We start from the raw sequence: 288,358 nt of genomic DNA on the forward strand, positions 1-288,358 counted from the left end.
CTTTAACCTTTGTTCTGCTGGAGTGGGGAAGCTGCCCCATTACATAGGGATTAGCACCATCCTGGAGTCTGCCTGCACCCTGCCAGTTAAGAGAAAAAAAACTATTAAGGAATGCTTTAGAGAGGGATTTTTAAAAAAAGTGTTATTGGGACTATTTTTGTATAATTACATGATTTACAGCAGTTAGGAAAATCTTCAGTCCCTATTTAAAAAAAAAAAAAAAAAGTCAGCAGGAGCTACAGGGAGGAGGCTCAGCTCCCAGAATATTGGACTACACAAATGCCCTGGTACTGGGCTGAGAGGGATCCAAAAAAGCCTGCTAATGAAAGCCAGTAACAAAAGCTTGAAGGCCCTTCCGGGGCTAGAAATGTGCTGGGTCCCCAGTGGGACACTGAGGACCTCCCCTTTTTGGTGCTAAGACCACCTCAGTTCCTAGCTCTGTGACGTCACCAGATAACAGAGTCCAAAAGCCATGACAGTCGTTTCTATACAATCCATTACTGGTCTGGGGTTGTTTTGCCTGACCTGGGTTTTGAGCAGAGGGGATTTTTTGGGGGGAGTGGTGGGGAGAAGAGGGAATTCCACAGTGGGGAGGAGGGAAAGTGGAACCTTTTCTCAGGCAGGTCTTCAAGCAGCAGCAGCAGTTTTGCAGCTGCTCAGAGGTTTGGAATCTTCCAAGCGGTCAAAAAGTGCAAAAACTGCATGACAAATAAATGTGTTACTTGGTGATCAACTCCCAGTATGGGGTATACAACTTCACCTGTCTTTTCTTCTCTCTTGTCCCTTTGCTTCCTGTCCTTTCCATGGCTGTCCTTACAATATAAACCCATCTGCATGTTAGGCAGGGATCCCACTGATGTCCCATACAACACACACCATACTGTCAGTGCTTAGAACTACTCACCTTGACCGGCCATGTGAGAAGCCCCTGGGGCCTGCAGGACTCAGAGCAGCTATAAGAGAGACAGACAACACCTCAAACCCAATAACAAGTATTTTATTTCAATTACAATAAGCGCCACAATGAAGGTTGAAAAAACAGTTACAAAAATCCCTCCTTTAGCATATAAATACTAAAAATCCCTAAAAATCCTTCCCTTTGTCTAAAATATGATGGTGCCCCTTGCTGGAGGAAATGCGACTGGTACCCATTACTGTCAGCAGTTTCCTGTTAAAATCTAGGACAGAATATTGAAAAGCCCACAGTCTCTATAGGCTCTTTCCAGGCCAGCTCCCTTGATGTCTTGGTAGCACAGACTGAAGGGACTGGCTTCCTTCACTCCAATGGAGGCTGTGATCTGAAAGCTCACAGTCCTGACCTCCCTGTTCCCTTTCAGCTCTTTGAGTTGACAGCACATCTTGAAGCGATCACCAGGTTTCTATACTCCAGTAACCAATCCCAGATTGGTTTAACTGTGAGACTAGGCTACCTCTGGGAGGAGCACGTAGGGTTAACATGATAGACAAAAGAAGAAAGCATCCCAAGGCTGGCACTGGGTGAGATGCTAGGACTCTGCCTAACAAACCTGCTGTGTGAAAGGCCTCAAGCCACCTAGTGAGCCACAGAGCTCTCCCAGCACTGATCCCCGCTCTGTGGGCTCACCTGGGGTAGTTTGCTTAGGAAAATCGTCCCTGCTCTGCACTGGAGGCCGTGAGGAAAGAGGGGGCAGACATGGAAAGAAATTCCCCTAGCAATGCAGAACAGCCACATGCAATGTTGGACAACTGACCTGGCCGCGGTGCCCAAGCCCACAGGCTCACATGCAGAGAGCAGGTAGTGTTGTGGCAATCCTGTGGCTAGGAGACTGCCAGACAGGAATTTAACAGAAGCCCATGGGGTGGGCCTGAAATGGGGCCCTGGCTTTTAGGGAAGAGGCAGGGACACAGCAGGAGTTACTCTGCATTCATTATCTGAACAAATGCACTGCCTAGGAGCAGACGAGGCTCTTCATAGCTAAGCCTACTCTTGGTCACTCATGGCCTGCCCCTCACACTGAACAAAATGGGTACGGTGGGTTCTTATTGCCTCTATCAGGCCACAGGCTTCTAGGCTTATTTCCATACTTGAAAGAACCTGCCCCACTTGCCCCAGCAGATGTGCCTCTGCCCATCCAGAACGACTCTTCCAGCCCCTGCCAGGTCTCCATTTAGAAGGGGGGTGGAGACTAGCTCTTCCCTCTCCCAGACAACTGAGACACATCCAGCCTCTACAGCCCTACAACGTGCTTAGCCTTTCCCAGCTCGCAGGGCACTGGGGTTCTCTTGCATGTAGCTATGACCATGGCGAGCCTGGCTAATACCTGCAACACAGTAAGTAAGCCAACCTGTGACCCAGCCTTCTCGGCATCAGAATCAATAGAGGACTCTAGATCCACAGTGCTCACACCAATGGCTACTGTCCAATGTCTTGCTTACAGGAAAGGAGGCATTTCAACTTGGAAGAGTCCAAGGAAGTGGCAATGCATGGGACTGGGTGGAAATAAGAAGAAAGGGAGCGAGATGAAGTCAGAGAGACTTGAACAAACTGCTTTCCCTGGGGGCCATGGCACCAAGAGTTCCCCCATCGCCTTCCTGCCTTCCCTAGCTCTTGGTGGTTTAATGCTTTTTGGGTTCCCTTTTCCCCATCCAAGCCTGGGATTTGTGCAGACTCTGAGCCCAGAAATGTGGGCTGAACTCCATGCTGGAGCAAATGTGCATGTACCCAGGCTGTTGTGCCAGTCCAGAGGGAGGAGGCTGCTTTCACAGGTGGAACTGAACATCTGTAAGGCCCTGGAAGGGCTCTAGACTGGGTTTGTCATTGGGCACTACCCCGGGTGGTGCATAGCCAACATCCACCCTCTTTCTGAGGTTACTGATTCCCACCCTTTTTAACTATGGATTGCCACCGTACACAGAAGAGGTAGGACTGGCAGTCTACCAGGCAGTCAGGGGGTGGTGGTGGTGAGATATTTGTGGCTGGAATGGTAGAGGAATGCCCATTGAACCACCATATTCCACATGATCTCCTCCAGCCCAGGGACCATGAGGTCCTGTGGTTACACCTATCCCCTTATGGAGCCGCGCAGAGGGGATGCTAGCAGTATTGCTAAATAACTGGCCAGCTGCTTACACAGGAGAGAGGCCTCAGCCTTCACAGGTTTGTGAGCTGTCTGAACAGAGCCATTCCCCCAGCCTGCCAGTTGAACAACAAAACCCAAGGCGACTTACACCTGTGCCTGACCCAAGCTATATTATGCAAGGTTGATTTCAGCAATAACAACAGTGACAAAGAGGGTTGGTCTATGCTTGGGCTGTTCTAAAGCAGTAAGACAAAGAGAGAGCTCATAATTTAAGTTTCACAAACTCTCTTGGGAAGGTCTGTGTACCAGCTGGACTTAATAATTTAGTGCAGCCGGCTGCCTTCCTCTCCCTTTGTATACAGAAGTTAAAGATGGCTCAAGTAGGTTAAAAGTTACAATGCAGCTTTCACTATACCCAAGTACAGCTGCCTGGAGACAGGTTAGATGGTGGTTGGGATCCCAGTGTAGCCCAGTCACAGTGTGCTGCTCTTAGCTTGCTGTAGGGTGCAGGAGAAGAGAGACAGATGGAAGGTTTATAGAATGAACGAATCTCTCTTTGGTTTCCTGTTCTACCACTCTGAAACCTGTTCTGAGAGACTTTCTGTAATGGACCTTGTACATCAGCAGAGCTTAATATGGCTTCCAAGACCTGCAAGCGTTTGCCTGCAAATAAAGCTCTAGTGATATGTTCAGGGTCTGTCACTCAACTATAAGTGCACCCACTTCTCTCATGGCACTTACCCTCACAGTCTTCTACTGCCACTCAATTCCAGCTAGCTACAGTTGGCTACTGCCGTCCTGGCTCTGAACAGACTCTTCCAACTGTGCACTGGACCAGTGTCCACGACAGACTAGAAGGGCAGTTCTTCAATCTTGTTAGCGATCCCAGGGATTCAATAAGAATCTTGGTCTCCAGGGCTGCAAAGCTAATTTGTTGCCTCAGTGACACCCTTAAGTCTCCTGTGTTTCGGTGGAATGGTCTCTACTGAGATTCTCATATCTAGTTGCACTACTTTAAAAAAAAAAAAAAAAAGTAATAAATATACTAATCCTTTTGCTTAAAAAAAAAAAAGGGCTTTTAAATGCATTTTCCCTGAACTTTTCCAGTGTATTTCACAATGTTCAAAAAATATTTTCCCAAAAATATATTAAAAAAAAAAAATTAAAAAAAAAATATATATATATATATATATATATATATATGTGTGTGTGTGTGTGTATATATGTGTGTGTGTGTGTATATATGTGTGTGTGTGTGTGTGTGTGTGTGTGTACGCACACACACACACACATCTGGAGAGATTAGCGTATGTCGGGCATATTTAGCTAAACTGGTTTGACTGTGATCACTTTAATCTGTGGGTCTCCCTTTATCAATTAGAAAAAGTCTTCAAGCCTGTGACAGGGCAGGGGCTTAACGGTGTATGTGTAAATATGGGTCAGTGCATACAGACACATGCATATGTACACACACCCTATGCAAGGTTTAAAAAAAAAAAAAAAAAAAAAAGACATTTCACAAGTGAGTGAGATTAAGAAAGGTTTTCACAGTGGATCGAATCTCAGATCATAGAATCTCAGGGTTGGAAGGGACCTCAGGAGGTCATCTAGTCCAACCCCTGCTCAAAGCAGGACCAATGCCCAAATGGTCCCCTTAAGGATTGAACTCACAACCCTGGGTTTAGCAAGCCAATACAGGCCAATGCTCAAACCACTGAGCTATCCCTCCCCCCCCATGATGATACCTAGGGCTCAGGGATCCGTTCCTGCTGAGAGTTTTACAGTTCGTTGAAAGAAGAAACTGCCCTTTGAGCAGAGAGCCTGGGAAATTCAATTCTTGATGAAGGAACAATAAGCCAAAAGTTGGTTTCCACTATTTCCTGGTCCTTTTCCTTTCACCAAACTTCACACTTCTTCTGGGGGTTCATAGGGGAGCCGGAAGGACAGTGGAAGTGCTCAGAGAACTCTTTGGAATTGGAGATGGTACCAATGACTCGGAAACGCGATGGACTGTGGGGGTCAGTGATGAGTCCTTCGTGGGAGCTCTCCGGGGTGCGAACTGAACACCAGACCTGCAAATGCAAGGCAACAGGAGTTAGCACAAGGGCTTCATTATAGCTGAAAAGTGTCTCTGTCCCAGCTATCATGACATATGGAAATCACAGATCTTCTTAAATAGGAGGAGTTTATTATAGGAAACAACAACTACGGATACAAACAAGTTTCCATGCAGCTTGAGTCACAACTTGGTCTCCCTTGTTTACCAGCAACCACACACTGGATCCATACATTACACACACATCTGGAGGATGAATAGTGTATTGCAAGTAACCTTATCATTACACCAGCAAAGGGGCCTCACCCAGAGACTTCTGTAACCTGAAGTTGTTCTATCTGGAGGAGTGTATATCTTACTTTGCTGCAAAATGAGCATTAGACTTGTCAAAATGCATCAGACAGTTGGCTTGTCAAGTCTGTTATCTTGCCTCTTACCTGATGCTTTAGAGGAAGGCAAGCTTTCCTCACTGACTGTAATGTATCTCTCTCTTCACAATACATCAACACTCATATTTGCTGCACTCCTCTGCCACTTGAGGGGTCAGGAATCAGGGCCTGCAGCAGAGCCAGTCTTTAGGCAACCTAATGAGTGCAGCTAACCTGTATTTCATCTGATTGGTTGGAAAAGTCAGCAGACTGGCTCTTAAGCCTAACAGCAGCAGCAGTTCAGTGGTTGCTCAAAGCACTGGCCCATGACTAAGATAGCTCCTGCCTTGCTCCAGTCCTGCTCTTTCCTTCCCTTACCCCCGGTAATCCAGTTTTGACCCTCAGCTTTGGTTCCTGACTCCTGCTCTGACACTAGGCTCTGGCCTCTGGTTCATGATTCCTACTGCGACCACGAGGTCTGACTGCTCACATCCCAGTCACTGATGTGGGGACTCAGTTCAGGAAAAGGAATGCCCTAGAACTTCGAAGGGAGTTTGGGAGGAGGTGAAGATGGGAGGGGCACTGCCATCCCTACAAAGTGGAATCTACTGTAAATTGCATTCCCGCTAACCCAGTAGCTGGAGCCACTGCTATTCCCCAGCTCACACAGTGCACCTGGAGACAGAACAAAGGGTTGGGGGATGGCAGAGACTCACCTGGGCGAATCCCACAAAGAAGAGTTGGTTGTTGGAGAGGCCAAGCGTCGGCAAAGACTCCTCATTCCCATTCTTCTTCACCCAATTTTGATAAGCCTGCAGGCAGGAGAGAACAGAGGCTATCCTGCATCAGCAGAGGGACATAGTGGATGGAGTTAGAGGATCAGAGACACTCCCACTGCCTTGTGGGGGTACGAAATGCTGGTGCAGCTAGCCAGGGGGGCATTAACCCTTAAGGGACTACACCAGTCCAGTCTCCATGGCACATGCTGGCAGGGAGGGAAATGTCAGCATTGCAAGAGTCTTCCCCTGTGCCCATTTTCCATTTGGTCACAGAAAGCTAGAAAAAAAATCTAAGACAGCCCTAGGGGCTGCGAAGGGAAGAGAAAGCACAAAATAAACCTCCCACTAGAGCTGAGCAAATAATTGCCTTTGGTTCAGGGACTGAAATGAAAAATCTAAAACAAAAATCTTTTCAGGTTGAATGAAATGTTTCATTAAACTCAAAACAACTTTTCCCCTGAATTTTTTGTTGTGGCTAGTTTTGGGGGGTTATTTACCTTTAAAAAAAACAAAAACAAAAATCTAGCTCAATTTCAACATGAAGCATCATTTTGAAACCAGAAGTCAACCTGCTTTGTTTAGAAAACATTGAAATGAACCGATCTGACTCTTTCATTTGTTTTCATCTGAAACTATTTGCCAAATTCGAACTGAATTTGTGAATAATTTTGGTTGACCCCAAACTGTATTTTTTGGCAAATAAATGATTAATCCAAAAAGTTTTCCCTAGCTCTATCCGTGACACCCAGGATTACATATGGCTTATAGGAAACAAATCAGAATGGGGATCCATTGAGGGAGCATGACCTGTCAGAGCTGCGCAGGGAGAAACTTGTATCCACTCAAGGCAGACTCATCACCTCCTACCACATTTGCTACATATGCCATTGAAAATGGGAGGATCTGGAGAGGAGTTAAAGCCTCTTCCAGTTAAAATAGTCAGGTTCTTCTAGGGTGACCAGACGTCCCGATTTTAATCGGGTCTGTCCCGATATTTGCTTGTTTGTCCCGCGTCCCGACCAATGTTCGGTCGGGACACTGGACAAACAAGCAATTTTGCCCTCCGCTCCCGTGCACAGGCCGCTCCGCCCCCTCCTTCCCCCATTGGATCCCTCCCCAAATCCCCGCCCTGGACCCGCCCCCTCACTGCCCCATTGGATCCCTCCCCAAATCCCCATCTCTTCCCCAAGCACGCCATTCCTCCTCCCTCCCAGACTTGCGCCGATCAGCTGTATGGCGGCGCAAGCGCTGGAGGGAGGCCCGGGGGACGCAGGAGAGCGCGGGGTGAGTGAGTCCGGCCTGGCCCCAAGCGCAGGCAGGAGGGCGGGGCGGTACCTGCAGAGGCAGCCCCAGGTCCGGCCTGGGGAACCGGCTCCCTGTACATGCCCATGGGTGGGGGTGGAGAGGCAGCAGCTGTCCGCGTGGGGACTCCGACGGGGCTTCAACTCCCGCCACGTGGACCTGTGGATCCGGGGAGCTGGGGCCTGCTGCCCCCACTCCAGGGGCGAGCTGGTGTGGGGGGGCGTTCCGGCGGCTTGTTTTATTTTTTTCTTCTGCCGCCCCCCTCCTCCCCCGCGTCCCGATATTTCAGTTTTGTCATCTGGTCACCCTAGGTTCTTCCCTTCCTTGAATCTCCTTCAAAAGCCCTCTCCTGCACATCCACCCTCTACGGGCTGCAGATTATCAGGTCTACAATTTCCTGGTCCAAGGACAGCAGATCCCAAATCCAAGAATCACCTGAAGACTTATATATGGTCATGGCCCACCCCCTTCCTCAGAGAGGACACTGCATAGAAGAGGGGCTCAGAATTTTACATTTCCTTAGAGCAATTCACCTTGCCATCACTGTATAACCAGGAATGTCTCTCCAGCTGTAGCATCAGGGGAAAGTCTAGGACTACAAAAGGATCCCCACAGCCATGGCTGCAATGAGAGATACCAGACGAAGCCTGTGCCTGTACTAGATTCCTACCCGATATGCAGCTTTGAGGCCCCCGTTGTCAGCAATATTCTCTCCCAGAGTGTGTTTGCCATTCACTGCCTCGCCGTTCACGGTGTAGTTGCTGTATTGTTCCACCATGCACTCAGTCTGCTGCTTGAAGGACTCCACAGAGGAGTTCTTCCACCAAGGGCGCAGATTCCCATCTTTATCATACTCCCGCCCTGCAGAGGAGCAGACCAAGTGAAACACTGGAACTAGAAGATACTTAATCTGAGATGGCCTTTGGCAGAACCAAGCCTGTGTGTGTGTGGAGCGGGGGTTGTTTGATATTTAGAGCACACAATTTGTGGGCTTGGAGATGCAGTGAGCATACTGGCAACGGCATGGCCTCTTCAGAGAGAGGAGGAGCGAGTTCTGAGACCTCCTGAACTTATTGATCTTTATTTTATTGCACCACCATAAATCCCACAGGAAGAGACTGCAAACAGCAACAGATCATCACAAAATGCTTTTGGCGTTAGTAAGATACCCCCTTGTGTCAGAGTGCAGGGTGCAAACAAGTGACCCTGCACTCTGATCACTTGAATAGTAATTAGTTGCTCAGTAGGAAGCTGGGGGGAATTAGTCAATCAGGCTGCTTGGCTGAGACAATTCCCCATCAGCCCTGGGCTGATAAGAGGCGGTACAGCAAGGAAGTGCAGGAGGGAGGAAGGAAGGGGAGAGGGAGGAACAAGTCTAGTTGAGCCTTGCCAGACAGAGGTTCGGAACAAGGAGTCCTTGGTGACCCTCAGGGTCCTGGTGAGAGGGCCAAAAGTCAGTTGAATATTGCAAACAGGCTGTTGCACAAGGACTGTTGTGAAATTGGTACAGGGAACATAAAATAAAAAGGCACAGTGAAGGCACAATCAAAGGAGTCTGTGTAGTTTCTGGGGGAGAAGGTAGGAGAGGGGTCACACCCCGTGACACCCTGACTGTCCCATTTTAAGGCCCTCACCATTAATGAGCCACATGTAGGTTTCCTCATTCTGGCAGAAAAGCAGCAAAAAAAAATTCCTCTTGCCTTCTTTCACCCAGTTAGATTTTTCCACCTCAGAGACTAGGCAGAGTCTCAGATGTCAAACCTATTTAGACATTCTGGGACAGATTTGTACCTGGTGTAGCTCCATGCAGGTCACTGGAGTTACATGAGGGATGGCTCTGGCCCATTCTCACAAGATCCACTTTGAGAAGGGCTCTTTGATACAGAGGGCCACCACAGTTTAATTTTGACTCCTGGCACTGGGAGCCTTTCAACAAAGAGGAAAACAGAGTTCCACCAGGAAGAGGAAGATGGAGAGAAAGCAACAGGACGTAAGGTGTCTTCAGGCTGCCCACCTTGGTCATCAAAGGCATGAGTCAGCTCGTGGCCCACGACGACACCAATGCCGCCAAAGTTCAGTGCCCTGCATGAGAGGGACAAAGAGTATTAGGATTCGTGCTTCACTAAGGCCATTGCCTACTAATGTCTGCACAAAGGCCCTGTGACCCTACCCACCAGAGCACTAAGGTAGGGGAAATGGACTAGGAGGCAGCTTTCACTTGGACTATGTAGAGCTGCTCCTCCTTACCCCACTTTTTTGCTATTCTTGCCTTGGCTTCCCCCTGCGGACAGAAAGAGTCCTAAGGGGAGACAGCTCCATGCATGTTGAAATTGTCACATCTTCCTATTAATGCCAATTGCACAATGAATCTGCTGCACTGCCAACCTCCATTAAACAGCTCTATGGTGTTTTCTGCAAAGGACTGAAATGCAGAGGGAAATCTGAACCTATTTTTAAAAAGCCCCCTTCATGTTCCACTGGGGGCTGCAGACAGTTCCAGCAATGGGACTTAGGAGAAGCTATGAAATGTAGAGTTGATTACAGAGCCCCTCAGGCTGTTGGACACCAGGACACAAGGATAAACCTACTGTGGATTCTCTAGGCCCCAAATGAGCCACTTTGTAGCTAGCCAGGCATGTTATTTCCATGTTACCCTTAGATACAAGACTGTATGAACCCATAATGTTGCATGTCTACCAGGTGCCAGCATAGAAGAACTAAGAAAGTGAAGGTGTGGCCTCCTCCAGACTGGGAATCTCTGGGGATGGTGCCTCTCCTCAGTTTTTCTAGGTTTCCCTCCATGTTGCACAGACCTGCCACTAGGCCATCTTCTACTGGTCTGTCCTACAGCCCCGTCTGTCCAGGCAGCCCCATGGACCTGGCCAGAGAGATGCCTTCTCTGATAATGGGGAGGGCGGCACAAGATGGGGAGGGGTCAAAAAATGGTTGCAAGTCCTTCATTGTCTCCTTAGGCAAGCAGCCTGACAAGAGGGGGAACATTAGACTAACTCGGGGGGAAAAGGTCCAGATCCTGTGCTGAAAGAGCACACATCCACCACTGTCCCCGGCAAAGCTGGCAGCTCTATGCGCACTGGCATCAAGATCCATGGAGTCTCCTAGCGTGAGTCTGGCAGAGCTGGTGCAATCTCTCTGAGCCCCAGCATTCCTCCCCTGGCTGTTTTCTAGCCCCCAGCTCAGGACAGGACCCTCCTTAGCTACTGACGGTTGTAGACTAGGATACAGAGGTGTGTGAGGCACCCACCATCTTCCAACCAGGCTGCTGCCATCATAGAGTCCCCATCCCCCTCCAGCTTAGGGGAGCAGGGTGGAGTGGGGGAAGAACACCGGGAGAGGGGGGCAGCAGATGAGCAAGAGGATGTTCATACTTGGGGGAGGTGCGGGTGTAAAAAGGAGCCTGCAGGATCCCGGCTGGGAACACAATCTCGTTCTTGGTGGGGGAATAGTAGGCGTTCACTGTTGGAGGGGTCATACTCCACCTGCAGGAGACAAAGGGGATTGTCATTACAGCCAGGCTGGAAGGTGCATACCCCCCCCACACACTGGCAGACTGACACAAGGCACAAGTATTTCCTGGCCTCCCCCATGGTCCCCTGAAGCTTCCTAGGACACCTAGCAACTACAGGAACATATATGGCAATCAGGGCCATGGGCAAGGACCTCAGGATTCACTGCCACAGACCAGGGAACAGGTCAGAGACAAAGAACCACCGAGTCTTCAGCCACAGATGAAAACTGCAGCAATACGGATGACTGAAGAAAGTGTAATACTCCTACTGTCCATGAGAGGGAACCAGAGCACTAAAGTATTTTGACCAGATGGGGATACAGATGTCAGTCAGCCACATAACACACACCTCCCTCCTTGTATAACACTTGGGTGGGGAGGTCTGAGCAGGGAGTTCCTTGCTGGGAAGGTCCTTGCCCACTCACTTCTTTTGAGAAAGCAGGACAGATATTTACAAAAGATTGTAAAGCTTCTGGGGCAGGGACAGTCGTCTTTGTTCTACATTTGTTCAGCACCTAGCACAATGGCTGGGGTTCCTAGGTGCTCCCAAAATACAAATAATTAATAATAATTATTCCAGCACTCTCCCTGCTCTCAATGCCATCTCCAACAAGCATGGAGGGGAGATATGCATGTGCCTGTAGGTTAGGGTTGGTTGAGTGTGCTGGTTTTGCTGAGGAAATAGGGTTTTAACTGTATTATGCAGCCCAGAGATTTTGCAAAGACTATGTAGGCACAAGGTGAAGAGAAGGTTACTCACCTTGTGCAGTAATTGAGGTTCTTCGAGATGTGTCCCCCTGTGGGTGCTCCACTTCAGGTGGCGGTGCGTCCCAGTGTCATCCATCGGAGATTTTGCTAGCAGTGTCTGGTTGGGGCGTGCGTGCGCAGAAGCTGTCTTGTGGCGGCATTGACGCCTCTTCTGGCACGCACATGCCCCGACACCCTCAGTTCCTTCTCTTCTGTGGAGCAGTTGATTCTTACTCCAAAGTAGAGGGGAGGAGGGTGGGTAGTGGAGCACCCACAGGGATACACATCTCGAAGAACCTCGGTTATTGCACAAGGTGAGAAACCTCTTCTTCAAGTGGTGTCCCTGTGGGTGCTGCACTTCAAGTGAATGTAGAGCAGTGCCCTCATGCGGATCGAAGGGGCTTCGGAGTTGATTGTGTAGCTGCTGGTAGGACCGTGCAGCCTAATTTAGCATCTGCTCTCGAGCTAAGCGTGATTGCGTAATGACCGGTGAAAGTGTGTTTGGATGCCCATGTAGCTGCTCTGCATATGTCAAGGATGGGCACGTTGTGCAGGAATGCTGTAGAAGTTGCTACAGACCTCATCAAGTGTGTTCTGATGCCTGTTGGGGCTTCAGTGTTGCATAAGGAGTAGCACAAGTGGATGCAGTTTGATATCCACTTCAATAGTCTTTGTGTTGATATAGCTGTGCCTTTCAACCTTTCCGTTGTTGATACAAACAGTCTGGGGGATTTACAAAAGGTCTTTGTCCTGTCTAGCTAAAAGCCCAGGGCACGGCAGACATCTAATGTGTGTAATGCTGCCTCTTGTGGGTTGTTGTGTGGTTTAGGGTGGAAAGTGGGTAGGTGAACTGGTTGGTTAAGGTGGAATGAGGATGATATTTTGGGTATGAATTTTGGGTGAGTCCTCAGAGCCACTTTGTCCTTATGGAATATTGTGTATGGGAGGTGAGCCATGAGTGCCCCAATCTCGCTCACTCTTCATGACGATGTGATGGCGATTAAGAATGCTACTTTCATAGATAAATGGAGCAGAGAGCAAGATGCTAAGGGTTCGAATGATTTTCTGGTTAAGCATTTGTGCACTAGGTTTAAGTCCCATGCCGGAGTGGGTTCACGGATGTATGGATACATGTTTTGTGGGCCTGTTATAAATCTCTTTGTAATTGGGTGGGCGAATACTGAGGTCCCTTCTATCTGTTGGTGGAAGGTGGTTATTGCCGCGAGGTGGACCTTGATCGAGTTTGTAGCCAGTCCTGATTTCTTTAATGATAGTAGAAAGCAACAGAGGGTCCTGTGGCACCTTTAAGACTAACAGATGTATTGGAGCATAAGCTTTCGTGGGTGAATGTGTCTGACGAAGTGGGCATTCACCCACGAAAGCTTATGCTCCAATACATCTGTTAGTCTTAAAGGTGCCACAGGACCCTCTGTTGCTTTTTACAGATCCAGACTAACACGGCTACCCCTCTGATACTTAATGATAGTAGGTACTCCAGGATCAATGGGAGTGGGGCCTGGTTTGCTGATATTTGTTTGTTTTGGCATCAAATGGAAAAATCTCTTCCATTTTTGGAGGTAAGTATGTCGTGTGTTTTGTTTCCTGCTGTTAATCGGTACTTCTTGTACTTGATCCAAACAGGTTAATTCGGCTCCTCGGAGCCATGCTCTCAGGTGAAGTTTCCCTAGATTGGAATGGAGGACTTGTCTGTTGTCCTGTGAAAGGAGATCATATCGTCGAGGGATATTGAATGCAGTGCATATCACCATGCAATTCAGGTAAGGGAACCAAGACTGTCTGGGCCATGTTGGCACTATCTTGGCTCTGTCAGTTCGTATTTTGTGTATGACTCTGGAGATTAGAGGAATTGGAGGGAAAACATATAGTACAGGGGCGTTCCATTTTATCAGGAACGTGTCTCCCAGTGATTGCGCTCCCTGTCCTGCTTGTGAGCAGAATCCTGGGCATTTCTTGTTTGCTCGTGTGGCAAATAGGTCTATGAATGGATTTCCCCACCTCCGAAAGATGCATTGTGTTATTTCGTCATTCAGTTCCCATTCGTGTTCTTGTGAGAACTGTCTGCTTGGTGTGTTCGCCATGATATTCAGGTGGCCTGGTAGATTATGAAGCTGTTATAGTGATGATGTGCTTTATGCACCAGTTCCATAACTTTAGAGCTTCCGCACATAACGAGTGGGATCGTGCTCCACCCTGGTGGTTGATATAGAACATGCATGCAATGTTGTCTGTTAATATCCTTATCATTCTGTTTCTTATGAGTGGAAGGAAGTGGTAGCATGCATTGCAGACCATGCATAGTTCTAGTAGGTTTATGTGAAGGTGCGTCTCTGTCGGTGACCATTTGTTTCAGGTGGGCCCCCCATCCGATCAGGGAGGCGTCTGTTGTGATTTGAACCGATGGTGTTTTCTGTTGGAAAGGTATGCCTGAGCACAAGTTTGATGTGTTTGTCCACTAGTGCAGTGATTGAATCACCTCTGTGGTGGGTGTGATTCTCTTGTTTAGGCTGTGCCTTCGTGGTATGTAGACTGCATTCAGCCATCTTTGTAGGCACCACATGTGTAGCCTGGTGTGCTTGACCACGAACATGATGGCCGCCATGTGTCCCAGTAGTTGTAAGCAGGTGTGTGCATGCACTCATGGGCCGAGCGAGACCAGCGATATAAGGGAGGTCATTGTTGTAAAGCGGGGCTCTGGAAGGGATGCTCTGGCTGTGAGTGAGTCCAGGGGAGCACCTATGAATTCCAGTTGTTGTACTGGAGTAAGGGTGGATTTCTTTTTGTTGATTTGTAGCCCCAGGGAGTGGAAGAGGGAGATGGTTAACTGAACATCTCTTTCTGTTGCTGTCTTTGTGGAGCCCTTGATTAGGCAGTTGTCTAAGTAAGGGAATAGGAGTATCCCTTGTCTGCATAGGTGCGCTGCTACTACCACCAGTGTTTTGGTGGGGACTCTCAGTGCTGTCGATAGGCCGAATGGTAGCACTCTGTATTGGAAGCGTTCTTGTCCTACTGTGAACCTTATGAAACGTCTATGAGCCGGGTGGATTGTAATGTGAAAGTATGCATCTTGTAGGTCGAGGGCTGCGAACCAGTCCCCTTTTTCCAGCGGAGGGATGATCGAGTTCAGGGTGACCATTCTGAATCTGTGGGCATGGACAAATTAGTTGGGTTTTCTTAGCGCTAGGATGGGTCTCCACCCCTCATTTTTCTTTTGAGTCAGAAAGTAATGGGAATAAAATCCCTTTCCTCTGTGTTGTATTGGGACTAGTTCCACCGCACCTATTTGCAGAAGGTGATGCACCTCTTGTCTCAATAGATGCTTGTGAGAAGGGTCCCTGAAGAGGGACGGGGAAGGGAGGGGGGGGTAGCTGGGATAGATATAAAAGGGATGGTATAGCCCATTAAAATTAGTTCTAAAACCCACTGATCGGATGTGATCGAGGCCCAGTTGGTGTAAAATGGCCTGAGTCAGTGCCCAAAGATTTGAGTGTTGTCCGCTGACACTGGTGTTATGGGGAGGTCGTCCAGACCCTTGACCAATACTTCAAAATTGCAGTTTGTTTGGTGGTGGTTGAGATGCTAAATTCTGGGGTTGGTTCTGTCGGCGACTTTGTGGTCTATTTCTTTGTCCCCTGGATTTGTATACTCTCTGCTGTTGCTGAGACGTGTTGTCTCAATTTCTGTTGTATGGCTGATAACGTTGTCTCCTGTTTGGATTGTGTATAGCCCTAATGTTCTGAGGGTCGCCCTGGAGTCTTTCATGGAGTGGGGAACTTTGTCAGTTTTGGCTGAAAATAGTTTGTCTCTGTTGAAGGGAAAGTCTTCCACTTTGTGTTGCAGTTCTCTGGGGATTCCTGATGAATGCAGCCATGATGCACTGCGCAGAAAAACCTGAGAGTCTCTGGATTAAGTTTAGAAGTGTGAGCAACAAGGGTGATGTCGTGGTGGGAGTCTGCTATAGACCACCAGACCAGGGGGATGAGGTGGACGAGGCTTTCTTCTGGCAACTAACAGAAGTTACTAGATCACAGGCCCTGGTTCTCATGGGAGGCTTTAATCACCCTGATATTTGCTGGGAGAGCAATACAGCAGTGCACAGACAATCCAGGAAGTTTTTGGAAAGTGCAGGGGACAATTTCCTGGTGCACGTGCTGGAGGAACCAACTAGGGGCAGAGCTCTTCTAGACCTGCTGCTTACAAACTGGGAAGAATTAGTAGGAGAAGCAAAAGTGGATGGGAACCTGGGAGGCAGTGACCATGATATGGTCGAGTTCAGGATCCTGACACAAGGAAGAAAGGAGAGCAGCAGAATATGGATCCTGGACTTCAGAAAAGCAGACTTTGACACCCTCAGGGAACTGATGGGCAGGATCCTCTGGGAGAATAACATGAGGGGCAAAGGAGTCCAGGAGAGCTGGCTGTATTTTAAAGCATCCTTATTGAGGTTTCAGGAACAAACCATCCTGATGTGAGGAAAGGATAGTAAATATGGCAGGCGACCAGCTTGGCTTAACAGTGAAACCCTTGCTGATCTTAAATGCAAAAAAGAAGCTTACAAGAAGTTGAAGATTGGACAAATGACCAGGGAGGAGTATAAAAATATTTCTCAGGCATGCAGGAGTGAAATCAGGAAGGCCAAATCACACTTGGAGTTGCAGCTAGCAAGAGATGTTAAGAGTAACAAGAAGGGTTTCTTCAGGTATGTTAGCAACAAGAAGAAAGTCAAGGAAAGTGTGGGCCCCTTACTGAATGAGGGAGGCAACCTAGTGACAGAGGATGTGGAAAAAGCTAATGTACTCAATGCTTTTTTGGCCTCTGTCTTCACAAGCAAGGTCAGCTCCCAGAGTGCTGCACTGGGCAGCACAGTATGGGGAGGAGATGACCAGCCCTCTGTGGAGAAAGAAGTGGTTTGGGACTATTTAGAAAAGCTGGATGAGCACAAATCCATGGGGCCGGATGCGCTGCATCCGAGGGTGCTAAAGGAGTTGGCGGATGTGATTGCAGAGCCATTGGCCATTATCGTTGAAAACTCATGGCGATCTGGGGAGGTCCCGGATGACTGGAAAAAGGCTAATGTAGTGCCCATCTTTAAAAAAGGGAAGGAGGAGGATCCGGGGAACTACAGGCCAGTCAGCCTCACCTCAATTCCTGGAAAAATCATGGAGCAGGTCCTCAAGGAATCAATTCTGAAGCACTTAGAGGAGAGGAAAGTGATCAGGAACAGTCAGCATGGATTCACCAAGGGCAAGTCATGCCTGACTAACCTAATTGCCTTCTATGAGGAGATAACTGGGTCTTTGGATGAGGGGAAAGCAGCGGATGTGTTATTCCTTGACTTTAGCAAAGCTTTTGATGCGGTCTCCCACAGTATTCTTGCCGGCAAGTTAAAGAAGTATGGGCTGGATGAATGGACTATAAGGTGGATAGAAAGCTGGCTAGATCGTCGGGCTCAACGGGTAGTGATCAATGGCTCCATGTCTAGCTGGCAGCCGGTATCAAGCGGAGTGCCCAAGGGTCGGTCCTGGGGCCGGTTTTGTTCAATATCTTCATTAATGATCTGGAGGATGGCGTGGACTGCACTCTCAGCAAGTTTGCAGATGACACTAAACGGGGAGGAGTAGTAGATACACTGGAGGGTAGGGATAGGATACAGAGGGACCTAGACAAATTAGAGGATTGGGCCAAAAGAAACCTGATGAGGTTCAACAAGGACACGTGCAGAGTCCTGCACTTAGGACTGAAGAATCCCATGCACTGCTACAGACTAGGGACCAAATGGCTAGGCAGCAGTTCTGCAGAAAAGGACCTAGGGGTTACAGTGGACGAGAAGCTGGATACGAGTCGACAGTGTGCCCTTGTTGCCAAGAAGGCTAACGGCATTTTGGGCTGTATAAGTAGCGGCATTGCCAGCAGATCGAGGGACGTGATCATTCCTCTCTATTCGGCATTGGTGAGGCCTCATCTGGAGTACTGTGTCCAGTTTTGGGCCCCATACTACAAGAAGGAGGTGGAAAAATTGGAAAGAGTCCAGCGGAGGGCAACAAAAATGTTTAGGGGGCTGGAGCACATGACTTATGAGGAGAGGCTGAGGGAACTGGGATTGTTTAGTCTGCAGAAGAGAAGAGTGAGGGGGGATTTGATAGCTGCTTTCAACTACCTGAAAGGGGGTTCCAAAGAAGATGGATCTAGACTGTTCTCAGTGGTAGCAGATGACAGAACAAGGAGTAATGGTCTCAAGTTGCAGTGGGGGAGGTTTAGGTTGGATATTAGGAAAAACTTTTTCACTAGGAGGGTGGTGAAGCACTGGAATGGGTTACCTAGGGAGGTGGTGGAATCTCCTTCCTTGGAGGTTTTTAAGGTCAGGCTTGACAAAGCCCTGGGTGGGATGATTTAGTTGCGAATTGGTCCTGCTTTGAGCAGGGGGTTGGACTAGATGATCTCCTGAGGTCCCTTCCAACCCTGAGATTCTGTGATTCTATGATTACAATGGCTGTTGCCGTCGTGCTAGCTGTTGTGTCTGCCGTGTCGAGGGTGGCCTGTAGTGCTGTGCTGAAGATAAGCTGGCCCTCATTCACGATGGCCCGGAATTGTTCTCTTTTCCCCTCAGGTATATCCTGGGTGAATTCTGTGAATTTGTTATAATTGTCATGATCATAGTTTGCCAGTAGTGCGGTGTAATTTGCAGTGCGGCTGATGTATATACTTTTCGGCCTAGAAGATCCAGTCTCTTCCATTCTTTGTCTTGAGGAGTGGATTTATATTGTTTGTTTCTTTGATTTACTGCGTCCACCACTAAGGAGTTTGGTGGTGGGTGCAGAAATAGGAATTCCATCCCTTTATTTGGCACGTGGTATTTCCTATCCATGCGCTTGTTGGTTGGTGGGATGGAGGCCGGTGTTTGCCACACTAAGTCTGCCGGGTCCAGGAGGGCATCATTGATGGGGATGGTGATCTTGGAGGAAGTTGATGTATGGAGTATTTTCAGGAGTTGGTGTTGCGTCTCCTGTACTTCTTTTAGAGAGATGTGCCACTCGCCTGAAGAGCTCCTGGAAATGTTTGAAGTCGTCAGGGGCCGTTGTAGTTGTGGGTATAACTGCTTCATCTGGAGAGGATGAGGAATTGTGTTCTGGAGACTCACCATGTTCTGATGTGTCATCTCTTTCTTCTTCCCCTTACTCTGTGGCTTCAGAGGGTTCGGGTACTGAAGTCGGTGCTGATTTTATGGTTTTTCTGTGTGTGGATGTAGTCTGTTGGAATTGCGCCCTAAAAGCTGCCCATGGGTCCCATTGTAGTTGGAATGGCATGGGTGGACATATCCATGGGTGAGCCAGCCATGGTGGTAGACCCTTATTTGGGTCTGATTTTCTTTTGTATTTGGTCGCTGTTGGAGAAGAATGGCCAGAAAAGAAGACAGCTTCCTCTTCTTCATCTTCATCACTTGAAAATGGTGGTGTGATGGGTGAGTGGGTTGGTCTGGTGCTGTAGATACTGACGAATCCGTGGTGCTGAGTAGAGGAGAGCTCGGTGCAGCTGCAATCTGAGCTGTTGTGGTTTGTTCAGCAGACATCGGTGCCGCCGCATGTGGTGCCGCCGCTTTCAGTGCCGATCGCTTCTGTGTGGCCTTTCTCGGCACTGTGGTGTCTTGATTAGATTGTTCTATGCTCTGTGCCTCTATCATCGGTGGCGGAGGGGGTGCCATGTTTTGAGGCATGAGTTGCGGTGCCGTTCCCTTCACTGGGGTAGACGGTGCTGCTACGCTACTAAAAGCTACATCTACTTAAATCCAAGCTTAAACTATTAACACTATAAGTACTATCCTAAATATCTAAAATCTAATTTTTTTGTTATAGGTAGGGACACTGCTAACGGACTCCATCTCAAGCCGAAGATGGTTGAGAAGGAACTCGGGGGGTCGGGGGATGCGCGTGCCAGAAGAGGCATCAGTGCTGCCACGAGACAGCTACTGTGCACGCACGCCGCCCGACCAGACACTGCTAGCAAAATGTCCGATTGACGGCGCCGGGACACATTGCCACCTGAAGTGCAACACCCACATGGACACCACTCGATGAAGAAGAGAGACCTCAGCTGAGTTCCCAAGGCTCTGAGGGGTGTAAATCAGACCTTAGCATTATGCTCGATTTTTGTGGTCTGGAGAAGAGAGGTATTCTAGAGGCTGCTCAGAGCTCTGTGCACCATTGGGGTGAGGAGCTGTTTGTTAGTAGTATCAATAGCAGCCCATAGGAGAGCAGAAGTACTCCTAGGTGTTCCAGTTAGCAAACGGACCAGCTATACATGTGTTCTGAGCACAACCACTGAAACTACGGAAAGGGATGGATTTTTGTTTTGGTATCAGCGGTTCTGGAACTGGACACCGTAGAGATTTTAGTCTCTAGATCAATGTGCTGTAGCGTCATTATGGAAGAAGCCAAACCTAGATACTGGTCAAACTGTGGCCGAGTTATACAGCACTGGGTCCCCATGTTATGTAAATGTGTTGAAGCTAATTGTATAATCTTGGGCAGAGGAGACTCCCCCCACCCCTAGCAGGGAAAGGCAGGGCAGGGAGGACTTACTGGTCCCGATTTGGAGGTTTCCGGAGTTGGTCAGCGGCCACTCGGGCAGAGAAGTTATAAAATTGCATGACGTTCTCGAAGTAGAGACTGGAGACAGCTTCATACTGCAAAACCCAAACCCATCAGTCCTGGAGAAAGAGCCAGTAGTGTGACCCGAGACCAGTATCCCCCGCTGCTACTGTCTGCAGCCCTGCAGCTGTCTGGCAAGGGGCTCACACAGTGCCCATCACTACAGTATCTGAGTGCATCGCAGAGTGGCATCTGTACCTTGCATACAGGTCTCAAAGGTTTGCAATGGGCAGCTGTTCTCTCTCTAGGCACCTAACATACAGTGTCCCTCAGGGCTCAATCTCACCCCGTTCCTATTAATGCCAATGTTTGGCCATGCATGAGGAAACACTGCAGACTCCAGCTGTCCATAGGCAGATAACACCCAGCCCCACTCTCTTCCCAGCAAGCCCTGACCAAATAGTTCACTCATTGACTGTGGGGACGACCTAGACCAGTGGTTCTCAACCTATTTATATGCAGCCCACAAAGTGTTAGCTGGGCCGCAGGTTGAGAACCACTGTGCCCCCCACCCTTAAACCCCCTATGCTCAGTGCCCCCCAGAGACCCCTCCACAGAGTGGGCCAGGAGCGGAGAGCTGGGCAGGCGACAGGGACCCAGACCCTGGAACCTGCCAACTGGAAGGGGAGCCGGCAGCCTGCCAGGCGGGAGGGGAACCAGGAGTCTGGACACTGAGCCCCACTGTGTGGCAGGGGAGCCGGGAGACTGAGCCCCACTGCAGGGGCCAGGTGGCAGCCAGCTGCCTAGACCCTGAGCCCCACCGAGGGGGGGGACACACACCCAGGACCCCACCGGGACTCCAAGCCCCGCTGTGCGGGGCCAGCGGTAGCTGGGACCCCGAGCCTGCTGCGCAGCAAGGCAGCCCAGCTGGGACCCCGGAGAGCGTCAGGGTAGCCTGGAGCCCACCGCCCGGCAGGGCAGCTAGGACCTGGCAGCCAGGAGCCCGCCACTAGCCTGGAGCCCCCAGCCTTTAGCACACAGCTGAGCTGGGCCGCAGCTGTGTGCTAACTGGGTCGCGGTTTGAGAACTGCTGACCAAGACAGATGTGTCACGGCTGGCTCAACCCCAACCCAAATAAGACTGAGATGGTGCTGATCACGTCCAGAACTGGCTAGACCCACAGTGATTTCCAGGCAGGGAGAGGGGCAATCGCCTTGCGGTGTATGTGTGGTGCCTTTCTAAGAATATTATGCACTTGACAAAAGGTGGATGACACGAATTTTCACACAGGGCTGGGGAGCGAACCCATCCTGCACTCATCTGGCTGGGGCAGCTCCTGTCCCCTTGGGCTGGGCCCAGCTCCCCACTCCAGGTGCTGTGACATGGCTCATCGAGCTGCTTGGCACTGCGACCCTGGCACCAGGTTGCAATGCCACTCACTCAGATTTGGCCCAGCTTCCCTCCCATCATGAGGTGTGGCTGGGCCAAACCTGAATGGTGCTGCACCCCCTCGCACCAGATCGCAGGGTCAGGAGTGGGGAGCTGGGCCCAGCCCCATGGGAGAGAAACTGCAGGTAGGGTTGCCAACTTTCTATTGGCTCAGAATCCTCTACAGGATGCTCAGCTTATAGTAGTGGCCAAAATTACCCAGCGTGCTACATGTTTCCCTATCAGCCATGGAGCCAACCAGCAATCCTTGTGCTGCTCACCTCGGGCTGGGCTGCTGCAATGCACTTTTACTGGGGTGGACACTGAACCCAGCATAAAGAACAGGAGTCCTTGTGGCACCTTAGAGACTAACACATTTATTTGAGCATAAGCTTTCGTGGGCTAAAACCTACTTCATCGGATGCATGCAGTGGAAGATACAGTAGGAAAATATATATACACAGAGAACATGAAAAAATGGATGTTGCCATACCAACTGTAACGAGGGTAATTAATTAAGGTGAGCTATTAGATGAGCTATTATCAGCAGAAGAAAAAAAACTTTTGCAGTGATAATCAGGATAGCCCATTTCCAACCGTTGACAAGAAAGTGAGAGTAGCAGAGGAGGGGAAACTTAGCATGGGAAAACAATTTTACTTTGTGTAATGACCCATCCACTCCCAGTCTTTATTCAAGCCTAATTTAATGGTGTGTAATTTTCATGTTCTCTGTGTATATACATTTTCCTACTGTATTTTTCACTTCATGCTGTGACAGACCCAGACCAGTGGGGTACAGGAGTCTGGTAGAGGGCAAATATACTGGTCACTGGGTGAGTAGTTTTCTGTTCCCTGAGTGACCAGAGCAGGGGCTGCACTAGAGTAATCAGGAACCTGCTAGAAGAAGTTAAGGCAGGCAGGCTAATCAGGGCACCTGGGTTTTAAAAAGGAGCTCACTTCAGTTTGTGGTGGGAATGTGAGGAGCTGGGAGCAAGAGGCGCAAGGAGCTGAGAGTGAGAGGGTGTGCTGCTGGGGGACTGAGGAGCACAAGCGTTATCAGACACCAGGAGGAAGGTCCTGTGGTGAGAATAAGGAAGGTGTTTGGAGGAGGCCATGGGGAAGTAGTCCAGGGAGTTGTAGCTGTCATGCAGCTGTTACAGGAGGCACTAGAGACAGCTGCAGCCCACAGGGCCCTGGGCTGGAACCTGGAGTAGAGGGCGGGCCCGGGTTCCCCCCAAACCTCCCAATTGACCTGGACTGTGGGTTCTTCCAGAGGGGAAGGTCTCTGGGCTGTTCCCCAACCCACATGGTGAATCTCTGAGGCAAGAAAATCCGCCAATAAGCGCAGGACCCACCAAGATAGAGGAGGAACTTTGTCACAATGCATATGAAGAAGTGGGTTTTAGCTCACGAAAGCTTATGCTCAAATAAATGTGTTAGTCTCTAAGGTGCCACAAGTACTCCTCGTTCTTTTTGCTGATACAGACTAACACAGCTACCACTCTGAAACCTGAACCCAGCATTGTTACCACGCACTGCCCTAGAGAAACCCCTCCGTGCTGGCTGCCAGTACTACCCTGGGTCGATTGCAAGCTCCTAGTCTTTGTATAGCCCATAACAAACAAGGACACAGCTGCACTCAGGAGAGTTGTTCCCACAGACCCCTGGAATGTGCTGCTGACAGAGAGGAGACTGAGTCTCATGGCCTTCAGAATGGAGGTTAAGCTGCACCAATTCACAAAGGAGTTTCCCGGTTAACCAGGTGAGAAATCCTCTCAACAGGGCACAGGAAGTGGAAAAGAGTTTGTCCTTTTAGAAGGAACCCAGTCTTAAATTCATTAAGTGTCCAGATACTGCAATGATGGGGGCCCTAAACACATGCAACAATAAGAACAGACTTTGGCAATATTAAATTTCTTGGCTGCAGATCAATTGGTTTAGGACACATTGTGAATCATGGGGGTTTAATTTTGCGGCTGGTCTATTTGTGAGGGCTACTGTATCAGAATTTCACATGGGGCGGCAGTTTCCCCAGTGGATTCCTACAGTGGGGGGCAAGAGTGGAGCAGTAGAGGGAACTCAGACATGAGGGTGTGTAGCCAGTCAACTCACATCATGAAACACCTTGTCCAGCTCCTTGGGATCCAGGATAAACTTGGGGTAACCGATCATGTCATAGATTGCATCTGCCTGGGTTGAAGTTGGAAAGAGAGAAGAGGAGGGTCACACAAGGCTGTTCCTCTGATCTGTGCACATCCTGTGGGTTTGTGGAGGGTAGGTGGGGAAAGAGTCCAGCTTGGCCACAAGGCTCTAATTCCAAGGGCTGTCACACATGGTAATCTCAAGTTTCTTACTTTCCATCCAGATCTGGTGTCACTCCCCCCAACGCACTTTTATCGCTGAAAATTATTTGCATCAGAAATGAAGGCTCCTGGAACCATGGCCACGGAGAGGGGGGTTGCAGGGATGGAAGGGATCCCACAGCATTTTTAACTTTCTTGCACGAATAATCGGTATCTCCCTCATTTTGAGTTTTTTCCATGTGTCACCTACTGGAGGCCAGCCTTGTTAGGCAGAGAGGTCTACACACATTTATGGGATCACAAATCTTGGGTTACTGGGATTTACAATGAGAAAGAGCAAGAAATAAACCTCAAAGACTGTGCTCTCACATGACAGAGCTGTCCCCTAGGGAAGCTATCCCAGCAGTGCACTCCCACGGAATACACATAATAATGGCCTAGTTTGTTAGTCTGTGATGAGTCTTAAGATGCCACGGTGCTTAGACGATCATGGCCCGGGACCCCCACAAGCTAGCAAAGAAACAGTCAAGGATGGGTAATAAATTAATGTGGGAGCTCCCCAGCTCTGAGGAGGCAAAAGGAAAATGCCAGGATCTGCTTGAAACAATCTCATGATGGAAATGCTAGGGGCTGTACAGAGCTCCCCCAAGGCATGGAGTGAGGGGCAGACTGTGCCTTGCTTAGACACCACTAGCCTTCTCCTTGGCAGATTTCCTCGTCTCTTCATCCATCCACTGCAGAGTGGCCAGGCTTTCCTCAAAGGCAGTTTTAATCTCTGCAATCATTTCCTCGGCCTAGACAAAATAAGAGGTCTTGTGTCAGCTGGAAGCCAAAACATTTACCCTGCTCAACAGGATCAAAGACTAAGCAAAAGTCTCTTGAAATAGCTGTGGGGAGATAGAAACAACTCCCACCACACCCGGCTGTAGACAGGATGTGAAGGGCCCAGATGGTTGGGGTGCTGTCCCCAATTCACTCCTAAAAAATATGATCTACTTTGAAGCTGGTAGATTGCAACGATGAATTAGTGGCTTGGTTTTTATGTGGGACCCACACGTAGCGGCGGAGAAGCAAACGCTCCCCCCAGAGCAGAGCTGCTGCTGATGGGAGGATGCCACTGTGCACTGCAGGAGACAAGAAGGTTATGTTGGCTGAAGCGCCATTAGCAATGAGGGCTGGTGTACGTGTGTATGCTGGGCTCTGCCAAAAGGAGGACAAACGTAGGTCAGAAAAAGGAAGTGGGTTTTGATCATCTAGCCAGGAGGCTGTAAGGATGAGGAAAGTTAAGTAGGTCACTGAGAGCATAAGGGACATTATGGAGGGAGCCTTAAGTCTGCAGCCTCTTCAGCTTTGGTGAAATCTGCTCCTAGAGCATGGCCTGTAATCCTGCAGCATGTAATGACAATCAGACATGTCCATTTGGGACAAGGTCCTCAGTCTGGTGAACTGGATAGTCTGGGGATGAGATAGATGGTCCCTTTCCAAACAGAAGAGCTGCCAGTTTTCCCAAGAAGTGGCATGGAGCAGTGTTTAAAGCTTTAAAATGCACAGGATTAGGAGCCAGAGGATCTAGGTTCTGCTCCAGCTCTGCTACTAACTCACTGTGTAACCTTGGGCCAGTCATGTCCCTCTGTACCTCAGTTTCCTCATCTAGAAAATGGCCAGAGCTCCCTGTGAAGTGCTATAGAAATACAGGGATTTTTCTTCTCCCCCATTATACAGTAGGTTTGGTGGTGGCGGGGGCTAGGCAGCAGTTAGTTATTGGAGCTGTGAATGATTCGGGGCACAACACCAACCCCTTCCCCTCCACCCCTAGACACAGGTTTTCCAGAGGCATTTATGGGGTCCATACTGTGCTATTGTTTGAAGCTTTAAACACCATGTTGGGGGAGCTTCACTTTCACATGCAAGGTGACTCGAGAGACAGTAAATCAATCTGGCTCTAGATTCACTCCCCATTGGCCTGCGAGCCAGCCCAGTAATCCAGTGGGAGGTGAGGACATACTATTTTCTTGCTGTCCTCTGCAAAAGTGGCTTTAACAAACATGGCTCCCAGCGCAAAGCCCAGGCTGTTGTCGGTGTCGCTGACGCAGAACTTCCAGCGCGGCAGACAGGTCTGTGGGGGGAGAAGAGAAGATTAAACCAGTCACTCCTGCACCCTGCCAGACACAGCTCTGTGCAGAGAGGCCTCTGACACAGGGCTGGGAGCAGTGGGTTAAACAAGAGAGGGTGCTTTCAGTGCACTAGCTACGGAGGAGGAGGAGGAACTGGGGGCGCTGCTTAGCCAAGCCAGGGAAGGAGGGGCACAGAAGCGGGGGGTTCTGTGTGGGGGGGGGAGTGTGGGGGGACAGAATGGCACTTGTGCGTGTGCGTGGGGAAGAAATACTGCTTAGCCAAGCCAGGCCCGCTGACAGCAATTCTGGGCCCCAAGGCAGAATAGCAAATGGACCCCCACACACGCACAAGCCACGCGGATGCGGTCCACCTGACTTTTGGGCGGTGCAGCGTGTGCGATGGCTGGTGCCCAGCGAGCTGCCGGCTGCACTGCTGGGCATGCTCTTCCGGCACGGCCAGGGCTTCCACATGCCTGCCCGGTAGGGCTGCCAACTGTCTAATCGCACAAACCCAAAGACCATTGCCCCACCACCTGCCCCTTCCCTTCCCTGAGACCACGCCCCTGCCCCACCCCTTCTCCGAGGCCCTGCCCCCTGCTCATTCCACCCCCCACCCTTCATCTCTCGCTCTCCCCCACCCTCACTCACTTTCACCAGGCTGGGGCAGGGGGTTGGGGTGCAGGCTCTGGGAGGGAGTTTGGGTGTGGGAGGGGGTGCGGGATGTGGGCTCTGGGAGGGAGTTTGGGTGTGGGCTCTAGACTGGGGCAGGGGGTTGGGGTTCAGGAGGGGGTCAGGAGGTCGGCGCTTACCTTGGGTGGCTCCCGAAAACGACCGGTACACCCTTCTGGCAGCAGCTCCTAGGTGGGGGGCCCAGGGGGTCTTCACGCACTGCTGCCTGCAGGCACTGCCCCTGCAGCTCCCATTGGCTGTGGTTCCCGACCAATGGGAGCTGCGGAGTTGGTGCTCGGGGCGGGGGCAGCATGCAGAGATCCCCCTCCCCAGGGGCCGCAGGGAAGCCAGCTGCTTCTGGGAGTGGCGCGGAGTGAGGGTGGGCAGAAAGCCTGCTTTAGCCTTGCTGTGCTGCCGGCAGCAGCGTCCAGGGACTCCTGGCCCCTTTTAAATCGCCCGGGCCCCTGGGCAATTGTCCCCTTTGGCCCCCACTGTCGGCGGGCTTGCAGGAAGTAGAGGGGATCTCGCCTCCCACTCTCCCTTACTTTAGTCACGAGGGTTTCAGAGAGACACTCCCATCACTCAAGCCTGCTAAGGCCTCTCTTTCGCTCCACTGAGATGGTCATTTCTATGCCCTGCTGTCCCATTCCTCCCCCCACCCATGGGACTGGGTGAGTGCCTGCCCCCCAGGGCCACATGAGGCCCAGAGGCTCCCCCTCTTGCCATCTCCTCCCCCTCAGAGGTGCAGACAAAACCAATCCCAGCACCTTGTCCGAGTGCAGTGAGAGCCCATTTCCTGTGATTCAGAGGCTGCTCTTATCTCAGCATGGAACTGCAGCTCAGCCAAGCTGGGCCAGACTCCCTTTTCCAGGCATCTGGTCCTAACGGCTTGCCTGGGAAGAGGTCAGGGCTCCAGGGACCATTTCACAGGCTGGTTGGAGGAGGGAGCAATCCTGCTGCACTCTTACAGTGGCGTTTGGCAGCTCTGTGCACAGCCTCCCCCACTTCACAAAGAGCTCAGTGCTGTGGGCGGGGACACCGCTGGCCTTTGGACAGATGGCTCCATTGTGAAATGATTGAGGTGGCCGCCGCTGGTCCTTAGTGAGACAAGGGTGGCCTTAAGCAGAAGCAATGCAAGTGACTGCACGGGGTTAGGCACCCCACCCAAACTCTGCAACTCTTGGGCCAGCAGCAGGGAACTGCAGCGCCAGGCCTTCCTGCTGTGGGGAGGAAAGGGAGGAATTTCTGCCCTTCCCTCCAGGCAAATAGCTTGTGGCCCTGCCAAATCAGAAGGGCAGCCTCACATAAACAGAAAGCCCATGTCTCCTCCTATGTATGGATGAAGCTGTGTGGGGCACCTCCATCACATGGGAAATGGGAGCCCTTTGGAGCGACCCGCTAGGCTGAAAGAGAGCGGCCTGGAAGATTTTAAGCTAGGAGGCACAGTGATTTGGGGGTGGGGACTGACGCATGTTTTGTCATGTAGTTTCTCTCCCATCTCCCTCCTGTTCCCCCACAGACTCACCTTCTTGGTTCCATACATGACTTCCATTAATTTCTCCTCTGCATCCTGGAAGCGCTGGTCCAGGAAGGAGCTGGTTTTCCTCACCAGATTCCAGATCATATAGTTGTTCAGGAGGCTGCAATGGAAGAGAGAATAAAAAGATTTTCTGCAAAACATGGAAGTTCCCAACTGTTTTCTGGAGTCGAGTCCCCCCGACCTTTGTCGTTCTGGTCCACAAGGGGGTCAGCCATTTGGTACCTGTGACCGGGTGCTGGGAATCAGCCACTGACCCACCAGCTTTCTGGTCACTGTTTAATCAGTCAGGCCCACTGGCAGGGCCTGATTAAGGAGAGGAGTTCCCCATTACCAGATCAGACTAGGGCAGGGAAGCTAATGAGCTAATTAGCCCATTAACAAGGAGACTGGATAAAAGAGCACAGGAAGGAAGTGCAAGGGGAGGAGAAGCAGAAGAAATAGTGGCTAGCAGGGCCTGACCAAGGGGAGTTCTCTGGAAGGAGACACCAGTTCCCTGCCCCCACTTTTGGAAAAGGGGTTAGAAAGTTGAGATATGGTGTGTAAAGGTGTGGAGACACTGCTGTGTATGGATGGAGGGATTAAAACACTGCAAATAAACTACACAGGGTGTTTCCGAGGAAGAAGGTCTTCACATCTGTACTCAGATGTTTGGCTGCGTGTGTGTTTTCTCTATGTGCCATTCCACCTCTGCGCAGACAGCTGGCACAGCAGACCTCGATTGAACCGCCCAATGACCACAAGAGCCGTTAAGGTACGAAGGTACTTGGTCAGGTTTATTGCTGACGAAGCACGGTCCTAGCTCCCTGGATTAATGTCTACAGTTACACTAGCACATGTATGCCCGTGACAATGGATGCAACTCAGTCAGTGGCAGGACTTCCCACTGTCTCCTAGGCTGGCCAAAGACACTCCCTCTTATACACCAATACAAACAAGTTACGCATTGCCCCTCGGGCGTGGTTAGTTTGATCAAAACATCTCTATCCATCACACTGTCATCCTGACCCTTATCTTTAGGAGGGGTCAGGGTGTTCTCAGGGCTGGCGCAACCCATTAGGCAACCTAGGCGGTCGCCTAGGGCACTACAATTTGGGGGGCGGCGACCGCAGTGGTATTTCAGCGGCGGGACCTTCCGCCGCCTCTGTGGGGGGCGGCATTTCGGGGTGGGACCTTCCGCTGCCTAGGGCGGCAGAAAAGCTGGTGGCGCTCCTGGGTGTTCTCGTTATCTTTGGGGGGTGGGGGTGTTAGTACCATACGTGGTATGGGGTGTTCTAGTATCACCCTTCTGGAATGTGTTTGTGTGAGTGTCCTGTGCCTAGCACTTCTCAGGAATGTGTGTGTTTTTGCAATATCAGCCCTGTTCTTGCCAGATTCTGTGAACTTGCACGCAGACAGAGCCTGACATCTGCTTACAGTCTGACTTTTGCTAACTTTGCTTTATATCGGCAAAGCTTGCCCACTACTTTAGTTCAGGCCTCATACCAGACCTCTCATTCAAGGGCATATGTCTTAGGCTCTCTTTCTACTACAGCAAAAGAAAAGAGGGTGGGAGCACTGGGTGCCCTGGCACAGTATCTGGTGCCCTAAGGGAGGGATTCTGCAATGACTTACAGTGTCCCAAAGCCGGTGGGTGTATGCTGGTGTAGAAGAGAGGAACCCTACATTGCCATTCTCAGCACAGGCCATCAGGCAGAGCTGGGGACCTGAGCTCGGCAGTCTATACAGTAGAAACCTCTTGGTATGCAAGTCTCTATTCCAGAAGCTGGCTTTTCCTGTCCCCCTCCCCCAAACATGGCCTCCTGATGTAAACAGCACTCAGATGCACTGGCAGCACTGTGAACAGCTGCACTTGGACTCCTGGGTTCCAAGGCTAGCTCTGGCCGTCCAACGCCTGGTCTACACTACAAAGTTAGATCAACTCAGCTGTGTGAAAAATCCACATCCAGGAGCGACATAGTTAAGCCGACCCAAACCCTAGTGTAGACAGTGCTAGGTCAACGGAAGAGGTGAATTACTCACGCCAATGGGAGAACCCCTGCTGTCGCTGTAGATAGCATCTACACTGAAGTACTACAGTGGCGTAGCCATGTCACTGTAGCATTTCAAGTGTGGATAAACCCAGCATCCCTGAGGGAGTGGCTAGGGTACGGCAGGAGACTTAATGTCAGCAGGAAATCTTCTCCCGCCAACATAGCTACTGCCGCGCATTGGGGGTGGATTAATTATGTCGATGGGAGAGCTCTTTCCCATAGGCACAGAGCAGCTACAGGGCTGCTTAGAGCGGTGTAGCTGTGCCACTATAAACTCTCTAGTGTAGACATAACCTAAGGCTATAGGAGAGCTTCTCCTGATGACATAGCTTCCGCAGCTTGTGGAGGTGTTTTTTTTATGCCAACAGGAGAAAGCTCCCCCGTCGGTACACAGCCTCTTCACCAGACGCACTGCAGCTGTATTGGTACAGCTGTGCTGCTACGGCGCTGTACATATAGACATACCCCGAGTGGCACCTTGCTCCATAAGCCCCCTCTGATGTGGGAGAGATGTGATTGGTGGAGAGGTTATTCCCATCATTTGCAGAGCATAACAGTGTCACACCCTAAGTGTTTCTTGGTATGTGGACTGGATTCTACAGGAGGTTTCCTATACCTGCATTGCCATTCATAGGTAAGAGCTCTCACCATCTGTCCGTGGCTTGGATGAGGCTGGAGACTTGCTCCAAGTACTCTTTGGCATAGACAACCACTGGCTCGGATTCATTGAGTTCCACCGGGTAGAACAGAGTGGTGAGGAAGGGCATCCAATTGATAGCTGGTGCCAGGTTCTGGAAGAGAGGCAGAGATAAAAAACTACATGTTGCCCACCCAATGAGACACAGCGCACAGGAGGCAGGGCTATGTTACCTGGACAGACCGTTAGCCCAAAGGCCAGTCTGCAGGGCAGCTGCGATCTCTGGCTATATGTGCCCTTTAAATACACCTTCACTCCGAAGGCGTGGATTAAAGCATGTGTTTTACCTTCAGCTTCACTGATGTCTGTCTGAAGCCAGGTGAGTGAGGGAGGAAAGAGCTGGTGTCAGGTCAACAGTGGATGGATCTTATTTTGAGAACATGTCTTGCAGTTAGGGTCAGATGGATTAGGCTGCTCAAGGGTCTTTAGCTATGGTCATAGGACTTCTCCAAGAGGAACCTGAACTGGTAGGCAGTTTCAGTGAGGAGTGGACCATAGCACGTTGCCACTGCATGCAAGATAGATGTTTTATAACTGATTGCTGTTGCTCTAAGTTACTGATGACTTAAATTGGTCCTGTATGTCCAGGCTCAGCCAGCTGCCTGCCCTTTCTATGCAGAGATGCAAGCTATTATCCCTCAAGAGTGAGGAAAACAGTTCACCCTCAATCTAATGGGTTAGTCAGAATTTGCAGTCAGGTTCCCTTGACAACTCCTGCTTCTAGAGGTTGAAGGGGACAGAATTATTTCCTGTCTTGACTGCTCATAAAAAAAAGATGTAATAAATCCAGAATGGTGTAAACGGAGTGCTCAAGGTGACAAGTGGAGTAAACTTATTCCCACTCCTCTAGGAATAACAACAATTGTAATGATGCCCCCAGCTGCACCGTTAGTAGGGATTGAACGTGGGATCTCTTCATTTAAGCAATCTAGCCTCTACAACCTGAGTTAAAGGAGCATCTCTTTTAGCGCAGCAGCAGACTCAAACTTTTAGAGTGGCCCAGCCCCTGGCGGGGACAGAGTCACACTGCGTTAGTGAGGGTTCCAGAGCTCCTACACTCCTCTATAGCACTTTTTGTCTGTTGATCTCAAAACATTTTATAAAGGAAGGTCAGTATTATTATCTCCCTTGTACAGATGATGACGCTGAGGCACAAAGGTCATGCAACAGGTCATTGACCACACTGGGAATAGAACTCAGGTCTCCTGTGTCCTAGTTCTCTGGGCCTCACTGTTTCTCAGAGTAGCTTGTGGCTGCTGGAGGAATCCCAACACCCTCACTTTTATGTACCCAGCTGTTAGTAACAAAAGCTTGAAACCAAATCTCCTATGCCTGCATATTTCTACTCCCCAGCAGATGCTGGCAGAGACAAATAACATCTGCAAGTGGGGATATTGACACTGACCTCTGAGGATGCAAAGCGCTAGATAGCAATCCTACCTAGCTCCCTTGGCGTGGGAGAGGTATGAAACCTGTAGTTTCACTGCTGAAGAGTGCCACACCCAGCTTGGTACACTCACTGTGTTGATACACAGTGACTCATCAGGCTTTCAGGCGAAGGATTTAAGGACCCAGCAGATACCAGCCACCAAGAAGTTAGTCTTGGGATGCCATGGAGATATTGATCCTCCAGCAGCACCCAGTTATCACAGGTGATCCTTGTCACATGTATGTGCAAACAGCTGCCTCTAAATTAAACCAGTGACAGATGGCTGGGTTAACAGCAGAAACAGCACAACTCAAGAGGCTATGTGTAAACAGTGTGCGATACTGGCAACATGTCACCAAGTCACCTGTTGTAGATCAGAGGAAGAATATGCACACAGAGCAAGAGAGTCAAAGATGGAGTCATTTAGCAGCCCAGAATAGCCAGACTGCAGCACATTCCAGCCATGGCTCCTACCCCACCCCCAGCACACTCCAGTACTGGGGGCTGCATAGGGCCAGTCTCCTAGCCCTAGCACCACCAGGGAACCTGCCACTTTGAAGACTTCAAACACAGGGGTGATTTGAGTGGAGTGCTGGTAAGAGGCTACAGGCATAGTCCTCTAGGCAGCAAGCTCAGATGCATTCCCCAAAGAGAGAATTCTACCAGGTGAAGTTTAGGCCTAGAGAAGCAGGAGCCAGGTAACAGCAGGCTCTCCAGAGTCATGGGGGGTTTGATATATTTAGCCAGGCCCTCAGCATGGAGAAGCTTTGAGAGAAAACTCTTGCTGTTGACCCAGTAAAGCAGAGATCAGGGAGTTAGATCTTGATGGGGCAGCAGGGGTTAGGAGCAGCAGGGTGCCGGGCAACAGATCACAGCGCCCTGGCCCAGGATTTCAAACACAGGTGCCTCTGGTTCGGTTCCCAAGTTAAAACTGAGCTTCCAGAACAAGTTGCTTGGTTCCCAGAAGGGTTGTGAATTGAGGCGGCTTTCTTCTTTTTTTTTTTTTTTTTTTTTAAACTTTCCCAGCCTTGGGCATGAGCCGGGCCAGTGAGAATGTTTGCTGAGAGCAGGGTCCCTGAAAAGTCTCAGATCCAGGGTTATGGGCGACACCAGAGCACTGCTAGGCATGGGAAGGCAAGGGGGTGGTGGGCCGAGCAGTCACATTTGCTTCTGGATATAGACAGGTTCACATGAACATGATCTACACGTTGGTTTCTGAACCATTACAGAACAGAAGCTGCTAGTGTGGTTCCCAGCTTGCACGGTGCATGTTCTACAGTGTTTCTTGCCCCAGCACAGCAGAAACACTTTGGTATTGTCAAAGCTTATCCCATTGCCAGTGGCAGGCTACCAGCATCAAGGTCTTAATGTAGCCCCTCCCCCATTCCCCAGCTGAGCCTTTCCACCTCTACTACTGCCAAGGACCAGCCTCTGCCTCTCACCCAGGGCATGTGTGCCGCTACTGCCTTTACCTTGAGCTCTCCGGCTGTCACTTTGTGGTAAATCACTTCCTCATCCCTGCGCTTCTCCTGAGGGATGGTGATGTTGGCTAGCGCCGTCTCAAAGTCCAAGATCTGCTGCATCTGCTGCCGGGTGGCCTCCTCATCTGCCCCTCCCAGGAGCATGCCCAGCTGCACCATGTAATTCAGGTACCCAGTAAGTACCTAGATGCCAGGGAGAAGAAGATAAGGTGATTGGCCCTGCTGTTAGTTGCTGCTCCTGGCTGGGAATGAGAAATGAGGGAAAGGCCTGAATTCACTCCCCAGGGCTCAGCCTGAAACCAGTCACCTGTAGCAGCCCTGCTAGGACAGGGACAACAGGCCAGCTCGGTAATGAGCAATGGAGAGACTCTCTGCCTTGCCTATGTTTAATCTATTATTCACACCAGGCTGGAAATAAACCCTCCCTGCATAACTCCTCTCCCATCCCCCAGCTCCAGCTCCCGCTGAGAGGGCAAGTTTCTGCCTCCTCCATAATGCATAGCTGATAGAACCCTGTCTGTTTTCCCTCATCCACATCTACGCACTCTCTTGTCCTGTCTGCAGGAGACAGCTTAGCATGGCAGAAGAATAGCTCTCTCCAGGCCCATAGTCAGAGGAGACCATCCTCCCTCGCCATCTCCAGGAGCCTGAGCACATCATAAATTAGAGACGCTCAGAGAGGCAGAATCTACTCTTCCTGCAGCTCTACAGGAAGCTGGTCTGTGTGCACAAAGCTAATGCCTCCCAGATGTCTGCTTTATAGGCAATGGCAGGTTTAATCACAGGAATGCACCACTCACCCAAGGGGACTTGTCCTTGGCCAAAATCACTACCAGGCACATTCGGAGGCATACTGCTAGCTTGTTTTCCTCTCCCTTTTCATTTAAGATCCACTAGTTCATGAGGATGGAGCATGGAGGTAGAGCAGCAGCCACAGTTAGGGAAGTTATGTGGCTGAGCAGTGAGGTTGCCAGCCTGGGGTGTAGTGAGCTGTTAGAATCCCATCTCCTCTAAAATGCCAGCATTGTGTCTCATCTTGCACCTGGAGCTGGGCACCCTCCACCCATGGGGAAGGACGGGTCACTGAGGTGGTTCCTGGGCTGAGAGTGAAGGTGAATAATACGCACAAGGTCTTTCTGGTGCCCAAACAGATGGATCTTGCAGGGAATAGGCATTAAGTAGCCCTTAATTGCTAAACTGAGCCCATGCTGCAAGGAAGAACATGAGAGGAGATGGACGCATACCTTCTCATTCTCCGTTTTGTTCAGGTAGTAATCTCTGGAAGGTAACCCGAGTCCTGACTGGTCTACCTGAAGAATAAATGGAGCAGGAGTGAACACGGTGCACAGCACGGAGAAAGATAAGAGCGTGGCTATGGTACAAGCAAAGCCCCTGTAGCCAAGTGACTTGGCTCTCACTACAGGGGGGCACTGCTGAGTTGTTACCCCAGTGAAACAAGACCATGCAAAGTGAGGAAAGGACCCAACTCGTCTTTCAGTTGAACATTGCCAGGACTATCTGTCAGGAATGAGGCTGTTGCACTCACCTGGATGACGTTGCTGTTGGAGTTCTTGGAGTCAGCGTTCACGTAGACAGAAAAGAAGGGTGAGGTGTGGTAGTATGCCATGACCTCCTGCAGGGTCTTGTTAAAGTTATCTTTGTCCCAGGGGCCCGTGATATTCCAGCCACCGAGCTGGGAAAAGAGAACCGCACACAGATGGATGAGATAGGGCCCTAGACGTGCAAAGGAGGGGTCTTGTTTCCTGTTAAGGAGATAGCGCAAGGGACTGGTTGCACCACCTAGAGCTGAGCAAAGGAGGCAAACTCATGGGAGCATGGATCAAACACGGACTATCAACTGGATTTTTAGTGGCCAGGTTGCTGCTTTCTGCCTTGAGGAGTCTGTATCCTGACTCCTCTCCTGCTCCTGACTTCCTATGCAAAGCAGCAGGTCTTGACAAATGAATGAAGGTCCAGTCTACATTTCTCCAAAGAAGGGACATGCTGGGGCAGTGTTTAAAGTGCTGTGGTCACAGACATGCGAAAACAATTCTGAATAGCCAGCCGGTTGCTGAGGGGTGCACGATGTCAGTAATGCCTGGGGACCCCTCCCTCTGATTAGCTGCTTCCCCCCTTGCCCGCCTCCCGAGGAAGAGCAGCCAATCACAGCGGATGCAGGAACCAGGTCAAGCTCTTCCCTGCTCCCACAACAGCTGACATTGTTCTCATGGACAAGGATGCGGGAGGAAAAAGAGCCCACTGCACCCAGCCTGGGAAGGGGCAGAGGGGGTGAAGAGCTCCTGGAGCTGCTGGGGGAGCTCAGGTGAGGCTGTGGGGGACAACTGATGTAGAGGCAGAACTGATGGTGAGTCTGGAGGAGGCAGAATGGCTGTGGGGGCTGCAGAGCACAGGGTTGATTTTGGGCAAGGAGACAGGCGGATATTGATGATTGACCCCGTGGGTTTTTCAGACCACTTTAAGCACGGCAATCAGGTAGCCAGGGTCCAAAATTTTTCTTGACTCTCAGTAGTTATACAGGGTGTATAAGCACTCTGTGTTGGTCGTATTCTGGTCCCACTGGAATCAATGGTAGACCTCCCTTTCACTTTAATAACAGAGATAGAACAGTGCTGCTGCGTTTGAAAATCCACACTTGGGCATAGATGGTCTCAGAATCATATTATCTATTGAATTTAGAAGCCAACATTGTCACGTGGAAGGCTAATAAAGAAGCTGGATGTTGCTTTAATGTAGGTCCTACAGAAAAGTAACATTCTGGGCATTTTTTACTGCCTCCTGCTTGCTCCACCACATGAGTTTGTCTCAGAGCAATGCTGACCTCACTGAGGTTTCAGATACTAACATTTAACTAGAAGAGAGTTTGCTAGATCAAACCAGTGGGAGAACCTTTTTCAAGCTTCCAAAGAGGGTTTTACAAAGCATATAAAGTACTGGCAAGTACCCTTTGAGCTAGTGGAAGGGAAGTTTGGGAGGTTAAGGTGCACTGATTGGAAACTGGCAGTAATCTTTTGGTATTTGGTTAAATACAGAGTAACTTGGCATTTGTTTGATGGGCTGCCTTAGAGCCTTAGGCCATTTACTGGGCTACAGCAACATGGAATTTGGTCTTCACTGCATGTTCCCCATCCAGCAACGGAAGCTTCATGGAAAGACCAGATCTCACCCAATTTCAGCTGCACAGCTGGCTTCTGGAGGCACTGAAAGCAAGAGTGGAAGAACTACCACACAGTGAGTATTGGACCCCATACACGTGCACAAGGTTTAGAGCTTTATTTGTACCCATTGCCTGTAGGATGTGCTGGTAGCAGGAAGAACTAGGTAACTAGGCAGGCAAGACCAGCCCTTTCTTTCTAATTAGTATGTTTCTCAAATGAAAGACACCCTCTCCCCTGCCCTGTCAGCTCTATGGATCGATGCCACCCATAGACCACTCAGTACAGCATCCACTTTGGTTTTGCCAGGAAGAGTCCATGTCCTAGATGGATACATGTCCTGTTGGACAGTGTCCTGAGGAGGAAGGTGGGGATGAGTCTCCTCCTTCAGACCCATTGCAGACTTGAACACTGAAGATACTGGGTGAGATTTTCAAAGGCACAAATGGCAGCTAGGTGTCTAACTCCCATGGCCAGTCAATGGGGGCTAGGCACCTAAGTGCCTTTGACAATCTCCCTCACCATTTGCACCCTTGCATGGCTCAGCCTACCTGCTGTAACATCCGCCAAAGCCATGGAAGATGCCAACACCCTGAACTGAGGTTACTCTAGGGTAGCCCTTTAGGAGGTGACCTCCCTGGGGGTGGAATGGCCCACACAGGGCATCTGGACACTAGGAGTAGTCCATGCCCATGATACAGAGAGGTAAGACAGACATTCCCATTCCAGGCCATTTACCCTGCACTGCACAATTATTAGAGATGCAAACCGGCTATCTTGGGGTTTACATCCAGAATGGGACTAAACGTGGAGATTCTGGCAGAGGGAGTGTCCAGGAGCCGCTGTGGGAACCTGCAGCCATGCCAGTCCCAGCCATCAGTGCTGTGGGAACTGGTGTATGAATGGTGGAACCCCCAGCCTCTTCAGGCACTTTGAGTGGAAAGGGATTACCTTCTCAATCAGCTCCATCAGTGGTTTGGCCTTCAGTTCCTCGATCTTGGTCTCATTCATGCAGGACTGGTAATAGCGCTGGGCCTTGCGCTCGGCCTCGCTGGACATGTTTGATGTGGTATTTTCTGTAAGACAAGCCGGGCATGGTGCTAGGAAGACTCCATCTGAGCCAGAGGGATGCTGACGATTCCATGTCATAGAATCATAGAATATCAGGGTTGGAAGAAACCTCAGGAGGTCATCTAGTCCAACCCCCTGCTCAAAGCAGGACCAATCCCCAGACAGATTTTTGCCCCAGACCCCTAAATGGCCCCTTCAAGGATTGAACCCACAACCCTGGGTTTAGCAGGCCAATGCTCAAACCACTGAGCTATCCCTCCCCCCAAGCATTGCTGTTTAGGAGGGACAGACTGTACTTTGTAAGAAAAGCAGTGCTTAACTAGTAATGAAAGAGGAGCCGGGGCTCAAGCAATTTTTTTAAATTCATAAGTGATGCAGCAAGCCCAGAGGCGCCGGGGCTCTGAACTGCCAGGCCCAGAGGCGCCGGGGCTCTGAACTGCCAGGCCCAGAGGTTAGGGTTGCCAACTTTCTAATCACACAAAGCCAAACACCCCTGCCTCACCCCTTCTCTGAGGCCCTGCCTCCGCTCGCTCCATCCCCCCGCCGTCACTCGCTCTCCCCCACCCTCACTCACTTTCACTGGGATGGGGGAGGGGGTTGCGGTGCAGGGTGGGGGTGAGGACTCCAGCTGGGGGTGTGGAATCTGGGGTGGGGTAGGGGATGAAGGGTTTGGGGTGCAGGAGGGGGCTCCGGGCTGGGGCAGGGAGTTGGGGTGTGGGAGGGGGGTGAGGACTCTGGCTGGGGGTGGGGGGGCTCTGGGATAGGGCTGGTGATGAGGGGCTTGGGGTGCAGAAGGGGGCTGGGGCAGGGATGCGGGAGAGGGTGCAGGTGGCACTTACCGTAGCTCCCAGGAAGCGGCCACCAGGTCCCTGCAGCCTCTACGTGCATGTGCAGCCAGGGAGGCTCTGTATGCTGCCCTCGGGCCCGCATGCGCCGCCCCTGCAGTTACCATTGGTCACAGTTCCCAGCCAATGGGAGCTGCGGACCTGGCACTGGGGCGGGGGCAGCACGTGGAGCCTCCCTGGGCGCTCATGTGTCTAGGGGCCGTAAGGACCTGGCAGCCACTTCTGGAAGCCGCACAGAGCTAGGGCAGGCAGGCTCTCGGTTTCCCAAAGGTCATCTTTGATTTGGAGTCCCCAGTCTTCCACCTCGTCCAACTTCAGAGACTGATCCTTGGGAAAACAATCCCCCATTGCTCCCACAAGCCTTGCCTACACTGAGTGTTTCTTTGAAGTCCTCCCGCTCCCTTGCTCTAGCCCCAGTGGGAAACCCCCACTGCCTTATAGTGATCATTCTGGGGGGAAACACTACAGGGGGTAGATACTAAGGACTGCCAGCCAAAGTAACAGAGCTCCTCTGCAGCCAGCAGTCCTATATACTGTCCCCAGCAGTCCCTCCTGCTGAGAGTGACAGGGACTGGAGCAGCCAGATTAAACAGCAGAGGTTATTCTAATAACCCAGGATGAGAGGAAAACTGCTTCCATAAGCCTGTTCTCATCTCGGTTTCTAGGCAGCTAGTTACACGCACAGCTGAAGCCCATACGCTGCTGGGTGCCATTGTTTCCCTAATGGAACTCTGCGTCCAGAGAAGAGGAAGAGGTGGGGCAGCGAAGACAGTGCTGGCCAGACAATAGGGCAGATGTAACCAAGTCAGGGAGTCCCCATCATTCAGTGGCTGGGCTTGGCACACATGCATCCCACATGCAACCCCAGCAGTACTTCAAGTGACTCCCTGGTTTGTAGACAGCAGTCTGCTAGGTGAGCCTTCCCTGCAAACACCAGTAGTATCTGGGCTAAGGCCTGTATCAGCTGGAAAGTGCTTTTTGCATAACAGAGAGTGAGCAAGATGCTGCTTGTTTAGAAATGTTTGCAACACACACATCCTTGGTAAAGGGAGAAGGAAGAAATCGTTTAGAAGACCCTTCTGGATGGTAATCTGCTGGCTCCTACACAAGGGAGGGCAGAAGGACACCTGACTCTGAAGTCACCACTTGTGTACTGGAGATGCCCAGTGTTCAAATCTCTTAAAAGGCCCTCCCACTGGACACCCATAGAAAAGGCAATGTAGAAGGCAGTATCTTACACAGAAAGACCACCGATTACCTCTACGCTGGGCCCTAGCTCCAAATCTATCTAAACACGGCACTGCAGACTGTTCTGGCATGATCCACCATGAGCTACGCAGCTGTACTGAAGATGAGCTCAAGTGTGACGTCCCCCTGAGAACTCCCATCGGCATCAGAGGGAAGAGCAGGTGAACTGTGATGGAAACCCGCTTGACTGGAGACAGTGGGAGGAGTGCACTCTGAGCAATGGGGAGTCACCTTGGAAGGGTTCTCAGGCTCCAGGGGTGATGAAGTGCCAGCAGAAGCTAGAGGGGCAGGGCAGGGAGAGGCCTGGCAGCAGCTGGACTGATGGAGTGGGCTCCACCTGGAGCAAAGCCAGGTTGTGGAACATGAGATGTGGCTGACCTGGCTTCAGTGCTTTGAACTGCTGCATGTGCATGTGGGGGTGAAGGGGTTGGGCTCCATTCCTGGAGCCTGGCTGGGGCTGCCTCATTTTTAGACTCTGTTCATGAACAAAGGCCTTGACATGTTGCGATTCAAAGGCGTCACCATGGGAAGTTGCGGAGCCCAGGAGATTTCTATTGGAGCTCAATTTCCTGCTGCAGCGGAGTCCTGTCTTCAGAGATAATCCTGTACTTGGCCACCAAGGCTTCAGAGGCCATAGAGGCAGCTCCTCATGTCACCCCACCTCAACCCCACTGGCTGATGACAGCTGGATGCAGGCAGGGCCTGCCTACCCTCCGTACTGTGACTGAGTGGAACATGATGACTCCATCTGTGGTTTGGGAGTGGGGTATTCAGACTCTGTTCCTGAGCCAGGGCTCTGAACTCAGTCTGCCCTCCTTCCTCCCCATCTGTGCACAAGAGCATGCTAGAATGCACTGCATGACATGAAAGCCGCTCCCACTAGTGCTCTCCCCGGCGGAAGAGCGCATGGGAAAGTGGATTTCCCTGGCCGACGTTCACCCTGCTACTCAGCACAGCAGGCAATGGGGTGAATCGTGGATGTGCTGATGTGCGTTAAGCAATAGCTGCATCAGGGCCTTCTTACACTTAACACAAGCCTGGCCCTCGCTGACGAAGGCTTTTGTCAGCTGCAGCTGGAAAGACGGGAGGCATGTAGCAGGTCTACAGAGGTGTGGGATAGAGGTAGTTATCAAACCTGTGATAGTGACAGAGCTCTCCCTGAGGGCTAGGAAGGAAGTCAGGAAGCTAGTAGCCAAACATTTGCACATCTGTGTGCTAGAAAAACCAAACACAACCCACTTGTATGAGCTGGAAAAAGTCAGATCTGGGAAAGGCTCTCAGAGCCCAGGGAACAAAGCGCTCCCATTGCCATGGGAACCGCTCCCCAGAACCAGGCCCACGCCAGCTCCTTTGCCTGGGAAATGGCAATTGAGGGAGCAAAAGCTCCACGAGGGAGCTCTTAGTTGTGTAGTTTCATCTGCTGCTGGAGATGCCACCAGGGCATTCAAAGTTCAGCAATTCCAACCTGCCAAAATGGGGTGCTAATTTGTGTCTTTGGCTGCCTGGTCCCGTCTCCCCACACTGCAGAGCCAGGGCTCTCCCTTTGGAGAAGACGGACAAGGAAAGCAAAACAAAAGGCCTTTCCCAGAAGCCCTTGATAGTTCTGCAGATGGGTTGGCTCCCGTTGTTGAACTGACTGTAAGTGCGCTGTGTTCCTGGGGCTAGGTTTCTTGTTAGCTCTCATTTATTTGCATAATAAGATCCACAAGTCTGCAAGCAGTTCCTTGAAAGACAGATAATAAACTCTCCCTCAGGCCAGAGCAAGATAATTAGGACAGGCCTTAAAAAGGAAGCCATAAAAGTGTAGCTCTGTTCTGAGCAGCCATCCACTAGTCAAAGGGACATGCACACACACACACACTTTCTTTGAGATTTAGGCCCTACAGTCTGGGCAGCTTTATAACCAATTGGAATCCACCAGGGAACATCCTTTGAATAACCCAACCTCTCAACTATGAAAGATTTTTAAATTAAATGGACAAAGAACTAGAACACTATAGGGAACAATTTTGCATTGGTCTTTCTGGACTGGATGAATAGCATGGCCCAATAGATGTTTTCTGTTTCTAGGTTCTACAATCTGTTAAGGTTCCCTCCCCTAGAACTCCATCACTCTGTCAACCTAAATCCTACATCTGGGGGGAGGAGGGGGGACCCACAGGCAAGACCTACTGAATGCAGGATTGCAGCCTGCAAAGCAGTGATGCTGTCCACTATGATGTTTACATCCTTTTCAAACAACAGAACATGAGCTCCTACTCACTGCAATGCTGTGGCAAAAAGCACTAATGGAATCCTTGGATGTATCGACAATGCAGTGCATCAGAGCTGGGAGGTAATTTTACCTCTCTATACAGCATTGGTGAGACCAATAATTGAATGCTGCATCCAGTTCTAGTGTCTACGTTTTAAAAAGAATATTGAAAAATTGGGAGAGGATATAGAGCAGAACTACAAAAATGATTAGAAAGTTGGATACAATGCCTTACAGGGAGAGATGGAAAGAGCTCCATCTGTTTAGCTTATCAAAAAGAAGTGACTTGGTGTTTTCTTCTTGTGAAGCTGTTCATACCAGCAACTAAAGGGCTTTTTAATCTAGCGGAGAAAGGCAGAACAAGAACAAATGACTGTAAATTAAATCCAGATGTATTCAAATAAGAAATAAGGCACACACATTTAACAAGAAGGGTGATTAACCACTAGATCCAACTCCCAAGGGGAGTGGTGGATTCTCCAATTTAAATCTGCAAATCAAGACTGGATCCATTCTGGGAGATGCTTTAGTCAAACACAAATTATTGGGATCATTACAGGGGCAACTGAGTGGAATTCTCTGGCCTGAAATCTATGAAAATAACTCCACTGGCCATAGTGCAGGCAGCCCACAAGAAAGGCTGATGTAACACAGAGTCCGTTTAGCTTCAATTCCCTTTAGAAATTGCCTCACACCCACCCTTCCTATAGTAGGACAGACAATCAGCAATGAGAACAGTTAGGGGTGGGGGAGAAAAATGTATCAAAAAGGATATGAACAACGGAGAATGTAAATGATTTAAATGCCCCCCATCCCTCCTTTCAGGCGAAGGGAAGATTTTATGTGTTGTAAGTAAGTGAAGCATTCAGTTTAAGAACTAATCTAGAAAATAAAGATAGTGAGAACAAGGAGGCTGTAGAGCAATACAAATAATAAATAAAAATAATTAACAACTATAATAACAGTCTCCTCACCCCTGTAAGACTATGTTTGCTTGCAATATATGATTCAGTCACTAGATGGCTCTGTGTGATGCAAAATGTTCCAAACAGGGAGCCAAAGGCCCTGGTAAATAACAGAGATCAATCTGGAACCCAGGCTGGGTAGAAGCTTGATTATGTAAATGTATTTAATAAATGCATCCCATCTAAGATAAATTGTGGCTACATTCTATATATTCTTAGGGCTCTATCCAGCAGAGAAGAACTCACATACAGCCTGTAACAGTCATGGAATGAGTGGGCTTGTATGTATGGATACAACAAAAATAAAATCAAATAGAATAAAATTCTGTGGACTACTGGAACTTTGTGGGAGTGGGGTAACCATATGCTCGTACCTTCCCTCTTTAGGAAGGAGTTGCCTTCTGCAACCTAGCTAAACTTTGAGGTGCTCTTTTGAGCTCTGGAGCACATGCCCCCTGTAGGCAACAAACATGGCCAGTGGCCTCAGCTGGGATACATTTCTTAGTGGCTAATCCCAGTTACGGAAGACTGACAAATAGGTTCCCAAGCTAGCTCTGACTTCCTGCTGCCTGTTCTGAATTGGTTTCATTGCTACCTAAAATTTACTCTCAAGCCACCCCGATGGTCCCAGACATAACAGTTTGTGATTTGGGGGCATTTCTTGCCAAGACCGCAGAAGCTATGGACACCGTGTAGGTCTAGGGCAGCAATGGGAGTCTTGTCTCCAGCACATGTGTTTGTTATTAGCACTGCCGGTTTCACTTAACATTAGCAGGTCAGATTTCTCTGATGGCCGCAACTGCCCTGAAATGTTATAACGAATGTTTTGCTCTGTGGTGTAACTGAAGATTAGAGATCTGCAGTGATTACACAAACCCCAGATGGGGGCAACTGGAACCTGCCTGCAGGTTTTTACTATCCCAGGTCCCTTTAAATTAAAAAACCAATCCCATAAAGAACTGCTCTGCTTGATGCTATATCCCTTTTCAGTCCACTTGGTATGTGGCATATCCACTGTGACCCTGACACTAAGTGCAAAATGTACCCTGCAGTCTACAATGGATCAGAGACTAGAGCAGGGGTAGGCAACCTATGGCACGGGTGCCGAAGGCGGCACACGAGCTGATTTTCAGTGGCACTCACACTGCCTGGATCCTGGCCACCGGTCCGGGGGGCTCTGCATTTTAATTTAATTTTAAATGAAGCTTCTTAAACATTTTTAAAACCTTATTTACTTTACATACAACAATAGTTTAGTTATATATTATAGACTTATAGAAAGAGACCTTTTAAAAACCTTAAAATGTATTACTGGCACGCGAAACCTTAAATTAGAGTGAATAAATGAAGACTCGGCACACCACTTCTGAAAGGTTGCCGACCCCTGGACTAGAGGAACACAGCTCTGCGGCACACCCCTCCGAAGCAAGAACTTCCTCACTATCCTCCTACAGATAATTATCCTCAGAACCAGCCCGGTTCTTTGAGTCAATAGCACTGATAAGGTCCTATTTGTTTGCTCAAAGTCTGCACAAACACTGTCCTGAGGGCTGTAGGTGTACAGATGCAATTTCCCCACTTCTCCTTTCACATGCTGAGAGCACGCAGCAATCAGCATGGATCGATGAAGCCCATGGGAGCCATCAGCACCCAGCTGCAGGTAGCTCTCTCTTGTCTGGTTGAAAGTCACTTCCCTGTTTTTCCTTGGAGCCCTACTCTTAGCACAACCCCTTGGCTCAGAAAGATGCACCTGGCAGGGAGGAGTTGCTCAGATTAGAAATCAACAACAAAGTTGTGAGCAGTCACAAAGGCTTGGCTTTCTCTGCTGGTGGGACCTTTGATCCAGCCCAGGTTCATGCCAGGTAGAGCCACACTATGTGGATACATGCCACCAACAGCCAGCACTCCATATCCCCTACCCCCCCAGCCCCAATAGGGCCTTGCTGCAAATGTAACCTCATGATTGGTTAGACATTAGGAAAAACTTCTTAACTGTCAGGGTGGTTAAGCACTGGAATAAATTGCCTAGGGAGGTTGTGGAATCTCCATCATTGGAGATTTTTAAGAGCAGGTTAGACAAACACCTGTCAGGGATGCTCTAGATAATACTTAGTCCTGCCATGAAGCAGGGGACTGGACTAGATGACCTCTCAAGGTCCCTTTCAGTCCTACGATTCTGTGATGGGAGCCTAGAATGGGAGCCACTCTTTGGAACAGATGCCAGCTTGCTGCCACCAGGGGGCAACAGAGAGCTGAATCTCTTCTCTCCTCAAGCCAATTGTACTGCCTCAGCAGGGACATGTGTTTCTTGCATACAATCACTGCGGTTTGCAGTCATTAACCCAGTGGTTCTCAACCAGGGGTATGCGTATCCCTGGGGTACATGAACTCATCTAGATATTTGCCTAGTTTTACAACAGGATACATAAAAAGCACTAGGGAAGTCAGGAAAAACTAAAATGTCATACAGATAATGACTTGTTTATATCACTCTATGTACTATACACTGAAATATAGGTACAATATTTATATTCCAAGTGATTTATTTGATAATTATATGGTAAAAATGAGAAAGTCAGCAATTTTTCAGTAATAGTGGCTGTGACACTTTTGTATTTTATGTCTGATTTTGTAAGCAAGTATTTTTTAAGTGAGGTGAAACTTAGGGTATGCAAGAGAAATCAGACTCCTGAAGGGGGTACAATAGTCTGGAAAGGTTAAGAGCCACTGCATTAACCCACCCATTAATTCACGGGGCTGGCTAGCCTAAGCTTGTGCAACTCACCGCTGAGATTTTGTGCTAGTTTAGTCGCTCATTATAACATTCCCTGTCCCTATCTAACCTTCCTCTCTGCATTTCCCTTAGGAATTCCCCATCTCCCTCTCACTGCAAGTTATCCCCATCTTTGGGCAAGAAGATTTCATCATAGAAAGAGGGGGATGCTGCAAAGCCCATTCTGCTCCAGAATCAGAGGAATGAGGGCTCCAGGGAAGCATGAGTTACCCTTTCCTCTCTGGGGAAGCTTGCAAGGAGTTTTAGAGCAGGAGGAGAGAGCATTTGAGCAAGACCACTTCTGGGTTTGCTGCTGCAAGTGATAAAAGTTTCTCTACTATAACGTGGACCTTGTGACCAGGTCTGCAGGATCCATGCTAGGCTGGATGTCCCAGGAGGAAGGCAGAGTTATCATTCTCAGTCTGCTGAGACATCTAAAAGGGGCCCTTTCCCTAGCCATAAACCTGGCAGCAATTCTCCAGGCCACCTCCATGGACTGGCGGAGCCAGTGAGGCTGTTGCAAAAGGGGCTGTAGGACAGGCGTAAGTCCCAACTAAGCACAGGAGAACCCCTACTCCTGACACAGACAGCTCCATCTCTGCAGGAGATGTGCTGGGGCAAGCCAAAGGGAAGTGCAGGTGGCCAGAGAAAAGAGACGGCCAGGGTGGATTTGTGCCCTGTAGTTCTATGATCCTACAAAGAAAGCTGCATGGGGTATTGAAATAGTGGCACAAGTTGGGGCAGCCCCAGGGCCACATGACCTGCCCCCAAATCCTGTATAGGGGAGACACAAGCAGCCTCCCCTTTGAACCTGCACCAGCACAAGCAACAGCCATCGTGAGCACTAGGCGTTAGCCTGAAGAGACTCTAGTTTTATATGCAGGGAGTTCAATCCAAGGTACTTGACTAGCCTGTGCTGGGAGCAGGTTCTGTCTCAGGCCTGGTCTACACTAGGCGTTTATGTCGAATTTAGCGCCGTTACATCGAATTAACCCTGCACCCGTCCACACCACGAGGCTATTTAGTTCGACATAGAGGCCTCTTAAATTCGACTTCTGTACTCCTCCCCAACGAGGGGAGTAGCGCTAAATTCGACATGGCCATATCGAATTAGGCTTGGTGTGGATGGAAATCGACGCTAATAGCTCCGGGAGCTATCCCACAGTGCACCACTCTGTTGACGCTCTGGACAGCAGTCCGAGCTCGGATGCTCTGACCAGCCACACAGGAAAAGCCCCGGGAAAATTTGAATTCCTTTTCCTGTCTGGGCAGTTTGAATCTCATTTCCTGTTTGGACATCGTGGCGGGCTCAGCAGCACTGGCAACGATGCAGAGCTCTCCAGCAGAGATGGCCGTGCAATCCCAGAATAGAAAGAGGGCCCCAACATGGACTGATCGGGAAGTCTTGGATCTCATCGCTGTGTGGGGCGATGAGTCCGTGCTTTCCGAGCTGCGCTCCAAAAGACGGAACGCAAAGATCTATGAGAAGATCTCTAAAGCCATGGCAGAGAGAGGATACAGCCGGGATGCAACGCAGTGCCGCGTGAAAATCAAGGAGCTGAGACAAGGCTACCAGAAGACCAAAGAGGCAAACGGACGATCCGGATCCCAGCCCCACACATCCCGTTTCTACGAGGCACTGCATTCCATTCTAGGTGCGGCCGCCACCACTACCCCACCACTGACCGTGGACTCTGAGGATGGGATATTGTCCACGGCCGCTTCCTCGGACATGTTAGCGGACGGGGAAGATGAGGAAGGAGATGAGGAGGACGAGGCAGTCGACAACGCTTACCAAGCTGATTTCCCCGACAGCCAGGAGCTCTTCATCACCCTTACAGAGATCCCCTACCAACCCTCCCCAGCATGTAACCCGGACACAGATTCAGGGGAAGGATCAAGCAGTAAGTGCTTTAAACATCTAAACATTTATTTTTAACAAAACTGGAATATTAAGAATAAGTACAATGTGTGCTTCATGATTTCTTTACCCTGGGTGCTTAAGTATTCAGTTCCAACTATTTAAAAAAAATCTAACAGTGTCCGGTTGTGCATGATTCTGCTGCCCAAGCTACTCCACTCTTTAGTCCCTGCCACTGCAGCTATATGAAAATCCGGTCTATATGTCCGGGGATAGAGCAATAATCCTCCACGGACATCTCGACGAAGCTCTCCTGCAGGTAATGGGAAAGCCTGTTCATCAGGTTCCTGGGGAGAGCGGCCTTACTGGGTCCTCCGAAGTAGGAGACGTTCCCGCGCCAGGAGACAAGCAAGTACTCCGGGATCATTGCCTTGCACAGCATGGCGGCATAGGGCCCTGGTCTTTGCAGGCTTTCCCGAAGCATCCTTTCCTTCTCGCTGTCCGAGATCCTCATGATAGTTATGTCGCTCATGATGACCTGCTTTGAATTAGGTAGGGGACTGTTAGTATTGGGACTGCTTGCAAGTTCCTTTACAGAACTGTAACCGCTGGTTTACAGCCACGCGGTGGAGGCGGGAGAGGGGCAGCATACAGGGATCTTTCCCTGGGACATCCGCGAGGGGGTGGGACAGGGCCAGAGTTCATGCTTGGCCGATTGCTGGCAGCAGAGACTGGCATTGCTTTCAATGTGAAAGGAGGCCAGTGGTACTACTAAAGTTTTAAGCAGCCACAAGTCTACGGCTTACCATGTTTGCCTGCTACAGAGATTACGGTGTCCTGCCACGCTTCCCAGATCGGCAGTGCAAAACCCCAGGCACTGAAGGCGAGGTCCGAAAATTCAACCTTGTCCTGAGTGCGCATGTGATAGGTGCGGTGCATGGTCTTGTTCACAGAGAAAGACTATGTTCTTTGCTCACAACTACATTTATGTTTCGGAGGAATTCACTACCTTTTTCTCATTCCCACAGCCACATCTGCGACTGTCTCCCAACCCAGCCTGGCATCACACTCCCAGAGGCTAGCGCACATTAGGCGGAGGAAGAAGAAGACGCGAGAGGACATGTTCTCAGAACTAATGGGCTGCTCCCGAGCCCAGGCAGCACAGCAGAACCATTGGAGGGAGAATTTGTCCCAAATGCACCGGACACACATGGAACGTGAGGAGAGGTGGCGGCAGGAAGACCAGCAGGCGACTCAAACGCTGCTTGGACTTCTGAGGGAGCAAACGGACACGCTCCGGCGCCTTGTTGATGTTCTGCAGGAACGGAGGCAGGAGGACAGAGCCCCGCTGCAGTCTATCAGTAACCGCACTCCCCCGCCACCAAGTCCCATACCCCCCTCGCCCAAAGTCCAAAGAGTCCGTGAAAACTCTCACTCCACCCCTGCAGACTGCTCAAGCACCAGAAGGCTGTCATTCCCCAAAATTTGAAAAGTCCTTTCCTGCCCGCCTCACCCAAGCCCCCGTCCAAGTTTCACCCCCCAGTTTCATGTGTGGTTGTTAATAAAAAATACGTTTCTGTTCATTACTGTTTCAGTCATGTTCTTTTGAGGGAGAGTCTGTTTGAAGGGGGGGAAGGGGCTTGGTAATTGGACAGGACAGTCACCTTTAGTAGGGTACAGTGGCGGGGGCAGGTCCAGCAGCAGGGCACATACACAGTGCAGTGACTAGTTACCCTGGTCAGTCTGGGAGGTGGTTTTCATGTTCTGTGCGTGGGGGGGGGGGGGGGGTTGCACTGTGACTTTGTTGCGGGGGAGGGCAGTTACAAATCTTATGCAGCGGTCCTTGTCCTGGATCACAGAGCCACGCAGCAGGGGATCTGTAACCCTCCTCCCCCTGCCATAAAGTCACATAGCCCCCACATACACGCAGTCCCGCTCAGGAGGGCTGGCAGGCTCCGTTGAAACAACCAGTCCGCCACTGCGAATCCTGTCATTCCTGGAGTTTAGAAGGATCATTTGCATCAGTACACTACACCCGCTCCCCACCAGAGTCTGCGTCCCAGGTTTCAAACATTCCCGCGAAAACAGTAATAAAGACAACAGTGTTCATTAACAAAATAAAACTGATTTTATTATTTTGGAAGGGGGTGGAGGGGGTCTGCAACTGGAGAGGATAGTCAACATTAACTGGGTAAAGAAACGGTCGCAGGTTCAGCTTCTCTGTACAGAAACTTAAAAGTCACTGGTTACCCTGCTCACTGTGGAACCTAGCTTTCAAAGCCTCCCGGATGCACAGCGCGTCCCGCTGGGCTCTTCTAATCGCCCGGCTGTCTGGCTGTGCGTAATCAGATGCCAGGCTATTTGCCTCAACCTCCCACCCCGCCATAAAGGTCTCCCCCTTGCTCTCACAGAGATTGTGGAGCACACAGCAAGCTGCTATAACAATGGGGATATTGGTTTCGCTGAGATCACAGCGAGTCAGTAAGCGTCTCCATCTCCCCTTGAGATGGCCAAAAGCACACTCCTCCACCATTCTGCACTTGCTCAGCCGGTAGTTGAACAGTTCTTTTTCAGTGTCCAGGGCGCCAGTGTAGGGCTTCATGAGCCAGGGCATTAGCGGGTACGCTGGGTCCCCAAGGATCACTGTAGGCATCTCCACATCCCCAAGAGTTATTTTGTGGTCCGGGAAGTAAACACCTTCCTGCAGCCGTCTAAACAGACCAGAGTTCCTGAAGACGCGAGCGTCATGAACCTTGCCCGGCCATCCGACGTTGATGTTTGTAAAACGTCCCCGATGGTCCACCAGTGCTTGCAGCACCATTGAAAAGTAGCCCTTTCGGTTAATGTACTGGCTGGCCTGGTGCTCCGGTCCCAGGATAGGGATGTGAGTTCCATCTATAGCCCCACCGCAGTTTGGGAATCCCATCGCGGCGAAGCCATCTATGATGACCTCCACGTTTCCCAGGGTCACTACCTTTGAGAGCAGTACCTTAACGATTGCGTTGGCTACTTGCATCACAACAACCCCCATGGTAGATTTGCCCACGCCAAACTGGTTCGCGACAGACCGGTAGCTGTCCGGCGTTGCAAGCTTCCAGAGGGCTATGGCCACTCGCTTCTGGACAGTCAGGGCTGCTCGCATCCGGGTGTCATTGCGCTTCAGGGCAGGGGACAGCAACTCACAAAGTTCAAGGAAAGTCCCCTTCCGCATGCGAAAGTTTCGCAGCCACTGGAATTCATCCCAGACCTGCAGCACTATGCGGTCCCACCAGTCCGTGCTTGTTTCCCGTGCCCAGAATCGCCGTTCCACAACATCCACATGACCCATTGTCGCCGTGATGTCCTCGGCGCTGGGTCCCGTGCTTTCTGACAGGCCTGTGCTACTCTCAGACTTCAGGCCCTCACCGCGGTGCCATAGCCTCCTCGCCTGGTTTATCTGCATCTGCCTCTGGGAAAGGTGGATGATAACCTGCGAGGCGTTGACAAGGGCCACAACTGCAGCGATGGTCGCAGCGGAATCCATGCTCGCAGTGCTGTGGCATCCGCGCTGTCACTGACCGGAAAAGTGCGCGAACTGATTTCCCGCCGGCGCTTTCAGGGAGGGAGGGAGGGCGGTAGTGACGGACGGATGACGACAAGTACCCAAAAGCACCCTCGACCCTTTTTTTTTTTACCCAGAAGGCATTGGCGGCTCGACCCAGAATTCCAATGGGCAGCGGGGACTGCGGGAACTGTGGGATAGCTGCCCACAGTGCACCGCTTCCAATGTCGACGCTTTCCCCGTTAGTGTGGACTCACAAAGTCGAATTACTGTCCTTAGTGTGGACACACACGTTCGACTTTGCAATATCGATTCTACATTTTCGATTTAAGAGAAATCGAACTGCCCTCGTAGTGTAGACATACCCTCAGACTAGCTCAATAAGCAAAGTAGGCCCTTCCAATGGGGTTTGGTATTAGGGTTTGCAAATAATGATTGAGGGAGGGAAAGTCCAGAGGTAGTGATTTTCTTAGATGTCCCAGGAGCAAGTGTCTCAGTCATGAGGGCCCTGCAGCCATCGCTATCTTCTCAGCTACCCCAGCAACACTGAGGCTGTGTCTGCCCAGAGCTGAATGTGGCACTTGAAGTGGGTCAGAACCACAGCTGTGTCTCAGAACTGTCTCACACCCCACCTACGTGCCCACATGAAAATGGGTTTGTGGCCAGTCAGCTGGAGCAAACCCATCAAACGCTGGACTGTTGTGTCTGTGTGAGAGCACAAGCTAGGCCTGGAATCCAGAGAGGAGTCCTAGAATGCCCAACGAAAGGAGCTCAGACTAACGGAGAGTGGGCTTCCTACCGGTCCACTGAATTTCAACACTGCTTCGAGTAAGAGACAAGGAGCTCCATCCTGGCCAGATACCAAGGGGCTTCCTTAGCCAGGAGTGTCTGGAAGGAAGGACAGAAGATCCTGGCCTGGATTGTTATGCCCCTCAAAACAACTTGGCAGTTCCGCATTTGGCTCCCGCCTTGGTTAATGAAACAAAGAGGCTGTCTCCACAGTGAGGGGGTGGGGCCTCAAACTCACTCGGCAAACTCTCCTCGGTCCCAGACAAAGCGATGAACACGAAAGTCAAAAATCCTGGGGGCGTAAAGAAAAATAAATACGGGAAAGATCTGGTTTCCTGGCTGAGCCCACAGACGCCACATCTGAGCTGTTGGATCATATCCTGCCTTGGCTGGAGCTGGCAGCGGAGAGAGGCTAACTCCTCTGGAGGCTGCTGGCACACAGCATGTGGCGAGCGCTCCCTTAGTGTGCAGGCAGGGAGGTGCCCATGTTCCAAGGCTTAAATCAGAGGACAAAGCCCTGGGAGAACTATAGAGAGCTGCTCAGGAGGAGCGTCATGTTTTATGGGATCCTCCATAGCCCCTTGCTCTTCGACACTCCCATTAGGGGGGTGGACGATGCTCCCCTGCAGCTCGGCACCCCCACTGCTTCAGAGTTTCTTCCACCAGCACAGGACTCTCAGTCCCCCAGAGACACTCAGATCTCTCTTTTTGGGCAACTTGTCTCGCTCACCCAGGTCCACAACAGACAGGACCTTTCTACTCAGTAGAGGCATCTCTCTCGTCACACCATATCTTCAGAGCTGCAGCGTGCAAAGCCACTCATGCCGGATCCACCTAATTTAAAGGAGTGAGGGCTGGGAGTTGAGCTTTCTTAGTGAGGGGTCCTCAGCTCTGAAATAGCTTGGATATTTGGATCTTCAGGGCATGCTGTGGAGTTCATCTATACTATATCTATGCCTCTAGCAACCCTGGGACATGTTGCAAGCTTCTGTGCTGGGTGGGGTTAGATCTGTGGGAGAGGGGATGGGGGGGGAAGCTGTGTATTTTCTAAAAGATTCAGCTCTCGGGTCTCGGTGTCAGGGGGAAGACAGTATACTGCTGGTTAATTTTAATTTTGTTACGTGTCAGGGCACCTAGATCTTGGATAGGGGCTACTTTTATTAATGTTATGGATAAGATTTTGTCATGGTAAAATTAGGCAAAATTCACTGATCAGCCATGGTAAAAATGTACAAAATCAGGGTATGATCACAGCAACCAAAAATCTCTGCTGGGCTCGGAGACGTTGATACTGACTGACCTACAGGATGGATGGCCCGCTGAGGTGAGTCAGGAGGTGGAGATGGTGCTCCCTCCCTGAGCCCCACTGCCTGGGGCTGAGACTGAAGTACTCACGGACATCTGTTAAAGTCATGGAATCCGTGACCTCCATGACCAAATCATGTCCATAATTATTGTGGAAACCCAGCAGGAGCAAAAACCCAAGCCATTGCCCTCTTGTCAACTGATAGATAGCATTGCAATCATCCTCCCCTAGCCCCCAATGTCACCCTGGACCCTTCATTTTTTGGAAGTGAAAGATCCAGGAGCCATTTGAACACAAGGCAGAGTTTGCTTCTGGCAAAGTTAGCACTGGGAAATGATGCTGCAGGGCTGGTCCCACCCAGCTGCAGAACATGCACTTGTAAGAGGTCCCCACAGAGAGGTGGAAAGAGATTGTTTGGTAGCGCTTGCTTGGTTCCTGGCCCATCTTGCAGCATAGGAGAGCATTGCCCAGATACTATAGTTCTCTGAGGCAATGTTGTAACCTTCACCTCTCTCAGATGGAGTAGGATCTTTACTGGGACTAGCCTATCCAGGTTCATGGAGATGGCAAGTCAGCACCCCAGAGTCACAAGGAAGGATCAGCTGAGGGGCATCTCCCCAGTCCCTGAATTCCTGCTGCTTTTCCTCTCCTGCTAGTGAATGGCCACCTTGCCTCATGGGTGGTACATAAGAAGACACTTACCTAGAAGGTGCTTCATGATGGCCTGGTTGTGCTCCCAGAGGTTGTTGAAGGTGCCCCAGCGTGAGTGGCCATCGGGCATGGGGTTTCCCTTCATCCACCCACCACAGGCATATTTGAAGAAATCCTCGCAGGGGCTCACTGACTGGTCCAGAGAGCTCAGGATGGAGCTGGTCACGGAGATGCAGGCTTCCGTCAGACATGACTTGGATGGCCCTGGAAGGGAAGGGGCAGAACATCAGACCACAAGCCACTCCGGAGGCATCCGAACAGTTTGGCCTGGTGCCTTGGGTTGAAAACAGAGTTCGCTGGGAAGGCTTCAGCATCAAGGTGGGTCAGAGTCTGAGACAAACCCAATGGACAAGACACTTCCGGTATCTGGGCACATGTACAATTGGACCTTTTGGCTACTTCTCTTGGCAAGTGAGTCTCATTCCTCATTTCCTCCCTCCCTTAGTTAGGGTCTCAGATCCCCTAAAAAAAGGGTGTTGGGGCTCCCAAACTATTCTACAGCAGCTCACTGCAGGGGCAAGCAATGCAGGATGACAGGGCTTAAAGTCACTCCTATTTTACCATGGTGCCACTTCCTACCAATGCCAGGGACAATCTGGCTGACTAGAGCCAAGGGAATGTTGCCCTTTAAATTCAGATGGGGTGGGAGGGGAAAGGGGGAGGAGTTCACAAGTTCTTTACACATCTTGAACTAGGTATGCAAAGCAACCTTTATTTCCCTCTGCCCCACCCAGAGGAGTGCAATGCTGGTCAAAGAGTTGCCTGATGCCCCAGAGAATGGAATCCTCCTTCCAGCCACATTTGTCAGCATCTCTCAGCCCTGCCCCAGAAAGGCCCTTGCTGCAGGGGAAGGTGGTTTTGCCTTCATCCCCATTTCAAACCCGAGGTCTCTGAGTCTTATAGCAAGGATGCTGATTGTTGCAATGGATTTTGTGATCTGACCTGCCCACGAGGAGCTCAGCTGTTACCCCGGCTCACTTCCATAGCAGCTGCCATCAGTGCTCTCCACACAGTCACCCTACAGCTACCATACATAGATCCCATGCAAATGAAGGACTTACTATCTCTGTACTGGAATCCCAGGGCTAAGACACAGGCCAAGAGGCTGAGTGCCAGAACCACGATCAGGACCAAGAGACGCTTCTCAATGTGAGTGCGTTCTGTCCAGCAACTCCTGCTGTTCCCAGAGCCACGGAAATTTACCTAGGGAGGGAAAAGGAAGAATCAGTCCAATTACTCTCCCACACCGATGACAGGAATGTCTGCACCTTCCCACTAGGTCAATATCCCTTGAACTGGGGCTACGAAGAAAAACATCCCCCCATCACATTTTTCTGTTTCTATAGACTTGTATTTTAAGTGACACTGTTCAGATCCTGTCCCTCCCCTCCTCCCGTCCCCCCAGCAGACGTGCCAGTGATGGAAGGTAACTGGGGTAGTTTATTTAAAATGGTCTGAAAACTTGTCACTTATTTCTCATGCAACAGGAGCTGTGCTACATGAAGACAGTGCTGCAGAGAGATTGCTATGAACAAGTCACTCGCAGGTTGGCAAAGCTCCAAATTCTTTGGGGAGGGTTGACAGAAGGAGGGGGAAGAGCCCATGTAAAGCTTGTGAACTGGAAAGAACTCTGCACTAACCAGAAATCCTAACAGGAAGGGAGGCACAATCAGAGGAAATGCACCCAGAACACTGGAAATTGGAATATTTCAGACCTTGGCAAGTCTAGAGCCATCATCACCTGTTCCCAGTCAGACGTGTTTGGGTAGTTTTCATCAGCCGGGTGAAGAGGAGTTTCCAGGAGCTTTGCTGGCACTTGGAAACTCCAGCCCAGCTCTCTTGCCCAACAGGTGCTCCAAGCCAGAGATGGATGCACTTGTGTGTTTTGTTACCTCCATGCTGTTACCTAAACATTTTCATTTGACTGGAAGTCAGATAAAGGAAAGACTGGAGAATAGGATGCACAGGATGGCTTTGCAAAGCTCCCTGCTGGTTCATGAGTAACTGATTAGGCAAATCCCTTTACTTCAATGCAATGGAAGGCTTTATCCTAATGTGGGCCACATAAGAATATAGGGACAGGGTATTATGGTGCTGCAGCACTGAATAAAAAATCCTGGAGCCCAGAGATGGAAGAGACGTATTAGGGCATCAGTGTTCCCAGGCAGTATTGTTTCCTATAGTACTTCTGTTGTCACCCTGAGTCCAGGGGGAAGGTTGATCTAGTGGCCTGGCGCTCAAGACATGGGTTCAATTCCTGATGCTTAACATGTTTGCAAAAAATATCCAGAGTGAGTAAATCCAGGGTCTTGATTTCACAGCAATGCAAACTATTTCCATGTAGCTGCCCGGGACTGAGCTCTGCTGGTGGGTATGGGGATAGTGCCATAGGGATCACTACAGCTATGCTAACACACACCAGCTGAGGAGCTGACCCACCGAGCTTAACTGTGGAACAGATGTTTTTTTTTAAATACCGTGTTGGTTTTCTTGACAGTACCACCTATCCCAGAGGGGAAGGATAATCCAGCGATTAGAGTGCTGGCGATGGGGGGCCCAGGTTTAACTCCCTGTTTTGTCACAGGCTTCCTGTGTCACCTTGGCTAAATCATTTAGGGCATGTCTACACTGCATGCAAAAGTGACCTCTTAACTCAGGCCTGGTCTACACTGGGGGGGTGGGGGGGGGTGGAGGAGAGATCGACCTAAGATATACAACTTCAGCTACGAGAATAGCATAGCTGAAGTCGACGTATTTTTTAGGTCGACGTACCTCACGTCCTCACGGCGCGGGGTCGACTACCGCTGCTCCCCCGTCAACTCCGCTTCCGCCTCTGCTGCGGTGGAGTACAGGAGTTGACGGCAGAGCAATCAGGGATCGATTTATCGCGTCTACACTAGATGCGATAAATCGATCCCTGATAGATTGATCACTACCCGCCGATCCGGCAGGTAGTGTAGTCATACCCTCAGATTAGCTAACTGGGGTTAAAATAGCAGTGAAGACACACTAACTTGGCAGCCGGAGTTCGATCTCAGGCTGCCCTGTAGGTTTTAACTTGAGCTGCTAACACAAATTAAAAGCAGAGATGCTGCATCTTCACTGCTATTTTAACCTGAGCTGGCTAACCTGAGTTAATAACATACCTTTTTTTTGGTGTAGACATGCCCGTAGTCTCTCTGTGCCTCAGTTTCCCATCTGTACAATGGGGATAATAGTCCTACCCACACAGGTGTGGGAGGATAAATAAAAGGTGGCGAGATGCACAGATGCTGTGGTAACAAGAGGCCATAGAGGTATCTAAAAGGTACTGAGAGTAATTGTCTAGTGCTGTCATTTCCTATGCATGACTGTGTTGGGGGAAATATAGGCTTATTCTTTGGGGCTCCCCTTGAATTGGCCACCCCTCAACCAGCCACACCAGTGAGGCTCTGGTCCATCTGCTCCTAAAGCCCAGTTTCAGATGGTTTGTCTCTTTAAGGGTAGCTGCTGCCTCTCCTTCAGCAGCTGAGAACTGCCACACCTGCACAACTCTGGCCCAGCTGCCCAACTTGGGTGTGGGAAATATGCTCCTCTAAATCCCTGCCTCCCTATGCCAGCAGCCACTGCACCATCACTATGCTAGCTGGACACCCCTCCAGACAGTTTGGGGTGGGAAGCACCTAGGGCAGCGAAATACTGTCTAGTGGGCTTAACATTTGCCCTGCCCTGCAACATCTGCCCAAGGTGGCAACTCTGGCAGCACCCTCCAGCTGCAGAAACCATCATAGAATCATAGAAGATTAGGGTTGGAAAAGACCTCGGGAGGTCATCTAGTCCAATCCCCTGCTCAAAGCAGGACCAACACCAACTAAATCATCCCAGCCGGGGTTTGTCAAGCTGGGCCTTAAAAACCTCTAAGGAAGGAGATTCCACCACCTCCCTAGGTAACCCATTCCAGTGCTTCACCACCCTCCTAGCGAAATAGTGTTTTCTAATATCCAACCTAGACCTCCCCCACTGCAACTTGAGACCATTACTTCTTGTTCTGTCATCTGCCACCAGAGAACAGCCGAGCTCCATCCTCTTTGGAACCCCCCTTCAGATAGTTGAAGGCTGCTATCAAATCAGCCTCACTCTTCTTTTCTGCAGACTAAATAACCCCAGTTCCCTCAGCCTCTCCTCGTAAGTCATGTGCCCCAGCCCCCTAATCATTTTCGTTGCCCTCCGCTGGACTCTCCAATTTAACCACATCCCTTCTGTAGTGGGGGGACCAAAACTGGATGCAATACTCCAGGTGTGGCCTCACCAGTGTCGAATAGGGGGGGAATAATCACTTCCCTAGATCTGCTGGCAGTGCTCCTACTAATACAGCCCAATAGGCCGTTGGCTTCTTGGCAACAAGGGCACACTGCTGACTCATATCCAGCTTCTCGTCCACTGTAATCCCCAGGCCCTTTTCTGCAGAACTGCCGCTTAGCCAGTTGGTCCCCAGCCTGTAGCATTTCATGGGATTTTTTCTTCCTAAATGCAGGACTCTGCACTTGTCCTTGTTGAACCTCATCAGATTTCTTTTGGCCCAATCCTCCAATTTGTCTAGGTCACTCTGGACCCTATCCCTACCCTCCAGCATATCTACCTCTCCCCCCAGTTTAGTGTCATCTGCGAACTTGCTGAGGGTGCAATTAATCCCATCATCCAGATCATGAATAAAGATGTTGAACAAAACCGGCCCCAGGACCGACCTCTGGGGCACTCCACTTGATAGCAGCTGCCAACTAGACATCGAGCCATTGATCACTACCCATTGAGCCCAACAATCTAGCCAGCTTTCTATCCACCTTATAGTCCATTCATCCAATCCATACTTTTTTAACTTGCTGGCAAGAATACTGTGGGAGACCATATCAAAAGCTTTGCTAAAGTCAAGATATATCACATCCACCGCTTTCCCCATATCCACAGAGCCAGTTATCTCATCATAGAAGGCAATCAGGTTGGTCAGGCATGACTTGCCCTTGGTGAATCCATGTTGACTGTTCCTGATCACCTTCCTCTCCTCCAAGTGCTTCAAAATGGATTCCTTGAGGACCTGCTCCATGATTTTGCCAGGGACTGAAGTGAGGCCTGTAGTTCCCCAGGTTCTCTTTCTTCCTTTTTTAAAATATGAGCACTAAATTTGCCTTTTTCCAATCGTCCGGAGGCAACAGGAAATAGAGGTGAGGCAGCAGCTGCTCTGACACAAAGAGGACCCGTCTCCTCTGGTCTTTGAAGGAGCAGTGTTTGCAAGACCTGAGGACTGCAGCCAAGCTGGAAGCAAAGGAGCTTTCCCTGGGGAAGGGAAGGCTGAGTCTTCAGTGTTTAAGGCCAGAAGGAACTACCAGATCATCTAGTCTGACCTCCTGCATATCACCCCCCAGCCACCTTACACCAAGCCCAACCACCGGAATCAGACCCACGTATTACAGCCCTGCAGACTGCAGGCCGCCCGAACACATGGCTCTCCTTGGGCTTGTCTTTCTGAATCAAGTCTGTTGACCACTCAGTGAGTCTGAGACAGACTCTCCTGGCCCTCCGGAGGAAAGGCAAGGTCTTGATATAAACTGAGGGAGGGGAGCAGGCAGGGGAGAAGAGGAGAATGACATTCCCTTGGAACTGACCCAGTCCATGTTGGACTCAGAGCAACAAGGCTGTTGATGGTTTTTAGTAGGGAGATTTATTGCCAAGTTGTGTTTGCTCCAGCTATGGCCAACTGGCTCCTGACCAATGGGACCCTTACTTTAGCACTAGACTAAGTGACAACACACTGCATTTGTGAGAGCAGCAATGGATTACAGACTACGCTTCCCATCCCCCAAGCTGGGTCTGAAGTCACTGTCCTAAGCAAGGCATGGAAATGACAGAGCTCAGTCCTAGCGGACTACATCCTGTGAGGCAACCTCACAGGTTTGCTAACACATGTGAAAGTGAAATGAATTATATTAAAGAAATAGAATGAATTAAAGAATGCTGTATGTGCCTTTAAGTAGAAATGAGAAATGCTGCTATCCAGGTGTCAGGAAAGCAGACATTAAGATAGAACAGGGGTAGGCAACCTGTGGCACGCGAGCTGATTTTCAGCGGCACTCACACTGCCCGGGTCCTGGCCACCGGTCCAGAGGGATCTGCATTTTTAATTTAATTTTAAATGAAGCTTCTTAAACATTTTAAAAACCTTATTTACTTTACATACAACAATAGTTTAGTTATATATTATAGACTTAGAGAAAGAGACCTTCTAAAAACGTTAAAATGTATTATTGGCACGCAAAACCTTAAATTAGAGTGAACAAATGAAGACTCGGCACACCACTTCTGAAAGGTTGCCGAACCCTGAGATAGAACAATTGCTCCACTTAAGGGCGATTGGTGAAGTATTAGCCTTAGATCGATAAGAGTTAGTAAGGAAGTAGGATATGCATGTTGTGCCCCAGGTAAATTTTAAAATTTTGCTCTCTTTGTCCCTTTGTTTAGTTCGCACCCTTTTATCTGTATAAATAAGACTGTTTGGGTCTTGCATGGGGGCTCACATTATCTGAATGTATTAGCAGAGTGCTGTGCTAATAAAACAGAGTGGTCTGACAAACTGTGAGTCCTGAGTCTAACTTTGACAATTTGGAGGTCCCACCCAGATGGCAACCGTCTTCACTGGGGCCGTGTGATTCCTGACCGTTTTTGTAGGACGACCGTGGCAGCCGGCACCTGGGCATTTGGCCCGAGCGGTCCTCCTCCTGAATGGAAGGGCGCACCACCACAGTGAGGTCTACGCCATCGAACCTGTTGGTTCCCACTTTGTTCTGGTAGGGATCCCGGGATCTGACATCAGGAATCTGGTCAGGTAATTATTTCTGTGTTTTGTCCGGACTGAGGACTGTCCCATCTCTGTGTCTATCCGTCCTCCTGTGGAGTGTTTGAGTCTGGGTGCCGTCTCCGTCCGGGGATCGGCTGACCAAGGGGTTCCTGTCCCCGCGGTCTGAGTGAAATCTGCACAATCGAAGCCGCACCGCACCTTGGGTGAAACCCTTGGTGTGAAAGCAAGGGCGATTGAGGCAGTAGCCTGTGGGCTCCTTTTGTGTGTTGCACCGGGCATCGCTCTGACGAACCCGAATTTCCTTCTTGTGTGATTGGTGTGTGTAAAGTCCTCCTGTTTGGGTAACCAGACGTCTAAGTCGGGGCAGTTCTCTAAAGGGACGCCGGCGCATTTTAGGAAGAGTCCAGACTACTGTAAATTCCTGGAAAAATGTTCTAGGCTAACTCAGGGAGATCCCAAAACTCAGTGGCCACTGTTAGGATCTTGGGACAAGGACCGAGTGGACGTCTTAAAACACAAACTCGGCCAACCTAAAACTAAATTGGCTATGAGTCAACAGTGTGCCCTTGTTGCCAAGAAGGCTAACGGCATTTTGAGCTGTATAAGTAGGGGCATTGCCAGCAGATCAAGGGACGTGATCATTCCCCTCTATTCGACATTGGTGAGGCCTCATCTGGAGTACTGTGTCCAGTTTTGGACCCCACACTACAAGAAGGATGTGGAAAAATTGGAAAGAGTCCAGCAGAGGGCAACAAAAATGATTAGGGGGCTGGAGCACATGACTTATGAGGAGAGGCTGAGGGAACTGGGATTGTTTAGTCTGCAGAAGAGAAGAATGAAGGGGGATTTGATAGCTGCTTTCAACTACCTGAAAGGGGGTTCCAAAGAGGATGGATCTAGACTGTTCTCAGTGGTACCTGATGACAGAACAAGGAGTAATGGTCTCAAATTGCAGTGGGGGAGGTTTAGGTTGGATATTAGGAAAAACTTTTTCACTAGGAGGGTGGTGAAGCACTGGAATGGGTTACCTAGGGAGGTGGTGGAATCTCCTTCCTTAGAGGTTTTTAAGGTCAGGCTTGACAAAGCCCTGGCTGGGATGATTTAGTTGGGAATTGGTCCTGCTTTGAGCAGGGGGTTGGACTAGATGACCTCCTGAGGTCCCTTCCAACCCTGATATTCTATGATTCTAAAGGAGAGGTTAATTGTTTCATGCTGGGAGGGATTGCAACTGCTTTGGAGGACAGGGTCATAATTCAAAATGATCTGGACAAATTGGAGAAATGGTCTGAGTTAAACAGGATGAAGTTTAACAAAGACAAATGCAAAGTGCTCCACTTAGGAAGAAAAAATCAGTTTCACACATACAGAATGGGAAGAGACTGTCTAGGAAGGAGTATGGCAGAAAGGGATCTAGGGGTTATAGTGGACCACAAGCTAAATATGAGTCAACAGTGTGATGCTGTTGCAAAAAAAGCAAACATGATTCTGGGATGTATTAACAGGTGTGTTGTGAGCAAGACACGAGAAGTCATTCTTCCGCTCTACTCTGCTCTGGTTAGGCCTCAGCTGGAGTATTGTGTCCAGTTTTGGGCACCGCATTTCAAGAAAGATGTGGAGAAATTGGAAAGGGTCCAGAGAAGAGCAACAAGAATGATTAAAGGTCTTGAGAACATGACCTATGAAGGAAGGCTGAAAGAATTGGGTTTGTTTAGTTTGGAAAAGAGAAGACTGAGAGGGGACATGATAGCAGTTTTCAGGTACCTAAAAGGGTGTCATAAGGAGGAGGGAGAAAACTTGTTCACCTTAGCCTCTAAGGATAGAACAAGAAGCAATGGGCTTAAACTGCAGCAAGGGAGGTCTAGGTTGGACATTAGGAAAAAGTTCCTAACTGTCAGGGTGGTTAAACACTGGAATAAATTGCCTAGGGAGGTGGAATCTCCATCTCTGGAGATATTTAAGAGTAGGTTAGATAAATGTCTATCAGGGATGGTCTAGACAGTATTTGGTCCTGCCATGCGGGCAGGGGACTGGACTCGATGACCTCTCGAGGTCCCTTCCAGTCCTAGAATCTATGAATCTATGCAGTGGTGGGAAGAGGCAAATCGTAGGTGGACAAAATCGAAACTCACCTCTCTCAAATATTCAAATAATAAGTTAAAAGCTTTATTAAAAGCCTCCTCTCCCACCACCAGACCGAGCGCTCCCCTTTACCCCGTTCTCAAAAAAAAAACCATACACAAACCACCCCGGATCGATCCCAACCCCCTTCATACTCCCATCTCATTGTAAAAAGGACAAAAAGCCCCTTGTTTTGTTCCCCTTCATTGTCTGCCTCAGAAACTGATTCTTTAGTGTTCCACTATCAATTCAGCAAGGAGGGTGGGCTCCTCAACTAGCCCCCACCCTTCCTGGTCCCTTTCCTTAAACATTTCTTTCAAAATTGTGAAATGACCACAATATCACTCACAAAAATGGTTCATTGGAAAAAGCAGGATCGGGGCCCAGACAAGCAGGCAAGCAACAGATAAAGAAACTGAAAAACAGGTTGGAAGCCCTAAGGGCATAGTGTCAGGAGTAAGTGCAAGCATGAACCCCTGGAACAATACTTAAAATGGTGAAATCTGAGTTGATAAAGGTGTCATTTTGGGAGTTAAACAAGTGATTAAAGGGAAGAGAGTGAAAAGTTAACTCTACAGAGGCTGGAGAGAATTAAGCAGTTAAACCTTGTAAAAATGTTAAGGACCTTGTTAAAAGAATTCTTGGTTTCTTTGCAGCCATTCTAAAGGAAAAATGGGCCCTTTTCCAAAAGAATGTCTGTAAATAATCCAGGTAAAGAGACTATCTAATTAAAATCATTTGACTATGAACAATTTAGTCAAATTTGCTAAAAGAACATAAGGGGGGGTTCTATTGGAACTTAACTGCTCCAAATGTATAACGGTAATGTAATCTATGTACAGCTATGTAAAAACAAAGCAGTGTAAAAGGGATGTTAAGGAAAAGAAAATGTATATGTATCTGTCTGTCTGTGGGAATATGTGAGGTTTGTAAAACTCCTGTTTTGTAGGTTTAAGATAAATTGGTTGTGTTTTGTTTATAATGCCACTAAAAATCCATGAGACTCTTTAATTCAAAGTTGCAAAACTGACAGACCTTTTTGCCAGACACAGGTAATCAGTGTTGGTTGGCTTTGGGATTTGGTATTTAACCCTTACTGGGTAACTTAATTCTTTATTTAAAAACATTTTAAATTTTGTAAAGATCAAGTCATGGCTGCAGCAGGGCAGTCAAAATCAGAAGAATAGGAAGAGATTCTGGATTCTTTTTGTTTGTTTTTGTAACGAAATAGCAAATGAGAGCTGTAGTAAAAGAATAAAGACAGTGCCCCTCTGAAGCAACAGCAGGGGTGAGGTGCACAAAACAAAAAGAAGCAATGTTAGAAACACTGAGCCTTAAAATGGCTCTGTGTAATCAGACTGTCACTTTGATAAGGGTACATAAAAACTCTGTAAGAACAAAAGAAACAGTTACACCTTGTGTAAAAATTAATATGGCTAATGTTTTAAAAGTTAAAGTATAGAAGGAATGTGCAGACATGTGCAGTGTATATTATAGAGGGGGTAAAAGAAATGCAAATGAAACATGCTACTTAATTAAAATCCTATTAGGGCTCCAAAGGAGCCACAATAGATTGTGTTTTCTTTTTCAGATCTCTGTGTGTTTTGGAAGCAAGAGTTAAAAGTAATCAAAACTCTGGTAAAAGTTAATTGTGTTCCTTTTAAGACAGAGTCTCTGAGCTCTGCTGATGACTTTGAATCCAAAAGCCAAGCCTGTGTTGATGCAAATAACCTAACTGATAAAGGAAGGAGAGAACTGCCAGCACAAAGAAACTGCAAATAAAGGACATATCTCGTCAGCAAACAAATTGTCTACATAAAAGGCATGGTATAACAAAATACCTTTAACTGAAATAAATTTAATGTTAATAAGTACCCCTGTAACAATGTATAATGTGTATGATTTTTGGAAAAATCCTTTATGGTAATGATGCTTTTCAGCTATTACCTGTGAACAAACAAAGCTTAACACAGCAGGAAAGACATTGTAAACTTGGTCTGCTGTAGAGGAAAAACTGAGATACACCACCTCATGGATTTAATGACTGAACAGTGGGTATGCTTATCCATGCCTATTGCTCCACAGCCCTGTAGTAAAGACATCTCACTAGGATCCTGTATGTGGGATAAAATGAATAATGAGACCAAAGTACTGTATAATGGGCTATGTGTATGTGCAAAAAGAACAGGAGTACTTGTGGCACCTTAGAGACTAACAAATTTATTAGAGCATAAGCTTTCGTGGGCTACAACCCACTTCTTCGGATGCATCCGAAGAAGTGGGTTGTAGCCCACGAAAGCTTATGCTCTAATAAATTTGTTAGTCTCTAAGGTGCCACAAGTACTCCTGTTCTTTTTGCGGATACAGACTAACACGGCTGCTACTCTGAAACCTGTCATATGTGTATGTGTTAATTCTTGGGAAAAAAGTGTTTTAAAAGAATGGAAGTGTTAGCAACCTTCCAATAGACAAATGTAAATGTAATGTAAGTACTGTGTTTAAAAAAGGTAAAAAGGTAATATAGTTCCTAAAACAAACAAAAAGGCAATGTGGGAAACCGAACCATTCATATTATACATGCAAGTGGCATCATGTTAAGAATTGCCACTGCAGAAAGACGTAACAGCTTACCATTGGTATAACATTTTCTGAATGGTCTCCCACAACTAATGGCATACTAATGTTACTAACCCTAATTGTTTTTGGTTTTAAATTGTATGTGTTTAATTGGAATGTTTGAAATGTGCTGTTGGATAAAACAAATGTATGCAAAGCTAGAGCCACAGGCCCAAATCACCTCCCAGTATTTTCTATTACGCGAACTAAATAAGAAGTGACACTGGTAATTAATAATCTTAGTGTCAAAAGAGAAAAGGGAGATATGTAGGAGCTGGATTTTATAATGTACTATGAGAATTAATGTATGATTTGATTTCATCCTGTCAGCCACCCTTTTTGAATAGCAGAAAGGAATGACAGACCAGAACAATCCTTATGACTGATTATAACTTATTCTAAAACAAAAGGGTGACCATAATGTCTACTATGGTTTCCTATATGTATTACAAAGTAGGCACTCTAGTTAAATATACATTTCTTTGTTTTAAGGTTTAGTAAGTAAGAAACAGGATTCTCTATTGTGTCTATGTTAAGTAGATTAGAGGAACATTAAAGGCCTGGGTCTCAATGTAAATTGTCTTGGTTATTGATTGTAAAACTTAGCAAGGTTTAATTTGCAATGCCTTTTTGCTCAATATAAAATACTACTGTTTGTATTCTCAATCTGTTTGTGTGAATGAGGAATGTATGTATCAGGAAAAGATAAGGTGTGAAGGCCATTGTTATAGCCAGAGTCAAGGAAGAAGAAGTAAAGAGACTTAAAGGACATCAAAGAATCATCAGGTACTGCTTACTACCCAGACGGCTGTTAAACTGTCTGGCATCGCAGCGTGGATACATGCTTCGCAGTGTAAGAAGGCACCACCCCCAGCGAACCAATCATCACCTCAGGACCACGCAGAGTCAATTTTGACTCCAGAAGAAGACGTAGAGGAACAGCCTGCTATACCTTACAATCTACGCTCTCGTAAGGGTTGCCAGAAGCAGATGATGACCTAAAGCAAGGCCCAAAAAGAAGCAGTAGCAAGCCTAGCGTCTGCTGCCTGGTGGACGTAAAATCATGACTGCGGTTTTGGTTGTCAGAACCAGAAGGGCCTTGCCTCCAACATGCGCCTCTGGTGGCGCCTGTTCCTCGGCTGCTGGTGTCTTAATGTCTGGGGAGTCGACGATGACAATTCTTTTATCCAGCAGCAAGTGTGGATAGCTCAGACCCTTAATATTTCTAAATGCTGGGTCTGCAGCCACATCCCAGCCCACTCTCAAACTGGTGTTCCTGTCCTGGCAATCCCACTCAATTCCCCAGACCTCACTGGAGGACCTCGTCTGTTTAACAAAACATGGAACAATAATGACACTTGGGAAGCGGTGGAAATAAATGTATCTAAATGGATAAGTGTGGTGGAGGGAAAAGGTCATTCGTGTTGGGTGTGTAATGGGACAGGGCTGGATCTGGGAAAAAGCCGTTGACTTCAGCATATTGTGGCCAATGGTGTATGGGATTATTCGAACAAAACTAAAGAGTGGCGGGCCAGGTATGGGGATATGAATTTTTCTCTCGACCTGGGATCAAACAGAAAAATCAATCTCATGTTCCCCCTACAGTAATCTTATTGAAAACAATACAATCTTTCAATGCCATGCAAATAACACCACTCCTCTGTGACAAATGGGTGCAACCAACCCTTCCCGGCCTTAATAGGCCATCACTGGGTTTGTGGGACCAAAGCTTATACTGCATTACCAGCTAACTGATCAGGTATCTGTTATCCCGCCCGACTCTTCCCACAATTCTGAGTGCTAGGGTCCTTCCCATGAGAACACCTCCGTAATTTCAGGCGAAGAAGAAGGGACTTACCAGATGCCCAATGGTATGTAAATAACATAAGCCCCTTAACCTGGGAAGAGGCCATTGGCGGTTCCCTTATCCCACTTGGGGGAGTAATACACCATGCAAAAAGGCTCCTGAGGTTACAAGCAGTAGTTGAAATAATGGCAAATGAAACCGGAGAGAGTTTAAAAACCCTGGCCAAAGAAACAGGGGCGATCCGACAGATGGCCCTCCAAAACCGTCAGGCATTGGACATAGTGCTGGCGGCCAAAGGAGGGAACTGTGCTCTCATTGGAAAAGAATGTTGTGTGTTTATACCTGACGACACCAATGAGGTAATAGAACGCGCTAGCCACTTAAAACAAATCGCATATCTTCCCCATGAAGAGCTGAGTTCTTTATGGAAGTGGCTAAGTAACCTATTCAATTTCTCTGGCATAGAAAACTGGTTGTTTCAGGAAGCCCTGACTATCCTGTTTAGAATCCTAATGATTTTTGTATGTTTTCAGTTAATCTCCTGTTGTATCCAGAATTGTGTAAGGTATGCCACCCAGGTGACTGCCCCAAAACAGAGTGCTAATATAATGATGTTAAATATCACTGATGAACGAAGAGATAAAGAACGATTAATATGTGGAACCCAGTAATTGTTAGTCTTTGCGTAAGCTTGACCAAAGGAAGGGATTGTGAAAGTGTAATGAATTACATTAAAGAAGTAGAATGAATTAAAGAATGCTGTATGTGCCTTTAAGTAGAAATGACAAATGCTGCGATCCAGGTGTCAGGAAAGCAGACATTAAGATAGAACAATTGCTCCACTTAAGGGCGATTGGTGAAGTATTAGCCTTAGATCGATAAGAGTTAGTAAGGAATTAGGATATGCATGTTGTGCCCCAGGTAAACGTTTACAATTTTGCTCTCTTTGTCCCTTTGTTTAGTTCACGCCCTTTTATCTGTATAAATAAGACTGTTTGGGTCTTGCATGGGAGCTAACATTATCTGAATGTATTAGCAGAGCGCTGTGCTAATAAAACAGAGTGGTCTGACAAACTGTGAGTCCTGAGTCTAACTTTGACACACAGCATGGAGAACTGCAGAGGAACTGGCTCAATCACAATTCTGACTTGCTCCTTAAGTACGACAAAGGTTGTTGCACAAAAGGTTTATATCCCTAACTATGCATGAGGTGCTTGTGGAGAATGGAGGAGGATTGGATAACTGAGTATCTACAGGGTTTAGCTAGTAGCTTATGCTCTCACTTGGACAATATCAAGTAGTTTAGATCCAGAATATTTGCTTGTGAACAAAAAAATAAGTTTCACAAAACCTAATGTGAACAGGAGTTTGTGTTTTTACTTCCATTAAATAAAAATGAGGAGGAACTGGAGGGAGATACTTAGCTCTCCTAGGGCATTTTTCATCCACAGATTTCCAAGAACTTTCCAAAGGAAAGCAAGTGTCATTGTCCTCATTTTGCAGATGGGGAAATTGAGGCCCAGAGAGGGAAGTGGTTTCCAGATCAGAAGCCACCAGCTGTACTGCATTCTGGTGCCCGAGAGCCAGAAAGGGGAGCCAAACAATCGACTTCATGGCTCAAGCTGGGTAAAATGCAACAATAGCAGACAGTGTAAATGGTGAAAAAGCATGTTAATGGTGGGAATCCCAAGAGCGTTCAGTCCTGGCCTGACTCTGCTCCCATCTGGCAAGATTCCCATTGACTTCAGGGGAATGTTGAGCACTCTTGAGGTCCTAACTCAGGTTTTGGAAGCTGAAAATTTCACTCCAAGGTGAGATTAGTAGCAAGGAGAAGGGCATCCTCTAGCAAATATGGCTCCCCCAGGGTCCCTCTAAGAACTTTGCTATCTTGAATATCCCAGGGTGCATACATCATGGAGGCACTGGTTGCAACTCCATTGTTAGGGTTGAGCAGAATTTTGCACTTGAAGCAGGAATTCAATCTCTGTGCGGTGTATTCTCCCCCAGCATACAGCACTTAGGCCTGGTCTACACTACAAAATTAGGTTGACCCAGCTACATTGTTCAGGGGCATGAAAAATCCAAACCCCTGAGCGACATAATTAAGCCAACCTAACCTCCGGTGTAGACAGAGCTAAGTTGAGGGAAGAATTCTTCAGTCCACCTAGCTACTGCCTCTTGGGGAGGTGGATTAACTACAGTGACAGAGACCCCCTCCCGTTAGCATAGGCAGTGTCCTCTACCATAGGCATGCGCAGCACATTTCATTAGGATGTGCACCCAGGGAGCCCCGCCCTAGCCCTGCCCCCATCCACTCCCTCCTACTTCCCACCCCCTGACTGCCCCCCTCAGAATCCCCAACCCCCCCTGCTCCTTGTCCCCTGACTACCCCCTTCTGGGACCCCTGCCCCTAACTGCCCCCCAGGACCCCACCCCCTATCTAAGCCTCCCTGTTCCTTGTCCCCTGCCTCCCCGCCAGGACCCTACCCGTCTCCTGACTGCCCCAACCCTTATCCACACCCCTGCCCCCAGACAGACCCCCGGGACTCCCACGCGTATCCAACCGCTCCCCACCCCCTGACAGGACCCCCAGAACTCCTGACCCATACAACCCCCCCTGCTCCCTGCCGGCCCCAACCCCTCTCCACACCCCTGCCTCCTGACAGGGCCCCACCCCCAGAACTCCCAACTCATCCAACCCCCCCCCCCAGCTCCTTGTCCCCTCATTATCTAATTCTTCTGATTATGTAGTACCCTTCCAGAGACCCCCCCCACCCTAACTGCCCCCCCAGGACCCTCCTTGCGCCCTGTCCCCTGACTGCCCTGACCCCTATCCACCCCCCTGCCTCCTGACAGACCCCGGGACTCCCATGCCCCATCCAACCCCCCCCTGCTCCCTGACTGCCCCCTCCAGAAACCCCCCCGCCCCTAACCACCCCCCCCAGGATCCCACCCCCTCTTCAACCCACCCTGCTCCCTGTCCCCTGACTGCCCCCACCCCTTATCCAACCCCCCCGGCCCCGGACCCCTTACCATGAGGCTCTTAGCAGCATGTTTTGCTCCACGCAGAGCCAGACATGCTGCCCCGCAGGAGCGGGCAGCCCCGCCCCTCAGAATGCTGCACGCGCGGCGCCATGGCTCCGGATGAGCTGGGAGCACGTCTGCCTCCCCGCGGAGCCAAACACTGCCCCACAGGAGCGGGCAGCCCCGGCCCCCAGAGCGCTGCACGCACGGCACCATGGTTCCGGATGAGCGGGGAGCGTGTCTGCCTCCCCACGGAGCCAAACATTGCCCCGCGGGAGTGCGCAGCCCCAGCCCCCAGAGTGCTGCGCATGCGTCAGCATGGCTCCAGGGGAGGGGGGAAGGCGGGGGAGGGGCTGTTGACTTGCTGTGCTCGGCCGGGCGCTCCGGCCCGTGAGCACGGACGCTTGCCGCGCCAGGAGAGTGGGGCCATTTTCCCACCCCTGCATTAGAGTGTGCCTGGGCACACCCTGTGCGCACGCCTATGTCCTCTACACTGAAGCACTGCATCTGTGCTGCTGTGGCATTTCAGGTGTAGACAGGCCCTTACTCTTTGAGTACAGAATGAATTTGGTAATGAGTTAGAGCTAAACAAACAAACTAGGTCCTATAAGAAACTTAGCATCTCACAGCATATTAGGGGACCCAGTTTGCTTATTTAGCTCAAACTCATTACCAAATTCATTCTGTACTCAAAGAGTAAGGGCCTGTCTACACCCGAAATGCCACAGCAGCACAGCTGCAGCACTTCAGTGTAGACACTGCCTCCCACTGGCATAGGTAATCCACCTCTCCAAGAGGCGATAGCTAGGTGGATGGAAGAATTCTTCTGTCAATCTAGCATTGTCTACACATGGCCTTAGGTCGGCTTAATTCTGTTGCTCAGGGGGTGTGGATTTTTCACACCTCTGAGCGACATAGCTGGGTCAACCTAATTTTCTAGCATAGACCAGCCCTGCATCAGTCTTCTTTATCCCAAGTGATCTTAACAATGGAGTAGCACAGACACTTCAAGTTTTCCATATAATTAAACAATTCAAACCTTGTGCATAGGCTATATTGTAAGAAATTAGGTTTTAATTAAGCTATTTAACTATTGTATCTAATTCTTCTGATTATATAGTCTCCAGACAGGCTTAAGTGGTGCCACTCTGATAGAGGTAACTGAGCCAATCACCCCCTTTCCTCTCCAGCTAATTTGCATCCAATAAACCCTATTGGTTGTAATGACTCTGTGGTGTGGAGACAGGACATGTGTCAGAGTTCTTATTGGCAGATATCTTGGCCTTACTGTCACTGCTCTTTTAAGGATTGTGGCAGTACACTATACTGGGCACAAGTGTGTGAAATGCTCCCCTGGCACCAGGAGCGCCGGCAGCCATTTCCTGGACACTACTGTGCTAATAAGCGATGGTCACATAAATACCACCTTATACCGGAAACCTACTGACCGCTATACTTACCTACATGCTCCAGCTTCCATCCAGGACACACCACACAATCCGTTGTCTACAGCCAAGCTGTAAGATACAACCGCATTTGCTCCAATCCCTCAGACAGAGACAAGCACCTACAAGATCTCTATCAAGCATTCTTAAAAACTACAATACCCACCTGCTGAAGTGAAAAAACAGATTGACAGAGCCAGACGAGTACCCAGAAGTCACCTCCTACAAGACAGGCCCAACAAAGAAAATAACAGAACACCACTAGCTGTCACCTTCAGCCCCCAACTAAAACCTCTCCAGCGCATCATCAAAGATCTACAACCTATCCTGAAAGATGATCCCTCACTCTCACAGATCTTGGGAGACAGACCTGTCCTCGCTTACAGACAACCCCCCAACCTAAAGCAAATACTCACCAGCAACCATACATCACTGACCCAGGAACCTATCCTTGCAACAAAGCCCGATGCCAACTCTGTCCACATATCTATTCAAGTGACATCATCATAGGACCTAATCACATCAGCCATACCATCAGGGGCTCGTTCACCTGCACATCTACCAATGTGATATATGCCATCATGTGCCAGCAATGCCCCTCTGCCATGTATATTGGCCAAAGCGGACAGTCTCTACGCAAAAGAATTAATGGACACAAATCTGACATCAGGAATCATAACACTCAAAAACCAGTAGGAGAACACTTTAACCTGTCTGGTCATTCAATGACAGACCTGCGGGTGGCAATTTTGCAACAGAAAAGCTTCAAAAACAGACTCCAACGAGAAACTGCTGAGCTGGAATTGATATGCAAACTAGATACAATCAACTTAGGCTTGAATAGGGACTGGGAATGGCTGAACCATTACAAACACTGAATCTATCTCCCCTTGTAAGTATTCTCACACTTGCTTCTTATCAAACTGTCTGTACTGGGCTATCTTGATTATCACTTCAAAAGTTTTTTTCTCTTACTTAATTGGCCTCTCAGAGTTGGTAAGACAACTCTCACCTTTTCATGCTCTCTGTATGTGTATATATAGATCTCCTCAATATATGTTCCATTCTATGCATCTGAAGAAGTGGGCTGTAGCCCACGAAAGCTTATGCTCAAATAAATTTGTGTCGTCTCTAAGGTGCCACAAGTACTCCTGTTCTTTTGGCAGCCTTTTTGGCGCCCTAGGCGGCGGAAGGTCCCGCCCCCAAAATACCGCCGACAACCACAGTGGCTGGATGTTCGGCCGCCGCAGTCACCACTCCCCAAATGTCAGCACCCTAGGTGACCGCCTAGGTCGCCTAATAGGTTGCGCTGGCCCTGCCTGGCACTGCTGCCTCAGCTCTACTGGGAATTGAGTCAGCACTGCCAGGGAAAGTGAGGTAGGAGTGTAGCAGGAACACTTAAAGCACAAAGCCAATGGGACTCAGAGACTGGGCTTGCCCTGCCCCCTCTTCACATAGCACCAGCCTCACTAACACAGCCCCCTAAGCCCATCAATCACTGGCAAATTAAGGACCAAACTCCCCAGTACATTCTGGCTGCCGGGTGTTGCTCAGGCAATGCAAGGCAGGGGTAAACCCAGGTAAACTGGCTACTCAGTACTGCTTTGGTGCACTGCTGAATCTGGCCTTAGTTCAATCATTTAAGCACTATTAAGGTTGGCAGTATGTAGCGTCAGCCCATCGGAAATGGCACATAGCCAATGGGAAGTCTGCTTTCTGTTCAGTGTTAGTGTGTAGAACATTTTTAATAATTAAAAAAACACCCAGGAAATTCCCAGGCCACAAAGCCCAAGAACCACGTTAAGATGGGATGAAGGCTGAATGTGTGCATCCTATGTAGTGTATTTACAGTCAGCTCTTTTTGTTCTGTATTTGTACAGCTCCGAGCACCATGGAGTCCTGGTCTGTGGCTCGGGCTGCTAAACGCCACCACAATACAATACAGGTCTGTCTCGTCTTACACGGGGGTTCCGTTCCGCGGTTAGCGCGTAAAGCGAAAACCTCGTATAGTCAAAATTCCATTGAGTTCAATGGCGGGCGGAATCGCCCGCACTACAGGTATAGTATTGAAATTGTTATTTTTCTCTTTTTCGGGGTTTTTGTTTTTGCCGACCGTGTAAAGTTGAAATCGCGTATGTTGAATGCGCGTAAGATGCGCCAGACCTGTAACTAATTGAGTGTATGTATCAGTAACTGAAGGGTAAAACACATTACAGGGATGTTATAATTAACCCAACTCAAGCTAAAGAAAATCCTAATTAAAGCTACACTTAAAAGAAATCTAAACTCAGCTTTCACTCAGGATTTCTAATGCTTGTTGTTAGCATAATTACACAATCCCTCTAATATTTTTACCCTAAATTGATGTATTGTCAAATTTAACTCCACCTTGTGTGTGGCTGTGGCTAGCCTCCACAGCCATGCAGTGCCGTGTGTAGCAGTTAGGAATGGAGAATTGCTGCACTGGAACAGAGCAGTGTCCAGTCTCCACTTGTGGAGAAGGTTATATAGCATTTTGCATAGCAAGTGACACCAGGACCTTAATCGCAGCCCTGCAAGAGGCTCTCCCTTCCCCCCGCCCCAACAGATTTTGAACACCAACGAAGAGACATTACAAGCAAAAAAAAGTTTGAAGCATACCAACTCCTGCATCATTTAATCACAGCAGCCATGTGATTTTATTGTGGCAAGCCCTGTCCTCCTTTCCCTCTCTACATCATCGCTTAGCTTGGACTGAGAGCCCATCAGGGCAGGGACCCTTGTAAAATGCCATGCATATTCATGGTACTGGAATATGCTGGCTTTTCGCCAAGTGTCTGAGGCAGGACTCCAGCCAGATTTGATTATTCCGAGAGAAGAATACCTTCCTGTTTTTCAGCTAAGAGTTTGGAGAGGACAGGGCGGGAAGCAGGTTAAAGATATGCAAGTTCTCTAGAAGACTGGCCTTTAGCTGCAGAGCCCCTTACTCAGCGCAGAGTTAGAGGTATGTTGTATCTTTGATGTGCATTAGCGTGTCTCCTCAGTTAGATAGGTCATCCCCTTTCCATTCAGTCAGGAGTTGGCCACTGGTGAAAGATCTTTGCACTGACCTATTGTACAGCTGAGCTCCTGCTAAGCAGTCAGGCCGCCGTCCTTTGCAGTGTGCATGCCTCAGAGATGCAGCAAGGAATAAGCTTCAGAGTGTGGACAACAAAAGTTATGCATCTCTGACTCAGAACCAAGGATTCAGAGCACTGCCTAGCAGTTGATGTGCATAGCACAGATACCGTAGATAGCAGCAGCAAGACACCCAAGGTTACAGCTCCTGGCAGCAGATGAAAGTCAGCTTGCTTTCTGCCCGGGAGCCTGGCAGCTGCAGAAATTCACTGGCACAATGGGAAGTCTAAGTCCCTACACAGTCCCTTGTCAAAGGGATTCTCCATTCTTCATTGTTTTGGAGGAACTAGACTGAGATTAATCTCCTTTCAGGAAGGGATAAAGATTTAGTTGCAGCAATATCTGCATGGTCCACCCCCACCTATCAACAGGAACAAACTCTGCAGGCAAGGGCATGGGAACAGGAGAGCTGCATTCAGAGGGATGGGCAGGAGAAAAGGTCAGACAACACTAGTACCCAAGGAACAGTGCCAGCCACTCATGAGAGTGAGGTGGCAGCCAGAGAAACACTGCTGAAGCAGAACACAACAGAGGCCAATAAAAGGTAACAAGAATAGCCACACATAATGCACCAGTGAAACCTAGCACAACAGTATCAAGAAACACAGTCATGCCATCTTAGGCTGCAATCTCAATAGAGATTACAAAAACTATGCAAGGCCTGGTTAACCCTTGGCCAGAGATTGAGATGCCCAAGTGCTACAGGAGGTGTCATTGGCTGCCAGCTTGGCTGACACACCAGGATTGAACCAGGGACCTCCAGAACTAGAAGCATAAATCTCTACAGTTTGAGCTAAAAGGCCAGGCTCTTAGGGACTGTAACAGACTCGGAACCTCTGTGGATCAGGCATGGGTGGGAGGGGGGACATGGCAGACCCTTCTCCTGGAGCTAGTGCTCACCTTGGGCCCCTCACAGTGCTAGGGGATGCTGTACTGCAGGAGGGCTCTCACAAGAATTGGAACATTCAAAGGCCTCAGTCAGGATCAAGGTCCCACTGTGCTCGGTGCTGTACAGAGACACACATACAATTCCTGTTGTGGAGGGCTTAGAATCCTGAGGATCAGGTATTAACTCCGGTATCATGGCCTAACTTCCCATTTGTAGTTAACAGCGCTGGGCTATTTTCTGGAAAAAAGTTTCCAGTTAATTGAGCCTCTTCCCCATTTGCAGGTAACTTGCAAGCAGACCAATTTTTACAAGTTTTTGTTCAATTGACACTTTACAGGTATCTGTAGAGCATGAAGTCACATGAGGTTATTTCTACTCCCTGTCTGAAATGACAAACTAATGGAAGGGATGTGGGGAGAAATCCAAGATGGTGGCACTTGGAGCTTTTGTTCTGTCTCTGTACAGCCCCTAGCACTACAGAATCCTGGGTCATGACTGGGGCTCCTCGGTGATACGATAATACAAGCAAGAAATAATTATAATCTCTAGTGCAAACACATTTGAGGATATTCATGAGACTTAGACTTTCTTGCAAACAATCAAAGAAAGCTTAACGTGCCAATAAGGATTGTGTATACAATTAACATTACCGATCCAGATTTCTGGCTGGCTTCAATGGAGCTGTGCCAGTTTACACCAGATGGGGATCTGGCCCAGTGTTTTTATTTAAAAAATGTTCACACCTTTTTGTTGTATTTGTCAAGTGCTAGTAACTTTCTGCCAGCTTAAATTCTCCCCCTGGAAGTTTCTGTTGGATACAGAATACTTTGCCTCCTGTTCTAAGTTTGATGACTGCTGCGTTCCACTCCAGAGGTAGGTGCACTTTTGGATGAAGATATTTCCGCATTATGTGGATGTTAAAAAAACATGGAGGGAATTTTGCCATGGACTTGAATGGGAGCAGGATTGGATTTTATAGGCTGGAAAATACTTTGGGATGCAAAGTGCTACCTAAAAGCAGGATCAAGAGAAGAGCTGACAAGGCATCCCAGGGTATGTCTACACTGGAATAAAAGACCCGCAGCACAGCCATGGATGGCCCGGGTCAGCTGACCCTTTCTTCTCATGGGATCCCGGAGTCCAGGCTGTAACCCGAGCCTGAATGTCTTCACAGCAATTTTACAGCCCTGTAGCCTGAGCTCCGCATGCACAAGTCAGCTGACCCAGGCCAGCCACAGGTGTTTAATTGCAGCATAAATGCACCCACAGAGGCTAAGGAATTCCTTTTCCTTGTACTACTAGCACTTTCCTCGTATTAGTATACCAGTTCTCTTCCACTATCTCCTTTGATAAGATGGGTCATTTTTAAAAGTCACAAGTAGTTGTCCCCAGGCATTGTAACCTGGCCTCATCGGTTCTGAATCAGAGAAAGATTTACTATCATATTCCTTGGAATATTAGGATATTGCTTAACGTATTACAGAGGGGTTTGGAGCATCTGGCTATCTGCAGGTCTTGCACAGAGTCCAGCTGTGCAGGTCTCTCACACTGCATGCTCAGTTGCTCCCGATTGTCACTAATTAGTGCTGTATTTTCACAGTGCTAGGAGCTACATCCTTTTTAACTGGAAGTTATTAATACATGAAAATGCTCTGTAGTCTCTGCCACCATTGTGTGCCGACTGAATTGAGTTACTTCACAGGTAAGTGGCCCAGAATAGGCGATCAAACCAGTATGTGCACAACATAATGTTTATGCTGCAGTTACTGTAAATCTTCTGCATAGATTTGAATAAAGCTGTTTCCAGCAGATCTGCCTTCAGATAGCTCCTAAAGACAGACTTTATGGCTGCTTAGATACAGCAACCTTGCCACACCCAGGCTTTGTAAGGCATGATACAGTTTAAGATGATTTACTGTGTGGAGGTGGAGCAATTTTTCCATACCATGTTGAACTCCTGGAACTGACAGAGCATCCTGCCTAGCATCTGCACACATCAGAAGGGAGATAGTTGTGACTCTCTCTCCACTGAGCCTCAACCTTAACTTAGAGATGCTATTTTACACGCTCGGAGGCAGCGATTCTTAACTTCACACAGAACCAGCATGCTCTTTCTGAGGCTTGATTGCCACAGTGCCTCAATTAGTTGGGTTTGAAACATGGCAGAACATATAAGAGGCTGTGGAAACCCCTCCATTTGCCTCTTTTCTGCTCCAGCCTCTGGACTATGGACTTATACTAATGGGAGCATCTAACCAGTGGACTGAGGACCTTCCAATGATTTGGAAGCAGCCAGAGACGTGACTTAAGCCAGCAGTTTATTCCATCACTGCTCCAAGCCCGAACCAAAGAACTTTGCATTTATTGTATGGATTTGATTCCTTTAACTCTCACCTTTCTTTCTTATGAATAAACCTTTAGATGCTAAAGGATTGGCATCAGCATCATTTTTGGGTAAGATCGAAGTTCTATATTAACCTGGGTGTGTGGCTAGTCCTTTGGGATCAGGAGAACCTTTTATTTGATGAGACTGTTTGTAAAGAACCACTCACCTTTAAATCCAGTGATGGTGATATAAGAACTGGAATGCCTAAGGAAACTGCTTTTATGATTTCTTGTTAGCCAGTGTGGTGAAACAGAAGTTTACTTTTGTTGCTGACTTGGTATATCTTATGGAAGAAGAACTACCAATCTTGGGGTGTATCTGCCCTATTTCTCAGCAGTTTGTCCTGAATTTGGCATCCTCAGTTGCAACCCACTGAGGCACGGTTACACCTTGGGCAAGTCTCTGTGCTGCCCTACCTCACAGGGGTGTGTGAGAGGATAAACACATTCAAGACTGGGAAGTGCTTGGATACTACAGTGGTGGGAGTTATAAGTCCCTTTGATAGATAAGGCTGACACCTGCAAGGATGACCATGGTCAGAATTGGTCCTCCAGCATCACAGCGCCCTTGCACCTGCTGCAGCATCAGTTCAGGACTGATGCAGAGCCCTGCACACTGAATCACCAGCAGCACTTCCTGCAGCACCCAGACTCTACTGGACTCAGAAATGCTCTACTAGCTCCTGGCATCAGCCAGGGCTCTGTAAGTGTCACACTCACAGCTCAGCTCAGACCTGTAGTGTCTGTTGACTATTCCTTTGTCTGAAGGAGATTCAGGGCTTGGAGTGAAGAGGGGTGGTGTATAAAGTGGTGGAGTTCGGCAAGATCCCATCGGGCCCAGCCTGGGAAACACAGGGCAGACGTGAGAGGGGTTTGCTTGCCAGTTTAAGACCTTGGTGTGCAGTTGCTGACTCAGTTTATTTCAAGGGATCAGGAAAGTCAGCGAGGACAGCATCATAGTGCAAGCTAAAAGGGAGACCGTACTGAGTTCACTCAGGCAAACACAGGACTTTTTCCTTCTTAGGAAAGATCCTTTAGACCTTTATCAGGTCATTAACATTAATGCCTTATTTTCATAATTTTTCAGGCCAGAAAGGACTGACATGATCATCTAGTCTGACCTCCTGCAGAGCCCAGGCTGTAGAATTTCACCCAGTGATTCCTGTGTTGCACTGTGATCTGTGGTTGGGCTAAAGTATCTCTGTAATAACAGCATCCAATCAGGAGTCAAAGCCTCCAAGTGACGGAGGACTCACCGCATCCCTTGGCAAGTTATGCTGATGGTTAATTACCTTCACTATTAAAAGTTTACATCTGATTTCAGCGTGAACTTGGCTGGCTTCTACTTTCAGTCACTGGATATTATTATGCCTTTCTCTGTGCGGTTAGAGAGCCCTCCGGCATCAGAAAACTCCTTCCTGCCTTGGTGCCTGTAGACAGTGATCAGGCAGGATGAAACAGGGTTTACTTTGGGGCTAATCCAGTCCTTCCATTGGCTGGGGACCCGGCTGATGGTGTGGCGTTAACTGAGGGTAGGTGAGACAGCTCAGGAAAGCAAGCAGGCACAAAGCACACACACTGCTGCTCATCTCACCATGGACTAGGCTCTGCTCTGCACCTCACTGCGCATCAGCTGGGCTGCACCAGGCACATGCCAGGTCAAAGCTTTGGCCCTAGGAGGTGTGCATTGTGCACAGAGGGGGCAGACCGATAAGGGTTTCTAGGAGTTCTCACATCACCACCCCTCTGGCTTGCTCTCCTCACAGCCTCTCCCTAGGGGGCCTGGCAGGGCAGCCCTATTTGTAACACCACAGACATTGGTGGAGTCACACCAAGGCCCCCAAGTGTTTGTGTTGAAGTCACTGTGTCTAAGGGCTTGTCTACACTACTGCGCGGGGTCGATCTAAGATACTCAACTTCAGCTATGTGACTAGCATAGCTGAAGTTAACGTAATTAGATCTACTTACCACGGTGTCTTCACTGCGGTAAGTCGACAGCTAACGCTCTCCCATCAACTCTGCTTGCGCTCCTTGTTCTGGTGGAGTACCGGAGTCGATGGGAGAGTGCTCAGTGGTCGATTTATCGTGTCTATACTAGACGCGATAAATCGACCCCCGCTGGATCGATCACTGCCTGCTGATCCGGTGGGTAGTGTAGACAAGCCCTAAGGCTCCCGACTGCTGTCAGACACAGCCCTGGGACAATGGAGTGTTTAAGAGAATATTTGCCAGGGCAAATCCCAAAAGCAAAAACTGCCTGTTGAAAGTGTTCCTCGGTCAGACTTTGCCTGGGCTCAGATTCAGCGAGTCCCAGCATGTCTCCAGCCTGGGCTGTCTCAGGTGCAGAGCTCTAACCCACCTGGCCAGGTCTCTGCATAGCAGAAGGCCAGGCTCTGGCCTCAGTGAAGTGTAAACAGGCAGGCACTTTTCCCTAGCTGTGCTGCAGCCCTGGGAGAGCAGGCCAAGTGCATGCAGTCAAGGAAGCAGCCTAGAGAGAGAAGCACCTACTCCTGAGGGTGGGGTGAATGGGGCTTCCAGGGTCACAAGGCAGAGGAGGGCACAGTGGGCCCATTCTGACCTCCTGCATCACTGGAGGAGAGAGTTCCTTCCTATCAGCAAGGCGCAAGGGCCGTACACATCCCCTTGCTCATGGTAGGGTGGCAGGACAATCACTGGGGGAGAGAGGGCTGTGTCTGGAATGACCCTACAGTCACATTGCTTTCAAAGTGGAGTGTCATGGACTGGATCGCCTACCTGGATTCCATTAGGGTAAACTTCTCCTTCCCCGATCGAGTCTACCAGATCTTCCTCATCCAGCGTCGCCCGCCTGTAGGTGGACATCTGAAACGTCAAATGGAGAACAGATTCCCTTAGCGTCTCCATGGCAAGGAACATTTAAAGGCACCAGCCAGACAGACACCGCTTTGCAAACAGGGCAACTCAGACATCAGCTCAGCCCTTGCTGGCTGGATCCCCATCTCCTGTGATCTTTGCTCAGACTAAGAAGCTGGTGATTCCGGAGCCATCTGTCCAAGTGTTACCAGGTAAGTCTCTGAACAAGGTTAATCAGGGCAACCTCCCCTTTCTCCCTGGATCAGTTCCGCAGATCCTTCCCAGAGAGTCGAAGTGGAATGGCACCTGAGGCAGCGAGAGAGGCTTTGGCTGGGACATCTGCCCAGCCAGGTTGTAAGTCCTCCTTTGTGCTGAATCCAAGTGATTGAGATATAAAGTTACTGAACAATTATAATCTGAAGAAACTCAAAAAAGGCACAAGAAAGTCAGCCCACCCACAGGCCAAACCAACCGCCCCCATGTCTCCTCTGTAGCCCTCCTCTGAGCCTTAAGTAAACTTTCTCTTTCAATGGGAAGAAAGACTCCTGTGCAGAGAGGGGCTGCCTAGCTCAGCCTGGGAACATCAGACATGCACGTTTCAAAACACAGGATCAGGGAGCAAGTCAGAGAACAGGAAGTAAAATAAAGTCTGCCTGCGTTTGTAAAGCTGCATTCCACAGCAGGAGCCAACGGATTGTTCAAAACTTTCAGAGGCCAGCCTCCTTTTCTCATTGTTAGCTCCACCCTACCCCAACTCCATCTCTAACCTGCTGTGTCCCTCCTGCTTATCTAACACACCAGGGCCGCTCTCCAGAGAGGAGAGTGAGGGACAGACAGAGGGGATGGCCAGAGAAGCAGATGGTTCTCGCAGCCATCATCATCCAAATGATATATCAAGAAATAATCGTTTCTTTCACATGCTGGACCTTTCCATGTAGTCACACATGCTAAGTGTGCCATGCCAGTCTGGAGCTTGCACCTGTGCCTAGGATGACAAGATGTCCAGCTGGCTGGATTGTCTCAGCTTTGAGGGACCACCCCCAAGGGGTCTGAAACTGGGGTAGTGCACTGGATTCCACTGAACCAGCCAGGAGGGGGTCCTTCCACTTCTGCCCAACTTCTCCAACTCCACCACCACCCACCAGGCAAGGTTTGCAACTGTTGTCTACCAAATCTAGCTGCTACCCAAGCAGCACCCAGTCCACCAGCCAAGCCACCCCTGCCTTTGCCTCAAGCCTTCCTAAATGGAGTAAGCTGTGCCCTGGCTCCAGCTTTAGAGGTCAAATCCTGGTACCCTTATGTAGGCTCCCCCATTTAAACTCTTGCCCCATGTAGTCCCCATCCATACCTCTATTTAGAGGCCTCCAGACTGTTGCAGTCTCTGAATGGTTCTAAGTTGGCCCTGCCAAAATTAGCAATGTGTCCAGCCCCAAACCCTGGATCTGAGCATCTTCAGTATCTAGGTTTTACAGTTCAGTCTCTAGCCGGACGCAATGAGAGTGCTGCCTTTTGAGGGGACTGGAAATGCATCATGACTGAGGTCACAGCAGGCGAGTGGCAGGCAAGCCAGTAACTTATTACTGAATGGTTATTGTGGGAAATCAGGATATGAACCACAGGGGACTAGGACAGGATCTCTTGTAAGAATACCACAAACTCAGCTCGGGTTTAGGAGCCTGGACAGGGATTCGTGGAAACTGAGTCCCTGTGCACAAGGTTCAGAGCAGTGGTTTCACTCTGAGAGGAGGCCATGCAAAACTCTGGAGTCCTGAGTGAGGTCTTTGGGTTTGTTCGGGCTCCAGGCACGACTGAGAGGCCTGAGTGCATGAACTGTGGGAGACAAAGATCACCTTATGCCTTCTTTGCATTCCTCCTACTTGGGCCTATCTGCAGGTCAGCATAGCCTCCAGCAAATGTTAGAGCAGCCCTGAGGCTGCTCCAACTTAGCTCTGCTTTCCCAAGAACCAGACAATATTTGGAGCACCGTGTGTTCTGCCCATGCCTCCTTCTCACCCCTGGCCTGCCCCAAAGGTGCCCCTTATGCTAGAGCCTGGGACAAGGCAGATCTATGGCAGTAGGAGAGTCCCCTTGGAGGATGATTCCAGCCCCTTTACTCCACCAGAGCCCTGTAATGAGGCCTTAGCAGGATAGAGAATCTGCCTTGGAGGGTGCAAGGAAAAAACCCAGCTCCCTCCAGAAGGCCCCAAGGCCATGAGCTGAAACCCCCACTGCCCCAAGCTATATTTCCATACAAGTCTAATTGAAAGTCTGATTCCCTCTACAGTATTCTTACCTCTTCCCCCCAAGCAGATACTCAGGGTGAAGTCGCTCAGGCCCCAGAGCAGGGATGGGGAAGGGGAGAGCGTGCTCCACAGCAGCACAGGAAGCCTGAGTCTCCACTGCCCATATGTGGGTATCCCATCTGCCTGGGCCAAAGGAGAGTGAAATGCTACCTTCCAATTTGTTAGGGTTTCACCTGCACTTTGGCCAGCTGTCTCCATGAGCTGTAAGGCAGAGGGCAATCAAATCACTGACTTCACCTCCTCCCTGCCCTCAACCCATGGCCCTGACAACACAGGCTGTGTTGGCACTAGACTGCCAAGTAGTGCTGCCAACAGTCTAATGGCACAAACCAAACCATCCTTGTCCCACCCCCTGCCCTGCCCCTTCCCCAGACACCCCACCCCCCGCTCCCTCCATCTCCCCTCCCTCCATCACTCGCTCCCCCCCACCCTCACTCACTTTCACCAGGCTAGGGCAGGGGGTTGGGGTGCTCTGGGAAGGAGTTTGGGTGTGGGCTCTGGGTTGGGAGCGGGTGAGGGGTGCAGGCTCTGGCCAGGCAGCACTTACCTTGGGTGGATCCCAAAAGCAACTGGCACATCCCTCTGGCAGCAACTCCTGGGGGGTGGGGGGGGCAGGGGATCTCCGCATGCCTCTGCCCTCAAGCAATGCCCCTGCCTCTGCCCTCAAGCAATGCCCCTGCAGCGCCAATTGGCAGCAGTTCCCAGCCAACGGGAGCTGTGGAATCAGCACTTAGGGTGAGGCAGCACACAGAGACCCCCTGCCCCCCAGGGGCCACAGGGACATGCTGGCCGCTTCTGGAAGCGTCACGGAGCCAAGGCAGGTAGGGAGCCTGCCTTAGCCCCGCTGCGCCGCTGGACTGTTAGCGCCTAAAATCTCCCAGTTTGGCTGCAGTAGCCTCCGGGAGATAGAGCACGACACCAGGAGAGTTGGCAACCCTACTGCCAAGCCAGCGCACTGTTCCACTTGCCTTGGGCTGCAGCAATGCCACAAACACCCAAGCTCCATGACTGTCCTCAGTCTGTAAAACCCTATTACCCCGAGTGCTGAGCAGCATTCTTGGCTGTGGAACTGAAATACATTTCCCCAGTGCAGGAAGGAATCACAGCCAATTGGACAAACAGTGGTACTGAGATACAGCTCCAGGACTAGCAGCTAAGGGGTTAACCAGGAAATTCTCATCTGACAACAATCTACTGGTCCTGTTTTGAGATACTTCTTCCTCCCTTTCCACATGTCCCACAAACACTCCTCTTCTATATTAAACAGAACATTCAAACACAACCCCTGCCACAGCTGACCTTGCTCATTCTTTCTAACAAGCAGCTGCTGCCACTTAGCCTCTTGAACTATCCTGCAGGATATTGCACCTGGGTTTTAATTCCTCAGTCAGGGACTGGTGCTCTCCCTACAGCAGTCTGCATTCAAAACACTGATAAACACAGGCCCCAGCAAGGCCGTGTACATTTATGAATTGGCTAATACCAATCTAGAGTAATATACTCCTACATTTCATCTGAGTGTCAGTTACAACTGTGAAGTTAATTGAATCCACCTCTCTGAAACCCTGTGAATGCTAGAATCAGGGTATAGGAGGGAAATGTTTAGAGATCAAAGGAAAACACAGCTGGAAATGAAGCTGGGGATATTCCAGGTTTCTGATTTATGATACAAGAATGTTTCAGGGCAAGCAGGCCAAACCCACCAAACAGCATGATGGAATCATCGGGACTGTGGGTGCTTGTTGCTGTCACAGATCCCAAGTCTGCAAGCTGGCCTGTGGGGGCTGACCCTTACGAAGCTCCAGTGAAGTCAAAAGGGGTCAGCCCTCAACAGAGCTTGCAGGATTGGGGTCACAGAGGGAAAATCCTCAACTAGCTGTTTTGAATTTCAGAGTTGAATCAGAAGGCATCAGTTACATGCTCCTGATTCTTGAATACAGTTTTGCACCCTGTTTCAGTGTTCAAATACTGCCTCCAAAACAGAGTGAGATGATAACTTAGAACAAACAGTGTGTGATGGGGTGTGCCAGCCTTCTCTGCTCCCTGCTGGAGGCATTGCTGCCCTGACACACCCACCCAAAGGAGGAGAGTCACCTGGGAAAGAGGGGCGTTCAGTGATGTTAGACTTCCAAGCACCGCCTAGACAAGCCATGTCTACACTAGAAAGGCTACAGCAGCACAGCTGCAGTGCTGTAGTGTAGACACTTAATTACATTGCACAGGGTGTAACATTTATCACAGCACTGAGCGATGTAGCTAAGCTGACCTAACTGGATTGTGTAGATCAGCCCCCAGGCTCTGGCCGGACAGAACCACAGCTTGATTGTCCAGCTGTTAGAAGGGTCAGGAGGAGGCAGTAGCCAGTCAGGGACCCCAGGCGAGCTAAGAAGGCTTGCCTCCTTCTTCAAAGGGGCAGAGCTGGGTAGGGTTGCCAACATTCTACTCGCACAAAACTGAACACCCTTGCCCTGCTCCTGCCCTTCTCCGAGGGCCCAACCCTACTCCGAGGCCTCGCCACCACCCACTCCATCCCTCCCCCTGTTGCTTGCTCTCCCCACCCTTGCTCGCTCGCTCATTGTACCAGGCTGGCTCAGGGGGCTCAGGTGCGGGAGGGGGTGAGGGCTCTGGCTGGGGCTGCGGGCTCTGGGGTGGGGCCAGGGATACGGGGTTTGGTGTGCAGGAGGGGGCTCTGGGCTGGGGGGTGGAGCTGAGGGGTTCAGAGCGTGGGAGGGGGCTCTGGGCTGGGGCAGTGGGTTGAGGTGTGGGGAGGATGAGAGCTCTGACTGGGTGTGCAGACTCTGGAGTGGGGCTGGAGCTGAGGGGTTTGGAGTGTGGGAGGGGGTTCCGGACTGGGGCATTCGGAGTGTGGGAGGGGGCTCCAGACTGAGGCAGGGGTTGGGGTGTGGGAGGGGGTACGGGCTCTGGGCTGCAGTTGCAGGTTCCGGGCTGGGCCCAGAAATGAGGGGTGCAGGAGGGGGTTCCAGGCTGGGGCTGAGGGGTTCAGAGTGTGGGAGGGGGTTCCGGGCTGGGGCTGAGGGGTTCAGAATGTGGGAGGGGGTTCTGGGCTGGGGCAGGGGGTTGGTGTGCAGGGTAGTGTGAGGGCTCTGACTGAGGGTGCAGGCTCTGGGGTGGGGCTGAGGATGAGGGGTTTAGGTGCTCCAGGCTGGGATCAAGGGGTTCAGAGGGGAGGGGATCAGGGCTAGGGCAGGGGATTGGAGTGCAGGGGGGAGTGGGGGTGGTCCGGCTGGGGGTGCCGGCTCGGGGGGGGTTGGGGGTGCAGGAGGGGCTCCGGGCTGGGACCAAGGGGTTTGGAGGGTGGGGGGGATCAGGGCTGGGGCACAGGGTTGGGGTGTGTGGGGGGGTGAGGGCTCTGGCTGGGGGTGCAGGCTCTGGGGTGGGGCTGGGGATGAGGGGTTTGGGGTGCAGGAGGGTGCTCCAGGCTGAGGAGCCGGCGCTTGGGGCAGGGGCAGCGCACAGAGTCCCTGGCTGCCCCTACGCGTAGGAGCTGGAGGGGGGACATGCCGGTGCTTCTGGGAGTCGTGCGGAGCCACGGCAGGTAGGGAGCCTGCCTTAGCCTTGCTGCGCCACTGACCGGACTTTAAACGCCCAGTCGAAAACCGGACACCTGGCAGCCCTAGAGCTGGGTGAAGCTGGGGCAGGAGAGGAGGGGCCTGCGGCCTTCAATTAAACCAGTGGCAAGCTGTTTATTTGGTCGTGGTGCCATTTTTTAATTGAATTTAAATTAATTGTTACTAGACTATAAGGGGCTCTCTGCTCAGGACACCTCGCTCCTGGTCAGCTTTGATACAGTGCTTCTCTTCCATGCTACCTTTCATCTAGTTTTACAGATAGAGAAACTGAGGCATGGAGGCTAAGTGACTCTCCCAAGGTCACAGATTGAGGGCCCTGGCCCACTCCCACTGAAGTCAGGGTAGGTTTTGTCATCAACTTTTGTAGGAGCAGTTTGGGGTCATAAATCAATGTTAAAGCCAGGGTTAGGACCTAGGTTTCCCAGCCCTGTGCGCTAAGGACCCCAAATGGCTGCCTCTGTCTTTATAGCTTAGAGCTCCATTTCAGTATTGGATCTTTGTGTAGCCACAGAGGAACCACTGGAATTATAATGATATGACTTTAAATTATGGACAGAAGAGGAAGGCTGTTCTTGGGGTTAATGCATGGGGCTCAGGAGCTCCAAGTCTCTACCACACGCTCTCTGTACGATCTTGGGCAAGTCACTTAGTCTCTCCGGAGCCCAGTTCCCCATCGGTGAAATGATAGTAATGAAACTTGCTGTCTCCCACCCTCAGCCTGCATTGTCTGTTCAGACTGTAAGCGCTGCAGGCAGGGACTGTCTCTGTTCTGTGTCTGTACAGTGCCTAGCGTAATGGGGTCCCAGTCCACGGCTGGGGCTCCTAGGTACAGTGCTTAGCACAACAGGCCCTATCTCAGCCGGCACTTCTGCAATATTGCTTCCAAATCATGATCTTGCAGGTAGCTAAAATTCCTGGCATTTAATCAAGAGTGATATTTGCATGTTGGCATGAAATGAGTGATGGTGTGAGGATTGACCTATGTGGATACCACAAGCTAACTAGCCTGTGGTTGAGGAGTTCGAACCCAGGTGCAGTATAAATACATTGCCTGTAGCTATTTTCTGAGGTGGATCTGAATCAATTATAGGGAACTACGAGAGAGATTAGAGGTATGTATGTAAAATTATTACGGGTTTGTCTTTCTGGGGAAACTGACTGGAAGAACTGTAGTGGTATAATTCTAACACTATAGCTATGCCAATACAAACCCCAGATGGACACTCTGTTCTGGAATAAAAGTGATTTTTTATGTAGTTAAGATGAGTAATTATGCCAGAATAAAGTGTCTTTTATTCCAGAATAAAGTGGACACATGGGGGGCTATACCAGTGTAGCTATAGTGCTATAATTATACCACTGTGGTTCCACCAGTACGTTTCCCTGCATATACAAGCCCTACATCTGAATGAAATGAGCACTGCCAGCAGATCAAGGGAAGTGATTATTCACATCTATTTGGCACTGGTGAGGCCACATCTGGAGTATTGCGTCCAGTTTTGGGCCCCCTCGCATAGGCGCCGAGTTTCTAATCTGCTGGGGGATGCTCCCCCCTGGCTCCGCCCCCACTCCACCCCTTCCCCCAATGCCCCACCCCGGCCCTGCTTCTTTCCACCCCCGCCCCACCTCTTCCTGCCCTCGCCCTGCCCAGTTCTGCCCCCTCCCCTGAGTGCGCTGCGCCCTCGCTCCTCCCCTCTCCCCCCAGCACCTCCTGACACCTCCAGCGAAACAGCTGATCCATGGCAGGCGGTAGACGCTGGGAGGGAGGGAGAGGTGCTGATAGGGGGGCTGCCGGTGGGTGCTCAGCACCCACCATTTTTTTCCCCGTGGGTGCTCTAGCTGTGGAGCACCCACGGAGTCGACACCTCTGCCCCCCACTACAGAAGGGATGTGGACAAATTGGAGAGAGTCCAGTGGAGGGCAACAAAAATGATTAGGGGTGGGGCACATGACTTATGAGGAGAGGCTGAAGGAACTGGTCTTATTTAGTTTGCAGAAGAGAAGAGTGATGTGGGATTTGATAACAGCCTTCAACTACGTGAAGGAGTTAGGCTGTTCTCAGTGGTAGCAGATGACAGAACGAGAAGCAATGGTCTCAAGTTGCAGTGGGGGAGGTCTAGGTTGGATATTAGGAAAAACTATTTCCCTAGGAGGGTGGTGAAGCACTGGAATGGGTTCCCTAGGGAGGGGGTGGAATCTCCATCCTTAGAGGTTTTTAAGGCCCGGCTTGACAAAGCCCTGGCTGGGATGATTTAGTTGGGGTTGGTCCTGCTTTGAGCAGGGGGTTGCACTAGTTGACCTCATGAGATCTCTTCCAACCCTAATCTTCTATGATTCTATGAAATCACTGGGGTTTTTAAAGCCTAAAAGGCTGTTTCTTTAATAGTAGGGAATCCTTGTGCTTTTGGGAGGGCTTGGAGTTAAGCATTAACTATGGTCTCTGCATAGGCTGCTGTCTGGAAAGTGGCACCCACTCAACATCTAGGAGGAATTCCTGTCAGCCATGTGCTGGAATGGATCCATTAGCTCTTTCATGATGAAATTAAATATGTGCTGAACAGTCATAGCCCTTTTCATGTGCCCCTGTGGTCACTTCCCTTCTTCTCTTGGGGCTCAGGGACAGGAGGGTACTTTTGGGTTGTTTCACTCCTGGGTAGCGCAAACAGGCGGGGTTGGCTGGATTCATTCCTGTGTGAGTGCTGGGACAGGGAGAAAGGAAGGCAGTTTGTGCCTCTCCTATTCTGGGGCTGCTGGAGCCAGTTTGGCCACCAGCAAAGGCTGTGGCAACCCCCCTCCCCCCAAAAAAAGTTGTGCTCCTTTTTCAAAGGGACTCTGCAGGGGTGGAGAATTGTCAGGGGGGCAATGACCTGGTTACACCCCATCCTGCCCCTTTTCTCTCCAGCCTGCTCCCTACAACCAGGGTTTCTGAGGAGGCAGCATAGGACCATCTCTGCCCTGGGCAAAGAGGCCTCATGGGTCAGGGTTATTCCCGGGGAAGGGGGGCAGGAGCCGTACCCTCCTGAGCCATGAGAATTGTGTTCTAGTGTCCTATCTTCACTGTGAATTCCCACCCAGTTACAACAGGCTAAGCCTCCCACATGGTTATATCACCCTTCTGTGCCATCGACTGACCCATGGGCTAACAGTGTGTTACAGCCCTGCAGCAGGAAGGGGCCTACTCTCTGCTTCCCTGCTCCACGAGGAGTCACTCACACCAGTGCCAAGTGAGAGAGAAGCACTCCCCCTAGTAAGCTCTTTGGGGCAGAGGCTGTCTTTTTGTTCTGGGTTTGTACCAAGCCCAGTGCAATGGGGTCTTGATCCATGATTGGGGCTCCTTGCTGCTACCACAATACAAATAAATGATTAGTACTAATAGGAATGGAAGCATTTCCTCACTTTGCACAGATGTCGATGACAACGCAGGGTGCAGGCAGTGAAGACTCTGGCTAGTTCAGGATCCTTGCTCTGAGGAGCATACGGTCATAGATGGTGCAAGTCAAATGGACATGACCTGTAGCACGCTCCCAGCCTTAGGCCAAAATTTGCAGAAGTGCCCAATGATTTTGGGGGCCTTGATTTTTGAGAGCCCAATTTGAGATGCTACAGGTTTTATGTCCAGAGGTGCTGAGCACCTACGGCTCCTGTTGGCTTTCATCAGAGACGCTGCTGCCCAGCCCCTCTGAAAAGCTGGGTCCAGGAGGGGCTTACATTAAGTCCTCGTAACACGAGGAGTCCCAAACCAGGGGCCACTCTTGGTCCCCAGGAGTGCACTGTTGTGTCTCTTACTCCAGGATCCAGTCACTAACCATGCACATTACATCCCAGCTTGGCACTCTGCAACTGAAGTTAAGTTGGGCCCATTGTAGCTGGGGCCAAATTAGGAGAGACTCTGTTGACTAGGGTTACCATATTTAAAAAATAAAAAAAGAGGGGATATGATTGCTATCTTTAAATATATCAAAGGGATTAATACCAAGGAGGGAGAGGAATTATTTCAGCTCAGTAGTAATGTGGACACGAGAACGAATGGATATAAACTGGCCGTGGGGAAGTTTAGGCTTGAAATTAGAAGAAGGTTTCTAACAGTCAGAGGGGTGAAATTTTGGAACAGCCTTCCGAGGGAAACGGTGGAGGCGAAAGACCTTTCTGACTTCAAGATTAGGCTTGATAAGTTTATGGAGGGAATGGTTTGAAGGGATAACGTGATTTTAGTCAATTAGGCATTAACGTGCCATCGCGGGTAAAATGAGGGTCCGGCTGTAGAATCTTGCCTGTATGCTCGGGGTACTGCTGATCGCCATATTTGGGGTCGGGAAGGAATTTTCCTCCAGGGTAGATTGGCAGAGGCCCTGGAGGTTTTTCGCCTTCCTCCGCAGCATAGGGCAGGGCTCGCAGGCTGGAATATTCTGTTGTGGGTGGGTCAGCTTTTGTGGCCTGCATCATGCGGGAGGTCAGACTAGATGACCATATTGGTCCCTTCTGACCTTAAAGTCTATGAGTCTATGAGTCTATGAGGACACTCCACGGGGCCCTGGCCCCGCCCCTTTCCCACCCCCTTTCCCACCCCCTTCCCCGCCCCAATTCCGCCCCTTCCCCGCCCCTTTCCCAAATTCCCCGCCCTAACTCCCCCTCCTCCCTCCCAGCCACGCGAAAAGGGCTGCCCGAGCGCTACCGGCTTCACGGTTTGCCGGGCAGCCCCCAGACCCTGCGCCCCTGGCCGGCGCTTCCCCAGCGCAGCTGGAGCCCGGGAGGGGAAGCGCCCAGCCGGGGGCGCAGGATCTGGAGGCTGCCCGGCAAACCGTGAAGCCGGTAGTGCTCGGGCTTCAGGCAGCCCCCATGCCTCCGGACCCTGCGCCCCCGGCCGGGCACTTCCCCTCCCGGGCTCCAGCTGCTCTGCTCCTCCCCTGACTCTTCGGCTCTGTTTAAGAGCCGAGCTGCCCGAGCGCTCCGGCTTCGGGCAGCCCCCTTGCCTCCGGACCCTGCGCCGCCGGAGCAGAGCAGCTGGAGCCCGGGAGGGGAAGTGCCCGGCCGGCGGCTCAGGGTCCGGAGGCAAGGGGGCTGCCCGAAGCCGGAGCGCTCAGGCAGCTCGGCTCTTAAACAGAGCCGAAGAGTCAGGGGAGGAGCAGAGCAGCCGCGGGAGGGGAAGTGCCTGGCCGGTATTTTCCTGGACATGTTCGGCTTTTTGGCAATTCCCCCCGGACGGGGGTTTGATTACCAAAAAGCCGGACATGTCCGGGAAAAACCGGACGTATGGTAACCCTACTGTTGACTCCATCAACCAAAATACTTTCAGGCTGATGTGAGACTCCCCTGAGCATCTGCCCAGAAAATTACAATTGGAGAAAGTCAGAAATGGGAAGATCCGCTCATCAATTTGCCCTTCCCCCCACACTTTTCCAGCCACTACATTTATCTAAACATGGTGTCCTCTCCAATTCTTTGACATAACTAATGAAAAAGCAAATATGACCCTACCCCCTCCAGCCCTGTGCCTCCCCCTCCAGCCCTGCTGTAGCTCAATCAGAGGGCCTGTTTCTTCTTTCTTCCAAACCAATTAATCCCTCTTTCCTGCACTCCTGCCTCACAGCCATTTGTGATCCCAGCCCTGGAGAGAGAGCAAGTGGAAATCTCTCCTATCCCTTTAGCGGATACAGACTAACACAGCTGCTACTCTGAAATATCTCCCTTTCTAGTGCATCTCTGTATCTCAGCTGCCGCCAGCTGACATCCAGCTGGGCTTATCTGTTCCTTAGGGTACGTCTTCACTTACATCCGGGTCCGGATGTAAGCAATCGGCTTTCTGAGTTCGATTTATCGCGTCTGGTTAAGACGCGATAAATCGATCCCGGATCGATCCCGGAAGTGCCCCGGATCGATCCCGGAAGTGCTCGCCTTCGACGCTGGTACTCCAGCTCGGCGAGCGGAGTACGCAGCATCGACGGGGGAGCCTTCCTGCCGCGTCTGGACCGCGGTAACTTCGGACTAAGGTACTTCGAATTCAGCTACGTTATTAACGTAGCTGAATTTGCGTACCTTAGTCCGAAGTGGGGGGGTTAGTGTAGACCTGGCCTTAGCATTTCCTTCCCTCTGTTGATCGCCTCTGTGGCTGGCACCAGCAGGGCAGCGAGTGCTGGGGAGCATTGTCTGAGATTCGCATGATGCAAACAAAAAAACAACTTTGTGACTTCACAAAAGCTGTTTTTTCCTTGGAGTGGCAGAAAGGCACTTTCATCTGCATATCGGTCAAGAGAGGCAATTCAGTTCAGCTACGTTATTTTATCAGCAGTGCCTATCGGAATCTCGAGGCACATCTCCAGCAGAACACTAAACAGGACAGTTGTAGCAAAACCAAAAAGTGTGACTGCGTTCTAATACTGTCTGTACAGATTGTACCAAGACACGTTATAAGCATGTCACCAATCCATGGTGAAGTCTTAATATGTGTGACAAAGTCAGGCCGGATAGCTGCGGGAAGGTCTGTGAAAACAGGTATGACAGGTTTCAGAGTAGCAGCCGTGTTAGTCTGTATCCGCAAAAAGAACAGGAGTACTTGTGGCACCTTAGAGACTAACAAATTTATTAGAGCATAAGCTTTCGTGGGCTACAACCCACTTCTTCGGATGCATATTGAGTGAAACATATATTGAGGAGATATATATACACACATACAGAGAGCATGAACAGGTGGGAGTTGTCTTACCAACTCTGAGAGGCCAATTAAGTAAGAGAAAAAAAACTTTTGAAGTGATAATCAAGCTAGCCCAGTACAGACAGTTTGATAAGAAGCAAGTGTGAGAATACTTACAAGGGGAGATAGATTCAATGTTTGTAATGGCTCAGCCATTCCCAGTCTTTATTTAATCCTGAGTTGATTGTGTCTAGTTTGCATATCAATTCCAGCTCAGCAGTCTCTCGTTGGAGTCTGTTTTTGAAGTTTTTCTGTTTTAAGATAGCCACCCGCAGGTCTGTCATAGAATGGCCAGACAGGTTAAAGTGTTCTCCCACTGGTTTTTAAGTATTATGATTCCTGATGTCAGATTATGGACAGATTGTGGCTTCAGCAGGAAACTGATAAATTATTAATGGACCAGGCGACCCAAGATCGTGCCCTCTTGCGAGAGGTAGTGGACCAGCTGAAGATCCTCACCACCCAGGCCCGGGGGTTGGACGGGACACGAACCCTGAGGGCCACTGGTTGTCTGCCAAAGATGATGTCAGAAGATGACGTAGAGGCATATCTCCTCTCATTCGAGAGGACTGCTCAGTGTGAGACGTGGCCCAAGGAGCAGTGGGCCAGCATTCTTGCCCCTGTTTTTTGCAGAGAGGCCCAGAAGGCCTACTTTGACTTGCCTGCCACGGACGCCATTGACTATACCCGGCTGAAGGCAGAGATCCTAGCACGATCAGGGGTGACGGCAGCAGTACGGGCCCAGAGGTTCAATGAGTGGAAGTACCAGGAGAACAAACCCCCGAGGTCCCAGCTATTCAACCTAATACACCTCGCGCAGACGTGGTTACAGCCCAAGGTGTGCAGCCTGGAGGAGATTTTGGAGACCTTGGTCATGGATCATTACATGCCACCAGCTCTCCGCAAATGGGTAGGCCAGAACGATCCATCCACCTATGACGAGATGATCACGCTGGTAGAAAGACGCGTGACAGCCAGGGAATTGACCCGACTACCCACGGAAGGCCCCTTTCGAAGCAAGCACCCAACCCCAACCCTGGAAGGTGGGGCAGCCAAACCCCTGGGGAGTCCTAGGTGGAGGAAGGGGGGGGGGCTGAAAACCAGCATGGACCTCAGAAGGAAGGGATTGGCCTGAGTGGGGGGGAACCCTGGGACTAAACCCCCTAACCTCCATGATAGGGGCGTGATTAGAAACAATTATCGATGTTATGCATGTGGGGAGTGGGGACACAGCAGCACCGAGGAGCCTATGCAATGCAACTTGGGGGATTGGGAAGTCCTGTGCTCCCTTATCCATCTTGCAGGCGTCGCATTAGCCCCGCATAACTACACCAGGCCGGTGAAGATAAATGGAGCAGAGACTACAGCGCTTGTGGACTCAGGGAGTGCTATCACCCTTATATCGGGTAAGCTGGTAAAAAGTAGCCAGCTGCTACAAGCCAAACGTGTAGCACTGACGTGTGTGCATGGGGCTGTGAGCCATTACCCCACCATCCTGGTGGAGACTGAGGTTCAGGAGAACCCCATTGAGGTGACAATGGGCGTAGTTCCTAAACTCCCATATCCTGTAGTCATTGGGAGGGACTATCCAGGGTTTGATAATTTACTCCCCCGGAGAGGCTGGAGGGAGGTGGGGACCTTGAGGGCAGCAACTTGTTGGAGGGGGAATGTCAAACCCTGTTGTTCACTGAGATTTCTCAGGATCTGTTCTCAGCCCCCCAAAAGACCCGGAAGACAAAAAAAGAGAGGATGGCTGCGAAAGCTTTGGGAACCCGGATCCAGGGCCAGAAGACTGCCCTAGTAGGCAGATGGACACGAGCAGCCATCGGAGAAACTACCACCATGGAAAGTGAGCCGGAGGCCGGCCCCAGCCATGACGGCGGCGAGCCTTTGGAAGAAGCAGAAGCCAGCCCTTGGGAGCTCGGGCAGATTAGTCCTGGGAGAGAGATTTTCAGACGGGACCAGGCGGAGGACCCTAGATATGATAACATCAGGAAAGAGGTGGCCGAGATAGATGGGATACCTGTGGAGGGGAAGGTCCGGGGTCCAGGACCTTACTTTATAGTGAAGAAAGACCTCCTGTACCGCGTGGTGCAAATGAAGGAGCAAGAGATACATCAACTTCTGGTGCCACGAAAACATCAAAAAGCCATATTGAGCCTCGCCCACAGTCACCTATTTGGAGACACCTAGGGGTAGAGAAAACCCAGGCACGGATCCTGCGGAGGTTCTTCTGGCCAGAAGATCTCTGGCGATACTGCACCTCTTGTCCAGAGTGTGAGCTACATAGCCCTCGCCCACACTTGCGGGCCCCTTTGATACCTCTTCCAATAATAGAGGTACCACTTGAACTCATAGCCATGGATCTGGTTGGGCCCCTAGAGAAGACAGCTAGGGGCCACCAACATGTGCTTGTTGTACTAGACTATGCAACCCGATACCCGGAAGCCGTCCCCCTATGCAACATGGCTTCCAAGACAATAGCTAAGGTGCTAGTACAGATCTTTTCCGGGTTGGGCTACCCAAAGACATATTGACTGATCAAGGGACACCTTTCACGTCCAAGTTGATGAAAGATCTCTATTCATTGCTCCATGTACAAGCCCTATGGACCTCTGTATACCACCCACAAACAGATGGCCTTGTGGAAAGGTTCAATAGGACCCTCAAGGCCATGATCAGGAAAGTGGTGAGCCGGGATGGCAAAGATTGGGATACCCTATTGCAGGGGTAGGCAACCTGAGCTGATTTGCAGTAGCACTCACACTGCCCGGGTCCTGGCCACCAGTCTGGGGGACTCTGCATTTAAATTTAATTTTAAATGAAGCTTCTTAAACATTTTAAAAACGTTATTTACTTTACATACAACAATTATTTAGTTATATATTATAGACTTACATTAACGTTTTTAGAAGATCTCTTTCTATATTACTGGCAAGCGAAACCTTAAATCAGAGTGAATAAATGAAGACTCGGCACACCACTTCTGAAAGGTTGCCAACCCCTGCCCTATTGCCTTACCTCATGTTCGCCATCAGGGAGGTTCCACAAGCCTCCACAGGTTTCTCTCCATTCGAACTACTATACGGGCGCCACCCCCGGGGCATATTGGATATAGCCAGAGAAGCCTGGGAAGAGGAGCCAAATCCCAGAAGGAACATAGTCGAGCATGTACTGCAGATGAGGGATTGGATAGCCTGAGTTACGCCCATTGTACGGGAACACTTGGAGAAAGCACAGGAGACCCAATGAACCCATTATAACCACCAAGCAAAGCTTTGGCGGTTCCAACCAGGGGATCGAGTGATGGTCCTGGTGCCCACAGCAGAAAGTAAACTGTTGGCCCAGAGGCAGGGACCTTACGAAGTGATCGAAGCCTTGGGAGAGGTGAACTATAAGGTGTGGCAGCCAGGCCGCAGGAAACCAGAGCAAATTTACCACATCAATCTTCTAAAACCTTGGCATGATCGAGAGGCATGCTTAGTCACCCAGGAGACTTGACGCCGATCCAAAAGATCGAGGCAGCTGACATGATTAATCGCAATCTACAAAACCAGGGTGGACGACTGAGACCTATCACCATATCCGCACGATCCCCGGAGCCAAGGTAACATTGAGACCCTACCGAATCCCAGCAGCCAAAAGAGAAGAAATCAAGGCCGAAGTAAAGAAAATGTTAGAATTAGGGGTTATTGAAGAATCTTAGTCGGTGGTCCAGTCCAATCGTTCTAGTGCCTAAACCTGATGGTACCACGAGATTCTGTAATGACTTTCGCCGACTAAATGAAATATCCCAATTCGATGCATACCCCATACCACGCATCGACGAACTGGTTGATCGACTGGGTAGTGCCTGATTCTTGACTACACTGGATCTGACAAAAGGGTATTGGCAGATTCCCCCAACCAAAGAAGCTAAAGAAAAGACAGCGTTCTCCACCCCGGACGGGCTATTCCAGTACACCGTCCTCCCTTTTGGGCTACATGGGGCCCCGGTCACATTCCAGCGCCTCATGGATAAGCTACTGTGCCCCCATACTAGTTATGCAACTGCATACCTAGATGATGTCATAATCCATATGCCAGACTGGGGAACCCACTTGGGAGAAAGTTGAGGCAGTACTGTTCACTTTAAGGCGGGCTGGCCTCACTGCTAATCCCACTAAATGTGCCATAGGGCTAGCAGAGGCTAGGTACCTGGGATATAGTGTAGGCAGGGGCATAGTGAAGCCCCAAACGAATAAGCTAGAGACGATTCAAAACTGGCCTCGGCCGACCCGAAAGAAGCAGGTCCGTGCGTTCCTAGGCGTGGTAGGCTACTACCGACGTTTTATTCCCCACTCCGCCACTAGGGCAAGTCCCCTAACGGACCTGGTGAAAGCCCGAGGTCCAGATATGGTGAAGTGGACTGATGCAGCAGAGGGGCCATTCATTCGGATGGCCCTCTGTAATGATCCCATACTCATAGCCCCGGACTTTAACAAGGAATTTATTTTACAAACAGATGCTTCCAAAGTGGGGTTGGGGGTGGTTCTGTCGCAAATGGTTGGAGAAGAACACTCGATCTTGGGAGAAAGCTGCTTCCAAGAGAACAGAAGTATGCAGTAGTTGAGAGAGAATGCCTTGCTGTCAAATGGGCCATGGAGACACTGCGTTATTACCTCTTAGGCCGGCAATTTACTCTCGTGACGGACCATGCACCCCTCCAGTGGATGCAGCAGAATAAGGAAAAGAATGCAAGGGTCACCAGGTGGTTCTTATCCCTCCAACCGTTCCAGTTCTGCATATGGCACAGGGCTGGATGCCACCACGGCAATGCTAATGGTCTGTCACGAGCACACTGCCTGGCGTCCCAAGTTGCCCAACTCTATGGTGTTGAGCGGGGGGGGATATGTGACGGGGCAAGGCCAGATGGCTACAGTAAAGTAGTGAGAAACAGGTATGTTAGCCCCAGGCTAAACAAATCCCTGGTACCATGGTAGCCAAATGGCAGTTGCTCCAGGTTAATCAAAACACCTGGGGCCAATTAAGAACGTTCTAGAAGCAGTGGAGATAGCTAGGTTGATTGGGACACCTGAAGCCAATCAAGGGCTGGCTGGAACTAGTCAAAAGCCTCCCAGTCAGTCAGTGAGGCATGCGTGTCAGGAGCTATAGGAGGAAGCTGTGCTGTTGGAGGAATGAAGAAGTACAAATCCATATCAGGTGCAAGGAAGGAGGCCCTGAGGTAACGGTGAAGAAGATATTGAGTGGGGGCTGCTGTGGGGAAGTGCCCCAGGGAATTGTACACGTCCTATTTCAAAAAGTCAGCTACCATAGCTGCTACTATTAGGGTCCCTGGGCTGGAGCCTGGAGTAGAGGGCGGGCCCAGGCTCCCTCCTCCCCTCCCCGATTAATCACTGAGACTGGGAGACAACAGAGACTGTGCAAGGGAGGGTTGCTTCTCCTCACCTCCCTTGCTGGCTTATGATGAAAATGGCTCAGTAAGCTGTGACCCTTGCCTCTAGAGCAGTGGTTCCCAAACTGGGGTTCGTGAACCCCTGAGGGTTTGTGAAATGTTACAGGGGGTTCTTGGGAAAAAATTCCCTAATGGCGGACAGAGCTGTCCCTAGGGACCCCAGACAGCAGGGGGCCAGCAGCCCGGAGCCTTGGACTTCCAAGAGCTAAGCAGATCAAAACAAGCATATCTATCACACTGAGGAGATTTAAACTTCAAGACTCCTTATAAGAAATGGAAAAGGAGGTGGATATTTTTTGCTGTTTTTAAAATTAAATAGGCAGCTAGTATTGTTTTTAAAATTATTATGAAGAACAAGTTTAAGCTTTGTTGTAACGTGCGTTGTTTGTCTGAACTGCTCAAAACCTGAATGCTTGTGTAGGAGGAACTCTTTGAGTTGGCTTCTTAAATACCTTCATGCTGTTTCACATCTGATACTGCTTGATGAAACATAGGAGTCTTGTCCTAGAACAGGCTTATTCAAAGTGATACAAGCTGCAAAAGTGAGAACTTGGAAGAGTGTTGCTGTTTTCATAAATGTAATAAAAATACTGTAATTATCAATAATAATTCATAATAAATAGTGTGTAATAAGCATGTCATAAAAACAAATTTTATATTTCCCAGATCACTACTTTTATATTTCATACTCAGGTAAAGGAGAAAATCCCCGGAAACATTCATTTTTAGGAGGGGGTTCGCGAGACTTGACATTTTAGTGAAAGGGGTTCACAGGTTGTTAAAGTTTGGGAACCACTGCTCTAGAGAGAGAGAAGGGCTATGTGGAGGGTCACAGCGAGCCTCTTAGGCTAGCGAAATCCGCCATGAAACGAGGGACCCACGGAGACTAGGACAGAGCTTTGTCACTAATATCTATACATATACAGTAGGAAGCTTATATATACACAGAACATAAAAAAATGGGTGTTGCCATACCAACTCGAATGAGACTAATCAATTAAGGTGGGCTATTATCAGCAGGAGGAAAAAAACCTTTTGTAGTGATAATCAGGATGGCCCATTTCCAACAGTTGACAAGAAGGTCTGAGTAACAGTAGGGGAAAAAATTAGCATGGGGAAATAGTTTTACTTTGTGTAATGACCCATCCACTCCGTCTTTATTCAAGCCTAATTTAACGGTGTCCAGTTTGCAAATTAATTCCAATTCTGATCCCACTGAGGGTTACCAAAAGAAACTACACCATTTGCTCAAGAAACTCCCTGAAAAAGCACAGGAACAAATCTGTGCACACACACCCCTAGAAGCCTGACCAGGGGTATTCTATCTGCTACCCAAGATCCATAAACCTGGAAATCCTGGACACCCCATCATCTCAGGCATTGGCACCCTGACAGCAGGATTGTCTGGTTATGTAGACTCTCTTTCTACTGTATTTTCCACTGCATGCATCTGATGAAGTGGGTTTTAGCCCACGAAAGCTTATGCCCAAATAATTTTGTTAGTCTCTAAGGTGCCACAAGTACTCCTTGTTCTTTTTGCTGATCCAGACTAACACAGCTACCGCTCTGAAATATATATATCTGTATGCATCATGTTTTGGTTCTATCAACACCAGAAGTCCAGACTCTGTTAGAAGGCAGGCCCCCAAGACAGTAGCTTTGCTTGTGTATGTAAGGGGACTGTTGCCCCCTTACTAACATTCAGTGGGGGTGTTTTGATTGGCTTGCTCCCAGTACTAAAAGGGGAAGGGTCGATGGCAAATCAGGAGCCTGAGACTGACAGTCCCCAGGAACAATGGGGAGAGACCAATGCTCCAGATCAGCCTGATTGACAGGGCGGGCAGGCTAATCAGAGGGTCAGGAGGCGAGGGAGGTCCCGTCCTCCGTGTGAGCTGGAATTGCCTGGGTCAGACTGAGTGGGGCCGAGCTAAGGAGAAAGCAGGGGCCCAAGCTGAGCTGGAGAGCAGAACCGTGCCAGATCCAGAGGGGCCAGAGGCGCAGCCACAGAGCCAGAGACAAAGCCCAGGGAGAGCAGATCCTGAGCTGGGAGCAGAGCTGCAGCCCCAAAGCCAGAGCACAGCCAGGAGAGAGCAGGGGCCTGAGCTAAGTTGCTGGGAGCAGAGCTGCAGCCCCAAAGCCAGAGCACAGCCAGGAGAGAGAGGGGGCCTGAGCTAAGTTGCTGGGAGCAGAGCTGCAGCCCCAAAGCCAGAGCACAGCCAGGAGAGAGCAGGGGCCTGAGCTAAGTTGCTGGGAGCAGAGCTGCAGCCCCAAAGCCAGAGCACAGCCAGGACAGAGAGGGGCCTGAGCTAAGTTGCTGGGAGCAGAGCTGCAGCCCCAAAGCCAGAGCACAGCCAGGAGAGAGCAGGGGCCTGAGCTAAGTTGCTGGGAGCAGAGATGCAGCCCCAAAGCCAGAGCACAGCCAGGAGAGAGCAGGGGCCTGAGCTAAGTTGCTGGGAGCAGAGCTGCAGCCCCAAAGCCAGAGCACAGCCAGGAGAGAGCAGGGGCCTGAGCTAAGTTGCTGGGAGCAGAGCTGCAGCCCCAAAGCCAGAGCACAGCCAGGAGAGAGCAGGGGCCTGAGCTAAGTTGCTGGGAGCAGAGCTGCAGCCCCAAAGCCAGAGCACAGCCAGGAGAGAGCAGGGGCCTGAGCTAAGTTGCTGGGAGCAGAGCTGCAGCCCCAAAGCCAGAGCACAGCCAGGAGATAGCAGGGGCCTGAGCTAAGTTGCTGGGAGCAGAGCTGCAGCCCCAAAGCCAGAGCACAGCCAGGACAGAGAGGGGCCTGAGCTAAGTTGCTGGGAGCAGAGCTGCAGCCCCAAAGCCAGAGCACAGCCAGGAGAGAGAGGGGCCTGAGCTAAGTTGCTGGGAGCAGAGCTGCAGCCCCAAAGCCAGAGCACAGCCAGGAGAGAGCAGGGGCCTGAGCTAAGTTGCTGGGAGCAGAGATGCAGCCCCAAAGCCAGAGCACAGCCAGGAGAGAGCAGGGGCCTGAGCTAAGTTGCTGGGAGCAGAGCTGCAGCCCCAAAGCAGAGTTACAGAAGCAGCCTGCAGAGCAGACCTGCCCTGGGAGGAGAGCTGCAGCAACCAGAGCCAGAGGGGCCAGAGAAGCAGCCCAGGGAGCTGGGGGCAGAGCAGCAGCAGCAGCCGTGCTGAGGCAGAGTGGAGCTGGAGCTGGGGCTGGAGCAGTCCGGAGCTGGGTGCGGTGAGCAGCTGGGGAGAGCGAGGGGGACCCTGGCAGTGGGCCCAGCGCAGGGAGATACCTCACCCAAGAGGCCTTGCAGGCCAGACTTGGAGGGGGATCGTAACCCTGACAGGGCGGGGGCGACGCTGGGAAGAAGGGTCCTGCCACCTAGAGCCTGAGAGCGTGTGGCCACCGCCAGAGCAAGTGTCCAACCCACAGCGTCCCTGCAGCACAGCCAGGGCCTGAGAAGGAGGCCCGGGACCTACAAGGAACAGACTGTGAACTGCCCTGACGTTCCAGAGACACTGCTTGTGATATTCCCTGCCTCAGAGCAGGGTGATGTGTTTCCTTTAACCTTTTCCATTTTTCCTTATTCTTTTTTAAAAGTAATTGTTAATTAAATAACTTGTATTTGCTTTAAATTGTATAAAATGATCAGTGGGTCAGGGAGGTGCCCGGTGCAAAGAGAGTACCCCGGAGTGGGGACACCCTAGCCCCTGTCCTAGGTGACCACAGCAGGGTTGGGGGTCAAGCCCCCCAGGAATCCTGGGCCCAGCCTTGTCGGGGTTTACGAGGACTCTGCCAGACAGGAGAGTGGAAGGGGAGTCCTCAAGGGCAGGGAGGCCTCTGGGTAAAGGAAGTGGGAGCGAGGACTCGGATCCTTTCGTTAGCCCACTTCACCGGGGTAGTGCAGAAGCCAGGAAAGTTCCCCACAATAGCGGGACCATTCCCCCGCTTACATGTAGATAGACTCTGACTCAGCAACTGGTTACATCCCCTCAGCCAGGCAACACAATAGCAGGAACCTCTATTTCGGAATTCTTGAGGAGTGACAATCAAAATCTACATGTGCTGAAAGCCCACACATTCCAAAGATTTAGCGTCTCTGGGCCAGTTTCCTGCAGACTTGCTATGTGCTCCAGGATATATATAGAAGCAAATGAAATGAAAGCTAAGTTCTGTGCTCCGTGTTGCAGAATCCCTGCCACATGTCCAGTAAATTACTGCACTTCTGAGTCTGGAGGGAGGCTGAAACAATATAGCCAATACAGTGCAGTATGCACTGATAAGGCCTAATTATGATGTGGCATCAACAGTTAACCTCTGATCATTAGGCCAGACTGTATAGTCAGTTTCTAAAGGACATTCATAGTCTGATCTGAATATAAGAACATGCATTTTCCCTCCATTTCCGACACCAATGTATGTCTCCCATCGAAGCCCAAGCCATACCAAAACCTGCTTAGCCAATGACGGCAGACACCAAACTGGGGGTGGCTAGGGAAGAGGACTAGAAGCACCTGTCCAAGCAGAGTTTTGAAGAGCACTAGTTACTCCTTTCCAGACAGGCAGATTTATTCAGGCTCAAGGTGGCAGACAGCGTAGGCTAGGGCATGGGACCTAGAGTTGAGGAACCTGGGTGCTGGTCCCAGCTCAGCCACTGACTTCCTGGGTGATCTTGGGCAAGTGGCTTCCTCTCCCATCCTGTGTGTGTCTTGTCAATTTAGATTGTAAACTATCAGGACAAGGGCTGTCTTTGCAGCAGCCAGCAAAATGGGGACTTGTTTGGGTCCCTCAGGTGCTACTGTAGTAAAAGGGAGGGAAACCTCTTCTGCAGGAGCTAACTTCTCATTCTAAGTGAGGCAGTACATCACAAGGAATGCAGCAGAGACCCCTGAATGATGTAGCACTTGTTAAGAGCTGCCCTGAGGAAGCCATTTGCAGGCAGGAGCGGCTCCAGGCACCAGCGCACCAAGCGCGTGCCTGGGGCGGCAAGCCGCGGGGGGCGGCCTGCCGGTCGCTGTGAGGGCGGCAGTCAGGCTGCCTTCGGCGGCATGCCTGTGGGAGGTCCGCAGGTCCCGTGGCTTCGGCGTACCCGCCGCCGAATTACCGCCAAAGCCGTGTTACCAGTGGACCTCCCGCAGGCATGCCGCCGAAAGCTGCCTGACTGCCGTGCTTGGGGCAGCAAAACACATAGAGCCGCCTCTGTTTGCAGGGCACGATATGTTTGATCAGTCTTACAAAACCCAGGGACAAAGATACATGTTCTACTCATAGGCAGTGAATTATATGGGCTCATGGTGCCCAAGCTCCACCAATGTTCGAGGCCAGGTCTCTCCCCCGGCCCCACCTGCTGCCCTCACGCGCCTCCCCTGGCCCCTACTTGCTGCCCCTGCTCGCTTTCCTGGTCCCGGAGCAGAACTGAGCTCCATGCTGCCTCCCTGCATCAACTGCCACTGCAGGGTCCTAGTGCCCCCCATCTACTACTGCCAGGGCAGGCTGACCTTGAGCCTGCCCTTCCCCCTCAGACCCTTTCATTTTCCAATAGGACCCTCCACCAGCACAGCCCCCCCCCCCCCCGCCCGCAGTCACTGCTCCTGCCCCACGCTGGACAAGGGGCAGCCCCATCCCCCACCCCCAGTGAGGCTACAATGAGGGGCAGCAGCAGGGGAGGAGGCGCACATGTGATGGCAGTCTCTCCCCCCCCTCCCCCCCAGCACCCACCGCAGGGGAGGCAAGGGGGTTTCCTGTACCTGAGAGGGGCCCTAGGAGCACATGCAGTGACAGTGGTGCGAGGTGAGTGTGGTGCAGGGGGGATATGGGGGAGGCCCTCCCCCCAGAGCTCGCTGCTGCCTGTGGGGAGAGGGCTGGGGGGAATCCTCCTCTCTGGCCCTTGCCCCCAGGGCAGCCTGTCTGCATCCCAAACTCCTCATCCCCAGCCCTGCCCCACCCCAGAGCCCACACCCCCTGCACCTCAACCCTGCACCCCAGCCCTGAGCCCCTCCAACACCCCAAACCCCTCATCCACAGCCCTCACCCCTGCACCCCAGCCCTCTGCCTGAGCCCCTCCCACACCCTAAACCCCTCATCACCAGAGCTCTCACATTTTTACATTAACTCCTCACTTAATGTAGTTATGTTCCTGAAAAATGCTACTTTAAGTGAAACGATGTTAAGTGAATCCAATTTCCCCATAAGAATTAATGTAAATGGGGGGTTAGGTTCCAGGGAATTTTTTTTTTTTTGCCAGACAAAAGACTATATATATATATATACACACAGTATAAGTTTTAAACAAACAATTTAATACTGTACACAGCAATAATGCTTGTGAAGCTTGGTTGAGGTGGTGGAGTCAGAGGGTGGATATTTCCCAGGGAATGCCTTACTGCTAAATGATGAACTAACATTCAGCTGAGCCCTCAAGGGTTAACACGTGGTTATGGCACCTTAGAGACTAACACAAGTACTCACAAGTACTCCTGTTCTTTTTGCAGATACAGACTAACAGGGCTTCTACTCTGAAACATTGTTAATGCAGCCTCACACTCTATAAGGCAGCAGGAATGGGGGGGGGGGGGGGGAGACAGCATGGCAGAGAGAGAGACAGAGAGACACACCCTGTGTGTGAGAGAGAGACTTTGAGACAGCAGCTGCTGCTAGCAAGCTCCCTCCATTCTGAGCCCTGTCGTGTCCCCCCCCCCCCGCTCTGTGGAGATGGGGGGGGCAGGAACGGGGGAGGGAGACACCCTGACAACAGCACCCCTCTTCCCCCTCCCCCCCTGCACATAGGGTGACCAGACAGCAAGTGTGTGTGTGGGGGGGTAATAGCTTATATATGAAAAAGACCCAAAAATCAGGACTGTCCCTATAAAATCGAGACATCTGGTCACCCTACCTGCACAGCAAGGAGGAGGCTCCCAGAGCAGCTCCAAGGAGGAGGCCAGGAACAGCACACGGCAGTGGGTGGGAGGGACACCTGAACTGCCCAGCAATTGATAGCCTGCTGAGTGGCAGCCGTACAGGGAACTTAGGGGAGCTGATAGGGGGGCTGTTGGCCCACCAGCTTGCTCCAACAGGCTGCTCTTTCTGCAAGCAGTGGACAAAGCAGGCGGCTGCCAAACAACACTATAAGGGAGCATTGGGCAACTTTAAATGAGCATGTTCTCTAATTCAGAGGTTCTCAAACTGTGGTCCACGGACCACCAGTGGTCCACGAGCTCCATTCAGGTGGTCCCTCTAAGGTGCACTCCTGGGCGGCCGCACATGAGAGAATGAAGGGCCACCCACCTAATTAGTGGAGCCACGCAGGCATGGCTCCTCTAATTAGGTGCCTGGACCCTGGAGAAGATGCACATGTAAGGTGAGGTGGTGGCCTTGGGGGGAATAGGGAGTAAGTAGGAGGGGGCAGTGGTGTAAGAAGAGGGGGTGGGGGGAATTTGGGATGTGCAGGGCTACGGTGGCAAGAGAAAGAGGCTAGGGCTGCAGCTGCTGGGGAGAGACCCCCTTCCTTCCCAGCTTCAGCTCTGTGGCTGCTGTGGCAGGGGAGAGACCCCCCTCCTTTCCAGCCAGAGCTCAGGGGCTGCTGCGGTGGGGGAGAGAGGGAGAGAACCCTGCTTCTTCCTAGTCCCAGCTTGAGGGCTGCTGCGGCAGGGGAGAGAGGGCACATCCATCGCATTAGAAAGGTTCAGACTACTGATATTAAAATATGAGTTGTGTGCTTTTATGTGTAGAACAAAAAAAGTTGTTTATTATTTAGGGGTTTTTTTTATATAGCACTTTTATCCAAAGCGCTTTACAATAGTTAGCTAACGGTACATACAACATTTGGAAAAATGTTAAGTGGTCCGCCAAGACACCTCAGCAATTTTCAAGTGGTCTGCGGAAAAAAAAAGTTTGAGAGCCACCGCTCTAATTGATTAGCAACGTAACAACAAAACAACGTTAACTGGGACAACTTTAAGTGAGGAGTTACTGTATATTGGCTTACAAGGCAGGTGTGTGTGTGTGGCAGGGGGGCGGGAGGGTTGGACTTGGACCTGTTCTGGGCACCACCAAAAATTATACAAACCGGCCGCCCCTGGTTCTACTGGCTCCTTATCAGGGCTGGCTCTAGTTTTTTTGTTGCCCCAAGCAAAAAATTTGCTGCCCCAAGCTCAGGTAGGGCTGGAGCTCGCAGGCGGCGCTGGAAGCGGAGGGAGTGATGTCACCTCCCAGCGCTTGCAGGGGCTTTTCCCCCTCCCCTGCCCGGCCGCGCAGAGAAGCCCCGATATAAGGGGTGGCACAAGGCAACACAGCAGCCAGTGTGCAGATGAGGCGGCGCAGCCCTGGCTCCCCGGCAGGACTCGCCCTCTCCTCCCCAGGTAGTGGCTGGGCCCTGGCAGCTCAGCATCCCGGGGCTGGGGCTTCTCCTTCCCACTGCGGCCGGGGGCGTGGCGCCCTCGCCCGAAAAAAAAGGATGGCCGGAATGCCGCCCCTGGAAATGTGCCACTCCAAGCACGTGCTTGCTTTGCTGGTGCCTAGAGCCGGTCCTGCTCCTTACCAACTAACACAGCTTTTAGAGTACTCCTATAACAGCACTGACCTCTGCCCCAGGTGCCATACAATCAGTACTACAGTCCTTTCTCCCTCCTTTGTCATTTATTCATTTTATATTAGATCAGTTTTATGTTGCCACCGTATTTTCAATGTGCTGCGGATTTTTGTACTGGCAACACAACTGCATGGTCCAAGTCCTTGGGAGGGAGTTAAAGAGATTGGAAGCTGGGCAGAGGGCATTTGAGGGCTTTATTTTTGGGGGAAGGGATTCAATTCCTCTTTCCTTTTCCACTTTGGAGAAGGAGCGGAAGGGACCAAACACTAGGGAAATGAGAGGCTTTGACCTTTGGGTTTAGTGGGCAGGTGGCAGACAATGGTGGTGGCCTGTGACCTACAGGAACTCCAACTGGATTATCTGGCGGTCCCCTCTGACCTTAAACTCTATGATCCTAGGATCCTCAAACACTTCTCACTGATTATCTGGTCCCCACTTGATAGATCCTGCTAGATCCCGCTTTTGCGAACAGGGGCTGCTAACAGGGAGTTTCGCAAGGGAGTTCTCCAGGTGAAGGAGGAGCAATACAGCACCCTTTTGGGGTAAGTGACTGTCTATAGTGTGTGTTTGTTTGTGTTTGGAGGTTACTTGCTGTGTGCTGAGCTTGTGTTTGTCAGTCTGTTTGTTTGGTTGGTTGTTTGAAGGACCGTGTGCTGTGGCTGGCAGTTGGAAGCTGTGAGCTTCAAAGGAAGGTTTGAAACCTAGAAGCCGCTGGTAATTGGCTGAGCCTTAATCAGTGGGCGGGGCATTCATACAGGCCAGGGCTTTATAAAGCAGCGCACAAGCAACCAGGGAGCTTTCGCGAACAGGGGCTGCTAACAGGGAGTTTCGCAAGGGAGTTTGGAAGGGGAGTGGGAAGGGGCGAGGGTCCCTTGCCGGTTCTGTCTGTTTTCCCTTTATTCCCCTTAAAACTTTAAACTTCTTGCTTAAACAACCCTTTCAGCGGACAGGGGGCTGCAGACGGGAGTTTGACAGAGGGAGGCTTACGATGGTTAGGAAGACCCGCAACACCTGTGCCAGCACTGCTTCTGTCTCCTCCACCTGCGCCTGTAGCCAGACAGAGCGCCTGAGCATGGATGCTTCTACCCAGATCCTGGTGTGGTTTTGCGGAGACTGTAACTTGCAATTTCCACTTACTGATATCCAGGCTGGGGGGACCATCCAATGTGAAAGGTGCCTGCTGGTGGAAACTCTCAGGCAGCAGGTGGGAGAGCTACAGGAGGAGGTGGCTAAGTTGAGAAGCATCCGAATCCACGAGCAATTCCTGGACAGTGTCCATGTGGAGACAGCTGAGGTAGCTGTCACACCACTGGTGGAGGAGGAGATGGCTCAGGGTGGACACTGGCAGCTGGTTTCTTCTGGCAGCAGGCAGTGCTCCACCCCTGCTCCGAACCCTCCCGCTGTGGTAATAGGTAACCGTTATGCTCTTCTTGATACAGGAAAGAAGGCATCACCCCCTACAGTAAAGGAGGAGAAGCCTCGTACCCCTAAGGCTGGGAGGTCTGCTGCCACCACTGCGAATAGGAAACGTAGGGTAGTGGTGGTCGGAGACTCTCTGCTGAGGGGGACGGAGGCGCCCATCTGTCGCCCTGACATTTCATCTCGGGAGGTATGCTGCCTGCCGGGAGCCCGTATCCGAGACGTTACGGAAGCATTGTCGAGGATTATCCAGCCCTCTGACTACTACCCCATGCTACTCATCCATGTGGGCACAAATGATACTGCGCGGTGTGACACTGAGCGGATCAAGAGTGACTACAGGGCTCTGGGAGTACGGGTGAAGGAGTTTGCAGCGCAGGTGGTATTCTCTTCGATTCTTCCTGTCAAAGGTAGGGGCCCGGGCAGAGACAGATGCATCCTGGAGGTGAATGCCTGGCTGCGAAGATGGTGTCGCCAGGAGGGCTTTGGCTTCCTAGACCACGGGATGCAATTTGAGGAAGGACTGCTAGGCAGAGATGGCGTTCACCTTTCGAGGAGGAGAAAGACCCTCTTTGGACACAGACTGGCTAACCTAGTGAGGAGGGCTTTAAACTAGGTTCGACGGGGACAGGTGAGCAAAGCCCGCAGGTAAGTGGGGAACATGGAGACCTGGGAGATGGGTCGGAAACGAGAGGGAGTGTGGGCTATATTGGCAGAGAGAAAGGAGGGTCAGGACAAAACTGGGAGGAAAGATCAAACCAGTATCTTAGATGCCTATATACAAATGCGAGAAGTATGGGTAATAAGCAGGAAGAACTGGAAGTGCTAATAAATAAATACAACTATGACATTGTTGGCATCACTGAAACTTGGTGGGATAATACACATGATTGGAATGTTGGTGTGGATGGGTACAGCTTGCTCAGGAAGGATAGACAGGGGGAAAAGGGAGGAGGTTTTGCCTTATATATTAAAAATGTACACACTTGGACTGAGGTAGAGATGGACATAGGAGATGGAAGTGTTGAGAGTCTCTGGGTTAGGCTAAAAGGGGTAAAAAACAAGGGTGATGTCATGCTAGGAGTCTACTACAGGCCACCTAACCAGGTGGATGAGGCTTTTTTTAAACAACTAACAAAATCATCCAAAGCCCAAGATTTGGTGGTGATGGGGGACTTCAACTATCCGGATATATGTTGGGAAAATAACACAGCGGGGCACAGACTATCCAATATTCTTGGACTGCATTGCAGACAACTTTTTATTGCAGAAGGTTGAAAAAGCTACTAGGGGGGAAGCTGTTCTAGACTTGATTTTAACAAATAGGGAGGAACTCGTTGAGAATTTGAAAGTAGAAGGCAGTTTGGGTGAAAGTGATCATGAAATCATAGAGTTTGCAATTCTAAGGAAGGGTAGAAGGGAGAACAGCAAAATAGAGACAATGGATTTCAGGAAGGCGGATTTTGGTAAGCTCAGAGAGCTGATAGGTAAGGTCCCATGGGAATCAAGACTGAGGGGAAAAACAACTGAGGAGAGTTGGCAGTTTTTCAAAGGGACACTATTAAGGGCCCAAAAGCAAGCTATTCCGCTGGTTAGGAAAGATAGAAAATGTGGCAAAAGACCACCTTGGCTTAACCACGAGATCTTGCATGATCTAAAAAATAAAAAGGAGTCATATAAAAAATGGAAACTAGGACAGATTACAAAGGATGAATATAGGCAAACAACACAGGAATGCAGGGGCAAGATTAGAAAGGCAAAGGCACAAAATGAGCTCAAACTAGCTACGGGAATAAAGGGAAACAAGAAGACTTTTTATCAATACATTAGAAGCAAGAGGAAGACCAAAGACAGGGTAGGCCCACTGCTTAGTGAAGAGGGAGAAACAGTAACAGGAAACTTGGAAATGGCAGAGATGCTTAATGACTTCTTTGTTTCGGTCTTCACCGAGAAGTCTGAAGGAATGCCTAACATAGTGAATGCTAATGGGAAGGGGGTAGGTTTAGCAGATAAAATAAAAAAAGAACAAGTTAAAAATCACTTAGAAAAGTTAGATGCCTGCAAGTCACCAGGGCCTGATGAAATGCATCCTAGAATACTCAAGGAGCTAATAGAGGAGGTATCTGAGCCTCTAGCTATTATCTTTGGAAAATCATGGGAGACGGGAGAGATTCCAGAAGACTGGAAAAGGGCAAATATAGTGCCCATCTATAAAAAGGGAAATAAAAACAACCCAGGAAACTACAGACCAGTTAGTTTAACTTCTGTGCCAGGGAAGATAATGGAGCAAGTGATTAAGGAAATCATCTGCAAACACTTGGAAGGTGGTAAGGTGATAGGGAACAGCCAGCATGGATTTGTAAAGAACAAATCATGTCAAACCAATCTGATAGCTTTCTTCGATAGGATAACGAGTCTTGTGGATAAGGGAGAAGCTGTGGATGTGGTATACCTAGACTTTAGTAAGGCATTTGATACGGTCTCGCATGATATTCTTATCGATAAACAAGGCAAATACAATTTAGATGGGGCTACTATAAGGTGGGTGCATAACTGGCTGGATAACCGTACTCAGAGAGTTGTTATTAATGGTTCCCAATCCTGCTGGAAAGGCATAACGAGTGGGGTTCCGCAGGGGTCTGTTTTGGGACCGGCTCTGTTCAATATCTTCATTAACGACTTAGATATTGGCATAGAAAGTACGCTTATTAAGTTTGCAGATGATACCAAACTGGGAGGGATTGCAACTGCTTTGGAGGACAGGGTCATAATTCAAAATGATCTGGACAAATTGGAGAAATGGTCTGAGTTAAACAGGATGAAGTTTAACAAAGACAAATGCAAAGTGCTCCACTTAGGAAGAAAAAATCAGTTTCATACATACAGAATGGGAAGAGACTGTCTAGGAAGGAGTATGGCAGAAAGGGATCTAGGGGTTATAGTGGACCACAAGCTAAATATGAGTCAACAGTGTGATGCTGTTGCAAAAAAAGCAAACATGATTCTGGGATGTATTAACAGGTGTGTTGTGAGCAAGACACGAGAAGTCATTCTTCCGCTCTACTCTGCTCTGGTTAGGCCTCAGCTGGAGTATTGTGTCCAGTTTTGGGCACCGCATTTCAAGAAAGATGTGGAGAAATTGGAAAGGGTCCAGAGAAGAGCAACAAGAATGATTAAAGGTCTTGAGAACATGACCTATGAAGGAAGACTGAAAGAATTGGGTTTGTTTAGTTTGGAAAAGAGAAGACTGAGAGGGGACATGATAGCAGTTTTCAGGTACCTAAAAGGGTGTCATAAGGAGGAGGGAGAAAACTTGTTCACCTTAGCCTCTAAGGATAGAACAAGAAGCAATGGGCTTAAACTGCAGCAAGGGAGGTCTAGGTTGGACATTAGGAAAAAGTTCCTAACTGTCAGGGTGGTTAAACACTGGAATAAATTGCCTAGGGAGGTTGTGGAATCTCCATCTCTGGAGATATTTAAGAGTAGGTTAGATAAATGTCTATCAGGGATGGTCTAGACAGTATTTGGTCCTGCCATGCGGGCAGGGGACTGGACTCGATGACCTCTCGAGGTCCCTTCCAGTCCTAGAATCTATGAATCTATGTATACCGCCACTCCTCTCCCCTGCCTCATCCCCAGTAGCATCCCTCAATTTACCTCTGTCCCACACAAACCTGCCATCGTCATTCCTAGGCTGTGAATTATTGATGTGAGAAATGCTGAATCAGGGGAGCCGGGGTTACAGAATGGAATCTCAATAGATGAGTGAGCTCCCCAAGTTAACCTCCCTGCAAGTTCCAACTTCTAAATACGGGCAAGTTCAGAGTAAGAACCCTTTCCCCTTTAGAGAACACATGTCACTAGAGCAGTGATTCCCAAACTTTAACAACCTGTGAACCCCTTTCACTAAAATGTCAAGTCTCGTGAAGCCCCTCCTAAAAATGAATATTTCCAGGGATTTTCTCCTTTACCTGTGTATAAATTATAAAAGCAGTGATCTTGGAAATATAAAATTTGTTTTTATGACATGCTTATTACACACTATTTATTATTAATTATGATTTATCATTACAGTATTTTTATTACATTATGAAAACGGCAACACTCTTCCAAGATCTCACTTTCATAGCTTGTATCACTTTGAATAAGTCTGTTATAAGACATGGCTCCTATGTTTCATCAAGGAGTATCAGATGTGAAACAGCATGAAGGTATTTAAGAAGCCAACTCAAAGAGTTCCTCCTACACAAGCATTCAGGTCTTGAGCAGTCCAGGCAAACAATGCGCATTACAACAAAGCTTAAATGTGTTCTTCATAATAATTTTAAAAACACGACTAGCTGCCTATTTAATTTTAAAAACAGCAAAAAATATCCACCTCCCTTTCCATTTCTTATAAGGAGTCGAAGCTTAAATCTCCTCAGTGTGATAGATATGCTTGCTTTGATCTGCTTAGCTCTTGGAAGCCCAGGGGCTCCGGGCTACTGGCCCCATGCCGGGGTCCCTAGGAACAGCTCTGTCCGCCATTAGGGAATTTTCCCCCGAGAACCCCCTGTAACATTTCGCGAACCCCCAGGGGTTCACGAACCCCAGTTTGGGAACCACTGCACTAGAGGATGCAGCATCTCAGCTCTCTGGACAACAGCTCAGATGTGGTTCTCAAACTTCATTGCACCATGACCGCTTCTGACAACAAAAATTACTACACGACCCCAGGAGGAGGGACTGAAGCATAAGCCTGCCCGAGCCCTGCCACCCCGGGGGAGGGGGGAGAGAGAAGGAAACCAAAGCTCAAGCTCCATCACCCCAGACGGGGGGATCAAAGCTGCAGCCCAAGGGCTTCAGCCACAGGCCGGGGGCCTGTAACCTGAGTCCCGCCGCCCAGGGCTGAATCCCTTGGGCTCGCGCTTCGGGTTTGGGCCCCAGGCGGTGGGGCTCGGGCTTTGGCGTCGGCCCTGGAACCCAGCAAGTTGAACACCAGCACTGGCGACCCCATTGAAATGTCCTGATCCACAGTCAGAGACCCCTGGATTAGATGATCATAAAGATCCTTTCTGGCCTGGATCTGTGACAGCCTTATGGCAAGCAATCTGGTTTATGATCCTCCAGACTGGCTGACACGTCTCCTGTTTGTCTCACTACACACGGACGTCACGGCTGCAAAACAGGAACTATTTGTGAATGCAGAATTTTAAAAATTCTGAAGGCTGAGCAAGGAAATATAGAAATTGGAGTTTGGGTGGATAGACAGATGGGTGCATGGGGATAGAGGAAGACAGATACAGATAGAAGATATGATGCAGACAAGAGAGCTCAGAGACAAGATCAAAAAAAAAAGAAAAAAGAAAGAATCTGCCCCACTGGGGTCTAGATCACGGATACTCTGTGACTGCTACGTGGATTTTCAGTGGAAGATACAGCCGAAGTGGCACCAACTTTCTGTCCTGTTGGCACTTGGGATCTGTGAATCATCGCCTCAGCCAGCCAACTATGTGGGGACTTTACCAGCTCCCTCCATCAAGTTCTCTGAAGTGGAAAGGTGAGCGGGTATTTGTCATCCATTAATTCAAACTAGCCATGTCAGCGGCTCTCGCAAGGAACAGAAGGAATTATGCTGGTCGAAAGGTCATACAGCGAACAGCGCCAAGGCAGCAGGGAGGGATGTGCTGCTGTCACACTACTAGGCCTACTTGCCACTCCTGCAAGTGAGCTTTCATAACTGGCCTACAAAAATAATTAGCATTTTTGGCTCTGGATTCTGCTTTGTTACATATTATTATTATTCCTTTGTGTCCTTCATCTTTTGGCTCCTATTCAGCTACAGGAGCCAGATTTTCAATTGCACAATTAATAATTGGGACAATACTTCCAGATAATGAAAGACATCAGAGACCTGTTTTTAATTAGCCAGAGGCATGCATGCTATTGCGTGCCTATATTTGCATATGTATTTCTACCCACAAGCCGTGCCAGATAACTTCATATGCAAATAGCCAATTAGGTGCTCATGTGCAATGCACAACCATGGGAGCTGGGTGTGCAGTCGCAGCAAGTGTGCAGGCATTACTTCCTCCAAACCTTGGGCCACTTTGTTTAAATTCAAGTCCCTGAGAGGCAAATTTTTAAAGAAACTAGTTAATTGTATTTCTGAGCCACCAACTCAAAAACAACCTGCAACAGCAGCTGTCAGCAACTGTTTTATCTCAGAAGCTAAATATATAATTCATTTAGTTTGACTGGCAGTAGAAAGGTGAGGAAACTGAAACAGCTGGTTTGACAACTGACCCCTTGCATTCCTGACACTGAAGAGATGAGCTCCATCACAAGCTGGCAAAGTTCCTTCTGTTCTCTGAAATCAGGGGTGTCCCATGTACAGCCCAAAGGGGACTGCAGCTTCCCATCCTCCATGCAACTCCAGGGCAAGGGGGACAAGGATGATCTACTGTAGTGCGAGTTCAGATGGAGCCCAGCTAGGTTTTCCATGTCAAGTTGATTAAATGCATGTTGAACAGAGTCCTTGCTGCTTGCCATAAGGCATAATAATACACTAGCTAGATGGAGCAGCATCAACTATCCATCGCTAGCTGAAAGACATTGTATGTTATATCTCCAGGGAGAAAATAATCTACCAAAATGCAACAACATGTAGACAATTCCACAAAACCCTGTTCTCTATTAAATTAAATTAACAAGCTTAGTCTATAAACATAAATGAACCTTTCTCAAATCCTGCGACGCCAAATCACACCAGCCTCAGTGGAGCCAGGACTAACACAATAATAGTTATACTAAGGCTATGATTTTGTCACGGAGGTCGTAGAACTCACAGAATCCGTGACTTCCAGAGACCTCCGTGACTTCAGCCCGCAGGGGCTGGGAGCTGCAGGGACTCCCCATCTCCCCCGGAACTCTGAGCCGCTGCAGGTGGCAGGGGGATCCCGGAGCTTCCGATGGGGGTACCTTGCAGCTCCTGGCTGCCATGGGCTGGAGCTCTGAGCTGCGGGCGGACCCCAGAGTTCCTGGCTGCCACAGGCTGCGGGTTACCCTGGAGCTGCGATCCCCCACAGGCAGTGGGGCCCCCGGAGCTCCGGCCAGGGGCCACGCAGCTGCCCAGCCGCTGCCAGAGGTATGGGGACTCCGCAGCTCCCCATTTTGTCACACATTTTTAGTAAAAGTCACGGACAAGTCACGGGCTTCCGTGAATTTTTCTTTATTGCTAGTGACCTGTCCATGACTTTTACTAAAAATATCCATGACAAAATCTTAGCCTGAGTTATACTGCTATTTTTACATTGTGCTTTTTAATCAGTAGGTCTCAGCGCCCTTTACACAAGACAATTATCCCATATTACAGATTGGGAAACTGAAGCACAGAGATGCTACCTGACTTGTTCAACACATAGCAGGCTAGTGGAGTAGAAACCAAGGTTTCCTGAGTCCTAGGCTGGTGCACTATTCACTAGGCAATACTGCCTTCCTAGAGCTCTGCTTCTTCAAGTACTAAAAATGCAGGACCTTAATGGCTTTACTAAAGAAGATCTCTCCATGCTGACAGTTGTAGTAGCAAGTCTCTTACGTGTCTTATGACCTGGCAACACAAAAGACTATTAAAGACTACAGGTTTGTTTGCAACTGAACTGCTTAACTTTAAAAAATAAAAAAAAGACTTCTCATTTATTTTATCTTCCTATTGATCTTCTGCATCCAATAAAATAACCCACATATGCAGAGTTCAGCAGCAAAATGAGTGCATTAATGTTACTGAATTTGCAGACACACACACATGTAAAACTAATCAATAAAAATGAGGTTTAAAAAAAGAAAATCAACTGCAGGATTTAGTTGCTGGTGAATCCTGCCAACAAGCAGTTTTTTGCAGTTAGTAAGGGAGATTTAAGCAGCTGATGTATATGCAAACTACTGTAGGTACAGTCATCAGTCTCCTGGTCAGTTACTGACGATCAGGCATCAGAAACTTCAGTGATCAGTGCAACAGCTGCAGGCTGCGCCTTACAGTGCCCACATGTAGCAGTTTCATTTACACCAATGGTTAAACTAACCTATGACCCAGAAGCTGTGGAAACTATTTCATGGGTCGTGGATGGGCGAGTGGAATCAAATTTGACAAGCAACTTCCAAGTGAAGGCCTTGAGCACACTGCGCGGCAGATTGAAGGCCAGTGATATGATCACCAGCTCTGGGTAACAGGCACACACTCAGCAACCCAAGCAGCTCAAGTGTGGCACCTTTCCACCCATCAACCGAGCGAAGTCCCGAGTCTCAGGTGTCACAGAAGGGGCTCTCCCTTTCCACCAAACTTGGTGCTGCGTCCCTTCCCATTCTATTTTCTGACCGTGATTTAAGGGATGGGCCAAACAACTTGGATACCATGGGTGGGGAGTGCTCAGCGCTGGCCTAGCTCTGCTCCCATTGAAATCAACGCGAGTGTTCACATAGTGGAAGGAAAATAGGGCAACAGTGAGCACTTTTGGCAATCCCAACCTCGCTGGAACAGATTTATTTGCCCAGATAACTCTTCAAGCCCAAACACTGGCTAACGTTTCTGCCTGTAGCCGTGCATCTTTAGGCTCAGATTGCAAGCTCGGGGGGGCCCTGATGCTCAGTGCATGGACAAGAACCTTCCAAAAATAACCCAAGAGGATACAGAAAGTAGTGGCAATTCATAGGTGATCCTAGGGTTGCCAGGTGTCCAGTTTTCAACCGGAACGCCTAGTCGAAAAGGGACCCTGGTGGCTCCGGTCAGCACTGCTGACTGGGCCATTAGAAGTCCGGTCAGTGGCGCAGCGGGGCTAAGGGAGGCTCCCTGCCTGCTGTGGCTCCACGCGGCTCCCGGAACCACGGCCAATTGGAGCTGCGGGGGGTGGCGTCTGTTGATGGAACAGTGCGCAGAGTCGCCTGGCCGTGCCTCCACGTAGGAGTCGGAGAGGGGGGCATGCTGCTGCTTCCGGGAACTGCTTGAGGTAAGCGCTGCCCGGAGCCTGCACCCCAACCCTCTCCGGTGCCCCAGCCCCCTGCCCCAACCCTGACTCCCCACCTGCCCTCTGAACCCCTCAGTCCCAGCCCTGAGTACCCTCCTACACCCCAAACCCATCATCCCCAGCCCCACCCTAGAGCCTGCACGCCCAGCCGGACCCCTCAGCACCCTCCTGAGCCAGCCCAGTGAAAATGAGTGAGTGAGTGAGGGTGGGGAGAGCCAGCGACAGAGGGAGGGGGGATGGAGTGAGTGGGGGCAGGGTCTCAGAGAAGGGGAGGGACAGGGGATGGGGCAAGGGTGTTCGGTTTTGTCTAAGTAGAAAGTTGGCACCCTAGGTGATTCTCTTGCCTGATTCAGCATTGAACCAATGCCCAGCATGCTAGCAGAGGTTGTGTTGCTGCAGGAGCTATCTTCTGGATGAGTAGGTTTGAGATGATGCCTGTAAGAATGTGCCTTTTTATGGCTGTCTAACAAGCGACTGAGAGACGCCCATTTTGCTGAAGCAAAAACAAAAGGCCCCATCTGCAGCAAAGATACAGCTGCATGAAACTGGGTGGTTTCAGTCTGCACCGAGTTTGTTGAATCATCTCTGTCTTTTTCTGGTTTTGATTCCTGCCCCCTGGCATTTGTGTTCAAATTAACCCAAAAACTCCAAGCAAGAATAACTCTGCAGAGGAGCTTGAGGAAAGTTCCCCATGAAGGCACACTGGAAGGATATCTGTACTTTGAGCTGGAGATGTCATTTCAACTCAGGTACACATAAACTTGCTAGCTTTGATCAATGCACTAAAAACAGAAGTGCAGCTGCAGTGTTACGGGTGGCAGCCTAGGCTAGTATGACCCCACACCCGAGGTTAGGGTGACCAGATGACCCCAAGTCAAATATCGGGATGTGGGGGGGAGGGCGCGGCGGGAGGGGGCAGGGCAAAAAAAAACCAAAAAAAAAACCACCACCCCCCCCACAAGTGCTGGAGGGAGGCCTCGGAGATGCAGGGGAAGCATGGGGCCAGGGTGAGTGAGAGTCCGGCCTGGCCCCAAGCAGGCAGGACTCAGTCGGGCGGTAGGGAGAGGAGGGGGGCGGCCCGCGGGGCCAGGCAGCGGCTGTTCTCCCCCCCGGGCAGCGGGACTCGGGAGCAGCCGCTGCTGCAGCTCCCACTGCCGCGGGGGGAGGAAGCGGCCAATGGCCAAGCTCGGTGGCTGCTGCCCAGTTGGTGCTATCCTGCGGCGGCCCCGGAGTGGGGGCAGCAGGCCCCAGCCCCCCCCGTCCCGCTCGGGTCCCGCAGGGGAACGAACGGGGCTGGGCTGCTGATGCCTCCGCCCCGGGACCGCCGCGGGATAGCACCAGCTGGGCAGCAGCCCAGACGCAACTGGCCAGGGGCTGGGCGCAGCGTGCGCGCTGCTGGGTCCCCGCAGCAGGCCCGGGTTCGGGCCCAGGCTCCGGAGTATTTGCTTGTTTGTCCAGTGTCCCGACCACACATCGGTTGGGACGCGGGACAAACAAGGAAATATCGGGACAGTCCCGATAAAATCGGGACGTCTGGTCACCCTACCCGAGGTACTTCCTCGGGCTATTTGTTAGGATATAGATATTCAGGCCTGTCTGTAAAGGCCTATACTTTAAGAATTTAGGTGTATTCTTATCACTTAGCTAGTTACAGAGATAGAAAACAAAAATCAAAGTCAGTCTGCCTGTTTATAGGCCTTCTCTCACTATGATAGTCTAAGCCTTGTTCTTAGGCCAAGGCCTTTGGCTAAACAGCAGGGGCAGCCATAAGCCTGGAAGCGTATGGTCACGTCCTCACCAGTCACATTGAAATAAGGCAATTTTGGGCTGTTAAAAAGGTGATCCAATCTATCACCTCCAGAGAAAGGGAAGAGCCTAGAAGATTTAAAGAAAATTTAGTTTGACAGCATCCTGTCTGGCAAAAACTCACTTATCAATAGCTGGGGTGTGAAATCCTCATTTCTTTGTTGTGCTATCATTGTAGTCCCCATTTCCCTATTGTTTGTCTGTATAATCTCTGTCTGGTTCTCTGATTGATTCTGTCTGCTGTATAATTAATTTTGTTGGGTTTAAACCAATTAAGGTGGTGGGATATAATTGATTAGATAATCATGTTACAATATGTTAGAATTGGTTAGTTAAATTTCAGTAAAATGATTGGTTATGGTATAGCTAAGCAGAACTCAAGTTTTACTATATAGTCTGCAGTCAATCAGGAAGTAGGGGGGGCAGTGGGAAATTGGAATCATGTTTTGCTAAGGGGGGGAATGGGAACAGGGACACAGGCAAGGCTCTGTGGCATCAGAGCTGGGAAGGGGGCCACTGAGGAAGGAAATTGGAATCATTGCTTGCTGGAAGTTCACCCCCAATAAACACTGAATTGTTTGCACCTTCGGACTTCGGGTCTTGTTGCTCTCTGTTCATGCGAGAAGGGCCAGGGAAGTGAGAGGGTGAAGGAATAAGCCCTCTAACACGATTACCCTCCCTGCCGCTGTGGCTACACTGCTATTTTTAGTGCTCTGACTCAGACTTTAAGGCCAGAAGGGACCATCATGATGTTTGGGCACAGAAGCTTTGGGAGGGAGGGATAGCTCAGTGGTTTGAGCATTGGCCTGCTAAACCCAGGGTTGTGAGTTCAGTCCTTGAGGGGTCCATTTAGGGATCTGGGGCAAAAATCTGTCTGGGGATTGGTCCTGCTTTGAGCAGGGGGTTGGACTAGATGACCTCCTGAGGTCCCTTCCAATCCTGATATTCTATGATCTAGTCTGACCTCCTGCACAGATCCTCATCCACCCACTCCTGTAACAGACCCATAACCCCTGCCTGAGTTACTGAAATCCTCAAACCATGATTTAAAGACTTTGTTACAGAGAATTCCCCATTTACATTACTTTAAACTAGTAAGTGACCTGGGCCCCATGCTGCAGAGAAAGTGAAAACCCCCTAGGGTCTCTGCCAATCTGACCCGGGCAAATTCCTTCCCAGCCCCACATATAGTGATCAGTTAGACCCTGAGCATGTGGGCAAGACCCACCAGCCAGACACCTGGGAAAGAATTCTCTGTAGTAACTTAGTGCCCTCCCCACCTAGTGTCCCATCTCCAGCAGTTGGAGATATTTGCTAATAGGAGTCATGGATGAGCCATATGCCATTGTAGGCAACCTCATCATACTGTCCCCTCCATAAACTTACCAAGCTCAGTCTTGAAACAAATTAGGTTTTTTGACCTTATTATTCCCCCTAGGAAGGCTGTTCCAGACCCTCATTCCTCTGATGGTTAGAAACCTTCATTTAATTTCAAGCCTAAGCTTCTTGATAGCCAGTTTATATCCATTTGTTCTTTGCCAACATTGGCCCTTAACTTAAATAACTCCACTCCTTCCTTGGTGTTTATCCCTCTGATGTATTCATGGAAAGTAAGCATCTCTCTCCTCAGCCTTCATTTGTTAGGCTAAAACAAGCCAAGCTCCTTAAGTCTCCTTTGTAAGGTAGGTTTCTCCATTCCTCTGATCATCCTAGTAGCGCTTCTCTGCCCCTGTTCCAGTTTGAATTCATCTTTCTTAAACATGGGAGACCAGAACTGCACACAGCATTCCAGATGACTGATCTTTGAGGAACTCCACTATTAACTGGCCTTTAGCCTGACAGTTCACCTTTCAGTATGACCCATTGCAGTCTTACCTTTAACCAGTTCTTTACCCACCTTTCGATTCTCCTATTAATCCCCATCTTCTCCAATTTAATTAATAATTTCCCATGTGCAACTGTATCAAATGATTTACTGAAATCCAGAAAGATTAGATCTACTGCATTTCTTTTGTCAAGAAAATTAGTTATCTTCGCAAAGAAAGAGATCAGATTAGCCTGGCACGATCTACCTTTTGTAAAACCATGCTGTATTTTATCCCAGGTATAGGTATTTTATTTACCTATTGACTTTAATTACTCTCTTATAAAACCTTGCATATAATTGAGGTCAAACTAACAGGCCTGTAGTTTCCTGTATCACTTTTCTTCACCTTTCTTAAATACAGGTATAATATTTGCAATTTTTCAGTCATAGGCTACAACCCCCGAGTTTACAGGTTCATTAAAAATCCTTGCTATTGGGCTTGCAATTTCATGTTCCAGTCCCATTAAGCTGTTTGAGTTTGGTTTCCACCTCCGATGTGGTAATTTCTACTTCCATATTCCCATTTCCATTAACCATCTGCCACTGCCCCTAAGCTCCTCACATAGTTTCCCTTGATGTGTCCCAGCGAGAATTTAGCAGTATCATTTGTTCCCACATGAAGGATAATCAGTCGATTCTTTCCTGCTCCCATTAGGTTCCTCTTCAGTCTCAGGTCCACATCCAATATCTTAGCTCCTGGCAGACAGCACACCTTTCTGTTCTCCAGATCAGCTCTGGGTTACAAGCCTGACTGTTCTTAGTAGGGAGTCTCCGATCACGTAGACCTGCCTCTTCCTGGTGTTGGTGTGATTCTCCAGCCTTCCCTCTTCTCTTCTTTCTGGCTGCAAGTTGTCTTGTCTTCTGTTCTCACTTGCAATCCTCTGAGAGTCATCCTCTGTCTTCCTAGGGCTCCAAACTCTGGCTATCTCTATGGTCTCTTCCCCTCTTCTAGTAGGGCTAGGTAGCCAGTCTGTTTCTCTGCCTAGTTATCATAGTCACTTGCTTCCACGGTCACTTTCTTCATCAAGCAGTCTACCCTCACAGTACCTTGTGCGACATACATCTTCAAGTCTTGAGTTTTCCCTTCAGCCTTCTCTCTCCTTTCCTCCATCATCCATTCAAATCCCCTTCTAAGCTCAACCATAGTTGCATCTGATTTTCTCTTCCATGAGTTCTATCAGATGGCACTTCAAAGCACTTTCAGGTCCCCTCTCCAGAATAACATACATCCCACATCTTCCACATGCAATCATCTTCATTGTCTATTCCATTCTTCAGCTCACTACCACAGCTGCCTCTGTAGTTGTCATAGTCTTCCCTCCTTAACTCCTGTTTAAGAAAGAACCCTGCCTATTCAGCACTCCCAAGCTCCCCTTATGAATGCCCAGTCCAACTCCTCTGTTTTCTGCTCTGTTTGCTGGCTTCAGTGTGCTGCTTGATCAAAGCTAGCACACGTAAGTTGTATATACCTCGATGGTATTCATCACCATGTATTTTTGACAGGTTTCCATGCCCCATTTTGGGCTTATGTCCTGCCCTCCGTTCCCATTTCCATTGGTGTCGAGGTTTGGCGCCGTTGGCCATTTTGAAAAAAAAGTAATAATTTTTTATGTTTGAATAGGGAGAATGTTGCGTGTTTGTGCTTTGATACGTTTGGTTAATTGTTCAGAGAAAAAGGTTAAAAGAATAGAAAGAGAGGGCTTAAAGGAAAGGAGTTTTTTTAAAAAAAGAAAGGTTTAGAGGTAAAAAGGAAAGAAAGGTTATTAAACAGAAGAAAGAGTGTTTGGTTAAGTTTAGTAAGGACAGATGATTTTAAAGGACTAGTTTGGCATGTTATTAAAGAATAAAAATGTTTTGAGAAATTAAAAAGTGTATTAAATATAAAGTTAGGTTAAAAAAGAGCACATGGCAGAAAAAAAGGGAATTTTATAAAGCGGAGACTGTTTAGTAAGCACATGGTAGAAAATATAAAGGTTGGTTAATAAAGAAGCATGTAAAATATTAAATATAAGAGAAAAATATAAAGATAGGTTAAAAAAGAGAACATGGCGGAAAAAGAGAAAAGAAAGCCCCTTTGCAAAGGGCAAAGATAGGCAGCACGTGGGTGAGTCAGAGAGAGAGCTCTTAACCTTGCGACTGTTCCTGGGGAAAGAGGGAGCTCCCAAGGCTCATCACCCCTCAGGCTAGTTATCTCCGCCTTTGGGTCAGACCAATCAGATGCTGTTCTACAGCTGCATCATAGAGTACATTTTCCTGAACCAATCCTATAGTCCCAAGATTTTTAAAAAAGAGCCATCTCCCTCCCCTCACTTCTCCCCCTCCTTCCCTTTAACTGCCTTATTCTTATCTAAAAAAACCAGACCCCAAGCATCTTTCTCACCATGTAGCACTTTTGCATAGGTGCTTTAATAAAGGTTAAAACCATAAGCCCTTAGTAACAGTTTTTAAATTCCCCCCGCCCCCCATCTTTTGGTGAGGACAATTTGAAGCTGCAGCAAAAGCAGTTTTGTTAGTCAGTGAATTAGAGATAAAGAAGGCTATTAGATGTTCAGAACATAGAGATAAGAAGTTTGTTTCTTTTTAAACAAAAGCAAGAAAAAGTTATGTTAAGTTTTGTAAAGGAATAAATCTCTATTTTATAATCACTTGAAAAGACAAGCCTATTTGAAGAAACAACCCTTTATTTATAGGTGTTTTAATAAAAAAATGAGCATGCAGAAACACCCCAGGATTAAAACCACAGACATCCAGTTTATCAAAGTAATTTATAGTAATAAAAAAAGTTTTCCCCTATGCTTTTGCTATTTTTAGTGAGGACAATTTGAATCAGCCTTTTTAAGTTAGTGGATTAGAAAAGAAGACCACTTTGGAAGACAAGCCTATCTGAAGAAACATCCTTCCATTTAACACTTTTATATGTGTTTCAATAAAAAATGAGCATGCAGAAGCACCCCAGGGTTAAACACACAAACCCTTACCAACAAAAAGTTTTTAAAAGCTTTTCCCTATGCTTTTAGTGAGGACAATTTGAAGCTGTAGCAAAAACAGCGTCTGTGAGCCAGTGGATCAGAGATAAGAAGATTGCTTCTTCTCCGACTTTTAAATAAACTCCCCAGAGTTAAAACCACAGAACCTTAGTAAGAGCTGTTTTATATTCCCCTTATTCTGTAAACCAGTGGATCAGAGAGAAGTTTGTTTCTTCCCCCACTTTTTAACAAATACAAGTGAAAGTTACATTAAGTTTTGTAAAGGAATAAACACTTTAAAAGACAAACCAATATGAAGACAGTGCCCTTTATTTAACATTTTTACACATGTTTCAATTAAAAAAAAAAAAAGAGTATTCAGGAACACCCGAGTTAAAACATGCCCAAAATCTTTCTTTTCTTTAAAAACTTGCCCCTATTCTTTCAAACTAACCCTTTAAAAATAAAAAGCTTTATTTGTCTTTAAGTTCTCTCTTTCTGTTCTTTAATAACATGCCAAACTAGTCCTTTAAAATCATCTCTCCTTATTAAACCTGACCAAACAATCTTTCTTCTGTTTCACAACCTTTCTTTCCTTTTTTCCTCTAAACCTAACCAAAGCTTTCTTTTTAAAAAAACAAAACAAAAAAAACCTCCTTTCCTTTAAGGGCTCTCTTTCTATTCTTTCAACCTTTTTCTCTAAACAATTAACCAAACATATCAAAGAACAAGCACCCAACATTCCCCCTATCCAAACATAAATAATAATTAAAAAAAAAAAATTCAAAATGTCCAACGGCGCCAAACCTCAACACCAACAAAAACAGGAACGGAGGGCAGGACATAAGCCCAAAATGGGGCTTGGAAACCTGTCAAAAATACATAGTGATGAATACTATTGAGGTATATACAACTCACGTATGTCTACCTGATTGGGAAATTACACCTTCAGCTCCAAGGCAGACACACTTTAAAGCAGGGTAAGCATTTACTGCTCTGAGGAGCCGCCATTAAAACTCAGCCAAAGTTGACACGTTTTGCTTGGTTTCTACCCCAAAACCATCAGCCCCTGCCTGGTAGCCGGCACCTCCCTCCCCTGAAGAGATTTCATGCAAATCTTCAGCAAACAGGAGTCAAGGTTTCGGCAAATGACAAATTTCAGGCTTTGTTCTAGGGCGTTTTGCACAGCCCTTAGCGAGGCTCATCCGACGGCCACATTGAGCTAAGAAAGAAGGGGTATCCAACTTGGTCAGTAACCTTGCCCCAAGGAGCTGATGTAATTCACACTGGCACAGTGTCAGGTCCCCTGCTAGCAGCTGATCCACTCAAGGACTGTGCAGGCGAGACCCTCCCCCAACTGGGGAGACACTATGATCGGCGTGATGACTGCCTCTGAGGTGGCCACGAGCAGCCAGCCAGAGACTCCAGCTGGCAGGGACAGAAGGAGCCAAAAGCTGGGACCTCTGGATATTTCAGTCAAAGCTGTAGAGTTCTAACTCTCTCTTCCCTGAGCTCCGACCCTTGCCCTCACTTCTCACACACAATCTCTTCATCTCAGCTTCACTCCACACCTGCCCCTCGTACCCTCTCCTGCCCTGCCCCCTCAAACCCCTTCCCTTCCCATTTAGTTGATCCCCTCCCCTGTGCCCCCTCCCCAAATCAATATGGCACCAACATGCCATTTGCCACCATCCCATCGTTCCTTCTGCATGTGTGTGCTCTACCCCTTCCTCACCTTGTGTGGGTCTGGGCTGTTTAGACTGGCAGCTCTTCAGAGCAAGGACTGGCTGTTACAGCCCCAGCCCTGGCACAATGGGTCTCATTCTTGGTTGCCCATAGTACCATAAGAAACACCATAATGATGAACGGCAATGGGTCACATTTAGGGATGCACAGCGACATCTGAGATTGAAGGAGGACGGAAAACAGGGGCCTTTAATGGAGGGACTGGAAGAAGGAGAGCGTGGCTGGCCCAAGCAGTAGAAAGGGGCGTGAAAGGCAGTATGAAGGCATTTAGATTGTAAAGTGTGTTTGTACAGCACCTGGCCCAATGGGGTACTGCTCTGTGACTGTGATAACACAATTAACAATGGGAGAAGGAGCCAAAGGGAGCGGAGAGGAGCAGAATGCTGAGGGGCTGACAGAGCCAGAGGGGCCCTCAGTTGAGACGAATGCAGAAATGGTGCAGAGTCTTTCCTGTGCAGACGAGCTCCAACTCCACATGGAAGGAGAAAGGGTAGCAGCAAAGGCATTAGCGGCGGGGGGGGGGGGGGGGGGAGGATATGGGACAAATTGTGGCCAATTAGAGTTATTTCCTAGAGAGCTTACTACACACATTGACCAGATGTAACCCGCTAGCTAATGTGCAACACTGCCTCCTACTGGCTGTGGCCTGCAGGCAGCTGAAAGCCCTAGTACTGCACACAGTACTTTTCTTTAGACCAACTAGTAGAGGTCAATATTTTTGTGGGTGGGCAGGGAGAAGCGGAGGTTGAGCAGAGAATCGAGAATTCTAGTCACAGTGCTCCATGTGTGTTGCACGGCCTGTATGCATACAATGTGCAGACTCATTGTGAGCAGGGCTACTGTGAAAGTGGGGAAAGCCGAACTTCATTACTGCCTATTCTATAGCATCTTGTCACACAGCTGTAGCTGACGGGTTATATTCCTGTTAGGGAAAATCCCTTCCTGCATGGAAGACTTTGCAGGTTCTTAGTCTTTTGAAACTGGAGAGTAGGGGCAGGGGAGATGACCTGTCCTGCTCAGCAAGCTCATTGAGATGGGAGACGTCAGATCTTTTGGACCAACTGAATTCCGGGAGGGCGCTGGAAGGGCTCACCAGGATGTCACGGCCCTAAGTTACTGTCAGGCATCACTACATATGATTAGTCAGCCGGTTACACGGGAAAATAGCAGGAGGCATCTGAGAGGGCCTGGCTGTGGTGGGACAGCTGGTCTTCCCAGGGCACTCCTACTGTTGTTGGTAATAAGAAGAACATACACCTCAGTATTTTCTTTCCTACAGCATGAATCCCATGGCTGATAGTCCAAGGCCAAAATAGACTGGAAATGGATGACCCAGTGCAGCCATCTCTTGGGATTTATTGCGAGTCTTGTGATTTGGGGGGGGGAGGGGGTCGTCTCTTAATGCCTCCTTCCACTTGCTGTTGGGATCAGGTTATCTCCTGAATATCACAGCTTTCATTTAAACAAACAAACAGAGTACATTTCTGGCCCTTGTGGTTGGGGAGAAATGCTTGAAAACGTGACTCCCAAAGGCTATGGCTCCATCAGGCAAAGCAATAGAATGCCAAACTGGTTCTTTTTTAAAGTTCTGAGGTTTTAAGGCAATTTCATGAGTCTGGGGCAGGGGTAGGCAACCTATGGCACACGTGCCGAAGGCGGCACACGAGCTGATTTTCAGTGGCACTCACACTGTCCGGGTCCTGGCCACCGGTCCGGGGGGCTCTGCCTTTTAATGTAATTTTAAATGAAGCTTCTTAAACATTTTGAAACCTTGTTTACTTTACATACAACAATAGTTTAGTTATATATTATAAACTTATAGAAAGAGACCTTCTAAAAAGGTTAAAATGTATTACTGGCATGCACAACCTTAAATCAGAGTGAATAAATGAAGACTCGGCACACCACTTCTGAAAGGTTGCCGACCCCTGGTCTAGGGGGACTAACTCAGATGAGGAGAGGTTTGAATACTTGTGACTGGCAATACTGTGGATCAGAGTTTAACCTGGGTTTCTCCAGCTCTCCCTCTCTATCCTGAGCAGGAAGGTCCCTGGGTTTAAAGAGCCAGCGTCCCAGCTTTTGGGTTTTAGCAGTATGTTTGCTAGGATTCATTTTGGCTCTCACTGGGCTCTGATCCAGAGGGGAAATACCTATACTCCTGTGTACAAACCCTACTAGGAATGGAGCTTTCACCAGGCCTCCTGATAATCACAATCACCTCACCTGTTAGCACAGGTTTCACTGGACCCCACAATGCACCTGTCCCTTGAGTTCCCCAAATACAAATGTTACCCACCCTCTGTTTATTAATATGAGTTTTTAAACAAGTTGCATACATTGCTACAATAGACCAGGAAGGCCAACTAATAATAAAATCTAGCTCTTACATAGCCCTTTTCATCTCATAGCACTTTTCAAAGGAGGTCATTTAACAAATGGGGAAACTAAGACACAGGGCAGCAGAGTGACTTGACAAGAAAAATGCACTTGCAAACCAGTGACAGAGCAGGGAATAGAACCAAGGTCTCAAGGCCCAGCTCAGTGCTCTATCCAAGAGCTTATCAGGCTTCCAAAAGGGACTGGACGTTTATATGAAGAAGAATTTCCAGAGTTATAATAGTACTGAAAAAACACAAGAGCTTTGGCAGGGATATAAACCTTCATGCTTCAGGGCATGAGCCTGCCTGTAACTATTGAGAGTCAGGAAGAAACTTCCCCTGGGAGCGGGTTATCCCATAACCTCCTACTACAGCCTTTCTTCTTCTGAAGTAGCTGCTACTGGCCATTATCAGATGGGATGCTGGATTAGATGGATGCCTGGTCTGATCTAGTCTGGCTATTCCTTGCTTCCTAAACAACCCACCTGGAACCTGGTCCTGCTTCCGAACAATTTCATGTTGGCTTCATGCTCCTGCCAAATTGTGCAGCTTTAGGGCAATCCTGCTGCAATCCCGCCCCCCATCGAATCCCCTGGCAACCTTTGGAGATGTGCTTTCTCATGCATGGAGGATTGTGCCTACTGAATGTTTGTCCTGTTCTGGGGCTACACTTTACCAGCTGCTACTTGTAGGCAGCAGCTGATTTTGCTATAAAGGAGTCCTAGAGTGGCAACACCTGCTGCTAGCTAGTGCCAAGGATGCAGAAGAGGCATTAGAAAGACAGAGATGCTCCAAAGCAATTCTAGAAATGGCCTGGTTAGTTTGGCCTCTGTGTTTGATGCCCCCAAGTATGGGGAGCACATCCCTGGATCAAGGGGCTGCCTGCTGCAGGAATGGAGGTGAATATGCCTGCATTTGGATTGGTGCAGGGTGGGGTACGTTTGGATAAGGTTCTGGAATAGCTGCACTTGGCAGGTAATAGAATGTAGCATTGGAAATAACTGGGTAAAACATGGGCAGAGGAGCAAGAGAAGCAGCAGAGGGCCCAATCCTGAGAGATGCTGAGCAGTTGCAGCTACCACTGAAGCTGGGGGTAGGTGGGGCTGTAGGCCATCACCACCACTCAGGATCAGGCACAGAGAGCCCATGGGAGAGCAGTAGCCATATCCTGGCACACTGTGACTTTCCAAATATCGAAAGAGGCTCTGCTCACACCAATGCCCACCACCCTCGCAGCCCCCCCACCCTCCCCCAGTGTTTACCAGAGTGGTGGCCGGACGTGCACCGGGAGCAGGGCAGGCTCCCTGCCTGCCTGCCCTGCCCAGCTCCGGGAAGAGGCTGGAACATGGGGAAGGGGGGGCGGAGGGGCTGTGTGTTTCTGTTGCTTTAGGCAGCGCCCCAAGCAGCTCCCATTGGCCGGGAACGGGGAACCGTGGCCAATAGGAGCTGCTGGAGGCGGTGCCTCAAGCAACAGAAACGCACAGCCCCTCCGCCCCCCCCTTCCCCAAGTTCCAGCCTCTTGTGGGGGCAGGGCAGACAGGCAGGGAGCCTGCCCTGCCCCCGGTACACGCCGGGCCAGATCCTGCCCCCCGAACCTGTCCTGCAGACGAACCCCCTGCCCTGAGCCCCCTGCCGAACCCTGCACCCCGACCCCCTGCCTCACCCCACACCCCTCCTGCATCCCAACCCACTGCCCTGAGCCCCATACCGCACCCCGACCACCTGCCGTACCCTGCACCCCTCCTGCACCCTGACCCCTGCCCTGAGCCCCCTGCCGCACTCTGCACCCCAACCTTCTGCCCTGAACCCCCTGCCGCACCTCGCACTCCTCTTGCACCCCAACCCTCTGCCCTGAGCCCCCTGCCGCACCCCACACTCCTCTTGCACCCCAACCCACTGCCCTGATCCCCCTGCTGCACCCCTCTTGCACCCCAACCCCCTGCCCTGAGCCCCCTGCAGCACCCTGCACCCTGACCCCTTGCTGTACCCCTCACCCCTCCTGCACCCCACACCCCAACTCCCTGCCCTGAGCCCCCACCACACCCCCACCCCTCCTGCACCCCCTGGGGGCAGGGAGGGGGCAGAGTTGGGGTGGGGATTTCGGGGAAGGGGTTGGAATGGGGGCAGGGAAGAGGTGGGAGCCTCATGGAAGGGGTGGAGTGGGGGCAGGGCCGGGGGCGGCGGGTGGGGTGGGGAAGGTGTCAGTAATGCGGCCCTCGGGACAATGTACTAGTCCTCATGTGGCCCTCATGGTCATTTGAGTTTGAGACCCCTGGACTACAGCCTCTCATTGTTTCCTTGTACTCCCCTCTTGCCCATCTGTCTGTCTGTCTCCATCTGTTGTCTCTTGCCTTGTACTTAAATTGTCAGGGCTTTGGGGGCAAGGACAGTCCTTTTGTTCTCTGTTTGACCAGCACCCAGCTTCATAGGGCCCTGGCCCATGACTGGGACTCCTAGATGATACTGCAACACTGTACAAATAATCATGTCCCGGACACACAGTGGAGCTGTAGCAGAGCCCACGGGTTTCTGGGTTTAGGAACACGTGGAGGGCTAGACATTGTGAAAGGGACCTCTAACACGGTGTCCAAAGCAGCACATCTGCACGTCTGGTGGTGATGTTGGACTACCCTGCTTTTGTGTTTCTCAGAGCTCTGTTTGTAAGCAAACTATAACCACTGCGGGCATGCTCTCTGACAGATTGATTGTAGAGAATTACTATAAAGAACACCATCTCATAGCATAGAAGAACGTCTAGCAGAACTCATAAGTAAGTAGCTTCAATGAACTTGTTATGTACTGCAAGTGGCTGCCTGAATGCAGTTTTAACACCCATTTGGCTTCTCTCTCACTAGAGATGGGCCCAAATCAAAATCGGAGCTCCAAATCCACCCAAAGTCCAGGGGAGTTCAGATCTGCATCCAGATCCAAACTTTGCACCTTGGTGCCTTCCCCATGGAACCAGGATGGTGAAAGCAAGTGAGTAATGGGGGTGCACGATTTGTTGCTTTGTTTGTGCTCTCAAACTCACAACCACAAACCGGAGAAGCCCTTACGCCCAGAGAAACTCTAGCTAGGATTGCCAGTAGTGTTCCCTCTAATTTTTCCCACATAGGTGCGGAATGAATTTTGTTATGTGCACCAATATGGAGGTGATGTGTGACACATCACCTCCATATTGGTGCACATAACAAAATTCATGTGGCGGGGGTTGGGCCAAGGTAGGGTTACCATATTTTGAGTGTCCAAAAAGAGGACACTCCACGGGGCCCCGGCCCCGCCCCCGCCCCAACTTCACCCCCTCCCCCAAAGTCCCCGCCCAAACTCCGCCCCCTCCTGCAGCAGGTAAGCTGGGGGGGGGGGGGAAGGGAGGAGGCGCGGCCCAGTCTGGCCCCCTCCGGCGGCCGGCCCCGGTGTCTCCAGCCTGGCTCGGCTCGGGCCCCGGCGCGCCCCCCCGGCGGCCCGGCGCACCGGCAGCCCCCGGCGGCCTGGCCCCCCAGCGCCCCGGGCCAGCCCCCGGCCCAGCGGCGCCGGATTTTCCCGGACATGTTCGGCTTTTTGGGATTTCCCCCCGGACGGGGATTTGAATCCCAAAAAGCCAGACATGTCCGGGAAAATCTGGACGTATGGTAACCCTACGCCAAGGGGTTCGGAGTGTGGGAGGGCATTCAGGGCTGGGGCAGAGGGTTGGGGTGTGGGGGGGTGAGGGCTCCAGCTGGGGATGCGGGCTCTGGGGTGGGGCCGGGGACGAGGGGTTTGGGGTGCAGGCTGCCCTGGGGCCTTGGCGGGGGGGGAGAGAGGACTCCCCACAGCTCTCTCCCCACAGCAGCACCTGGGCTGGGGGGCGGGGGGAGAGGCGCCTCTCCCTGCTGTGGCAGCTCCGGGGTTGGGGCTGTGGGATAGGCGCCTCTCCCCCAGTCACGCCGTGGCAGCTCAGGGGGCTGGGCTGGGTTTGGGGGAGGGGTGCCCCTCCCCAGGCAGGTCCAGGCCAGGGCTGGGTTTGGGGCACCCCTCCCCCAGCTGCTGCAGGTCCCCCAGGGCTGGGTTCCCTGAGTGCCTGCACGGAACACCCGGTCAAAAAGGGACCCTGGCGGCTCCGGTCAGCATCGCTGACTGGATCTTTAAATGTCCAGTTGGTGCGGGGTTGGCAGGCTCCCTACCTGGCTCTGTGTGGCTTCCGGGAAGTGGCCGGCATGTCCCTCCAGCTACTAAGCATGGGGTGGCCATGGGGAGATCTGCGCGCTGCCCCTGCCCCAAGCACCGGCTCCGCAGCTCCCATTGTCTGGGAACCGCGGCCAATGGAAGCTGTGGGGGTGGCACCTGTGGGCGGGGGCGGCGCGCAGAGTCCCCTCACATCACCTCCTCCTAGGAACTGGAGGGACATGCCGGCCACTTCCTGGGAGTCCCCTGAAGTAAGAGCCGCCTGAAGCCTGCACCCCGAAACCCCCCCCGCACTACAACCCCCTGCCCCAGCCCTGAGCCCCCCCTGCACTCTGAGCCTCTTGACCCCAGCCCAGAGCCCCCATACCCATCTGGAGCCCTCACCCCCTTATGTACCCCAACCCCCTGCCCAAAGCCCCCTTCCGCACTCTGAACCCCTAATTTCTGGCCCCAGCCCAAAGCCTCTCCCCCACCCCAACCCCGTGCCTCAGCCCGAATCTCTTGGCCCCACACTCGAGTCTGGAGCCCCATCCTGAAGACCAAACCCCTCATCCCCAGCCCCACCCCAGAGCCTTCACTCCCAGCCAGAACCCTCACCCCAGCCCCTCCCCCTTCCGCAACCCAACCCCCTGCCCGCTGAAAATGAGTGAGTGAGGGTGGGTGGGGGAGAGCGAGCGAGCGACGGAGGCAGGGGGGATGGAGTGAGCGGGGGCATCGCCTTGGGAAGGGGTATTTGGTTTTCTGCAATTAGAAAGTTGGCAACCCTAACTCTAGCTGCTGCACACAGGACTGCTGCTGGTTTCCACTGCTCAGTCAAGCTAGCCCTGGAATCAGCTGAGCTAGCCTGATGCAGGCTGTTGGCCTCTGCTGAACAGAACTCAGCATTACTGGCTGCTGAACGTTGCACTGTATGGCTGAGCAAAAGCAGTAGGAGCAGGTGTCATAACTATCAAGGGAAGGGTGACAGCTCTCCTGTGGACAGTGCTATGGAATCCCTCCTGGCCAGAGACTCCAAAATCCTTTTACCTGTGAAGGGTTAAGAAGCTCAGGTAACCTGGCTGACACCTGACCCAAAGGACCAATAAGGGGACAAGATACTTTCAAATCTTGGGGGGGGGGGGGGGAGGCTTTTGTTTGTGCTCTTTGTTTTAAGGTGTTGTTCGCTCTTGGGACTGAGAGGGACCAGACATCAATCCAGGCTCTCCACATCTTTCTGAACAAGTCTCTCATATTTCCAACTTGTAAGTAAACAGCCAGGCAAGGCGTGTTAGTTTACCTTTGTTTTCTCAACTTGTGAATGTACCTTTTACTAGAGTGTTTATCTCTGTTTGCTGTACTTTGAACCTAAGGCTGGGGGGGGGGGTCCTCTGAGCTCTTTAAGTTTAATTACCCTGTAAAGTTATTTTCCATCCCGATTTTACAGAGATGATTTTTACCTTTTTCTTTAATTAAAAGCCTTCTTTTTAAGAACCTGATTGATTTTTCCTTGTTTTTAGATCCAAGGGGGTTGGATCTTGATCCACCAGGAGTTGGTGGGAGGAAGGAGGGGGGATGGTTAATTTCTCCTTGTTTTAAGATCCAAGGGGTTTGGATCTGTATTCTCCACGGAATTGGTGAAGAGTTTCTCAAGGCTTCCCAGGGAAGGGAATTAGCTTTGGGAATGGTGGCAGCGGACCAGATCTAAGCTGGTAGTTAAGCTTAGAAGTTTTCATGCAGGCCCCCCACATTTGTACCCTAAAGTTCAGAGTGGGGAAGCAGCATGTCACTAAGGCCTGGTCTACTCTATGACTTTAAATCGGATTTAGCCGCATTAAATCGAATTAACCGTGCACCCGTCCACACAACGGAGCCATTTATTTCGAAATAAAGGGCTCTTAAAATCGATTTCTGTACTCCACCCCGACGAGCGGAGTAGCGCCAAAATCGATTTTGTCATTTCGAATTAGGGTTAGTGTGGCCGCAATTCGATGGTATTGGCCTCCGGGAGCTGTCCCAGAGTGCACCATTGTGACCGCTCTGGACAGCAATCTGAACTCGCATGCACTGGCCAGGTAGACAGGAACAGCCCCAGGAAAATTTGAATTTCATTTCCTGTTTGCCCAGCGTGGAGAGCACAGGTGACCACAGATAGCTCAGCTCATCAGCACAGGTAACCATGCAGGCTGATAATCGAAAAAGAGCACCAGCATGGAGCGTACGGGAGGTACTGGATCTGATCGCTATATGGGGAGAGGATTCAGTGCTAGCAGAACTTCGTTCGAAAAGACGAAATGCCAAAACCTTTGAAAAAATCTCCAAGGGCATGATGGAGAGAGGCCACAATAGGGACTCAGATCAGTGCCGCGTGAAAGTCAAGGAGCTCAGACAAGCCTATCAAAAAACAAAGGAGGCAAACGGTCGCTCCAGGTCAGAGCCGCGGACATGCCGCTTCTACGCCGAGCTGCATGCAATTCTAGGGGGGGCCGCCACCACTACCCCACCTGTGACCGTGGATTCCGGGTCGGGGATAGTCTCATCAGCTACACCTGAGGATTCTGCGGATGGGGAAGAGGAGGAGGAGGAGGACGACGACGATCTTGCAGAGAGCACCCAGCACTCCGTTCTCCCCAACAGCCAGGATCTTTTTCTCAGCCTGACTGAAGTACCCTCCCAAGCCAGAAGCCAAGACCATGACCCCATGGAAGGGACCTCAGGTGAGTTTACCTTTTAAAATATAAAATATGGTTTAAAAGCAAGCGTTTTTTAATGATTAATTTGCCCTGAGGACTTGGGATGCATTCGCGGCCAGTACAGCTACTGGAAAAGTCTGTTAACGTGTCTGGGGATGGAGCGGAAATCCTCCAGAGACATCTCCATGAAGCTGTCCTGGAGGTACTCCAAAAGCCTTGCCACAAGGTTTCTGGGCAGTGCAGCCTTATTCCGTCCTCCATGGTAGGACACTTGACCACGCCATGCTTGCAGCAAGTAATCTGGTATCATTGCCTGACAAAGCCTGGCAGCGTATGGTCCCGGTGTTTGCTGGCATTCAAGCAACATCCGTTCTTTATCTTGCTGTGTAATCCTCAGGAGAGTGATATCGCTCATGGTAACCTGGTTGAAATACGGGAACTTAATTAAGGGGACAGAGGTGGCCGTTCCTAGTGGGCTGTTTGCCTGTGGCTGAAAAGAAATCCTTCCCTGCAGTTAGCCAAGCTCAGGGGGGGGGGAATTGGCCCTGAGCTTTTCGTGTTTGGCTAGCAGGGATCTTCCCTGTTACCAGCCACGCGGTCGGGGGAGGGGTACATTGATCATCCCAGGGAATTCATGGCGGGAGGGGGGGGGGGCGGGGGGGTTAGTTTGGTTTCTGCAGGGATCTTCCCTGATACCTGCCACGCGGTGGGGGAAGGGATAAAGCGATCATCCCAGAGAATTGGATGGGGGGGTGGTTAGTTTGTTTTCTGCTGCTGAAGGTTAACAGGAAAACCGCAGCAGTCAACAGGCTTTGCTTGGTATGTGGGAAAGGAGGGCGCAGAAGCCGAAAGACAATGGTTTACCATGGCTGCCTGCAAGCTGAATTCTGTTGCCCGGACCTGCGTCCGTGATCTCTAACACCAAAGCCACAGGCACTCAATATTAAGATGGAAAATGCGACCTTGTACTGAAATCACATGTGCTATGTAATGTGAATAGTGTTTTTCACCATGAAAGAGTAAAAGCATTGTTCTGTAAAATGTATCATTTAAAAAACTTCTCTCCTTTCTTTCAACCCTCCCTCCAGCAGCTGCAAATTTTTCAAGCCTCCCTCCTCCGTCCCGAAGGCTATCTCAGATAAGGAGGCGTAGAAAGAGGACGCGAGACGACATGTTCACAGAAATAATGGAATCCACCCGCAATGAAAGAGCTCATTTGAATGAGTGGAAGGACACTGTATCTAAATTTAGGAAAGATGCCAGTGAACGTGAGGTCTTGAGGGACGCTCGAGATGAGAGGTGGCAGGCTGCAACGCTGGGGCTGCTGCGTGAGCAAACGGACATGCTCCGGCGTCTGGTGGAGCTTCAGGAACGGCAGCAGGATGACAGAGTGCCGCTGCAGCCGCTGTATAACCTCCCTCCCCCCTCACCATGTTCCATATCCCCCTCACCCAGACGTGTAAGAACGCGGGGGGGAGGCTCCGTGCACCCTCCCACTCCACCCCAGTGGACAGCCCAACCAAAAGGCTGTCATTATACTGAATTTGTTCAGTGGCCTTTTACTTCCCTCCTATCCTCCTCCCAAACCTCACCCAGATTACCTTCTTGGTTCTCTCCCTATGTTTATAATCACTTAATAAAGAATAAATGATTTTTAAATGATAGTGACTTTATTTGGTTTGAAAGCAAGCTGGGGGAAGGGGGAGGGTGGGTTCCTTACAGAGAATGAGTCAATAAAGGGGGCGGGTTTTCATGAAGGAGAAACAAACAGAAATTTCACACTGTAGCTTGGCCAGTCATGAAACTGGTTTTCAAAGCTTCTCTGATGCACTGCTTCCTGGTGTGCTCTTCTAATCGCCCTGGTGTCTGGCTGCGCGTAATCAGCAGCCAGGCGATTTGCCTCAGCCTCCCACCCTGCCATAAAGGTCTCCCCCTTACTTTCAGAGAGATTGTGGAGCACACAGCAAGCAGAAATAACAATGGGGAGATTTCTTTGGCTGAGGTCAGAGCGAGTCAGTAGCGATCGCCAGCGACCTTTTAAACGGCCAAATGCACATTCTACCACCATTCTGCACTTGCTCAGCCTGTAGTTAAACAGCTCCTGACTCCTGTCCAGGCTGCCTGTGTATGGCTTCATGAGCCATGGCATTAAGGGGTAGGCTGGGTCTCCAAGAATAACTATTGGCATTTCAACATCCCCAACGGTCATTTTCTGGTCCGGGAAGTAAGTCCCTTGCTGCAGCCCTTTAAACAGAGTAGCGTTCCTGAAGACGCGAGCATCATGAACCCTTCCCGGCCAGCCCGCGTTGATGTTGGTGAAACGTCCCTTGTGATCCACAAGTGCTTGCAGCACCATTGAAAAGTACCCCTTGCGGTTTATGTACTGGGTACCCTGGTGCTCCGGTGCCAAGATAGGGATGTGGGTTCCATCTATCGCCCCACCACAGTTAGGGAATCCCATTGCAGCAAAGCCATCCACTATGACCTGCACATCTCCCCGAGTCACTATCTTTCGTAGCAGCACCTCAGTGATTGCTTTGGCTACTTGCATCACAGCAGCCCCCACAGTAGATTTGCCCACTCCAAATTGATTCCCGACTGACCGGTAGCTGTCTGGCGTTGCAAGCTTCCACAGGGCTATCGCCACTCGCTTCTCAACTGTGAGGGCTGCTCTCATCTTGGTATTCTGGCGCTTCAGGGCAGGGGAAAGCAAGTCACAAAGTTCCATGAAAGTGCCCTTACGCATGCGAAAGTTCCGCAGCCACTGGGAATCGTCCCACACCTGCAACACTATGCGGTCCCACCAGTCTGTGCTTGTTTCCCGGGCCCAGAATCGGCGTTCCATGCCTATAACCTGCCCCATTAACAGCATGATCTCCAAAGCACCGGGTCCCGCGGTTCGATAGAATTCCATGTCTATATCCTCATCACTCTCGTCGCTGCGCTGCTGTAGCCTGCTCCTCGCCGCCTGGTTTTCCAGGTTCTTGTTCAGCATAAACTGCACGATAAGGCGCGAGGTATTTACAATGTTCATGACTGCTGTCTTGAGCTGAGTGGGCTCCATGCTTGCCATGGTATGGCGTCTGCACTGTTCACCCAGGAAAAAGGCGCGAAACGGTTGTCTGCCGTTGCTTCCTGGAGAGGGGGGAGGATATACCCAGAACCACCCGCGACAATGTTTTTGGCCCCATCAGGCATTGGGATCTCAACCCAGAATTCCAATGGGCGGAGGAGACTGCGGGAACTATAGGATAGCTACCCACAGTGCAACGCTCCAGAAATCGACGCTAGCCCTGGTACATGGACGCACACCGCCGAATTAATGTGCTTAGTGTGGCCGCATACAATCGAATTTATACAATCTGTTTCCCAAATTCGAATTATATAAATTCGGATTAATCCCGTAGTGTAGACATACCCTAAATGGCTCTGTCTCCACTGCAGAGGTAGCTCAAGTTAACTCCTCTTTAGTTAGAGAATGGCCACACCCGAGCAGCACAGAGTAGATGAGGCTTGGTCTATACTTCACAGTCATATCAGCAGAGCTACAGCAGTCAGGGGTGTGAAAAAACCACCCCGACTGACATAGCTACGCTGACAAAAAACCCAGTGCAGACAGAGCTTTGCCACTGGAAGAACACTTCCAAAGTTTGGATGTTAGCAGCATGGGTTAATAACAAAAATTTTGGCAGCCAAATCTGGCAAATTGTTCAGATTGGCTTGGGTTTACATACACTGAAGGGTGTATATAAATAGTTATGATAAATACAAAGGATTAAGTTGGAAGACGGTTGCTAGTGTGTTGCTCTAATGATTGGTGAGAGTAAACATCACCTCAATGAAATTCATGGACGGTCCTCAAGCTTGTGAGACACTGTCATGCCCTCAGAAATGTTAAAGAGTAAGTACAACAGGAGATAAGAATGTTTACCAGCTAGACGAGAAGGAGATACAGCAGACAGCTGCAAAATGGCTGTTTGAGGGCAGCAGTTGAGGGGCAGCAGCTTCTCAAAAAGGTATTCTGGGAAAAGGTCCTAGAAAAGTGCAATCCCATTCTGAGGAGATTTGGTAAAATCCCAGCATTTACACAGAATTGTGTTTCTGTGTCACAGCCGATGGACCAGACCCAACGCCCATTGCAGGCAAAGGAAAGACTCCCACAGACGAGTGGGACTAAATGGCAGAATAAATGGCCACATTTGTAGTGAATGGCAGTACCCCAAATTAGAGTGTTGGAAAAAAAATTGGGAAAGTTTTAGGTGGCATTTAAACAATATTTGCAGTAGTGGCAGCACATGCTTGTTTCTCACATCAGAGGAAGATTCCAGGTGGTCATTCTGCAACGCTGCTCTTGCAGCCTGAAACTTCCAAAGCTGGGCTGGCTGTGGGGATAATTATCCCCTGAATGTGCCTGGGGCAGTACCCCCCTCCCCTGCTTGAGCAGCCCTGTGTCTACTGGTGTCACAAGGGGCTTACTCCTGCCTTTTTAACACCTCACTGTGTGAAGGGGAGGAGCAGATCATGATGAAATCTACAACAGGCATCTTCTGACCTAAGCACAGAGCTTGAGAGCTTCCTTCCCCCCACCACTCCCTGAGTGTGTTTGTTTCAGGAATGAAAAAGTGCTGCAGAAGCTCCCAGCCCTGCTATTGGCTCTACCAAATACAGCTCTGCATTCTTATTGGCTGAGCCAGCGAGGGGTGGGGGGAGGGGAGTGAGTGATGTGGCTCCCAGCCAGTGGTAGGAAACTGAGGAGGGGAAAGGAGCCCCCTTTCTGCTCCCTCTAAATGGCACTCTTGTCCACAGCGTGAGTGAATGGATGATACACCTGCATTGCACACCTGTAAGAGACTCAGAGAAGCACTGGACAGTGGAAGAGGAGCAATAGCATTTACATGGGCTAGTCTTCACTGCAAAGTTAACTTGACCCCCGTCCATACACAAGAACCCGTTGCACGTGTGCAGTGGTGCTAGTTACACAAGTTTGCTAGCTCAACATGGGGTGCAGCCTAAGACCCAGTAAGCGCAACTTGTCTGTTCTTAACATGACTTATGCAGTGCAGACACAGGTGGGGTCAGTGACACGCTTGAGAGCCACTAATCCTCCAGGGCCTTCCCACAATTCCTCCTGGACAAAATGGTTACCTACCTATCATAACTGTTGTCCTTCAAGATGTGTTGCTCATGTCCATTCCAAATAGATGTGTGCACACTACATGCACAGTCGCCGGAAGGTTTTTCCCTTTGCGGTACCTGGAGCCCCCTGGAGTCACGCCTTCATGGCAGTGTGTATAGGTCCCTGACGACCTGCTGCCTCTTCAGTTCCTTCTTGCCGGATACTCTGACAGAGGGGAGGTGGCTGGGTCTTGGAATGGACATGAGCAACACATCTCGAAGAACAGTTCAGTTTCAGTTATGAAAGATAGGTAACAGTTTTTTCTTTTTCAAGTGATTGCTCATGTCGATTCCAAGTAGGTGACTCCCAAGCAGTGGCTAGGAGGAGGGGTCGGAGTTCACCGAGTCACAGACTGAAGCACCACTCTGCCAAATGTGGCATCATCTCTAGCCTGCTGTGTAATAGCGTAGTGCGATGTAAAAGTGCAAATAGATGACCATGTCACCGCCCTGAAGATGTCTTGAATAGGAACCTGAGCAAGGAAGGCAGCTAACAAAGCTTGCGGCCTTGTGGAGTGCGTTGTTAATGCTGGTGCCGGTCTCTTTGCTAGGTTACAGCACTTCTTGATACAGGCCGTGATCCAAGAGGAGATCCTTTGGGACGACACGGGAAGCCCTTTCATTTGTTCAGCAATCGCAACCAAGAGCTGTCGATTTTCAAAACGACTTCATCTGCTCAATTTAGAAGGCTAGTGCCCATCTGACATCCAGGGAATGGAGCATGCATTCTCCGTCATTGGCATGCAGCTTAGGGAAGAACGCTGGAAGAAAAATGTCCTGATTTGCGTAAAACTGTGAAACCACCTTCGGGAGGAAAGCTGGATGCAGTTTGGAAGAGAGAAGCTACTACAACGACTGTCACTGGTGGTTAGAGGGAACTGAAGAGGCTGTGGGTCAGCAGGGACCTATATACATACACCTCCATGAAGGTGCGACTCCAGGTGGCTCCACAGCCGACCCAATGGGTACCACTAGGGGGAAGAACCTTCTGGTGACCATGTACATGGCACCCACACACCTACTTGGAATAACATGAGCAATCACTCAAAGAAGAACATTTTTTTTTCTTGCTCTCATTTGAGCAACAAGCCCAGTTTAATCCAACTAACTGTTTGGCCACATTAGCTCTCCCCTATTTTGGTTGAGGGGACCTCAGTCTTCTCCTATCCATCTACCTCCTTTGTCATGCAGTGGCTCCATAATCCTTTGTGCCTCATCCCATAATCCTTGCACCATTTTGGTATGAAAGGACTAAAATATTGCAAAATAAGAGTTTATGTATTTATTTTGTTCTTTCTGGGTCTCTTACTTCATGGCACATTTCTCCTGCTCAGTCCAGCCCTACATTCATTCCCCTTCTCTATTTGTTCTCAGTTCCTCCTTTCATCACCCACACCTTCAATCCCTTCATGGTTCCAACCCCCTCCTGGTATGGAGACAGATTAGGGGGAGCATATTCCTCATTCTCTCTCAGCATGCAGAGGATTATTCCATTTTCCTGCTCTCCTCCCTCAATGGTTTGGAAAGGAAGGGTGGGGTACAAAAGCATTACCCCAATTTCCTGCTCTGTGCTGAAGGCTGGAGTTGGAGTGGCTGAGTCTTCTCCCAATAGCCCTGGAACTGTGTACATATGCATCAGCTACAGTGGACACAGCTGCTTAGGTTGGAGCTGCAGGGTAACGTATCATGCTCTGCAGTTGCCCCCTCCCTCCCGGAGTTTACCTCTGCTGCCCTAGCACAGAAGGTCCCAGGATGCTCCTATTTAAAGAACAAACCCCTGCCGGAGATCTAAGCAAGGGCAGTTAGCGTCTGGTGTTGCCTCCCTTTGTCCAGCCATCAGAACCGGAGTCTCCTGCCGGTGTATTGCCTTCTCTCCCTCAGCCCTGGTTGTGAGAGGCTTTGCACAAATCAGCTTCAGCGATCCCATTTCAAGCCCCTAAAAACTCCAGCCCGCCCCATCTCTGCCACATTCACCCCCTGCCCTGGTACTGCTTCTCATTACAGTCCTGGCCTCCCTTGACCCCATTTGCTTTACAGTGGCATCCCCGCACCATTGTATTCCTACTAGGATGTTTGCAACATTTCTCTGTGGGCTGCTTTCCTTTCTCATCCATCATCTTAACGACCCTCCTGGGAGGATGTGTCCTGTCCCTTTAAATCTGTGCCAGGGAGCTGGGCACGACAGCAGCACAGGGTCCCAGATTCATTTAGCCTCCTCACATCCATTGACTTCAATGGAAATTAGGGGCCTACTTACCTTTGTGGATCTGGGCCAGGGTGACTATCCCCTTTAAGAGGGGGCAGGGTTCAGTGCAGCTGACTGATTATATAATTACCTGCTGCTCAACTGGGCTTCAGGAAAGGCACCTGAACCTTATAAAAGGGGAAAGCAACTGCAGATGGGGATTTGCAGATGCCTGCAAGCATGGCAGGGAGCAAGAAGGCTCCTAAGTCAGTAGGGGGAAGACACCAATGGCAATGGCCTATGGAAAGGCTAAATTCCAGGCAAGAGGTGCTGGGAAATGGACTGTCAGGGAGGAGGGCCTGGGCTGGCCCCTGCTGAAAAAGGAGTGAAGGCTGTAGGTTTGAATTCTCTTTAGAAAGACACGGCGCAGGACTTAATACATTGGATCCCCGAAGGGGAGTGTTTTGAATATCTGGACTGTGTGGCCCTGAGTAAAGGGGAAACTAAGGCAGTCCCAAGCAGAGCCACACAAGCCTGAAGGTGGCGCTACAGGGCAGGCATGCCATTTGACAAGAAGGTTCTAAGCTCTCCAGAGAAGCAGAGAAAAAGGAGAGAGTGGCTCTGTTTTCCTTATTCTAACAGAGTTCCTTGTTCAGTGATAGAAGAAAGCAGCTCTTCATGTGATTCTTTACCACTGTCCTGGCATAGATGTAAGAAGCAGGGGCCATATTCTCCCAGGTTTAGGTTCCCCTCCCCAGACACAAGGGGCAGGAGATGCCTTGAATTTTGCTTTGTGGAGCTTCCTGATCATCACTTCATGGAGCAGAGGAGAGAGTTGCTCCCCTTGTAGGCCCATAAGCTAGCAGATCTCCTGCTGCGCTGTAAGAAGAGCACATGCCACCTTCCCCATAGTAACCCTTCCTCTGCCACTGGCAGACAGACACTCTCATGGAGGGGAGGCTGTGGCCGCTAATGCTTCTTGAGGCAGCAAATCCAATTTCTGACAGGAAGTCAGTGAGGTGCAAAGGGGAGCAAAGCCCAAGAGCAGTCACTGCCAGAGCCGTCCCTAGGGTACAGCGAATCAGGGCGACCGCTCTGGGCCCCACGGGCCAGCGTGATTGGCTGGTGTGCATGGGCGGTGTGTGAACCTTTGGCTAGGGGAGGCTGGCTAGTACCCGGCCCTCCCCAGCCCCAGAGTGCCGGGAGGGAGAGCGGCATGGCCCCAGCCCCCTGGAGCCCAGCGGCACTGCTGAAGCAGGGCCCTGGGGGGCTGGGGGTGGCCGGGGCAACGCCTGGCTGTTTGGGGAGGCACTGCCTCCCCCAGCTTCCCCTATCCGCCGCCCAGCATGGTCGGTCCCAGAAGTGATGGATTCATCACTTCTGCCCCGGGCCCTGCACCCCCCTAGGAATGGCCCTAGTCACTGCCCCTCCCAGAAAGGGGAAGAGTTGAGAAGCAGGGCTAGACCCAGGGTCTCCCAACTCCCAGCTGGCTACCCTAACTACTGGACTACAGTATCAGGCTCACATTCTCTCTCTCTGGCCCAGTAATTAGTTAAGTATTTAGTCACAGTGGAAGAGTCATTGGGCCAGAGAGAGAGAGAGAGAGAATGGGTCTGTAGTCAGTCACTAGGGCACCCACCTGGGGGTAGGAGACCCTGGCTCCAGGCCCCCGTTCCAATTGCTTGTTCATTATTTATCCAGAGTGTGAGGGAGCCCCACAGCAGAGTATCCCAGAGCCCAGTGGTTCTGAGCTTGCACCTGAGAGGTGGGAGACCCCTGTTCAAATCCCTTCTCTCCCTCAGGCAGAGCGCGGAATTCAACCCAAGGCTCCCACATCCCAGGCAAGTGTGCTAACCACAGGGATAAAAGTGAGGAGGTGGGCACCAGCCCCACCTCCTGCTCGGGCTGAGTTATCAAAAGGACCCGACCATGTAAGTTTGAGCAGAGGCTCCCTATAAGATAGGGCCCCATACCCAGGTTAAGGGGCCAAAGGCCCGTCTTCCCCTGGTGCGTGAATCGCTCTGCGACTCAGGCAGGAGATGGTATCCAGATGCCTAGAGGGAGGCAGCAGCACACATAGTCAGAGGCAGGAACACAGGCACCGAGTGACTTTAGGCACCTACAGGACTCAGTAGGAGTTTTGTGGATCACAGTGGAGCCAAAACTAGGACTTAGGTGTCTAAATCTTGGGTTTTGGTGCCTAAGTACTTTTGTGGGGCCCACACTTAAATTGCAATGACATCAAGGGGACTAAAGCACACTGACATGGTGGAGTACTCTGTTAAACAGAATGCACTTAAACTCGTGCTATAATGCCTTCCTGAACTAGGGCCTAGTTCAGCCACGAGCTATTGGGCTTGATGCAGGGCTCGCTGCATGGATTCTCTGGCCTGCATTATTAGGGTTACCATACGTCTGGATTTTCCCGGACATGTCCGGCTTTTTGGTCCTCAAATCCCCGTCCGGGGGGAATTGCCAAAAAGCCGGACATGTCCGGGAAAATAGGGAAGGGTCTTGGGGCTTGGGTCTGGACTGGAGCCGCTGGGGCCGGAGCCGCTCGACCAGGGCCGGTGCCGGGCCGGGGTCGGGCCCAAACCGCTCAGCCGGAATCGGGGCCCGAGCCGAGCTGGGCCGGAGCTGCTGGGACTGGGGCTGGGGGTGCTCGGCCACCGGCCGGAGCTGCTCGGCCGGGGCCCTGGGGCCCGAGCCGAGCTGCAGTTGCTAGGGCCGGGGGTGCTCGGCCGGGGCCGAGTCGAGCCGGGGCCGAGTCGAGCCAGGCCGGAGATGCCGGGGCCAGAGCATCTTGGCCGGGGCCGGCCGGCCACCGGAGGGAGCCGCTCGGCCAGGGGGGCCGGACCGGGCCGTGCCTCCTTGCGCCCGCTACCACCCCAGCCCCAGCCCACCTGCTGCCTCCCTGTTTCAGGCTTCCCGCGAACATTTGATTCGCGGGAAGCAGGGGAGGGGGAGGAGCAGGGGGGGCGGAGCGTTCAGGGAAGGGGGCAGAGACTTTGGGGAAGGGGTGGAGTTGGGGCGGGGCTGGGGGCGGAGTTGGGACAGGGGTGGGGCCCCGTGGAGTGTCTTTTTTTTTTTTTTTTTTTTTTAAATTAAAATATGGTAACCCTAGCATTATGATAATAATTCCTAGCTCCATCTAAGCAGGCTGCCTGAGAACAGCCCCCAGCCCATGTCCTGTCCAAGGCAGGTGGAGGGTCCAGGGCTCCCCACGGTGGCCCAGGCTCCCTGGGCGGCTTATTGCAGCTCAACTACAGCTTCTGGGGCCTCAGAGGGAAAAGGCAGAGCAGAGCAGGGCAGGGCTTCTGAGAGGGACTGGGCCTTGTGGCAAGGGGGGGCTGCCCCACACCAGGAAGAGGCTGATACCGCTAGCAGGGTTGGGAGGGCCTCCATTAACCTTGTCAGCTCTCCTGCCGTGAAGTGCAGCTCCTGCTGGCGCCACTCTGTGCCTGCCTGAGGCTTGCAGTTTGGGGGGCAGTGTGGCCACCTGCCCCGCAAACTATGTCCATGTGAAAAAGTGGGCAAGCAGTGCCCCCATGGCTGCCCCGGGTTCCGGCACCCCTGCAAACTCTGTACAGCACCTGGACGGATGCAGCACAGTTTACCCAGCTGAGATGTCCCAGAGTCTGTCTCCCTCCCATTTGTGTACTTGAAACCTTCCCACAAATAACCCCTCTCAACCAGCTGGCTTGAGATAAAGAAATCAGTCTTTGGAAATAGTTATTTAATGTAGCTCTAATTCGCTCTTCCCCTTCGGTTTCCTTTGAAATATTGAAAAGCCAAAGGGAAACAGCTTCCCTACCACAGACTCTCTGCTGATCTGTGGCATCAAAGGGGGGTAGAACAGAGGACTGCAGCGAGAGGTCAGGCTAAAGAATGCCAAGGTCACAGCCCTTGCTCCCAGGCACAGACTCCAAAGAAGAATTCAGTGGTTGCATGACAAAGCTAGCTGAAAAAGAATCACCCAAACAGGCCTCAAGCTGCAGGATGTTCATGGGCAGATCATGCTTACAGCATGTCCTCCAGAAGGAAGTTCTTCTTCTAAGCAATTTCAGGACACTAAAGGAAGGGACCGTGCCCTAGACCAGGGGGTGACATTTTCATAGCAAGGACCACATCTTAAAGAGAGAATGTCCTGTGTCTCCCTTATCCGTTGTCATCACTAGGACCTAGTTCCCCTTCCATTTGAGGTAGCCTGGCCCAGTTTCCCTCCTGTTTACTGTTGCACAATATCCTTGTCTGATGGCAGTAATTGACAACATGGAAAAGTAATGTAAGGAGATATTTTTAGCTTCTGTTAATGCAATTTAGCAGCTGGAAACAAGGAAGGAACCATGTGGCAGCCAGCTCTCCACAGACCACCACCAAGTGTCCCGCAGACCATAGTTTGAGAACTGCTGTGATAGACTGATTGCTCTTCTTTCCTAAGACACATGCTTTCCAGTTAATGACATTCTGCGGAATAAGATCCACCCTGCAATTTCAGCTGGATACAGTCCCCTTTGTTTCCTTTCCTAACAGTGGACTATTCGCTGCCATGTTGGGCCCCAGAGGCTGCCTTTTAGCAATACGTGAAGTGACTTATTAGTGTCTTTCCCTTCCTAGAAGAGCCGCTGTTTGCACAGAGTAGTGATTCTTGGGTAAATGGTTTTCAGTGTGCGTTGGGTTTCTTTAGGACAAGTGGCACTATAGAAATCCAAGATTACTACTCCCATTGCCATCACTCCCAAACTATAAAGCCATCCCATTCCAGTACTAGGGAGCTCTAGCCTAAAGCCAATGGGTCAAATTCATCCCAGATGTAACTCCACTGACTTCAATAGAGTAACACTAAGGATAAGCCACCTTGGAGCCACTTTTACAGGCTCTGAGCCTTGGATTACACTACAAACTTATGTCCGTATAACCACATCTCGGGGGTTTGGACAAGCAATGCAGTTATACCGACCTAACTTCCGGTGTAGAGAGCACTATGTTAACAGAGGGCTACTCCCACCGACATAGCTACCGCCTCTGGGAGAGGTGGAGTACCTCCACTGGTGAGAGAAGCTCCCTTGACTCTCATAGATCTACACTTTAATGTCCACTCTGCTAGAGAATCTGCTTACCATAGCGGGATACCTTGGCCACACGGTCAGTACAAGGGGAGCTACCTTTGTTTAATTCTGCTCAGAGGACTCTTACACACCAGAGCATGTTAAAACTGGGCAGCCATTTTTCTGGCTGTTTTCACTGCAGTTTCAGATACACGCAGATAAGCTCATGCTTTATCAATGTGCTGCTTCCCCTTTCTCCTGTGGTAGAGTTACACTTCTGCCTTTCTGATGCTGGGCTGTTAGTCTGCAAGTGGCATCTCAAAAGACCACCATTGCACAGTGTCGCTGGAACTATGTGAAGTGAGAAGCCACAGCTGGTGCACACTGAACATATGGCGTCAGCACTTAGTGAATAGGGTGAAAACTAAGGCAAAGACAGGCTGGGCATTTCCTTGAGGTTTAAAAAACCCTTCTTAGAGGGCCAACCTTGGTGCAGCTAATCCTGCTCTTCTTCCTGCAGTGTCCAGACCCTCCCCGGAACCCAAGTGGTCCATTTTGCCTGCTCATCCATCTGGCTCCAAGGAGTTCTGGTATATCTCTCTGCATCGGCATTTGTTACACACGCACCACTGTGGTATCAGAGCACCAAACTGGGTTTATACATCCCAAGCACAAGTACCCCAGAATGAGCCATTTCATTAAAGAACCCCACAGAATAAATGACACTGACTAGATCCCTCAAATGCCACTTTTGGGGGACACCTAAAAGAAGTGATCAATGCACCCAACTGGAAGGAGACTCCCTAGGGATGCCTTCCCTGATGGAAGGCTGATCAACAGGTTCTTACAGATACCTGTACGCTCCCATTGACTTCATTGGGAGCAGGATTTGGCCTTAAATCTCTGTGCTAAATCTGCCCAGAACAGCTGGCTGCCTGTTGGAGGATCCCTCCCAAAGCAAATCTTGATCTATTTCCTAGCCCCTGGTGATGGAATGTGCCTTAGCATCAGATCCCATGATCCTCATGTGTGCAAAACTCCCATTGACCTGCAGCTGCTTCATTCCCATCCTTCCCACATTCCATTATTATTAACCTGGTTTATTTCGGTGGTGTCTAGGGACCAACCAAGGCCAGGGCACCATTGTCCTAGGCACTGCACAAACTTGCCCTGAAGAATTCACAATCTCCATAGATGGGGCAGGCAAAGGGCAGGGGAAAGGGGTGGACAGACAAGCAACGACATAGCCCATTCAATGACAATGTGTGACAGGGAGATTTGCCAGCAGAGGGATGTGTGCTCACCTCCATCCTTCCAATCAGCTGATAATCCCACCATATAACTGCACCATGGAGTCTCAGCAAATGAAACTAACCAGACTGGACAATGCCACGCCCCCTGGAGCAAATCCTTTTCACCTGATAGAAGCAACTGTAGTGTTAACCCAGCGTTCCCCAGGCACCAGACCCTCTTCCCCAGACTATTTTTTTAAAAGGTTAAAAACAAGAACAATTCCGTGAAGTAAGAAGCTGACTCACCTCTTACCAATTCAGCCTGGAGGGCAGTGGCCTGGGGCGATTCTTTTAGATGAAAAAGAGTCCCAGGAAACTCTTTAAAGGAACTCTCAGTCGTATCCTGGGGGGAGCACCAGACCTTAGAGGACTGTGCAGCTTGTACATGCAAGCCCCTGTTGAAGCTTGTGTTAACAGAGCCCAGCCCACACACTGTCAAGGTGCAACTACGTGAGAGCATACGCACGAGAGGTTCCCTTTCACTGAATCACTTCCTCTGCTAATGATTGCCAGATATCCTCTGAAGCAGGGAGAGGATGCTGGGGGTTGGGCTGTCGAGGTCACATTCTTGTTTGTAAATCATCTTCCCTTTCGCCTGGTTCTGTGCACGTTGCACAGGAGCTGTGTCTGTGGGAACCCAGTACAGAGCTCAGAGCCTTCAGCACCTGGCAGGATCTCACTCTCCGTGGTGCAAAGTAAACAATATGCACATTCCAGCTGTCTGAACAATCACACTGTAAAGTGGACTTTAAAGTGGATCCAGAGGCTAGAGTGTACTTGGGCTTTCAGAAAGCCTTTGACAAGCGAGGTCCCTCACCAAAGGCTCTTATGCAAAGTAAGTTGTCATGGGATAAGAGGGAAGGTCCTCTCATGGACCAGTAACTGGTTAAAAGATAGAAAACAAAGGGTAGGAATAAATAGTTCGTTTTCACAGTGGAGAAAAAATAAATAGTGGGGTCACTCCAAGGATCTCTGCTATTCAACATATTCATAAATTATCTGGAAAAAGGGTGGTAAAATTTGCAGATGATACAAAATTACTGAAAATAGTTAAGTCCAAAGCTAACTGTGAAGAGTTAAAAAGGTATCTCACTGAACTAGTTTCAGAGTAGCAGCCGTGTTAGTCTGTATCCTCAAAAATAACAGGAGTACTTGTGGCACCTTAGAGACTAACAAATTTATTAACTAATAAATTTGTTAGTCTCTAAGGTGCCACAAGTACTCCTGTTATTTCACTGAACTAGGTGACCGAGCAACCAAATGGCAGATGAAATTCAATGAATCAAACAGATAATTTTAAAGGGCCAGGCAGCACAATGGCTAAGGCAGGCTAATGGCTAAGGCTGCTTCCCTCCTGCTCTGCTTCCAGAAGCGGCTGGCACATCCCTGCGGCCCCTGAGGGAGGGCATGTTTCCACGCGCTACTCCTGCCCTGAGCTGCGGCTAATGGGAGCTGTGGAGCAGTGCCTGCGGGCAGCGGCGTGTGGAGACCCCCTCCGGCCCCCCGTCTAGGAGCTGCTGCCAGAGGTGGGTGTTGGTCGCTTTCGGGAGCCGCCCGAGGTAAGTGCTGCACCCCTCAACCTCTCCCACACCCCAACCCCCTGCCCCAGCTCAGACCCCACATGCAAACTCCCTCCCAGAGCCCGACCGCCACACCCCCTCCTGCACCCCAACCCCCTGCCCCAGCCCAGTCCCCACACCCAAACTCCCTCCCAGAACCCAACCCCAAACCCCACACCTAAACTCCCTCCCAGAGCCTGTCCCCCACACTCCCTCCCACACCCCAACCGTCTGCCCAGCCCAAACCCTGCATCCCAACTTCCTCCCAGAGTCTGCTCCCTGGACCCTCTCCTGCACCCCAACCCCCTGCCCTAGCCCAGAGCCTGCACCCAAACTCCCTCCCAGAGCCTGACCCTCCCCACACACACACCCAAACTCCCTCCCAGAGCCTTAGGCAGGTGGAGAGTAGGGTGGGACTTGGACCCGTTCTGGGCACCACCAAAAATTATACAAACCTGCCACCCCTGAACACAGTCAACCTGTGTAATTCATTGCCGGGGATATTGTGAAGGCCAAAAGTATAACTGGGTTCAAAAAAAGAATTAGATAAGTTCATGGAGGTTAGGTCCATCAATGGCTAGTCAATTAGCTAGTGATACAATCCCATACTCCGGATGTCCCTAAACCATGAGTTGCCAGAAGCTGATACTGGACAACAGGGGATGGATCACTTGATAACTGCCATGTTCTGTTCATTCCCTCTGAAGCACCTGGCACTGACCATTGTTGGAAGACAGGATACGGGGCTAGATGGACCATTGGTCTTCCCTAGTATGGCCATTCTTACGTAGGGGGGAAGAAATGGATTGTGCCACTTTTTGCTTCTTTATTGCATATAAAAGCTCCTTAGAGGACTGTAACAAACAAATTGTTTTTTGGTCTCCATGAAGAAAATGGAAAATCAGGTCTTGTTTAGCCTAGAAGAATCTGTGGTGGCTAGAGAACTAGTGAAATATTTTGTTTTGTTCATACCTATTTAACTCCAATGACTAATTAACACATAGGAGAAATTCAGTATCTGCCATTGTTATTTGCAATGGTGTTGTAGCTGTATTTCTCCCAGGATAGGAGATACACAAGGTGGGCAAGGTAACTTTTGTTATTGGACCAGCTTCTGCTGGTGAAAGAGACAAGCTTTTGAGAGCTCCACAAAGCTCTTTTTCAGGTCTGGAAAAGGTAATTAGTGTGTCACAACTAATACAAGGTGGGAGAGATTGTTAAGCATAAGGGGTTATCACATGTTGCAGGAGATCATTTAAAATGAAGTGGGCAATTAACACCTCTTCAGTCATAGGACAAACAAGGGTTAGTAGGTTACCAATGGTTGTGATGAACCATAAAGCCAAGGTCTCTGGTTGAGTCCATGATTTTTTAATATGTAACAGAGTTAGGAGTTTAAGCTCCCAGGCTCATCTTTTGAAGGTTTTTTGCCATTTCCTTTGAGGACTAGGACCAAGTGGTCAGATACGGAGTGATCACTTTGTGAAAAGTTTCAGAGTGGTAGCCGTGTTAGTCTGTATCAGCAAAAAGAACGAGGAGTCCTTGTGGCACCTTAGAGACTAACAAATTTATTTGAGCAAGTGGATTTTAGCCCACAAAAGCTTATGCTCAAATAAATTTGTTAGTCTCCAAGGTGCCACAAATACTCCTCGTTCTTTTTATGAAAAGTGTTCACCCATGGGTGATAGTGCGGTTTTTGTCTTTTATTGTTTTTCTGTGTGAGTTCATTCAAGAGTGTAGTGATTGTCTGGTTTCACCCACCTCAGAAGCCCCAGCAACAACCATGCTCTCACCCACCTTGTCTCTCATTTGTTAAAATTCCAGCAACAACTACCATTAATATCACAACAAACAGCTGAGATAACCAGAAATTCCTCCAGCAAAACCAGATTTTATGTTACTAATAACAAGCAGAGGGGGAAAAAAAAGATATGTGCACATATTTGGTGCTTATTTATAAACCATAAAATGCAGACATACCCTCTGCACAAACGCAACTAAAAAAAAAAAAAAAAAAAAATCGCCATTCCTTTAAATCTCCTTTATGTTCACGTGAAAGATGTGAATGGCCCAAACTCATTCACATTGTCCAAACCCACCCAGAATTACCCAGTATGGCTGGGCTGAGAGCCAGAAATCAGGTGTCCCAATCCTCCGCTCCAATGCTAGCACAAAAGCCCAGAGCCCCACGATGGAGCCGTGTGCACCTGGGCAAAATGAGTGTAGCAGCTCCCATGTGGACTCAGAAGCATGGTATACCCACTGTGCAGAGGTGTAGATGGCACCACAAGGGGCAAGATCCTGGGAAATCACTCCAGGCTGGACACATCCGAGAACAGAGGAGCAGTGAATGTGGTGGGGGCTCACTGGTCAAGGCAGAGCCTATGGGGCAGGCTAGGGCTTTATCTTGCCTTGCTAACTCATGTTAAAATTACAATCTGCCTTGTCTTCATTAGGATTTTACCTCATGTTAGTTGCCATGTATTGGCTAATGCCTTAGTGGAGAAAAGGTCAAGATGGCAGCTCCAGAGCACTGAGCTAGGGAGAACTTCCCATTCAAAGCCCCATTAAAAAAATCTCATCTGACATGACCCCATACTGACATGAGAGGCAGAGGAAGCTTTACTCATTCTGAAAGCAAGGTTGGCATAACCCCTAGGCTGGAGATTCATCTACATTGTGATGCTGACTTTCACTTTCAGGAAGGGCTTTTCTTTCAGTTCTTGAAAATAAACGCATCAACCCTGTTTCAAATTAAGTGCCTCCAATGAGAAGCTATTTTAACTTTAACTGGGTTAATTATTTTATGTTTATAATACCTATCTGGTGGATCAACAAAGTGCTTAACAAACCTGGTTGCATTCTCTTCTGGCTGTGTGCTAATTAAAACACCAATTGATTATTACATAGATTTCAGGTCTGACGTGACTCTGCAACAGCTAGTCACTGGAGTGCTGTCTTTAACTGCTGTTTGCTTAGCTGGCAGCACTGATCATTCTAGTCAATCCAAATGGGGTCTGCAATACTTCTAATTACCAAGATTTTCAAAGGTAACTGAGGAGTCTGGTTGTCTCAATTTACCTTGTTATGAAGGAGGTCAGACTAGGTGATCACAGTGGTCCCTTCTTGGCCTTGGAACTATGGAGTTTTGGGTCCCCATGCCCAACCTGAGACCAGAAAAGCTGGCCCCTTTAAGGTATCTTCAGTTGATTTAAATGGGCATTAGGAGCCTAAATACTGCCAAAGATCTGTGCTGTGCCTTGGCCTGTGTCTCTGGAAACCCCACAGAACTTCTGCTCAGATCCCAGTCGGATTCACCAGCCTGGGCCTGCCCACTGAAGTTTCCCCGAGAGTTGTGTAGTGCATTGAGTGGCTCAAAGCAGAGGGAAATGCTGACCTCATGGTGTTTACACATTGTTATTTCCCCTGCCACCTCCTCCTCCTGGCTAGAGCTCTGCAATCTTGGCACACCTTTGGCTGCCTGCTGCGCCCACTCACGTGTTTACAACCATGTGTAGAAAGTGTATGAGGCGGATCCAAAACATTCCCTCCAGCAGGTGATGAGCAAAAGGATTCCATTCTTAAAAATAGCAAGACATATGGGAGCTGGTTCATTCAGCAAACCCAGGATTTCTGAAACACAGAGCATGCGGCATGCTGTCATCCTAGACTGGGTACTCAGCCACATTTTCAAGGCCAGAGCCTGCTCTCAGTTATACAGTAGAAAATCTGGAGAGACTCTGCCAAAGCCTACAGAGGTATTCTGAATCCCATATGGGGATGGATTCATCGAGGAAGGATGGTCTGGTAAGTTAAAGCACTGGACTCCAGCTTGGATTTCAGACTCCCTGCAAGACGAGAGGCAAGTCACTTAACACCTCTGGGCCTCAGTTCTCCAGCTGTAAATGGGGAATCACAATATCTTTTTCTCCCACCCTTTGTCTTGTCATTTATAGTCTGTGAGCTCTTCAGGGCAGGGGCTGCCTCTCACTCTGGGTTTGTCACTCCCCCCCCCCCCCACACACACACACAACGGAGCCCTGATCTTTAGTTGGGACCTCTAGGTGCTGCTGAGATATAAATAAGATTCTGCCCTTGATGTGCTAGAAACCAGTGCAGAACAGGGATATTAGACAGGGCCGGCTCTAGGTTTTTTGCCACCTCAAGCAAAAAAAAAATACCTCAGAGAGCGCAACTCCCGGAATGCCGCCCCTGGAATTGTGCTGCCCCAAGCACGTGCTTGGTTTGCTGGTGCCTAGAGCCGGTCCTGGTATTAGAGTCTGATTCTGCTATCAGTTCTGAACCTGCACCAGTGCAAGGTGGCTGATAAAGGCCCTATCAGCATGTAACCGCCATTGATTTCCATGAAGTTACTCCTGATTTACAAGGATATAAATGAGAAGAAAAAAAAAAAATCAACCCTGTGACTTTGCATTCATTCATCTTGAACCATGCAGCACTTTCCCTCGTTTTGCAGCTATACATCAAATTCCAAAGTCATTCTACTTCCCTCTCCCATCTTGGGATCCTACATCCCAACACCACAATTACATGGGTGTTTGTGCATGCGGCCACACTTTCACTTCTCCTCCTAACCTCAGTTTACTCATCTGTACGAGTCTGGGGGGGAGGTGCCTTGTGAGGCTTAAATTATTAATGTTTGAAGAGCACTTTGAGAGCCACTGATGAAAGAGGATAAATAGGGGTATTGTACCGTAATAACTGTGTAAAGCAAATACCACCTTGATTTCTTTAGTGCCCAAAACTATTCTTGGTTTATAGATTTGTGCCTTTAATCTTCTGTTTGATCTAGGCTCTGGTAGCCTTGGCTTAATCATCTCTTCTTACTATCTCATGAACCTCCCAAATCTTCTCCAACCCTGCACTTGCCCTTCCTCCTAGCCATTCACTTCTCTTTTTAAAATCTAACCAGAACCCGTCCTTTTCCCTTCCGTTTACCATTAGCCCTGCACTAACAAAGGATGCTATATTTAAATGGAAGTACTGCACTGAAATCCTCTCTCCTTTAGTGGGCTTGCTCTGGCTGAGCAAAGAGCTGATAAGTAATCCAGGATGGGGAGAAGTTGACAGCCTCACATAACTCATTTTCCTTCATGCACTGGGGAAACAGGTTTGTGGCACCCAAACTGGAGTGGGGTGCTCAGATCCTGCTTAAGTGTGAGCCTATGTTGCCTCCTAGTGGCTGCAACCCACAATCTATATACCGTAATATTACCACCACTCAAATAAAATCTCCTTTAGCATAAGTGCTAGGGTTTGTGCTTTGGAAGAAAAGCCTCTGAGTTCTACGTATGCTGCTGTATATGTCCCAGTTAGCTAGTGATCGGTGTCTGTTGTTTGAAGCCACTGATTTAGTAAAGGAATGGACTATGGAACCAAGTTAAGCAGGTATGAACTAGAAGATCAAAGGCCAAGAATAAACATTTCTGCTGGACAAACATTCCATTGGAGAGTCTAAGGGACCAGAGAAAGCCCAGTCCCCATCCCATGAGAGCGTAACAGATGCCACAGAACAGTGGGCCTGTTTCTGACCTCACATCAGAGTTAGTCCATTGATTTCACTGGAGCTGCTCTGCACTTGCACCAGTGGAAGTGAAAGCAGACTCAGGCCCACAGCATCCAAGTTTCCTTCTCTACTTAGCACAGGGGTGGGAAGGAGAGGCTGCTGGCAATTAAAACACAGTTACAGTTAGCTTTTTAAAGTCCTAAGAGTCCTGGCTGTTTTGCTAAACACAGAGTCCTAAAAAGTCTGATAATCCCCATGGCTTCTCGTTTGTGGGGGCCCTGACACACATCAGCCCAGCTTATGAAACAATATGCAAATGTCATTTATCGGGAGTTTGCTAATGTTGGAACAGCCTGTCCCGCCCTGGTTCTGCTGGGAAACATGAGCAATTTAATTATCAACTGGAAGCACGGGCCTGAGGGAGCCATGAAGCCCAGCCGACTCCACCCCCATTGTCCAAATGAGCTATTAGGGCCTTGGCTTTCTCATCCTCCGAATGCTTGTCAAATCAGCCTTGATTGTTGCTTTGTGAAGCTTATTCCAAATAAGCCACTTAAATGCTTCAGATCCTGCTTCAGCTTCCTTAGCAGAGAGGGAGGGCAAATATTGCTTCCTCTTGTACCCACTACGTTCCTGCTGAGCTACCAGCAGAAGCTTGGATCTTAAAAGATCGCCGTCTCCCCAACAAAGTGGAAGAGGGAGTGTGATCCAATGGTTAGAATGGGCAACAGGGGAGTCAGGACTGCTGGGTTCCATTCTTGGCCCTGTCACTGAGTTGCTGCGTGAACTTTGGCAAATCACTTAACTGCTCAGTGCCTCAGTTTACTCATCTGTATGAGTTTGGGGGAAGGTGCATTGTGAGGCTTAAATTATTAATGTTTGAAGAGCACTTTGAGAGCCACTGATGAAAGATCAATAAATAGGGGACTATTATTCGACATTGGTGAGGCCTCATCTGGAGTACTGTGTCCAGTTTTGGGCCCCTCACATCCTTTTCCACAAGAAGGATGTGGAAAAATTGGAAAGAGTCCAGCGGAGGGCAACAAAAATGATTAGGGGTCTGGAGCACATGACTTATGAGGAGAGGCTGAGGGAACTGGGATTGTTTAGTCTCCAGAAGAGAAGAATGAGGGGGGATTTGATAGCTGCTTTCAACTACCTGAAGGGGAGTTCCAAAGAAGATGGAGCTCGGCTGTTCTCAGTGGTGGCAGATGACAGAACAAGGAGCAATGGTCTCAAGTTGCAGTGGGGGAGGTCTAGGTTGGATATTAGGAAACACTATTTCACTAGGAGGGTGGTGAAGCACTGGAATGCGTTACCTAGGGAGGTGGTGGAGTCTCCTTCCTTGGAGGTTTTTAAGGCCCGGCTTGACAAAGCCCTGGCTGGGATGATTTAGTTGGGAATTGGTCCTGCTTTGAGCAGGGGGTTGGACTAGATGACCTCCTGAGGTCCCTTCCAACCCTGATATTCTATGATTCTAATAACAGTGTAAAGCAAATACCACCTTGATTTCTTTAGTGCCCAAAACTATTCTTGGTTTATAGATTTGTGCCTTTAGTCTTCCTTTGATCTAGACTCTGGTAGCCTTGGCTTAATCATCTCTTCTTCCTATCTAATGAACCTCCCAAATCTTCTCTCCCAAAGGGCCCAGAGCGGTGTGACTCTTTAGCTATGACTCGCCCTCTAGTCCCTGCCCCATTCAAGTTGCCATCTGCTGAACCTTTCCATCAACACAAGCACTGTCAAACATTAAGCTAATGGGATTCAGAAAAATGTAGTGACTTCCAGCTGCCCTCAGTTAACGTAGCTCTTCTGCAGGGTGCAGATCGTCCCCCACCACAACCCGGGATGGGTTATTTGTTCAGACCAAACAGCTGCTGGCAGATTCATAAGCTTGGCTATCAAAATCCCTATTGCCTAACGTTAAATGTTTGTAGCTTAGAAGGGCTATCAAGGGGTGTGTCAACAAACTGCATCACCAGTCACCTGCTTATTCCTTTGGAGCTCACTGCTGGGCGCCTTCCCTCAGCCTCTGCTGTTTTCACTTTACACATTCCCTCTGGCCCAGCCAGATCATTTGGACAAGTAGCTTCTATGCTTGCATGTTACAGAGGCGCTCAGATGTTTCAGTGATAAGGGCCATGCAAACACCTTACCTGATGGAGAATCTACACACACACACACAATCTGCTTTGAAGGGCTAAAACCTGAGATCCTGACACAGTTCCTGACTAGGCCAGACTCCCATCAGCATCAGATAGAGCTTTGCTTGAATAAACATCGCACCTGTAACACGGACTGAACCTGGGGGACCTCTGAATCTAAAAGCATAAGCCTCTGCTGCCAGAGCCAGATCTGGCTCTGCTAACTACCGCTGCAGCAGACTTATCAACCTCTCCCCAGGACCCAGCCACCACTAGAGAATCACACCGAGTGGGTAGGCATTACACAGGTGGTGACCAAGGCCAACAGAATATAGCTCTTTGACAGTGAAGGAAAGTCTCAGGGCCGTTCAGGCTGCACACTGCAAGCCTCATGATTGGAGTGAAATTCACACTTACAAGAAAATTGTTCCCCAGGGGGAGGGAAGAATACCTTTGCTCTCAGAGGCCTTCAGTGTACCACACCCCCCTCTATCAGGTAGGCTAATGTATTAAGTTGAAACAGCACATATGTCCACTGCCCCCCAGTTAACTGCCTCTTGTTAATTCCTCCCCAATGTCTGATTAGTTAGGTCCTACCCCTTTAGTGATTCTTGTTATGTTCCATGGCGCACATACATACAGAGAAGTTAGATAAAAACATATAATACTTTTACTAGAAGGTTGCAACATAACACTACTGTATTTCTTACAATTCAGAACAACAACAATCAAGAACCCAAAACAGAGAGAGAGAGAATATAGACTGCTCCCTAAGGGACCAAGGCACAACTTTTTCCAGGCTGGCTTTTTCCAGACTGACTGCTGCAGTGCTCCCAGACACTTCTCCACAGAGTTCCCTAGCCTACAAACAGGACCAGAACCCCAACCCCTCCCGCTTCCCCACATTCTTAAAGTGATAGCTTTCTATTCCAACACAGACCTTAATAGACCATAATTCTGTAACTAGTCTAGGTATTTCCCGCTCTTCTCTGATTCAGAGGCTGTGGCTCCTCAGCTTAGTCCCCTGCTGCCACTCATCAGTTTTAGAGTTGGCGTGGTTGCCAAATGATGATGCTGAACACTTGCTCCCCATCGGAGAGCTTCTGGGTAGGCTGCGCTGAGTTCAGGTCTGGGTGAGGTGAGCCATCCAGCCAGCCCCAGTCCAGCCTGTTCTGGAAGGTTGGTGGCTTTGTGCGTGTCCCTCTCCTTAATCCAAGACACTAAGATTTCGCACTTTCCTATCATCTCTGTGCACATGGGCAGCCTCCCAGCACTGACTTTACTCTCAGGGCCCTGATTTGGCCTGCTCTGGGCTCAGTGTAAAACCTGAGCCCGATTCCTTGAAGGGCCGAATCCTCATTGTTTATTTCAAAGTCCTGCTCAGGAATCTGGAACGGAGGAGTCCAGCCAAGACATTACAGGTGGCTATAACATGGAGGGTGGGGTTTATGGTGGGATACATGGGAAGCTCCTAGAGGATGGAGAGCACCTCCATGCAAAACAGGCTATTCAGGCTCCCAAGTGGCACAGATACTGGCCAGACTATCTGTCTCTCCAGATATTCCTAATGCACCCCTCACCATGCTATCTAGACACTCCATCAGGTTGCCTTAGTGGTCACTTTCTCTTCATTCACTCCCGTTCCCAAATGGGGCCACTGCTAGATGTCACCTTGCCCTAGATCCCATTTGCTACTTTGGACCCGCCGCCACCAGAAGTTTCTTGGCCTCTAGATGTTCTTATCACATGGGAATCTGTCCATGCTCTGTGATCTGTTCCCAGTCACTCCCTGCACACTCCCCCCTCTACACATCCACACCCCTTTTGTGTAGCACAGAGGCACAGAATTACTTCAGTTCTTTCGTGCCTGTTCCCAGACGCCCTTGCCCTCCTCCCACACAGCCCATTAAATCCCCACACCCAGGCCAGAGGGGACGCCTTCCTGCCTTGGAACATTTCCCACGGCGCGGGTCTGTTTGTGCGAGTGTTCCCAGCCCAGCAGCCTCCAACAAGCAATGCCAGTAACCGAGTGAAAGCAGAGCCTGCTCGTGCACACAACCTACCGCAGCCCAGGCGCTGCCACTCACCATGTCTGAGCCTGCAGCCGCTCTCTTCCCGCTACTCGCCAGCGGCGGAGGGCTCGGCTCGGCTCGGCTCCGCACTGGAAGGGACGAAGGCTCGGCGCGATCCCCTTCGGACGCGGCCACTCCTGCAGCGAAGCGCGCAACCCCAGGAGCCTGGCTTGTAGAGCCGGAGAAGCAGCGGCTCTGACCTATGGCGCCGCTGCCGAAGGATGTACCTGAGCCACAGGAGCCAATCAGGAAGCGGGAGGGCTGGACTTCCTCGCTTGGCCTTAACCCTTTCTAGGTGGCACTGGCAAGGTGGAGGATGTGCTCGGACAAAACTCTGCTGCTCCTGAGGCAAGGAGGCAGCTGCAGAAACTGCCTGGCGGAGGCAAAAGTTAGGAGCCTGCTCCTGGATTAGAGTTGCCAACTTTCTAATGGCACAAAACTGAACCTGCCCCTTCCTCAAGGCCCCGCCCCCACTCCCTCCCTTGCTCGCTTTCCCCCACCCTCACTCACTTTCACTGGGCTGGGGCAGGGGGGTGGGCTCTGGACTGGGGCCGAAGGGTTCGGCATGTGGGAGGGGGCTCCCGGCTGAGCCTGGGGGAAGGGGGTGGGGTGCAGGAGGGGGCTGGGGCAGGGGTTTGGGGTGCAGGCTCTGGCAGAGAGTTTGGGTGCAGGAGAGGGCTCAAGGCTGGGAGTTGGGGTGTGGGAGGGGGCTGGGGCAGCAGGTTGGGTGCAGGAGGGGCTTCGGGGTGCAGGCTCTGGCCGGGCAGTGCTTATCTTGGGTGGCTCCCAGAAGCAGAGGCAAGGTCCAGCAGCAGCTCCTGAATTCACGGGCTGCTACGCGGCTCTGCATGCTTTCCCTGCCTGCAGGCACCACCCCACAGCTTCCATTGGCCACGATTCTCCATTCCCAGCCAATGGGAGCTGTGGAGTCGGCGCTCGGGGCGGGGACAGTGCACAGAGACCCCCCTGGTGGCATATCCGGCACCTAGGGGTCACTGCCGGATATGCCAGCCACTTCCGGGAGCGGCGCGGAGCCAGGGCAGGTAGGGAGCCTGCCATAGGTCTGCTGCACCACAGATTGTAAGAGGCCTACAATCTCCTGGATTGGCTTCAGTAGCCTCCGGGAGATCAAGCCCAATTCTGTGAGACTCTCGGCCAAACTGGGAGGGTTGGCAACCTTACCTCCGGCTGGGGGTGTGGGCTTTGGGGTGGGGCCAGAGATGAGGGGTTTTTGGGTGCAGGAGAGGGCTCAGGGCTGGGGCAGGGGGTTGGGGTTCTGTGTGTGTGTGTGGGGTGCAGCCTCCGGGAGGGCATTTGAGTGTGGGAGGGGACTCTGGGCTGGGACAGGGGGTTGGGGTGCAGGAGGGGGGTTGGGGTCCGGGGTCCCGGCGGCGCTTACCGCGACTCCGAGGAAGCAGCCACCAGGTCCTTGCAGCCCCTAGGCACATGGAGCGCCAGGGAGGTTCCATGCGCTCACCTCACGCCCACAGGTGCTGCCCCCCCAATGGGAGTTGCGTAGCCGGTAATCGGGGCGATGGCAGCGCGCGTAGCCTCCCTGGTCGTCCATGCACCTAGGCGCTGCATGGAACTGGTGGCCGCTTCCGGGAGCTGCGCGCAGCTAGGGCAGGCCGGGAGCCTGCCTTAGCCCTGGGCCCCTGCTGCACCGCTGACCGGATTTTAACAGCCTGTTCGGCAGTGCCGGCGGAGCCACTAGCATCCCTTTTTTGACTGGGCGTTCCAGTCGTAAACCAGATGCCTGGCAACCCTATCCTGGATCAGAGCCACACGTGGAGACAGTGCTGGTGCTGCTGGGAAATTCGCCCAGTGTAGGGTGACCAGATGACAGAGGTCAAATATTGGGACGCGGGGGGGGGGGGGTGAGGGCGCGGAGCAAAAAAAACAACAACAAGCTGGCGGCGGAGCAAAACAAAAAAACCCGCCGGAGCACAGGAAAAATTGGTGGGGGCTGAGAACCCACTGGCAGCTCCACGCCCCGCCTCCCCCCCGCACCAGCTTGCCTCCGCTCCATCTCCACCTCCCCCCTCAAGGAAGGAGGGGGGCAGCACGCAGAGCCCTCCCTCTCCCCCCAGCCAGAGGGACCTGCCAGGGGGCCAGGTGAGTCCCAGCAGTGCTAGTCTTACCTGGAGTGGCTCCCAGGAAGCATCCAGCAGGCAGGTCCCATCCCTCTGGCTCCTAAGGTCGCGCGTGTCGGGTCGGGTCGAGGGGGTCGGGGGCAGGGGTGAGGGGGCTCTCTGACGGCTGACGGCGCCTACAAGCCCTGCCCCTGCAGCATGCAGCGGAGACCTCCTCGCTGCCTCTGTGCATGCCTGGGGAGTGGGGCTGCAGCACTCTGCAGGCTCCTGCCGGCCAGCGGGCAGGCAGGCGCTGGGAGTTCAGCTGAGCTGCCCCAGGGCCCAGGAAGAAGAGGTGAGCGGCGCCGGCAGCGCCGGCTTGCGTCCTCCACCAGACGGTCCCCCGATATCGGGACAAAGTGCGTCCCGACCTTACATTGGTCGGGACGCAGGACAAGTCCCCTAAAATCGGGACTGTCCTGATAATATCGGGACGTCTGGTCACCCTAGCCCAGTGGCGTATGGGAGGTGCTGAGAGCCATTGAACCACACTGTAACCCCAACCACTTCAAGCCAGGGTGTGCTCCTAGTTCCAGCACCTCTGCCTGTGCCTAGGGCTTGTCATCACCTGTCAGGCCTGATTCCCCGTCACTATTTACACCTTGGAAGGGGCTGGCTTGTTCCCAGCCCACGAAGGACCCATAGTCAGGCTCAGAGTCTCTTCCCAGGCACAGCTTTATTTTCCAAACATAGGCAAATGGCATAATACAATTCCTGAGCCCACCTTGGGCTACAGCTCCCCAGGGGTGTTCCCCTTCGCCTCTCTTGGTCCCGCCTGCCTCAGGGCCTTTGGCAGGATTCTTCCTTGTCCTGAGCACCAAGCCGCCTTTTTGGTGAACACCACCTCCCAGGGCTTGCTGCCTTGAGGCCTTTCCCCCCAGCTGATTCCTATTGCCTCCCTTCCCAGGGGACTGAGACTTACCCCTGCTCCTCCTTCCTTACCCATAGCCTGGCTTTTTATGGAAAACAGCTATCTCCGCCTCACCCACATCGAATTCATGACCAGGATTGGCTGGCTACCCTGTTCCACACCTGTATACAGCAGGTGAAATGCCACCATTGGTGTGAGCAGAACCCTGCTCAGAGGACATTTCCCATGCACTTTGCATGGATCTCAGTGGTGGCACAGGGAGCAGGGCAAGGCAACAGGAATCAGGGTCATTGTGTCTTCAGACCTGGCAAGCTCCTCTGCATTTGGACCCCACGCCTCACTTGCCACCAGGTGCCTGTCTGTCCCATGCTGTGTGCTGGTGCCCCAATGCCTCTTTCTCCTACTCCACTGGGATACTGCACGTTGTCATGGAAAAATAACAGGAGTACTTGTGGCACCTTAGAGACTAACAAATTTATTAGAGCATAAGCTTTCGTGGGCTACAACCCACTTCACACGGCTGCTACTCTGAAAGTTGTCATGGAAGAACTCCTGCTTCATTATGCAGCTCGATAGTACTTGGTGGTGTATTCTTACGTTTTTGTGCTCCATACAATTCAACGAAGCTTTCCCCCTGACAAACAGCCCCTTCCCGTGATAATACTCTAACGGAGCAAAGATTGGAGACTAGTTTTTAACAAAATGGACCAATCGTTACCATTTTTGCAGCATGAAAAATTGTTTGTGGAGGGATGTGCCCTCAAGAACCCTTTAGTGTTGCAAGGAGCTCATTCCCAGCCTTTGGATGGGGCCAGCTGTCTGGATAATTTAAGAGAAACAATTCTGTAAACACTGATATGTAACTTTTACTCCTTAAAATTAGCCATAATTTGCCTCAAAAGCAAAGGCAGAAAATCAGAAACAATCCATGCCAGAAAGCAGAAATCCTTGCGACCCCCAGATTCTTGATACATTCACCGTGGCAATGCTCAAATGCCTTATCGTGCCAATAATAATAATAGTGCTTAGCTCTTACACAGGGCTGTTTGGCCATAGATCCCTCAGGGCCTAATCCGTCAAGCAGTTGAGACCTCTCAAATCCCACTGACCTCAGTGCTCTATATAAATGGTTATTGTTACCATTCCCATTTTTCAGATCAGGAAACTGAGGGTCAGTGAGAACTTTGACGGGGTTGGGTCCCAAGTGACCTGGCTCAGGTCACATAGCAAGTCAGGAAGAGACCCAGGAATCAAACCCAGGTCTCTAGATTTCTAGTCCTGCACCAGGTCCAAACTACATCCCACCACAACTGAAAATGAGGAATTTGCCCAAGGGAGTGTCATGGTTGTTATTGCAAAGCCAATGGCTAGACATCTCGATCCTTCCACGGGAGCATCACTAAGTGGGAGAGTCTGAGACCGCAGGCTGATGGCTGGCCACTGTTCAGGCTCAGGGAAGGGAGAGGACTTTCCACGATTGAGAAACTCCATTGGAATAGCCAACTATGCCTGGGGGAGCCAAGTCACCTCCTGTTTCCGCTGCACCCAGCGGTCTCCCCTTGCGAGATGACTCATGCCTTCATTGTTGTTTTCCACTCCATTTGTACTGGGGACAATAGGTTGCAGCACCTTATGGCAATTCTGTGAAGCATGTTTTAGCTTCACTAATAAGGATGATATGATGACTTTTTTTAAACTGGATTCTGTGCCATACAGCTGCTGTTATGCCAGGGGCTGGACTGTTTCCTTGGTCACAGGAGGTGAATCAGGAGACAGCCTTGGTGTGAGAGCAGAATGAGGGCTATATCTATCTCCAGCGTATCTGAGCACCTCACAGCCTTTAATGTATTCACCCTCACCACACCCAGGGCTGGCCTTAGGGAAATGGCGCCCTGGGCGAATGTGTATTTTGGCACCTTCTTTGAGTGCGAACAGCAGCGTGGGGCAGTTCCTGGCCCCAGAGACTGGCAGAGCTGCAGAGGGAGCCTTGACTCCCCTGGCCACACAGCCCCTGATCACCTAGCAGGAGGAGAGAGGGTGTGCAGCTACCGCCCATGCCCGCAGGAAGGGGGAATCCTGCAGCTGGCCTGCTGGCTCTGCTGGGGCAAGCCCTAGTGCCTGCCCTTCCTCACCAGGCTGGCAGCTCTGGGCGGCATCATCTGCCCCCCCCCTCACCTGGCCAGGGGCTCCAGCCCTGGGCTCACCAGCACTCACCCTCACTCTGGTGGCCCAGGTCAGCTAGCTTGCAGCACTTGGACAGCGCCCCCCCCTCCCCGCCCCGACCACGGCGCCCTGGGCAGTTGCCCACATCACCCACCATAAGACTGGCCCTGACCACACCCCTATGAGACAGGGAAGGGCTATTATCCCCTGATGGGGAACCAAGGCACAAGAAGTCTAAGGGCAGGTCTACACTTACCCCCCAAGTCGAACTAAGGTACGCAACTTCAGTTACGTGAATAACGTAGCTGAAGTTCGAAGTACCTTAGTTCGAACTTACCTCGGTCCACACGCGGCAGGCAGGCTCCCCCGTCGACTCCGTGGTACTCCTCTCGCCGAGCAGGAGTACCGCAGTTGACGGCGAGCACTTCCTGGTTCGACTTATCGTGTCCAGACAAGACGCGATAAGTCGAACCCAGAAGTTCCATCGCTCGCCGCCGAACTACCGGGTAAGTGTAGACCTACCCTAAGTGATTTGCCCAAGCTCACACAAGAAGTCTGTGGCAGAGCAGGGAATTGAACCCAGAACTCCTGTGTCCCAGTCTAGTACTCTAGCCACTGTTAGGGCACTCTCCTTATGTTATGTCTCTGCCCAATATTTCCTTCTGTCGATGCTTTCTCCTTTAAATCTCTAAGAAACTCTGCTCTCTGTAGAGCCAGCCAGCCATTTTGTTTACAGAGGCGATGCGCACACTATGCTCTGTCCTGAAGATTGTACTCTGTCCTTTATTTGTTTGGTTTCCCTTAACCTAAAATAAAAGCAGCTCAGACTGGAAGTATCTGATTGCTCACTGTGCATGAAGAAAAGAAACTGTTATATATTTAATATGCACATTACCCAAGTGTTTAATAAACCATGAAAGGCTAGCTCCAGACCACTAAGTTATGAGTGTCCAACTGCTCCAGCCTTTTAACTGTCGTTCATTTCTCCCAGCATGTAGTTGGAGATTGCAGGACCTCTTACTGCATGAAAACAAACCGTTTACATATTCTGCGTGGTGGTTGAAAGCTGGCAATTTACACTGAACTAGGCACTTTGCAAGTGTCTAATTTATTGTCACCCAAGGTCCCATAAATGTGAGTAAACCTCTCAGGGTTTATATCAGTTTACATAGGTGGATAAACAACTTAATGGCTCAACTTGCTCATTAGCATAAACGTTAATACAATATTAATACTCCCGACATGTATATGGTTTTTATGAAGCTTTAATGGCTGGGAGAGAAGCTACTGATTTATGCTGCTGGGTAAACAGCACATGAAGTAGTTGAGTTTTGGTGGTGGTTCATCGTCCAGGGTAGGTATGTGGCTAGAGAATGACTCGGTGTCAGCTTTCCACTAGTTCCATGTGCACATGCAAAGTTAGGCACATTCAACAGGAGGCAAATGGCCAGCCTCTGGTGCAGAGCACAGTGTGACAGAGGTGACTGCTGCACCAGTGCTGAGCAAGGCTTGTTCTGGTCCCAACTGGGTTCGGCTCCATTTCATTTCACCCCTGCTGCACTGGAGCCCATAGGCACAAGCACCCATGGAAAAAAAATAGCGAGTGCTCAGCACCCACCAGCCACAGCTGTTCAGGGTGCCATGGATCAGCTGTTCGGTGGGGCTGCCGGTCACCTGTTTGGCGGCTGGGGGAGGCGCTTGAAGGAGGGCAGAGAGCAGCGAGTGCTGGGAGGGTGGGGACATCAGGGGAGGGGGCGGAGCGAGGCAGGAAGAGGTGGAGTGAGGGCGGGGCCTTGGGGGAAGGGGTGGAGTGTGGGGGGGCGGGCTCAGAGTTGAGCAGGGATGAAGCACCCCCGCGGAAAAATAAAGGTCAGAGCCTATGCTGGAGTCTGTTGTATGAGAGGGTGTGTGGCGAAGGGAGGAGGGGTCTTGGAACAGGGCAGATACCCTAGCAGCACTGTGGCTGTTGAAGTCATCATAGGCATGGGTGGAGCATGGGGAGAGTTGACTCATACAAAACCTCCCATCATGGTGTATGGGGGAGGCTGTGTTATGCCTTTGTGCTCCCAGTTCTCTGTAGTCAGGGGCGGCGAGTTAGATGGGCCCGTGGTGCCCGGGCTCCAGCAAATTCAGGGCCCAGGGGCCTGGCTCCACCAATGTTCGGGCCTGGGTCTCTCCCTCAGCCCCGCCTGCCACCCCTGTGCACCTCCGCCGGAGCGTCCCCTGGCCCCACCCGCTGCCCCCATGCTCCTCCATTGGAGCATCCCCTGGTCCTGCCTGCCGCCCCCGCGCGCCTCCCCCGGGCGACCCTGCCTGCGCGCTGGGCAGCAGGCGGCTGCCCTGCTGCTCCACGCTGTGCTCTGTTGCCAGCCGCTGCTGCAGCTGCTACAAGGGAGCGGCGCCGGGGGCAGGCCGAGGCGGCTGCTGCGCCTGCGGAGGGAGGAGGGGAGGAGGCGCATGGCAGCCCCCCCGCCCCCCCCGGCAGGCGACTCCGAGTGGGGTGGCGGGGCTTATCCTGGCTGGACCTCCTGAGCAGCAGCCTGGGGGGGCTTGGTGAGTGTCGTGCCGGGGGGGCTGGGGAGGAGGCCCCCTCCCCCTCCGCCTCCCAGAGCTCACTGCTGCTGGCAGGGAGAGGGCTGGGGGGAGACCTCCTCTCTGGCCCCCAGCCCCGGGGCAGCCTGCTTGCTGCACCCCAAACTCCTCATCCCCGGCCCAACCCCATGCCCCGCACCCCAACCCTCTGTCCCAGCCCAGAGCCCACACCCAGCACCCAAACCCCCTCCCACACCCCAACCCCCTGTCCCAGCCCAGAGCCCTCACCCAGCACCCAAACTCCCTCCCAGAGCCTGCACCCCTCCCGCACCCAAACTCTCTCTGAGCTTGCACCCCAAACCTCCTTCTGCACCCAAAATCCCTGCCCCAGCCTAGAGCCTGCACCCAAACTCTGTCCCAGAGCCCGCACCCCTCATGCATCCAAACTTGGGGAGCCTGCACCCCAAAATGCTCTCCCGCACCCAAACTCCCTCCCAGAGCCTTAGGCAGGTGTGTGTGTGTGTGGGGGGGGGCTTTCTGCATCTCCTGCCGCCCCTCCCTGTAGTCGAACTGCAGTTTCCTCTTGGCAGATGTGCTGCATGTGTACATCTGTGGGGAGGAGGGGGCTTTCTGTATCTCCTGTCCCCAGCACATCTGTACTGCAGCATCCCTAGCTTAGCCCTCTGGGGTGTTCCAAAGGAGCCCTTGGTTGGCCTGAGCCTGAGGTTTTCATTTTCTGTTGTGCACTGTTGGGCTGTGTCTCACTCCTGCTCGGGGCTGAGGATTGCTGCGCTCAGTTCATGCCTGTGGCTATGGAAGCCCCCAGCCATGTAAGCGCCACATGAGGCCATTTGCATGTGAATGGCTCCAAAAATTCCTGTTTGACCAGATATGGGTGTCAGCAGGGGAAGACAGGAAACAGCAGGATAAACAAACCCTTTAGAAGATAATGAGCCAAATGAAGGCTTTGCTCCTGTTTGGAGCAGGGAACAGCTGAACAGAGTCATATTGATGGCTTGTCTTCACTGCAAAAGTCACTAAGTTAGACCTGGACTGCTGCCCACAACTCCCGTCCACACATAAAATCCCTCACTCAAGTGCAGCGGTGCTTTGGCTAGCTTGAGAATTGTATAGGCTAAAACTTGACTGAGCACAATTCATCAGCTGCTATCATGACCCCTCTGTAATGTGGACACAGGCTAGATCCCGCAAGTGCCACTAGTCCTCCAATGCCTTCCCACAGTTGCCCTCTGGGCAATGGTTTCTTGTCACCTACAGAGTCCCTGCTTCTGGACTGGAAGTCATCTCTCAGTTCACCACGGGTTGGCATGATGGGCGAGAATAGAAAGCTGGAACATGCCAAGGCAGAAGTGAGTTGCCAGGCTAACACCCACTTCTGTCCATGGGCTGGAAGAACAGAAAAGTTCTCCCACACTTCATTGGGAAAGAATAGCTAGAACAGCTCAGCTCTGCAGTGCTAAGAGCCCCTGGCTGTGCTCCTGGAAGTCCTAGTACCACACACTAGTATGTGCAGGGCCCGGGTGGATGCAAGTCATTCCAGCAACTTGAGTGGTTTTGTCGGAGTAGCCCCTCACTCATGTTCGGTTAACTTGAGTGCAGATATGTTGAGTTAAGTCTGCAGCGAAGACAGATCCAGCAAGGCCTGGGAGGTAGTTTATAGTGCTTCCCACTCCCAGAAGAACTGCACATGCTCTCTCCCCACACCCTCTGCTGCCAGAGGTTATCAGGTGGGGGATGGAGAGGAGGAAGTCAGGGCCCCAGCCATCCCCCTTTAAACTATGCAGTGCTGCCAGGCATCAGAAGGCAAGGCAGTGAAAGCTAAGGAAAGAAGATGCTTTTCTTTCTTTGCACAATGCATAATTAACCTGTGGAACTCCTTGTTACAAGGCCAAGAGCTCAGCAGGATTGTAAAAGGATCAGATATGTATACAGAGAATGAAAACATCCACCACCAATTCATATTCATAGACTAGGGACTGAATGGCTAGGAAGCAGTTCTGCAGAAAAGGACCTAGGGGTTACAGTGGACGAGAAGCTGGATATGAGTCAACAGTGTGCCCTTGTTGCCAAGAAGGCTAACGGCATTTTGGGCTGTATAAGTAGGGGCATTGCCAGCAGATCGAGGGACATGATCATTCCCCTCTATTCAGCATTGGTGAGGCCTCATCTGGAATACTGTGTCCAGTTTTGGGCCCCACACTACAAGAAGGATGTGGAAAAATTGGAAAGAGTCCAGCGGTGGGCAACAAAAATGATTAGGGGGCTGGAGCACATGACTTATGAGGGAAGGCTGAGGGAACTGGGATTGTTTAGTCTGCAGAAGAGAAGAATGAGGGGGGATTTGATAGCTGCTTTCAACTACCTGAAAGGGGGTTCCAAAGAGGATGGATCTAGACTGTTCTCAGTGGTAGCAGACGACAGAACAAGGAGTAATGGTCTCAAATTGCAGTGGGGGAGGTTTAGGTTGGATATTAGGAAAAACTTTTTCACTAGGAGGGTGGTGAAGCACTGGAATGGGTTACCTAGGGAGGAGGTTTTTAAGGTCAGGCTTGACAAAGCCCTGGCTGGGATGATTTAGTTGGGAATTGGTCCTGCTTTGAGCAGGGGGTTGGACTAGATGACCTCCTGAGGTCCCTTCCAACCCTGATATTCTATGATTCTATGATTCTATGTTGATTTCACCCCATAAAACATAAAGGCTGGTCAATTCCAGGTTCCTGTGGCAGATCATTAAAAATGCAGCCCTGTGAACAGGAGTCAAAAGCAAGAGACTTCCCCTACACAATAGGAGCCTGGCCACAAAAAGCTGATCCCTTCTGTGACAGGGTGTTCATCCCATCGCAGCCAGAAGAGTTAAAGAGGCTAGGTGGGCCAATTAACTGCCTAGCCTCCACTTGGAGGAGGAGCCTGGGAACAAGGAGGACCAATTAAAGGATGATGCTCATCTGGACAGGAACAGGTGGGGCACATATAAAGCCAGGTAACTGAGGGCAGAAAGGTGCTGCAGGGACGAAGGCTGCAGTCCCTGTCTTAGAGGCTATGGAGAGAAGGGTGCTGGGCTGGAGGGAAGGTTGTACCCAGAGGCGGGGCCGGTGCAACCTATTAGGCGACCTAGGCGGTCGCCTAGGGCACTAGGATTTGGGGGGGGGGTGGCATTTTCTTCGGCTGCGACCGCAGCGGCCGGATCTTCGGCCGCCCCGGTCGCCGCTGGCATTTAGGCGGAGGGAGCTGGGGCGGGGGGGCGCGGGGAGGGCTGCCTGCAGCAAGTAAGGGGGAGGAGCGGCATGCAGGGGAACTCCCCACCCTAGCTCACCTCTGCTCCGCCTCCTCCCCTGAGCACGCCGCCCCGCTCTGTTTCTCTCCCCAGCCACTCCAAGTCCCAGCCTATCCTCCATGAATTTATCTAGTTCTTTTTTGAACCCTGTTATGGTCTTGGCCTTCACAACATCCTCTGGCAAGGAGTTCCACAAGTTGACTGTGCATTGTGTGAAGAAATATTTCCTCTTGTTTGTTTTAAACCTGCTGCCTATTAATTTCATTTGGTGACCCCTAGTTTTTGTGTTATGAGAAGTAGTAAACAACACTTCCTTATCTACTTTCTCTACACCAGTCATGATTTTATAGACCTCAATTGTATCTCCCCTTAGCCATCACTTTTCCAAGCTGAAAAGTCCCAGTCTTATTAATCTCTCCTCATACGGAAGCCGTTCCATACCCCTAATAATTTTTGTTGCTCTTTTCTGAACCTTTTCCAATTCCAATATATCTTTTTTTGAGATAGATAGATACCTAGACCCCCCACTGAGCTGCCTGAACCCAGATTGTCCCACACAGAATCCTCTCACTCCACACCTGGATCTCTCCACACTGAGCCCCTCCACACTTGGATCCTGCCTGGTTGAGCCTGCCTGCCCCACACCTGGTGTGCCTGGCACAGAGGAGCAGGGCCCCAGGGTGTTTACGGGGCAGGCCCAGACCTTGTGCTGTGTTAGAGTCGGGTGCAGCCTCACTGCTGAGTCCATGTCCCAGAGGTTGGGGGGGCTGTAGGGTGATCTCCCACCTTCGTGCAGCCAGTGGCCTGTGCTCCCCACTGCCATGCTGGAGCCTCTGCATTTATTTATTGAAAAATAAATAAAACTTACAGTATTTTGCAGAATTTTAAAATATTGTGTGGAGAATTTTTAATTTTTTGGCTCAGAATGTCCTCAGGAGTAGATGGGAAACCCATGACTGTAGCAGTCTTAGCAGCTCCACTGAGCTGTTGCCTGTCTGTGGCTGTCCCTGTTACTTGTATAACTGCTGCTGTTGGTTCCCAGGCATTCTGGGGCTGTACAGTCCAGAAAGGAGGGATCTACTGTAGCACAAATTTTTGGTGTTACCTGTTGGCAGCTTACAGACAGCACTTGGCTTGGCTGTTGTTTGAGCTGCGATGCCCTTTGTCCTGGACATCAGCTCCCTGCAGGTGGAGATGGTGCCCTCTATTGACAGGCAGGATATCTGTTGGGGTACTGCTGCCGGAGATTGGCTGGGCCTGTGGACGAAGTGAAAGGTGATACCCCTAGTTTCCAGGCATGGTATCCATGCCTTTGCTAGGTGACCCACAGAAGTAGCACCAATTGGTGTTGTCCATCTGCCCCCATGTGCTTTCAGAATTTGACCATGTGTGTGCCTCCATGGGGTGGGCAGCAGCAGAGCCAGGGCTGCTGCTGATAATGTTCTGCATGTGGGTCCAAGGGTCTGAGAGCTTTTCACAAACACAACTGCAGGAAGCCCCTCTGGGGTGAATCATTACACCTTCTATAGGTGGGGAAACTGAGGCACACACAGGGAATGTGACTTCCTCAAGGTCACACAGTGAATCAGTGTCAAAGTCAAGAATAGAGCTCAGGAGTCCTGACTCCCAGGCCTGTCCCTTTACCATACAACCAGCCTTCCTCCTGCTCCTTGTCTGCTTCCTGGCCTGGGGTGAAGCTGCAGGGAGCCTGGGGGCAGTGTGGGGCCACTCTGCTGTGATTGAGATTCCTGGCATCGACAATGTAGATCCTGGACTTGTCCATTCTGTGACCATCAGAGTTTTCTCTGAGCTTCAGAAAATGGTACATTCCCTTGCATACAGTTCTATAGCAATCAGGCCACCTGGATCAGTAACGTCATTCTGGGATCTGGGGGCCTTGAGGGGCAGCAGCCCCACCGTTCAGCACTACAGCAATGGCCTAAATCCAGAGGAGACTCCTAAGCGCAAGGAGTCGGGAAGTCCCAGATCAGGCAGCTACATCGCACACATTCATACATATGGGCTTAGGAATCCCAAAGGGGCCTGAGAGCGCCTCCTTGGTATTGCTGGGACACGCATGGAGGAGGGTTGCTAGAGAACAATCTAAGGCACATTCCTATCCCCAGGGCTGAACACGCTGCCTCAGCAGCTGTCCGCCCTCTGCCAGCCCGGCGGGACAGAGCTGGCATCCAGAGCAGACTACTGTGGTCATGTAAATTATCACTCTGATCATTTTTGTCATTCACCCAGATACCACAATGACAGGCACACCGAGAAACCATTAAATAAATACAACTCAGATGGTTTGCATGGGGAGTGTTGTGCTTCGGGGATCATGTTTAGCCTTGCCATGCTGGTGTTTTCACAGCTGTGCATTTACTGGCAATTCCCCGCCACAATATACTGGAACTTTCTCCAGTCTCCAGGAGCCCTACCTCCTACCATAGCATATGGGCAACCAGTGAGGCCCTTGCTCTCTGATACTAGGAGTTTGGGCTAGTCATTAGAGCAGCACACAAAGAATCGGAACTCCTGGATTCTATTACCAGCTTGTCAAGTATCAGGGGGTAACCGTGTTAGTCTGTATCTACAAAAACAACAAGGAGTCTGGTGGCACCTTAAAGACTAACAGATTTATTTGGGCATAAGCTTTCGTGGGTAAAAACCTCACTTCTTCCGATGCATAGACTTTCACTCTATGCATCCGAAGAAGTGAGGTTTTTACCCACGAAAGCTTATGCCCAAATAAATCTGTTAGTCTTTAAGGTGCCACCAGACTCCTTGTTGTTATTACCAGCTTGCAACTGACTCATTCTGAGCACATTGCTACCCTGCTCCATTCCTCAGTTTCCCCAACTGCAAAATGAAGGGTAATAATACTGATGTCTAGGATGTTGTGGGGCTTCATTAATGAATACTTCTAAGGTAACTGTTGGGCAAAAATGGGCTCTAGAGTCCCAAGTAGCTTTAATAACAATCCCTTTACAACTTCTGATAAGAACTGGTGTAGGGTCATGTGTAATGTTTACATGTGAAATATTTTGCTTTGGTTGTAAGCACTGAGGGCTGTGTTTCCAGAACCCTCTTTGCTTGTGCCTGGAAAGTGTTGATGCAAAACGCAGAAGCTGGCTGCTTTGTGGATAAAGTGCCACATCAGGAGATCTGGGATGGATTCTGAGCTCTGCTCTGAATGCCTTTTGTGACCTTGGGAAAGTCGCATAGGCTGGGATTGTCAGATGAGCTGAGTCCTTTGAAAATCTGTCCCAGTGTGAGCTGCTGGATGCCGAGCACTACTGCAGATCTGGGGCTTGTCAGCATGCCTATAAATGGGAATAGAAGACTTAAACTTTGGCCCTGAGCTCTTGGAAACCTTTGCCCCATAATATCCCTGAGCCTCAGCTCAATGGGGCTACTACAGCTTCCCTTTTCTGACCTCTTGGCTGCTTAGCTTTTCAGCTCATAGGGGCAAGGATTGTCTCTCACTGTGTGTTTGTGCAGCACCTAGCACAACGGAGCCCTGACTTTCAATGGGGCTTCTACAAGACAATCAATACCAATATGATTATAATAGAATAATATGATAAATAACAATGACTTAGGGTATGTCTACACCCAGCCGCTAGTTCGGCGGCTGGGAATCGAAGTTCTGGGTTCGACTTATCGCATCTTGTCTGGACGCGATATGTCGAACCAGGAAGTGATCGCCGTCGACTGCGGTACTCCAGCTAGACGAGAGGAGTACCGCGGCGTCGACGGGGGAACCGCGGCGTCGACGGGGGAGCCTGCCTGCCGCGTGTGGACCGAGGTAAGTTCGAACTAAGGTACTTTGAACTTCAGCTACGTTATTCACGTAGCTGAAGTTGCGTACCTTAGTTCGAATTGGGGGGTAAGTGTAGACCAAGCCTTAGATTCTCAGCTCTGTGCTGCAGGACCTGTCTTCCTTCTGTTTGTACAGCGCCTGGCGCAGTGCAGCCTTGCTCTGTGGCTGGGGTCCCTAGGTGCTACTGCACTAAGGAATAACAATTAATAGTTGTGGGCCCAGTCAATCTTACACCAGCAGGCACATCGCTAGTAAAGCCCCCAGCCCTGCTTACGGTAGGCTGGCAATCCTGGCCTGACTGTATTTCCTGAGACTAACTGCACAGAGCAAGAAGGTGTAAGTGCAATCCATACTTGCAAACTCTAGAGGGCGCTTAGAGGAGAGCAGAGAGGAATGAGAACTGAGGTTAGTAGCTGGCCTGAAACAGGAACCTAGTTTAATCATCCTGGCCTTTTGGCCCTTGCAGCTGCAGAAAGGCAGGTTTATTTCCAGTTGGAACCTCCTGTTACCGGCCCTGGGCCCCCATGTTGTCAGTGTCACCAGTCCTGCTCCTGCTACACAGAGCAGTGATTTCCATCAGCAGGGGTCACAGAGGAGGTGCACTCACTCCAATGCAGATTGAAGTGTGTTTGCAGCGTGTTGGGCTCCTGTCCATCTGCACTGGCTGGCGTGGTTGGGGAGCTACAGGGGGAACTCTCAGCCCAGAGCCCTTGGGGAGGCGATGTCCAGATGGTGCCTGGGCAAAGGGATTGTGCATCTACTCCTACCCCCAGGGTATGCTGCTCATAGAGGCACAAACAGCTTGGTGACCTCGGGTTGACCCTTTGCAGCACTGGAGCCGCCTCACCTCCAGCCTACATCATGCACTGACTCCACAGGGACAGACCCCTTTCTTGGCAGGCAAGTGCAGCATCTGTGAAAGCTCCTCCCTGTTGCAAGGCACAAGGTTCTGGATGGAGCCCAGAGGCTGGATTCACTGGCCAAGGCTGCCATCTGCTGGCAACAAACTGTATTTCCAATCAACTGCAATAATGGGGTGAAGGCGGGAGAAGTCCAGCTAGAGTGGTACTCAGCCTCCAGCAGCGTGACCTCAGAGCACAGGGGGAGCTGGGCCAATAGCCTGACTCCTGCAGCATGACATCAGAGCACTGTGGCCAATCCAGTTTGACATCCTGCCCCAGCCCCCTAGATTCAGACCACTGGCGAATGCATTGTGGTACCCAGTTCCAGCAGTGGCTGGATGCTCCAGAACAAAACTGTGTCCTTGCCTTCTCCCTTGCACATATTAGGATGTTTAACAAACAATAACACCCTGTTTAAAAGGCATTTGACTGAAGGGATTTGTTGCTGGGGACATGTCCTAACATCAGGCTTTGGGCAAACACATCAAAGCTGCAAGGCAGAGCCCTTGACCGTGGCATTCACTAGCACCTGGAATCAAGGTGAGCGAGCCTATCCCTGGTCACCTTCAGAGTGTGATGCAAGAACAGTGAAGCTGGAGCACAGCCCTGCAGCATCTCTGAGGTGCATGCAGCAGCTTGACGTGAGGCACCAGGGAATGAGCAGATGCTCTGGGGTCTGGAGGCCTGGCCTCACCAGGCACGCCAGTGCGTGAGCTGGGGAGTTTGGGCTCAGCTGTCACGCGGCACCAGAGAAAGTGGCTCCGTGTGCTGGGTGCTGGTCCCTTCAAAGCTCTCTGGTTAGGGAACTAGCCTAGGGCGTGAGAGACTCAAGCTCCCTGCTCTGCCAGACTCCCGAAGTGACCTTAGAATCATAGAATCATAGAATATCAGGGTTGGAAGGGACCTCAGGAGGTCATCTAGTCCAACCCCCTGCTCAAAGCAGGACCAATTCCCAACTAAATCATCCCAGCCAGGGCTTTGTCAAGCCGGGCCTTAAAAACCTCCAAGGAAGGAGACTCCACAACCTCCCTAGGTAACGCATTCCAGTGCTTCACCACCCTCCTAGTGAAATAGTGTTTCCTAATATCCAACCTAGACCTCCCCCACTGCAACTTGAGACCATTGCTCCTTGTTCTGTCATCTGCCACCATTGAGAACAGCCGAGGTCCCTCCTCTTTGGAACCCCCCTTCAGGTAGTTGAAGGCTGCTATCAAATCCCCCCTCATTCTTCTCTTCTGGAGACTAAACAATCCCAGTTCCCTCAGCCTCTCCTCATAAGTCATGCGCTCCAGACCCCTAATCATTTTTGTTGCCCTCTGCTGGACTCTTTCCAATTTTTCCACATCCTTCTTGTAGTGTGGGGCCCAAAACTGGACACAGTACTCCAGATGAGGCCTCACCAATGTCGAATAAAGGGGAACGATCACGTTCCTCGATCTGCTGGCAATGCCCCTACTTATACAGCCCAAAATGCCATTAGCCTTCTTGGCAACAAGAGCACACTGTTGACTCATATCCAGCTTCTCGTCCACTGTGACCCCTAGGTCCTTTTCTGCAGAACTGCTACCTAGCCACTCGGTCCCTAGTCTGTAGCAGTGCATAGGATTCTTCCGTCCTAGGTGCAGGACTCTGCACTTGTCCTTGTTGAACCTCATCAGGTTTCTTTTGGCCCAATCCTCTAATTTGTCTAGGTCCCTCTGTATCCGATCCCTACCCTCTAGTGTATCTACCACGCCTCCTAGTTTAGTGTCATCGGCAAACTTGCTGAGAGTGCAGTCCACACCATCCTCCAGATCATTAATAAAGATATTAAACAAAACCGGCCCCAGGACCGACCCTTGGGGCACTCCGCTTGAAACTGGCTGCCAACTAGACATGGAGCCATTGATCACTACCCGTTGAGCCCGACGATCTAGCCAGCTTTCTATCCACCTTACAGTCCATTCATCCAGCCCATACTTCTTTAACTTGGCAGCAAGAATACTGTGGGAGACCGTATCAAAAGCTTTGCTAAAGTCAAGGAATAATACATCCACTGCTTTCCCCTCATCCACAGAGACCTTGGGCAAGTCCCTTACCTTCTGTGGGTCTCAGTTCCCATGTTCCAGGGTGAAGATGGTGATGGGTGCCATATAAGTATAGACAGGCTATTTGACTATGGAAGGGCTGGACACCCCAGTACTAGCTGGGAAGTTCCCAGGACTTTCTGGGTCCTATTCACCCCTGACCTCAGTGGCGTTTTCACCAGCGATGGCCCTGTCTCTTGCTGTGGTTTGAACCATGTTCCCAAGGGTCTCAGCTTGGCATCACAACCCCCTAGGGGTTTCAAGTAGATGCCAGGAAATTGTGGTCACTCTGCCCTTCCTACATAGGAGGGAAGCCCAACTAGATGGGAGGGGGACACTGGCTGCGGCTCTGGGGTTCTAGGCTGTCAGGCCTGCTAGTTGGAGTGGTGGCTGAAGCCGAAAGTAGGGTTGGGACCGGGCGGAGGGCACTGCTGAAAGCAGGGTCTGGGGACAGGTCGTTGGCCAGATCAGGATCAGAGACAGAGTCTGGAAGGTGGCCGAAGGTCAAAGTTGGGTTGGAGTCAGTCCAAGAGTCTGGGGGTCAGGAGGCAACATCAGGTAGGGCATGGACAAGACTGATGCACGCTGGAAGAAAGTTTGGGCAGGAAAGGACAGATCGAGGGTCGCTGGCAGCCTAGCGAGGCAGCAGGAGGGCTCTTAGCTGAGTGTGGCAGTTGCACAGACTAACTTGCAGCTCTGGAGTGGAGGTTGAAAAACCTGGGTGCTGGAGTCATAGAATATCAGGGTTGGAAGAGACCTCAGGAAGTCATCTAGTCCAACCCCCTGCTCAAAGCAGGACCAACCCCAACTAAATCATCCCAGCCAGGGCTTTGTCAAGCCAGGCCTTAAAAACCTCTAAGGATGGAGATTCCACCACCTCCCTAGGGAACCCATTCCAGTGCTTCACCACCCTCCTAGTTGTAACTTTAGCGCTCTCGTGGCCAAGATGGAGTCTGCTGGGCAGGCAGCTCTGGCCAAGAGGTGGCGCGCGCAAGAATGCAGCAGGAGAAATCCCTTCCACCCCAGGGGTACCTGTTCCAAATCCCCCAGAGTGAACACACACACACACACCAGAAAAGTACAATGGGTATAGGAAAGGGAAATATTTATTTACAGAGGGATGAGAGGAGAAAAACAACAAGGGGAAATATGGGGGAAGCAGTAAAACAGGGTTGCATCCAAGCCAAGGCCCCACAGGTAGCACAGTCTGGAAGGGCAGACACTGAGCAATGTGTCTGCACACAGAGTTCAGGAGTCCTGAGCAAAGTTCCAGTCCAGTGGTGAGTCTTGGGTGCTCCTGGTCATCTTTGGCACCAATGAACTTTCCCCCAACAAACCCCTCCGGTGCCCTTTTCTGCCGCTCTCTGCAAAGCCACACAAAGCGACCCCCTCCCCACTTAACTAGCCAGCAGCCTCCCTCCTTGTTCCCAATGCAGAGTCCCAAGCCCCAGTACTCACAGCCCCATGCAGCTCTGGGCAGCCGTGATACTGGGTCCAGCTCCAGCCTGTCCTTCTGGGGCGATTCCTCCCTGGCACAGTGCTCTTCCTGGCTCCTGTCCTGGGGTGTCCCCGATCAGCCGCCCTTCCCAGGCTTCAGGCAGGTTCTCTGCTGCTTCCTTTGCCAGGGCCTGCTTGCTGCAGCCCTTCTCTCTAGAGCTCCAGAGCCACCCCCTCCTTTCTCTCATTGCTCCCCTCCCCCCTTAGGAAAAAGATTTAAAGGGACCATGCTCTCCAAACCCCAAAGGGGTTACATAGTGAAATAGCGTTTCCTAATATCCAACCTAGACCTCCCCCACTGCAACTTGAGACCATTGCTTCTTGTTCTATCATCTGCCACCACTGAGAACAGCCTAGCTCCATCCTCTTTGGAACCCCCCTTCAGGTAGTTGAAAGCAGCTATCAAATCCCCCCTCACTCTTCTCTTCTGCAGACTAAATAACCCCAGTTCCCTCAGCCTCTCCTCCTAAGTCATGTGCCCTAGCCCTCTAATCATTTTTGTTGCCCTCTGCTGACTATCTCCAATTTGTCCACATCCCTTCTGTAGTGGGGCGACCAAAAGTGGACACGATACTCCAGGTGTGGCCTCACCAGTGCCGAATAGAGGGGAATAATCACTTCCCTCGATCTGCTGGCAATGCTCCTACTAATACAGCCCAATATGCCATAGGCCATCTTGGCAACGAGGGCACACTGCTGACTCATATCCAGCTTCTCATCCACTGTAATCCCCAGGTCCTTTTCTGCAGAATTGCTGTTTAGCCAGTTGGTCCCCAGCCTGTAGCAGTGCATGGGATTCTTCCTTCCTAAGTGCAGGACTCTGCACTTGTCCTTGTTGAACCTCATCAGATTTCTTTTAGCCCAATCCTCCAATTTGTCTAGGTCATTCTGGACCCTATCCCTACCCTCCAGCATATCTACCTCTCCCCCCAGCTTAGTGTAATCTGCAAACTTGCTGAGGGTATGTAGCAATGCGGGACTCACCCCTGCGATGCCTCCTGCTGGTTGTCTCTGTGAATTAGCTCATCCAGCCTCCGGAGCGCCCTCTGCAGGCCGGTGTCCCGCTGCCGCTTGGCCCCTGTGTCCCTCCCGGACCTGGTGCCCCATTATCTGGGGTGCTGCCCCCTGGCCATACACCCCTCAGTTTCTCCCCTCCCCTCCCCAGGGAACCCCCACCCACTATCCCCACCTCCCCTCAGTTGTAGGCTACTGCCAGTCACCAACTCGCCCCTGCGCCCTGGGGCAGACTGCAGTGTCAGCCACTCATCATAGGCAAGGTTGGGTCTGGGCCTGCTGCCTCTCTCTGCAACCCAGTGCCTCTATGGGGCCTTGGACAAGGCCTTGCAGCCTAGGGAGCTGCCAGCCTGGAGCTCCCCAACCCCTCTGGCCTTTCCCCAACCCTGCCTTACTCTAGGTACCTTGAGCTTCCCAGCAGCCAGGCCCCTCTCTCTCTGAAAGCCCTCTTATAAGAGCCAGCTGTGGCCTGATTGGGGCGTGGCCCAGCTGTGGCTACTTCCCCAATCAGCCCAGGTTTTCCCCTACCACAGCCCTCTCCCAGGGCTGTTTTAAGCCCTTCAGGGCAGGAGCGGGGTTACTGCCCAGCTACAGGGTGCAATTCATCCCATCATCCAGATCATTAATAAAGATGTTGAACAAAACCAGCCCCAGGACCGACCCCTGGGGCACTTCGCTTGATACCGGCTGCCAACTAGACATCGAGCCGTTGATCACTACCCGTTGAGCCCGACAATCTAACCAGCTTTCTATCCACCTTATAGTCCATTCATCCAATCCATACTTCTTTAACTTGCTGGCAAGAATACTGTATCAAAAGCTTTGCTAAAGTCAAGATATATCACATCCACTGTTTCCCTCATATCCGCAGAGCCAGTTATCTCATCATAGAAGGCAATCAGATTGGTCAGGCATGATTTGCCCGTGGTGTATGCATGTTGACTGTTCCTGATCACCTTCCTCTCCTACAAGTGCTTCAAAATGGATTCCTTGAGTACCTGCTCCATGATTTTGCCGGGGACTGAAGTGAGGCCCAGGGACAGGCTGCTTCAGCAAGGCTGAGGGTTGTCACTGCAGGCTGTGCTGGAGGGGTGGGTCAATGTACCTAGTGATGTGCTGGGGAAACAGACGCCCGCCCACCCACATCTAATGGCCTTTCCCCTCAGCCTAAGGGGAGGAACTACCAGACCCTGGCGTCAGCTAAGCACAGAGGACAACTAATGACAAAACAGGGTCAGGAGTGAGGATCGCGGGTTTGAAAGCAGGGAACCACAGGGGGACACCGAGCAGAGAACCTCGGACAGTGCCCACTGCTCCTTGAAGGCATCCAGGGAGCCAGTGGATGTGGCCCAGAGGAACTCTGCCTGGAGAGGTGAATTCAGGAGGGACCTGAAGTAGTGCACTGGGGGACATGAGGGGTGGAGAGCCTGGGGGTCCACCAGTTCCTCCAGTCGTAGTCCAGGAGGTCTTGGATCCTGGTGGCACCTGCCAGGACCAACCTCCGGGGCACCGAGGGGGATGCCTCCACCTGCACATGGAGCTGGGGGTTTTGTAGCAGGGGCTCTGCAAGGAGATATTCTTCCTCAGCAGCTGCCACGAACCTGATCGCCAAGACCAGCTTCCAGGTCTGGAGGAGGTCCTGGTAGAAAAGCAGCAGCTCAGAGAGGTCTTGCAGAAGACCCCTCAGATGGAGGTAAAGAGCTGCTGGTCGTATTGGAGCTCCCAGGGGTGGTGGAGGAAGGCGTGCACTAGCATGCTCCATGACAGACTATTTGCACCATAAAGGAATGTCTCCAGGGCCTGGAGGCGGAAGATACAGACCTGACTGTGGAGAGGTGGGTGGCGGAAAGCTGAGAATCTAAAAGCTAGTGTCTGTGTTGATGCAAATTACCTGGCTGACAGGGAGAAGAAAGACTTGCTAATAGCTGTTAGCACAGAGAGCACGCCCCATCAGCCAGTGAATTCTGTTAAGCAAAAGCAATCAGGGTTTGGTCCTTCAGGACAAGGAAAAAAGAGAGAACTTACTTTTGTCACAGGTTAACCCTAGTATCAGAGGGGTAGCCGTGTTAGTCTGGATCTGTAAAAAGCAACAGAGAGTCCTGTGGCACCTTTAAGACTAACAGATGTATTGGAGCATAAGCTTTCGTGGGTGAAGGCCCATTTCGTCGGATGCAAGTGGTTAAGTTCGTCGGATGCATTTTAGGTTAACCCTAAAATGCCCAAACCCCAATGGTATTGAACCAAAGGTTCATGACAAACATGATGGTAAATGGACACTTGCAATGGATTGGTTGCTATTGCTAATGGTAATTTTTGTAACTAATGTGTTGCTATTACCAAGAACTGTAAAAATGTACAATGTGCCTAATCTTTTGAAAAATCCCTTGAACATGTTAAGAGTGATACATGAGAACACACTTGTTAAAAGGCCTTGTTATATGGATGTTTCACAGTTAATGCCTGTAAACAGTCTTGGAACTTTTCACAGGGGAAAAGACATTCCAGACCTAATGTGCTGTATGAAAGGGGAAACTGAGGCACACTACCATATTGCTTTCACGGCTAAATGCCAAGATTCCTATACTATGGACAACATTAATATCTACATTGACTTGGTGTTAATTGGGTTCCAAACATTTGCCAGAGCTTGTATAGATAAAGTAGCTATGTTCTTTAGCTCTTGGCAAGATCACATGAGTCATACAGGAATCCTGCTGCAAGAGCAGATCCAATCCCCTATTGTTCTAACCAAGTTTTACCTTGAGTTTGTAAAGAGATTCAATCATGTTATTGAACATGACTTTGATAAACCATTTCTGTTATACACTGATATGGCTTCTAACCCAACACTAGCTGAGGTGAGACAGACCCAAGGACGGGGAGCTCTTGGGATGTGTCAGTGATGCTGGTGTCATCCCTTCCTGCATCAATTTAGCGTTGGGGGTGTGACGTTACTGACATAATCTGGGATCATTGTTGCAGCCGAGGTCCTGTGGTGGCACCGGGTCTTGTGTGGGGTGTCTGGGACGGGGTTGTGGTTTGCTGGTTGTGATTGTGCTCTCTGGGTGCATGTATCATTTGTGTAGGTGGAGTTGTGGGTGTTGGCTCTATCCTGTCTGTGTTTCGGACTTGTGCTCTGCTTCTGGGTGGCGCCACGGACGGGTTGGTGTGGGCTCTGCCTGACCTGCTTGGTGGCCCACTGGGGACCATCGGCAGCACGGCTGACCCATTGAGAGGGGGTGGATGCGCCTGGTGACTCAGCAAAGTATGCAGGGACTAAATCGGGGGGCTCAGATAATCTTCATCCAAGAATATTAAAGGAACTGGCACATGAAATTGCCAGCCCATTAGCAAGAATTTTTAATGAATCAGTAAACTCAGGGGTTGTACCGTATGACTGGAGAATTGCTAACATAGTTCCTATTTTTAAGAAAGGGAAAAAAAGTGATCCGAGTAACTATAGGCCTGTTAGTTTGACATCTGTAGTATACAAGGTCTTGGAAAAATTTTTGAAGGAGAAAGTAGTTAAGGACATTGAGGGCAATGGTAATTGGGACAAAATACAACATGGTTTTACAAAATGTAGATCATGCCAAACCAGCCTGATCTCCTTCTGTGAGAAGGTAACAGATTTTTTAGACAAAGGAAACGCAGCGGATCTAATTTACCTCGATTTCAGTAAGGCATTTGATACGGTTCCACATGGGGAATTATTAGCTAAATTGGAAAAGATGGGGATCAATATGAAAATTGAAAGGTGGATAAGGAACTGGTTAAAGGGGAGACTACAACGGGTCATACTAAAAGGTGAACTGTCAGGCCGGAAGGAGGTTACTAGTGGAGTTCCTCAGGGATCGGTTTTGGGACCAATCTTATTTAATCTTTTTATTACTGACCTTGGCACAAAAAATGGGAGTGTGCTAATAAAGTTTGCGGATGACAGAAAGCTGGGAGGTGTTGCTAATACAGAGAAGGACCGGGATATCATACAGGAAGATCTGGATGACCTTGTAAACTGGAGTAATAGTAATAGGATGAAATTTAATAGTGAAAAGTGCAAGGTCATGCATTTAGGGATTAATAACAAGAATTTTGGTTATAAATTGGGGACGCATCAGTTGGAAGTAATAGAGGAGGAGAGGACCTCGGAGTATTGGTTGATCACAGGATGACTATGAGCCGCCAATGTGATATGGCTGTGAAAAAAGCTAATGCGGTCTTGGGATGCATCAGGCGAGGTATTTCCAGTAAAGATAAGGAGGTGTTAGTACCATTATACAAGGCACTGGTGAGACCTCATCTGGAATACTGTGTGCAATTCTGGTCTCCCATGTTTAAGAACGATGAATTCAAACTGGAACAGGTTCAGAGAAGGGCTACTAGGATGATTCAAGGAATGGAAAACCTGTCTTATAAAAGGAGACTCAAAGAGCTTGGCTTATTTAGCCTAACCAAAAAAAGGCTGAGGGGAGATACAATTGCTTTTTATAAATATATCAGAGGGATAAATATCAGGGAGGGAGAGGAATTATTTAAGCTTAGTACCAATGTGGACACAAGAACAAATGGATATAAACTGGACATTAGGAAGTTTAGACTTGAAATTAGATGAAGGTTTCTAACCATCAGAGGAGTGAAGTTCTGGAACAGCCTTCCAAGGGGAGTAGAGGGGGCAAAAGACATATCTGGCTTCAAGACTAAGCTTGATAAGTTTATGGAGGGGATGGTATGATGGGATAGCCTAATTTTGGCAATTAATTGATCTTTGACTATTAGCGGTAAATATGCTCAATGGCCTGTGATGGGATGTTAGATGGGGTGGGATCTGAGTTACTACAGAGAATTCTTTCCTGGGTGTCTGGCTGGTGAGTCTTGCCCACATGCTCAGGGTTTAGCTGATCACCATATTTGGGGTCGGGAAGGAATTTTCCTCCAGGGCAGATTGGCAGAGGCCCTGGAGGTTTTCACCTTCCTCTGCAGCGTGGGGCACGGGTCACTTGCTGGAGGATTCTCTGCACCTTGAAGTCTTTAAACCACGATTTGAGGACTTCAAAAACTCAGACATGGGTTAGAAGTTTGTTACAGGAGTGGGTGGGTGAGATTCTGTGGCCTGCGTTGTGCAGGAGGTCAGACTAGATGATCATAATGGTCCCTTCTGACCTTAAAGTCTATGAGTCTACGAGATGCCCAGATAAAGGAGCAGGCCCTTGCTCCATTGGATGGCCAGGAGCGCAGATGGGAGAGAACTTGCCTGCCACCCATCCCCGACCATCAGGCCAGAGCTCTTGACCCAGCTGACCCGGGCAGAGCAGGTGAGTGACTGTAGCTGAGTGAGCAGTCTGGTCTGGCTGCAGGTTTGTCTGCAGATTTGTCTGCAGATGGGAAAAGGCGGGGGTGGGGGAAGGGGGGCATGGCATAGAAAAGGTAAGAGACACAGCCTTAGTCCATATGGTTCTCTCTGGGGAGCCCTGCTGTAAATACCCCTGATGGCCAGCAGAGGGCAGCAGCTATCCAGCCAGGGAGGAATGTACCCCTGCAATTCCAGCGGAAGGACTATGCATCCTCCTGAAGCCAGCCAGGCAGGTGTGTGCAGAGCCCAGCTCTGCTGGCCAGGCGGCAGGCAGCATGACGTGGGCTGGTCAGCTAGTGTGCAGCTCTGACTCTCACAGACCCTCTCCTTTCTCACGCTCTGCCGGTGACTCCCTGCTGGGCTCTGCAAGGCTATTCACGACGTAGCTGAGGTTTCAGAACCACACAATGCCAGTGTGGCTCAGTACAGAAAAGTGACAAGTGGCCAGAACACGACAGGACTAGATCAGGCCTGACAGCTCCAGGGAAGCATGCCAATTCACCCACTGTCTGCGAATGCTCTATCCATCCCAGCAGCGCCACACACTGCCCTCCCCCAAAACCATCCCAGCTGTGCTGCTTCTACTAATACCTACCTCTTCTCTAGCATGACTTTCATGAGTAGATCTCAAAGCACTTTACAAAAGGAGGTTGGCATCATTATCCCCATTTTACAGGTGGGGAAACTGAGGCACAGAAAGGGGACGTGACTTGCCCAAGGTCTGCCGGCAGGCCAGTGGCAGAGCTGAGAATAGTCCAAATACAGTGCTCTAACCACTAGGCATCTCTGCATTAGCAACTGCTGTACTAAGTCTCAGCACTGCAGCATCTGTGCTGGCAGTGGGATTGGACCTTAGCAATGTGATGGGGTGTATAAAGCCCGCACAAGAACTGAAGGGGTTAAAGAGCAACTCTGAGCCCAGATGACCCCCACCTAGCCGTACCTGCAGAGCATGCTCCAGATGGAGGGGGAGCTTAAAAAGTAGCCAGACAGCTCAGAATGAGGCTGACAAGCTAGGGAGAAGGACCTGTTCTGGTCGCTCCTGAGAAGGGACGCTGCAGAAGCCTCTCTTGGAGAAGAAGTGCTGGGCCCAGACAGACTGAAGGGGCAGTTAGTACTTTTCTCTATTACCTTCTTGCTACAGACTGCAAAACTTGGAGAACAGAGTGGGTGGTAGGAAGTGAGCCGAGTGAGCTGCAAACAGAGGGCATTTGCCTGGGGGGCGTTCCTACAGAGTTTTTGCCTTTCAGGCTTCTGTGAGTAGTAAATACAACATCTGAAATGGGTCTTAGAAGGAGGACGACAATATGGATAGTGAGCGATCAGCTGTTGTGACCTGCACAGGATGTGCCATGTTTGTCTTTCTCCCAGAGGATCGAAGCGACTTCGTCTGTATGAAGTGCAAACTGGTTTCCATATTGGAAGAGAAGGTTAAAGCATTAGAGACCCAAGTATCAACCCTGCGTTGCATCAGAGAAAATGAAGACTTTCTGGATAGAAGTCAGCGTTTGGTACTGCAGGCACAGCCTGCTGAAGAATCTGAGAGGGCAGTGCAGAACGGGGAAGAAAATTGGCAGCATGTGACCTCCAGAAGAAGAAAGAGGCAAACCCATGTACCCCAATGCAGATAGAGGTAAGAAACCATTTTCAGGCTCTCTGCACAGGTACTATGGCGGAGAATGGTTTGGAAGAGTCATCTGAGGGAAGGGATCAGAAGGAGACCCCATCAAGGGAAGCATGGGATGCACTGTCCTAGGGATGGGGGTTCCACGACCACCACTCCCAAGAGGAGGAGACAGGTGGTGGTGGTGTTTGGGGACTCCCTCCTAAGGGGGATGGAGTCATCCATCTGCTGTCCAGACTGGGAAACTCAAGAAGTGTGCTGCTTGCCTGGAGCTAGAATCCAGGATTTGATGGAGTGTCTGCCGAGACTGATCAAGCCCTCGGACTGCTACCCCTTCCTACGTCTCCACGTGGGCACCAATGATACTGCCAAGAATGACCTTGAGTGGGTCACTGCAGACTATGTGGCTCTGGGAAGAAGGATAAAGGAGTTTGAGGTGCAAGTCATGTTCTCGTCCATCCTCCCGATTGAAGGAAAAGGCCCAGATAGGGACCATCGAATTGTGGAGGTAAATGCGTGGTTACACAGATGGTGTTGGAGAGAGGGCTTTGCATTCTTCGACCATGGAATGTTGTTCCAGGAAGAAGGATTGCTAGGAAGAGATGGGATCCACCTAATGAAGAGAGGGAAGAGCATCTTCACAGGCAGGTTTGCTAACCTAGTGAGGAGGGCTTTAAACTAGGTTCGCTGGGGGATGGAGACCTAAGCCATGAGGTAAGTGGGGTAGTGGGATACCGGGAGGAAACACAAGGAGGAGGGTGCAACAGGGGAGGCCTCCTGATTCATACTGAGAAAGTAGGGCAATCAGCTAGTTATCTTAGGTGCCTGAACACGAATGCAAGAAGCCTGGGAAACAAGCAGGAAGAATTGGAAGTCCTTGCACAGTCAAGGAACTATGATGTGGTTGGAATAACAGAGACTTGGTGGGGTAACTCACATGACTGGAGCACTGCCATGGATGGATATAAACTGTTCAGGAAGGACAGGCGGGGAGAAAAGGTGGAGGAGTTGCACTGTATGTAAGAGAGCAGTATGATTGCTCAGAGCTCCAGTATGAAACTGGAGAAAAGTCTGTTGAGAGTCTTTGGGTTAAATTTAGAGGCGAGAGCAACAAGGGTCATGTTGTGGCAGGTGTCTGCTATAGACCACCAGACCAGGAGGATGAGGTAGACAAAGCTTTCTTTGGACAACTAATAGAAGTTTCCAGATCACAGGCCCTGGTTCTCATGGGGGACTTCAATCACCCTGACATCTGCCGGGAGAGCAATACAGCAGTGCACAGACAATCCAGGAAGTTTTTGGAGGGTATTGGGGACAACTTCCTGGTGCAAGTGCTGAAGGAACCAACTAGGGGCCGTGCTCCTCTTGACCTGGTGCTCACAAACAGGGAAGAATTTGTAGGGGACGTAGAAGTGGGTGGCAACCTGGTCAGCAGTGACCATGAGATGGTCAAGTTCAGGATCCTGCCAAAAGGAAGAAAGGAGAGCAGCAGAATACGGACCCTGGACTTCAGAAAAGCAGACTTTGACTCCTTCAGGGAACTGATGGGCAGGATCCCCTGGGAGGCTAATATGGGGGGGAAAGCAGTCCAGGAGAACTAGCTGTATTTTAAAGAAGCCTTATAGAGGGCCCAGGAACAAATCATCCCGATGTGCAGAAAGAATAGCAAATATGGCAGGCGACCAGCTTGGCTTAACAGAGAAATCTTTGGTGAGCTTAAACTCAAAAAGGAAGCTTACAAGAAGTGGAAACTTGGACAGATGACTAGGAAGGAGTATAAAAATGTTGCTTGAGCATGCAGGGGTGTAATCAGGAAGGCCAAAGCACAATTGGAGTTGCAGCTAGCCAGGGATTTGAAGGGTAACAAAAAGGGTTTCTACAGGTATGTTAGCAACAAGAAGAAGGTCAGGGAAAGTGTGGGCCCCTTACTGAATGGGGGAGGCAACCTAGTGACAGTTTGGCAGAAAAGGATCTGGGGATTATAGTGGATGAGAAGCTGGATATGAGTCAACAGTGTGCCCTTGTTGCCAAGAAGGCTAATGGCATATTGGGCTGCATTAGTAGGAGCATTGCTAGCAGATCGAGGGAAGTGATTATTCCCCTCTATTCGGCACTGGTGAGGCTACACCTGGAGTATTGCGTCTGTTGTGTATTTGGTTGTCGTGGTTTTGTTCCTACGGCAACTGAGTTAGATTATTAGGGGATAGCCAGCCAGTTCCAACTGGCTGGCCAGGTCAGTGAGTGTCTGTAAATAAATGGTTGCTTTGTAAGCTTGCTGCTCTCTGGTAGGGTTACCATATTCAAACATTTAAAAAAGAGGACACTCACCCCCGCCCCAACTCCATCCCTTCCCCACCCCCGGCCCCGCCCCAACTCCACCCCTTCCCCACCCCCGGCCCCACCCCCGCCCCAACCCCACCCCTTCCCCGCCCCCATTCCAACCCCTTCCCCAAAGTCCCTGCCCCAACTCTGCCCCCTCCTCTGAGCACCCCACATTCCCCCTCCTCCCTCCCGCTCTGATCTTGGTTGGGGGTTGCTAAGTGCTTCCCTGCTCCCCACTTGCCCTGCAGCCCCTGCACCCCTCCATCTGTGCAGCCTCTGTGCCCCCTGCTCCCCACTCGCCCTGCAGCCCCTGCACCCCCGCCTGCCTTGCCCCTGCGCCCCCCTGCCCCTGAAGCCTCTATGCCCCTGCCTGCCCTGCTCCTCCTCGCCCTGCAGCCCCTGCACCCCCCGCCCCTGCAGCCTCTGCGACCCCCCATCTGCCCTGCCCCTGCGCCCCCCTGCCCCTGCAGCCTCTGTGCCCCCTGCTCCCCACTCGCCCTGCAGCCCCTGCACCCCCCCGCCCCTGCAGCCTCTGCGACCCCCCATCTGCCCTGCCCCTGCGCCCCCCTGCCCCTGCAGCCTCTATGCCCCTGCCTGCCCTGCTCCTCCTCGCCCTGCAGCCCCTGCACCCCCCGCCCCTGCAGCCTCTGCGACCCCCCATCTGCCCTGCCCCTGCGACCCCCTGCCCCTGCAGCCTCTATGCCCCTGCCTGCCCTGCTCCTCCTCGCCCTGCAGCCCCTGCACCCCCCCGCCCCTGCAGCCTCTGCGACCCCCCCATCTGCCCTGCCCCTGCGACCCCCTGCCCCTGCAGCCTCTATGCCCCTGCCTGCCCTGCTCCTCCTCGCCCTGCAGCCCCTGCACCCCCCCGCCCCTGCAGCCTCTGCGACCCCCCATCTGCCCTGCCCCTGCGACCCCCTGCCCCTGCAGCCTCTATGCCCCTGCCTGCCCTGCTCCTCCTCGCCCTGCAGCCCCTGCACCCCCCCGCCCCTGCAGCCTCTGCGACCCCCCATCTGCCCTGCCCCTGCGACCCCCTGCCCCTGCAGCCTCTATGCCCCTGCCTGCCCTGCTCCTCCTCGCCCTGCAGCCCCTGCACCCCCCCCGCCCCTGCAGCCTCTGCGACCCCCCATCTGCCCTGCCCCTGCGACCCCCTGCCCCTGCAGCCTCTATGCCCCTGCCTGCCCTGCTCCTCCTCGCCCTGCAGCCCCTGCACCCCCCCGCCCCTGCAGCCTCTGCGACCCCCCATCTGCCCTGCCCCTGCGACCCCCTGCCCCTGCAGCCTCTATGCCCCTGCCTGCCCTGCTCCTCCTCGCCCTGCAGCCTCTGCACCCCCCCGCCTGCCCTGCTCCCCCGCTCCCCCGGCAGCCTCTGCCTGGCGGGGGCTTCAGACGCTCAGCGGTGACCGGGGCAGCGCGGGTCCCTGCAGCCCCAGCACACGCCGCACTCCCCGCCCCGCGCCGCAGCCTCCTTCCTGCCGTGCGGGGTGACGGGGCCGCAGGAAGGGTCCCCCAGTGGCTGGGGGGTCCCCGCCCGCGAGGGAAGCCCGAGCCACTGGCTGGGCCCGGCCTCTCCGTGGTCCTGCGAACAATATACACTTGCACAGTTCCTCCCAGTGTCAGTTTTTCAGCTTCCCCAAGCACTAGGGCAGTGGCTGCGACCGCCCTCAAGCACGCTGGCCACCTCTTTGCAACTTGATCCAGTTGTTTAGAGAAATATGCCACGGGATGTTTCCAGGTGCCTAATAACTGAGCCAGAGCCTGGCCGAACAGAGTGGGGGAATTTTTAAATCCCTGGGCCAATACTGTCCAGCAAAGCTGCTTTTTAACCCTTCTGTTGTCCTCCCACTCGAAGGAGAATATCTCCTGAGATTGGGTGTCGACTGGAATCGTGAAAAAAGCACCCTTTAAATCTAGGACCGAGAAATGGGTATACTGCCCCCCTATAGAGGCCAGCAGTGTATACGGATTTGGAACAAGGGGGTGCAGAGTCTTAACCCACTCATTGACTGCCCTTAAGTCCTGTACCAGCCGATACGTGCCATTGGGCTTTTGTACGGGCAGAATGGGGGTGTTCCAAGCTGACTGGCATTCTCGTAGTACACCATACTCTAGGAACCGATCTATAGTCTCTTGCAGTCCCTCTCTGGCTTCCCTCTTAATTGGATACTGTTTGATTCACACTGGGCTTTTTCCTGGGAGGAGCTGAATATGAACAGGGGTTTGATGGGTTGCCTTCCCTGGGACCCCTGATGCCCAGACAAGGGGATACACCTGGTCCTCCCACTGGTTCCACTCTGGGGCTTGCATGGCTGAGGGTTCAACTGCAAGGGTCATTATCCAAGCATTCTCAGGGGGTAAGGTGAGAGTTATATCATCTTGAGTGAAATGCAGGGTGGCACCTAAGCGACAAAGCAGGTCCCGTCCTAGTAGGTGTGTTGGACAATTGGGGAGGTAAACCAGTCTGTGAGATACAGTTTTGTTTCCCAAAGCACATTCCGCTGGGGCATACACTGGGCACTTAGTTCCTTTCCCTGTGGCACCCACCACTGTGAGGGAGTCTGCCACTAGCAGCTGAAGGGGTTGATTTACAGCGGTCCGTGCTGCTCCAGAGTCTACTAAAAAGTCTATTTCTGAATTTCCCACCCGCATTTTTACTCGGGGTACCGGGGGCAGGATGGTCCGTCTCCCCTGACACCCCTAGTCTTGATCCTCCGCTGCCATCATAGGGGTACCTTCCCTTTCAGGGCACTCATTTTTCCAATGTCCCTCCTTTCGGCATATGGCACACTGGTTGTGACCCAGGCGCCTGTCCTGGGAACCGGGGCGCCCACGTCCACGGCCTCTCATTCCCCGGCCCCTTTCACCTTTCTGTGACCTTCCTCTGCCGCCGGCCTGCACCGCTGCTACCATCATTTTCACTTGCCTTTTTTCCTTCTCTCCCTCTCTAAGGGTATAAGCCCTATTTGCAGTCTCCAAAATCTGAGCCATAGACATTCCCATTAAATCCTCCTTTTTCTGCAGTTTCCTTTTAATATCGGGGCAGCACGGCTGGTAAAGATACCCTTTATAATTGCCTCAGTTGCCTGATCGTCTGGGTCTGCGCAAGTACTCTGCCGGATGGTGTCCCGAATGCGCTGTAGGAAAGCCACCGGACTCTCTTTTGATTCCTGGATTAGCTCATAAGGCTTTGCCCAATTGTTATATCTGACAGCTGAGTGCCGGAGGCCATACATAAGCAGTTCCTTATAGGAGTTAAGCATCCTCAAATCCCCCTCCTCATTCGGATTCCACCGGGGGTCCGCTGTGGGGACAGCGACCTCAGGCAGGGGCTTGCCTTCTCTATCCTCATTATGCCTTCTCTGTGCCTCCTCCCTAGCCTTAGCTATAACCTGATTCCGCTCCACCTCAGACAACAGGGTTCTCATAAGTATATTGCAATCATCCCAGTCAGGCTTATGGCTAGCTAGACACCCTTCAAAGACTGAAATAAACCGATTTGGATTCGTCGAGAATTCCCCTGCTTCTGCCTTAAAGGCAGCTAGGTGCACTGGGTCAAAAGGGACATGAGAATACACTGGCACAATCTGGGCTGCACGATCCTGTGTTCCTGGACGGGCTACCACATTCTCAGTAATCAACGGATACAATCCCACCGAGGGGGCACTCTCTGGAGCCTGTGGGGGTGTTGGAGCCAAAGGGGATACCGATTCTGCCATTACAACTGTGGGCGGGTTCTGGGGATTAGCAGCAGTTACTACCGAGTTTGTCGGAGTCAAATGGCACTTGTGCAAAATATCAGGCCTATTTCTTAATATCATAAACGTATACGCATAGAGATGTTCATTCCATTTACCTGTTCGCTGACAAAACAAAAGTAACTGAAGGATTGTGTTGTAATTAAGTGATCCTTCCGGTGGCCACCTTTCCTGGCACTCTAGCTGATATTGAGGCCAGTCAACTGTACAGAACCTTTTTAATTTACTTCTAAGCATCGAATCTGACCCAAACACATCCCAATTTGCTAGAATGCATTCTAAGGGCGTACACTGTGCCCCGCCGGCTGTACTCTGTCCCTGCCCCATACTCTAGGGAGACACTGGGCGTCCCCAGGTCAAAACAGGTAAAGTCCCCACTGGACTGTTCCTACCTTATCCAAGGGTCCAGTTCCTCACCGTCGCCCACACCTGCTTCTCCACTACACGAGCGCGTTGCACTGTTGTGCCCTCCGGGGTCGATCACACCACGTCTCCGCCAAGGCCCCCGATGAAGTCACTGGTGCGTGCTGGGCGTCGGTCGTCGCCGTAATCCGTCGGGCGCCAGGAGGGATCCGGGCAAGGCTAAATTTCAGCCTCGAGCCCCACGTTGGGCGCCAAAACTATTGCCGGCCCAGAGGGCCCGAGGGGGCAACAGGGTTCGTTGCCCGGTGTGCGTCGCACCAATAGACACACCAGGGTGGAGAAGCAAACCAAATTTATTCAAGAGCTCTGAATAGGCACTAGGAGACCAGCATGTCTCAAATCAAGCGCAGCAAATACAAGCAAGTTTCCCATTTTATATTCCAAGCTGTTTGTGTGCAAGCCTTTGTTCTGTTCCCCCTTTTACCCCTCCCTTCCCACAGCAGTTACAGCAGGCAGTACATTGTGGCGTGTTAGAAAAGTTCTCGTCCGCATGTTTATCTTTTGGCCTTGCAAGCTAAGACGTAGTCTTCTCCCTCCTCCTTTCCCCCTTCTTATCACTACTGCTTCTGCTAGTGTGAGCGAAGCTGCAGCTGTCTGCTAAAAAAAGCTGACCGTTACATATTTTGCTTCAGCATTTAGGCTGTTAGCAGGGAGGCTGGTTAAAGTTCACAAGATGGAGTTACTGTGGCTCACATAGACCCAGAGCAGGGGGGTTTCATCGGCACTTATGGCCTTCCACCCCCCCGAGTTACCTGGTAGCTATGCCTAGTGACGCCAACAATATCATCCATCCACCAATGGATTAGCTGAAAGATTTGTGCAGACAATGAAACAAGCTTTGAAATCGGCACGGGGACAAACCTCCATTCCAAAGCGTCTGGATACCTTCTTACTTTCCTACAGAAACACACCTCATGCTACGACCAAGGCATCCCCGGCCTTTCTAATGATGGGACGACAGCTGCGCACTTGCTTTGATCTGCTGAAACCTTCTGAACCCTGACAAATTGTGCAACGTCAGCAGCAATATCAATATCATCAGACGGGTACCCAGAGCAAAAGACCGAACCTTTAGCCCGGGACAGCTGGTTTTGGCTCGGAATTATACTTCTGGAGCTAAATGGGTCCCTGCCACGATCATCACTCAAACAGGACCTGTTTCGTACACAGTCCGGACTGCAGAGAATCTCACCTGGCGGTGACATGTAGATCAGCTGTTGCCAGGTCATGCCAGCCCTCAGGACACATCTTCAGTTGAGTTGTCTGACTTCACCTCTTCTGGCGAGACCCCGAATCAAGAATCACCTGTTCCTGACTGTTCTCCTCCATTAGTGCCGGCGGCTGAGATACCCCTTTGCCCGGCACGAGCTGATACCACCTCCTCACCCGTTCATGCTGCGAACCCTGAGCCCATTGTCAGGCCTGCGCCCATGGTACTTTCGGGTGCAACAACATCAGAAGTTCGCCGTAATCCACCTAGAGACAGAAGACCTCCTCAATGGCTGGATCTTTAGCTAGGGCGAACTCACGGTTATGGGGCAAAATAATCCCCCGGGTTTAGCCGGGAATGGAGGAAGTCTACCCTCCTTCTCTAGTCTAGTGTTTGTTTTATTTAGGGGATGTTCTTATTTAAGGGGGGAGGAATATGTTGTGTATTTGGTTGTCGTGGTTTTTGTTCCTACGGCAACTGAGTTAGATTATTAGGAGATAGCCAGCCAATTCCAACTGGCTGGCCAGGTCAGTGAGTGTCTGTAAATAAATGATTGCTTTGTAAGCTTGCTGCTCTCTGGTCTCAAGTGATTTCTTCCTAAACCTGCTGCCCCCAAGGATATGACAGCGTCCAGTTTTGGGGCCCCCACTGCAGAAAGGATGTGGACAAATTGGAGAGAATCCAGTGGAGGGCAACCAAAATGATTAGGGGGCTGGGGCACATGACTTACGAGGAGAGGCTGAGGGAACTGGGGTTATTTAGTCTGCAGAAGAGAAGAGTGAGGGGGGGATTTGATAGCAGCCTTCAACTACCTGAAGGGGGGTTCCAAAGAGGATGGAGCTCGGCTGTTTCAGTGGTAGCAGATGTCAGAACAAGAAGCAATGGTCTCAAGTTGCAGTGGGGGAGGTCTAGGTTGGATATTAGGAAACACTATTTCACTAGGAGGGTGGGTGAAGCACTGGAATGGGTTACCTAGGGAGGTGGTGGAATCTCCATCCTTAGAGGTTTTTAAGGCCCGGCTTGACAAAGCGCTGGCTGGGATGATTTAGTTGGGGACCTGGGGTTGGTCCTGCTTTGAGCAGGGGGTTGGCCTAGATGACCTCCTGAGGTCTCTTCCAACCCTGATATTCTATGAGTCTATGATTCTAAGTGGCCTAGGGAGAACAGCCTTAAGATGCTCCTGAGAGCCAGTCCTTCGGTAACCCTCACAGGGCCCTGGCTGGAGCCTGGAGGAGTGGCAGGGCCTGGGCTCCCCTTCCAACCCCCGCCACACTAAGAGGGGACTGACCACCTGACCACTCCCAATAAGGGCCAATCATCACAAGGAACAAGACATTCTTATTCTCTTAAGTTGTTCAAACTTTGAGGTGTCTCTTGTTTTAACACTGCCGATTTTTAAAATCATTGCCTATAGGAGTGAATCAAAATGTTTTACACTAAATGGTTGTGGCTTTTTTTTTTTATTGAAAAGTGGCCTCTTTTGCAAAAAATTATGTATGTTATTGAATTTTTTTACTTTTTTCTATTGTTTTTGCATATTAACTGATACTTTTAATCAGAATGTGTATCAGAATTGTTTTCCAAATCAATATTGACATTTTTAGTTCACTGAAAATCTAGCTTTTGGAAAAAGCAAAAAATGTTGATGTTGTTTAGGGATAGCTAATAAGACAGAAAATATCATATTGCCTCTATATAAATCCATGGTATGTCCAAATCTTGAGTACTGTGTGCAGATGTGGTCGCCCCATCTCAAAAAAGATATGTTGGAATTGGAAAAGGTTCAGAAAAGAGCAACAAAAATTATTAGGGGTATGAAACAGCTTCCGTATGAGGAAGACTGGGACTTTTGAGCCTTGAAAAGAGACGACTAACGGGGGGATATGATTGATGTCTATAAAATCATGACTGGTGTGGAGAAAGGAAATAAGGAAGTGTTATTTACTGCTTCTCATAACACAAGAACTAGGGGTCACCAAATGAAATTAATAGGCAGCAGGTTTAAAACAACCAAAAGGAAATATTTTTCACACAACGCACAGTCAACCTTTGGAACTCTTTGCCAGAGGATGTTCTGAAGTCCAAGACTATAATAGGGTTCAAAAAAGAACTAGATAAGTTCATGGAGGATAGGTCAATCAATGGCTATTAGCCAGGATGGGCAGGGATTGTGTCCCTAGCCTCTATTTGCCAGAAGCTGGCAATGGGCAACAGGGGATGGATCACTTGATGAATACCTATTTTGTTCATTCCCTCTGGGGCACCTGGCATTGGCCACTGTCGGCTAGATGGACCTTTGGTCTGACCCAGAATGGCCGTTCTTATGTTCTTGAAAATAATTTCTGTGCAAATTTCTATTAAAAATGTCACAGAAAAGTTAATAGAAAATGGGCCCATTTAAAACACCCCTCTGCCCCAGCCAGATGAAAATGAGTGAGTGATTGAGGCTGGGGAGAGCAAGCGATAGAGAGAGGGGTGATGGAGTGAGCTGGGGGTGAGGCCTCAGAAAAGGGGCAGGGCAGGGTTTTGGAGGAGGGGCAGGGTAAGGGTGTTCGGTTTTGTGCGAGTAGAAAGTTGGCAGCCTACATGGGACTTGATCCCAGTCTGTAGGGCTCATGGCAGGCAACACGTCCACCGCACCACCAGGCAACCTTGGCAGAGCTATAGTCAACACATCATGCATCTGGGAAGACCAGTCACTGCAGAAATGGTATAGTAGGGATGACTGTCAGCTCCTACCGTGACCTCTGATTGGCCCAGGCCTACTATTTAAACCTGGAGGGAGTATCAAGAAATTGTTTGTGCAACAAGGCAGATCCTGCCTTGTTCCTGCTTCCTCCTTCCTCGTTCTGGGTTCCTGCTGTGACGGTACCTCCCATAAGGCTTTATGGAAATATGCTTAGAACGTGTTTTATGCTACATATGCCATGTAACCTATGTCCGTAAAGGTTATGATCTACTGAATGTATTAATCCTATTTGTATGCATGTATCATTTTTGCATTCGAAGTTATGAATGTTATAAAAGTTGGCTGTGTACTGGCGTGATTTCTAAATAACCTTAGTAGAGCATTTGGTCAGTTCCTGGAGAAAGGAATGTTGAAATTAAGTACCTAATCAAGAAACACTTAAAGGACAATGGATCTTGGAATCCACATAGGAAGTCTATTTGAGGATGTTCAAGGCAGCATGTAAACAGTGGATGCTACCTGTAAAAACTGTGAGTCATGCATGGACATGTGACTTGCCCAGGTGACTCCTAAACTCCATCTTGGAGCTGGACTTTGCATAGGAGTGAGGAGGGGGTCTCCACCCACAAGAGAAAGTCTATTTAAACCGTGGGGAGACCCCTCCATTTCATCTGGCTAAAGAGAGAGAGTCTCCACCCCCCAGGACACTTGAAAGAAACTGGAACAAAGGACAGTGTGCAAGGGGTGTGAGTGATTGCTGGATCCAGGCTAAAAGGAGATTAGTCTGTAAAAGGGAGCATTCTGGAACTGGTGAGGATCTTATCTGTATTTAGTTCAATTAGACATAGATTTGTGCATTTTATTTTATTTTGCTTGGTGACTTACTTTGTTCTGTCTGTTACTACTTGGAACCACTTAAATCCTACTTTCTGTATTTAATAAAATCACTTTTTACTTATTAACTCAGAGTATGTGTTCATACCTGGGGGAGCAGACAACTGTGCATATCTTTCTATCAGTGTTATAGAGGGCGAACAATTTATGAGTTTACCCTGCATAAGCTTTATGCAGGGTGTCATAACTATAAAGGGAAGGGTGACAGCTCTCCTGTGTACAGTGCTATGGAATCCCTCCTAGCCAGAGACTCCAAATCCTTTTTGTCAAGGCTGTATCCCTACTTTGAACTTTAGGGTACAAATGTAGGGGCCTGCATGAAAACTGCTAAGCTTATCTACCAGCTTAGCTCTGGTCCCGCTGCCACCATTCTCGATGGATTCCCTCCCTGGGAAGCCTTGAGAAACCTTTCACCAATTCCCTGGTGAATACAGATCCAAACTGCTTGGATCTTAAACAAGGAGAGATTGACCCTTCCCCCCTCCTTCCTTTCACCAACTCCTGGTGAATACAGATCCAAACCCCCTTTGGATCTTAAAACAAGGAGAAATCAATCAGGTTCTTAAAAAGAAGGCTTTTAATTAAAGAAAAAGGTAAAAATCATCTTTGCAAAATCAGTATGGAAAATAACTTTACAGGGTAATCAAACTTAAAGAGCTCAGAGGAATCCCCTCTGTCTTAGGTTTAAAGTATAGCAAAACAAGATAAGCACTCTGGTAAAAGGTACATTTACAAGTTGAGAAAACAAAGTAAATCTAAGACGCCTTGCCTGGCTTTTACTTACAATTTTGAAATAAGAGAGACTTGTTTAGAAAGATGGGGAGAACCTGGATTGATGTCTGGTCCCTCTCAGTCCCAAGAGCGAACAACCCCTTAAACAAAGGACACACACAAAAACCTTTCCCCCCCCAAGATTTGAAAGTATCTTGTCCCCTTATTGGTCCTTGGGGTCAGGTGTCAGCCAGGTTACCCGAGCTTCTTAACCCTTTACAGGTAAAAGGATTTGGAGTCTCTGGCTAGGAGGGATTCCATAGCACTGTACACAGGAGAGCTGTCACCCTTCCCTTTATAGTTATGACACGCCCCCCAAATCACAGATAGTGTTGGACGTCCGGTTCCACACTGGCTGTGATTTCTTCCTGGAGCTTTAGGAGAAAACAGAGTTAATAAGACACACGTACCTTTAGACATACTACTGATTATATAAAAACTAACAATATGTTTCATTTCAAAAACAATTGTTAACCAGTTAACTCTGGGAAACTTTCCCGGGAGAGTGCATCAGCCACTTTGTTAGAAGCTCCCGAAATGTGTTGTATTTCAAAATCAAAATCTTGCAGAGCTAAACTCCACCGAAGAAGTTTTTTGTTATTCCCCTTGGCGGTATGAAGCCACTGTAGCGCAGCATGGTCTGTTTGTAGTTGGAAGCGCCGTCCCCAAACATATGGGCGTAGCTTTTCCAGCGCGTACACAATGGCGTAGCATTCCTTTTCGCTGATTGACCAGTGGCTTTCCCTCTCAGACAGTTTCTTGCTGAGAAACACGACAGGATGGAATTCTTGATCTGGTCCTTCCTGCATTAAAACTGCTCCCACGCCTCGCTCGGAAGCATCTGTGGTTACTAGGAACGGTTTGTCAAAGTCTGGGGCCCTTAGCACAGGGTCAGACATGAGTGTTGCCTTAAGCTGGTTAAAGGCCTTTTGACACTTATCAGTCCACTGAACTGCATTTGGCTGTTTCTTTCTGGTTAGGTCTGTCAGCGGGGCGGCGATTTGGCTGTAGTGTGGTACAAATTGCCTATAATATCCGGCCAAGCCTAAGAAGGATTGGACCTGTTTCTTTGACTTTGGAACCGGCCACTTTTGGATAGCATCCACTTTGGCCTGTAGGGGATTTATAGTTCCTTGACCCACCTGGTGCCCCAGGTACGTCACTCTGTTTTGGCCTATTTGACACTTTTTAGCCTTAACAGTTAGTCCTGCCTGCCGGATGCGCTCGAAGACTTTTTTCAGGTGCTCCAGGTGTTCTGTCCATGAATCAGAAAAAATGGCCACATCATCGAGGTAGGCAACTGCAGATTCTCCCAATCCTGCTAGGAGACCATCTACAAGTCTTTGGAAGGTGGCGGGTGCATTTCGCAACCCGAAAGGGAGTACATTGAATTCATACACCCCTGCCTGGGTGACGAAGGCTGACCTTTCCTTAGCGGGTTCATCTAGTGGTACTTGCCAGTACCCTTTGGTTAAGTCTAAAGTAGAGATGAATTGGGCATGTCCCAATTTTTCCAATAGCTCATCTGTGCGTGGCATTGGATAGTTGTCAGGACGAGTTACAGCATTTAGCTTACGGTAGTCCACGCAAAAGCGTATTTCCCCATCTGGTTTGGGAACTAGAACCACTGGAGATGCCCATGCACTGGTAGAGGGGCGGATTATACCCATCTGTAGCATGTCCTGGATCTCCCTTTGTATAGCCGCTTGGGCATGAGGTGACTCCCGGTAGGGTGGGGTTCTAATTGGGTGAGCATTACCTGTGTCAATGGAGTGGTATGCCCGTTCGGTCCGTCCTGGAGTGGCTGAGAAAATCGGTGCAAAGCTTGTGCACAGCTCCTTTATCTGCTGTCGCTGCAGACGTCCCAGGGTCGTGGAGAGGTTCACCTCTTCCACGCCACCATTCCTTTTTCCTTCATAGTAGACACCTGCAGGCCACTCCGCGTCATCAGTTTCCTGGGCTGTAAACTGGCAAACGTTTAATTCTCTAGAATAAAAGGGCTTAAGAGAATTAACATGGTATACCTTAGGCTTTATGTTGGAGGTGGGGGAGGCTATGAGATAGTTAACAGCTCCTAGGCGCTCCTGGACCGTGAATGGTCCTTCCCACGACGCTTCCATTTTATGGGCCTGGAGCGCCTTTAAGACCATGACTTGGTCTCCTACTTTGAAGGACCGTTCTCTGGAATGTTTATCATACCAGGCCTTTTGCTCTTCCTGAGCATTCTTTAGGTTTTCTTTAGCAAGGGCTAAAGAGTGTCGGAGGGTGTTTTGTAGGTTGCTTACAAAGTCTAGAATGTTAGTTCCTGGAGAAGGCGTAAACCCCTCCCATTGCTGCTTCACCAACTGTAATGGCCCCTTAACCTCGCGGCCATACACAAGTTCAAATGGTGAAAACCCTAAACTGGGATGTGGTACAGCCCTGTAGGCAAAAAGCAACTGCTGCAACACTAGGTCCCAATCATTGGAGTGTTCATTTACGAATTTACGTATCATGGCCCCCAAAGTTCCATTAAACCTCTCCACCAGACCATTGGTTTGATGGTGATGAGGGGTGGCAACCAAGTGATTCACCCCATGAGCTTTCCACAGGTTTTTCATGTTCCCTGCCAGGAAATTAGTTCCCGAATCTGTAAGTATGTCGGAGGGCCACCCTACCCTGGCAAAAATGTTTGCTAATGCCTGGCACACACTTTTAGTCTTGGTGTTGCTTAAGGGTACAGCTTCCGGCCATCGGGTAGCAAAATCCATGAAAGTCAGTACGTACTGCTTTCCTCTGGGTGTCTTCTTTGGGAAAGGACCCAGAATATCCACAGCTACTCGCTGAAATGGGACCTCAATTATGGGTAGTGGCTGGAGAGGGGCTTTAACCTGGTCTTGGGGCTTTCCCACTCGTTGGCACACCTCACAAGACCGGACATAATTAGCAACGTCCTTGCCCATTCCCTCCCAGTGGAAGGACTTCCCCAACCGGTCTTTGGTTCTGTTCACCCCAGAATGGCCACTGGGATGATCATGGGCTAAGCTCAAGAGTTTTACCCGATACTTAGTGGGAACTACCAGCTGTCTTTGAGGATGCCAGTCTTCTTGGTGCCCACCAGAAAGAGTCTCCTTGTATAAAAGTCCTTTTTCTACAACAAACCGGGATCGGTTAGAAGAGCTGAGAGGCGGTGGGGTGCTCCGTGCCGCTGCCCAAGCTTTTTGAAGGCTGTCATCTGCTTCCTGCTCGGCCTGGAACTGTTCCCTTGATGCTGGAGACATCAGTTCCTCCTTGGACTGTGGACTGGGGCTTGGTCCCTCTGGAAGCGATGCAGGTGCTGGGGCTTTTTCCATTGACTGTGAACCGCTGTCCGCTGGTGCACTATGTGGTATTTCAGGCTCTGGCTGAGCCTCTTGGGTAGGGTTATCTGCTGCTTCCGCCAGTTTAGGCTCGCTGGTGTCCTCTGGCATTGGAGTTGTAGACGGGGTTGCAAGCGCTGGACTCAGTGCTGGCAATGGTTCTGGTGCTGGTTGCGTTGCCAGTTCCGGTTCTGGGACTGGCTTTGGCTGGGTCTCTGGGATTGGATCCACTACGGCTGTTGCAGTCGTTGGCAGGGGATCCGGTTCCACCACCTGGTTTTGGGTCTCCGGTAACACAGACGGGGCCCTGGTGAACGGCTCAGGAACAGGGATGGGGGTGAAAGCTTGCTTAGCCTGGCTGCGGGTGACTATTCCCACCCTCTTGGCTAGCTTCACATGGTTGGCCAAGTCTTCCCCCAGCAGCATGGGAATGGGATAATTGTCATAGACTGCAAAAGTCCACATTCCTGACCAGCCCTTGTACTGGACATGCAACTGGGCTGTAGGCAAGGTTACAGACTGTGACACGAAGGGTTGAATTGTCACTGTAGCCTCAGGGTTGATGAGTTTGGGGTCCACTAGGGATTGGTGGATAGTTGACACTTGTGCCCCAGTGTCCCTCCAAGCGATAACCTTCTTTCCGCCCACTCTCAAGGTTTCCCTTCGCTCCGAGGGTATGAGAGAGGCATCTGGGTCTGGGGTTCTTTGGTGTGATTGGGGTGTAATGAACTGTAATCGGTTGGGGTTCTTGGGGCAGTGAGCCTTTATATGCCCCAGTTCATTACATTTAAAACATCGCCCTGCTAAGGTATCACCGGGGCAATGTTGGTTGATGGAGACTGGTGTGGTGGGGTGAGAAGGCGTCTGGGGTTTCCCTTGGGATGTGGGTGGGGCCTTGGGTTGTCCCCGGTGATAAGGTTTTGTTTCGGCTTGCCCCTTCTGATATTCGCTCCAACTGCTACTAGCTTTTTTCTTTTCTGTCACCTCCACCCATTTGGCTCCAATCTCCCCCGCCTCGGTTACAGTTTTGGGCTTCCCATCTAGGATGTACCTTTCTATTTCCTCAGGAACACCCTCTAAAAACTGCTCCATTTGCAATAGGAAGGGCAACTCTTCCGTAGATTTAACATTTGCTCCTGATATCCAGGCATCCCAATTTTTCCCAATGTGGTAGGCATGTCGGGTAAATGACACATCAGGTTTCCACCTTAGGGCTCTGAACCGCCGACGGGCATGCTCAGGTGTTAGCCCCATTCTGATTCTGGCCTTGTTTTTAAAAAGTTCATAACTGTTCATGTGTTCCTTAGGCATTTCAGCCGCCACCTCTGCTAAGGGTCCACTGAGCTGCGGCCTCAGCTCTACCATGTACTGGATTGAAGGGATGTTGTATCCAAGGCAGGCCCTTTCAAAATTTTCTAAGAAGGCCTCAGTATCATCACCTGCCTTGTAGGTGGGGAATTTCCTGGGATGGGAAGTGGTACCTGGAGAGGAGTTGTTAGGATGGTCTGATGCACCCTGCCTAGTCCTTGCTGCTTCCAGTTCCATCTCTTTTTCTTTCAGCTCCATTTCTCTTTTATGGGCCTCCTGTTTGGCTTTTTCTTCTCTTTCTCTCAGCTCCATCTCTCTTTTATGGGCCTCCTCTTTGGCTTTCTCTTCTTTGTCTCTCAGCTCTATCTCCTTTTCTTTCAGCTCCATAGCTCTCTTGTGGGCCTCCTCTTTAGCTTTTTCTTCTTTGGTAGTCATTTTCCTGGTTTTCTTGTGCTGGGTCACACCCCTCTGCAGTTGACTGAAACTGGGATGTACTTAGCTCAGGCTCCTGCTGAGTGCTGCTGAGTTAACAGAGACTTTCTAACAAGCTACTCCCGAGGATGTAAAAAGAAAAAAAACACAATTCAGATTGTAAATTACCTTTACCAGATCAAAGTTTGCTCACTGATTGAACCATTCTCTTAACAAAGGACCTTGTTAAAAAAAACTTAACACCTCTGCCTTCAGGCAAGGAGAGATAAGATATGCATCTACCTTCAGCTCTGCTCTCCAAGCAGCTAGAAGGAAAAAAAAATCTTACTGGCTTTTGGGTTTAAAACGATCCCACCGCTGTGCCACCATGTCAAGGCTGTATCCCTACTTTGAACTTTAGGGTACAAATGTAGGGGCCTGCATGAAAACTGCTAAGCTTATCTACCAGCTTAGCTCTGGTCCCGCTGCCACCATTCTCGATGGATTCCCTCCCTGGGAAGCCTTGAGAAACCTTTCACCAATTCCCTGGTGAATACAGATCCAAACTGCTTGGATCTTAAACAAGGAGAGATTGACCCTTCCCCCCTCCTTCCTTTCACCAACTCCTGGTGAATACAGATCCAAACCCCCTTTGGATCTTAAAACAAGGAGAAATCAATCAGGTTCTTAAAAAGAAGGCTTTTAATTAAAGAAAAAGGTAAAAATCATCTCTGCAAAATCAGTATGGAAAATAACTTTACAGGGTAATCAAACTTAAAGAGCTCAGAGGAATCCCCTCTGTCTTAGGTTCAAAGTATAGCAAAACAAGATAAGCACTCTGGTAAAAGGTACATTTACAAGTTGAGAAAACAAAGTAAATCTAAGACGCCTTGCCTGGCTTTTACTTACAATTTTGAAATAAGAGAGACTTGTTTAGAAAGATGGGGAGAACCTGGATTGATGTCTGGTCCCTCTCAGTCCCAAGAGCGAACAACCCCTTAAACAAAGGACACACACAAAAACCTTTCCCCCCCCCAAGATTTGAAAGTATCTTGTCCCCTTATTGGTCCTTGGGGTCAGGTGTCAGCCAGGTTACCCGAGCTTCTTAACCCTTTACAGGTAAAAGGATTTGGAGTCTCTGGCTAGGAGGGATTCCATAGCACTGTACACAGGAGAGCTGTCACCCTTCCCTTTATAGTTATGACACAGGGTAAAACGGATTTATTTGGGTTTAGACCCCATTGGGAGTTGGGCATCTGAGTGTTAAAGACAGGAACACTTCTGTGAGCTGCTTTCAGGTAAACCTGCAGCTTTGGGGCAAGTGATTCAGACCCTGGGTCTGTGTTGGAGCAGACGGGAGTGTCTGGCTCAGCAAGACAGGGTGCTGGAGTCCTGAGCTGGCAGGGAAAACAGGGGTAGAAGTAGTCTGGGCACATCAGGTGGCAGCTCCCAAGGGGGGTTCTGTGACCCAACCCGTCACACCTGCCTCCTTGCCCTGCCCTCGGGTTCCTGGTTAGTGATTCTGACTGAACCCTGGGCTCCAGTTCCTGACTATTGACCCTGGCTTGACGCTTGGCTGTAGACCCCGGCTACTAACTGGCTTAACTCATAGACTTAAGGTCAGAAGGGACCATTATGATCATCTAGTCTGACCTCCTGCACAACGCAGGCCACAGAATCTCACCCACCCACTCCTGTAACAAAACCCCTAACCTATGTCTGAGTTATTGAAGTCCTCAAATCGTGGTTTAAAGACCTCAAGGTGCAGAGAATCCTACAGCAAGTGACCCGTGCCCCATGCTGCAGAGGAAGGCGAAAAACCTCCAGGGCCTCTGCCAATCTTCCCTGGAGGAAAATTCCTTCCCAATCCCAAATATGGCGGTCAGTTAAACCCTGAGCATGTGGGCAAGACTCACCAGCCAGCACCCAGGAAAGAAGTCTTTGTAGCAACTCAGATCCCACCCCATCTAACATCCTATCACAGACCATTGGGCCTAATTACCTGCTAATAATCAAAGATCAATTAATTGCCAAAATTAGGTTATCCCATCATACCATCCCCTCCATAAACTTATCAAGCTTAGTCTTGAAGCCAGATATGTCTTTTGCCCCCAGTACTCCACTTGGAAGGCTGTTCCAGAACTTCACTCCTCTAATGGTTAGAAACCTTCATCTAATTTCAAGTCTAAACTTCCTAGTGTCCAGTTTATATCCATTTGTTCTTGTGTCCACATTGGTACTAAGCTTAAATAATTCCTCTCCCTCCCTGATATTTATCCCTCTGATATATTTATAAAGAGCAATCATATCTCCCCCCAGCCTTCTTTTGGTTAGGCTAAACAAGCCAAGCTCTTTCAGTCTCCTTTCATAAGACAGGTTTTCCATTCCTCAGATCATCCTAGTAGCCCTTCTCTGTACTTGTTCCAGTTTGAATTCATCCTTCTTAAACAGGGGAGACCAGAACTGCACACAGCATTCCAGATGAGGTCTCACCAGTGCCTTGTATAACGGTACTAACACCTCCTTATCTTTACTAGAAATACCTCGCCTAATGCATCCTAAAACCGTATTAGCTTTTTTAACGGCCATATCACATTGGCAGCTCATAGTCATCCTGTGATCAACCAATACTCCAAGGTCCTTCTCCTCCTCTGTTACTTCCAACTGATGTATCCCCAATTTATAACCAAAATTCTTGTTATTAATCCCCAAATGCATGACCTTGCACTTTTCACTATTAAATTTCATCCTATTACTATTACTCCAGTTTACAAGGTCATCCAGATCTTCCTGTATGATATCCCGGTCCTTCTCTGTGTTAGCAATACCTCCCAGCTTTGTGTCATCCGCAAACTTTATTAGCACATTCCCACTTTTTGTGCCAAGGTCAGTAATAAAAAGATTAATAAGATTGGTCCCAAAACCGATCCCTGAGGAACTCCACTAGTAACCTCCTTCCAGCCTGACAGTTCACCTTTTAGTATGACCCGTTGTAGTCTCCCCTTTAACCAGTTCCTTATCCACCTTTCAATTTTCATATTGATCCCCATCTTTTCCAATTTAACTAATAATTCCGCATGTGGAACCGTATCAAATGCCTTACTGAAATCGAGGTAAATAAGATTCACTGCGTTTCCTTTGTCTAAAAAATCTGTTACCTTCTCAAAGAAGAAGATCAGGTTGGTTTGGCACGATCTACCTTTTGTAAAACTATGTTGTATTTTGTCCCAGTTACCATTGACCTCAATGTCCTTAACTACTTTCTCCTTCAAAAATTTTTCCACGACCTTGCATACTACAGATGTTAAACTAACAGGCCTATAGTTACTCGGATCACATTTTTTCCCTTTCTTAAAAATAGGAACTATGTTAGCAATTCTCCAGTCATACGGTACAACCCCTGAGTTTACTGATTCATTAAAAATTCTTGCTAATGGGCTTGCAATTTCATGTGCCAGTTCCTTTAATATTCTTGGATGAAGATTATCTGGGCCCCCCGATTTCGTTCCATTAAGCTGTTTGAGTTTGGCTTCTACCTCGGATGTGGTAATATCTACCTCCATATCCTCATTCCCATTTGTCATCCTACCATTATCTCTAAGCTCCTCATTAGCCTCATTAAAGACTGAGGCAAAGTATTTGTTTAGATATTGGGCCATGCCTAGATTATCTTTAACCTCCACTCCATCCTCAGTGTTTAGCGGTCCCACTTCTTCTTTCTTTGTTTTCTTCTTATTTATATGGCTATAGAACCTTTTACTATTGGTTTTAATTCCCTTTGCAAGGTCCAACTCTACATGGCTTTTGGCCTTTCTCACTTTATCCCTACATGGTCTGACCTCAATAAGGTAGCTTTCCTTGCTAATCCCTCCCATCTTCCACTCCTTGTAGGCTTTCTGCTTTTTCTTAATCACCTCTCTGAGATGCTTGCTCATCCAGCTTGGTCTACAACTCCTGCCTATGAATTTTTTCCCCATTCTCGGGATGCAGGCTTCTGATAGTTTCTGCAACTTTGACTTGAAGTAATTCCAGGCCTCCTCTGCCTTTAGATCCACAAGTTCTTCAGTCCAATCCACTTCCCTAACTAATTTCCTTAATTCTTTAAAGTTAGCTCTTTTGAAATCAAAAACCCTAGTCTCAGATCTATTTTTGTTTATCCTTCCATCTAGTTTGAACTGAATTAGCTCATGATCACTCGAACCAAGGTTGTCCCCCACAACCATGTCTTCTATGAGGTCCTCTCTGCTCACCAAAACCAAATCTAAAATGGCATCCCCTCTTGTTGGTTCTTCAACTACTTGGTGAAGGAATCCATCAGCTAGCGCATCCAGAAAAATCTGAGCCCTATTATTACTTGCACTTGTTCTCCAGTCTATATCTGGGAAGTTAAAGTCTCCCATGATCACACAATTCCCATTAGTGTTTACTTCATTAAAAACATTAAAGAGGTCTCTATCCATGTCCAAATTAGATCCCGGCGGTCTGTAGCACACCCCAAGCACTATCTCAGGGGAGGCTCTAGTAGCTTTCTTTCCCAATGTGATTTTTGCCCAGACAGACTCTGTCTTATCTATTCCATCACTTCTAATTTCTTTACAGTTTACCTCATCAGTGATATACAATGCTACTCCACCACCTTTGCCTTTATTTCTGTTTTTCCTAAGCAGCACATAGCCTTCAATACCTGTACTCCAGTCATGACTACTATTCCACCATGTTTCTGTTATCCCTATAATATCCGGTTTCACTTCCTGCACCAGTAGCTCTAGTTCCTCCATTTTGTTTCCTAGGCTCCTCGCATTAGTGTACCAACATCTTAATTTTTGCCTTTTGGCTTCACTGACATTTACCCAATTAGGCACAGACATTCTACCACCAGTATCACCTTTTAGATCGGTATCCACACTACCCTTCTTCCTTATGTCCATTCTCCTACACACGACTGTATCCTTTCTTGCTTTGTTTTCTTCCCTCTCAATGTTAAATTCCGGCGTGGAGATTACCTGGAAATCTCCCAACCATCTCCCCCAAATTCCTAGTTTAAAGCTCTCTTAATCAGTTGTGCCAGCTTCCATCCTAGAAGTCTATTTCCCTCCTTACTCAGGTGAAGTCCATCCTGAGAGAACAGTCCTCTGTCCATGAATGCTTCCCAGTGGCCATACATCCCAAAGCCCTCCTTATAGCACCACTGTCTTAGCTATCTGTTGACCGCCATAATCTTGTCACACCTTTGTCGCCATTCTCTAGGAACAGGCAGAATCCCACTGAAGATCACCTGAGCCTCGATTTCCTTAAGCGTCTTCTCCTCAGGCCCTACTGCATCTAGCCTCTGGATCTGACCACCCACACCCACACCCGTCCCTGACAGTGTTTCACAGGCCCCCTTGGCCCCTGTGGCCAGCAGCCAGTGGGGACATGTAGGGAGCAGGCATTCTCTTGCCCTATCAGAGCGATTCAATGGAGGGGTTTTCTTACCCAGTGCCGTGTATTGTTTCTGCTCCACCCCGAGACCTGTCCCATTGATCAGGCCAAGGTGGAATTGGTAATTCATTCTCTGACCAGTAAGGCGTGGGATGGGGCCTCCTGCTTACACAGAACTGCCCGGCACTAACCGATGGGAACAGCTTCCTCCAAGCCTTTTCCTCATGGCCTGCCTCCCATGCAATCGGCTGATGCTGCTCTGGCAAGTATGAGTCAGCCATCTCATATGCCATGCACATCCAGCAGCTTGTGGCTGACACCGAGTGGAACAAAGGGGCCCAGTTCTTTGAGTTCCGAGGGAGTGGGGGGTGGCACTGAGAAGAGGGCAGAGATGAGATGGCCTGGGTGGAAGCCCACACGGGCCTGGACACCTTCACTGATCTAGCCAACCTCATTGACAAGCGGAGGGAGGAATAAAGGGGTGTTACACGGCCGCCTCGCCCACATCTTGCACTAACACCCTTGAGCTCAGCCCCTGGATCCAGGCAGGTTGATGTGACTGGCCAATATTTGACCACCGAGGAGAAGGAGCAACATGAGCGCAATAACCTGTGCTTCTGCTGTGGAGAGTTAGAGCACGCACTCACTTCGTGCCCATCACAGACCCTGGCCAGGAAAGGCTCGGGAAATGAGCAAGCCTGGGCCTTGTAGGGAGGGCTGGCCTGGTTCAACCATGAGACTACACCTGGTGCTGACCTCCCAAGACTTGCTAGGGACCTGTCCAGGCCCCCAAGGCTCTTGCCGCATCTTCTGGTTCCAATTCAGCTCTGCATCCCCAGTGAAATTTGACAGCTGCCACTGCAGTGGGCACTTATTGATTAGGGGGCTGCCAACAACTTCACAAATTCTGAGACAGCTCAAGGTTGGCAACTCCCTGTCCAGCAAAACTCCATAGCAGACATCATGGAAACCAGAGTCAGAACTGTCAATCTGACTGGCAGACTGTGAAGAAGCAGGGCATAAACCCCAAACTGGTTGTGTTTTGTAATTAGATCTCACCAACCAAGTAACAAGTGTGAACTCCCCAAGCACTATATCAGCTTTACCATGGAGTTACAGACAGTCCCCTTGGGCACTCTGGGCTATCTTGCCACCCAGACAAGCCTGTCTTGGTGATAGATGGTCCCTTACACCAAAAATCACATCAATAATCAGGTTACTCCCTGTCCCAAAGACCCAGTCACTTACCCCAGGTCAAGTGCACCCTAGCTCTTTCACCAAATACAACACTTGTAGCAAATCCTATAATAAACTAATGAAAGGTTTATTAACCTGGAAAAAGAACTGCAAGTTATTTACAAGGTTAAAGCAGGTAAACATGCACACACAAGATACAGTCTTAGGTTCCAAAAGATAGTACAGGCTATAATAGACAAGCTTTATATGTCCTTTAGGGCTAACCCAAGCTAATCAGCTGGGGACCCCTTGCTTATGCTTAGAAATCCCCCCCCCCCCCGAGTTCAAGCAGAATAGGGATACAATTTCTTATTAACAGAGATTTTTATTCCCTTCCCCCCAGCGTTCAAGCTGTGATGGGACAAGAGCTTGTGCACGTCCCCTTTTTGGGGGAGGAGAGGGGAGGAAGCAATCAACAAAGTCCTTTGTCCACTGATGTTCCACAATGGCTTGTCTGGTGTCTATGGGCCTTCTTTTGTTGGGGAGGAGATGACAGCTCTTGTATTTCACACTTGGTAATGCTATTCCCCTGAGTGGGGCGGGGAGTTACAGTCTTAGCAAACACTTTTATAGTTACAGACAAAACACTTAAATGTTACCTAATAATGTGGGCTACAGCCCTTGTAAGTAAGATTAATACATGCAGCGTCCTACAAGCAATTCATAAAGTCTAAACACAAAACACAGTCTTATGACTCTAATCTCTATTTTAACAATACTAACACACAGGCGAGCCAGACTGGCTTCCAGTTATGCATGTTCAGTGAGGCCCAGGGAACTTGCCATGGGGTGGCACCTGGCCTGCCAGTGTCACAGGGACCCTTTTGTCCTTGGAGCTGGTGGCCCAGGAGATGGTGCCCCTTGAAGCGGTAATGCAGGAAAACCAAGAAGTGCTGCAGTTCAGTGTGATGTTTCCCTTATTTCTCCCAGGTTCGCTGGTGAGCACAGATCAGCTTCCCCTCTGGGCACCATTGGCCTCCGTGGAAACAGCAGAAAGTCCCTAGAAGCAGGTGCCCATTTCCAGTGGTGAGTCCACCCCCACATGTGCTGGGGCTTGCAATGACTGGCTGGAGTGAGCTTCTCCTAGTCTGACCCCCACATTCCTGATAAATACCAGGAATATGCAGATATCTTCAAAAAAGAACAGAAAAAATGCAGACATTTTGCCTCTGCACTGAGACTGTGACTGTCCTATTGACCTACATCTTGAGGTGAAGGTTCCCTATGGCCATATTATGTGATATCCAAACCAGAACTGGTGGCCCTCCACATGTATATTCCATAAAACCTGGCCAAAATGTTTATTTGCCACTCAACGTCTCCCACAGGGGCCCCAGTCCTTTTGGTAAAGAAAAAAGATGGGAGTCTGCACCTCTGTGTAGAGTACTGGACACTGAACCTAGTGACAATCCAGAACCAGTACCTCCTGCCCTTAATCCCAGAACTGTTGGATCACATGAGATCTGCCTGGATATTCACCAGGCTTACAATCTGATATGCATCTGGGTGAGGTAGGAATGGAAGACTGCTTTCCGAACACATTCTGGACACTTTAAATAGCTGATAATGCCATTTGGACTGACCAACATCCCTATGACCTTCCAATACTTTGTCAATGAAGCATTTAGGGACATTTCTGGATCAATATATTGTCATCTAAATATTTGTCTTTTCAGAGAACCCTGAACAGCACAAACACCACATCAGGACCATCCTGGAGAGTTGTGTCAGCATGGTCTATATGAAATATTGGAAATATGTACCTTTGACCAAGCCTCCGTGGAGTGTTTTGGGGTATACCTTTTCCCCAGAAGGAGTTAAGATGGATCCAAATAAGGTGGAAGCCATTCACAACTGGGAGGCACCTTGGAGTGCTCTGAGAAGTGCAATGCTTCGTAGGCGTTGCCAGTTTCTGTAGCCTCTTCATTCCAGGGTTTTTGAAATGAATAGCCCTGTAGTGAGGCCAAGTGGCCTCCCTCTGAGCAGTAGAACGAAGGACCACTACACAACCCTTGGTGGGCGGAGCGTAGCCTGCCATGCCCCCTTGCCGGAAGTGCCGAGGTGGGGCTGGAAGTATAAGAGGCAGGCCCTGCACCCCAGTGGGGGCGGAATCCCCAGAGGAGAAGGACGCTCCTGCCGTATGGCTGTGCCCAGGAAGGGAACCTACACCCGGCTGTCCATAGCCACAGAATTAGGAGACTCCAATGAGGAGTGGCCCGGACTACTGGCTGCAGTGTGCCCTGAGGAGCCTGAGGAGCCCTGGAAGCGAGAGGTACCAAACCCCGGGGAGGCAGGAAGTGGCCCAGGGGCAGCCACGGAGCAGCTGGTTTGCGGAGCCGGGTGTGGCTCAGTCGGCGTGTTGTGGCTGGTTCCCCACCGACGCAGGGGCAGCCAATCCTGCCCCTGCCAGGGCCCTGGGCTGGGACTCGGTGGAGTAGGGTGGGCCCGCGTCCTCCAGCCACCCCACCCCAGGGTGGCCGACTCCCTACACTGTGCAGGGAAGCTCCTGCTCTGAAGAAGGAGCCTCCCGTATCAGCTCCCTTGTAGACTGTCGCTTTGCTGGCTGCCTGAGCCCCGCCCAGGCTAAAGCCAGACTTAAGAGTGTTTAATTGTTGGCAGCTTGAGCCTCCCCAAGCCCAGGCTAAAGCCTGGCCGTGACTGTCTGGTGCCCAGCCCTATTGTGGGGCTGGGAACGAGAGGACCTGGGGGGCCTTGCTCCACCTCGGGTGGAGACAAGGGCCCTAGACTGTTCTGCAGCTTCATGCCTTGGCCAGACAAGCCCGAAGGCAACTGGAACAAGTGGCCTCCCTCCGAGTGGGAGAGCGAGGGACCACTACAAGCCCCCATTACAACCCTACTCTTCAGGCCAACAAATTTGTTTGGTTGCCCAAGACTCAGCAAAGCTTTGAACAGCTCAAAATTCAACACTATGTCTATTCTGGCGCATCCTGATCCAATGAGGGCATTTGTTGTGGAAGCTGATGCATCTAATGTGGCCATCCAAGCCATGCTGTCTCAGAGGCATGGGCCCCACACCTCCTGCTCCCCTGCGTGTTCCACTAGCAGAAGTTCACCCATGCAGAACAAAGCTATGAGATCCTTGACGAGGAATTGCTTGCAGTTAAATCTGCATTTGAAGACTGGAGTGGGCCTCAATATCCAGCAGGGCAAGATGGTATAATTTTGGATTTACACTCCAGAGAGGAGGTACGTGCCTTAGGAACTTGGAGGTGCCCTAGCTGTGTCTCACCATGCAAAGCTGATCACAGCATCTCTATGTAACTGCAGTGGGATGTGTCCCTACCTGTATATGTGCTGGTAAAGTGCAGGCTGGAGCCTGGGATAGGGCTGGTCCCAGCAGAGCCCAGGCTGGTGGGCCAGGGAGGGCTCAGTGGTATCCCAGGTCCAGGTGGCACCCCAGAGGGAACCTGTCACACCAGGAACTAGTCAAAGACTTTCACAAATTTCACCTGGACAAGCCTGGCCCTGCAAAGACCCAAGAAGTGGGGTGTGATGGGAGGATTTGTGATACTGTAGTCTGGGTCTGCAGGGCTCTGGGGGTGGCACTTCCATGCCACCACCAGACAACCAAAGTAGAGCCATGGTCAATGCATCATACATCTTGGAAAACCAGTCACTACAGAAAGTGCTGCCCAGGGTAGGGATGACTGTCAGCTCCTCCCGTGACCTCTAATTGGCCCACACCTACTACTGACACCTTGAGGGAGTACCAGGAATTTTCTGTGCAACAAGGCAGATCCTTGACCTGCTGCTGAGGTAGATGCCCCGTCGTTCTTGCTTCCTCATCTTATATCTACTTTCTGCTCCTTCACCTCACTCCTGGCTCCTCATCCTGCCCCCCCCCACCCAGTTCCTGGCTATCGATGCCAGCTTGACCCTTGGTTCTGGTGCTTGGCTAGTTACTCTGCCTCGACCTCTCAGGCTCAACTGCCTAGAGCTGTAACCACTGGCCCTGCCTGCCCTGCCCTGGTTCTGACACCGCTCCTCAGCTGTGTAAAACAGTGCTGCTTCACTGGAGTCAACAGGTAAGCGCCTCCACTAGACTTTAAGGTCAGAAGGGACCCACTAGTGTAACTGGGTGCCATTCTCTTGGCACCAGTGCAGCAGCTCACACCAGCTGAGTGTTTGAAATTCCTGTGTGGGGCACTCCAGCAGCTGGTGCCATGCGGCTGGTGTGAACAACTCAAGTTCATCAATGCTTGCCCCACACACCCTGACTTTTGCCCTCATTCTCGTATACCCTCCTCATCTCTCATGCCCTCCCCAGCATCTGCCGTTCCGCCCCCTCGATCCTTCCTCTAGCACTAGCCGTCTCTTTCCTCTTCCTCCACCCAATCTCTTTCTCCCTGGTCTCTGTGACTGGCTCTGTCCCCACCTGCTCTCAGCCTCATGCAGTATTAATGGGCCCTTTCCACATTTGAAGGGAAGAGGTTTCTTAGTCCATTTTACACCAGGGCTTGAAACCTCCCTCCCAGGCTTTTCAGTCTCTGTTCGGTCAAATGAACCAGGCTTGAAATATTCTGACTGACAGTACTGTGCTGCGTGGTGGCCCTATTGGAGCTCCAGCACAGCTGATGTGTGATTGCCATGCCCTCGGCCCATGGCTGCAAGAGGCAGAGAGTCCACTGGCCATGGGATCTAGGGTGACCAGACAGCAAATGTGAAAAATCGGGATGGGGGTAGGGGGTAATAGGAGCCTATATCAGAAAAAGACCCCAAAATCGGTACTGTCCCTATAAAATTGGGACATCTGGTCACCCTAATGGGATCCAGCCCCCCACTCATGGGGGAGCAGTGCTGGCTCTAGGCCATTTGCTGCCCAAGGCAAACTGGGCAGTGTCTCCCCCCCCAAAAAAAACAGCTGCTGCCACCAGGATCAGTCACTGAATGGTGCCAGCTGTGCCCTCTCTAGTGGAGCAGGGCCCTGGATTTCACGTCAGTGGTGGCTGACTGAGAGGACATCACTGCCTCCGAACCAGGCTCGGAGTGCTGCATGGATCTGCCATGCAAGGGGCCATGCACTTTAATTCTGAGCTCCACCAGAGTGGGGTAGTGTGTGACAGCCAAGCTGGGATGGTGCCTGTGGGCATTCCCCAAATATCCTCCCCACTGAGTGAGTGCAGAACCCCAGGGAGGGTGGGGTGCATGTGAAAGCTATGTGGGGGTGGAATAAATGAAGGATGGGGGGCGGGCAGAGTCACTCACCATTGTGCACAGCTGACATGGCATAGCTGTGTATACACAGGGCTCCTGGCGGAATGCAAACAGTTACACCCTTCCATTGCAGCACCTTTATGGCTGAGCTCTGTTGTCCCAGCCCTTCTTATGCACCAAATAATTACCAAGCACCTTCAGATATTGACATGAAAAGGCTCTGCCATGAAGGAGTGCACTGTGTTGTGTGTGAACCAACCAAACAGCCATTTGATATACTTAGCAAGCAGAAATGTGTGAAATGCATGGTTGTGTTGTGCACAAAGATGCTTTCTTAAAGGGACACGCCTGCCATTCTGTTTCCACGGAGTTTCTGACCTACTTTAAAACCACAATAATTCATCCGGATCTCAGTTTTGTGTTTAGATCCATCCTCATACCCATATGAAATTCAAAGATCCCCTGGTTTATGTAGGACCTAAGGTGTCTTGTGTTGCGCTGCCAGCAGAGGGAGCACGAGTTCCTTAGCTGTTCTCAGGGCTTGCTGTTGATTACTGTCCCAGTAACACACTCCTAGAGTCAAGTATCAGGGGGGAGCCGTGTTAGTCTGTATCTACAAAAACAACAAGGAGTCCGGTGGCACCTTAAAGACTAACAGATTTATTTGGGCATAAGCTTTCGTGGGTAAAAACCTCACTCCTAGAGTGACCAGATGTCCCATTTTTAAAGGGACAGTCCCGTTTTTTGGGACTTTTTCTTATATAGGCGCCTTTTACCCCCCCACCCCCTGTCCCGTTTTTTCACAGTTGCTATCTGGTAACCCTACACACTCCCTTTGGGACAGAGGTGAGAATGGCAAAGAACCAGTGCTGGTAAGGAAAGAAAGTTTATTTTTCCAGCTGCCAAGAGAGTGTAGTTAACAAGGGAGGATATAGTTCAGATGTCCTAGATATTGTCCCTTTAACTGGTCTCCATTCCCTGTGTCTCTGCAATTTCATGAAAAAAGGTTTGGTTTGGTGCATTGCAAATGTATTTGCATTAATTTTTCAAGCCCTAATGGTGCATCTGATGCTATCTGTTTAGAAATTTATACCTTCTGTCTCTGCCCTATAGACCTGCAGGGGCTTAAGGGGATGTCACTTAATGTGGTGTGCTGTTTTCGAGACAGAATTGCCTTCCCCGTATGCCCATGTGGCCTGTCAAACACTTCCCTTTGGTCTCTCTGCTTGTGTCAGCAGCAGTGTATGTTGTGGAAGTCACTCTGCAGTGATTTACCTGATGGGATCAGGATTCCCCGGGCAGAGGGTTTGGGAGCGGTGCTCGCTCACTGCTGAGGGCCTGGATGTTCTTGCTGTTTTACAAATTGCTAAGTTTGAAGAAAAATGCCTCTCCTTGAAGAAATAAGCATATATATGTCTCTGAGCCCTTTTGAGACTGATGCTATAATAACTTGTCCTGCTATAATGCTTTCCATCTGTAAAGTCACCAGCTTTACCGGACAGTTCCACTTTTTCATATAGTACATGGATTTCTTTCAGGAGGCTTTCAGAAGGCTGCATAGTCCAGTGGAGATCAGAGTTGTTTCTTCCTCTGCTGCTTGGCTGAGTCACTTCACTTCCCTTTTCCCCATCTGTTGGCTGTTTAGGGTTTGTTGCACTGGTTACACTTAAATTGGTTTTAAACCTATTTAGTTAAACTGGTGCAAACCCCCATGTAGATCTTTTTATTTCAGTTTAAAAGCAGTTTATTCAGTTTAGCATCAGCTTAGAATCAAATTTAGAGGAATCTTAAACCAGTTCCCAGTTGATTTAAGGCGTTGTCTACACTGCCAAGTTTTTTCGCCAAAAGGCAGCTTTTGGTGACAAAACAGTGGAGGCGTACACACTGCTAAGCCACTTTCGCCAATGGAATTCCTCAGTTTCAACAACATAATAAAACCACCTCGATAGTGTCCCACAATGCCCCTCCTGAGCACTCTGGTCAGCAGTTCCAACTCCGCTGCCAGGTAAACAACCTTCCACCCTCCCCTTTTAAAGCCCCGTGAATTTTGAAATTCCCCTTCCTGTTTGACCATGGTGGCTCCATGCAGCAAAGGTTCTCTCACTTGGACCAATGCAGTCTTTATAAAATATTACTTATGATGACTTAATTGTCGATTTTGTACAGAAAAAGTGTAGAAAAAAGCTATCTGAATAACTTTTTTTTTTTCAAATTAAGTTTCTTCAGAGGAAGTTAACTTTAATTTTTCCATTCATGAGTCATCTATACTTTTTATTTTTATACATTTTTCACGTTAGCGTAATGCAAATATAAGCTGTCTTCTAGACCAGAAGTTCATAGAATCATAGACTATCAGGGTTGGAAGGGACCTCAGGAGGTCATCTAGTCCAACCTCCTGCTCAAAGCAGGACCAATCCCCAACTAAATCATCCCAGCCAGGGCTTTGTCAAGCCAGGCCTTAAAAATCTCTAAGGAAGGAGATTCCATCACCTCCCTAGGTAACCCATTCCAGTGCTTCACCACCCTCCTAGTGAAAAAGTTTTTCCTAATATCCAACCTAGACCTCCCCCACTGCAACTTGAGACCATTACTCCTTGTTCTGTCATCTGGTACCACTGAGAACAGTCTAGATCCATCCAAGTTCTCAGACTATGGTCTGAGACTACGGTCTGAGAACTCCATTCAGGTGGACCGAGGAAAGGTTATTAAGTTTTTTTTTTATAAAGTGCTCTTATCCAAAGCTCTTTACAATAGTTAGCTAATGGTACAAACAACATTTGGAAAGATCATTAAGTGGTCCGCTGAGACCCCCAGCAATTTTCAAGTGGTCTGTGAAAAAAAAAGTTAGACTATAAAAACAATCAAGGTACCTCATTTATGTTCATTTACTTCCTATTACTTATAATATAGGAGGAGGATGAAAAAAAAAAAGAATGAAAAATGGGAGGGTGAAGAGGGAGAATGTTCTTTTTCTTGGCTGGGTCCCAAGGGGGCCCCCCGAAAATGAAGCTGCGCACAGGGCCCCACTAACTCTAAATCCGCCTCTGCCTCCAGGTCAGAGTACTGAGGGTCTGAGTCAAAATGGTCTGGGTCTTGTGACTCAATACAATGTAGCGCTGGCTTCCCTTCATTGCACTGCCCATCCCCCATGTCCCAGGCATCCCCTATGTATGTCATCCCCCTACTGGTTTTCTTTCCCCTATAGCAGCCTGGCCTATCTACAGAGCCCCCAGGAAGTTCCTTCCCTGCCCCTGACTCCAATGGGAAGTTTCCCTCAATTCCCGGCTTGGCTCCCTCCATTTATCATGTAACTTCCTGTCTGCTGGTTGATTGACCCCACCGATAGGTAGAAACATGCATGGTGTAATTTGGTTACAGTGTATCGCCTGTTCCCCTCCTCCTGATTCTGGCTGTATAGTATAGACAGGCAAGTCCCCTTGTCTTCTGATCACGATATAGGGAATTGGTTCCATCTGTCTCCCAGTTTCGGTCTCCCTTTCTTCTCCCTGGTTACTAGCATCCTGTCGCCAGGAGTCAGCGGAGCTTCTCGCATCTGGCAGTCATAGTACTGTTTCAGGTGAAGTTTGGTGGCTTCAGATGCCTGTGCAGCCTCTCTAGGCATTCCCTTAGCCGGGAGATGTACTCCTCCACTCCCTCATCTCCCCGGTGGGGGAAACCCAGGGCCACATCTACCTTCAGCCTGGGGTGCTGGCCAAACATTAAGAAGAATGGGGAAAACCCATTGGACTCATGCTGGGTGCAGTTATAGGCATGAGTCATGGGCTCAATATAGTCCTTCCAGTTTGTCTTTTGGTCCGGATGCAGGGTTCTCAGCATATCCATGAGTGTTCGGTTGAACCGCTCAGTAGTCCCATTCCCTTGAGGGTGACAGGGTGTGGGTCGGCTCTTTGAAGTCCCCAACAGTTTCCAAAGCTGGACCAGGAGATTACTTTTGAAATTTCTCCCCTGGGCCGTATGTATCCTTTCAGGGATGCCATGATGGCAGATGAACTGTTTCCACATCACCTTGGCCACAGTAGATGCCCGCTGGTCGTGAGTAGGTTATGCCTGAGCATAGCAAGTGAAATGGTCAGTGACTACAAGGACATTCTCGATGCCCCCCCCAAGGATGGTTCCAGGGTGAGAAAGTTGAGGCACACTAGCTCCAGGGGCCTTTTGGTATGGACTGAGGTAAGCGGAGCTCTGCCTTTAGAGATGCCTCTCTTTCTTAGGCAGCACCTTTCACAAGAGAGGCCCCACCCCTGGATGGTGGATTGCATACCTTGGCAATAACAGCGAGAGTAGGTGAGATCCACCATACGGTCAATGCCCATGTGTCCCATGTCCGTGTGCAGAGCTTCAAACACTTCTCTCTAGAGTTTCTCTGGCAGCACCACCTGTTGGATCTCTCCCGGGATTGTTGTCCTCCTGTAAAGGATCCCCTCTACCAGCGGCAGTCGCTTCCATTGATTCAGTAATATCTGTACTGGTGTTTCTTCCTTCAGCCTCTCCCGGGCACTGGGTGCCCATTGCCTGGGCAAGTAGATCCTTACTTGGGAGATTAGTGCATCCTTTTCCTGCAGCCTCCTCAATTCTTCCTTAGGCAGGCCTGGGATTAATTCTATGCCTGGCCTGTGGAGCTCTCTCCGTTGCATTCCTTTAGCATTCACCCTCGGTTGCTATGGAGGACACATTGCATATTCATAATGGTAGCCACCTCCTCCTGGGGTAACTGAGACAGGCCATCAGCACTGGCATTACTTCTCCCAGACCCGTACTTTATGTTGAAGTTGAACTCTGCCAGATTTGCCATCCACCTTTGACTAGTTGCATCCAATTTAGCAGTAGTAGTAATGTAGGCCAGTGGATTGTTGTCAGTCAGTACTGTACATTGGTGTCCTAGAAGATAGTCTCTAAATTTATCTGCAGCCGCCCATTTTAATGCCAAGAACTCCAGTTTATGGGCAGGATATTTTTTTTCTGAGGGAGTTAAGCCCCTGCTGGCATAAGCTATGACCCTCTCCTACCCTCACTGAACCTGAGCCAGTACAGCTCCTAGCCCCTCTGTGGATGCGTCTGGAGTATGAATGGTAAGCTGTAATCAGCGTATCCAAGTACTGGTGCAGTAGTCATCTTTGACTTCAGCTCTGTGAAAGCTTGGCCACATTCCTCTGTCCAAATAAAAATGGGTATCTTAGTGGGACCCCTCTGATTTCTCCTTCTGGTCTGGGCTTCACCTGCAGTTAATCTGAATAATGGGGCTGTCAGTTTGGAGTAGCCTTTGATGTATCTCCTGTAATAGCCAGTGAATCCAAGAAACTGTAATACTTCCTTCCTGTTAGAAGGGGTCTTCCAATCCCTCAGCTGCTGTATCTTATTTGGACCTGTTGCAATGCCTTGGGCAGACGCTATGTGCTCTTCTCATAGCAAGTGACACTTCCTGGGCTTCAGCTTGAGACCGTGCTGACGGAATCTATCAAAAGCCATCTCCAGGCACTGTAGATGCTCCTCAAAAGTATGGGAGAACACGATGACATCATCAAGGTAAATCAGTACTGCTGAGAAGTTTACATCCCCCAAGACACGCATCATCAGCCCCTGGAAGGTAGCCAGGGAATTCTGTAGACCGAAAGGCATCCGATTACATTCAAACAGCCCCATAGGGGTTTTGAATGTGGTTTTGGGTTTATCCTCCTCTGCCATTTCCACCTGCCACTATCCTGAGTGTGAAGTAATATCTGGCTCCTCCTAGGGCATCCAGGCCTTCTTCGATACGGGGCAGAGGAAATGCATCTCGAGTGGTTTTAACATTCAACTATCTGTAGTCAATACACACTCGCATAGAACCATCTTTCTTCCATGCCCCCACCATAGGTGAAGCAAAAGGGCTTTGACTTGGTCTGATTGCTCCCGCCTCCGCCATCCCCTGCAAGTGTTTACGGACCTCCTGATACTGTGCTGGAGGCATTCCCCAATAGGGTTGCCTAACAGGAATAGTATCAATCAGGGGTAGCTCATGCTTGATTGTGGAAGTGCAGCCCAAGTTGAGATCATTTTGAGAGAATACGTCTGCATTCTGCATGTGCAATTCTTCCAATATCTTCAGTTGAGCTGGGTCCTGCACAGCTACCTGCTCAAGTCCACCTCTGGCACAGCAGCATCGGCCTGTGCCACTTCCCTCAGTGCTTGTCCTGGAGAATATTTAATGTTGCTGCTCACGCTAGCCATGCTGTAGATTACTGAAGCTGTAGCTAGATGCTGGTTCCTCTTTATTACAGCTGTTGTTTGTCCTACATTTTGTAAATAAATATAAGCCTTCCCATATTCAGCATCTGTTATGCCTATCTCCACCCTCAGGTCTTCTGGCAGGTGAATCTTAGCATCAGGTTCTACCAGAATAGTGTATGGTCCCCATCCTACACCACAGGGGACCTTCACAGGTTCACGTCTTCCTTCTCCAGCTCTTAACAAGATGGGCTGCTGGCCAGTGTATCTCAAGGATGGCCTCCCTTGGCCAGAGACCACTTGCTTTTAGGCTGCATACCAGACAGTGACTTCCCTTTCAGGCAGGCCGGGAATTAGTTCCCGCACTGGTTAGCTAAATCCTGCCAACTGGTACGGATGACATTTGTCCCTAACAACATGGGGACTTCCTGGCGGTACTTCGTTCCAGGCCCTACAAGGTCAGGGACTCCCTTGTAGGTTCGGCAAAGAAAAGATAAATCTAACTTGATTGCTCCTTGATGGGAGTGATGGAATGGATAAGACAGAGTCTGTCTGGGCAAAAATCACATTGGGAAAGAAAGCTACTAGAGCCTCCCCTGAGATAGTGCTTGGGGTGTGCTACAGACTGCCGGGATCTAATTTGGACATGGATAGAGACCTCTTTAATGTTTTTAATGAAGTAAACACTAATGGGAATTGTGTGATAATGGGAGACTTTAACTTCCCAGATATAGACTGGAGAACAAGTGCTAGTAATAATAATAGGGCTCAGATTTTTCTAGATGCGCTAGCTGATGGATTCCTTCACCAAGTAGTTGAAGAACCAACAAGAGGGGATGCCATTTTAGATTTGGTTTTGGTGAGCAGTGAAGACCTCATAGGCAGGAGTTGTAGACCAAGCTGGATGAGCAAGCATCTCAGAGAGGTGATTAAGAAAAAGCAGAAAGCCTACAAGGAGTGGAAGATGGGAGGGATTAGCAAGGAAAGCTACCTTATTGAGGTCAGACCATGTAGGGATAAAGTGAGAAAGGCCAAAAGCCATGTAGAGTTGGACCTTGCAAAGGGAATTAAAACCAATAGTAAAAGGTTCTATAGCCATATAAATAAGAAGAAAACAAAGAAAGAAGAAGTGGGACCGCTAAACACTGAGGATGGAGTGGAGGTTAAGGATAATCTAGGCATGGCCCAATATCTAAACAAATACTTTGCCTCAGTCTTTAATGAGGCTAATGAGAAGCTTAGGGATAATGGTAGGATGACAAATGGGAATGAGGATATGGAGGTAGATATTACCACATCCGAGGTAGAAGCCAAACTCAAACAGCTTGGAAGCCAAATTTAGGCTGCTAGGGAAGAGACTGAAATCCAGGACCTCTATGGTGGCATTTTCAGAAATGCTCCCAGTTCCACGCGCAGGGCCAGGTAGGCAGGCAGAGCTTCAGAGTCTCAATGCGTGGATGAGACGATGGTGTAGAGAGGAGGGGTTCACGTTCATTAGGAACTGGGGAAACTTCTGGGATGGGAGGAGCCTATACAGGAGAGATGGGCTCCACCTAAACCAAAGTGGAACCAGACTGCTGGCACTAAACATTAAAAAGGTTGTAGAGCAGTTTTTAAACTAGGAGATGGGGGAAAGCCGACTGCTGCAGAGGAGCGTGTGGATCGGACACAGACTTCTCTTAGGGGAGAGTCTGATGATAGAGAATCTCCAGGTTATAGTCAGGAGCAGAGGACTGAAAAGTATAATGTAAGGGCCGGATCAGATGATAAACAGTCACATAAAAAAGAATCTGGCACATCAGAAAAAGGCAGGCTAATAAACAGGGACAAGTTTTTAAAGTGCTTGTACACAAATGCCAGAAGTCTAAATAATAAGATGGGTGAACTAGAGTGCCTTGTGATAAAGGAGGATATAGATATAATAGGCATCACAGAAACCTGGTGGACTGAGAGCAATCAATGGGACACAATCATTCCGGGGTACAAAATATATCGGAAGGACAGAACAGGCCGTGCAGGGGGAGGAGTGGCACTATATGTTAAAGAAAGTGTAGATTCAAATGAAGTAAAAATCTTAAGCGAATCCACAGGTTCCATAGAGTCTCTATGGATAGAAATTTCATGCTCTAGTAAAAATATAACATTAGGGATCTATTATCGACCACCTGACCAGGACAGTAATAGTGATGATGAAATGCTAAGGGAAATTAGAGAGGCTATCAAAATTAAGAACCCAATAATAGTGGGGGATTTCAATTATCCCCATATTGACTGGGAACATTTCACTTCAGGACGAAATGCAGAGATAAAATTTCTCGATACTTTAAATGACTGCTTCATGGAGCAGCTGGTACGGGAACCCACAAGAGGAGAGGCGACTCTAGATTTAATCCTGAGTGGAGCGCAGGAGCTGGTCCAAGAGGTAACTATAGCGGGACCGCTTGGAAATAGTGACCATAATACAATAGCATTCAACATCCCTGTGGTGGGAAGAACACCTCAACTGCCCAACACTGTGGCCTTTAATTTCAAAAGGGGGAACTATACAAAAATGAGGGGGTTAGTTAGACAAAAGTTAAAAGGTACAGTGACTAAAGTGAAATCCCTGCAAGTTGCGTGGGCCCTTTTTAAAGACACCATAATAGAGGCTCAACTTCAATGTATACCCCAAATTAAGAAAAACAGTAAAAGAACTAAAAAAGAGCCACCGTGGCTTAACAACCATGTAAAAGAAGCAGTGAGAGATAAAAAGACTTCCTTTAAAAAGTGGAAGTCAAATCCTAGTGAGGCAAATAGAAAGGAGCACAAACACTGCCAACTTAAGTGCAAGAGTGTAATAAGAAAAGCCAAAGAGGAGTTTGAAGAACGGCTAGCCAAAAACTCCAAAGGTAATAACAAAATGTTTTTTAAGTACATCAGAAGCAGGAAGCCTGCTAAACAACCAGTGGGGCCCCTTGACGATGAAAATACAAAAGGAGCGCTTAAAGATGATAAAGTCATTGCGGAGAAACTAAATGGATTCTTTGCTTCAGTCTTCACGGCTGAGGATGTTAGGGAGATTCCCAAACCTGAGCTGGCTTTTGTAGGTGACAAATCTGAGGAACTGTCACAGATTGAAGTATCACTAGAGGAGGTTTTGGAATTAATTGATAAACTCAACATTAACAAGTCACCGGGACCAGATGGCATTCACCCAAGAGTTCTGAAAGAACTCAAATGTGAAGTTGCGGAACTATTAACTAAGGTTTGTAACCTGTCCTTTAAATCGGCTTCGGTACCCAATGACTGGAAGTTAGCTAATGTAACGCCAATATTTAAAAAGGGCTCTAGGGGTGATCCCGGCAATTACAGACCGGTAAGTCTAACGTCGGTACCGGGCAAATTAGTTGAAACAATAGTAAAGAACAAAATTGTCAGACACATAGAAAAACATAGGTTTCAGAGTAGCAGCCGTGTTAGTCTGTATCCGCAAAAATAACAGGATTACTTGTGGCACCTTAGAGACTAACAAATTTATTAGAGCATAAGGGTTGTAGCCCACGAAAGCTTATGCTCTAATAAATTTGTTAGTCTCTAAGGTGCCACAAGTACTCCTGTTATTTTTATAGAAAAACATAAACTCTTGAGCAATAGTCAACATGGTTTCTGTAAAGGGAAATCGTGTCTTACTAATCTATTAGAGTTCTTTGAAGGGGTCAACAAACATGTGGACAAGGGGGATCCGGTGGACATAGTGTACTTAGATTTCCAGAAAGCCTTTGACAAGGTCCCTCACCAAAGGCTCTTACGTAAATTAAGCTGTCATGGGATAAAAGGGAAGGTCCTTTCATGGATTGAGAACTGGTTAAAGGACAGGGAACAAAGGGTAGGAATTAATGGTAAATTCTCAGAATGGAGAGGGGTAACTAGTGGTGTTCCCCAAGGGTCAGTCCTAGGACCGATCCTATTCAATTTATTCATAAATGATCTGGAGAAAGGGGTAAACAGTGAGGTGGCAAAGTTTGCAGATGATACTAAACTACTCAAGATAGTTAAGACCAAAGCAGATTGTGAAGAACTTCAAAAAGATCTCACAAAACTAAGTGATTGGGCAGCAAAATGGCAAATGAAATTTAATGTGGATAAATGTAAAGTAATGCACATTGGAAAAAATAACCCCAACTATACATACAACATGATGGGGGCTAATTTAGCTACAACGAGTCAGGAAAAAGATCTTGGCGTCATCGTGGATAGTTCTCTAAAGATGTCCACGCAGTGTGCAGAGGCGGTCAAAAAAGCAAACAGGATGTTAGGAATCATTAAAAAGGGGATAGAGAATAAGACTGAGAATATATTATTGCCGCCCTTATATAAATCCATGGTACGCCCACATCTCGAATACTGTGTACAGATGTGGTCTCCTCACCTCAAAAAAGATATTCTAGCACTAGAAAAGGTTCAGAAAAGAGCAACTAAAATGATTAAGGGTTTAGAGAGGGTCCCATATGAGGAAAGATTAAAGAGGCTAGGAAAAGAGAAGTTTGGAAAAGAGAAGACTAAGGGGGGACATGATAGAGGTATATAAAATCATGAGTGATGTGGAGAAAGTGGATAAGGAAAAGTTATTTACTTATTCCCATAATACAAGAACTAGGGGTCACCAAATGAAATTAATAGGCAGCAGGTTTAAAACAAATAAAAGGAAGTTCTTCTTCACGCAGCGCACAGTCAACTTGTGGAACTCCTTACCTGAGGAGGTTGTGAAGGCTAGGACTATAACAATGTTTAAAAGGGGACTGGATAAATTCATGGTGGCTAAGTCCATAAATGGCTATTAGCCAGGATGGGTAAGAATGGTGTCCCTAGCCTCTGTTCGTCAGAGGATGGAGATGGATGGCAGGAGAGAGATCACTTGATCATTGCCTGTTAGGTTCACTCCCTCTGGGGCACCTGGCATTGGCCACTGTCGGTAGACAGATACTGGGCTAGATGGACCTTTGGTCTGACCCAGTACGGCCTTTCTTATGTTCTTATGTTCTTAGCTTAATGGAACGAAATCGGGGGGCCCAGATAATCTTCATCCAAGAATATTAAAGGAACTGGCACATGAAATTGCAAGCCCATTAGCAAGAATTTTTAATGAATCAGTAAACTCAGGGGTTATACCGTATGACTGGAGAATTGCTAACATAGTTCCTATTTTTAAGAAAGGGAAAAAATGTGATCCGAGTAACAATAGGCCTGTTAGTTTAACATCTGTAGTAAGCAAGGTCCTGGAAAATTTTTTGAAGGAGAAAGTAGTTAAGGACATTGAGGTCAATGGTAACTGGGACAAAATACAACATGGTTTTACAAAAGGTAGATCGTGCCAAACCAACCTGATCTTCTTTGAGAAGGTAACAGATTTTTTAGACAAAGGAAACGCAGTGGATCTAATTTACCTCGATTTCAGTAAGGCATTTGATACGGTTCCACATGCGGAATTATTAGTTAAATTGGAAAAGATGGGGATCAATATGAAAATTGAAAGGTGGATAAGGAACTGGTTAAAGGGGAGACTACAATGGGTCATACTAAAAGGTGAACTGTCAGGCTGGAAGGAGGTTACTAGTGGAGTTCCTCAGGGATCGGTTTTGGGACCAATCTTATTTAATCTTTTTATTACTGACCTTGGCACAAAAAGTGGGAATGTGCTCATAAAGTTTGCAGATGACGCAAAGCTGGGAGGTGTTGCTAATACAGAGAAGGACCGGGATATCATACAGGAAGATCTGGATGACCTTGTAAACTGGAGTAATAGTAATAGGATGAAATTTAATAGTGAAAAGTGCAAGGTCATGCATTTGGGGATTAATAACAAGAATTTTGGTTATAAATTGGGGATACATCAGTTGGAAGTAACAGAGGAGGAGAAGGACCTTGGAGTATTGGTTGATCACAGGATGACTATGAGCCGCCAATGTGATATGGCCGTTAAAAAAGCTAATACGGTTTTAGGATGCATTAGGCGAGGTATTTCTAGTAAAGATAAGGAGGTGTTAGTACCGTTATACAAGGCACTGGTGAGACCTCATCTGGAATGCTGTGTGCAGTTCTGGTCTCCCCTGTTTAAGAAGGATGAATTCAAACTGGAACAGGTTCAGAGAAGGGCTCCTAGGATGATCCGAGGAATGGAAAACCTGTCTTATGAAAGGAGACTGAAAGAGCTTGGCTTGTTTAGCCTAACCAAAAGAAGGCTGGGGGGAGATATGATTGCTCTTTATAAATATATCAGAGGGATAAATATCAGGGAGGGAGAGGAATTATTTAAGCTTAGTACCAATGTGGACACAAGAACAAATGGATATAAACTGGACACTAGGAAGTTTAGACTTGAAATTAGATGAAGGTTTCTAACCATCAGAGGAGTGAAGTTCTGGAACAGCCTTCCAAGGGGAGTAGAGGGGACAAAAGACATATCTGGCTTCAAGACTAAGCTTGATAAGTTTATGGAGGGGATGGTATGATGGGATAGCCTAATTTTGGCAATTAATTGATCTTTGATTATTAGCAGGTAATTAGGCCCAATGGTCTGTGATAGGATGTTAGATGGGGTGGGATCTGAGTTGCTACAGAGAATTCTTTCCTGGGTGCTGGCTGGTGAGTCTTGCCCACATGCTCAGGGTTTAACTGATCGCCATATTTGGAGTCGGGAAGGAATTTTCCTCCAGGGCAGATTGGCAGAGGCCCTGGGGTTTTTTTGCCTTCCTCTGCAGCATGGGGCACGGGTCACTTGCTGTAGGATTCTCTGCACCTTGAGGTCTTTAAACCACGATTTGAGGACTTCAATAACTCAGACATAGGTTAGGGGTTTTGTTACAGGAGTGGGTGGGTGAGATTCTGTGGCCTGCGTTGTGCAGGAGGTCAGACTAGATGATCATAATGGTCCCTTCTGACCTTAAGTCTATGAGTCTATGAGTCTATGAAACTCCTTGGCTACCAGCTCCCTCTATTAGGATATCTACAGGCATGGGATGCAACTTGCCCAGGGTAGGGTGGTTTCTCCAGAAATCCTCTATGATGGTTGTGACCTAAGACCCTGAATCAATTAGAGCCTTGCACAGGATGCCAGGTTGAAACTGGTACAGTACGGTGGGAAGTTGTGCACACTGATGCTACTGAGGGACTTCTCACCAGCTCTACGCCCTTCACCTGCCCCTCAGTGTCAGGCTTTAGCAGTTTAAAGAAGAGGGAGCCTTGACTTGCCCTGGCCCCATGGGGTGAGGCTGAGGAGGTTGATGGTAGCCCCAGGCTATGTGGCCTTCTTGTTCACAACAGTGGCATATGAAATGGCCTCTGGCGCTGTGAACACTAACATCAGGGGTACCTTGATCATTTCCCCATCTAGAATTTTGGGGTGTCGTCCTTGCTACTGCACCTGCTGCAGTACTTGTTGTCCCATTCTCTCATGGCTCTATCTCTGGAGGACAGTCAGTTCTTGGACTAGCCCAGTTAGGCCCTTCACTGCCTCCAGCATCACATTATCTGGGGTACTGCTGGGTGGAGGCACCTCAGGAGCAGCCTGCACAGCACCATCTGACAGGGCAGCTTCCTGCATGCTGTTTATCCTCTGGGCTGACCTATCCATTGTACCCTCTATGTTCCTCTCCCAGGCCAGCTGACGCAGTTCTCCTTGCAGCTGTTGGATTGGAATGTCATGTAGCGAGGCTGCAGAGGTGCCAGCCTGTCCCTCACTTCTCGCTCCCAGATGCCCTGCATGAACTGCTGTCAACTTACAGTCCTGATTAAGGGAAGGATGGCTCTCTTGGAGCTTCTCCTCTACTACCCGCAGTAGGGCCTCTAACTCAATGGCATAGGATGAGGCTGTCTCTCTAGGGCATTGGCATCTCTCATAAAAGTCTTCCATGGGGTCCAGTGATAAATGGCAGTCACTGTACTCTGCTCTAAGCTCTTCAATAGCTCAGGCTGGAAACTGCTCTTGGGGCAGCAGGTTAAGGACTAATTTATGGGCTCCCCCACTCAGGTATCTGACGAGAGTGGGGAACTTCAAAGGCTCAGGAATGCCAGTGGCTGCTAGCAGGTACTGTATATCTTTTATCCAGTCCTCTATGTCTACCCTGCAATCTGTACAACCACTGAACACAGGAACCTCATGGATTTGGTGCTGTGCAGGGAGGTACAGCATTACCGTGTTCCTCCCCAAGATTTCCCCCCGATACTTTCACCCTGAGTAGCATGAGTCTCCTGGCTACAACACCCTTGGGGGTCTCTATTTTCACTGACACCAAACCATGGTCAGGCCAATGCCCCTGGGCTCCAAACTGTGAATCCATGCTGTCCTGGTTCTCTTCTGTGGCAGCTTCCCTACTGTGTGCAAAAAATTAAACCTCCCCTATCTGAGTCATGGCATCAATAACTAAAAATACTAATGACATCTGAAACACTAGTTAACGTTTTTATCAATGACCTGGAAGACAACATAAAATCATCACTGATAAAGTTTGCAGATGACACAGAAATTGGGGAAGTGGTAAATAACTAAGAGGTCACTGATTCAGAGCGATCTGGGTCATTTGGTAAACTGAATGCAAGCAAATAATATGCATTTTAATATGGCTAAATATAAATGTGTACATCTAGGAACAAAGAATGTGGGCCATACTTACACAGTGAGGGATTTTATCCTAGGAAGCAGTGACTCTGAAAAAGATTTGGCTGATGTGATTGCAGAACCATTGGCCATTATCTTTGAAAACTCGTGGTGATCGGGGGAGGTCCCAGACGATTGGAAAAAGGCAAATATAGTGCCCATCTTTAAAAAAGGGAAGAAGAAGAATCCAGGGAACTACAGACTGGTCAGCCTCACCTCAATCCCTGGAAAAATCATGGAGTAGATCCTCAAGGAATCCATTTTGAAGCACTTGGCGGAGAGGAATGTGATCAGAAACAGTCAATATGGATTCACCAAGGGCAAGTCATGCCTGACCAACCTGATTGCCTTCTATGATGAGATAACTGGCTCTGTGGATATGGGGAAAGCGGTGGCCATGATATATCTTGACTTTAGCAAAGCTTTTGATACGGTCTCCCACAGTATTCTTGCCAGCAAGTTAAAGAAGTATGGATTGGATGCATGGACTATAAGGTGGACCTAAAGCTGGCTAGATCGCCAGGCTCAGTAGGTAGTGATCAACAGCTTGATGTCTAGTTGGCAGCCGGTATTAAGCGGAGTGCCCCAGGGGTTGGTCCTGGGGCCGGTTTTATTCAACATCCTCATTAATGATCTGGATGATGGGATGGATTGGACCCTCGGCAAGTTCATGGATGACACTAAGCTGGGGTGAGAGGTAGATATGCTGGAGGGTAGGGATAAGGTCCAGAGTGACCTAGAAAAATTGGAGGATTGGGCCAAAAGAAATCTAATGAGATTCAACAAAGACAAATGCAGAGTCCTGCACTTAGGACGGAAGAATCCCATGCACTGCTACAGGCTGGGGACCAACTGGCTAAACGGCAGTTCTGCAGAAAAGGACCTGGAGATTACATTGGATGAGAAGCTGGATATGAGTCAACAGTGTGCCTTTGTTGCCAAGAAGGCTAATGGCATATTGGGCTGCATTAGTAGGAGTGTTGCCAGCAGATTGAGGCAAGTGATTATTCCCCTCTGTGCGGCACTGGTGAGGACACATTTGGAGTATTGCATCCAATTTTGGGGCCCCCACTACAAAAAGGATGTGGACAAATTGGAGAGAGGCCAGTGGAGGGCAACGAAAATGATTAGAGGGTGTGTGGCTCATGACTTATGAGGAGAGGCTGAGGGAACTGGGGTTATTTAGTATGCAGAAGAGAAGAGTGAGGGGGGATTTGATAGCAACCTTCAGTTACCTGAAGGGAGTTCCAAAGAGGATGGAACTAGGCTGTTCTCAGTGGTGGCAGATGACAGAACAACGAACAATGGTCTCAAGTTGCAGTGGCGGAGGTCTAAATTGGATATTAGGAAAAACTATTTCACTAGGAGGGTGGTGAAGCACTGGAATGGGTTCCCTAGGGAAGTGGTGGAATCTCCATCTGCAGAGGTTTTTAAGGCCTGACTTGACAAAGCCTGACTGGAATGATTTAGTTGGGGTTGGTCCTGCTTTGAGCAGGGGGTTGGACTAGATGACCTCCTGACATCTCTTCCAATCCTAACCTTTATGATTCTATGATTTGGGGGGTTGTGGTGGATAATCAGCTGAACATGAGCTCCCAGTGTGACAATGTGGCCAAAAGAGCTAATGTGATCCTGGGATGCATAAACAGGGGGATCTGGAATAGGAATAAAGAGATTAGTTTACCTCTTTATTTGGCATTGGTGTGACTTCTCCTGGAATCCTGGGTCCAGTTCTGGTGCTCACAATTCAAGAAGGATGTTGATAAACTGGGGAGAGTTCAGAGAAGAGCCATGAGAATGATTAAAGGATTAGAAAACCTGTCCTATAGTGATAGACTCAAAGAGGTCAATCTATTTAGTTTAACAAAGAGAAGGTTAATGGGTGATTGATTACAGTCTGTAAGTACCTACCTGGGGAAGAAATATTTAATTAACTATTGGAACAATTCACCAAGGGTCATGGTGGATTCGCCATCCCTGACAATTATTAACTCAAGAGTGGATGTTTTTCTCAAAAACCTGCTCTAGGAATTATTGCGGGGCAGGTCTCTGGCCTGTGATTTACAGGGGGTCAGGTTAGTTCACAGTGGTCCCTTCTGGCCTTGGAATCCATGAATCTAGAAATGAGTGTCCTGCCTTTTCATGTAATCAAACAAGACATTTGTTTCTTTCACAATTGCGAAATAGGAACAGAGGGATTGCCAGACTAGATCAGAACTGAAGTTCATCTAAACCAGTATCCTGTCTCTGACAGTGCCAGTACCAGATGTTTCAGAGGTAAGTGAAGGATCCCACAGTAGCAGCTGTGGGATCATCTACCCCGCCACCCCAGTAGTTCTCATCCTGAGTTAGAGATTAGCTTGAGTTCTGAAGCAGGAGGCTTAGTATCTCTTCCAAAGTGTTCGTAGTCATTAATTACAACAGCTCTGGATGTCCTTGATATCCATATAATTGTCCAATCCTTTTGTCTTCCACAACTTCATGTGGCAGTGAGTTCCACTGTCTAATCAGACTTTGCATGAAAAAGTCTTTTTATCAGGTTTGAACTTCCCACCTTTTAATTTTATTGAACAGCCCTTTGTGTTTATCCCAGAATTATTGCTGCACAAGGTAGAATTTATTGCTTGTTTACCAGGGACAAACGGTCCAATGGAATGAGTGCTCAGTATAATGTACAGTGTTTTGAGTGAAGAGAAAAGTCAAATGAATGCAGACGCTAGTACAGCCGTTTCTTGGCTCCCAGTATATCTTAATGACGCTTGCTCCATGTGCCATGATAAATCCATTCAGATGCCAAGGAACTGGCAAACTGCCCAACCCCCCGAGAAATATGCCTAGATCACTGCTGAGTCAGAGCCGGAGGGAGCAACATTAGAGTGCATCTTTTAAAAAGCATGCTTTTGTCTTTTGCAGGAGAATTTTGTGAGCCTAAAAACCATCACTACAGAAGCACTCTGCTTTTTGAAAACAAGGTCACCGTCAGGCCCTGAGAATCTCCAAGCATGTAAAAAACACTCATTAATTTAGCTTCACAACCCCCCTGTGAGGCTGTTGAGGGTCCTTATTCACACTTTACAGATGGGGAAATAGAGTTCTGGTGCTGGGAGTGACTGGCCCAAGACCACAGAGCATGGCCATGGCAAAGGCAGGAAGAAACCCCAGATCTCCGCCTACCAAAGCCTGTCCTGTAGCCAGCAAACCACCCCCGCAGAAGGCCCCGCAGTGCAAGTCCATGGAGCCTCCCTCAGTTGCACAAAAGGAAGAGAATCCTCTCTGATGCCTCCGTTTGGCCCTTTTGATAGGATTGGGGTTAGCCAGCCCTGCTCACACGAATCCAAACTGCTCTCACCAGCCGAAACCCCTCCAGGGTCCTAGATTTTGCTGGCAGTTCTGCAATTTGGTGGAATCTTGCTGCCCCCAAACACAGACAATGTTTTGTTTGTGTATGTATCTCACATGCTTTAGATTGCAGCATTTTGTTTCTCTAGGGGAGAGGGACAGAAGAAACTTCTAGAACAGGGTGTGGCAGTTACCAGGCAGCTTTGAGGCGGTACAGGAAAGTTTCATTGAGGGCAATCCACCCGGCAGGGCACAGCTTCTGAGAGCTGAGCCAGTGAGAGTGGAAGAGGGGAATGACTATAAATACAGGAGTTAAAGGCAGGTTGGGGACTCAGTGGCTGATCGATGCAGGACTAAGAATTGTGTGGGTTGGGTCCCAATCCTGAATCATTTTGGATACAGGCTACAGACTTCTGTTTCACCAGCAACAGAGGGGACCAGCTCTCAAGTTGAGGGCTGGAGCGCTACTTGCTGTGGAGGTTCCTTGACTATTTGTTTGCTGTGACAGGGTTCTGAAGAGTTTGAGAAGCCCAAGTGACTTGTGCTACACACTATGGTCACTCTATAAAGATTGAGAAATCATCTCTGAGAGAGGATCAGGAAGGACGTGGCTGGACATGTGTGCGCCAGTACAGAAAATGTTATGTTGAAACCTTTGTATGTGAGTGTTTGTAATAGAAACAGAAGGGGAAAGGCTGCCTAAGGCAGGGGTTCTCCCAACAAATTGTTTGGTGGCCTTAGACTGCAGCCACCAACTCTTGCTGGTGGCTGCTCTGACAATTTTTCCTAAAATACTTAATTAACTTTAGGAAAACAAATAAAGATGCACATATACATGTCCAAATCATTGTAACCTATCTATGTAGGGGTGTTTTTGTGTGTGCAGACTCAATAATAAGAATAATGTACAGTTGTCTCTATTCTTTACTGGACCTAAACAGAATAGAAACACAAATAAGGTGCTTTGAACGTTCTTGTCTTTTTTTGTGTTGTTTCTTTTTTTTTTTTTTGACTTGCTAGCTATAAGTGTCTGCTCTGAAAAGTGATATTTGTATGTTTGTTAATATCACTTTTCACAGCAGACTTACTCAGCCCAAGAAAGCCCAGGGACAAATTAAGCCCTGGATGGGAAGGTGGCTACAGAGGTAGTGGGGGCTAGGGGTAATAGGGCACTGGGGGAGGCTGGGGGCCCAGAGGTGATGGGGGGGGGGTGAGCTTGGGGCCAGAGCCTGCCACCGTGCAGCCAGAGAACGGAGCCCAAAGCACCACATCCAGGGGACAGGGCCTGGGGACAGAGCCCAAAGTCCAGTGGCTGGAGCCTGCTGCCTGCCATCCCAGGGCTGAAGCCGAACCCCACCACCCCCGGGAATTTGGGGAACTCACTGACTTCCTGCTCCTCCAGCTTGTGTGTCTCCAGAGAGGGGCGGGGCCCAACCACTGCTGGTGGCCCCTGGGGAGGGGCCACTGCTTTGCTCCCCGTCCCTCAAATCACTGCCCAGGAGGCTGTGGTTGCAAGAAAAGCCCTTGGTGGCTGCATGCGGCCACGGTGGCCACATTTGAGAAATGCTGGCCTAAGGTACACCCAGAGATTTACTGCCTAATAGCTTTGGTTTAAAAGTTACTCATAATATTCCAAATGCTATTTACAATATTTTATACTATTTACAATGTGTTTTGTGTTCATTGAATGTTTCTTTTCCTAAGAAAGTGTATGGTGCTCGCTCTTGGAAATTGCCTGGAAGCATCCATTTACCAAGGTTTGACATGCCAAAGCCCAGAGGTTGAACTCTTGTTCTCAAAAGACAGAACTCTGGACTGTGCTTCAGGAAAGAACTAAGCAGGGGTGTATAGAGTTACACAGAACATTGTCTGAGCATCTCCCACTCCCCATTACATGTGCAAGAGGGCAGGCAACTCCCCTATCAAATACCCTTTAGCCAAATGGAAAAGTGCACTGGGCTAGGAGTTCAGATCTCACCTGTATAGAGTGTTACATTTCCAGGCACTTCACAGCCTTGGGATTGTCCAAGACTTCATACCCCTGTCCTGGAAGGCACCTACACTACATATCTCTGAAGCTTACTGAGCTGAGATCCAAGTGCACAGGCCGTTGACCTAGCATCTAGTCATGCCCTAAGCCAGGGGTTCTCAAACTGGGGGTCGTGACCCCTCAGGGGGTCGCAATGTTATTACATGGGGGTCGCAAGCTCTCAGCCTCCATCACCAAACCCCGCTTTGCCTCCAGCATTTATAATAATGTTAAATATAAAAAAAATGTATTTTTAATTTATAAAGGGGGTCACATTCAGAGGCTTGCTGTGTGAAAGGGGTCACCAATGCAGAAGTTTGAGAACCACTGCCCTAAGCCCTTCAGTTACAGGAAGGAGGATGCTCAGGTAAGTTTCCCAGACTGAGCTGAGTACATTGCTGACAGGAGTACTTGTGGCACCTTAGAGACTAACAAATTTATTTGAGCATAAGCTTTCGTGGGCTACAGCCCACTTCTTCGGATGCATAGAATGGAACATATATTGAGGAGATCTATATACACATACAGACAGCATGAAAAGGTGGGAGTTGCTTAAGAAAACAAACCCAGAAGCAAAGAACAAATAAGGAACCTCCCTTGTAACAACAACATTCTACACCAACCCTCTCCAGCTCAGCCACTGAGGTTTGCTAAATATGTTATCAATTCTCTGCTGGCTAGATAAAAATTATCATTAATTATTTGTCTTGCGGTAGCACGTAGGAGCCCTAGTCATGCACCAGGACCCTCCTGTGCTAGGCGCTGGAAGACACAACAACAAGACGTCATGCTTTATATTTGAAGAGCTCAAAGCACTTCACAAAAAAGGGTCATTATTATCATCTGCATGTTAAAGTGGGGAAACTGAGGCATGGAGCAGGGAAATGACTCACCTAAGGACACTCAAAGGGTCAGGCCAGAGCTAGGCTCCTGATTCTCTCCCCTTTATCCTTTCCTCTGAGCCATACTATCTTATATTAGTTTTTAATTTATCCTCCCCAAACAACAAATGGCTCCTTATTGGCTCAAAAGGTCTCCTTCAAACTACAGAATCTTTTAAATACCTTTTTCCCGTAACCTTCCCCAGCAAAGGATACAAACTGGCCTGCAAGGGCAAGTCAAAGATGCCTAGAGGATGAAACAAGCCACACAAATCCACTCGCCTGCCAAAGAAAATATTCACTTCTGCCCATTTGCACATGTGCAAAGTGCACAGAATCTCACCATGCCCTGAGCTCCCATGAAGCTGCCATTCTGCTCCCTGCTCAGGGGCTTGTGAACTAACGAGGCTTGTGAAGTGAGCGTATTTCAAAGTACCACCAGATTAGCTAGCCAGGGCTCCCACCTGTCATGGGAGGTGGTTGCCTCCTTTTGGAGTCAAATGCCTGTTTGCATCCCATAAGAAGAGAGGGAAATAAGAATTTTGGGTTGGCTTCCCAGGTCTGATTCATTGTGGGATGATACAGATGTGGAGCTCCTTGTAGAACAACTGCTCTTAACCCTTATCCACTGCCACTACTTCGGTGGATTACGATGTGTCACTAGGATACACTGGCTACCAAGGAAGTGATAGCTTGGAGCTGCCAAAGGACCAGTGCCATGGCAGGATATTTCTGCTTTTTAGTCCTCATGGAACAACTTTTCTGGACAATATATAAAATCAGATGTAGTTCTTTATCATGGTCTTGACTCAACACAGTTTGGAGAGCCATATCCCAGAATACTTTCCTTTGTCCCAGTTCTAAGTCCTGGCTGACCAATACAACCAGCCCTTGCTGCATAACTAACCCTTAAAGAACTGAGGCTGGACTCACTCCTTGATAAATTACAATGAAGAACTGAAGCTGATTTTAGTACGTAGCTATTACAGTGAGGGGTGCTTTAGGAATCTATCTCTGGGCATTTCCAACACACCCCTCACCTAAGTGTCTGGGCACCCAATAGAATGATCAATCTAGATTGCTGTCTGAAACGCACTATTCTCTTCATGACCTTTTTCACTGTGATAGGCAGCATTGTCTAGTGCAATGAGATAGGGCTCAGGAGACTGCGGTTCTAGCTTTAGCTCTGCTACTGAACTGCTGGTTGGCCTTGGGCAAGTCACTTCTCTTGGTGCCTCTTCTCTCTCTGCCCCACCTTGTCTATTTCAGTCTCTTTGGGGCAGAGACTGCCTTTTTTCATGCCTGTGTACAGTGCCTAGCACAATGGGGCCCCTGATCTGATTTGGGGCCATTGTGTAAATGGAAACGTGGACAAAAGTGATCTGGTAGGTTCTAAGCCCCCTGGGACAGGGATTGTCTCCTCAGGCCACTGCCACCGCCCTGACGGGTGGCTCTTACCAGCTGGCTTTTGGCAGGAGCAGCACAGGGACAGCACTTCACCCAGTGGCAGGATCTGGCCCCCACTCCCTGTTTGTGCACCACAATATCAGTGTTAAACAGTGGTAACAATAAATGGCATCAGAGCTGGGCTTTCTCCTCTGGATCCACTGGGCTGAGGGACACCTGCTATCTGCAACTCTCCACCATGGTGATTCAGGCTGCAGCAGTGTCAGGATACTGATGGGTGGTGGGGGTGGAGGCGTGGGGGGTGTTTGCACTGGAGAGATACAGGACCTCCTAAGGAGCAAGGATCCGTCCTCTGGGCAGATGTCCCTCAGTGCTAAATAGAGAGGGGGGAAGAATCCAGGAAAGAGTGGATGAGAGCAGAGCAGCATCTGTGTTTCCCCATCTGGTCCCAGCTGCTCCTTCACAAGTGCTGCATTCATGTCAGTGGGCTGGAGGACCAGTGTTCCGCCCCCAGTCATCCCCCCGGTGGTGGGGTAGTGTGCTGTCCCTCTTAGAGGTGCAGATGGGGGACAGCGGGACCCAGTGTTTTCCCCAGAAATTGAAATGGGGGTATGTGTTCGAATATGGGGGGGGGGGGGGTGAGGACCGACAAGAGTTGAAACCATGAGGGTAAGGTGGGCTGTATGGCACTATAGTAAAAGCTGAAAAATGTTTTACGACTATTTTATTAGATTTAACTCATGTTTTAAAATCCTCACAGAAATTAAAGTTGGCTACTCAAGCCTACTATGAAGCACTGTATCTACATCCTTCTTGGTTTCTTCTTGTAATTTTGCACAACTCTTTGGTGTCTTCTTGTGTGTCCGATACTTCCAGTCCTTCATTATATGCTCATGTTCAGTCAGAAGGCAACTTCTTTCAGAATACAAAATTCTGTTCAGTGAGGAAAAAGAACACTCAACTATAGCTGTTGAGACTGGGAGTAGCAAGAGATGAATTCCTACTTCTTTCATCCCAGGAAACATAGCACAAAGATTGGGCCAAACCACTAGTGATGATAAAGAAGAAGAAGTTGAAGTTAAATTTTCATTCATTTGTCGTATGATATTCCACTTTGTGTTCAAAATTCTCTATTCTGTCCTGAGCACATGGCAGCCCCATTGCTGGTAGCGCCTCACTCCACTCAGCAGTAGGTGTTTTATAAGATAGACATCTGTAAAAGCTACGTAGAGGTTGAGTAGAATCCAGAAATCACTGTTGTAGATTTGTAAGAATCAAGTCTGTGTACTTTTTCAGCTGACTTAACAAACACTTCTTGTCCTCTTCACTTAAGGAATCAATATAAGTGCCTTCATTAGTCAACTTCTGGAATGAAGTCTTTGCTTCTTCCAGTAAGTTTTCAATGGATATCCCTCTGATTGATGAGAGGGTAGCTTCTATTGCTGGACAAAGATCTACTACCATTGTAGTAGATGCCTGGATGACATTGTTTAATGACTCAAGTGGTTTCAACAGAAGACTTACAAGAGAGATAATGGCAATAGTCTTCTCTGAACTTAGTGCAAAAGTAGTCCACCAGCCTCACTACTTAGATCTGGCCTATCTCGGTAGATACTTTCCAAAGCTGGTAATAACGGTTGCAGAAATTTTAAGACAACAGCCAAAGATTGCTCATGAGAAAGCCAGCGGTTGGACTTATTTGAACTTCAGTCCCAATGCATCTTCTATTTGTTTCCAAGATGTTCAGTCCTTTTGGCCTCTTGCTGAAAAAAAGAGTATAAAAAGCCATTAAATGTATGGCTTTTTAATGTCTTTAGAAGAGTCTGCAACTCATACTAGCGCTAGCTGGAGCAGATGGCCTCTGCAGTGTGCATAGGAGAGATTAGGGTTACACTTCTTTCTGAGCAAAGCTTGTACTCCACTATGTCTTCCAGAGAAGTTTGTAGTTCCATCAAATGCACAATCAGCCATATGTCTGGGGTTCAATTTATAAGCATTTAACTCTTCTAAGATGTCACAGATGCAGTTGATGTGTCTTCTCTTACCTGAACATCTAGAATGCATCTACTGGCCTACCACAGACATCAAGATAACATACGCAATGACTTAATACTTGATGCCTATTTGCATTGGTGTCATGTATTGACATTTTTTGAATATGGTGAGAGAGTTCTTCACTTTTTCAACTGTTGAGGTCTTTCACTGTTGCACTGCATGCTTTTAGACAGTCAGCTGAGTTTTTTGCAGAAATATAGCGAGCATTTGCCAGTCTTGTTCGGAACCAGTGTCCAACTTCAGGATTAACAAGTGACAATGCACTTAGAATTGGCCTCCAGTTTGTAGTGTGTGGTATCTCTTGCTTAAATAGAAAGTATAATGCAACAGCCATGTTGGTTCACATAAACTGAGTTATGTCCCCAGCATTCTTAACAGCTTTATTAAGTACTTCTAAAACTGGCTTTGACAGTGATTGGCTTATAAGGAATTCTGCATGTCCATGCAGTCCAGAGGTGTGATGTTTTGCAGGCTTTTCATGTAGGTTATCAGTATTGGCTTGGCTGATCGGTCTGGCAAACCAAGCTCCTCCACTTTTACTATATACATCTATGATATGCCCACATCTTGAATACTGCATGCAGTTCTGGTCAGCCCATCTCAAAAAAGATATATTGGAATTGGAAAAGGTACAGAGAAAGGCAACAAAATGATTAGGGGTCTGGAACAGCTTCCATATGAGGAGAGATTAAAAGACTGGGACTTTTCAGCTTGGAAAAGAGATGACTAAGAGGGGATATGATAGAGGCCTATAAAATCTTGACTGGTGTGGAGAAAATGAATAAGGAAGTGTTATTTATCCCTTCACTTAACACAAGAACCAGTCAGCAAGTTTAAAACAAACAAAAGGAAGTACTTTTTTCACACAATGCACTGTCACCTGTGGAACTTTTTGCCAGGGATGTTGTGCAGGCCAAAATTATAACACGGTTCAAAAAAGAACAAGATAAGTTCATGGAGGATAGGTCCATCAATGGCTATTAGCTGGGATGGGCAGGGATGCAACACCATGCTCTGAGTGTCCCTAGCCTCTGGGACGACAGGGGATGGATCACTCAATGATTCCCTGTTCTATTCATTCCCTCTGAAGCACCTGGCATTGGCCACTGTCAGAAGACAGGATACTGGGCTGGATGGACCTTTGGTCTGACCCAATATGGCCGTTCTTACATAAAAAATTAATTATAATAATAAAAAAGTTTAGTTCAGAAACTCCCCAAGATATCAAGCATTCTTAAAACTACAATACCCACCTGGGGAAGTGAGGAAACAGATTGACAGAGCGAGATGGGTACCCAGCGAGACGGGTACAGGATAGGCCCAACAAGGAAAATAACAGAACACCACTGGCCATCACGTACAGCCCCCAGCTAAAACCTCTCCATCACATCATCAACGATCTACAACCTATCCTGGAAAATGATCCCTCACTCTCACAGACCTTGGGAGGTAGGCCAGTCCTCGCTTACAGACAGCCCCCCAACCTGAAGCAAATATTCACCAGCAACTACACACCACACCACAGAAACACTAACCCAGGAACCAATCCCTGTAACAAACCCCGTTGCCTACTCTGTCCCCATATCTACTCTAGCGACACATCAGAGGACCCAACCACATGAGCCACACCATCAGGGGCTCATTCACCTGCACATCTACTAATGTGATATATGCCATCATGTGCCAGCAATGCCCCTCTGCCATGTACATTGGCCAAACCGGACAGTCTCTACGTAAAAGAATAAATGGACACAAATCGGACATCAGTAATGGTAACATACAAAAGCCAGTAGGAGAACACTTCAATCTTTCTGGACATTCTAATAATAGATTTAAAAGTAGCCATATTTCAACAAAAAAACTTCAAAAACTGCAGAGCTACAATTCATTTGCAAATTTAACACCATTAATTTGGGCTTGCATAGGGACTGGGAGTGGCTGGCTCACTACAAAAGCAATTTCCCCTCTCTTGGTATTGACACCTCCTCATCAATTATTGGGAGTGGACCACGTGCACCCTGATTGAATTGGCCCTGTCAACACTGGTTCTCCACTTGTAAGGTGTCATAACTATAAAGGGAAGGGTAATAACCCTCCTGTATACAATACTATAAAATCCCTCCTGGCCAGAGGCACCAAAGTCCTTTTACCTGTAAAAGGTTAAGAAGCTCAGGTAACCTGGCTGACACCTGACCCAAAGGACCAATAAGGGGACAAGCTACTTTCAAATCTTGGGGGGGGGGGGGGAAGCTTTTGTTTGTGCTCTTTGTTTTGGTGGTGTTCGCTCTTGGGACTAAGAGGGACCGGACATCAATCCATGTTCTCCAAATCTTTCTGAACAAGTCTCTCATATTTCAAACTTGTAAGTAACAGCCAGGCAAGGCGTATTAGTTTATCTTTGTTTTCTCAACTTGTGAATGTTCCCTTTGCTAGAGGGAGGTTTATCCCTGTTTTGTTATAACTTTGAAACTAAGGCTAGAGGGGGTTCCCCTGGGCTCTTTGAATCTGATTACCCTGTAAAGTTATTTTCCATCCTGATTTTACAGAGATGATTTTTACCTTTTCTTTATAATAAAATCCTTCTTTTAAGAACCTGATTGATTTTTCCATTGTCCAAAGACCCAGGGGTTTGGGTCTTTGATCACTTTGTAACCAATTGGTTAGGATATTATTCTCAAGCCTCCCCAGGAAAGGGGGTGTAAGGGGTCGGGGGGATATTCTGGGGGAAGAGGAACTCCAATTGGTCCTTTCCCTGTTTCTTGTTAAATCACTTGGTGGTGGCAGCGTACCAGGTTTTAACCTAAGCTGGTAGAAATAAGCTTAGGGGGCTTTCATGTGGGTCCCCACATCTGTATCCTAGAGTTCAGAATGGGGAAGGAACCCTGACATAAGGTAACTCCTTTCTCTTCATGTGTCAGTATATTTATGCCTGCATCAGTAATTTTCACTCCATGCATCTGAAGAAGTGGGTTTTTTTACCCACGAAAGCTTATGCCCAAATAAATCTGTTAGTCTTTAAGGTGCCGCTGGACTCCTCGTTGTTTCCCCAAGATAATGACCTCTCGAGACAGCGATGATGTGAGATAATACCTTGGCAAATAATGCATTTTAAAAATCTTGACCTATTAGGAAATGTATATTTAGGTAAGTTTCCTAGCCACAAATCTAGCATTCTGGAGTGAAGTCACTAAAACATAGTCCAACAAACAAATGCTCTGGCTGCCGTTGTTCGTCGTGCTGCTGTTCACTCCACCACTCCATCCCCAATGGCCCTGCACCATTACCTTCTGCTGCCACCTGCCACTGTGACCTCTGTGAGTTGGTCTCTTGAGGTTCCATCCAGCTCTCAGCGATTTCAGCTCTCAGTGGGGGAACCTCGCTGCTAGTGCAGGCTTGGCTGTCTCTTCCACAGAAATACTGTCCCACAGCAGTAGGGTGACCAGACAGCAAGTGTGAAAAATCAGGATAGGAGGTGGGGGGTAATAGGAGCCTATATAAGAAAAAGCTCCAAATATGGGGACTGGCCCTATAAAATTGGGACCTCAGGTCACCCTATACAGCAGGTCTAAGCACTTAGATCTGGTTATCAGTGATTTCAGCTCTCGTGGTCACTTAACAAACCAAAAGACTCTCTATGGAGTCTAATCAACTCTATCTCTAAACATGAGAGAGGGGCAGGTTGGTGACTCTTAGGCGAGCCCACACCACCAAGCAAAACATCTGTGTGCCTCCCTCTGTCTTCACTAGAATATGGCATCCAAATCTCCTGCTTAGGGGGCAGGGCCGGCTCCAGGCACCAGCCTAGCAAGCAGGTGCCTGGGACGGCCAATGAAGAGGGGGGCGGCACGTCCGGCCCTTTCGGCGGCAATTCGGCGGCGGGGCCATCACTCCCTTTGGGAGCAAAGGACCTGCCGCCGAATTGCCGCCGTAGAATGAAGAGGCGGTAGAGCTGCCGCCGTGATCGCGGCTTTTTTTTTTTTTTTTTGCGCTGCTTGGGGCGGCAAAAATGCTAGAGCCGGCCCTGTTAGGGGGTGCAGTTCAGTTGAGGGTGACCAGTGCTTAATTTGTAATGAAAGAGGTGCCGGGGCTCAAGCAAGTTTGTTACTTTCATAACTGATGTGTCCAGCCCAGAGGTCCCAGGGCTCTGAACTGCGAAGCCCAGAGGTGCGGGGGCTCTGCCCTGGCAAGCCCTAGCACCAATTAGGCACTGACAGTGACCCCCTCAGGCAGGCAGGCTAAGCACAGTTCTGCTGCCCTTCACTCATACAATAAGGAGAACAACATTTCATGACCCCCACATTCGAAATGATTCATAACCCAACACCAGCCAAAATTGATCCCTTGGGCAGCACAGCTCTGTCTGCTGGATACCTAGGCAGAGCAGGTTTTCATAGATTCATAGATTCATAGATTCTAGGACTGGAAGGGACCTCGAGAGGTCATCGAGTCCAGTCCCCCGCCCTCATGGCAGGACCAAATACTGTCTAGACCATCCCTGATAGACATTTATCTAACCTACTCTTAAATATCTCCGGAGATGGAGATTCCACAACCTCCCTAGGCAATTTATTCCAGTGTTTAACCACCCTGACAGTTAGGAACTTTTTCCTAATGTCCAACCTAGACCTCCCTTGCTGCAGTTTAAGCCCATTGCTTCTTGTTCTATCCTTAGAGGCTAAGGTGAACAAGTTTTCTCCCTCCTCCTTATGACACCCTTTTAGATACCTGAAAACTGCTATCATGTCCCCTCTCAGTCTTCTCTTTTCCAAACTAAACAAACCCAATTCTTTCAGCCTTCCTTCATAGGTCATGTTCTCAAGACCTTTAATCATTCTTGTTGCTCTTCTCTGGACCCTTTCCAATTTCTCCACATCTTTCTTGAAATGCGGTGCCCAGAACTGGACACAATACTCCAGCTGAGGCCTAACCAGAGCAGAGTAGAGCGGAAGAATGACTTCTCGTGTCTTGCTCACAACACACCTGTTAATACATCCCAGAATCATGTTTGCTTTTTTTGCAACAGCATCACACTGTTGACTCATATTTAGCTTGTGGTCCACTATAACCCCTAGATCCCTTTCTGCCGTACTCCTTCCTAGACAGTCTCTTCCCATTCTGTATGTGTGAAACTGATTTTTTCTTCCTAAGTGGAGCACTTTGCATTTGTCTTTGTTAAACTTCATCCTGTTTAACTCAGACCATTTCTCCAATTTGTCCAGATCATTTTGAATTATGACCCTGTCCTCCAAAGCAGTTGCAATCCCTCCCAGTTTGGTATCATCCGCAAACTTAATAAGCGTACTTTCTATGCCAATATCTAAGTCATTAATGAAGATATTGAACAGAGCCGGTCCCAAAACAGACCCCTGCGGAACCCCACTCGTTATGCCTTTCCAGCAGGATTGGGAACCATTAATAACAACTCTCTGAGTATGGTTATCCAGCCAGTTATGCACCCACCTTATAGTAGCCCCATCTAAATTGTATTTGCCTAGTTTATCGATAAGAATATCATGCGAGACCTTATCAAATGCCTTACTAAAGTCTAGGTATACCACATCCACAGCTTCTCCCTTATCCACAAGACTCATTATCCTATCGAAGAAAGCCATCAGATTGGTTTGACATGATTTGTTCTTTACATATGTTCATGTAAATACAGTTTTGTCCTGAAGCCTTTCCAGCCACCCCGGCTCATCACTAGCTGTCAGGGGAGAGTTCATTCAGACCTTGCTTACAAATCATAATAAGCCATTATAGCCGAAACAAATGTGCAATTATGATGAATAACAGCTGTGTGAAGAAGCTAGGCTTTGTTCAGACTTTTCAAACCCATTATGCTTTCTCAGTATTGTATCACATACTGTGTATGCTTTTATAAACTTTCAATTTCAATTCAAATGGCCATTGGCAACACTGCTAACTGAGGGGGGGGGGGGCTGTTGGGGAAATCCCTGGGGGACCTATTGCAGGAACAGGGCAGAGTAAAGGGCCACGTGCAGACGCCGGGATGTCTGCCCCTTTGGAGCCTGCCCAGCCGGGCCCAGCAGGGGGCAGCAGTGTGCGCTGTGTCCTTTGATGTGCTGCTAATCAAGGCGGGCCGGGGCGGGGGGGGGGGGGGGAGGAGCAGAGCCTGCGATTATCTCCCCGGGGCTTTAAATAGCCGGCCGGGACTCCCGGCTCCAGTGTACGCCGGGCGGAGACTCCCTGGAGCTGAGGCTGGAAGTTGGCGCGTTCCGCAGCGCCGCCGCGTGAACCCTGCAGGTAGGAGCCCAGCCCTGGGGCGGCTTCGCTCCGGCCCGCGGCAGCGGCTCTGGCCGTTCGGCTAGCGCAGGGCTGGGAGGCGTTTGATTAATAGCCGAGACCCCCCCGCCCCCCCCCCCCAGCGCGCTCCCCATCAGCTGTTCGCTACGCCAAGGGCCCCGTTTGGCTCTGCAGCCGCGTCTCCAAGAGCAGAACTTCCGACGGGAATTCTCCGGCGGGCTTTGCTGCCCGGGGAGCTGCTTCTCATTCCAGGCGCCAGGACCGAGTTTCCAGGGAATCCGTCCATCCGAGTCACTCACTGGTGGGGACTGAATCTGCTCCGAGGCTTCTTTTCAAACCCAACTCACTTTGGGTTTGATCCCTCCTGGATGGGACGGGGGTGTGGTGTGCACGAGGGGGTAGCGGTGGCACCACAGCAGGACGGGGGCGGGGTCTGCGCTGGAAATAGGAGTCTGGGAGTTCGCAGTGGGACCGGGTGTGGGGATCACCCCCTTCACTCCCTCCTCTAGCGGCTGCCCTCTGTGGCCGTGCTGGGGAATCTTGCAACTACACACCAGTTGCTACTGACCTGATCTGGAGGGAGAGAGATGCCGGAGGCTTGTGGCTGTGAGCGGGTGCCAGGTTGCCCTTGAAAGCCCTCTCCCAGTACTGGCCCTCTGGAGAGCTAAGGGGTTTAGTGGAAGTTCTTGTGCGCGATTCCCAGCCTGTCTGGACACTGCTTTGGTGCTGTTGGTCTCATCCCAGGGTGCTGGGCAGCCCCCCTTTGCATGGAGAAAAGGTTGGTAGAGAAGTTGGGCTGTTGACAGGGTGTGATTTGCAGTTAGTTCTGCTCCCAGAGGAGGTTCTGGCTCAGAGCTGCTGGAATATGTGTCCCAGATGGGTTCACACGCCAGCCAGTGGGTTTGCAAGGAGCTGGGTGGTCCTCAGGCTTGAAGTGGGCTCCCAGAAATGCCAGGGCTGTCACACCCCCCCTCCCCCATGACAAGACCTAATAGGTTGCAAAATAGCCTCCGCAGAATTGGGGCAGATGCTCCAAGGAAACCACCCCTGGGGAGAGGATGCCAGGATGCAGAAGGGAACTACCAAGGCTGGGGATTGTGTGCTAATGCACTGTGCCAGCCTCTCACCAGTAACTGATGCCCCTTACAGTTCTCTCTATCTGGGGTGGGAGGCAGGTTGGTGACCCAGTCCCCACAGAGACTGACTGGAGGGAGTTTGGCCCTGGGGGATGACTGGGACTTATCTTCAGATGCCAGCTGGAAAGGTTCCAGTCCAGCTGGAGGGCTGTGTGAATGAGGCCCAGGTAGGGGAGATCTCTGGGAACCCCACTATGGCCAGATCTATCAGGGCTCTGGGCACAGCAGGGTATGGACTGGGGGAAATGAGGCACTAAGGAGAGCATGGGCATTTCCTGCTTATCCGTTAGTACTGCCCTTAGAATCCTGTGCCTTGCTCTTTGAGACCAGGCTCCCATTTCAGTGTCTTGGCCCATGCAGAGCAGTCCCAGGTCCAGCACCATGCAGTTTAGGGGACCTGTGGGCAAATGGGGGGGATATACACTTTATGCAAGAGGTTCCCCCTTCCTGGCTCTGCAGATGACTCATAGGAAATTCCTCTACTGAGATTCCTAGCCAGAGACCTCCCAGATAGTTATTCAAAGCCACAGCCTGATCGTAAGGCAGGCAAAACTGCTGCTGCCAAGGGACAACTCCTTCCCTCCCAGCTAAAGCCTCCTGAATGATCCAGGGGTCTCCCCCAGCAGCCAACCCTGCTCCCAGCAGACATGGCCATAAGCCAGCTCTCTCACTCCCACCACTCATGGCTGGCTCTTACCATCTGACTTTTGGCAGGTTTCTGTGCTGGCTGGTCAGTACCATGAGCTGCATGTGTGATGGGGCCCCATATTTGTCATGGGTCACGTGGGTTTGAAAGCTCTTTGGAAAAGAGCACATTTTCCCAAGGAACTTGCCACATTGCATGCTGAGCTCTGGGAAATGTCTCTCCCAAAGGGAACTGCTGGCTTTGGGAAAGCTGGCACTTCTTTAGGTGCCTAAATGGGAGCCTGAGTACTTTAAGGAAATCTGCCCCACACATGCTGGATTCTGACCTGGCTCATACCAGTGCAACTCCATTGTTGACAGTAGTTATCCTTGACTTGTGGCAGTGAGATCAAAATCAGGCCCTCTGGCCCTTGAGACAAGGTTTGTTCCCTTGCATTGCACAGGTTTCCCAGTTTGGCGGGATACATACAGTGTGTTCTCATATTGATTGTGTTGTAGTACTGTGCTAGGCTATATCGGAGGAGAAGGTGCCTGCACCAAAGAACTTCCAGTACAAGTTGTTAATGTCTGCAGTATTGTTCCCAGCAGCCAGCCAGGGAAGTGCAGGTCACATGCCTCTCTGCACCCCTTTACCTGGAAAGGTGCTTGTGCTGTCAGGCTGTGGAGGTAGGAGGCCTCATTCTGATCGCTCACTGCTGGGCAACCATTGACTTCAATGGACTGACTTCTGACTAGCATCGCTCTCCGAAGCGGCAGAACTGCTTATCTCTAACTGTTCCCACCAGCACCCCAGCTTGCTGATCTTCAGAGGGCAGTGCACTGTGCAACCTGGTTGGGTTATTTCATCTGGTCTGTGTGTGGGGGGCTCTCTGCACTGTCCTTTGTGGGCAGTCAATTTAACATGAGGCTGCGCTGAATCTGCGTGAGGCACCAGATGTTGCAGTGACATGCATTTTTAAAAATCAATGACTCAAATTAAATCTTAAGAGTGGAGGTGAGAGGAGCTTGTTTCTAAAAATGCCCTGACCTGACTTGACCCCCCCCAAATATTTGTTTCTGAGACTGTGCCCTTCAGCCAGTCTAAGTGTAAGTTAGAACAACCAGGAGGCTGCAATGCCTCTCAGCACCGGGTCAGACAGGAGCTGATCCAAAGTGGGTCCAGGGGATCTCTGCCCTCGTCTGCAGTTCTGCAGCTGCATGCTCAGACTGTCTGTTGTGGGATACAACTGCTGCTGCAAGATCAGTCAGCCATAGCTTCTCCATTCCAGTGCTGGGTGGGTCCCCATTCTGCCCAGCTTTGCCAGGGCAGCTGAGCCCCAACTGGCTTCCCACACACCTTCCCAGCTCTGCCAATGCTCTTAGTTCCTGAGCTGCAGCCCTCCAGCTCCAATCCTAACCCCCATCTCTGTCCCAGCTTTGCTGAATCACCTTAGTCCCATGTGAAAACTCTCCAGGTGTGGCTGGCTTTTAGCATAATGTTAGTTTCTCTTGGAAACCAGCCAGGAGGGGAAACCCTGTATGCCATGTTTTCCTTCCATCCTGATGATGGAGATCTCCCACATTCTGTCATTCAGGGGCCCCCAGACCAGCGGCGGCTTCAGGCACCGGCGCTCCAAGCGCGTGCCTGGGGTGGCAAGCCGCGGGGGGCAGCCTGCTGGTCCTTGCGAGGGAGGCAGGCTGCCTTCGGTGGCTTGCCTGCGGGAGGTCTGCTGGTCCCATGGATTTGGCAGCACGTACGCTGGACCTCCCGCAGGCGCGCCGCCAAATCTGTGGGACCGGCGGACCTCCCGCAGGTGCGCCGCCGAAGGCAGCCTGCCTGCCGTGCTTGGGGCAGCACAAAAGCTAGAGCTGCCCCAGACCATTGGGGGGGGGGGGGGTCTCCCAGGGTCCCTGAGCTGACAGGGTGCCAACTTCCTGCTGCCCATGGGATCTCCAAACACCACTGGCATGATATGCTCATGCCTTTGGAACATGTCCACTTCAGGAAGAGCTGCGTTAACAAGCACATAGTTAAAGAATCCATGCAGTGTCATTAGGATCCAGTTTTCCAAACTGGGAGGGTGCTTTGGGTACATACACTGCTTTAAACTGAATGGCAAATGCAGGATCTTTCAGGGCCCTAAAGCCTGCATCATACGAGTTGCTCAAAAGGAAATAGCCTTCTCCTCCCAGAAATGTTTTCAGTTTCCTTGGTGGAGCTGTGCTGCTGTAGCGCTTGTGGTGGAGACACTCTAGCTCACGGGAGAGAGCTCGCCTGTCTGCTTAACTCCTACCTCTATGCTGGCAGGAGAAGCTCTCCTGCTGAGGTAGTGCTGTCTACACTGGCAGCTAAATTCATGTAATTTATGTCGCTAAAGGGGGTGGATTATTCACATCCTGAGTGATGCAAATTCTACCGAAGTAACCTGTAGAGTAGCCAAGGTCTTAGTGAATCCCCCCTGCTGGCAGTCAGAGGGGCAGGGAAGCACAGCTCCTTGGGCTGAACACTTCCCCAGGCCAGGAGCGACTATGCAGCACTGACTAGGTTATTACTTGTTCTAGAGAGAGGCAGCAGCTGTGGAGATGGCTCAGTGGAGCATGCTTGTGGTGTGACTGGACGAAATGGGTCTCTGTGGATTGCAGGGTGGGGGAGAATGGGCCATGGGAGGGTTTTGCAGGTGAATCTGCAGCAATATACCCTGTGATTGCTAAAGCAACAGGAAACCCTTCAGCATTAGCAAGCAGCCTCTGATGTAATTTCCTCCAAGCTGTTACACTGGGTCTGTGCAATGGCAGGAAATGCTGGAACTCCCCAAAGCCCTGGCCTCTAAGCAGTGCCTGGCCCAGCTTGGCTGCATGTGTCAGTGAATAGGGAAGGATGAACTGGCATGCCCCTTGGAACACCTGGTTGGATGGCTTCCTGCCAGTGAAGGAGTGGGGTATGCCTCAGTGCTGAGTTGACCTGAGCACACTGGGGTTTTCTAAGTAACTCTTCGTCCTGAGCTTTGGGGACAGCGACCAGTGTGAGGGTGATGGAATGGGAGTTGCTAGGAACATTGTGATGGCAGAGGGAGGAGCAGAGCTGAATTGCACAGGAGCCCTGCTGATGGACACTTGGGTGGCATTTGTGACTACTCTGCCCCTGTGGCCCTGCACATATCATGGGTGGGTGTGTCCATATCCATACAGAGCTGGCTTGGCTAGCCCAGGGCTTTCTGTGCCACAACTCTTCCACATTTCCATCCCCCCTCTGGCACAGCATCAGAGCAGAGGCAGGGCAGAGATTGCCTCAGAAGGGAGGGGGCAGAGTGGAAGTGTGTGTGGTGGGGAGGGGGGGGAGGAATTGGCCAAGGAAGGACTTCCCCATTGTGTTTTGTGACCCTAAAGGCCACTGCAACAGGAGTACAAGATACCATGGCCTGTGCCAGGGCCACCATAGCCCCCAATAGGGGAGACACAAATCGCCCTCTACCTGGGCAAGTGCAGGGCTCTGTACCCCAACACAGGAGGAATCCCTCTGCTTAAGCACATGTCATGGAGTTTGCCAGAACAGTGGGGGAGGGCAGGGGATGTTGGCGTTATTGTTGCATTGCTCAGATCCATTTCCATGACAAGATGCATTTGTAAGTAATGCAATGGCCTGAAATGTGGGGGGAGATGCAGAGGCAACACAGTGGTAAGAGCTGTGGTGCCATGTGCACTAGTGCTTGCAGCTGCAGGAGAATTTCAGAGAATCCTGCTTCTGGGCAAAAGCCTGGGGATTAAGAGGAGAAGAGTCTCCATGGCCTAGCCCTTCACTTGGCATGTATGTTGCAGCTGCTGCCAAAGCAGCCTGGGATTTGTGAGGGTCTCCTCTTCGAAGGAAATTAACCTCTACAAGTGAAGGCTGGTAGTAGAATGTGACCCACACAATTATTACAAGTGGCATTACTGCCTGGTGACAGCAGTAATGCCATGTAGCCTCAGGCTATAGAAGACCATCTACCCCACTGTCACCTTTAAAGATATAATATTGGCTGACAGTTGCACTCCACTCTTTCACTTGATTGTTACAGTAACTCCTCACTTAAAGGCGTCCTGGTTAGTATTGTTTCAATGTTAAGTTGCTGATCAATTAGGGAACATGCTCGTTTAAAGTTGTGAAATGCTCCCTTCTAACGTTGTTTGGCAGCCGCCTGCTTTGTCTACTGCTTGCAGGAAGAGCAGCCCGTTGCAGCGAGCTGGTGGGTGGTTGGAACCAGGGTGGACCAGCAGCCCCCTATCAGCTCCCCACTCCCCTAAATTCCCTGTGCAGCAGCTGCCTGCAGTTCAGCTGTGTCCCTCTTCTCTTCTCTCCCCCCGCCATGTGCTGCTCCTGCCCTCTGCCTTGGAGCTGCTCCCAGAGACTCCTGCTTGCTGTACAGGGGGAGGGGGGGAGAGGAGGGCTAATGTCAGGGTGTCTCCCCCTCCCCCTGCACCCCACTTACCCCATCTTCCATAGAGCAGGAGGGGGAACACATTACGGAGGGAGCTTCTGGGCAGTAGCTGCGGTCTTAATTAAATCAGCTTTAACAGGGCAGTGTACTTAAGCCTGGGGTCAGCTACTTAAAGGGGAAATACTCATTTTTTCCTCACACACAGGGTGTGTCTGTCTGCCCTCCCTCCTTTCCTGCTGCCTCGTAGAGTGAGAGTTAACCCATGAGGGCTCAGTCAATTGCTAGTTCATTTAGCAGTAAGGCATTCCCTGGAAATATCCCACCCTCTAACTCCTCCACCTCAACCAAGCTTCTCAATCCTCATCACTGTGTACCAGTATTAAATTTTTTGTTTAAAAGTGTGTGTGTGAGTGTGTGTAAAATTTCCCTTGAACCTACCCCCCCCCCCCATTTAAATTAATCCTTATGGGGAAATTGGATTTGCTTAACATCGTTTCACTTAGTTGCATTTTTCAGGAACATAACTACAATGTTAAGTGAGGAGTTCCTGTACCAGACACTGCTGGAACAGGAAGGGATAGGAGAGAAAATGTGGGGGGTTGTTGTTGGGAGGCGGGGTGTGTGTGAGGTGTGTGTGTTTTGTTTTCTTTTTTTTTTTCTTTTCTTTTTCCCTTCCCATAAAGTATCTCACTCTTTTCCATGCAGTTAGTCATGTCCTCTGTGGGGCTTTGTCTAAACACACAAGCTGCATGATTCTGGTGTGGCTCTGCCGTACTGCTTTCACTATGCCAACATCCTGCACACTTTGTGTTTAGACAAAGCCCTACAGAGGACACTGACTAACTGCAAGAGACAGTGAAACTGACTCTACAAAAAATCACACCCCAATGACAGTCATATGGGTACAAAATCTGTTTATGGACCAGGCCTTGATTTTGGGGGGGAGGGGGGGATTTCACACCACAGAAGGGGAGAGAATTCTGTGCTTAAAATGGGAAGGTGGGATTGGGAACCACAAACATTGAGAAGAGGTTCTGGGGCAGCAGTATTGCCCAAGCATTTAAAGATTGCAAGTCCCCTCATCTGCCCCCCACCCCAAAATGAGATTGTTTTAAAAATCGTGAGGTTGTGTTACTGTTTGGGGGGGGGGGGGGAGTCTATTTATTGAGCTTCTGGTTTCTGAGCCATTAAACTTGAAAATATGCCTCCTTTGCTTGGCCACCATGAAAACTAGAAACTTTAGAAAGCTGAGATTCTCACATCTGCTGCTTGGTGGCCTGTGGGTTGGGTTCAAAGAACAAGCCTGAGGGTTTTGTGTATGGCTGGTAAGGGGGCGTCTGGGCAAAAACAAACAGACACACACTGGGTAGACCTACAGAGTAGATATAACCATAATGATCCCATTATGAATCTGTCTACTTTACTAGCTAGAGGTCTCATTCCTTTTTTTCTGTCCTGCTCCTGTACACATTTGCATTAACTCTCCTCAAGCTAGCATGAATGTAAATAGCAGCATAGCTGCAGTAGCATACATAGTGTTGTACTCGGCATGGCTAACCCCTGCCTCTGCTGCTACTACCCATGTGACTGCAGCTGCCTTGCTATCTATACTCATGATAACATGAGTGTATGTACAATCCTGAGAATCCCCTCCTTAGCTCTTAGTGCACATGTAGCCTGTGACTCCAGGAGTTGGAATCTTCTGGAAAAATGCCCCAAATTGCAAGAGTTGGCAACAAGCAAACACTAGGAGCTACTTGCAATCTGGCCATCTTAAAACCAAAAGGCATTTCAAGTTGCTTCTACTTTCTCTGCTCAGAGCCCTGGAGCCACTTCAGAAGATTTCAGCACCCAATGTGCAGAGCCTTCTTGCAGGTCTGGCCCCAAAAGTCATGCTGGGGGCTGAATGTGTGAACATAGGGCCCCAAGTTCCTTTGGGAGTTGGACTAGATCTCCTGAGGTCCCTTCCAACCCTGATATTCTATGATTCTTTGACCACTTGGTTCCTGTTGCATTGACTGTCAACACTGGCCAGTGTCTTGCTGTTTGAAAACAATTGCAACTGATCTGGGTGAGATTCTCTGGCAGGAGGTCAGATTAGATGACCTCAGCTGGCCTTGAATCCAACTGCATAAAGCATATGGAGGAGGGTTGAGTTTTGGGGGCAGGGATTGCATGGGCCTGTAGACTCCCTCCACCCTTTCCAGCTTCTTCCTATAAGTCTCCTCTTACCATCAGCCTTGCAGGTGGTGACAGAGTATCAGATCAACACACTGAGGAGGTGACACTCACCATGCATATCCTCACAATCCAATCTGAGCAAGTTTTACTTGCCCTCTTTGCCAACAGCCTGCCTCACCCTAACCCCATCCCCTCCAAAATGCCTGAGGAAGGTGCTGAGCTCAGTGTGACAGCTCAGTTCAGCAGCTGATCTTTCTCTCTGAGGGAAATGTGTGTGGCCAGCTGTGAGGGCCCTCCCAGGATGTGAAGGATAACCCCAAACAGGTCCCTGTTTTGAGGCATGCTTTCCATATACATCTGCATAAAAGAGCTCACTGTTTTCTGGAAATGAGAAGGATCCAGCAGGACTCCTGCTGTAGTAGATTTCAGAGTAGCAGCCGTGTTAGTCTGTATCCGCAAAAATAACAGGAGTACTTGTGGCACCTTAGAGACTAACAAATTTATTAGAGCATAAGCTTTCGTGGGCTACAACCCACTTCTTCGGATGCATCCGAAGAAGTGGGTTGTAGCCCACGAAAGCTTATGCTCTAATAAATTTGTTAGTCTCTAAGGTGCCACAAGTACTCCTGTTATTTTTGCTGTAGTAGAGACACTCCCTTGAAGAATACTTCCCATTCCCAGAATACTTGAAGAATTCCCAGAGCTTAATGCTAGCACAGAAGTTTGGAGTGTTGGGTGACTAGCACAGAGAAGATTCTGAGGTGGCAGAGGATAGCTTAGGCGGAGCTGAAAAGGAAGCTATTATCTAATTAGCAGTTTCAGTGGAAGTGTGTGTCATGCATTAGACTGCCTCTTAGCTGACCTAAGGATTCCTTTGAGCCTGTTATGCAAATATTACCTCTTTTGCATACAACCTCAGGTCAAAGTCATTAGAAGACACATCTCCCTGGTGTGGCAGAACCCAGTCCTTTTGCACATCAGTTGTCCACTTCACTTCCTTACAAAGTTTGCTAGGCTGTTCTTTCCTGAAGGGGGAGTTGGCATCTCTCCTTGAGAGGCCACCTTAACACACACGGGAATTAAATTCATGACTACATACATGCATCAAATATGATAACTCCAGACTATCACACCAGCATGTCCAAAGATGGTCTAGTGATGGTGCCCTTTATTAAGGTGGAAACTCCTAGTTTTACAAGTGTGCAAACCCCCCCCCCCCGAACTTAATTTATAAACCTATAAAAATATCCTAGCCTTTCCTCTCCTGCATACCCCTCCCTGCTTTCCCCTCATCCTGAAGGCACTGGATAAAGATCTGGAGTGCAACAAGATGGACCAGCGAAAAGAACAGGAGTACTTGTGGCACCTTAGATGGACCAGGTTACTGCAGTGAGTTGCTGAGCTTGTAGATCTTCCTCTCAGGATCCCTAGAAGTACTCTGGGGGGGAGGGCATTCTACACCAAAAAATAAACATTCTGCACACTATTTTAAAATAATGCAAATTTTATTTGTCAAAATAACACCACATAATCAGGCCAATTTCAATTATTTTGATAATTTAATTGAAAATACCTTTAAGCAAGTATGTCTATAACAGTTCAAACTCAAAAATTCCCCAGCAGGAGAGAGTTAAAGAACCCCCTGTGACAACCCAGTTCCTGTTTCTCTACCCTCTTCCCCTCCCAAAGCCTAGATGGGGAGGTCAGCAGAGGTGAAAGTAAGCTGGTACAGGCCTGTATGGAGTACCAGTTAAAAAAAGGTGCAGAAGCGTACCGGCAAATAAGTGGAGCATTCAGTACTGGCTTACTTTCACCTCTTTTGGCTGCATAAAAAAGCAGTTTAAACTCCAAGCTAATAAAAGCTTGGAAAGGGAAAACTCACTGTCACATCGGTTTCTCTCCTCCCTCCTCCTCCAGCCAGGCTGCCAACACTTAGGGCTAGTCTACACTTACCGGGTAGTTCGACGGCTGCGGATCGAAGTTCCGAGTTCGATTTATCGCGTCTGGTGTGGACGCGATAAATCGAACCAGGAAGTGATCCCCGTCGACTGCGGTACTCCAGCTAGACGAGAGGAGTACCGCAAAGTTGACGGGGGAGCCTGCCTGCCGCGTGTGGACCGCGTCTGAACCGCGGTAAGTTCGAAGTAAGGTATGTCGAATTCAGCTACGTTATTCACGTAGCTGAATTTGCGTACCTTACTTCGACTTGGGGGGTAAGTGTAGACCAAGCCTTAGGCTCAGTGTTCCCCCAACACCTTGCACTCAGCAGGGGCTGCAGCAGCTCCCCTCTAGCTTGGAGCAGGGGGACTGGCTGAGGGAGAAGCCTCCCCAGGATGCCTGCTGCCTGCATAAGAACAGTTTAAATTTAGCTGTTCACTCCGCAGGATTAGGGGCCATTTATGACATCCTTGTTAATTTCATTCACAGTTGTGGGGGGGGGGGGGGGGGGAGGGGGCAGACCAAGGCAGGGGCAGAATAGATTAGGCATTTGGCTGCACAGCTTAAATCCAGAGCTAATAAAAGCCAGTGGAAGGGGAAAAGTCACTGTCACATTGGTTTCTCGCCTCCTCCTCCAGCCCCAACAACTGAGAAATTAACAAGGATGCCAGAAATGGCCCCTAATCCCACAGGTTGAACCAGGGAAGTGAACAGGTGAGTTTAAACTGTTCCTATGCAGGCAGCAGGCATCCTGGGGAGGCTTCTCCCTCAGCCAGTCCCCCTGCTCCCTGCTGCAAGCTAGAGGGGAGCCGCTGCAGCCCCTGCTGAGTGTGGGGGTTGGGGGGAAAACGGAGCCAAGCCATGTTGGCAGCGTGGCTAGAGGAGGGAGGACAAGAAGAAAAATGTGACTGAGTTTTCACTTTTTTTTTTTTTATTATTATTACAGACAGTACTGGTGGTGGTAGCTTTATTTTCTATATTGAAGTCATGCAAGGGGAGGTATGAAGTATGTAGGCGAGGTGGGTTGCTTGCCTCTGGATTGTAGCAGTAAGAAATGTAACTCACTTTCACCCTGGCCCCACCCCTTCTGCCTGAGGCCCTGCCCCTTCCAGGATGGGGGGGGGGGAGGGCAGGGGGCAGAGTGGGCCCCATACCAGTAAGAGCTGTATTTTACTTTCACCCCTGGAGGTCAGACACCCACAACCTTCCTCTTCTTCCCCCCCAGGCAATAAACCCAAACCCCCTCTCCTCAAAGCCCAGCTGCAGTGCCCCCCAGTCCAGATATCCCCACTGACTCCCCCCCCAGAGCCCAGCCATGGGGCCCCTTGGCCCAGATACAGGCACTGCTTTCCACCCAGAGCCCAGCTGTGGGGGCCCCCCCCACCCCTGATATCCACACCCCCTCCTCACCCAGGGATCCAGAGGAAGAAAGCCTGATGCTCGGTCCCAGGCTTGAATGGAGTTTCCTGCACACCGCTGTCTCCTTTCCTCAGGGCATGTGGGGAACTGGAGCTGCCAGGAACTCTCTAGCTTCCTTTCCCTCCCCCATCAGTGTCTTCTATGTGTGGACTGGGCTCTGCTGGGTCCAGTGGCCCCTAGTAGCACTGCAGTCCACTTCTGTGGAGGAAAGGAAATTCTGCATGCACAACGTTAATTTCTGTGAAATTCTGCATTGTGCAGTGGTGCAGAATTCCCCCAGGAGTACTAGAAGGGACAGACACATTCTCCCCTGGCACATGTAGTGCAGCACAGCTCACTGCAGTGCTGCAAACTAGGGCATGCCCCCCAGAAGGCTTAGCACCCCACATGAAGTACTATGTGGATGCAGGATATCACAGCAACTTGTAGAGTCAAAGGCCTGAAGGGACCATTATGATTATCTGGTCTGGCCTCCTGCTGTAACACAGGCCAGAGACCTGCCCACAAGTTGTTCTGTAGAGTGGCTACTGTCCTTCGTGAAAGGCTAACATAAGGGAAGTACTCAAGGGTGGATTGCTTATGTGAATTCTGGAGTGCAGACCCACCTGCAGTGAAACAGAGGCATCCTCTGAAAGATGCACCCAGTTAGCAAACACACAATGAGAGCGCGTTCTCAGAATGGTGTGTTCTGATAACCCTGGCACCCTTGTCCCAGTTGTGCCAGATGCTCTATACACTTCACAGTAAAGGTCCTATCTATCTCATAGAACTGGAAGGGACCTGGAAAGGTCATTGAGTCCAGCCCCCTGCCTTCACTAGCAGGACCAAGTACTGATTTTTGCCCCAGATCCCTAAGGCCATGTCATGTCTACACTATCTGCCGGATTGGCGGGTAGTAATCGATCTATCGGGGATTGATTTATTGCATCTTGTCTAGATGCAATAAATCGATTCCCTGAATCAACGCCCCTACTCCCACTTGGCAGGAGGAGTAAGCGGAGTTGATGGGGGAGCCGCGGCGGTCGACTTGCTGCTGTGTGGGCGGCCAGGTAAGTCAAACTAAGATGCTTTGACTTCAGCTACATGAATAGCGTAGCTGAGATTGTGGTGTGTGGGGTTTTTTTGTTTTGGTTTCCTCCCCGCCCTGTGTAGACAAGCCCATAGTGGGCCCCCTCAAGGATTGAACTCCCAACCCTGGGTTTAGCTGGCCAATGCTCAAACCACTGAGCTATCCCTCCCCCTCTGCCAAAGAGATTAGTCTCAGGAATGCATTTTTCTTTAACACTTTTTCTGTGTTTGGACAGCACCCAGCCAATGCAGTCCTGGCACCCCCACAACACACAATAATAAGATAATCGCACCAACTGGAACATTAAAACAAAAAGGCCTGTAGGCAACCAAAGCCACCTCATTCCTCTCCTCTTTGTGGTGGTCTTTCTAAGGGGCTAGTTGCTGGAATTTGTTTTTCTGTTCGTGGAAGGTGGTATCTCTGCTTTCCTGCTAGTGGCAATTTTGTTTCTTGCCATAGGAAGAGCTGTGCTAATAAACAGCAGTTTGATGTTTGTCCAATATGTAACAAACAGAAGCCTCAAATCACACTGGCATCAAGGGTGCATGGCACTAAATAAGACTTAAGTCCACAGTTTTGAGACCTTGGTTACATGAGAACATTTTAAACCAGTACAAACAGATTTATTTAAACCAATGCAACCCTGTTGTGTGGACTTACTAGAAGGCACCCTGAAACCAGTGTGATTGCATTACTATAAAGTACTCCCTCTTAAACCAATTTAAAGGGGTTGTGCTGATGTCAATCAGGGCTTGTCTGCAAATTGTTTTTGGGCACAAACTGTTGTGGAATAACTATTCTGAAATATTTGCATCCAGCTGTCACCTACTTCCCTCTGAATGTACACAGGGTGCTGACTTCCCCCCCCCCCCCCAAAAAAAAAAAAAAATGCTTAGCATTCTGCTTAGGTATCCCATGGTGTTTTGTCCCACTGCTGGGCTCTGTGCATTCTAGTACTTTTCTCATGGGGCATTGTGGGATATCTGCAGGGAGCCACTGGAATTTTGGGACTTAGGGTTAAGCTTGTAAATTCCCATGATTCCTCTGGCTTCTGAAGCTGGCAAGGTTTTCACACTGGTGTCAGCCAGTATGCACCACCAGCATGAGCCACTAATACACAGCAGCTGCTTGTGTACTGTCACTTTGGGGGCCAGCTGTTGTGCTACCAATCCGATTTTGCTAAGAGGAGGAAGATGAAGCTGAGCAGCTGTTTATGCATGATCTTTTCCTGGAATAGCTTCACTTCATGCAGTGTTTCTGGGGTTGGCAAGCCAGTTGTGATGCAGTTCTGGGATGACCAGCAGTGGTGGCAGAATTTAAAGATGATGAAGGCCACTTTCCTAGAAATCTGCATGGTGCTCACCCCAGAGCTACAGTGGCAGCATAGAATCATAGAATATCAGGGTTGGAAGGGACCTCAGGAGGTCATCTAGTCCAACCCCCTGCTCAAAGCAGGACCAATTCCCAACTAAATCATCCCAGCCAGAGCTTTGTCAAGCCGGGCCTTAAAAACCTCCAAGGAAGGAGACTCCACCACCTCCCTAGGTAACGCATTCCAGTGCTTCACCACCCTCCTAGTGAAATAGTGTTTGCTAATATCCAACCTAGACCTCCCCCACTGCAACTTGAGACCATTGCTGCTTCTTCTGTCATCTGCCACCATTGAGAACAGCCGAGTTCCATCCTCTTTGGAACCCCCCTTCAGGTAGTTGAAGGCTGCTATCAAATCCCCCCCCCATTCTTCTCTTCTGGAGACTAAACAATCCCAGTTCCCTCAGCCTCTCCTCATAAGTCATGCACTCCAGACCCCTAATCATTTTTGTTGCCCTCCGCTGGACTCTTTCCAATATTTCCACATCCTTCTTGTAGTGTGGGGCCCAAAACTGGACACAGTACTCCAGATGAGGCCTCCCCAATGTCGAATAAAGGGGAACGATCACGTCCCTCGATCTGCTGGCAATGCCCCTACTTATACAGCCCAAAATGCCGTTAGCCTTCTTGGCAACAAGAGCACACTGTTGACTCATATCCAGCTTCTCGTCCACTGTGACCCCAAGGTCCTTTTCTGCAGAACTGCTATCTAGCCATTCGGTCCCTAGTCTGTAGCTGTGCATGGGATTCTTCTGTCCTAAGTGCAGGACTCTGCACTTGTCCTTGTTGAACCTCATCAGGTTTCTTTTGGCCCAATCCTCTAATTTGTCTAGGTCCCTCTGTATCCGATCCCTACCCTCCAGCATATCTACCACGCCTCCTAGTTTAGTGTCATCGGCAAACTTGCTGAGAGTGCAGTCCACTCCATCCTCCAGATCATTAATAAAGATATTAAACAAAACTGGCCCCAGGACCAACCCTTGGGGCACTCCGCTTGAAACTGGCTGCCAACTAGACATGGAGCCATTGATTACTACCCGTTGAGCCCGACAATCTAGCCAGCTTTCTATCCACCTTACAGTCCATTCATCCAGCCCATACTACTTTAACTTGGGAGCAAGAATACTGTGGGAGACCGTATCAAAAGCTTTGCTAAAGTCAAGGAATAACACATCCACTGCTTTCCCCTCATCCACAGAGCCAGTTATCTCATCATAGAAGGCAATTAGGTTAGTCAGGCATGACTTGCCCTTGGTGAATCCATGCTGACTGTTCCTGATCACTTTCCTCTCCTCTAAGTGTTTCATAATTGATTCCTTGAGGACCTGCTCCATGATTTTTCCAGGGACTGAGGTGAGGCTGACTGGCCTGTAGTTCCCCGGATCCTCCTTCTTCCCTTTTTTAAAGATGGGCACTACATTAGCCTTTTTCCAGTCATCCGAGACCTCCCCCGATCGCCATGAGTTTTCAAAATTAATGGCTAATGGCTCTGCAATCACATCCACCAACTCCTTTAGCCCCCTCGGATGCAGCACATCCGGCCCCATGGACTTGTGCACGTCCAGTTTTTCTAAATAGTCCCGAACCACTTCTTTCTCCACAGAGGGCTGGTCACCTTCTCCCCATATTGTGCTGCCCAGTGCAGCAGTCTGGGAGCTGACCTTGTTTGTGAAGACAGAGGCAAAAAAATTATCGAGGATGTGGAAAAAGCTAATGTACTCAGTCACTAGGTTGCCTCCCTCATTCAGTAAGGGGCCCACACTTTCCTTGACTTTCTTCTTGTTGCTAACATATCTGAAGAAACCCTTCTTGTTACTCTTAACATCTCTTGCTAGCTGCAACTCCAAGTGTGATTTGGCCTTCCTGATTTCACTCCTGCATGCCTGAGCAATATTTTTATACTCCTCCCTGGTCATTTGTCCAATCTTCCACTTCTTGTAAGCTTCTTTTTTGCATTTAAGATCAGCAAGGATTTCACTGTTTAGCCAAGCTGGTCGCCTGCCATATTTACTATTCTTTCTACACATCGGGATGGTTTGTTCCTGCAACCGCAATAAGGATTCTTTAAAATACAGCCAGCTCTCCTGGACCCCTTTGCCCTTCATGTTATTCTCCCAGGGGATCCTGCCCATCTGTTCCCTGAGGGAGTCAAAGTCTGCTTTTCTGAAGTCCAGGGTCCGTATTCTGCTGCTCTCCTTTCTTGTGTCAGGATCCTGAACTCGACCATCTCATGGTCACTGCTTCCCAGGTTCCCATCCACTTTTGCTTCCCCTACTAATTCTTCCCTGTTTGAGCAGCAGGTCAAGAAAAGCTCTGCCCCTAGTTGGTTCCTCCAGCACTTGCAACAGGAAATTGTCCCCTACGCTTTCCAAAAACTTCCTGGATTGTCTGTGCACCGCTGTATTGCTCTCCCAGCAGATATCAGGGTGATTAAAGTCTCCCATGAGAACCAGGGCTTGCGATCTAGCAACTTCTGCTAGTTGCCAGAAGAAAGCCTCGTCCACCTCATCCCCCTGGTCTGGTGGTCTGTAGCAGACTCCGACCACGACATCACCCTTGTTGCTCACACTTCTCAACTTTATCCAGAGACACTCAGGTTTTTCTGCAGTTTTGTACCAGAGCTCTGAGCAGTCATACTCCTCTCTTACATACCTCGCAACTCCCCCACCTTTTCTGCCCTGCCTGTCCTTCCTGAACAGTTTATATCCATCCATGATAGTACTCCAGTCATGTGAGTTATCCCACCAAGTCTCTGTTATTCCAATTGCATCATAGTTCCTTGACTGTGCCAGGACTTCCAGTTCTCCCTGCTTGTTTCCCAGGCTTCTTGCATTTGTGTATAGGCACTTAAGATAACTCATTGATCATCCCTCTTTCTCAGTATGAGATAGGAGTCCTCCCCTCTTGTGCTCTCCTGCTTGTGCTTCCTCCCAGGATCCCATTTCCCCACTTACCTCAGGGCTTTGGTCTCCTTCCCCCAGTGAACCTAGTTTAAAGCCCTCCTCACTAGGTTAGCCAGCCTGCTGGCGAAGATGCTCTTCCCTCTCTTCGTTAGGTGGAGCCCGTCCCTGCCCAGCACTCCTCCTTCTTGGAACACCATCCCATGGTCGAAGAATCCAAAGCCTTTTCTCCAACACCACCTGCATAGCCATTCGTTGACTCCACAATTCAACGGTCTCTACCCAGGCCTTTCCCTTGCACAGGGAGGATGGACAAGAACACCACTTGCGCCTCAAACTCCTTTATCCTTCTTCCCAGAGCCACATAGTCTGCAGTGATCCGCTCTGTCATAACTATAAAGGGAAGGATAACAGCTCTCCTGTGTACAGTACTATAAAATCCCTCCTGGCCAGAGACTCCAAAATCCTTTTACCTGTAAAGGGTTAAGAAGCTCAGGTAACCTGGCTGACACCTGACCCAAAGGACCAATAAGGGGACAAGATACTTTCAAATCTTGGGGGGGGGGGGGGGGGGAAGCTTTTGTTTGTGCTCTTTGTTTTGGGGGTTGTTCGCTCTTGGGACTAAAAGGGACCGGACATCAATCCAGGCTCTCCACATCTTTCTGAAAAAGTCTCTCATATTTCAAACTTGTAAGTAAACAGCCAGGCAAGGCGTGTTAGTTTACCTTTGTTTTCTCAACTTGTGAATGTACCTTTTACTAGAGTGTTTATCTCTGTTTGCTGTACTTTGAACCTAAGGCTGGGGGGGGGGGGGGTCCTCTGAGCTCTTTAAGTTTGATTACCCTGTAAAGTTATTTTCCATCCTGATTTTACAGAGATGATTTTTACCTTTTTCTTTAATTAAAAGCCTTCTTTTTAAGAACCTGATTGATTTCTCCTTGTTTTTAGATCCAAGGGGGTTGGATCTGTATTCACCAGGGAATTGGTGAAGAGTTTCTCAAGGCTTCCCAGGGAAGGAAATTAGCTTTGGGAATGGTGGCAGCGGACCAGATCTAAGCTGGTAGTTAAGCTTAAAAGTTTTCATGCAGGCCCCCACATTTGTACCCTAAAGTTCAGAGTGGGGAAGCAGCCTTGACACGCTCAAGGTCATTCTTGGCAGTATCATTGGTGCCCACGTGGAGAAGCAGGAAGGGGTAGCCATCCGACGGCTTGATGAGTCTCAGCAGTCTCTCCGTCACATCGTGTAGCCAACATAAAGCTCCCCTCAGCATGGAGAAACATGGAGCCATGGCCATTGGGAAGCTCACCAACCCTGCTTACTGCCAGTCTGTAGCTATCCAATATGGTGTTGGTAGATCAGCTAGTGCATGGAGGTGTGCACTGCAATAGTGCTAATGGCACTGGTCATAAAGCTTGGCACTGCGCAGGAGAGAACTGATGGATTTGCCCGCTTGGAGTTCTCAGATTGTATTGGGGTCACTGACCCCTGTCATGCTCTCCAGGGACATGAAGCACCTCACTACCACCTGCCCTGAGTGTGAGGAAGTCTTAGGGTATGTCTACACTACGGGATTAATCCGAATTTGAGTTTTGGAAACAGATTGTATAAAGTCGAATGTATGCGGCCACACTAAGCACATTAATTTGGCAGTGTGCATCAATGTACCGGAGCTAGCGTCGATTTCCAGAGCATTGCACTGTGGGTAGTTATCCCATAGTTCCCCACCCATTGGAATTCTGGGTTGAGATTCCAGTGCCTGATGGGGCAAAAAACATTGTCGCAGGTGGTTCTGGGTACAGCCTCACCCCTCCCTCCATGAAAGCAATGGCAGACAACCGTTTCGTGTCTTTTTCCCTGGGTGAACACAGCAGATGCCATACCACAGCAAGCATGGAGCCTGCTCAGCTCAAGACAGCAGTGATGAACATTGTAAACACCTCGCGCATCATCGTGCAGTTTATGCTGAACCAGGACCAGAAAAACGAGGCGAGGAGGCGGCGACGGCAGCACGGCAACGAGCGTGATGAGGACATGGACATGGACACGGACACAGAATTCTCTCAAACCGTGGGTCCCGGCGTTTTGGAGATCATGTTGTTGATGGGGCAGGTTCTATCCGTGGAACGCCGATTCTGGGCCTGGGAAACAAGCACAGACTGGTGGGACAGTATAGTGTTGCAGGTGTAGGACGATTCCCAGTGGCTGCGAAACTTTTGCATGCGTAAGGGCACTTTCATGGAACTTTTTGACTTGCTTTCCCCTGCCCTGAAGCGCCAGAATACCAGGATGAGAGCAGCCCTCACCGTTGAGAAGCGAGTGGCGATAGCCCTGTGGAAGCTTGCAACACCAGACAGCTACCGGTCAGTCGGGAATCAATTTGGAGTGGGCAAATCTACTGTAGGGGCTGCTGTCATGCAAGTAGCCAAAGCAATCATTGAGCTGCTGCTATGAAAGGTAGTGACTCTGGGAAATGTGCAGGCCATAGTGGATGGCTTTGCTGCAATGGGATTCCCTAACTGTGGTGGGGCGATAGATGGAGCACCAGGGTACCCAGTACATAAACCACAAGGGTTACTTTTCAATGGTGCTGCAAGCACTGGTGGATCACAGGGGATGTTTCACCAACATCAACGTGGGCTGGCCGGGAAGGATTCATGACGCTCGCGTCTTCAGGAACACTGCTCTGTTTAAACGGCTGCAGCAAGGGACTTACTTCCCAGACCAGAAAATAACCATTGGGGATGTTGAAATGCCTATAGTTACCCTTGGGGACCCAGCCTACCCCTTAATGCCATGGCTCATGAAGCCATACACAGGCAGCCTGGACAGGAGTCAGGAGCTGTTCAACTACAGGCTGAGCAAGTGCAGAATGGTGGTGGAATGTGCATTTGGCCGTTCAAAAGGTTGCTGGCAATCGTTACTGACTCGCTCAGACCTCAGCCAAACCAATATTGCCATTGTTATTGCTGCTTGCTGTGTGCTCCACTATCTCTGAGAGTAAGGGGGAATCGTTTATGGCGGGGTGGGAGGCTGAGGCAAATCGCCTGGCTGCTGATTACGTGCAGCCAGACACCAGGGCGATTTAGAAGAGCACACCAGGAAGCGTGGTGCATCAGAGAAGCTTTGAAAACCAGTTTCATGACTGGCCAGGCTACCGTATGAAAGTTCTGTTTGTTTCTCGATGAAAACCCACCCCCTTTATTGTCTCATTCTCTGTAGGCAACCCACCCTCCCCCTTCGATCACAGCTTGCTTTCAAAGGAAATAGTCACTATCATTTAAAAATCATGTTTTTTTTTTTTTTTTTTTTTTTTAAATAAAAAGAGGGAGAGAACTGACAAGGTAGCCCGGGGTGGGGTTTGGGAGGAGGATCGGAGGGAAGGAAAAGGCCACTAAAAAAAGGTTAAAATAATGACAGACTTTTGCTTGGGCTGTCCACTGGGGTGGAATGGGAGGGTGCACGGAGCCTTCCCCCCCCCCCCACGCGTTCTTACACATCTGGGTGAGGCGGCTATGGAACATGGGGAGGGGCTGTAGCGCCAGTCTGATCCTGCTGCCGTTCCTGAAGCTCCACCAGACGCCGGAGCATGTCTGTTTGCTCACGCAGCAGCCCCAGCGTTGCATCCTGTCTCCTCTGATCTTCCTGCCGCCACCTCTCATCTCTAGCGTTCCTCACGTTGGTCCCTCCTGTCCTCACGTTCACTGGCATCTTTCCTATACTTTGAAACAGTGTCCTTCCACTCATTCAGATGAGCTCTTTCATTGTGAGTGGATTCCATGATTTCTGCAAACATCTCGTCTCGCGTCCTCTTTTTCTGACGCCTTATCTGAGATAGCCTTCGGGACGGAGGAGGGAGGCTTGAAAAATTTGCAGCTGCTGGAGGGAGGGAAAAAAGGAGAGTTTTTTTTAAAGAGAGTTTACAGAACAATGCTTATACTCTTTCACGGTGAACAACACTATTCACATTACATAGCACATGTGATTGCTGTGCAAGGTCACATTTTGCCTCTTAATATTGAGTGCCTGTGGCTTTGCTGCTAGAGATCACAGACGCAGGTCCGGGCAACAGAATTCGGCTTGCATGCGGCCATGGTAAGCCATTATCTTTCAGCTTTTGCGTCCTCCTTTCCCACAAACCAAGCAAAGCCTGTTAAGTGCTGTGTTTTCCTGTTAACCTTCAGCAGCAGAACACCCCCCCCCCCCCATCCAATTCTCTGGGATGATCACATTATCCCCCCCCCCCCCTCCCCCCCCCGTGTGGCTGGTATCAGGGAAGATCCCTGCTAGCCACATGTGAAAAGCATAGCGCCAATCCCCCTCTACTCCCCCCGCCCCCCGGCGCTTGGCTTACTACAGGGAAGGATTTCTTTTCAGCCACAGGCAAACAGCCCGGTAGGAACGGCCACCTCTGTCCCCTTAATTAAATTCCCGTATTTCAACCAGGTTACCATGAGCAATATCACTCTCCTGAGGATTACACAGCGAGATAAAGAACGGATGTTGCTTGAATGCCAGCAAACACCGGGACCATACGCTGCCAGGCTTTGTCAGGCAATGATACCAGATTACTTGCTACTAGCATGGCGTGGTCAAGTGTCCTACCATGGAGGACGGAATAAGGCTGCACTGCCTAGAAACCTTCTGCAAAGGCTTTTGGAGTACCTCCAGGAGAGCTTCATGGAGATGTCCCTGGAGGATTTCCGCTCCATCCCCAGACACGTTAAGACTTTTCCAGTAGCTGTACTGGCCGCGAATGCATCCCAAGTCCTCAGGGCAAATTAATCATTAAAAAACGCTTGCTTTTAAACCATGTTTTATATTTTAAAAGGTAAACTCACCTGAGGTCCCTTCCATGGGGTTATGGTCTTGGGTACTGGCTTGGGAGGGTACTTCAGTCAGGCTGAGAAAAAGATCCAGGCTGTTGGGAAGAATGGAGTGCTGTGTGCTCTCCGCAAGCTCCTAGTCGTCCTCTTCCCTGTCCGCAGAATCCTCAGGTGTGGCTGATGAGATTACCCCCGCCTCAGAATCCATGGTCAGAGGTGGGGTAGCGGTGGCGGCCCCCCCCCCCCCTAGAATTGCATGTAGCGACCGTTTGCCTCCTTTGTTTTCTGATAGGCTTGTCTGTGCTCCTTGACTTTCACGCGGCACTGCTCGGAGTCCTTATTGTGGCCTCTCTCCATCATGCCCTTGGAGATTTTTTTCAAAGTTTTGGCATTTCATCTTTTCGAACGAAGTTCTGCTAGCACTGAATCCTCTCCCCCTATAGCGATCAGATCCAGTACCTCCCGTACGGTCCATGCTGGTGCTCTTTTTCGATTATCGGTCTGCATGGTTACCTGTGCTGATGAGCTCTCTGTGGTCACCTGTGCTGGGCAAACAGGAAATGAAATTCAAATGCTCGCGAGGCTTTTCCTGTCTACCTGGCCAGTGCATCCGAGTTCAGATTGCTGTCCAGAGTGGTCACAATGGTGCACTGTGATACTGACTCTAGCTATGATTTTAGAGCTGGCGGGAGAGTCAGGAGCCCACCCTGGTTCCAGACACCTGACTCTAACCATTAGGTATGACCACCTATGCCCCAGTCCCTACAAGCACTGAGATGTGTTTTATAGAGAAATTGAGTACAAGTTTATTTTAACAGTGACTCAAGTGATAGCACGTAGAAGTATTGGAAACAAATAGTCACAGGTAAAATCATAACATGCATTCTAGAGCCCTGACTTAATTAACAAGATACGGTCATGTCTAATAAAGTATTGCTCACTAGCACTTTGCAGCCAGACTGGCTCTGACCTCTCTTTGAAAAGGCACAACACGCTGTCCGCTTGTCTCCTCAGTGAAGGATCCAGGCTTGTCTCCTGGTACCCCAAGATATATCAGAACAGTTTTGTCCTTAATCATCAGCAGGACATAGGCTGAGAAATCAATAAGAGAGGAAAGCCACAGGAAGAAACAATCATCAATCTCTTAGATTCATATCTGACTCAGTCTGCAAACTGCCCTACAGTGTGAGGCGGACAATACACAAATGACCAGATAGTGAGATAAGTGTCAGTTGCCACCCATCCAAGGCCTGTCACCTGACCTGGTGACCTGTCTCAATCCCAAAATCCTTCAGAACAGAATTTTTGGTACAGATACATAACTCCTCAAATATTACCTGTGCCTATATGTTTTGCAATGGTTATGATGATCAGTGGGCTACTTGCTCTGGATAGAGACCTCGCATGTCGCCTTTGGTGAACTAATTTGCATACATCTGATCCAGGGAATCTTTGTAAACCCCTTTGCGTCCTCTGCCAGTTGGCACTAACAGGCTCCTGGGCCACAGACCCATATGCCTGTCCTTTTGCCCACCCACACCAGGCCTCAGAGTTCATTAACTATTGCTCCAAGACCTGGTTGATCACCATGGAAGGTTCACCAAGATTAATGTGGGGTGGTACGGCCAGGTCCATTGTGCCCTGATCTTCTGAAACTCTTGTCTGGGTGTGTTGGGGGTGTGTTGGTTGTTTGTTTTTTCTCCTCTAATGGAAAAATGGAACTTTCTCCCATGTATGGCCATAAGAACAGCCTTACTGAGTCAGAACAATGGTCTGCCTTGCCCAACTTCCTGTCATCTGACAATGGCCAATGCCAGGTGCTTCAGAGGGAATGAACAGGGCAATTTCGAGTGATCCATCCCCTGTTGTCCAGTCCCAGCTTCTGGCAAACAGAAGCGAGGGACACCCAAGCATGGGGTTGTATCCAGTGTTCCCTCTAATTTCTCCCACCCATGTGCAGAATGTGGTGAGGGTGGGGCTGGGGCAAGGGGTGTGATGGTTCCAGCTGGGGGTGCGGGCTCTGGGGTGGGGCCAGGGATGAGGGGTTTGGGGTGCAGGAGGGTGCTCAGCGGCTACAGTGGGGAGAGAGGACTTCCCCCTCCCCCCCCGCTCTCTCTCCCTACAGCAGCAGGACCTGGGCTGGGGGGGAGGAGGTGCCTCTCCCTGCCACAGCAGCTCTGGGGTTGGGGCTGCAGGATAGGCAACCCTCCCCCAACCGTGGCAGGTCTCCGGACAGGTTCTTTGAGTGCCTGTGCGGTGCTAAATAGGCTGCTCCAGGGCCATGTGGCCGCGCAGCTTACAGGGGACTTAAGTTGCATCCCTGACCACCTTGGCTAATAGCTATTGATGGACCTGTCCTTCATGAACTTATCTTACTCTTGTTTGAACCCAGTTATACTTGGCCATCACAACATCCCACGGTAACAAGTTCCACAGGTTGACTGTGTGTTCTTCGAAGAAGTGCTTCCTTTTGTTTGTTTCAAATCTGCTGCTGACTAATTTAAGTGGGGTACCCCTGCTGCTTGCGTTATGGGAAGGAGTAAATAACACTTTCTCCACACCAGTCAAGATTGTATAGACCAGTCATATCCCTACTTTGTTGTCTCTTTTCCAAGCTGAACAACCTGTCTTTTTAATCTCTCCTCATATGTTCCATACCCCTAATAATTTGTTGTCCTTTTCTATACCTTTTCCAGTTCTAATATCTATATATATTTTTTAAGATGGGGTAACCAAATCTGCATGCAGTAGTCAAGGTGTGGGCATACCATGTGTTTAAATAGTGGCATTATGGTATTTTCTGTCTATCTATCACTTTCCTAATAGTTCCCATCATTCTGTTAGCTTTTTTGACTACCACTGCACATTGAGCGGATGTTTTCTGAGAACTATCCACAATGACTCCAAGATCTTTAAGTGGTAACAGCAAACTTAGACCCCATGATGTGGTATGTATAGTAGGGATTATGTTTTTCCATTGTGCATTACTCTGCAGTAAGGGGCTTTCACTGCCTGCCCTGCAACTCTACGTGCCTTCAGTGCTCTGCTTCTGTGGCTCACACCCCTGACACCAACAGCCCACATACAAGCATGCAGGTCCCACCCTGCTTCCGCCAGCCTTGGTTACATTTCGCAGAGTGACCCCAACACCCTCCCAGTCCCAAATTTCCCCAAAACCATCTGTCTTGTGATCATCTGCTGAGGTTCCCAGAATTCTGAGTTAGTGTTACCCTTCTCAGCCTCTGCCAGTGAGAGCTTTGCTAATGGGAAGCTGTGTGACAACTCCTAGACATGCCAGCTTGTCTGTCTGGCCAGCCAACTCTGCAGAACTCTGCTAGTCCACACCTTGCCTTGGAGGTAACAAACCATGACCCCCAAGCTCCCCAAATATGTCTCCCTGCAGCGTCCACTCCCACAAGTCATTAAGTTCACTGCACCTTTTAAAGAGACAATAATACCAGCTTGTTAATGGAACTGGGGTTTGAAATAAGAGTGTTTGTCAATCACAGCACTGAACTGGCATATAATTAAATTAAAACAAGTTTATTAAACAAAAAGTCATAGGTGTATGTGATAGAGTTAAACAAGCAAAAGTAAAAATGAATTTCAGCAAGTTACAATCTTTGCCTAAGCAGGATTCTTACCTGTATTGAAGGATCCCTTTGCCTCAGATATACAGGAGCCTCTGGCCTTTTGTATCTGTCCAGTAGAATCCTAGAATATCAGGATTGGAAGGGACCTCAGGAGGTCATCTAGTCCAACCCCCTGCTCAAAGCAGGACCAATCCCCAACTAAATCATCCCAGCCAGGGCTTTGTCAAGCCTGACCTTAAAAACCTCTAAGGAAGGAGATTCCACCACCTCCCTAGGTAACCCATTCCAGTGCTTCACCACCCTTCTAGTGAAATAGTTTCTCCTAATATCCAACCTAAACCACCACCCCCCACTGCAACTTGAGACCGTTACTCCTTGTAATGCAGACTAAAAATGACTTACTTTCTTCTGCTTATATTTCCCAAAGTTCATTAACCTTCCTTCAAGAGGCAGGAAGGTTTCCGGCTGTTCTTCTTCCCATCCCCTTGCTGATTCATATGTAAATTAGACTTCCATTGTTGTTGGTCACACCTTGCTTAATTTCACTGGAGACAAGTAGATAGCTACCTTTCCTCCTGGCAGGAGGGAACCAGTTTCTCCCTGTGTTTGGTCACAGATTGTAAAGCATGATATTGGTGAATATCCATAATTCCCCATATAGTGTTAATAAGATAATGGTGAAATGTCTGCAATCACCAGTATCTCACAGGCTGTTATAAAAGACCTTGCTTGGTACACTTCTATCATACAGGTTTCAGAGTGGTAGCTGTGTTAGTCTGTATCGGCAAAAACAATGAGGAGTCCTTGTGGCACCTTAGAGACTAACAAATTTATTTGGGCATAAGCTTTCATGGGCTAGAACCCACTTCATCAGATGCATGGAGTGGAAAATACAGGAGCAGGTATAAATACATGAAAAGATGGGAGTTGCCTTACCAAGTGTGAGGTCAGTCTAATGAGACAATTCAATTAACAGTAGGATACCAGGGGAAGAAAAATAACTTTTGTAGTTGAAATGGGCCACTCTCATTACCAACAGTTGACAAGAAGGTGTGAGTAACAGTAGGGGGAAATTAGTGTGAGGGAAATTAGGTTTAGGTTTTGTAATGACCCAACCACTCCCAGTCTTTATTCAGGCCTAATTTGATGGTGTCCAGTTTGGAAATTAGGCCTGAATAAAGACTGGGAGTGGTTGGATCATTACAAAACCTAATTTCCAAAATAAATAATTTTGTTAGTCTCTCAGGTGCCCCAAGGACTCCTCATTGTTTCTCTCATACAGTAATATTGGATTGAGTCAACTGATTTTATTGCTTAGTGTTTGAAGTTCAGAGCCGCTGTCCTTGTAGCCCAATAAACGATTGCAGTGTATTCTCCAATAAAGTTCCTTTTCTCCTTTTGGGAAGAGGTACTATGTGGCCTGGTGAAGACTTCATGCAGGCTCCTTCCCAGCTGGTGGTGGTTGAGTTATTGCCATCTCCCCTTGCTAGCTTGATGGCTTTGTTTACCTGTTATGTAAATTCACCTTCATTGCCACTGCCTGGTGATCATGGAGGTCAAGCAAGCAAATAGACATTCCTTTGTCTAAGGCAGACTGGGCTTATGCATTGCTTGGCAAACCCATTTTAAGAACATAATTTCAGCAGTTGTGTATTACCCTTTGTACATGCCCCATACATCCATCGTGCAGTGATTATTGGGGCCATCGTGTTACCAGTTGGTATATGAAACCTTACACAACAACACCTTTTTGATACAGGTTATGACACCAGTGTGCAAGGTGTAGTGAGCACATCAGGCCTGCCGAGCTGCTGACGCAGATTAGTGGCGTGCCAGTAGAGCTCCGTCATGATATTTGATGATAGGAAACTTGGAGCTTTTATCAAAATAACTTTATTGCCCATCCAGTACTGCAAACAATAAAATCATTAACTGACCAAGGCTTGCAAACTGTTAACCCCAGTACCACAAAATAAAAGGCTGCAAATTTGGGAACAGTGAAAGAAGGCAGAATGCATGCCTAAAAGTGCTGTGTGCCCATTTGTGTCGCACTGCTTGTAAGTGTGCGTAGGTGCAGGAGTTTAGCTTGTTTTGTCCTTCCCTTGCAGTGTAGAATGAGGAGGAAAGAAGCCTTCAGTTGGATGGGAGCTGGGGTCCCAGTATCTGCTGTTTTCCCTGTCCTGCAGTGTAGAGTGGGGAGGGAAGTGCCTGTGGCTAGAATCTGGGAAGGGTAAAGCTGCTCCCGGTACAGAGTGTTCATAGGTTGCAGGCAGGGCTGGCGCAACCCATTAGGCGACCTAGGCAGTCGCCTAGGGTGCTACAATTTGGGGGGCGGCGACCGCGGCGATATTTTGGCGGCGGGACCTTCCGCCGCCTCTGTGGGGGGCGGCATTTCGGGGCAGGACCTTCCGCCGCCTAGGGGGGCAGAAAAGCTGGCGGCGGCGCTCCTGGCTTCAGGATATGGCTGGGATGGTGGGTGGAACACTGCTTTAAGACTATATCTACACTGCACACCACTGGTGTAGCTACATGCCACAGTGAAAAGCAAGCTGCATCCACACTGCGGTGTCAGGGAAAGTCTCCAGCGGCGCCCCGCTGCCAGTAACTTTCCCCACTGCCAGAGCTCTTCCCTGCTCCAGCGAGAGGCTCCAGCACTGGGATGCTACACTGCTAAAAATAGCAGTGTAGATGTGGAAAGCGCTGCTTGGATGTGTAGATAGCCCATGTAGGTTACATAGCCACAGGGTTCAGGTGTGTCTACTCTACTCGGCTAAGCAGTGCCTCCCCATCTGCACTCCTATGTATCCTCATGCTAGGAGGCGTGCAGTATATGTACTGTACACAGTGATGATGTACCCTAACATGCTGTCCAGCAAACTGATGTGCCTTTGCATCAGCATGTTTCTGTACATCCCTGACTCTTTTTCTATGGTGTCCCTTGTTGGCTCGGTGGTCTCCCTTTGCAAGGAGAACTCTCCTCCGTCTTCTTGCTCCTCTTCTGTGTGGCTGACAAGAAGTCATCAAACGCTTCATCCTTTGTCTTCCTCTTTCTTGCCCTGGAGATGGGCCAGGTGTTTGGTAGATCACACTCTCATCATTGGGGGGGAGGAGGAGGGGGTTTCTGGGCAGGAGCTGAGGGACTTGAGAACCAGACCAATTAGTTACAGCACTAAGTCCACTTTCCATGCCAACAATGAGAAGCTGCTGTTTTTTTATTTTGTTTTTTCTTCCAACCCTTTCCATGGGGGACTTTGTTCCAATCCTAGGTTGTTTGGTGCAGTGGGTGGCAGAGTGGGCAGCAGGGTTGGGGGTTGGCCTGGGTGTTTTGCATGAGCTGAGGTGGGTGGGCAGCAGGGTTTGTTTGGAGTGGGGTGTGCATGGGCTGGTTTTGCAGAGGGATGCTTAGTGCACCTCTCCAGGTTGTCCTTGCATTGGTGGATGTTACCCTGATACAGGTCACCAAGAGGCAGCAAAGGAGGTGTGTGGTGTGTTTTTTTTTTTTTTAAGAGAAACCAAGGACAGACCAGCAAGATCGTCAGTGATGTTATTTACTAGAGGTGCTGCGGGACTGAAAGGGCAGACTGAGCCGACTGCTTTGCCTTGCAATGTTTGTGCCGGAATAGAACACTTTCTTTGCCTGAAATTCTGGTTTATCTCCCCTGCAGACATGCCCAGAGTGCATGGCGAAATAAATAGTTGTGTAGTAATTGTTCAGAACCTAAGGGGTTAATGATGCTGGGATTCTGACTACCTTAGCCAAGTGCCTTAATCTTTCTGCATTTTTAAATGCCCCACTTTAGGAAATAGACCTCATAAAATGCTGTGCTAGCTGAAAGCTCAGGGCCTTGCACAGGCTGTGAACCAACATCCTCTTTGTATTGTCTTGTTTTTACTGCATCTGGCATTTCGGCAAACACATGGACATTACATAGGTTTTTTAACCTCACTGCTAGCTTGCCAGGATGGGGGCATGGCAATCGACGGAGGGAGCAGGTATTGGAAAGGGGAGTGGGGGTGGGTGCTGGCCCAGCCAGGGCCCATGGACTATTAAAATGTAGGGACAACAATCAGTTGAGGAGTTCAGCTTCGCCACTGCAGATGCCATTTTGAGCATGGGATGAGAGGGGCACCTGAACACTCAACCAGCAGAGAGTGGGGAAGGGGCTGACTCTAGTTTCTGAACTAATTTAGGGCTGGTTTCCTGAGGAAGTTACACCTGTTTCACTTAAGGTGGAAATTTCAACCAGTTTAGTAAAACTGGTGTAACCCTACCCCACCTAGGGTTGCCAGGTGTCTGGTTTTTGATCGGAATGCCCGGTCGAAAAGGGGCTCTGACCGCTCCGGTCAGAACCACTGATCGGGCCGTTAAAAGTCCAGTTGGCAGCGCAATGGGGCTAAGGCAGGCTCCCTGCCTGCTGTGGCTTCCAGAAGCAGCAGCATGTTCCCTCTCCAGCTCCTATGCATAGGGGCAGCCAGGGGGCTCTGCACGCTACCCCCGCCCCAAGCGCTGGCTCTGCAGCTTCTGGGAACTGCAGCCATTGAGAGCTGCAGGGGCAGCGCTTGGGGACAGAGCAGCATGCAGAGCCACCTGGCTGCACCTCTGCATAGGAGCTGGAGGGAGGGACACACCGTTGCTTCCGGGAGCTGCCTGAGGTAAGCTCCGCCCAGAGCCTCCACCCTGATCCCATTCCATGCCCCTGCCCCAGCCCCAGCCCTGATCTCTCTCTCTCTCTCTCTCTCTCTCTCTCTTCCCCCCCCCCCGCCCTTGGCCCCAGCCCAGAGCACCTCCTGCACCCCAAATCCCTTATCCAGAGCCTGCACCCTCAGCCAGAGCCCTCACTGCAACCCCCTGCCCCACCCTGGAGCCCCGTCCCACCCTCCAAACCCCTTATCCCCCACCCCAGAGCCCACATCCCCAGCCGGAGCCCTCACCCCTTCTGCACCTAAACCCGCAGCCCCCTCCTCCACCCTGAACCCGTCATAGAATCATAGAATCTCAGGGTTGGAAGGGACCTCAGGAGGTCATCTAGTCCAACCCCCTGCTCAAAGCAGGACCAATTCCCAACTAAATCATCCCAGCCAGGGCTTTGTCAAGCCGGGCCTTAAAAACCTCTAAGGAAGGAGATTCCACCACCTCCCTAGGTAACCCACTCCTGAGCTTGCACCCCCAGCTAGAGCCCGCAGCCCCCTCTTGCACTTCGAACCCCTCATTTCTGGCCACACCTCGGAGCCCGCACTAAGTGATTCTGCAGCAATCCCATAGCTTCTGGTCGAGCTAGCGCACATCTTTTTAGAAAGAGACATCTGATCTTGATTTACAGACTTCAAGTGATGGAGAATCCACCCCATCCTTAGGTAACTTATCCCAATGATTCATTGTCCTCCCTGTTAATCATGTGCACCTTATTTCTAGTTTGAATTTGTCTAGCTTCAGCTTTCAGCCACTGGATCTTGCTCTGCCTTTGCCTGCTAGATTAGAGTCCTCTATTTGAAATCTTATCCCTTTGTAGGTACTTGTAGACTGTGATCAAGTCACCTCTTAACTTTCTCTGCAATAAGCTAAATAGATCGAGAGAGAGAGATTCCGGAAGGTTTCCCAGACCTCAGATCATTCTTTTAGGTTTTTTTTTTTTTTTTTTTTGAACCCTTTCTAATTTGTCAATGTCCTTTTTGACATGAGGACCCCAGAACTGGACCAGTCCCCAGTGATATACACCGAGCTAATATCACCTTCCTACTCCTGCTTGTTCTTCCCATCCCTCCACCTACTAAAGGACGCTTCCAGAGCTGTGACTGTGGGTGTGAGCTACATTGGCACAGCTGGCTTGGGAGGCTACAGGACTGGAGTAGCAGGGGATGCTGCAGGTAAATAATGCCACACATCTGCAGAGCTGGGGTGAGTGAAGTTTGCGGAGCACCTCTCCGTGTTGCACCTGGCTCTGCTTGTGAGGGCAAGAGAATTTTATTGCTTATCTGAATGTTACAATTCCAAATTCAGTTCAGAGACACAAGGGCTGGATTCACACTGGGTTGGAGGATTGTCTCAGCTAAGTTCCCCAAATAGCAAACGCTGGATACTGAAAGCCTGCAGAGGAGCTTGACCCAGCACCAGACTCATGCCTAGAGCCACCTGACTGCTGAAAAAGCATTTATGGCCAGATCTTTATAAGACATCAGCTTCCCCTGCGAGCAATGGTCCCTACAGTCCCTCCACCTCCCTCTCTAGTGGAGAAATCCCACCTTGCCCCTCCACTGAGAGCAATGGAGATCTCTGCTTCCCTCCCCCATTGAGAGCAGTGGGGAATTCCCTCCCCAGGCTGTTCTCAATGGGAGCTCTTGGGTGCTGAGCTCGCTTGTAAACCTGGCCTCCAGCCTCTGCCCCTGGGTACCCATGCTGTCCCGGGGCAGCCATGAGGCCTCTTTCAGCAGGACAGCTCCTGCCAGCAGGCGACTCAGCATTGCTGAATGTAATGTAGCCGATCAGTGGCCGTTTCTGTGCAGATTCCTGCTCCTCCGGGCCATGGGGTCCTGTCAGAACTTGGCACTGAGCGAACCACCATTTTCCCCCATCTGTGAATTAGGGCTGAGGCCCACCTCACGGGGGCTGAGGAAAAGTGAATACATCTCCAAACACCAGGCAGGCCCTCAGCTGGAAAGCACAATAACCTCCCTCCATGCTATATAACGTGCTCCAGCTGCTTGTGATTTGCCAGACCAGCTAGCTCTCCCTGCCAGCTGGCATGGCAGGGCTCACTCAGAGGTTTGTGCTGGGGATGCTGGTTAGTTCTTCCCCCTGCTGCTGGCTGGAGTTTTTGGAGGAGGCCTGGTTGTGCAAGGCAACTGCTGTCCCCTGCCAAAATCTCTGTGCTACCCGGGGAGCAGTTACTGAGCTCCAAAGGCACCTCGGTCACTGGCACCCAGCAGGCTAATCTGAGGGAATTGACTATTGCCGTTCTCCAGGCTTGTCTCAGATCCTCTCCCTCCCCAGAGGAGATGGGCCCCATAGCTTGACAGTGCAAAGTGCGTGCAGTGGATCCCCTCCTTCCCTCCCCCACCATGGTGCTGCTGCTCAGGAGGTGAGGATAGTTTTCATTCTGCTCTGTCCTCCCTATCCATCCTGGGAGATTGCTAGGACATTAAAGGATATTGCTGGTTTACCTGTCACCTCGCACAGCTAGTCAGGTGAGAGCTGGGGTGTTTGCACTGCAATTCCACTCTTTCTGTGTAGTGATTTCCACAGTATCGGAGTGAAGATCCATTCTTAAGTAAAAAGAACAGGAGTACGTGTGGCACCGTAGAGATTAACACCTTTATTTGAGCATAAGCTTCTGTGGGCTACAGCCCACTTCATCGGATGCATAGAATGGAACACACAAGATATTTATATATACAGAGAACATGAAAAGGTGGAAGTAGCCATACCAACTGTAAGAGGCCAATCAATTGAGATGAGCTATCATCAGCAGGAGAAAAAAACAAACCCTACTATGGGTCATTTCGATTATCACTTCAAAGATTTTTTTTTCTCCTGCTGATGATAGCTCATCTCAATTGATTGGCCTCTTACAGTTGGTATGGCTACTTCCACCTTTTCATGTTCTCTGTATGTATAAATATCTTCTGTGTGTTCCATTCTATGCATCCGATGAAGTGAGCTGTAGCCCACGAAAGCTTATGCTCAAATAAAGGTGTTAGTCTCTAAGGTGCCACAAGTACTCCTGTTCTTTTTGCGGATACAGACTAACACGGCTGCTACTCTGAAACCATTCTTAAGTAGTGACTTGAACCATGGGTCACCTGTGAGGACTGAACCTGTGACCTACGCACAGGCCTCAGGAAGGAGGGCTGTGTTTGGGCAGAGGAGTGATGGTGCTGGGCACTGCAAGACAGTGCAGTTCAGTGCATAGGGGTCTGGACAGGGAGTCAGGAGACTCCGGTCCATCTCCAGATGACCTTGGGCAAGTCACTTCAACCTCTCTCTGCCTTGGTTTTTCCTTTCCCACTCTGTCTGATCCATTTAGGTGCAGGCTCCTTGGGGCAGGGGCTCTCTCACTAGGGCTCCTTGTCTTCACTAGGAAAAAAGGGTGGAAAGCCATGTGGTAAACCCCCCCATGTAGACAAGGCAGTTGCAGTTTCAACGCATGTTAGCAGGATGAGGTAGCCTCCAGGGCCCCCCTTAGTGTTTACCTCAACCTGCTACCACATGGGAAAACTAAACTGCCATATCCTCACTAGGATTTTACTATGCGTCTGACGAAGTGGGTATTCACCCATGAAAGCTTTATGCTCCAATACGTCCCTTAGTCTATAAGGTGCCATAGGGCTCTTTGTCACTTTTTACAGATCCAGACTAACACGGCTACCCCTCTGATACTTGACACTATGTGTAAGCTACCACGTGGTAAGACCACACCTTTCTTCCTACATGTGGATGCATCCCCAGTGTCTGTCCAGCACCTTGCACCACGGGGCTGGGATCCCTCCTGGTGCCACCAGGCCGCACTGTAATACAAACAGGAAGCCCAGTCAGAGGTGGTGCAGTGTCTAAAGGCGGGTGCCCTCACTGCATTGAGAGGGAATTTAGAAGATGTTGCAGGACAATAGGAGCTCTATATTGTTTGAGAAGTGCCAGCATGTCTTAATCGACCTCAGCACCCTCCCCCTGGAGGAAAAACTATGTCCTGGGCTGAGTTGGTTGGACAGCAGAACAGTTTAGCCCTTCCAGCCTACCTGGGACAATCCAGTCCCTGAAGGATTTCACCCAGGCTACAGCCAGGTCTGTCCTCTCATGAAAGCTGTTCTGCATGGGGGAAGCAGAGAGAGGGACAAGAAGATGGGCTGGGGTAGACGTCCTTTCTCCCTAGTGCAGCAGTACGAGTGTTCTCTGTGTCTTCCATTCCCCAGAGTCTGCTACACAGGAACAGATCCTCTGCTGAGCATACAGGTCCCTGGTGTCGTCCTGAGTGACTGCCAGCAGCATCATGAAGGCTCTTCTCCTCATCCTGCTGGCTGAAGTCTGTCTTGCTTCCCTTGTCCCAGGTAGGTGGATCCGTAGGGACTCACGCCCAAGGCTGTCCCTAGAGGAGTGCAGGGCCTGGGACAAATCAGCTCCCGCCAGCTTGGGCGCCCTGCTGTGCATCGGCAGCCGGGCAGGGCCCCTGGTTGCGCGGGGCTGGCGGCTGGGAGCCCAGGGGTGCTGCATCACCCCCTGAACCTCTAGTTCCTGTGCCTGTCTTCCAGGACTGACTGTGCCGGTCATCTGTGCTGGCCAATTGCACTGACCTGTGGGGGGACCCCCTAAAGCACAGGGTCCAGAGTGGTTGCCCCGATCTGCCCTACCCAAGGGACAGCTCTGCTCACGCCCATGGTGTGACGAACTGGGACTGTGTTTAATGTGGTCCTTGAATGCTGAATGGGGAGTGTTGGCTGGGAAGGCAGGGGAGGTTGGCTAGGACGGTCTGCATTGGGGGATGGGAGACTGGCCTTGAGGAAAGCTACCTGAGCATGTAACATGAGAACCCAGGAAGGGGTTAGAGGCCAGGTGACACCTTTGCCCGGGAAACTGAACAAAGGCTGTGGGAGGGGTCGCTGAAGGGAGAGTTTCAGGAGCTGGCTGGTGATATGGCTGGGAGGCAGACGGGGCTCTGACCTACCAAGGGGGCTGGGACCCCAAGATGGACCTAACTGAGGGGGGTCCTGTTGTCTGTGCCCGCAAGACCTGTCTTGGACTGTGTTCCTGTCGTCTGAATAAACCTTCTGCTTTACTGGCTGGCTAAGAGTCATGGTGAATCGCAGGAAGCCGGGCCGTGACACATGGGCGTACCAGCTTTGAGGCATGTGGTTTGACGAGTGTGTGTGACAAGAAAGGATTTAGGAGTTCTGATCCCCTCTGCTGAATGCTGAACATGCTCCAACCATTCCTTAGGGCTGCACCCGATGGCGCTATGTCTGGGGCTTACACACTGCCCTGCAGAGAACCCATCAGCTCCAGGTCCGCAGAGCTCTTTACTGGGGTCTTTCAGCAGGCAGACAGGATGGCTGGTGCCAGCCCATACTCTTCAAGGTGGATGGTTCAACCCCTGCAGTATCAGTTGTCCCTCTGCTCCCCCTGAGCCAACGGTGCAGCCTTGCAGGCTGGAAGGGAGACCAGTTAGGAGGGCTGGTCTTGGCATAGTCCCATAGTCAGATGGGCCAGGCTCTGGCTCATAAGGCAGTTTGTGTGGTGCCCCACACAGCCTGCACATATGAGGGTGAAAGATGTCCTCGTTTTAACATGTGTTCGCTAACCCTAGCGTTGAGAGGGCAATCTGTATTTTAACTTCTGTTAGCTGGTCAAGAAACTCTGTCCTCCTCTCTTAAAACATGTTAGTTAGCACCCCTTAACCTGGTGTGCCTGCACAGGTCTGAAGGCAGCCCCACCCCATCTATCTAAAGCACGTCATAGAAGATTAGGGTTGGAAGAGACCTCAGGAGGTCATCTAGTCCAACCCCCTGCTCAAAGCAGGACCACCCCAACTAAATCATCCCAGCCAGGGCTTTGTCAAGCCTGACCGTAAAAACCTCTAAGGATGGAGATTCCGCCACCTCCCTAGGTAACCCATTCCAGTGCTTTACCACCCTCCTCTAGAGGTGATCCCGGCAATTACAGACCGGTAAGTCTAACGTCGGTACCGGGCAAATTAGTTGAAACAATAGTAAAGAATAAAATTGTCAGACACATAGAAGAACATAAATTGTTGGGCAAAAGTCAACATGGTTTCTGTAAAGGGAAATCGTGTTTTACTAATCTATTAGAGTTCTTTGAAGGGGTCAACAAACATGTGGACAAGGGGGATCCAGTGGACATAGTGTACTTAGATTTCCAGAAAGCCTTTGACAAGGTCCTTCGCCAAAGGCTCTTACGTAAATTAAGTTGTCATGGGATAAAAGGGAAGGTCCTTTCATGGACTGAGAACTGGTGAAAAGACAGGGAACAAAGGGTAGGAATAAATGGTAAATTCTCAGAATGGAGAGGGGTAACTAGTGGTGTTCCCCAAGGGTCAGTCCTAGGACCGATCCTATTCAATTTATTCATAAATGATCTGGAGAAAGGGGTAAACAGTGAGGTGGCAAAGTTTGCAGACGATAACTAAACTGCTCAAGATAGTTAAGACCAAAGCAGACTGTGAAGAACTTCAAAAAGCTCTCACAAAATGAAGTGATTGGGCAACGAAATGGCAAATGAAATGTAATGTGGATAAATGTAAAGTAATGCACATTGGAAAAAATAACCCCAACTATACATACAATATGATGGGGGCTAATTTAGCTACCACGAATCAGGAAAAAGATCTTGGAGTCATCGTGGATAGTTCTCTGAAAACGTCCACGCAGTGTGCAGAGGTCAAAAAAGCAAACAGGATGTTAGGAATCATTAAAAAGGGGATCGAGAATAAGATGGAGAATATATTATTGCCCTTATATAAATCGATGGTACGCCCACATCTTGAATACTGCGTACAAATGTGGTCCCCTCATCTCAAAAAAGATATACTGGCACTAGAAAAGGTTCAGAGAAGGGCAACTAAAATTATTAGGGGTTTGGAACAGGTCCGATATGAGAAGAGATTAAAGAGGCTAGGACTTTTCAGCTTGGAAAAGAGGAGACTAGGGGGGGATATGATAGAGGTATATAAAATCATGAGTGATGTGAAGAAAAGTTATTTACTTATTCCCATAATACAAGAACTACGGGCCACCAAATGAAATTAATGGGCAGCAGGTTTAAAACAAATAAAAGGAAGTTCTTCTTCACACAGTGCACAGTCAACTTGTGGAACTCCTTGCCTGAGGAGGTTGTGAAGGCTAGGACTATAACAGGGTTTAAAAGAGAACCGGATAAATTCATGGAGGTTAAGTCCATTAATGGCTATTAGCCAGGATGGGTAAGGAATGGTGTCCCTAGCCTCTGTTTGTCAGAGGGTGGAGATGGATGGCAGGAGAGAGATCACTTGATCATTACCTCTTAGGTTCACTCCCTCTGGGGTACCCGGCATTGGCCACTGTCGGTAGACAGGATACTGGGCTAGATGGATCTTTCTTATGTTCTCCTAGTGAAATAGTGTTTCCTAATATCCAACCTTGACCTGCCCCACTGCAACTTGGGACCATTGCTCCTTGTTCTGTCATCTGCCACCACTGAGAACAGCTGAGCTCCATCTTCTTTGGAACCCCCCCTTCAGGTAGTTGAAGGCTGCTATCAAATCCCCACTCACCCTTCTCTTCTGCAGACTAAATAAGCCGAGTTACCTCAGCCTCTCCTCGTAAGTCATGTGCCCCAGCCCCCGATCATTTTCGTTGCCCTCTGCTGGACTCTCTCTCCAATTTGTCCACAGCCTTTCTGTAGTTGGGGGGCCCAAAACTGGACACAATGCTCCAGATGTGGCCCCACCAGTGCCAAATAGAGGGGAATAATCACTTCCCTCGATCTGCTGGCAACACTTCTACTAATGCAGCCGAATATGCCGTTAGCTTTCTTGGCAATAAGGGCACACTGTTGACTCATTACCACCTTCTCATCCACTGTAATCCCCAGATCCTTTTCTGCAGAACTGCCGCTTAGCCAGTCAGTCCCCAGCCTGTAGCAGTGCATGGGATTCTTCTGTCCTATGTGCAGGACACTGCACTTGTCCTTGTTGAACCTCATCAGATTTCTTTTGGCCCAGTCCTCCAATTTGTCTAGGTAACTCTGGACCGTATCCCTACCCTCCAGCATATCTTCCTCTCCCCCCAGTTTAGTGTCATCCGTGAACTTGCTGAGGGTGCAATCCATTCCATCATCTAGATCATTAATGAAGATGTTGAAGAAAACTGGCCCCAGGACCGACCCCTGGGGAACTCCGCTTGATACAGGCTGCCAGCTAGACATCGAGCCGTTGATCACTACTTGCTGAGCCCGACAATCTAGCCAGCTTTCTGTCCACCTTATGGTCCATTCATCCAATCCATAGTTCTTTAACTTGCTGGAAAGAATGCTGTGGGAGACCATATCAAAAGCTTTGCTAAAGTCCAGGTATATCACGTCCACCGCTTTCCCCATATCCACAGAGCCAGTTATCTTGTCATAGAAGGGAATCAGGTTGGTCAGGCATGACTTGCCCTTGGTGAATCCATGTTGACTGTTCCTGATCACCTTCCTCTCTGCCAAGTGCTTCAAAATGGATTCCTTGAGGATCTGCTCCATGATTTTTCCAGGGACTGAGGTGAGGCTGACCAGTCTGTAGTTCCCTGGATTCTCCTTCTTCCCTTCTTTAAAGATGGGCACTATATTTGCCTTTTTCCAGTTATCCGGGACCTCCCCTGATCGCCACGAGTTTTCAAAGATAATGGCCAATGGCTCTGCAATCACATCTGCCAACTCCCTCAGCACCGTCAGCTGCATTGCATCTGGCCCCATGGACTTCTGCATGTCCAGCTTTTCTAAATAGTCCTTAACCTGTTCTTTCACCACTGAGGGCTGCTCACCTCCGCCCCATACTGTGCTGCCCAGTGCAGCAGTCTGGGGTGAAGACCGAGGCAAAAAAAAGCATTGAGTACTTCAACTTTTTCCACATCATCTGTCACTAGGTTGCATCCCCCATTAAGTAAGTGTCCTACACTTTCCCTGACCATCTTCTTGTTGCTAATGTACCTGTAGAAACCCTTCTTGTTACCCTTCATATCCCTGGCTAGCTCCAACTCCAGTTGTGCTTTGGCCTTCCTGATTACACGCCTGCATGCTTGAGCAATATTCTTATACTCCTTCCTAGTCATCTGTCCAAGTTTCCACTTCTGAAAAGCTTCCTTTTTGAGGGAGTCAAAGTCTGCTTTTCTGAAGTCCAGGTTCCGTTTTCTGCTGCTCTCCTTTCTTCCTTGTGTCAGAATCCTGAATTCAACCATCTCATGATTACTGATGCCCAGATTGCCACCCACTTCTAATTCCCTTACCAATTCTTCCCTGCTTGTGAGCAGCAGTTCAAGAGGACGTGCGGTTCCTCCAGCACTTGCACCAGGAAGTTGTCCCCAACTCTCTCCAAAAACTTCCTGGATTGTCTGTGCACCGCTGTATTGCTGACTTAGCAGATGTCAGGGTGATGGAAGTCCCCCATGAGAACCAGGGCCTATGATCTGGAAACTTCTGTTAGTTGTCCGAAGAAAACCTCGTCTACCTCATCCTCCTGGTCTGGTGGTCTATACCTTACCCCTGTAATGGAGACTCCTGGGGGGCAGGGCCATCACCCCTTGGACAGAGGGGTAATTAAGGCACAGTGAGGCTAAGGGGTTTGTCTACACTGTGAAAAAAGACCTGCATCAGCAAGACTCAGAGCCCAGGTGTATAGCCCCAAGCCCATGCTATACATAGCAGTATGGACATTCCCACATGGGCTCAGAGACCCACCCTGCTCTCGGCGTTTCAGAGCCCAGGTTGGAATGTCCATCAGAGCCAGTGCTAGCCCATT

General features: G+C 49.7%; 1 protein-coding gene across 1 annotated transcript; it reads right to left on the bottom strand.

Moving 5' to 3' along the window:
* Positions 1 to 4,954: 4,954 nt before the first annotated feature.
* On the bottom strand, positions 4,955 to 150,449 carry ECE1 (endothelin converting enzyme 1). The gene is given in 20 exon segments (XM_065421253.1): positions 4,955 to 5,131; positions 6,200 to 6,295; positions 8,235 to 8,425; positions 9,579 to 9,646; positions 10,951 to 11,061; positions 20,432 to 20,535; positions 23,981 to 24,058; positions 24,867 to 24,965; positions 26,177 to 26,287; positions 28,480 to 28,594; positions 31,173 to 31,315; positions 34,123 to 34,314; positions 35,376 to 35,441; positions 35,678 to 35,824; positions 38,256 to 38,380; positions 54,660 to 54,872; positions 55,730 to 55,871; positions 81,692 to 81,778; positions 150,316 to 150,428; positions 150,431 to 150,449. Coding segments are annotated over 20 exon segments (2,397 nt in total).
* Positions 150,450 to 288,358: the final 137,909 nt, after the last annotated feature.

This window comes from Emys orbicularis, chromosome 22 (assembly GCF_028017835.1).
Source record: "Emys orbicularis isolate rEmyOrb1 chromosome 22, rEmyOrb1.hap1, whole genome shotgun sequence".
Taxonomy (NCBI): Eukaryota; Metazoa; Chordata; order Testudines; family Emydidae; genus Emys; species Emys orbicularis.